The sequence below is a fragment of the Condylostylus longicornis genome, unplaced genomic scaffold (genome assembly GCF_029603195.1).
Source record: "Condylostylus longicornis isolate FDR11 unplaced genomic scaffold, ASM2960319v2 ptg000004l, whole genome shotgun sequence".
Taxonomy (NCBI): Eukaryota; Metazoa; Arthropoda; class Insecta; order Diptera; family Dolichopodidae; genus Condylostylus; species Condylostylus longicornis.
The window spans coordinates 18,591,284-18,879,641 of NW_026577973.1; the positions used below are offsets into that span (position 1 = coordinate 18,591,284).

At 25.8% G+C, this 288,358-nt stretch overlaps 17 protein-coding genes and 6 non-coding genes across 38 annotated transcripts; 10 read left to right on the top strand and 13 right to left on the bottom strand.

Annotated features, from left to right (window-relative positions):
• The first annotated feature begins 40,361 nt into the window (after nucleotides 1–40,361).
• LOC129611169 (uncharacterized) lies at nucleotides 40,362–41,843 on the top strand. Its single transcript, XM_055524155.1, has 5 exons — nucleotides 40,362–40,497; nucleotides 40,560–40,685; nucleotides 40,818–41,159; nucleotides 41,219–41,643; nucleotides 41,712–41,843. Exons 1-5 carry the CDS (start codon nucleotides 40,434–40,436, stop codon nucleotides 41,781–41,783), a joined length of 1,029 nt encoding a protein of 342 aa, XP_055380130.1. The 5' UTR covers nucleotides 40,362–40,433; the 3' UTR covers nucleotides 41,784–41,843.
• LOC129611177 (cysteine-rich DPF motif domain-containing protein 1) lies at nucleotides 41,746–42,544 on the bottom strand. Its single transcript, XM_055524169.1, has one exon. It carries the CDS (start codon nucleotides 42,242–42,244, stop codon nucleotides 41,819–41,821), a length of 426 nt encoding a protein of 141 aa, XP_055380144.1. The 5' UTR covers nucleotides 42,245–42,544; the 3' UTR covers nucleotides 41,746–41,818.
• A 1,146-nt stretch (nucleotides 42,545–43,690) lies between these two features.
• Nucleotides 43,691–44,550, top strand: LOC129610484 (rRNA-processing protein UTP23 homolog). Its single transcript, XM_055523099.1, has 3 exons — nucleotides 43,691–43,889; nucleotides 43,944–44,144; nucleotides 44,194–44,550. Exons 1-3 carry the CDS (start codon nucleotides 43,770–43,772, stop codon nucleotides 44,548–44,550), a joined length of 678 nt encoding a protein of 225 aa, XP_055379074.1. The 5' UTR covers nucleotides 43,691–43,769.
• An 87-nt stretch (nucleotides 44,551–44,637) lies between these two features.
• LOC129610477 (putative transferase CAF17 homolog, mitochondrial) lies at nucleotides 44,638–45,807 on the bottom strand. Its single transcript, XM_055523087.1, has 2 exons — nucleotides 45,662–45,807; nucleotides 44,638–45,609 (listed from the first exon to the last, which is right to left on the bottom strand). The coding sequence occupies exon 2, from the start codon at nucleotides 45,595–45,597 to the stop codon at nucleotides 44,638–44,640; it is 960 nt and encodes a 319-aa protein (XP_055379062.1). The 5' UTR covers nucleotides 45,598–45,609; nucleotides 45,662–45,807.
• Nucleotides 45,808–47,125: 1,318 nt separating this feature from the next.
• Nucleotides 47,126–49,367, top strand: LOC129608784 (RING finger and transmembrane domain-containing protein 2). 3 transcript variants are annotated; one of them, XM_055520511.1, is made up of 5 exons: nucleotides 47,127–47,189; nucleotides 47,240–48,570; nucleotides 48,628–48,735; nucleotides 48,793–48,900; nucleotides 48,979–49,367. In XM_055520511.1, exons 2-5 carry the CDS (start codon nucleotides 47,326–47,328, stop codon nucleotides 49,207–49,209), a joined length of 1,692 nt encoding a protein of 563 aa, XP_055376486.1. In that variant the 5' UTR covers nucleotides 47,127–47,189; nucleotides 47,240–47,325; the 3' UTR covers nucleotides 49,210–49,367. The 3 variants fall into 3 exon arrangements, with proteins under 3 accessions (XP_055376477.1, XP_055376486.1, XP_055376496.1); XM_055520521.1 differs by lacking the exon at nucleotides 47,127–47,189 and having other exon boundaries at nucleotides 47,337–47,463; nucleotides 47,522–48,570; nucleotides 48,979–49,365; XM_055520502.1 differs by having other exon boundaries at nucleotides 47,126–48,570.
• Nucleotides 49,330–50,694, bottom strand: LOC129608798 (ADP-ribosylation factor-like protein 6-interacting protein 4). The gene is made up of 2 exons (XM_055520532.1): nucleotides 50,054–50,694; nucleotides 49,330–49,805 (listed from the first exon to the last, which is right to left on the bottom strand). Exons 1-2 carry the CDS (start codon nucleotides 50,508–50,510, stop codon nucleotides 49,573–49,575), a joined length of 690 nt encoding a protein of 229 aa, XP_055376507.1. The 5' UTR covers nucleotides 50,511–50,694; the 3' UTR covers nucleotides 49,330–49,572.
• A 12,584-nt stretch (nucleotides 50,695–63,278) lies between these two features.
• LOC129610719 (uncharacterized) lies at nucleotides 63,279–65,831 on the bottom strand. The gene has a single exon (XM_055523387.1). The coding sequence runs from the start codon at nucleotides 65,571–65,573 to the stop codon at nucleotides 63,726–63,728; it is 1,848 nt and encodes a 615-aa protein (XP_055379362.1). The 5' UTR covers nucleotides 65,574–65,831; the 3' UTR covers nucleotides 63,279–63,725.
• Nucleotides 65,832–86,861: 21,030 nt separating this feature from the next.
• LOC129613689 (tigger transposable element-derived protein 1-like) lies at nucleotides 86,862–88,095 on the bottom strand. Its single transcript, XM_055527864.1, has 2 exons — nucleotides 87,185–88,095; nucleotides 86,862–86,976 (listed from the first exon to the last, which is right to left on the bottom strand). The coding sequence occupies exons 1-2, from the start codon at nucleotides 88,093–88,095 to the stop codon at nucleotides 86,862–86,864; spliced, it is 1,026 nt and encodes a 341-aa protein (XP_055383839.1).
• Nucleotides 88,096–88,174: 79 nt separating this feature from the next.
• On the top strand, nucleotides 88,175–114,517 carry LOC129613699 (rootletin). The gene is made up of 13 exons (XM_055527875.1): nucleotides 88,175–88,234; nucleotides 100,112–100,642; nucleotides 100,714–101,013; nucleotides 104,731–104,878; nucleotides 104,994–105,754; nucleotides 105,956–106,107; nucleotides 107,443–108,124; nucleotides 109,568–110,078; nucleotides 110,156–110,339; nucleotides 110,535–110,710; nucleotides 110,787–113,161; nucleotides 114,209–114,384; nucleotides 114,439–114,517. Exons 1-13 carry the CDS (start codon nucleotides 88,175–88,177, stop codon nucleotides 114,515–114,517), a joined length of 6,135 nt encoding a protein of 2,044 aa, XP_055383850.1.
• Trnag-ucc (transfer RNA glycine (anticodon UCC)) lies at nucleotides 106,484–106,555 on the top strand. The gene has a single exon. It is a non-coding gene; the product is annotated as a tRNA-Gly (tRNA).
• Trnah-gug (transfer RNA histidin (anticodon GUG)) lies at nucleotides 106,803–106,874 on the bottom strand. Its single transcript has one exon. It is a non-coding gene; the product is annotated as a tRNA-His (tRNA).
• Trnag-ucc (transfer RNA glycine (anticodon UCC)) lies at nucleotides 108,231–108,302 on the bottom strand. Its single transcript has one exon. It is a non-coding gene; the product is annotated as a tRNA-Gly (tRNA).
• Nucleotides 114,518–117,319: 2,802 nt separating the features above from the next.
• Nucleotides 117,320–117,391, bottom strand: Trnag-ucc (transfer RNA glycine (anticodon UCC)). Its single transcript has one exon. It is a non-coding gene; the product is annotated as a tRNA-Gly (tRNA).
• A 685-nt stretch (nucleotides 117,392–118,076) lies between these two features.
• On the bottom strand, nucleotides 118,077–122,021 carry LOC129610779 (glutamyl-tRNA(Gln) amidotransferase subunit B, mitochondrial). 4 transcript variants are annotated; one of them, XM_055523512.1, is made up of 9 exons: nucleotides 121,962–122,021; nucleotides 121,701–121,867; nucleotides 121,491–121,641; nucleotides 121,290–121,403; nucleotides 121,060–121,232; nucleotides 120,848–120,996; nucleotides 118,746–119,167; nucleotides 118,428–118,688; nucleotides 118,077–118,367 (listed from the first exon to the last, which is right to left on the bottom strand). In XM_055523512.1, the coding sequence occupies exons 2-9, from the start codon at nucleotides 121,790–121,792 to the stop codon at nucleotides 118,143–118,145; spliced, it is 1,587 nt and encodes a 528-aa protein (XP_055379487.1). In that variant the 5' UTR covers nucleotides 121,793–121,867; nucleotides 121,962–122,021; the 3' UTR covers nucleotides 118,077–118,142. The 4 variants fall into 4 exon arrangements, with proteins under 4 accessions (XP_055379487.1, XP_055379479.1, XP_055379494.1 ...); XM_055523504.1 differs by having other exon boundaries at nucleotides 121,924–121,995; XM_055523519.1 differs by lacking the exon at nucleotides 121,701–121,867 and having other exon boundaries at nucleotides 121,868–122,009.
• Trnah-gug (transfer RNA histidin (anticodon GUG)) lies at nucleotides 119,497–119,568 on the top strand. Its single transcript has one exon. It is a non-coding gene; the product is annotated as a tRNA-His (tRNA).
• On the bottom strand, nucleotides 120,687–120,758 carry Trnad-guc (transfer RNA aspartic acid (anticodon GUC)). The gene has a single exon. It is a non-coding gene; the product is annotated as a tRNA-Asp (tRNA).
• A 1,727-nt stretch (nucleotides 122,022–123,748) lies between the features above and the next one.
• LOC129614494 (nucleolysin TIAR) lies at nucleotides 123,749–129,233 on the top strand. 10 transcript variants are annotated; one of them, XM_055529190.1, is made up of 7 exons: nucleotides 124,148–124,451; nucleotides 125,343–125,671; nucleotides 125,815–126,272; nucleotides 126,569–127,340; nucleotides 127,412–127,518; nucleotides 127,578–127,668; nucleotides 128,664–129,231. In XM_055529190.1, exons 3-7 carry the CDS (start codon nucleotides 126,045–126,047, stop codon nucleotides 128,819–128,821), a joined length of 1,356 nt encoding a protein of 451 aa, XP_055385165.1. In that variant the 5' UTR covers nucleotides 124,148–124,451; nucleotides 125,343–125,671; nucleotides 125,815–126,044; the 3' UTR covers nucleotides 128,822–129,231. The 10 variants fall into 10 exon arrangements, with proteins under 10 accessions (XP_055385174.1, XP_055385097.1, XP_055385115.1 ...); XM_055529199.1 differs by lacking the exon at nucleotides 124,148–124,451 and adding an exon at nucleotides 123,749–123,859 and having other exon boundaries at nucleotides 125,343–126,272; XM_055529122.1 differs by lacking the exon at nucleotides 124,148–124,451 and adding an exon at nucleotides 123,771–123,872 and having other exon boundaries at nucleotides 125,343–126,272.
• A 2,830-nt stretch (nucleotides 129,234–132,063) lies between these two features.
• On the bottom strand, nucleotides 132,064–162,051 carry LOC129609966 (spastin). 2 transcript variants are annotated; one of them, XM_055522254.1, is made up of 6 exons: nucleotides 161,105–162,051; nucleotides 140,597–140,767; nucleotides 136,824–137,177; nucleotides 136,111–136,316; nucleotides 135,766–136,048; nucleotides 132,064–135,708 (listed from the first exon to the last, which is right to left on the bottom strand). In XM_055522254.1, exons 1-6 carry the CDS (start codon nucleotides 161,694–161,696, stop codon nucleotides 134,963–134,965), a joined length of 2,352 nt encoding a protein of 783 aa, XP_055378229.1. In that variant the 5' UTR covers nucleotides 161,697–162,051; the 3' UTR covers nucleotides 132,064–134,962. The 2 variants fall into 2 exon arrangements, with proteins under 2 accessions (XP_055378229.1, XP_055378237.1); XM_055522262.1 differs by lacking the exon at nucleotides 136,824–137,177.
• Nucleotides 162,052–163,162: 1,111 nt separating this feature from the next.
• On the top strand, nucleotides 163,163–164,117 carry LOC129610711 (39S ribosomal protein L11, mitochondrial). Its single transcript, XM_055523374.1, has 3 exons — nucleotides 163,163–163,446; nucleotides 163,536–163,820; nucleotides 163,880–164,117. Exons 1-3 carry the CDS (start codon nucleotides 163,312–163,314, stop codon nucleotides 164,048–164,050), a joined length of 591 nt encoding a protein of 196 aa, XP_055379349.1. The 5' UTR covers nucleotides 163,163–163,311; the 3' UTR covers nucleotides 164,051–164,117.
• On the bottom strand, nucleotides 164,041–165,064 carry LOC129610702 (ribosomal RNA processing protein 36 homolog). Its single transcript, XM_055523363.1, has 3 exons — nucleotides 164,896–165,064; nucleotides 164,293–164,821; nucleotides 164,041–164,240 (listed from the first exon to the last, which is right to left on the bottom strand). Exons 1-3 carry the CDS (start codon nucleotides 164,959–164,961, stop codon nucleotides 164,107–164,109), a joined length of 729 nt encoding a protein of 242 aa, XP_055379338.1. The 5' UTR covers nucleotides 164,962–165,064; the 3' UTR covers nucleotides 164,041–164,106.
• Nucleotides 165,065–166,165: 1,101 nt separating this feature from the next.
• LOC129611684 (splicing regulator SDE2) lies at nucleotides 166,166–167,269 on the top strand. The gene is made up of 2 exons (XM_055524955.1): nucleotides 166,166–166,336; nucleotides 166,406–167,269. The coding sequence occupies exons 1-2, from the start codon at nucleotides 166,244–166,246 to the stop codon at nucleotides 167,138–167,140; spliced, it is 828 nt and encodes a 275-aa protein (XP_055380930.1). The 5' UTR covers nucleotides 166,166–166,243; the 3' UTR covers nucleotides 167,141–167,269.
• A 10,870-nt stretch (nucleotides 167,270–178,139) lies between these two features.
• LOC129611418 (high-affinity choline transporter 1) lies at nucleotides 178,140–197,643 on the top strand. Its single transcript, XM_055524562.1, has 11 exons — nucleotides 178,140–178,335; nucleotides 191,810–192,010; nucleotides 192,315–192,422; nucleotides 192,592–192,747; nucleotides 193,553–193,851; nucleotides 194,321–194,450; nucleotides 194,523–194,844; nucleotides 194,934–194,976; nucleotides 196,276–196,505; nucleotides 196,581–196,692; nucleotides 197,372–197,643. The coding sequence occupies exons 2-11, from the start codon at nucleotides 191,845–191,847 to the stop codon at nucleotides 197,624–197,626; spliced, it is 1,821 nt and encodes a 606-aa protein (XP_055380537.1). The 5' UTR covers nucleotides 178,140–178,335; nucleotides 191,810–191,844; the 3' UTR covers nucleotides 197,627–197,643.
• Nucleotides 197,644–212,904: 15,261 nt separating this feature from the next.
• Nucleotides 212,905–224,482, bottom strand: LOC129611796 (uncharacterized). The gene is made up of 7 exons (XM_055525112.1): nucleotides 224,314–224,482; nucleotides 215,250–215,356; nucleotides 215,012–215,182; nucleotides 214,850–214,939; nucleotides 214,111–214,785; nucleotides 213,544–213,774; nucleotides 212,905–213,423 (listed from the first exon to the last, which is right to left on the bottom strand). The coding sequence occupies exons 2-7, from the start codon at nucleotides 215,338–215,340 to the stop codon at nucleotides 212,960–212,962; spliced, it is 1,722 nt and encodes a 573-aa protein (XP_055381087.1). The 5' UTR covers nucleotides 215,341–215,356; nucleotides 224,314–224,482; the 3' UTR covers nucleotides 212,905–212,959.
• Between the last annotated feature and the right edge of the window lie 63,876 nt (nucleotides 224,483–288,358).

The following is a 288,358-nucleotide window of genomic DNA, read 5'->3' on the forward strand; positions in this document are numbered from 1 at the left end:
CTAATAGAAATTGGCTGCCTTTCTTTTAAAGTAGAAAACAAAGAAAACGGTTGAAGTAGTTGAGAACTCATAAAAAAATTTTTAATCGCCATATATTGAAAAAATCTGACATTAGTAGGCTTATAGTTAACATATCTAGAAAAATGTAAATTTGGCTCTTAGTTGAGTTTCGCTTTGTGCTACCCAAATTCCCTGAAATGCTTGCCAGTTAGTTTCGGTAACAACCAGAAAACAAATTTCAAGAAATTCCATCAATTCGTTCCGTAGATATAGTGAAAAATGTAAGATCGGCTCGCAAATCAATTTTCGAAACCCTGACCTTACCAAAAAATGTTTATGTTCTTTGCTTTAGTACGAAAAATTTAAATATTAAATTTCAATGAAATTGGTTTATTATTTCTCTTTATATACACAAATATGCATATTTGGCCCGTAGTAAACGTCCACTTGCTGATCCCTGATTTCTTCCAAAAATTAGGAGGTTTCGCGGACGGTCGAGTGAACCTTATGTTTGAAATTTCAATAAATCGGTTGAATATTTTATTCAAAATGGTCAAAAATGTAAAACAGGTCCGCTAAAAAGTGCAGTTCCCGAGGCCTGATATGTACCAAAAGTTGAAAGTACAGAAGATATAGCAAAAAAATCACAAATATTGTGAGCTACAAATTCAATTAAAATCAAAGCAGATGATAAAAATATTGATAAAAGATGATATTGATAAAACTAACATTAAATTCAATTTAATATTCCTTTATCAAAAAATTTGGAAAAATACGAATTCCTTAACCAATAATTTTACAAATTTCTCAAAACAAACACCAAAATTGTTTATGAAATTCACCTAATTCGGCAAATATTTATATTTTTCTTCTATCAAGTCCATATTTCTTCATTTCTATTCATCACATATTTTAAATTATTTGCTTACATGGAACACCTCTTTAGTTGCATCAACTGTACACCAATTTTAGTTTTTGTAGAAATTTGTTTAAAATTTATTAATTAGATTATATTATTTATTAATTATTTATTATCTTTATAATATAAATACCACAAACTCCATTTTGTTCAAAAAAATTAAATTTTCCTATAAAAAAATTTTTGTCTATTAAAATAAATGTCAAAATTTGTATCTTCTAAATGTCTTTAAAAATTCGTTCCAGCCGGATAATTTTAATAACTTCAGATTCCAAATGATGTCTAGTTTTCGAAAATATTTTTTTCAAATTTTTAAATTGCACCCAATGTGAGAAAAATGCATGTAAAATTTCAAACCATATAGGTACCATTTCTTATAAAAATTGGCAAAAATAAAAAACCTATCAATTTTCTTTATCAAGAAAACTTTCGAAAAAAATTTTTTGATTACTAGATTTTTTTTTTGTTTTTCCAAAATGAAAATTCTAGTTTTTCTTTTCAAAAATTTCAAATTTTTTAAAATCAATTTTTGATGTTTCAAATTTCGTTTCAATTTTGTTACTATTTGTTACATTTCAATAAAAACATTAAAATTCAGATTTTTTATCGCAAATAACGGCTCACAAAAATGCCAACTGTTTTTTTCGAGTGACTTTTGTTATCAAAAATTAATAATAGTTGATAGTTACAGAGCTTTAAATCAATAAAAACCAAAAGTAGTGAAAAACTTTATTTTCCGTAAAGTTCGAATACTTGGTATTCCAAAGGTACATAAAATACAGAATCAAACAGCATGGCTATTTTAAGCCCTTTACTAGGGCTTTCAGGAACTGTTTATTTAAAGTTTTTATCTTTGTCGGAACGGAAGTTATAATCAAAAAAAATTTGATAAGAAAAATCGGAAACCCTTGAGTTTTGGCACCTAGTCCGGAACAAAAGTTTTATCAGTTTTCGATCTTTTAATTTATGGTATATGTTGTTGTATAACTTTTTGAATCACCATGTATATATATTTTTAAATTTATTAAACAGTGACAGCTTAATAAAACATCTTAGCTCTTGCTTTCTCTTGTATGAGTTTCACAAGTCTTTTAAAGAAACAGGAGAAAATTTAAAAGGCACAAGTCAAATATGTTGTGTGAAAAAATAAATTAATTGAGAATCTAATATTTATTTATAATACTTTAAAAAGCCAATAAAAATTCTGTATGTTTATTACTTTACTTGTTAGTTACTTAAATTCCCTTATTGCGATTTTACTTTCAACTAAAATCTGAAAGTTGCTTAAGTATTTTGTTTTTTTTTGGACAACCAAGTGTTCTGTTAATCACGAATTTTATTTGCTTATTTTTACTTTATTTCTATTTCTTCTAAAAGAATTTTAACTCTTTTATAAATTTTTTCTTTTTTGAAAAGCAATTAGTTTGATTGCCAATATGTAAATTCAATGAAAAAAATTTATCCATTCAGCTAAAATTTCTGAGAACTTACATAGATATAAATGACAAACCTAATTTACCTAATTAGATGAGATTGCCTAATAATGAAAGATGTTCACTTTTGAAAATACTAATTTACTAAATTAATCGTTGGAAAAAATGTTGTTTTATAAAATCTACAAAATATTATCGCAGAAGCACCCCAATACTAGCTCAACTCTTTTGAAAATTTCATTAGTTCTCACAATTTACAATCATATCCCGATAAATTCTTCACCGGATTTTCTAAAATTCTAGAGCAATTTAAAGAGAAATACAAAATGTAAAATAAAAATCTCAAAATTTGTTTATTTTGAAATAATTAAGCATAAATGGAAATAAATTTTCTTGAAGGCTTTATTATCTAAAAAAAAAGTCTTAGACTACCAATATTTTCTGATGTTAAATTTAAATTAGTATGAAAATAAGAGACATCTAAGTCTTTCAACTAACTTAATAAAGATAATTTTGACGAAAAATGTATATACCGGGCAACGCATTCAAACGAAAAACCTGTGTACTTAACACCAATAAAACTTTGTTCTGCTTTTCGCCACACTAAAACGTGAAACCGTATTTAAGTATGATGCATTTATCTGAGAATAATTTTATATGTTTATATCCAGTACCGCATCTACCATATTTGCAAAATAAGTATTTGCAATAAGCGCCGGAAAACAGGGGCGCTTTTAAAATAAAGTTAAATTCTTTGCACTACGCCTTTTCTTAAAAAAAAATTTCTCTTTCTATTTAAAAATTATTCAAAAAATTTATTTAAAATTAAGAAACAAAGAGGAAAATATGCACTTTTTAAAAGCCGCGTAGGACGCTAAACAAGTCAGTACCCTGCCTGTATATATGTATATATTAAATTAAAAATAATTCAATGTCGTTTCATGCCTCTGGGAACTCAATGTATTTTTTTCATTTTTTCAAATTAATTTTATTTAATTTTTATATTTAATTAAAAAATTTAAATTGGTTTTTTTCCTTGTTTTTGGGTTAATATATTTTATGTTCTGACTTCCTTTGATTTCATGGACAAGTGAATTAAGATTTTTATAATAATTGTGAGAGAAATTGTAAATGAAGATTTACTTGTAAATTCTAAGAAAACCAATTTTATAAGTTTATTAAATTAAAATAAAAAAAAAATAAATGAAACAAAGCAAATGAATGGTATTGTTAAATAAAAGTCAAATAAAAGGAAGACCGAAGGAAGGAAGGAAAAAAGGATATACCCTTGGTTTTTCAATTGTAAATTAAAATGTTGCTTCTTTTTTCTTTTCTTTTTTTTTATATATTTTTATGCCCTCAAACATTTATAAAATTTAATTTATTTTTGAAAAAAGTAAAAAAAAAAAAAATGTGCGATCGTTCATACTTTCTTGCTCCGCATTTTTAGTATGAGAGAAAAAAAAGTAAAAATTTTTCATTTTCATTTTAATTTTCAATGTTCTTTCTACTAAAACATCGCTTTTTTAGTCTTTAAAATAAATATTAAAAAATCTAAAAAGAAAATGTAAAAAAACACGGGATACTTTGTTACTGCAATCAAAACAAAACTAAAATAAATACAAAATAACTGGAATGTAAGCACAGAATAACAAGAACAATAACGAGAACAACAACAACGAAAATTAACAAAAAAAAATCCAAATCATCATCAAAAAATTAAAAGGAAATAAGAAAATCCTTTAAGGAAAATATGTAATTTTTGTTTTTCAAATTAAAATAAAAAATCCCTTTGCAATTTTCTGCGTTTCCCGTTATGTTTTCCAATCCATAACTGTAAAAAACCTGAAATTGGTGCTTTTTTTCTTATTTTCTTGTTCTGCATTTCACTTTTTTTCCCATTTTTCTCCATTCTTTTGTTTTTTTCTTTTTACTTTTTACTGTTTGTATTACAAATTAAACGAAAGCCGACGGCTGTTTGTAAAAAACTTTATAATAGAATTTTCCAACTTGTAAAAAAATTTTTCCAATTTTTCGTTTAATATTTTTGTTTTTCTTTTTTTGCCAATTTTTTGCGTGTTTTTTAATGGTATTAGTGGTTTATTTTTATTCCTGTGGGTTTTTTTCTTTCTTTTTTTTTTATTTTGCATCATTTTTTGGTTTTTGATTTCAAAACATTATTGCGTGTCATAAGTATTTCTTAATACAAAAAGAAAATTTAAATTAGATTCATATTTTTATTATCAATATTATAAAAGGTTTATGGAAGAAGAAGCTATTGTTAAGGCAAAACTATAGCGTTATATGCAAAATATCCTCTAGAATAAAAATAACAGAAATCTACTCTCTTCTAAGTTTTTTATTTTGGTTTTCTTTTTTAGAGCCGGTAATCTTCCAATTAATTGAGGTAATTGGAAGGGAAACCATTTTGATTCTAAATACTTAAGAACTGAATAAAACTTAAAAATTTAATTAAATTAAAGGAAAAATGAAGGTTTTATTAAATCACAATAAATTTTTTTATTTTAATTAATAGTTTTTGTACTAGCCTGGTCCTAGATTCTAATTCCATCGCGAATTACGACAATTTATTCAGCAGCATAACATTTCGTTTAAAGAGTAAAATAAAGTTTAGTCGAACCAATAGTATGTAAAATGGTGCTTTTCACTTGTATTTTCGTGAAAATACTGCTTTTAAAAACATTCTATTAATAATATATTTTAAACTAATTTCAGTCATGACCACAATATTTCAAAAATTGCATACATTTAGGATGAAGGAGAAATATTTCTAGAAATATTAACATAACGTTCAAATTCAGTGTTAACATAACGCTCAATTTTTGATGGTTTTTCCTTGCTAAATTAAGACTATTGTACTCGTATGTTTAATTAATTTACTTCATTTAACGGTTTAAAATAAACATTATACTATTGCATACGTTAAATTTGTTCAAACATACACGTACAGTACACATAAGTGTTCATAAAAATCGGGACGCTTTGAAAATTGGTTTTTTTGTTTAAGCAGAAGAAATACGATCTGATGTTTTTTTGCAATATTGATCGCAAATATGTTCCTTAAGTAAAAGAAGTGGTGCGATATTAACCGCAAGGAGAGTTGGAGTGTAATTCAGTTTTCAAAGGTAAATGTATAATAAATAAGAAATTAGAAATAAATTGTTTTTTTTTTAACACAAAAATTGAAATGAAGAGAATTGTATTATTAAAATATCGCTTAAGGTTTGCAAAATAATAAGAATGTGTTCGTCATTCATTTTATAAAGTTAAAATCATCATGATCGTTTTTATAACATTTTAACGTGATTGGAGAAAATCTCCTTTCCAAGTGAAAATAAGGTGCTCTATTCGAATTCTGTAACGATGTATATCGTAGATTCTACAGTTGATTTGACAATACAACTTTAATAATAGATAATGCTAAGGCATTTGACAAAACAAGAAATTATTTGTTATTTCGTACTTGATTGTTATCTGATCTATGTCAAATTAGTTTCGAATTCAAATTATAAACGTTAAATCCGAAGGTTCCGGACACGTCCATTTTGGGAGCTGTTTTTCCCTGTAATTTTTATTAAATTTTTGTATAAAATTTCCAAAGAAATCTATGCACATTCTTTATATATGTCACAACAAAACACTCAAGACAAAATTTAAGCTATGATTGGATTCTCAGATGGTCTGACTTAATAATTAATAATTAAAACATAATTAATACTCTTTCACATTAATGGGGTTTCTGATCTGTGCACCAGCAAATAAAATATTCGTTTATTAAGGAGTTTAAATTTTTTCAAAAATTTGAAAATTATTTTTATAAGATCAGGTGGTAAGTCCCATATTTAATTTAAGAATTAATAATTTTTTATTCTGTTCCAGCTCCTAAAGTTTGCTTTTTTACCTTTTTGACTATGAAAAAAATGAAAAAATGTCGATCAAGACGCACAATAACTTTTCAATATTTCTTAAAAATGCCAACCGTAATTATGACTTTTAACAAGTAGAAATAGAATTAAGTTGTCTAGTGCTTTTATTGGATAGTTATGCTTCTTAGTTTTTAGGGATTAATCAGTCAATTTAGTAATTCTTATTTACTAAACTTTTTTCGGGTTACTGGTATTACTTTTAATTTTCATTTATAATCCTTCCGTTATTAAACACCAAAACATTTAAAAAATTTTTTTATGCTATAAAGCCATATAGCATTATTCATAAATTTTGTTTAATATTAATTGAATATAGCCTTCAATTTTTTCCCATAAGAAATTCTATAGTTTTGTTTACGCAATACAAATTTCACCAAATTTTCATCAGGTCAAACAAAATCCATAAACAATGTAAAGAATAAGGAGCAATATAAAGAATTGCATACAATTATTGTGCTATCGATTTGTTTGTAAAATAGTGGAAACGCTCTTGCTAAAATTTTCTATAAATTAAAGAAAACTCGATGCATTCCAGACAATGAATATTTTGCAGTAATTTATTTAATTTTTTTTTATTTGTTGAAAAAATGCTCGAATTTTTATATAAAATATTAAAAATATTTTAATAAATGTGCATATCAAATTTTATTTTAAATACAATTATGGGTTTCCAATAATAATAAAGTTTCGATCAAATGGAGAATAAAACAATAAATTCCAAAATAAATTTTCTTTTATCATTATGTTTTTTTGTTAAACAAGTAAATTTATTTAAAAAATAAACAATAAAAAAGAAATTATAACCAAATTATTGGTAAACAAATTTATTTTTTTTTTATTATTTTATTTTACACGCAAATATACACACATATAAATATTATACCAAACATTAAACAATTGAATTTATTACAATTAAATTTTATTTGCAAAGGAAACCATACAAACACATCCAATTATATGTACAAGTTATTTTGTGTATGTATGAATATTTCTATAAATTCCAAATAAATTTTATAAATAAATATTTTTTTTTTGCCAGTGCTTCATAAGATCATTTATTTTTACATGTCCCAGCCGAGTACTCATACAAACCCACATGCACATTCTTTTAAAATTTCCCATAAGTTGAAAATTTTATTTCATACCGAACTTTAAAATTCTCAAAACTTAAAATACTTTGGAAAATTTTTTGTATATTATTAATAACGCATGAAGTATAAAAAACAACAATTCAAATAACTTAATTACTATTAATCTTACAGCAAATCGATCAACTCCCGATCCAGTATCCGCAACCAAAAATGACTTAAAAAAAATAGGCAATATTTTATCTTATGGAGTTAACTGGTGCTCTAAAAATTTGTGATTTGATTTGATTTCTATACAGGCTTATAATTTATTTATTAAACATGTCAACTTCAAATCCCTTATACATAAACTTCAAATTAAGATCGTATTAAAAGTCAAAATGTAATTGATTTAGTTTCACAAATTAGCAAAAGTGAGCGCTGCCTATAATACAAGAATTTTTGCAACCCAAAACAAATTCAAAAATTTTTATATGTATTCATGTATGTATTTAAAAAAATTCATACTCGTATTTCAAAAATCCTTTGGGAAAAATTAGCCATATTAAAGTCAAAAATTCAACCGAAAAGAAAAACATAAAATAAAAAATTCAAGTTATGATTTTAATAAAGGTAAAAATACAATAACATTTTCCCCCCATTTTAACATTTGAACTACAAATTGTTTGAATTTATTTGCAATGTGTTATTATTTCCGCCGCCATTAATAAAACATGTAATTTGCCTTCATTTTTGTTTTATTACGGTGTTATTATTTTTCATAATATTGCAAATTACAAAATATGTTTTGCACAATATTAAATGTTAAATGTTTATTTGAGAAAAATGTGAGCAATAAACAAAATTTTATTTGAAATAATTGGAAATAATAATTTTTAATTTTGAAATCGGGTTATTGGTGTTGAACATCAAAAATTCAATAATGATTTTTTATGTTTTTTAATACGAAAGTAAAATGCATGTTACAAAAAAAAATAATAAAATATTAAAATTACATAAAGAATTCATTCTTAAAAAAAAATTTATGAATTCTTAATTGAAAATTCGAATTTGTATTGAAATACAGAAATTCATCGTTTACTTTGCAAATTAAAATTTTAATTTTTAAAGAGATTTTCCAATATTGTATAAAGTGTTGCAAAATTAAAATTCTAAAGAACAAATAAACGAAAATTACCTAGGGGATGTTTTTTTTTTACAAATGGTATTGTTTTATGAATCTTGTTTGCTAACATGCGTGAAAGTTAATTAAAAATAATATTTATTTTATTCAATAATATATATTTCATTTATTTTAAATTAATTCTATTCGGATAATGAAAGAAAGGAACAAACGAATTGCGATTTTTAACAGCAACTAGTACGAACGCTAAGTAAATTCGTCGTCCTTCGTATAAAATAAATAAAACAAATTAAGACAGAAAGAAGAGTTTCATATTTTTGAAACAGTTCATCAATGGAACTTGCAACACTTTTCAAAGCCACTAGAGCAAAAAAATTTGTATTTTTCAGGTCACATGGAATTCATTTTCAAAAGAGAATTCTAATAAAATTTTTCAAGCCGTACCACGTATAATAATATTTGATTGAAAATTTTAATTATAAAAATAAATCAAAAAGCTCTACTAAGTTAATTGTACAACCTAGAATTCATGGCCAATATCAATATCATAAAGTTCTTTACATTTTCTAAAAATATTTTAGATAAACTTTATAATATTAAATTTCTAAATATAATGCATACCACATATAATTAATTATTAACCTGTAAGATGATTTTTTTTAATTTTAATTTACCACCTGTACACAACAGCTAATAAAGAATGCCAATATTATAGGATTTACATATATAAAAGAAATTATTAGGGTTAACGTACTTAAAACATACATAAAAGGCATGTTATTAAACACATGTAATCTTATACATAAATACTGTTATTTCATTATCTTGAAATTGTACTAAAGTAAAAAGGCACCCTTTTTTTTATAAAACCCAATTTACAATTCTAAAAAAAAATTACCAAATTTTTACCTTTTATTATATTGTGAACAGAAAGGATTAAACAAGATTTTCACAAATTGACATTTTCCAATTTTGTTTTTTCTCATCTATGGTATACCCATATTTTTAACCAACATAAACGAATAAATGTCCTATAAAAGAAAATCCCGCACTTTATTACCATTTACTAATATTTTTGTGAATTTTAAAAGGCAGATCAAATCTACTCTAATTTTTTGTTTTCCTTCTTTTTAACTACAATTTTTATCTAAAATCATAATGCGACAAGAACAAATATTTTTTATTGAATTTTAGTTGCGGAAAGGAAAAATTTAATCAGATACGTTCACTTTTTTTTTCGTAAGCTATTTGTGGTTCTATTATATTCTCTCTTATATAATATTAAATATATAATTTAATAAAAGAAAGTGAATGACTAATGATTTAGGGGAAAATACATTATGGAATAATAGGAAAGGTCTATAACAAAAAAGAGAAACAATTTTGTTACACCTATTTCGGTTTAAGATTAAATTTTCAATCATAAAATTTGACGTGATTTGTAAAATTGCTGATTTCGTACTATAGTATCCGAATTACATTTGCCCCAATTAGTGGCAACTGAATTTATTATTCAATGATTACATTTTTTTCTAATATTTACATATTTTCTAATTAATAATCACAGCAATGTTCCCCGAGAATGGTACTTTTTTGAGTCTCCAATAAATCTTAAAGTATAAATTTATTTGACAATTAAATTATAATAAAAAATTATTTTCCTCTCGAAATGTCACCATTTCTTTTCGAAATGTCACCATTTCTTTTCGAAATGTCACCATTTAGGTATGATGGGCCTACTACTCGTACAAGAACAAAGAGTTTTTTTTTTTTGAGAAAAAAAAATTTACAAATAATTACATATAATTTTGTTGCTCTTTGATAGATTTCCAAGAAATTTTTGAAAAAATAAATCTATACTAGTTTGACTATGTTTTACCATGCGTTCACAAAATTTTGTAAATTGACCATTTTGTTCACAAACAAAGACAATTTGTAAATTCTTAATCGCAAGTTTCTATTAAAAAAAACTATAAACAAATTTTGGGTTGGCGACCCTTATAATTTAGTGTTATCTCAAACCGCTCAAAACAACTCGAATACGCTCAAAATTGCAACAGTTCATAAATAGCAGTTAATAATTTATGAAATGAAACTCAATTTTCGATCCCTTATTTTCTTAATACTAAAAACTTTATCGAACTTCTTTATACAATAGCAAAAATGTATACAACGCTAAGCGTCTTCGTACCCAAAAATAATATTTCTTAACTTATATACATATACGAGTACACATATTTGTATAAATTTTTTTCTAAGAATAACTCTAATAATTTCTCGTAAATATATGCTAATTAACACTACAACCTGTTAAAATAAAACAATTGTTTCAACAGGTTGTAATGTTAATGTTTACTTTCTAATGTTAAAATATTTAGAGAGTAGTCTATAGTGTACTATAAGTACGAATATATAAGTTCTTTGAAGAAATTAAAAGCTCCAGAAGAATAGAGATTCCGGCTCTAGAAGAATAAAACAACTCCGATACACGATAATCCTATTGATTCTAAGAGATTTTATAATATTTTTGAAAAATTCTTTAATATTTTCCTGCAAAATTATGACATTCTTGTTTTATTCAGTATTTCAAAATATTAGTTATAATTATTTAGATAGCCTTTTTCTAGATCAGATATTTATGATCTAATCCAGATATTATTTAGTGCAGCAAATTGGAAAGTCACTGTAACAATTATTTGAAATTATACATATCGTATTGATAAATAGAATGTGTAACACTAAAACTTAATATTGTGGATAAGATGGAAAATTAAAGTATTATGGTTAAATAAAGCAATGGGTCAAAAAAAATTCAATACACTTACTACCATTCACTGATCCTCTATATAGACTGCCTTTTTTACTTTTGGGAGAAAAAGATTTTTGCTAAAACTTTAATGAATTTTTCTTTATGACAAAAGAAAATTAAAATGAATCCTTTTTAGATTCCATTCTTATATGATATTAGTTTGAATTAGTTTAATGGTGCTTTCAAAATAAATCCTCTTTTAAAAAATAATTTTCAGTTCAAGAATCACAAAAAATCATTGTAAATGTTTTCTGAATTGGTTTTTTTTTAATAAAAACGTGTGCTTTTACGTAAATAACGTCCGTGTATTAATAAGAATTTGATTAAATGAGTATGGAACTTTGAAATTTTATTCAAAATCCGAGATTTGTACATTGTAAAAAGCATAAATTAAATATGTCATGTTCATAATAAAAGCAATCTGAAAATCACATTAAAATATGCACTTTGGATTATTGTTCATTTACTTAAGCCAATCAAAATTTTGCATACATCATCTATTCCAATGTAAAGTTAGCGAAATATAGAATTAAAAGTACTTTCAAAACACTTTCTTTTTAAATTAACGTAAACTTTAAATCAGAAAACAACATCAATGACTAAAATAATAATTAATTAATTTTTTTTTGACAAAGGACAATAAGCATTAAATATAAATTAACTGCTTATCAATTTGTGAGCTAAATAAACATTAATTCTAATTTGTAAACTTTGCATAACTATTTTGAAATATTTTGCCATGTTACAATAAATTTTGCCATAAATGCAATCTTTTATAATTAATAAGGGTAATATAATTAATTAATATCAACTATAACATAATGATAGGAATGGCTAATTTAAATCGGTAAATAATGAGAAATACAATAATAACAATAATTTGTAAAATATACTTTTGCAATTACATACATACATATATTTTATGCTTTCAATAAATTCTTAGTTTTATTTAAATTACTAAACAGCTAAACCCAATAAAATGTAACTTAATTAAGAACAAATTTTAAAATATACAAATTTTGCAAATACAAATAACATAAAGTTGGGTTAAATCAATGGTTTGTGTTGTAGCACTTTCCCCTTCAACAAGTGAAAATACTGCTTTTGAATACAGTCTATGTATACCTACTACACTATTAAAATTATTTTCATTCATATACGAAACTATTTCTAGGATTGCATATATTTAGAATGAACGATTTATGCTGTCTTTGAAATAAAGCAAAAATTAATATAAAGAGGGGTTAACATAATCTTCGATTTTAAGGGTTAATTGTGTGAGTTAAGAAAAATAATAATATTTTTTAATGTCATGGAATTTACCGTTAGCTTTTTGCGTTTATAAAAATTTGAAAAAGCTTGCGTTTTCGAAAATATAAGGCGTCAAAAATTCAAATTTTGCAAATTTCAAGAGGCGATAACTTGAGAGATGGAAAAAAATTTCTTTCCAACAAAATTAACTATAACTAATTAGAGCCTAAAAGCTACTAAAATTTCAGGCTCCCACAACCCGGGTCTAGAGTGTAGAAATTTTGTAAACATGTCCAGGGACGGACAGCGTTAAACTAATAAGCACTTTTTTTCAAAACATTTTTGGAAAAGTGCTAAAAATAAGTTCGGAACCAACACTATTCTAAAAAATTTAATTCCACAGGCCCATTAAATTAATTAAATTAAATTTCTCATTGTACCACTTAATTTTGCATAAGATTTGGAAAAATTTTAAAGAAATATTTTGAGAAAAGTTATACTTTAAAGTTGGAATTTTGTTATTATGTAATTGATTTAGTTGATCGAGAAGAGTATCTTTTTGGATAAAAGGAAGATTGCTGTTGAGACAGATCCGAGATGCTGTTTAGGAGAATAATTGCTCTAAAAATTAGCGAAAACCCGGTTTCAGATAACGATTAATTTGAAGGGTTAATTCCAGAGCCTGATATTAGCTTATATTTTTGTGTGATACAAGAAGCAATTTCTGACTTCTTTGCGATTGCATCATTTATAATACGATTAACATAATAAGACGAGCTTCATCTGTAAGGGGGGAGTGATTTTGAAAAAATTGTTATTCTAGGGAAATTATTCTTTTAGTTTGCACAATTATTTTTTTCTTTCTTAAACGGGGAAGAAGTTTTGTGAACAAATGGTTCAACAGAATAAAACCAATTGGTACATATTTTCTTTTAAGAAATTCTCAAAAAATAGTCCTTTTTTAAAAATTTTCTAACCATTGTGAAATTTTTGGTCAGATCACAATTTAAGGTACGTTATAAGATAAAATTTCGCTTTCTAGAAATGATTGAGAGAAAAATATTTTTAATCTTAAAAAACAATAGATAGAACGCAAGAATAGACAACAAGTACATAAAACGCAAGAATCGAAAAAAAAATTTAAAAATTTTGTTTTAAAATCTTTGTAATCTCTTCTTGACATCCTCTTGAGTATTAAAAACAAAAACTAAAAATTTAACTTATCATCAACATAATTTTGTAAAATAAAAATCAAGTTAGAACTTTATTCAACAATTATACCACAAAATTCAATAAAATCTAAGCAGTAATTCTAAAAATTCGGACAAACTTTTGAAATAACCACACCCCATTGCTAAAATTCTACATTGCACTTTTAAACACATGTACAAGGACAATGATCGATGAATTTTTTGTTTTATTTCAATTTTCCTAAAACCAGCTGGATCCTGAGTAAACGCCAATTTTGCATTTAAGTCCTAGGTCATATTTTGAATACCAATTGATAAATCTTCTTTGTCATAAACTCTCTCATTAAATGTAATCAATAAAATTTTAGTAATATGTGCGAAAAATATACAATACGGTCGATCACTGTTCAAATAATTTTTGTTAATAATTATTCTTTATTTAATTTTGTTCATTTAAATTTTGAAAGAAAATTTCAATTTTTGTAAAATATCTTCTATTACCATTCACATCGGCAACTTCTGCCAAACACTAATTATAGTTGTTTATAAAATAAAAGCTTTCTATCTTCTTGAATTTTCAAAATTCTAATTTTTTTTCATTTACACCATTTATCGGCCAAAGTCAAAATCTATACGCGAAAAATTTTAACAGAGGATTTAAACAGGAATGGAAATAGATCTATCGAAGCTCAAATTGAAATAATTTTTGTAAATATACTCTAAATAATAAAAGCCATGAATCTACTTTAGAAACATAATGTTTTTCTCTGAATATTTGACGAAGTTGTACTGTTAGTAGTTGCCAGAGTTCACATATTTTTTTAATTTTTTGCAATTTAAATGCATAACTAACTAGATATTTCTATATAACAATAATTTAATTTATCCTATCAACCACAAATAAACAATAATTTTAGTCAATAACACTTAAATTAAAAAAAAAACTTTTTTAAGTAATTAGTTTCTATAAAATATAAAATATTCATTATATATTTGGCATAACCGTCTCCGTATATATACATATATACTTCATGCACATTTGTACATAGACATAATAATATACATGCATTAATTATATATAGATAAATACATAAAACCAATTAGCTAATCTTTTGTATGTTTATATACCACTTTGATCCACTAAAATATTCATTTCACTTAATTGCTTTGTTTTCTAAAGGACAACAATAAAAAGTAAAACAAAAATAAACAAACATAATTCGTGTACCTATAAAAAACTAATGCCCAACTATCCACCATAATATTTTGTAACTATTATTTTATTATCAAATTCTAAATTAACTATTTTATAATAACAATATTTTTAAACATACATATATATATACATACATATTTGTATTGTGTGGATTTAAATAAAGAACACCTTGACATACAAGACTGTATTATTTAAAAAGCACATGTATGACAGTGATAGTATATATGTATTTATACATACATGAATGCTATGACATATCTGTGTATATATATATAATTATATGTATATGTATATTTCTAATGCCTATTTTCATTCTATTCCAGTAGATCACCATTATAACAATATTGTATTCCGATTAAATTTAATAACATATTAGATGTGTTCGATTTAAAAGATTAAAATTTTTTACAAAAGTTCTAAATAGAATTATAAAAGCTATAAAAAAGAAAAAATAAAATAAAAATTCATGATAATTGCAGTGTCCGCATGAAATATAAAAAACTTCTGAACCGTATAACAGTTGCCTATTTTAAAATATAAAAATTATTTGAATTATAAGAGTATTTCCCATATCAACAAGTTGGAACTATTCAATCAATTTTTAAATATAGATTCCGTTTTTAAAACAAATAACATTTTTGATAACACTTTGTTTGTTTATGGTAATAAATAAAACTTTATTGTCTGCCTTTATACCAAAAAATAATCAGAACCTGATGAACCAAAAAAAGTTGAGAATGAACCTAAAAATTTAGTCCTTTTGGGCAGTATTTGTGTAACATATTCAGGAATCAATGGAACAGTCTTCGGATTCATTCAGTTTTCATGGGTGTATTCTGAGAAACTACCAATTTGAAAATTTCTATTGAAATTAATAAAATTAAATGGAAAGGATTATTAAATAAGATTTAGAACACAATACAGAAGACAGGAAACGAAAGTCAAGAATAAATTGGCATAGAACGAGTAATCGCTCAAAAGAACCTCAAAGTAATAATTCTAGAGCGCTATGTAATATAATGCGAAAAAACTTAAAATATTTGCTTTTAAATTCGACTAAATTAAAATTCGAACGGAAAAAATAACAATCTGCTATGATTTCTGTATGTAATCTGAGTATTACTGCAAAAGTTAAAAGGATTATTTTTTAAAATAATTTCAAGAGTTTTTCTAAATAGCTACTTAAAGAGAAAATTATTTTTTTTAATAACCCACTCGTTATTTTCCTTTCATATGTCAAATATGTCAAATGTATAGTTCATAATCCTATTTGCTTTTATTTGTAATAATTATTAATTTTATATTCCTAATTCCTACTAAATTTAACCCTCAACTTGACAATTAAAAAATATAATATAAAAAATTACACAAAAGCAAATCTATACATAATACAATTTTTAATTTGATTTTATTTATATTTGTATTGAACGTTTAACATCACACACAAACATATTGGAATAATTGTTTTATTTTAAATTCTAAATACGAGGTATGAAATTTTGTAGTTTGTTTTTAATCTGCATTAATCTTACTTACCATTATCGATGCAAAAAAACTAATATTCAATACAAACAAATTAAAAAAAAATATTTTAATTGAAATAAGAATGAAAAGAGTTTTCTCTAATTATGGGGCTTCCTCATTGATTTTTCGTCGAATTTTGGGAAAATCTGAGATATCTATAATAACGGAAAATGGAAGAACTTATATGGAAACAACATTGGTTTATACTTTTTGCATGGCTGGATCAACTTATAATATTGTCCTCTTGAGCATGAAATGTAAGCATTTTCGTGTTGATAGTCAAAATTTCAAAAATAAAGTTACAAACGTATTCGAAATTAATAATAACCTATTTGTTTACAACACTTAAGATATAATTGTATTCCAATTGTCACATATTGTAAAAGTTTGAATGTTTTTATAAGGTTTTATGATTTTATAAAACCCATTGATTGAAAAGCACAACCACTTCAGCACAAAGCAAATTTATTGAAAGCTATGGATTTAAAATAATTTTATAAAATTAGTTGCAACATAAAGAGTGATTCAATAGAAAAAACCCTTAAAAATTTGTAGAATTTTTGTTAAGTCAAGTCAAAAAATAAAGATTTTTAGTTTATTCGTCAGAAGGTATTAAACATTTATTTTATTATTGCTTGAACTGCACCATTGATTTTTTTTACCAGGTAAAATTCGATGTTGTATCCCGAGAATAATTGTTACTCGTCTTAGAAATCACTAGCAAAAGTGAAAATATGTTTTTTTTTTATTTTACAAACAATCTGTACTTAAACAGCTATTCTAACAGATAAACCAAATATTAAATTATACATTAAAAGTTTATTGCATACTTTTCGGGAAAAAATAAATGAATGGCCAAATTTAACAGCAAATTATGTGAGTCAAGCTGTATGTGTTTAAAAATTTAAAAATTTGCAAAAGTCTATGGTTTTTTTTTTTAAATTTGAAAAAAGAACAGGGATTTAATAACCGCTAACTTCAGCATACATTTTGTCATTCTTACATTTGCCTATTTTGTTCCGCATTAGAAGAAACAAATCGCTAAATTTCTACGTTTGTATAAAGCTAAAAAAATATTTGCAAATGCAATAAATTGTAGAAACATTAAGGCTCTAAAAACTCCTAGACAAGTCAATTTCTCCTAAAAATTAATTTGCGGTTTATAAAATAGAAATTTTTTAAAATGACGCGCAGATAAATTGAAACTATCAGAAACATTTCTCCGGTGAACGAAACAAGTTAAAATACGAGACTAAAACAAACTTGTTCGATGCTGAATTTTCTATTATCTAAATGAGAAATGGTTTTATCTATATCGAGATCAATTTTGTATATAAAAAATTAAGGTTTTCATTACCTGGATTTTCTTACTCGAAATAATTGTTTCTTTTTTAATTTTCTATTATTTATGTAAACTTTTTGCTCTATCTACTTTGTGTTTAATATTTAATATTAATTAAGTAGATCTTTTCCCGAATTATCATTCTAAAATAGTTTTAAAAAATATCCAATCCAAGCTAAATTGAAGCTAACAACTTTTTAATTTAACAAATAAAAACTACTGAAAATTAAAAGACCACTTAAAAAAATTTCTAACCTAATTGTATTTGCACCGTTTGATAATAGATTATTACAAATATACAGGCTCACACACATTTTTTCCAAGTTTAAATCTAAAAATAAAGGAATTTATTTTAGTTTTATTATCAACAACTTTTAAATTCAATTTTAAAATTCAACATAATGGTTGCCAAAATTCAATTCAAAATCCAAAATTTTCAGAAAAAAATTAGAAGAAAGAAGGTAAAAAATTTATAATTGAATCCCTCATAAAAAAAAACGAAAAAAAAAAATATATATGTATATATAAAATGAAGAAGAACAAAAAAAAAATTCAGCTTCAGGTATTAAAAACTCAGTTAATTGAAATTAATTTGTTATTTTTTCATTTAAAATTTTTTCCATTTATTCAAGACGCAAAACTCGGAAAATATCCTGAATAAACATAAATTTAACATGCATATTATGTGTATATTATGTAATAGTTATACATAAGTATTTTGTATCTATATATATGTAGTAAAATTATATACATATATAAATTTTAATATTTCACTTATAGTATATGAGGTTACCAAACGTATTGAATTAATTAAAATAATAAATTTGTAATTTTTCAATTATAAAAATTAAACTGTAAAAGAATTAGGACGAGGGTTTCGTTTTAAGTGGTAATTGTATTTAAAAAATTCTTATTATGTTTATCAAGGTTGCCGCATTTAATTTATACTTCCATTACTTTAAAAAACATATATTTGCGTCGAAATTAGTTTTACCCAACGTATTATTATGTACTTGGTTTTCAAATATCTCATACATGCAAGTAAATTGGAAAAATATTTAACATTAAACACAAAATTTTAAATTAATATTCATTCACTTGATTTCCTCCAATTTGACTCTAATTTGAGAGCAATGGTAACCCCATATTTTTACAAAATATACAGCTATATTCGAAAAACGATTATCGCAAGTAAAAATCAAATTAGAAGAAAAAGCTTTTCTGTTTTTCTTTTTAGTTTTCATATTTTTTAAATTTTTTTTTTCTTATTTTCTTTTAGATATCCTTGGATTGTGATAATTTTTTTTTAAAGATGGAACGTGGAATATCTTTGAACTTTTTTCTTTTGTCTCTTTTTTTATGTCTTTCTGTACTCTCTTATCATTATTACAAACACAACCAAGCATTGTCAATTTAATTCGTCATCAGCATTCAACACCATATCGCCATCATTATTATCCATCACTAAATTCTGTGTGATATTTTTGTTGATGGTATACTTCATATTCATTTATTTTTGCAGGAGAAGAAAAAGAAAAAAGCAAAAAAAGAATAAAAGATTAAAAGGAAAACTTCAAAAGGAAAAGTTTTTCATTTGAATGGCAATTAAACAAAAGAAGAGCCAAAAACCAACATAAAAAACACACGAAAACCAAAAAAAAAAAATGTCCAGGTACACATTTGTTCTTATATAATAATAAAAATAATACTATATGCTCTCTATACTTACATATTTACTAACTATTGCCACACTCAAAAAAAAATATTACTACATTTGCTATAGTTTTGCATGCTGCTAGTGATAAAAACTGGTAGAAATCGGGATAGTGCGAAAAAATAGCATTTTCTGCCATATTTTATCGCACTCAATTATTAACATTAGTTGCTATTTTTTTTATCTGATGCTGCTAAAAAATACAAGTCATTTTCATTACTGAGAGCCATTTATTATTGTCGATGCAGCATAAAATTTTATTGTTTTCGCACTTATTTATTTCACTCAAGACTATGTAACTTGACTCTGTCAGATATGTATTATTAGTGTTACAGTTAGTGATTTTGCAATTATATATTTAAAATTTTACAATTCTTATAATTATTTATTTTATTTATGGTAATGTAATTTGGGTCTAATGCCTATATGTTATGAATACTGCAGTTAGGGATTATTGCAAATGCAGCATTAAAATTTTGTTGTATTAACAATTATTTAAGTCATTAATAGCAATCTAATGTGGCTCTTTTAGCAACCTATTAGGTATGTTTCAATTAGAGAATTTTGCAAATACAGAGTTAAATTTTTACTACTTTTACAATTAATTATCCTTATGAAAGCAATGTAATATAGCTCTATTACTTAAATAAAATGGACTACTCTGAAATTTATTATAACTAAAAGAAGTGAAACTACAACATTAACTTTTGGTTTATTATTAAATTTTTATTAATACACAAAATAAACATTTCACAGAATCAAATTATTTGGTTATTTAATATTTTTCATTCTTTTCTTAAACAATAATCCTTATAAATATGAATTACCTATTTAAGTGAAAGTTTTGCTTAATTATGTTTGTGTTTTAAAAACTTTCCGCAAAGCGCTGAGTGATAAATCCAAAATTAGCAAAGATGATGTTGATGTGTCATGCAAGAGCACAAGTTCTTGATGGGCAAAGTTATATTGCAACTATTTGCTGACAAAAAATTTAACATTGTAACACTAACGCTTTCTACTATTTCAGTTGCGTAAGTATTTTCCGAATCTTCCTGCTGGTGGCGTTGGATACTGAAACATAATATACATTTTAAATTAATTACTTATAAAGAAATTTAATTCAATCAACGAAATATTTGTTTTCACCTGCATGTTTTTATATTTTTAAATGAACTTAGCCCAGAATGTTGCTCTTATTGCTTGTTTTTTAATTAAATGTAAGACTCCTTGATATTCCAAGCTCTTGAAAGCTTCTTTGTTCAACTCTTCTTCTAATAATTTAGAGAATCACTTTTATGAAAAAGAAATAATATTTTTAATACTCGTAGTATATTTCGTAATTTTGGAATAGTAAAAATATATTACCATGTTGAACTTTCACTATACTGTTATAAAACATCAATTAAATTATATAAAAAAAATAATACTTGTATTTTAAAATTTCTTAATATTTTTTAAAAGTAAAATGTTATTGCGCACTATAAACGTGTCCGCTTTTGTTTCTGATTCTATGAAAACTAAAAATCTGATCTAACCTTTATATATTTTTGGATAAAAAAGAACAGGATTATTTACATTTACTTGTATTTGCAACAATTTGAACAATTGCTGTCATGTTTATCACTACAATAGAATGTTACATTTTATATCGAGAATTTGATAAAAGAACAAATGGTAATGATCGAATATATTACCAGCATTTTATTTTAGCTTTTACGGCCATGTTTTTTACAGAATCACAAAAAATATAATTGTCTCAGCTGTAATTAAAGCTGAAGTATGTTCAATTAATAACTCCATACTCATATTCACCTTCTGTTTAATGATATGTTTTTTTTTAATTAAAATTTGTAAATTTTATTTACTTACCTTCAAAAATAGGTTTTAATGAGCTAAGTCCCTATTCTTCCAAAATATTTTTTAAAAAATTATCCATTTTTACTGTCTTTAATTTTTATTTAAAATTTTTTTTTTCACCTTAATTTTCACTTCTAATTTCTCCTTGCGTATACTCCAATCGAAATATTTGAGCTACACTTCTTACGCATGATAATTCAGTAAAATGAGAAAATAGTTGTTGTAATAAATAATACTTCAAATTTAATATAGCATTTTCTTTCTAGATTTTGCATATAGGAAAAGATAGCTATATAAAAGACCAAAATGTCAGCATATGTTTTAGCTATTACAGCAATTTTTTATTACTACACAAACAAATAGTGAGAGTTGTAACTGAATATGTTCTATTGCAGAAACAGTCATAATTTTTAGCTAAATTATTAATGTTCCGCAGTAATTTTAGAAATGTTTTGTTTGCTATGTACACATGAAGAATCTCAGAAGGTCAATTAAAAATATAGTCATAAAATCTAGCTACATTTTACATGTCACAAACCAGCTATGTATATCACTGCAGAATATATATGCATTTAATATGGAGGTAGAAATATTGTTAACTTTGTTATTTTTTTTAGCAACTTCAGATATAAAGTTGTAGTTATGTTTTTTGGCTACGAAAATAGTGATCTGTTTTTTCAGTGCAGTAATCAATGTAATCATTATCATCATCATCAACACTCGTACATGATATTATTGACTATTGTTATTGCTTTGGGACTTAATTTGTGTTTAATATCATGAGTAAAAATATTTTATTATCATCATTCTTAAAATCACATTGAAAAATAAAGTTTTCTAAAATTTTGAAATAGCGTTCATTTCTTTGCGTTTCTTTTTTTTTTTTTGAAAATAATTCTGACGCTATCGTATAAACCAACATATTTTTTATCTTTTTCTCTCACTAAGTTGAATAAAGGGAATTTCATGGAATTTAAATAAACTTAAAAAAAAAAAACAAAATTTTTGTTCTTCATTCTAATATTTCAGGAAAAGATGTAAAATGTCGCTTGATCGCTTGGTGATTGAATTGTATACATACAAAAAAAACCAGATTTCAAAACCAGTATCGCTCTTTTTAAAAAAGTAAAAACAAAAAAAAACAAGGTAAAACTATACGGGTAATTTAAATTACTTTCATTTAAATTAACTAGAAAAATGTCTCTCTCTCTCCGTCTCCCTTTCTTAATAAATTTTTTCAAGAAAAAAAACAATTTGGATGAAGACTTTTCAGAATTTACTCAAGAGTTAAAAATTACATGAGTGAAAATTAAGATTAGGATGATAAAATTAGTTGATAAACAACAAAAGGATAATTTTTAATGGAATCAAAAAATTAGAAAAGGATAATTCAATTACACTTAATTACGTACACACTCTTTCAATTTCGAAATGACTAAAGTGTTTGTATTCTTATTAATAAAAAACGTACTCTGCATGCACATATTTCAATAAAAAGAAAATTTTTACTTTATAAAAAGAGGCATTCTACTAATAGAAAATCTTTACTAATAGAAGAGCTATTCTACTAAAAATCTTCTCCATATTGAAAGCTTTTGGCAAAAACCCTCTATCCAACATAAGAAAAATTTTGAGAAATGCAATATTTTGAAAAATAAAAGACTTTCTTTTAATTTGCAGTCTACATATTTGTAATGAATAGTTATGGAATAATATTTTCGTATTTTTTCAAAATTATTTCGAATTTTTAAAATTTGGGATAGAAAGTTCTATTCATAAACCCTTGATATATTATAGAAATTGCAGCACATAATTTGGTGAAGAGTTTTTGTTTTTGTTTTTTTGGCAATTGACCATATATTAAAATTCTCCAATTGTATTTCAGAATCAATTGAAATAAAACTTCCGCTTAAAAATCTTTGAAGCAATTTGAGCTTGTTTGTTGCTATTCACCGTTATAAGGTTCTTGTGTTTTAAGAAACGTTATCAAGAAACGTTTCTTCAAACACAAGAATCAAGATCTTGTGTTTTAAGAAACTTTTTTTTAAGAAACGTTATCAAAATACAGTGTATCTATTACTTATTTGCCCAGTTTCTCTATAAAAATTTTTATATTTCCTAAAAATTCTTATTTCCTATGGATTTTGCTATGGTTAAAATTTAGATCAATTTTTTTTAATAAATTTTTAGCCCTAAATGAACATACCCAAATATTTTTCCAGGTAATTTTTATGCAAGCATCTTTTTGATGAAACTTAAGTTGTTAAGACAAAAATTTACCTTTTACGTAATGGATTTTGCGAAGATTTATCTGTGTCCTTTAGTATACGATCACTTATCTTTTTTTACTCAATCCGTTACCCTTATTTTCTAGAACATGAGAAAACATTTTAAAAACAAATGTTCCGGTCCAAAACGAATAAACGTTCCATTTATGAGACAAAACCCTTGATGTTTTATAAAGTGACCGAAAGTTGGGCTCATCGAATTCGCTCTAGTAAAAGAATACACATAATGTTATCAAATGTACCTTAAACTGAACTAGAATAGAAAATTTTTACTGTTTTTTTTTCAATTTTGGTTTTATTTGTCACGGTACAGACAAATGATGTCACATATTTTTATAAATTTTCAAGGAATGATCTTTTTAATGATGCTTTTATATTCAATCCTTTGAATCATCTGGACGTACATGTAAATTAATATTATTGTGTTATTGTTACTAAAGTGTTGCATAAAATTGTGGAAATGCCCTTTAAAAATTTATTTAAAAACCGTAAGTAGACCTTTTAGTTAAAATGTTTAACAAAATGTTGTTCTTAGTATTAGTAGCGATTCATTTTCTGTAAACTGATTTCCAGTGCAAAATTTCATATTTAATTTTGTTAACAACCATTCCGTCTTTTAGTTTCTTACATATAGTAAGAATAATCATACTCTATTGAAAATTTTGAAATTAGTATATAAATTTTGGGGAGAAACTGTTTAGCTAAACTGGCAATACAGGAATGTACGCAGGAAAACTGGCAAACAGAGCAATCATCTTTTCTAAAGTGATTAATCGTACAGAAATGTTTTTCATTTCTGTCGAAAACTCGATATACGAGATTTGGTATCATCACACGGCCCCTTTTATTGTATGCAATATGGTTAGTAAAAAACTAAACTTGCACAGCTAAATTTAAAATTTATTCTTTTGTTAACACCAATGTAACAGGTTTCATCTTTTATTAAACTGTTTTTGCGAACTAAATATTTTAAAGTATGTTTTTTTCATTAAACAGATTGATTAGCATGATTTTCTGTTCTGCTCTGCTATCCTATTTTGGGTTACTCTTAAGGCACCTTTATTACCAGAGAATAAATTGCATATCAAATAAATTGAATTCCAAATGAAAATGCGCTTCATAAATATCATATCCTTTGTATGTTGTGATTTTCTAAAAATCTTAAAAAAAAATTAAAATGACTTCAATTATCTGTAAAATATGAATCAATGCTGCTTTATTAATCAAAAAAAGCAGAGTTCATCGCCATCTAACATTTTATCTAATATTACCCCATTTGACATTGAAAATCTCGTATAAAATTATAAACTATCAAAATAAATTGATATTGGTGTAAGAAAATTGCATAAAGTACAAGAAGATTGCATGAAACTTTAAAATAAAATCATTATTCAATTGATTGATTAAAAAATTTCAAACTAAGCTCAACTGAAATCCAAATTACTATTGGATTTCAGAAAATTTTGAAGAAATTTTAAAAAAAAATTTGTTTATATAAACACTTTTGCTGTATATATTTCGATGGAATGCTTTATATATGTACTATATGTATATATATATATATTTAATATTTATTAGGGATGTAAGGACCTTATTAAAAATTATACAGCTTTCTTATTTATAATTTATGAATATTTAAACAGCAAACATCAAATCTTCAGAATAACCAAAATAACAAAAAAAATTTTCATCATCGTCATCGTAATTACCATTAAAAATCATCATTATTATTTTAACATAATCATCATTTTCATCAACGTAATCATCATAACCATAATAAAAGAAGTAAAAAATTTAAACTTGTGACGTAAAATCACATAATTCCACTCATACATTAGAAAGGAAAATTTCAATCAGAGTAGAAGAGTATAGCACATAACATAAATATGAAGTGTAGAAAAGGACGATATTTATGCAATTTTATCTTTTATGTAATGTTAGATGTATACATATTATAGTGTACCAACTTATAGAGTTTTATCTTATTTTTTATATATATGAAATATGATAATTTTATCTTATGTTTATATATGTATAATATCTTAAATCCATTTTTACCTGATATATTATTCACTTTGTGCATAAATCCTACAAAGAGAAGATTTTCACATCATAAAATCTACTTGGTATATAGCAAAAAATTTCTTCAAAACGAAATTCTTATAAAAAACAAAGGAGAAAAAAAAAGGGATGAAAATGTCTTTCATCTCAAATTTTGACTTATTTTTTGTTTTTGTTTTTTTTTTTTGTTCTTGTACAAATGAACAAAACTGAATTATGTGACTTGTCTGTTTCTCTTATAATACTCGAAAAATTTTACTTAATATATTTTGACCCATTTGATCTAAAATTTACAGCATAAATAATTTTTTGACATGAACAGGTGCTATAATTTCTTAACCCAAGAAAGCCCATAACTAGTCTAAAAGTTTTCATAACGAATTTAGTAACGGCTTTTGAAAATCTTTGATTTGGAATTTTGACAATAAATTTTACAATATTCACTGTTTACTGATTTCTAAAAATGGAAATCAATTAAATTTTTAAGATAATTTTTCTTATAACCATTAGGAAGGGTTCAGAGATTCACGTCTTAACAAAAGTATACAACTTGGGGTCCCCTAATTATTAGGGGCGTCCAATGCCATTTCAAGATAATTTTTTTTGCCTTAGTCGTTATACTACATTTTGCTATTGCCAACGTCTTGAAATACTCATTTTATATACTGTTACTGTTCTGGACCATTTGGGAGTAATTTGTAAAATGAAACGTTTTTTTTTTAAGGCAATTTCTTCATGCCTCTGTAGCTCAGTTGGTAGAGCATCCGCCTAGAAAGCGGTAGGTCACTGGTTCTGAGAAAAATTTTTTAATTAATTTTTCTACCTTTAACTCGTTCCTTTGATTACGTCATCCATTATGCAGTTGCATGAAGAAATTTCCATTTAGTTAAAATGAAATATTTCTTTGTACTGAAACTCGTTCTATAAAAGAATGAAAGCTTAACTATAAGTTTAAACTTTAATGTTAAGAACCAAAAAAAAAAAAATTGTTTGACAATCGATATTACGATTTCATTTTCAATCTATCACACTAAAATAATTTTCTAACCTATTTAAAAAAAAAAACAAAAACACAGAAACATGAAAAACAAAAAAACGATGACAAACAGGAGCTAATGAAAGATAAAATTAGCAGATGAGTATAAAAAAAAAATTATGAATTTCATGCTTTTAACCATTTTTCGTCCTTTTTTTTTTATATTTTATTCTTTGTTTTTATTTTATTGTTTTGTTAAAATTTTGATACCTGTTTCCTATAAAAGCTAGAACGAGAAGAAAATTTATTTTTTTTTTTTTTTAAACTTTTATGTTTTTTTTTTTGTGAATTGACATCGGCGTATACCTACTCTTCACGTCTTCAAATATCCAAAATAAATGAAATTTTTTAAGTATAACGCATGCGGTGAGAAAGGGAAACACCATACTATATATGCTAAGCAAAGATTACACAAACAAAAACAGTAAAAAAAAAAACCATTTTTTTATATAAGTGACAATCATAATACGAAACATAAAAATGAATTGGTTTCCCTTTAAATTCAAATTATATCCTTAGGGAACGATTTTCTTCTGCATTACGTACACATTTAATATGCGAGTGTCAAAATTTCTTAAGTTTGTTTTATAAAAATTTTTATTTCCTTTTGCTTATTCTTCTTTTTTTTTTGTTATTTTTTTTTTTTTTTAGAATGAAGTGCTTGTAATGGAAGAATAAAGTGAGAAAAATTCATGGGAAATATTTTTATTTTTCTGTTTTGTTTTTTGTTTTTTATTTGCAATTGGACCATATTAGCACTTAATATTTTTATACGAGTATATATACTAGTACATAAATACAACAATCTTATGTTTGTGTGTATGTATGTGTATGTTTACATTTAAAAATAATGTACATTACAAAATGCGCGTATTTGTTTTTCTTTTTATTGCTTGTACCTTTTTAAATAAAATATTTTATAAAAATAAATTGACGATGGTAATCAAATTCCATTAAGTAACCTGAACAAGAATAAATTAATCTTAAGTAATTTAAAGAAAATTTGAATTTCCTTTAATCTTTCTTTTTTGTTTTTTTTTATTGTTTAGTCAAAAGATAAATTATTAAAATTCGAAGAATATCCAAAATAAATGTCAAATTTGGAAATTGCGTTAATAATTTAAGCTTGAATCTGTGCTTCTGTGGTAGTAATCTTTTGTGATTTCTTTTTGCAAAAATTGAGATTAATTAGTTTTTAGTAATTTCAGAAATTTATTTATTAAAAGCTCAAATCAAATTGTGTAATGGGTAAAGAAAAAAATTTCATAAATTAATTAATTTTCTTGATATTTTAACTTACTTTCAGAGAGAAACAACATTTTTACTGTTTCTCATTATAAACTTTAATGTTAATTAAATTTTGTATAACTTTTAAAATGTTAATTAAATTTGCATTCATTCACGTATATATTCTATTATTTACGCCAGGGTGGCAAAAATATCAATCGTATCACTGCAAGTATGAAAACATTTTAATCAATGGAAACTGCTTCATACAACTGTAGAATAGATGGATGATGTAGCGAGTTAAAGGCAGAAAAATTAAAAAAATTTTCTTCTCGTACTGGACTTGAACCAGTTTGTACATGCCTTTTTTTACGTCATCCATAAGTTCTGCAGTAGAAATTTGCATTGAGTTAGTATTATTAGTGTAATAGGCACAATACTTATTATTTAAACATAACTACACCTTTTATTAGTAATTCAGTATGAAAACATTTCTTTTGAGCAAGGGAAAATACTACTTTTAAAAACAATCTTAAATAATATTTAAACTGTTTTCTTTTATATACCAAAATATGCATGTATTTTAAATTATTGCATACATTTAGGATGAGAAAAAAAAATTAAGGAGCATTTTGCTTTAATAGAAATTTGAAAAGGCTTATTAATATTATTCTTATATTAATATTAAAATCTTGTATCTTATTTATATTTAAAAAAATGTATCTTATTAATATTAAATTAAACTTATTAAAATATAATACGCTTATTTGAAAGTGCGTCAACTAAAGAGGTATAACTATCCTGAACAGGTCTCTGGACTTAAGCACACCAAGAGCCTATTACACCAGTCACACACTGTGCGACAGCCATCTAAAACAATTGCAAGGCAGGTATTGGAGTGGAACCTGAATGGTAAAAAAAAAATTGGACAACGCAAAAATACATGGCATACGAAATGCCCCTAAAATAGTTCGTTCGAAAAACTTTGTAAAATACCTATGCTCCCAAGGAGAGTCAAGCAGGCAAAAAAGATACGCTAATTTCTTACAGCTAAAAAGACGGGGATGTATACAAAAAAAAAATATTAGCATTGAGGAGTTTGTAAAAAAACATTGAAATTTACTATGACATTATAAAAAATTACTTTTATAATTTATTTTATTGAGATATTTTTTAAATTTTTAAATGCGTTTAACTTTCACAAAAAGTTTATAAAATTTATTGACTGAATTGCAACATTATGAAAAATTGTTGGATTATAAAAAACAAGTCTTATGAATACCACTTTTTCGACTACACTTTAAGGTTAAACAAAGAAATTACTTTTGCAAAACAGTCACAACGAATGTTTGGAACTTAATTTAACTAAATTTATCTCAATATATTTGAACAATTTAAATACTTAAGCTTACAATAAATTTTCAATAATTTTTTTATTATGATTGGCACTTACACTAACTTCAATTTAAGAATATAAAATAATTTAACAAATTCATTTTTCTCTTACTAGTGAAATTTTCATAAAATTAGTTTTAACTTATAATAAATATTTACTATAAAATATTTTATTTTCCAATTTTAGAAAAATTTATTTTTTAATTTTAACAAAACTTTCATAATTAATTTTTAAGATAATCTTCGAAATTAGTTTAAATGCAGTTTAACTTTTAAACTTTAACTAAAACTTTTATACTCGTACTTGTTTTTGTCATTTTTATTATCCCTAATTCCTTTATACTTCTTTTTAAAATAAATATTCTCTGTTAAAAAGTTAAAAAAAATATCAACCATCATCTAAGGAAAAGAAAAATATTTTCATATTTCTTCCGCAATATTTGTGTATTCATACTAAAAAATTTTACACAAAAGTCCTGTTCCTGTTGTTCTTTTTTTGATTTTTTGGAAAACTTTTTTTTTTCATTTTTATTATATAATATGTGTACATAAATATAAAAATAAGAATATCAAATTTTAAAATCTTCTATGTTCAAAGTTCAAACTTTGCTCTTTTTTTTTTGATATAAGAATAAGTTTAAGAGGATATTCAAAAGGACAAAACAAGTAAAAAAAATAAAACAAATTTTTACAAGTTTCCTTAATAATAACAAGAAAAAAAGTTAAAAAGATTTAAAAGGTTTCTTCTAATACAATTTCATAGAGCAAAGAATAAAAATTTAATCTGAAAAGATTATTTTTATTAGAAAAGTTAATTTATTTAACAATAAGAAAATTAAAAAAAAAAAAAGTAATTGTGTTTTAAAATTATTTATTAATTTTTTTTTCATTAAAAATTAGTTCTGATTAATTTAAAATTTAATTACAGTAGAAAATGCATTCATTTATGTAGAATAATTGGCAAATTCTAAATTCTTTGTAAAATTCTGCGAAATATGTATTGAGCAAGCTGAAACAGGTCTATCAAACATCTATTCCCTTATAATTAAATGTTTTATGAAAAATACATTGCATGATCAAGATTTTTATTATTTTGATTTACAGGTCTTCAGTTAATAAATTTTTAATCAGGAATTCAAATTATTTACACATATATGTATACATATATTAATTAAAATTGCTGATCGAGTTTGAACACAGTATAGTTTGACTATAAATTTTTAATTCACTCAGTCATACTTAAAATATTGTAGTTCGTGAGAAAATACGAATTTCATATTATCAATTCAATTTTGTAAGATATTGTATTTTGAAATTTATATAGGAACTAACAATTTTACATTATGAATGTAATAGATTTAAGCTTTAATGGCAGCAAAAACAAACTCAGCCGATGGGGAATCTGCAGGTAACTTTCTTTTTAAAAGAGAGTCTAAATCCGCTCTTTTTCGAATTCTCTTAAAAACACCAAATAATATTGTTCATTTTGATAAATTAAGGGCTGTTCTATTTCAGGAAACTTTCGTTCAAATGATTTTGCAACTTATTTATAATAATGAGAACTTTTTTATATTTAATTATAGCAGGAAGCAAATGGGCATAAATAATATACACCTCCCGCTCTTCATTTTTTACTGAATTCAATTATTACTTTTCTCCATGTTATTACTTTTCTCCATATTTACTTTTATTAATTTTAAGTATACTTTGCTTAAATTTTTTTACTTTATGTTTAAAGGCTGGAATTGATTCGAAACAGTAAAAGGACAGCTTATTTTATAGCTGCATTTCAATTTTTAACAAAATGACAAATTTTTTTGCTATTTTAGAGTTACAATACATAAACTGTAGAGAGAATGAAAAAATTTAAAAGGTACACAAGGTGATTATAATTAAATTACATTAAACATAATTAGATTTTATTCTCAAAAAAACCATATTTTCATTGTTCCTTTATATATGTAAAATCTTTTGATTTTATTGTTGTCACAAATATATATACATAAATTTATTGTACGTGGTTAAAAAATATTTCAATTCACAAAATGTAAAAATATTTTCTCAAAATTTTTCTATTACATTTCTAAACATTGGTTTTTTTTTATATTTTATATATGTATATACATGTATTGTAAACAAACAATCATTTGTATATCTATAAGCATTTAGAAATTTTAAAGAACAAATGATCCTCGAATATGAGTAGTTAATGCATCCTTAGTACCAACTAAATTCCATTAAATACATATAAGTTACTCGTATATGCATATGTTTCAAAAATATATTCAATTCAATATAATATAAAAGTACTTTACTTTCCTTTAAAACTTCATATTATATGATATAAATATGATTTTATAAACATCTATATGTATGTACATATATGCATGCTAAATATAAAATCTAAACAGAAGAAAACTGTTTTCAACCACTCCACAAACCATCTTTATAATATAATACCTGTTCCTTTGAGTTTTTTTTTATCATTCAATCACACTCGTATTCCACACAACGCAATGTGTACAAGTGACTTTCAATGAAAATCGCATTTTAATGTTATATATGAATGAATACACAAAATAAATTTTTGATTGAAAAAGAATAGAATTACCTCTTCCATATACACATACCCTTAAGTTTTATTTTTCTAACATACTTAAAATATTTTTTAAATTCATCTATTGTATATCTACAAAGGATATACGAGTATGTACACCGCATGTTACAAGTACTACTAACAAAGAAGTAATGTTTTTCTTTTGATTTTGGTTTGTTTTTTTATTAAACAGAAAAACATATTTTTTAATATTATAATACTATGTTATATAAGACTATATAATTACAAAAATTCTTGTATAACCATATGTAGAATTTATGAAACGGAATAAAATATTTTACCTTACTTAATTTTCTATATTATTGGATATTGTACGTAACATACATAAAGTGCTCTTATATGAAAAGTAGAAGTGAAACGAAGTGTCATATTAAAAGTTACCAAAAATGTATTAAATTAAAATTAAAAAAGGAAATTTTTTTCAGTAATTAATTAAATTAAAATTACACTTGTGTATATGTAGAAGCTATATGAAATTTTTTCAATACATTAACCATTACATCATGTATTTTATCAATACATTACAAAATGAAAAATTACTCAATTCCTATTATGATTTTAGTACAAAGCAAAAAATTTTCACTTACTCACCACACTTTTTCCCAAATTAGGTTATATCGCAACAACGATTGTATAATATTCTTAACACCCACACTGTTTCGTATCACTTGTAGATTAAAATTAAATTCACAATCAATTCAATTCTATATTGACTTCGATTTTATTTGATTTTATTCGATGTCACTCGATTTTATTGTTGTAAAACTTTAACAGAATCATTTGCAAATTTTTATAACCAAAACTATTTAATTAACAAATTTAATTTTATGTTTCAAAAGGTCTTTGTTCAGTTAGAACTCACTAAAAAATTGTTATATTCCGATTATTTGACCTTTGATATACAGAGATAATCTTCTGCACAAATTTTTTTGATACACAAAATGGCAACCTAAAAATAGATTTAGTTTACATTTGAATAATGACGCTAAGCATATCAAATACATGCACTACGTTTATGTTGCCATTTGCAAAGTATATAAGGTAGTAAAGATATGCAATTGAACACATATATTCACGTTTTTCTGAAATAATTCAAAATAAATTTCTCAAGAACACCCTGCTGCAACCGAGTAATAGAACTGATGAAAATAATATATATTATAATCTGACAATCCGTGTTATATACACTTGTATAATAATAAAACATCTAAAATATTACAACCTCTATGTTAGGTTGTAAAACTCTACAAAAAGGTTTAAAGAAAAATGCCTTTTTTCTTTTTGTACATATCAAAAATTTCAATTAAAATGTAAAAATTGTACAATGAAATTACCTAAAAAAATATTTAATATGTTGAAATTTACTCACAAGCTTTAATAACATTAAACTTTTTTAACTCTACTTATAGCAAAAAAAAATAAACTTCTCCAAATTTTAAATAATGTGCGCTAAATGTTGCGTCAGTGAAACTTTTACCTGTTGTACCTGTTCAAAAAGTTTTTGAAAATATAAGAACCATTTGCACATAGTCAGTTCATAGGCAAAATGTTACGGTAAATTTGAATGAAGACATATTACATCTGTATTCACTCAAATTCTAAACTAAAATCCCATTAGTGAATCCAAAAATATACAATAAAAATCACTAGTATTATGGATGAATTTTTTATACACGTACATATTTTTATTTGTTATACTTATTTAAAAATATATCGACAAGTTCGTAATTGAAATAAAACCTTATCAAAAACACCTAGCAAACCAAGCGATTGTGATCTATAAGTCGACCGCGACACAAATTGAATCAAAATCTATTCATGTCCCACCGTATAACCAAAAATATTTAACAAAATTCTTTTTCAAGTTGAATTATTTAAACAGCTAAATTTTTTTAAGTTGGTAGATCTTAAGGTAGTTGGATCTAAAAATGTTGATCTTGAGTAAAACAAAAACTTAGCATGACTGCGCTATAGTTGTAACTGCGGAAACACATAATTTGAAAAATATATCTAAAAAAAATTTTCTTTATAAAATAAAGAATCGCGACATAGCATAGTTGGTCTTTAAAAAAAGCAAAATTTATTATTGATTCAACTTTATTAAATTTTTCAAGTAAGTCGCCCAGTTAAATTTCCGTTTTGTAGATTAAAGTCGGTATAACCGTAATTACTGCCTTTTTGATGATTACCGTTATTTGATACAAAGTTAGTTATGTTTAAACGTATGCTATGCCTATAAGTGTTCAATAATTTTTTTTTGAAATAATCAAGCTTAAGCTATTAAAAATCAATGATTAAATTAAAATTATAAATGTTATTATAAAAAATACCTAGAAATAATTAAGTTAAATAAACTTTTAAAAATTGAGACCCCTTTACCGTAGCCTATATAACTTATATATATATATAATATTATAAACATATAATACGTATACATATAATACTTATACAACCTTTAATACATTGTAATACCTGTACATTATAATACCGTGACATGGTAGGGAAGTGTAAATAAGCTTTTTTGGTCACCCTGTCTTCTATGTGTGCAAGCGTGTATCTCAAGTTCGGCTAAACCGATTTTGATGAAATTTTATATGTAAGTTTATTTCGACTATGGCACGGATTGATCAATTGAGATATAACAGATCTCAATCTTAAATCTTTTGAGATATAACAGGCCTCGGGAACTGCACTTTTTAGCGGGCCTGTTTTAAATTTTTGACTATTTTGAAGAAAATATTGAATAGATTTACTTGAAATTTCATATATAAGCTTCGTTCGACCGTCCGCAAAATCTAACTTTTGGAAGAAATCAGGTTTCCTGAACTGGACGTAAAATAATCAACTGATTTCATTGAAATTTAATATATAAATTCTTCGTACTGAAACAATGAACATACAAATTATTTGGAAAGATCAGGGCTAGGAAACCGAGGGCCAATTTTTACCATATCTACGGAACGGGTTGATGAAATTTCTTAAAATTTGATATTTGAGTTCTGGTTGTTACCGAAACTAAATGGAGAGCATTTCAGAGAATTCGGGTAGCACAAAGTGAAAGTCTTCTAAGAGTGAAATTTACATTTTGATACGTATTTTAACTATGCCCAAAAATTGGAAAGAAATACTTAACAGGCATTTTTATAATATTCTGTAACACTTTCATTTAACTAGGCAATACACATTGCGGTCGATTATGTGCTGATCACATCAGATTTTTTACTTTTAGTTTGACAATTAATTTGATTTGAGTCTTGGTTTTCGAGATACAGCTCTTCAAAGTCAGAATTTTTGGTTATATTTTTGAAATTTTTTTACGACACTCGAAATTTTTCGAAAATTTTTGTTATTATTTTTTTTTTTTTTTTTTTTGGATACGCTATGATGAGATCTAAAAGCTAATCCATATAACATTTTCCTCTATCTCTCACAGTACACTACTACCCATACAATTTTTGCTGGAAATTGATCAAAGAATCATCCTTGAAATTATTTGCCACCTTATGCTAAACACCCTGTATAAAAGACGCTGTATAAAGCTTTGTTTCAACATATTTTCGTTTTTTTCGTTATTTTTTGGAAAACAACCAACTTTAACAATATTTTTTTTTAATTTTGTATTTTCTACACATACGTTTTGTTCTTACATTTTTATTTTATTATAAATATGTAACATGTTATTTCATTTAACTTTGATATGAATTTCTATTACAATGTATATGTTAATGTTCAGGTTTATAATGTGTACATAAAACATTAAAATTATAATAGGTTACAATAAAGAATTATTATTATTGTTAACATTACAATAACTATTCTTAATGTTAATTTACCATATCGTATATATGTATGTATACTAGTATGACAGCATTTCTGCATACTTCGTTTCTGTTATGCGAACAAAATCAAATTCTATGCATTAGCGCCCTATACTTATATAGGTATATACTAATTTTTGTATTGTAAAAAATTTTGTAGTTGCATACTATCGCCTATACAATAATAAAGATAGATACGAATATTTGCTACATTAGGGACGAATTCAACAAATGAGTGTTTAGTTGAAAACACTTTTAACAACATCAGTAGAATTTATAAAAATGGAAAAAATTAAAAAAAAAATTCAATTGTTTGCATATTTTCTTTTCACTTGAAAAATTCAATCACCCATAAGAGTTATTTAAAAGCCAATTTAATACATTCATACATACAAAAACACATTGTAACATTTACATGAAATAGATATGTATATATGTGCGTGAAATTTAATATTTTTTCAATGAGAATTTTCTTTTTTCCTTTTAGTTCCTTTATTCTATAGAAAACTGCGCGTCGTTCATATCCTTTCGCTCAACTTAGATCTATAAATATTCTCTTTTATTAAATGCGCTTCATACAGTATTCTTGAACAATATACACTTATGTAGCAAACATATATAAAATTTACACATCTTATATATATATTTACATATACTTACATATTATGTGTATATTTAAATGATATTCTCTTATCTTTTCTTTTATAAATTTCCACAACAAAATCACCATCAAAGAAAACATAATTTCAAATTTTGAAAATTTGAAATATTTTAATATTTTCTTGAATAAGAGAAAGTGTTTTTCATCGAAGCCAATAAAATAATGAAAAATAAAAAGAAAAATTGAAAAAAACTCATATTGAAAATTTTGAACTCTAATGCATAAAAAGTAAATATTCCCTTAAGATGACAATATTTACACCTTAACAAATTAATGTAGAGAAGAGAAAAATATAAAAGAAAAATTTAAAAGGTTGTAGAAAAATATTCCATAATAGCCCCATTTAAAAGAGCACAAAACTTGTGTTAAAAATTCAATAAATTTAACGATTTGTGTCTGTGTCGATTAGTGTCTTGAATGCTTCTCACATCAAATATAATGTAATCAGTTGTGCATAAATAAATCAATTAAAGAAAATCAAGTCTAATGGCTTCCAACAGCAATATAATGTAAAAGTTTTAAAACTATAGATCCACAACAGCGACCCGATTAATAAAGACAATGTTTCTAATTTGAAAAACTAACACAACTCTCCTAATATAAATTTTAAAGTGGCCAGAACAATCCATTGAATTTAAAATACTCCATCGAATCCAAACAAATCCATTGAATTTAAAATACTCGTTGTAATTTATTATAAGAGAATACAAAACCATTAAATATATGGAATTAACCAAATTTTTTTAAAATAGAACTCTGCCCATTTTGAATTCCAGTGACAATTGTGTGAGTTTATAGCAAAGTTTTTAAAAACTTAAAATTCAAATCGTTTTGTTTAATATATCTCCTGGACCAAACTTGGGTAATTAGAAATTTGCGAATCTCCATATTACGATATAAAGATTCGGAAACGATAGCATTTCTTTAAGCACGGACTACTGACTCACTCTATTATAAAATATGGTGAGTGTGTAATAAAGATAGATGTATTTGTTTTATTATGAAAATATCTTATTTCATATTAAGAACGGTTTAATAAGATCGTTGATATAATTAACAATTATTATATTCTTTATATTATATTGAGATGGAAAACTAATTTTCATATAGTATTACAGAATTTTTGTATAAAATTTTAAGTTACTCGTATAATTCATTTAACTTGCAAGTAATCCTTTTTTTAATTTTGTTTCTTCATCCTTTATTGAAAATATTTTTATGCATGTGTATAACACAGGAAAGTCAGTAGCATTTTTTAATCGGATAAATTAGGAAAAAAAGGAAAACATTGAAAAATGAAAAATATAAAAGATCAAAAACTTTTGCAAATTAAAATCTAAAAACTTAAATGCCCTTTCAATGAACCTGTATAACATTAAAACATACACAATTCAATATTAAATATGAAGTTGTTTTCATACATATATTATGTAGAACTGTGTACAAACGTATGTAATTGTATGTACATATATTATACGACTAAGATTATCCATGAAAAAAAATTTTGTATAAAAAAAATTTTAACCCTTTAAATATCAGGGGCAATAACGCACAACTTCCTTAAGCAATATAGCAAAAAATTAGTGTAACAAAATATATGTATTTGAATTCAAATTCGAAAACTTTAAAGTGCTCAAATTAACGTCAGTAAAAGAAAAAATCCTCAAAAAAGTTGATAAACTTATTTCTTGAAATTCAGTAATCTAACGAAATTACAATAGAAATTCTGTTGAAATTTATTGAAAATCTGATTAAAGTTATGATTGTGTGAATAAAATCTGATAAAAATCAAGCAAAAAACCCAAATTCATAAACTAGTTTTGAATACCACCTCAATCAATTCTATGTTATTGATTGAATTCTTAAAATTTTTCTAAAAACGACTTCAATGCTTTACTCGAAACAACTAATTTTGCCGAACAGTTGTTTCTTATTGCCATATTTGTATAACAACAACCAAAATAATATACAAAACTGCGTATGCATATGCATACATAATTATTTATACTATATACATGTGTAAATATTATAAACATTGTACATGCAAAATTTCAAATACATAATACAATACATATTATATATCTATATTTTTTAATACATTTAACCCTTTATTCCGAATTATTATCCTTTATTTTTTATTTCTATTATAAAAAAGTTATATGAGTGGGTTGATAATCCAATGGGTTTTCATTACAATTTTATATACATATGTAGAAATTACAAGTATTTGTACATATTATACATATTTTATATCTTCAAGTATTTAAATTTTAACTCAGTTATCTTAGTACAAAATTTGATGTGATCAGCACATAACCGACCGCAAAGTGATTATAAAAATTACTTCAAACATTTCTTTCAAATTTTAACGACGCTAATAAGCTTTTATTGAACATATCTAGAAAAATGTAAATTTGGCTCTTAGTAGACTTTCGGTTTTTGCTACCCGGTTTCCTTGAAAAGTTCGTCAGTTGCTCCAGATATCAAACAAAACCCAAATATTAACTTTTAAAAAAATTTCGTCAATTAGTTTCTTGGATATGGTACAAATTTTCGAGCCCTAATATTCCTAAAAAAAATTATAAGTTCATTGTTTTCACATCTTCAACTCAAATATAATATTTCAAGGAAATTGGTTTAATATTTCTCTTTATATGCGCAAAAATGGAAATTTGGCCCGTAGTAAGGATCCAATAGCTGACTCCTGAATTTTTCAAAAGTAATGTGGTTTCTCGTACTGTCAAGCGAAGCCAACATAAAAAATTTCAAGTGAAATTTTATATGTTGGCTTATAAAATTTCGGTTGAATATTTTCTTTAAAATAATCGTTTTTAAGGATGTGTATCCAAATGGTTACGTCGTTTTATGAATGTGTATCCATTATGGTCGTTTTTATGGATGTGTATCCATTAATTCCATTCATTTTTGCTTTAAATTTAGCTTGAATACAAAGATGCTCAAATCTGCTAAAATTTGGATACATTTTTGCTTTAAATTTAGCTTGAATACAAAGATGCTCAAAACTGCTAAAATGCTGAAATTGACTACACTTGAACATTTTGCTGACATATGCATACTTTTCTTTCTCAAACACTAAATAAATATTACAAAATTGTTAAAATGCTGCTAATATGAAATCGCAAAACAAAAAAAGACTAAGTATAAAAACTCTACTTTAAGAGGTTTTTGGATACATTATTTTCTCGAAATTGGATACATTTTGTTTTTCCCAAGTGTGAACACTGACCAGATTATTGATAATTAATTATACCATGGTTTTAGCAAAAAATTGATAATTACATCAATTTTTTGCTAAAACCATGGGTATATTATACTATACGGGCAGAGTGTAGCAGGAAATTTTTGAAGCCAACATGAAATATGATTTATGTACAGTAAAACACGGTTAAGTGGAAATCGATCAGCCAAGAAAATTTTGTCCACTAAAGCGTGTTGTCCACTTATCCGAATTCCACTTAAACGAATTTTTTTATATGAAAAAATCGAAAAAAGTACGAAAATTTGATGCAATTAAGCGTGAAATCCACTTAAGCGTGATCCACTTAACCGTGTTTTACTGTACATAAATCATATTTCATGTTGGCTTCAAAAATTTCCTGCTACACTCTGCCCGTATAGTATAATATACCCATGGTTTTAGCAAAAAATTGATACATATAATTATTTCAATTATTTGTAATTTTATGAAAGTTTCTAATAACTCACGTCACGAGTCATCGTGTAAACGCAGAAATTGTTAAATCAATTAAAAAGCATAAAACCGACAGTTCTATGAATAAATTTGAAAATTTTGTAACTTGACAGTTCCGATTTGTAAACAAAAACTCACATGGTTATTTTAACTTTTTTATTACATGCATACTTACAGACATTGGAGCCTGTTTAACATAATTTAGATGACGAAAGTTAAAAAAGATATCCCTGAAAAAAAATCTAAAAAAAAGAAAAACACCTTAAAAGGTAACATCTATGAAATATGCATTATTGTTATCAGAATCAATAATATATCCTAAAAAATGCAGACAAAACATTTTCAACAAAAAAAAATGGAAAAACATTTGCTGAAGTGAAATCTCAAAAAACTGAAGAGGAAGACAAGACAGAAACGAAGGCAGATACAGCAATCAATACAAAATTAACGGAAGATGGTTAGTAAAGATTTTAGAATAAAATTCAATATAATGTAAAACAAAAGTTTTATATTCATTTTTTTAAATTATTCGTAAAACTTTGTAAAAGTATTTCACGCTTCCAAATTATTATTTATAATTTTATAATAGAGCAAAAAGAAAGAAATGCAAGAACAATTTTCATTGGGAATTTACCATTTAATACGAAGAAGCAACAGTTGGCGAAATTTCTTAAGCCATATGGTGAAATGAAGAACTGTCGATTCCGAAGGCCAAATGGAAAAAAAATTCTAAATAAAATGAAATCAGAAAATTTTTCAACTATTATTGCTTATGCCGTGATGAAATCCATTGAAGATGCAGAAAATTGTCTTATTTTGAATGGTACTGAATTTAAAAATCATCACATACGAGTGACAAAACTAGAAAAAAAATTTTCCTTAGACGAAGATGTAAACAAAAGAACTATTTTCGTTGGAAATTTGAGATACTGTAATTGTTATTCCAAAATATTTTAAATATTTATTTACAATCTAATAATAATATTTCAGCTGCAACAGAGGAAAAACTACACAATATATTTTCAACATGTGGAGATATCGAATACGTTCGAACAATTAACAATGAAAAAGGTTGTAAAGGATGTGCGTATATTTGTTTCAAAAAACGGGATTCTGTAGGTTTAGCTATGGAACTAGACAAAACTTTGTTAGATGATAGGCCAATACACGTTGAAAAATATTCAGAAAAGAAAAAACTGATAAAACCAAAAAGAAGTAGTGAAAAAGTTCTTACAGGATTCGAAAGGAGAATGATGAAGAAAATGTCTAAAGAACTAGGTTGCAAAACTCATCAGCCTTCGAGAAGTTTTTCAAAAAATAATTTAGCCACGGAAAATCCTAAAAATTTAAAAAAACTAACAAAGAAGACCACTGCGCAATTAAATTATAGAGGAAAAAAAGCTAATAACAAAAAGGTACGTTAATTCTTATATAATATGTATGTATATTTATTTTTAATAATTAATGAGTAATTAATTTTAAGCATAATAAAAAGTGTAAAAGGCGAAATCATCTCATGGACTTAGCTAAGAAGATAGCACCTAAGGATAAATAAAATTTCATTAAATTTTTTTAACTTCTAAATGTTTATTATTTTGAATTTGCAATTTGCTTTTTAGCTCTAACTTGCACTTCCTTTGGCAATTTCGTCATAACTTCTTCTAAACAGCTTAAGCAGTAAGTAACATTATAATAAAAACTGCAAGATAAACCCTTACATACTAAATTTTTACAAATCACACATTGTGTACCAATAATTATAAAATATTCGGCTTTAGATTTCCCCAAGGGTGGAGGAGCAATAAATGGATCCCTTATGACATAGCTTTCTTCTCGAAATTTAACACTACCACTCACAAAGGGTGGTTCCTTCCCTTTATAATGGCATTCTTCAAACATTCCACATAAATAACATGAAAACTGTATTTTGGGTTTCAAATCTTCATGCAGTTTATCTAGACTCCCAATATTTTCATTTGAAACTTGCTTTCCAGATTTTTCCTCTGATTCAGACATTTCAAGTTGAATTGAATAGATAACTTTCTAGTATCTCCGCTCTTATTCATCTACTAATCTTCAAACAAATTTCTTAACAAATTGAAAATCAAAATTTCAAGATTATTTCTACTTTGCAGATACGTAGGTGGATACTCAAACCTAAAGTTCATTATTTAATGTTACCATTTATTATTACACTTTAGTGTTAATTATACTTTGATATAAATTTTTATATAATAATTTATATCAAAACTTCCAACAATTGATTCTAGCCGCATGAATTTACGGTATATTTGTTTACTAATTTTCCAAATTTTAGATGCCTTACTGACAGAAATATTTTCGTTATGTCAAATGCTTTATACATTCAATTTTTTTTTGACAGTCTGAGAAAAAATTCTGTTTACACGTCTTATAATCAAACTATCAGCTTTTTTGACATTTTTTTTTCTTTTTGTGTTTGTTTTTGAACTTTTATTAGTGCCTAGTAAAGCTTATTATTTTGCTAAATAATCACTTGCAACGTTCTAAGAAACTGGTTAAAAGCACAAAAATTCAAAATAAAAGCAATAGAGCATATCTTTCAAAAACAGAAATTACCATATTAAATTTCATATGTCTCAAACAAAAACTGAAAATGTTTACATATCAGATTTTCATTCAATCAAACATGAATTTGATTGAATGAAAATCTGATATGTTTTGATGAAGCAAATTTGATGTATAAACTTACCCAAAAAAAAAATAAATTTGAAATTCGACGGGAGCGAATTCAGATAATTAATTCAAGGCTAATTTTTTGCGAAATACGCTAGCTAACGCACTTTTACAAAAATTTCTTAAATGTCACTATAATTTACTGTTTACCATTTACAAAACTAAATATATAGGTTCAAACCTAACTTAAGGGTAGATCATATTCTCTTAAATCGGCAATAGTTTCAATTGTCCTTAACACATCACATGAAAAATTGTCTAATCAAGATCTGACGTAAGATTCTGCCTGATGGCGAAAATATCTAAATAACAAGATTTTCTTTCAGTTTTTTAAACACATGGCGCAAACTTTATAATAAATTGAAATTCTTCAATGAAAATTTAATTCTTTTAAAGATATCAGCCTAAAGTTTATCTCAAACTCTTCATTTTTAAAAAATTTAAAATTCTGGAACGTATTTGCAAAAATCGTTACATCGCAAAAAGTCATTAATTGGCGTAAATTTTTGTGAGGAGATCATTGGGCAGTACATCTGACATCAATGTGTACTAGTGATAAACTTTTCGTTTTAGCGAAGTACCTAATATTGCTACAATCATAGTACAAAACTTAATATTTTGAAAATGTATTTTGAACGATTAATTATATTAGGTAATTAATGATGTAATTTTACTCGACAAAAATAAAGTCGGCAAGACTTAATTTAATAGTGATATTTATTTCAAATTGTCAAAATAACCTTTAAAAACAGAATTGCAAAAACAAAAGTGAGATTAAGTTAAAATAAAGTTTCATTATAAAACATAAACTAAAAAAAATAAAAAAATGAAAATTGAACGTTTAAAAAAAAGTCATAAAACTATGGCATTCTATATAACAAATTTCAATTACCATCAACCGTATCAAGTTCTTGTGGATGCTACCTTTTGTCAAGCAGCTCTAAAGGTACTGCATTTGTAATACATTTAAAACAACAATACGACGCGCATTTTTTTGTAGAATAAAGTTCAAATAAATGATCAACTTAAAAAATATCTCCAATCAGAATTAAAACTCTTAACCACATATTGCTGTATTTTAGAAGCTGAAAGCTTAGGAGCTTCCCTGAGTGGAGCTACTCAAATAGTAAAAAAATTCGCAGTGCATAAATGTGGTCATGAGGGAAAGCCAGTACCAGCATCAGAGTGCATATATTCAATGGTAAAGCTAACAAAATATAAGCCGAAAAATGTAGCGCTTTTGTTTTTAGGTTAAATCAAGTAAATATATTATATCAACTCAGGACAGGGATTTACAAGAAAAACTGCGACGTTTGGCTGGACAAGCTATAATATACTTGCACAAAGCAACACCGGTATTAGAACAGCCTTCAAAAGCATCAAAAAAATTTGTTAACAGAATTAAAATGAGATCCCTTTTATCTAAACAAACAGAACAGAAAATCAAAGTTTTTAAAGAAATTGAAGGTATAAACAAGGAACTAAACGTAACAAAAATTATGAACAAAAAGAAAAAGCCAAGGGGGCCAAATCCCTTATCATGTAAAAAAAAAACAATTAAAAAAACCGGTCCAAGCAGGCCGAGTCGAAAAAAGAAAAAAAAGTGATAAATATTAAAGGAATTTTATATATTTTGACTAGAAAAAAATTTTATTCATGTTTTAATAAAAACCATAATTCCATTTTTTGGAATTTCAGGAATTTTGTGATTGTGGCCACCATTCCGGCTTAATAACTTCAACTAGGGTATTGTTTACAAGCAATTCTGGCGCCTTCAAAGCCTGTTCCATTCTAATTAAAGCTAATGCGACTTTACCTTTAATACCTCTAATTGTTCCAACATTTGTTCCGTTAGACAACTGTATATGTCCTGCAGAATCAGAAAAATCATTTAAAGATATCACAGGCATTATTCTTTTCCTAATGGTGCCAGTATGATAAGTTCTAGCGGTAAGCTCTTGACCAACATAGCATCCCTTATGAAAGCTGACACCGTGCAAATAATCGCAATTGGTTTCTAAAGGAAAGCATTTCATTGGTGGGTGATCAATAACACCTTCACCTATGCCAAGCTTATAACGATGTAATTTGTAATCATTCTCTCCGTCTATACTACAAACTAGCTTTAATTGATTTAAAAATATATTTTCTAGCTGATGTGGTTCAAATGAACTTGGAACGATTAAACGACATCCTAAGGCTTTTAAGCGAGGGTCAATTGATATGAGTATATCTTTCATTTCTTTTGGTATCTCTAAAGATTCGAAATTTTTTTCTTTATCATACAACACCCAGGTAGAAAAATCATTTTCTATACTGTCAATGTTTATTTTCCTGCGCACACGAAATAATCGTAAGTACCTATTCAAATCTGGAGATATATCTTTATCACATTCTATTAAGAAAGTATCCGGATCAGCGGCTTTGAAAATAATTGAATCATACATTACTCGCCCATTTTTGTTCAAAAACATGGAGTATATTGACTTGCTACCTCTTTCGAAGTGATTCATATCATTTGTCGTTAAACCTTGAAGAAATTGCTTAGCTTCATTCCCGCTCACTCGAATAATATCACGATGATGAAGCTTTTCCAAGAAACAACTTCCATTGAGTGTGGAAAACTTTCGACAAATAGATCTTAAGAAACTCATTTAGAATATTTTCTAAAAAGCACAATTGAACAGATTACCATCTGATTTGCATTTGCAAAATTACCTGTCACTAGCATGTAATACTTGAAATTTATCGTTTTCCTCTATTTATATTAAGTTAAAAAGTCAACATAATATGTATTCAACAATCTGCTTCCAGTGCTTTCATGATCGAAATCCAACACGGTTTGTCATCTAGTCTAACAGTCAGAAATTGTAATAAGTTTGACAGATATTTCAGAATAATATAATTGCCGCATAAATAACAAAAAGTAGATGCTGACATACGACATATATTAATGTATATGGCTGTTGTCGTATATACATGCAAACGAACTTAACCCAGCATTTACACATACAAGTTACTTGCAAGCAAGTTTGTATAATATTAATTGTCAATTAGTTTTTCGAAATGTCAAATTACTTGCTATTATGCCGTAGGCGTTTAGCAAGTTAATTTTTGAAAATGTCTTTGAGAAGAAAACAACTAGCAATATATATAATTGTTTATAAATTTTAGAAACCATAAGTTTGCTAAGTTTAATTTTTTCAAAACAAAATTCAAAAATTTTAAATTAAAAAAAAAAAAAAAATCAAAACAACAAATTTTTTTTTGTGAATTTCTTAATATGTCAAATTACTTGCTCAAATTACTGGCAGCAAAATTTTCTTGCAAGTTGAACTGCAAGTAAACAAGCAAGTAGAAATATTTCAATGTGTTAGTAAAATTTTTGTATGTATTGCAACTTTCTTGCAAGTAACTTGTGCGTGTAAATGCTGGGTAAGATTAAACAGCGCAATTGTGTTTCTAGTTTTTTCTTCTCACTTTTTATTCACTTTCAAATCATAATTCTCCGTTTTTCTAATGGATATTGCAATAAAATTACTTATTTTTTCAATAAGATTTTTCCATTTTTTCTCAAATTTTCGACTGAATGTTTCAGTTTCAAAAACAAAGTGAAAAATTTTGTATATATTATAGAAAAACCCGAGAATTTTTTTGGAAAGTAAGCAACAGTTTGTTATTGAAAGCAAGACGGTCAATCGATAATTTGAGAAAAACTGCAAAAATTAAAATTAAAAAAATGAGTAATCTTATTGGAAATGTGATATATCAATTAGAACATACTGAGAAATCTGATTTGAAAGTGAATAAAAAAGAGAGATACACGATAAGCCTGAAAATTTGATAACTGTCACAAGATAATTTCAGTATTTTAATCTGACAAATAAACATGCAGCAGACTTTAACTTAAATTTATTACTAGATTTTGCCGTGTATGTAAAAAGTACTTTAAACAACACGAGAAATTTTCACAAAATTTTTCTTTAAATTTACAAAAAGTAAAATTCTTTAATGTTCTTGTAATTACATACGTGAACTCGGTTGTAGTCCAGTGAAACTCTAGTGTCAAAACTCACAGCAGATTTAAAACGAAATAATCGCTGAATTTGTTGTTTACTTTTGCCTTGTCGTAATTTCAATATTGACATAATTCAACTTTAGCTGTCATTTCCGCAAAAAATGTATAAAAATGAATATTTGCTTGTACGTCATATTTAAGTTTTGCGATTTTCTAAAATATAATTTGGTAAAGTTTTATTAAATACGCGTACATAAATTGAATATTATAATTTTCAGTTTATGTTGTATAAGAAACAATTACAAGGAAAAACATTAAATATGATTGGAAAGATAAGTTGTATATTCTAAAACAATATTCCATAATGAGTGATTCATCTAATCAAAATAATAACTTGGGTGATTTAAACACATATACCAGAGTTGTGAGTGTAAATAATTTTGTCAGTTCACCAAATTCGGATATTCGTATTGAAATACATGGTTCAGCACCACAGAGTAATGCAAGTACATCTCAAGTCGTAAGTGGTAATAGTTCTAATAGAGAAGAAAACATTGCAGGAAATTCAAATAATTCTACTAGTCCGCGACAACTTTCAATAGATATGTCATCATCGACAGTCGCCCAACCAATAACAGATAATGGAATCGTAAATAATAATTTACAAATTCAAGAGCAATCGAATATGAATTTTTCAGCGTTATTACTGCGAACTACACCATGGTCATCTTTTCAAAATGTATTTCAAGGTGTGCGAAGACCTTCACTGCAAATTCATAATTTACGAACTTGGATGCCAAGACCAGTAACTTTTCGCTATGTGCCTGTTTCACACGTAGCTCAGATAGGAAGAACAAATAATCAATCTGCAAGTGGTGAAAACAATTCATCGGAAGTTTTAGAACAAGACCAAGGTCATTCCCATCATCATCATCATCACCATCATCATAATCACAATAGGCAAGGAAATGGAAATGTGCAGCAGCATCATCATCATCATCACATTCAAGAACCAATACCGCCAAGAAGGACTGCATTACAAGAACGCGTAGCTAATTTACAACGGAACGATCCACCCGATTTATTACCAAATGAACGCTCTAATAATGACAGAAATGGTGGAGGTGATGATTCAAATGATGATTCTGTAGCCGAAATATTCGCACAAGTACCTGAAGCGAGACGTGCTATGAACATGCTCCTTCGATACGTACCATTTGTATGTATACTTTTGGCCAAATCAACCTATGATCATATAAGGGGCTTGACAGATTTATTTATTTTGTCCGTAATATTCCTACATTCTAATTCACTATTACGTGACCAAATTGCTAATCAAACATCACGTAGTGTACTTCTGTTACTTAGGGAATTTCTTTACATATTTGCTATAGTTTTACTTCGTTTTTTATTTGTGGATGAGCAAACGTTGTATGGATTATTTTTGATAAATTTAAATTGGACAACTGATCAGATAGAAAAAACTATATCACTAAGTCCACTATTATTTTCAGTGGCTGTAACCGATTTATTGTTAAAACTAGCAACCATAGTTGTTAAAATTTTTATTACAATTTTACCACCAAATATAATAAAATACAAAAGACGAGTAAAATGATTATTTAAGAATTTTATGCAAAAATATTTCAACTATTTTAATTTTTAGGGAAGAATATATGCCTTAATTGAAGGCTTTTCTCAATTATATCGAGCATTAGCTCCTATAGAGCTTTGGTTGCTTTTTCTTTTAGATTCTTATACAGGAATGGAAAAGGTAAATTGTTGAATTATAAATAAGTACATGAAAATTTTTTAATTAATTTTTTTCCAGGCATTGGGAGTTCTATTTTCCGCAGTTTATATTGTTTCAAAGGCGATTGATATATATGAGAGAGGAAAATTCTTCAGGAAAGCCTTCATTAATTTCCAAAAAAAAGTCGTAAGCATTATTTAAAAACTAGAAATCAGTTGGTTACATTGTATAAAGTTTTTTTTATTTATGCTTGTATTTTTGTAGAGCTATGGAAGAGAACCTACTCGTGAAGAATTGCAGACTGCTGGTCAATGTCCCATTTGTCATGATAATTTCGATACTCCAGTTATACTTGAATGTAACCATGTTTTTTGTGAATTATGTGTTGGAACATGGTTTACAAGAGAACAAACTTGTCCTTTATGTCGCGCAAAAGTAGCCGACGATCCATCTTGGCAAGATGGGGCGACAACGTTTTTTGTACAATTATACTGAGTTTCACAATATTTTCATAAGAAAAAAATAATATGCATTTTAAAAAAAAACAAGGCAAGTTTTAATTTTATTTTACCTATAGAACAGATTTATGTTTTTAAATTACCAAAACAACCAAAATGAATTTTCAATGTTAAAAACTCTTATTTTATTAATTTTAAAATAATTACATTGTTTAGTTATAATAATATTAAAAGAAAAATCGTGATAATTATTTAAGTAGTTGAATAGTCTTAACCTTTATCGATATTATATTATTTACATTAATATATAAATAATTGAATATATTTTGATTGCTTAATAAAATTTAAATTAAAATAATAGTTATTTAAAACAAAATTGAATCTTGTATTTGTATGAAAATCAGTTTTTCCATCCAACAGTTTTTGATTGAAAATATTGCCCATCGCCCATAGTTGCTTGCCGATTAATTTCCTTATGACGGTCACGACTAACAATTTCTTCCAAAATTTCGCCATCTCCTTTTATTAATCTTGTACGTCCCGTCTCTGGATCGACTACCCGTTTTATTTGACTTTGCCGAGCCTTATATTCTTCTGGAGTCTCTGGTGCTTTAGCTTTATAATTCATTAATTCTAAAAATTCACATAAAAAGATTTTAAAATGTTAATATCTCAACATTTTCTTAATAAAAACAAAAATTTTAATATAAAAAGAAATTACTGATGTTAAAAAATATTATATTATTCATGCAGTTCGGCAGAATAGTAGATATGCAAGTGGCTACTCAAGTTCACATGTTAAATTTAGCAGAAGAAAACCATATTAATATTTTTTCTAACAGTCTGGTTCTTATTTGACAAACAGTTTAAACTTTACTTACCAATTGGTACTTCAAAATTATCATTTAAATTTTGTGAAGCATCAACGTTGTCCTTATTTTTTTTATCCCTTTTTGCGATCTTTTTCAATTTTTTTTCTTCTCTATGTTTGTCTTTTCTAAGACGTTTTAGCTCCTTCCTTTCTGCTTTTCTCTTGCGTTTTTCCTCTTTCTTTTTTTTCTTTTCTTCTCGACGTTTTATATGTTTTTCTTTTTTACGCTTTTTTCTTTCATCTTCAGAGGAGGAGCTGGAAGATGACGAACTACTGCTACTTCTGCGATCGAATGATGATGAGGCTGGCGATGACGACTTTTTTTCATTATTTTCAGAGGACAAACAATTTTTTTCGTTAACCTTCCTATTTTGTGCATTATTCTCTATAGCATTATTGTCTGTTTCCTGTTCAAGCACTTCTTTACGCCAACCAATTTCCATTGGTTTAACATCTTCTGAACACATAATTTTAAATAACGTTAGGAAATCAGACGATTTTATAAGTTGACTGCAAATTTAACTTTTTACTATAATATTACCAATTTGTTAAATTATTTGTTTTACAATGTCCCTTCGAATTTATCACGTAAACTGTATAGCTTTTAAATCTTATCTTTTCTTACTTTTGTGTGTATTTCCCGACATGAAATTTTTGTTGTGTCAAAATGTATTTACAAAATAATAGATACACACATATTTATTTTATTTATATTTTGCAAATTAGTCGCTGACTTAAGCCAGCGATAAATTAAATATTGGTGTGGCCAAACGAAAATTTTTCAGATAATTTCAGAGTAAACAATTTTTTCATGTTTGATTCCAAGATTATTTTAAAATTGATGTAATTTTTTTCCAACTTATACAACGTAAAGTTTAAAATAGAAAATAATGTTGGCGGAACGTATTATATTAATTTTTGAACATAAGACTTTGACGGTGTCAAATAATAACTCAGTTAATTTTTAATTAAGTTATTTAAAATTAGCCTCAAGGCTTATTATTTTTTATTAAAATTCAACTTAAATTATTTTTTAACTTTTGTTTAGTTTCCAGGATCCTTATTTTTTTGTTAGTTTTGACGTTTGGTATTTAAATCAATCATACAGTTCAATCGTGGGTTTACACATAAGTGAATTTGTCTGTTTCATTCACTTTTTCTTTTTCTCCATAGGCGGAAACGCATTTAACCAGAAAAACGAAAGTTTTTCAAATAAAAATTTTCTGTTTTAAAAGTTGACATTTAAAAATATTATTAAACTTGAAAGTGGAATGTCATCAAAATGCGGGTTTCTGCAAGAGTTTTTGAGTTTTGTACTGGTAATATTTTTCTTTTATGGAGGGAAATTAATCTGAAGACATTAGTTCGTCGTACTTAAAGCGAACTATAATCAAAATTTATTTATTTTTATGCTCTTTTAAAGTAAAGACGGGACTTATTCTTCAATAGATATACTTATGCGTCTTTGGCTAAGGGTAATGAACAAAGCATAACTCGCCTACCCTCGTGTGCTTTGACCGTTGTAACAGCTGAAATGGAAGTTTACAAAACAAACAATATACATTTTGTAATTCTACAAACATTTTAAATTACAAAGTAAAATATTTTACATAATTGCACGTCAATTGGTTTAAATAAATGTTTAGTGGTTAATTTTCAGATACATATATACAGGAATTTATAAAAGTGTCGCAGGTAATATTTTCTCCGACGCTTGACTAATTTTATAGTTGACTTGATAATTTTGCTCGCCGAGTGAGAAGAAAGCGAATGAGTATCATATGCTTCATACATACATATTTATGTATGTATATTTTTTTTCTAAAATTTACCAAATTTAGTCTACATTCACTTTATTTTTGAAAGTGACAAGTTCAGTTATTATTCTGAGAAAAATTGCGAAAATTCAATTGGAAAAATTATTTTTCTTCTTTGAAAAATGAAATAGTACGTATAATTGTATTCAATTAAAAAATTAAGAATTCTGATTCGAAAGAGAATAAAAAACAAGTGCGAGATACACAACTAGACTTAAATATATTTATGAAAAATACTTACGCATGTCTACATATTATTTCAAATTCGTTGACATTTATTGTAAAAGTTAAGACATAATAATTTATTGTAAAAGTTTTTATAATTTTGTTCTACTTAGTATAAAAAACGAGGAATATGTTTTGTATAGTAAAAATATAATTTGTTGCAGTTGAAAGAAAACGAGGAATTTTAAAAAATCATCAGTTGAAATAAATTACATACCAGATTAATTGGATATGGATTACCTACTAGACTCATGATCTTTGCTTAAATCTAAAAATTTTTCCCTTCAAAATAAAAATATTTCGCGTAAATTTACAGAATGATCAACTTACTAACTTGCATGGATGAACATATATATGTATTTTTACCTGGGAATATTTACAATGTAATATGTAAATTAATAGCGTCATGCGAACCGTTGTCATAGTAATTTAATTGAAAAGATATGAAGGTAAACAAAATTCATTATGTTAATAATATAACAAGTTTTGTTGCAGTTGCATTAAACACATTTTGAGTAAGTCCTAAAAATTTCATTATAATGCATAATTAAAGTAAATAATTTGGTTGTTTATAGTTAACTTTATAAAAATGAAAACATTTATTTGATAGTGAAAATATGATTTGATTTAAAATATAATAGTAAATATTATGTTCTTATACAAAATAATAAAATATAAGTAAAATACATACCCAAGTACACACATATCTGCATGTACATATGTATATATGTACATATGTTTTTAATTTTTAATAGTAATTTAATGTACCTATGTAAATTAATCATACAAACAAAATTACATATCAAGTTCAGTGCACAATAAAATACTTAATAACTGCTGTACATTATTAATAATTATACGCAATGTTACATACATATGTATGTCTGTTTTGCATATGCAATTATGAATGTATGTATGACATAATATCTATATGCATGCATCAACATTATGCAGAACGAATGAATGAATAGTTCAAAAAATCAAATTTAATACTAATCTTTATTACTCAAAAAATACCCATATTCGGTTACTCGAATACCACTTGACCTGATGGGTTATTATTTAAAATCTCGTAATTTTGTGAATAATCCATCAACCCAAATGATGCGAGTACAGAACATGAGTGAAAGTAAGTTATACAATATTAGAAATGCAATATAGATTATAAACAACTGCTAGCAGATTATTTTCCATACAAAATTTTGAGATTCAATGTGATTTTACTGAATTAGAAACAGAAAAAAAAAACGAAAAAAATTTATTTTAAATTTTAAGCGCCATATTAGTAACAAGAGATATCAGACTTTTTCTTAAAAATTCTAGAAAAAACTGTTTGTATAGGAGCTTAAAAATTCTTGATTGTACGAAAATCTATATTATATTGTGTAGATATGTATCTAGCCTATGAGTTTCAATAAAATTTTTAAAAACAACGATTTGTATAATAGTATAATAGGAAGTATGCCCATGATTATACATACTCTGTTATTTATTTTGTGAAATCATTAAATTTTGGTAATCTAAAATTGCATACTAGTTAATAAAGCTCACTTATAAAATTCAGAAAGTCGGCAGCCGATGAATTTTAATTGCGATTTAGTATCTGCTTATCTATTCAATTTGAAACTTAAATTTGTTCCTATTGTACCGGTAAAGATCTAATAGTTTTTTTATTACATTAACGTATGTATGTATCGTGTCAAAATTTTAGTGGGTAGTTATGCATCTACTTCTGGCCCACATATAAAATTTATTCAGTTATTTATTAGAAAAGTATGAAAATTATGTATTCTATGATTAAGTACATATAATAATATCAACCCTATGATAATAATTGATTGCAAAGCTATTATTTTTACTTTTGTATTTTGCAATTTTATTAATATCAACTAGAAGTAGGACTTAATTAAGCTGTTTTGGTCATAATTGAAAGTTTATTTACAAAATAATAAAATTTTGTAATTTATTTAATTGGTTTTGTGAAAATTTTTTTTGTATCACGCTTTTAAATTTATTAATTTAAAACTGTAATTATAATAATTTATTATAAAAGTGTTTAAAAATTGGAATATATAGCAATTATATAAATTAAAATAATATAGCTCTAATATTTGGTATGAATGCATCGAGACGTCTAATTTTCGGGTGTAATCCGCTGGTATTTTTAACTATCCCTCTTGAATAACCGCCTTGAGATCTGATTTATTTGTTATGATTTATGTGCTTAGAATAGTCGTCAGAAGGAGATTATGCTATAAAATTTTCGGACACATGCTGTTTAGATTATCCTTAATAAATTGCAGGTTACCAATTTCTTCAGCTGTCATGCTTTACATTTGAAAAATAAATGTTGAAATTCTCCATTCTTTTTTCTTTATACTTTAGTTCTCCAATCTGACCCAAAAATGTTAAATATTGACTTATCAACAAATTTACAATTCTCCAGAATGAAATTTTCCTTGTTATAATGTTGTTCTCAAAAAACTGCTTTTAGTTCTAATGTATGATTGACTTTCTTCTCGCTTTTTTTTGTGTTGTTTTTTCTTTAATCACCTCCTCAAAATTTTTCATATTGTTTTGTCACACACTTTTATCCCAAAACAATTTTCACCTTTAACATTTTTTGAAACAAATTTGGGATTTTTGCGAATATTTTTTGGATTTATTCTTATTTTATTTACCATGCGATTTTCTCGAAAACGCTGTATGTATATAATATGTTGTACAGCAGAATCACTTTTATTCATAATTCTATAAATTCCTCCGATGCTTTTTCCTGGCTTATGATAGTGAATAACAAACTCGCTTTTTGCATAAGTTATAATAAGTAATTTAATAAGTTGTTAATTAATAAGAAATTTTATAATAATTTATTGTAAAAGTTTTTATAATTTTGTTCTACTTAATATAAAAAACGAGGAATATGTTTTGTATAGTAAAAATATAATTTGTTGCAGTTGAAAGAAAACGAGGAATTTTAACTTAACATTCAAAATTTAAATTAATTTTGTTAAATTGTATAACAAGTTTGCTGGTTGAAAAGAAATTAAATTTTAATCAATTTAATTTCTTAACTTAAAATTAAAGCATTAATTAAACATAAGGAAATTAATGTGATTAAGCAAGGGAAAATCTGGCAATGTAAGTTCAAATTTGGAACTTTTTGATTTTTAAAAACTACTCTTATTGAATTTCATATTAATTTTTGTAAAAACATAATATTTTTGTTAATTTTTATTTAATAAGCATTTCTATTAAATATTTTTAATATTAAATTAAATGTGTATTGACCTATTATATAACTTTAATGTGTTGAAAGTACATTTAAATAAGTAAAATTTAAATACATAATAGGAAAACCTTAGTCACTTATTGTTTTTTTTTTTTTAATTATGTTTATTAAATTTTATGTTTAGATATTCTTAAACACATTTAATTTTTTTTATTACAAAATTTGGTAATAATCTCTTGAATTCAATAATCTCTTGACAGCATTTGAAATAACTAGAATTTTATAATTTTGTATTTTTAAAATTTATTAAATTAGAAATTTTTTCAAGAACTAAAATTACTCAAAATTATTCATAAACAAAAGAATCTTTAAAAAATTCCATCTTTTAAATCAGAAAAAAAAAATTATTTTCTCAATTTTGTTTTAAAAAATAATTGTGTTTAATTACGAAACAAAATGAGTACAACCGGTCTTTCATGTTGTCTTTGTCTTTTCCACAGTGAAATTCTTTATTTTTCTTTATCAATTCGAAATCCTTAATATAATAACTCCTTTTGTAATTTTTTTGATCATATAAAATAACTTAAATTAGAAAAAAAAATAATAATTTGAAGTTTCAAAGTCCTTTTAGGTTCTTATATATAATTCTTGTATAAGAATATACTTAATATATAATTTTACTTACATAAATACGAGAGAAATTAAATTATGTTTTAAATAAAAAATTCCAAATTTCATTTTGTTTTTTTATTTTTTATAATGTTATTTTATTTACTTAAGTCTGTGGTAGATAATTTCTCTTTCTTCTTGATATAATTACTAAATATTAAATATATGGATTATTGTATTTATGTATGTATATTAAACATAATAAAAATATATATATGTATATATGTATATATAAAAAATTCAAAAGCAATCTTTGAACTCATTTCATTTTTTTCTATTAATATACATATATATATATACTTCTTTTTTCGTTTTAAGGCAGAAGAGAGGTCAGAAAAGTCTTCGATGATTTTGATTTAATAAAAGAAAATACAAATAGAATAAGAAAAATTAATAATAATTAAAGACCATTATTATAATCTGTTATATTAAAATGAAAATTTTTTAAATTATTTAAATAATTCAAATCGTATTTATATATGTACGTAAGAATTTTAATTTATAGTATTGTATTATCATAAGGTTTGCACATTCTTCCATATTCTTTTGTTAACTGAACATAAATTATAAAATATTTTGTACATACTTACATATATTGCAATTTATTTTTATCAACTTTTCATAATACACTGTATTTACAGAAATATTTATGTGTGTATGTATGTACATGAATAGGTGAATTATATATATGTAAATATTTGAACATTCTTTTGCAAATTTTGATTTTAGAAATTTACGTACGTACATACATGTATATATTTTTTTTTAGAAATTTGGCATAGTAACAATAATTTAGTAAATATAAAAGTGATTTTTAGTTGCCTCCAAATTAAGAGTCCGACTTTAAGTGAATCTAATATTGGTTTTACAATTTGAATTAACAATAAAGAAAAAAATTAATATTATCCACTTTTATACAATTTTGTTGATTTTTAGCATGTATATTTCAATTAAATTTTGTGGAAAAAAATAAATATTAATTTATAAAACATGTTTTAAAAAAATTTAAATTGTTCTTACAATTTCAAAGCGACTAGATGTAGTAACATTGAAGTTTTAGTTAGTACTACATGTAAAAAATTAAAATTGTAAAAAATGATTTGCCAATTTAAATTTTGAAATGATGGTTGTTTTCTAATTGTATATAAAAAAATATTATTAGCTTTGACTGGGCCCTCCCTCCTTATACATGGTTATAATTTATTTCTTTAAATTCTTTTTAGAATTATTTCTTTTTTAATGGTCCAGCATACGCAACTCACAAAAAAAAATCAATTGATGGAATTTAAAATGCTGTCTTTGAAATTTTACCAAATGAAGTCACTATATACTTATTTATTTGATATGAAAAATTATTTTTACTAAAACAAGCAAATTTTTTTTAAAAATTATTATAAAAATTTTGCTAATTTAGGTAAAGTTTTAAGTTTGGATGGTGCCGAAGTTAACTTTGCAACAGTTGAAAAATAACTAAAATTTTAAAATAAAAATAATAAATTATTATATCCAGTAAATCAAAAATATAAAGCAATTTTATTCTTAATAGAGCATTTTTGTCTTAAATTTTGAGAAGGGATAGAAAAATCGGAATTCTTCCTTATTAAATAATTTTTAAGTAAAATTCAAATGAGTCACAAGTCAGCCACTCAAAATTTGATAAATGTAAAATAGAGTTAACTGTATACCATTTATTAAATTCCCCTTAATTTTTAATTTTTTTTTTTTGGACATTCACATAAAAATTTGAACAAAATTCAATGATGAGGCAGTCATCTATTGTTGTATTTTATCATATTTCAATAAATTTATTGCCAAAACTTTTCTGTTATTTTAGAAAAATTTTAATTTCATATTACAAACCATTTAAACTTTCTATAATTTTTGTGTTCTACCAGTTCTTCTAATAAATAATGTATTAGTATTTAGTAGATTGATTTACTTTTTATTGTTTCATTTATTACGAAAATTTTTATTTATTTGAATATTCCTTACGAAAATTATTACAACAAAATAATATCTTTATTATTGAATTTTCCAATATTTGATAGCTTAAATTAGAAGCAATTATTGCCAAAGATAATTCGTTGACTTTAGCAACGATACAATAATAATTTTTTTTTCAAATCTTATACGTACGCATGTTTCAATTGAAATATTTTCAAAAAAAAAAAACAAATATTGTTTTCTTCAAAAAGATGTGATTGCTTTTAAATGGGTACAATTACCCCCAGCAAATTATCAACTAATCATTAAAAGAATGTCTGATAAAGCAATCAGTCTTATTAAAGGTTTTAAATGCGTACATATATAACTAATTTACGTATTATAGTTAATTATATTGTAAAAGTTTTTGCTTACGAACGCATTTTTAATTCTAAGCGTTAATAAATTTTAAGATATTTTTTTTATTTTCATCAAAATTGCATTTTAATTTGATTTAAACTATTACAGTTCAAAAACGACTTACTGGAAATTTGCTGTTATCTCAAATGAATCTAATAACTTGTAAGATCAAAAAGTTAGAGTTCGTCAAAGAATCAATACTATATACGAGTATGCTCTAAGAAAACTCAAAAAATATTTTAATCTCAGAATTTTACTTTATTATAATAACAATAGTAAATTCTATAAAGGGCTTGCAAAGGATTAATTGTCTATTTTAACCAATTATATTAGTTCATAAATCGAAAACAAACAATTCCTGCTTCTTTTTCGGTAAAAATATTAAAAATCATTTTCTATTCATGAACCCTTAGCAAATTAATGAGGAAAGATGTAGCTAAAAATTTTATAAAGTGGTGCGATGAAAAAAGTATGCTGTTTATGTACGCATGTAAATTAAATATCCTATTAAAAAATCCCAACTTTGAAATCATTATTTTTAATATTTCCATCAGGTTTTTATTGAGTATTTTTAATTTTTGTCTTTTAAATTTCAAAACGTTTAGCTAAGTCCACCTATATTGTGGAATTCTGATAGATGTTATCATAAAACATTGATGTTATGCATTAGCTTATGATTCATATATAAGGCTTCATTATAATTTCGAACGCCTGCCATAGAATTTTCGGGCAAGAGATGAAAAAAGTATTAAATTTTACAAAACAATATTAAAGGTATAAGAATCTCATCTAAGAACGTCTTATAAGTTTAAATTACCTAGAACAAAAAAAAAAGAAAAAACTGACAAAATCTTAAAATTGGAAAATATAAATTTTTTTTTGTTGACCTTGAAATGTTCTTAAGATTCGGCAAGTCCATTGACTTATTCTAAAGTCACAAATATATTTTCCAAAATTATGATTGTTTTTTTTTATGATTTTTTCTTATCAGTAAAGTTTCAGTCTAGTTTTGGTAACAATTAAATTTTAATGTTCTGAGTAATAATGGCGAAACCATTCAGATTTTATGCTTTATTTATTTAGACAATTATTTTTTTTCTAGAATGTATTTCTAAATATGTGTTTAATTATCGTTTTACTTTAATTAGAATGAACAAGTTTAGAAGTTTTTCATAAAAACAATTGGAAATTTTAGTTACTATTTGTTCATTGGATTTATTAAATATAATTTTTTAGAAACCTTTCGTTAAGTAACTACTAATTTCAGATTTTGTTATCCAAAATTTGAAGTTATTCACTATTTGCTAAAATTGTTTTGTACTTTCCAACTTTTCTATACGTGTTTAAGGATTTTATTTTATTGTTTAAATAAACTTGTATTTGAGAATAGTATTGAGACAAAATTTTGTAAAGCATTTAGAAACAAAATTTTAAAATATAAAATAAAATTTTACCCCAAATCTATGTAGGCAGCTGTGGTGTAAGACGGTAAAAAATTCCCCATACGTTACATATTCATATACATATGTAGTACATTTTTAATATGTTGTTTTAATGAATTTATTGGAAAAATGTAATAAAAATTTTGAGCATAAAAATTTATTGTAAATAGAAAATTTTGATTTTTGGAACACGTTGTAAGATAATTTAAAATATTTAGTTGTTGGGCCGTATTCATATTTCAAAAAGTAATATTTTAGCAACAATCCAACATTTTCAAAACTCTTAAAATAATAATGTTTATATAGAAATGGCAAAACAGCAATAGAATGGCAAATTTACTTTTTAGAATTCAAAAAAAGAATTCCGAAAATTGGTAATATTCCCAAAATTCTATTTTTGAAAGTGAAAATAGAATTTAGAACGAATACTAAACGAAAATTAATATTAATTTTAAACTGTGGCAGTAAAATTGGAATAATATAAATTAAAAGTAAGTGCTGACGATTTTTTAATTGTATCGCGGATATGTTAGCCATAATGTTTTGTTTTTAAATATGCAGGAACAAAAAGCGGATTCCTTTTACATTAACTTTAATTTACAAGTTCTGTAAGGCAGCACAGTTATACTATTTTATATTTACAAATTTTTACATGACAAGATTGAAACGAAAATGGTGCAGTTTTATATAGCCCAATATGTAAATGAAGTGAAAAATTTATAAGAAATGATGTTATACATGAATTTCTTAATAGTATTTTGACTATAATATTTGTACATGTAAATATACAAATATGTAAATTTAAAATATTTTTTGTACTACACATTAACAAACACATAGTCAAATATTTTTGGTTATTTAAAGTACCAGTTGCTTTGAATTGAAATATAAAAAATCTTTAAATATTTAGGTTTGATGCTTTCAGTAATTTTGAATTTTTCGTAATTTCTTTAATTGAACATTATGAGGAAAAAATGCCGAAATTTTTTCTGCCGAATTTTCAAAAACAAAAAAACAGTAGCTTTGATAAAGTGCGCAAGAATTAATGGAAATTTTCCTTAATTTTGAAGTACGTAAAAAATTGGAGATTCGGAAAAATTATTCATTTTATGAACTAAGTACTTTTGAATTATGAAGTGAGCTTTTTTCATAACCCGTTTATTTAATTTTCACTTTTCTTCTTACTGTTATAATACGAGTAGCATATTGAACAAAAATCAATATTCTCAGGCTACCGTTAAATACCAGCCCTTATACAAATTTATTACAAGGTAAATATTTTGAATCTTATTATTAAGGGTTTTTAAGTTTATTTTAAGAAATATTTCTAACCAAGGGAAAGCAATTCTTTTAAATTCTTTTATGAATTTACAATATGCTACTTTCTCGAGGAAAGTGCTGTTATTGTTGCAATACATTTCTAACCAGTAACAAATAGCGCTTGTTTCTAATTTAAAAATTACTAAAATAACAAAAATGAAAAATTCTAGAAAGTCAAGGTTATAATAAAAAAAAAATTTTTGATCAAATTCCAATTTTAAGTGTTATACAAGTAAATTAGCAAATATAGATGAATAAAAAACAATAACATAAAAAAAAATAAAAAAAATATCCGATAGCGCGCGTATTAAAAATGTCAAAAAGAATGATTAAGAATAATTTTTTACCTAACAACAATTGATTTTGTTATTATAAAAGTTATAATAAGAATAGTTTATTTGCAATTTTACTACTCTAAGTACCAGATGAAACGGAAGTCATCTAAAAAAAGAGTGCTACTTTTATTGGATAGTTTATTTTGAAAATGATCTAAGTTGATTACAATTAAAAATGAAATTTTGCCCCGTTTGCAATAAAGGTGACGTATTTATTCTCCTATCCTACAAAATAAGTTTCAATTCCAATTACTGATATTGTTACAGTTTTAGATGGAAATAAAGAAGTTTTGAAATTGAAAATGAAGTTTCAAAATAAACCATCTATTTATGAAAATTGTCTTTATCGGAATTCCATGAAATAAGATTTTGAGTTATAAAGAGGATCAATTGTTAAGATTATACAAATATTATAAGAAAGCCAAACTTTGAAATGTAATAATTTTAAAAATTCTGATTAGCTGAAATGTAGGTGTATGTGTATTGTATTTTATATTTATTGTATTTCTCGCGATCTATGGACAGAATTTTAATGTTCATATTTCTTTAAATTTTAAAAAATAATTTTACGTTTCTTTAAATTTTAGAAAATTAGAATAATTTCTAATCACATACTAACAAAATTATTTTAAGTTACTAATTAATGTTTTTGAGAATTTTAAATTCTTTCAATGTTGCAAATACGTTTTCTGTTACTGTTATACGTGTAAACAAGTCTGCACATATTAAACCGTATGATGTACGTATTGTTATATGTTCTAAAACGCTGTGTTTTATGGTTTTTGAGGAAATTAAAATTAAGTACATACAACATTAAGTAAGCACTTATAAGTAAAAACATACAAAATTTCATTGAAAAATGTAGTTAAGGTTGTAAAGACGATGTAACTTGATTATATGTCAATAAATATGACCCACAATAATAAATTAATTATAATACAAAAATACACTTTGCTATTGCACGCCGTACTTATGTCTGTGCACATAATAGGATTTCTTGTAATAATGAACTTAAGTTATTTTGTAGAACGGAAATGGTCTGAAATGGGAGAATGGAAAGAAATTAAACCCAACAATTTCTTTAATTTTTTTTTTTGTTTTTTTTTTCTTTCGTTTAGTCATTTTATATTTATTTACAATTTAATTTATTATTTTTTATCTTCATACATAAATTACTTACTTTAATATTCATTTGAATTTTATAAATATGCATATTTGTTATATTATTAAAAATTTTTTACCCACTGGTTTATTTTAAAAACGTTATAACTATTTATATACATATATTGACATTTTATAGGTAGATGTGTACCTAATTAATTGACAATATTACAAAGTTGTCATATTTGACATAAAACTTTTAGTTCTTTCTAATTTTCGTATTAAAATTAATTTGAAGCTTAATGAAATTACATCGAAAATTATTTTTTAAATGAATTGTTCATGAATATTTTTTTATTTAAATCGAAGAGAACAAATTAATAAAAAAATGTTAAAGAATTTTTTATTTAGGTCATAAACAAAGGAATTACATCATTTTAAGTGTGTAACTAAGATAGACTTAATTATTCAATTTATTTGATAATTTTTCGTATATAATAATAAATAATTTTAAAGTAATAAAGTTATTAATATAATAATTAATTTTGCATAGTGCTTTTAATTTGCTCAATATAAAAAATTATTCTTACTTTTATTTTATTCTCATACTCGTATTTAAAAATAGATTTCTATTATTACATAATTTATATATTTGTTGATCTTAAATGTTATTTTAATAATTAAGTTTAATATAAACATTTCCTATAGTAAAACATATATAAAACAAAATAATATATTAAATATGTACTTAAAAATATAATAAATATTTACAAAATAAATTGAACTTAAGTTCAAATATACATTTTTTAATAATTAAATTAATATATTTTTTTTGTCAATTATTTTTATTTAATCTATTTTTAGTTTTTTTATTTTCTGTCCGAAATTTTTATGTTGTTGTTTTTGTTGTGCTAAATTTATATAATTTTCTTAAAATAAATAATATCAATAAATTTTTTGATAATTTTTTTTTTTGGTTCGATGTTTTAGAATATTATCGTTTCAGTAAAACTAACTCCCACAGGCTTAAAGTCTATACATCTCTCTCCTGTTCTCTCATTTACTCAATTTAATATTACAAAAAAAATCAATTAAAATAGAAAATTGGATTAATGATTACTCCATTCGAAATTCATTCGTAAATATTTTGAAATTCATTTTGAAATAAAGCTTGTTTTGTTTAATTGTTTTTGTCTGTTCAATGAACAGGAGCGGTTAATGCTATACTACGATTTTTTGCAGCAGCAGCCTGTCTTTTTTGAACAAATGTTTTTACTGAATTTAATGGTAATTGAAAATGATAATATGCACAATATGGTAATGGATCCCAAAATGCAAATAATGCTTCACGTTTATCTAAAACCGTGCCAATTAATTTATTAACAGCATCGACTGATGGATTTTTAAGTGTATTCATAACAGCTTCACTTATTAAATATCTACCATTATCTTGTACCATTGGTCCAGAATTTTGTCTGTTGAAATGGGGGCATGGTTTCCATAAAACACGTGAATGCACACCTGTGTAACAAATATACGGTAAAGAAACTCCAACTCTTGATCCTAATGGTAATAATTGATTTGTTGTGTCACATTTAACAAAACGAAAGCTAATGTGACCATTAATTGGTCTTTGTAAACGTAATTTTGTAAAGAATTCATTTAACCATATTTCAATTTTTTCATTTTTTTCCGGCATTAAACTTTTTGTGTCGGGATCAACTAAACATGATACATTTGCAATAACTTTTGAATCTTTAACTGTGGTGCATGTAATATAATGATTACCAGGCATATTTCTAATAACAATCCATTGATTTTCATCACTTATTTCTTGACTTATTTTCAAATCTCGCGAATTGTTTGGTAAAACATATTTATAACGCTCTAATAAGCCTTGTAAACCTGTTGCAACCATTAAATTACGAAAACCAGTTAACCATCCAGTGTTATATAACGAAAACAATTCCTCTTTATTTGATATAACTTTGTATTGTGGCACTGATATATCTAAGTCTTTACATTTCTTAATTAATTCATATGTATCGTCTAATATACAATTTTCTTGAAGTCCTGGTATAAAACTGGCACAACCCAATAATTCTAAATGTGGTTTCGCTAGTGCATCATAATATGCCGGACTTGTTGCGCAAACTGGAACATAATAAGTTGGTTTTTCTTTTTCGACTATTTCACATATTGCAGCAATATAATCCTGTGGTGAGTCTGGTGTTGGTCTTGGCACTGTATAAAATTTATTTACGGCTGTTGAGAAACGAGCCAATCCGAATAAACCTTCAAATTCAAAAACAATAACACGCGCTCCAGACGAATAAAAATTTCTTGCTAAATGTAATGTTTGTATTGTTGAACCGCAACTAATTAAGACGGTTCGTTTCCTTTGGTTACGGTTGCCTTCTTGTTCTTGTACGACCGTTCCAATTAAATAACCGAATAATGCAACTGGAAAACGAATTAATTTCCAAAAAACCCATAATAAAGCAGTAAACCAAAAGCTCGGTGCTGCAAATGATAGCGGTAAGAATACAAAACCAAAAAAGTTTCCTGTAATCCAAAATAAAATTTTTAATAATAATAATGGCCACCATAATAGTACCCTTGCTACACGCATTTTTAATGTGTTTTTATCCAAATTAGTTTTAAATCCATTTTTAATTGATTGTGTTTGTTGTTGGTTGTGTGGATGCGAATGTGATTGATTTAAATTACTTCGACGTATTGTAATTCGATTTGTATTAAATGGATTATTTCCGTTTGATTTTTCTGTACTGATAATATCAATTTCTCGATCTTCTGGTATTAATGTAAAAGTACTTGAATAGGTTCGTCTTAATGGTGACATCATTGGCGGTGGTGATGTTGATATTGGTGATGAAGGATTTGTATTTGGTGGTGAATTATTCCTTGAACGATTGGGTGGTGTGCTTATTGGAGTTGTTGGTGCGGTTTTTGAAATGAATGAACCATCTTTATTTTTAGGCCAAGCACCAAAAAAATTATAATCAAAATTACGAGAGTTCGGCATTTTTTTTTAATTTCTGTTAATTGTTTTTTATAAGCCAAAATCAGAATTACAATAGTATTCAGAATATGGCACAATTGCCAATTATTTTGTAATAAATTTTTAAAAAATTTGATTTAATTTTAATCTTGATTTTTAATTTTTTGTTTTTTATTTTATTTCAATTTGATATCTTAATGAACAAACTATTAGTTTGTTACTTCTCACTTCCGATCACTGTATAGATTTCTCTTTTTTTATTAATTATATGACATATCCCGAGCTCAACGATTCTGAGACTAAAAATTTTTTGAACTGAACAACATCTTTTAAGTTCAAAATGTTTATTGTCTTTTGATGTTGATATGTTATTATTTATAATATTCTCTCTATATTTTCAGTTTTAAGGCTGATAGGAAAATATAAATTTTTAAAATATTTATTATCACTTGTTTTTCGTCTTGTACTTTGACCTATACCTTTCAATAATAATTTAAAAATCTCTATACATGTATGTAAATGTATATAAAGTTGAAACCTAAAATTTAATTGTATAATAATTATTGAATCCATATAACAGAATTTAATAAAACACAAAACAATTATTATAAAAAAAAATTAAAACCGACTACCGTCATAAGGATTTTAATTTCTTCTAGTTTCTTGAAATTATTCTACATTAATTGATCAAGTGATGCATTATTTAAATTTAATTTAATAAATTTAATTCTTCTTTTTTAGTCGATCTGTTATAAAATAATTATAATATTTCTTCAATAATTTTCCTAAACCCATTTCAAAATTTGACATTTTGTATAAGCACACAATTTAAGACAAATACTATAGGAATTATATTAAAAAATGAAATATTTAATAAGATAAGAACTGAAATAAATTAGAAATTTTCGAAATTTTTATAGTTCCAATTGTGAAACAATATTGTTCTTTGGCTTCGTAAATTTAATAATCATAATCAATTTTTGTTTTTATTGTTATTTTTATTATAGATTAATTTAATAAATTTCTGTAGATGTATATTGTAATCGGATTATCATTTTAAACTTGGTTAACACTAGCATTTTTAATTTGTTACAAAACTCTACGGATTCAAAACTATTCTGTTGATTACAGTAGAGTACAGTAAAACACAATTAAGTGGTATACTTAATTAGTGCCTCAAAATTTACTTACGACTATTATAGTGACACGAAAACTTTTTAATCGAGTTTAATTATAACTATTTTTATCGAGTTTAATAATTCATTTCAGTGATTTTGGCCCTACACGATTTTTTGAATATATTTCCATTTTTTTCACTTACTCATTGATTTGTATAAAAATTTATTCGGCCCTAGAGACATTTAGACACGCATCTCTGTTTCTATCGACTCATAAATGTTGCTACTTAAAATATAAAATGAAAAGCAATAATACATAATCACATAAAATATTTTTGTTTGTAAATGTTAAAAGAATTTCAGAATTTTAGTGACACTTAACTAATCTGTATTAAATTGTGATATTTGTCAAAGAAATCAAATAACTGAGCTCAAATAATATTATGTATATTTATGCAAGTGATTAGTTTTTAATTAATTTGAATTAAAATTTTTGAGTTACTAATCATATATAGTAGTGTTTTTATTTAAAAATTTCCATTAATTACAGCTTCGAATTACGCTTTCCCAACACTTCGTTTAAAATAAGAAAGCGTATGATTTTAGAAGGAATTAAAGTGTATAATGTATCGCAACTTCACAATGTAAATATCCCCAGTAACATTGTTTTATTTAGAAAGAAACTAAATTTTATTTATAATTTTAAAATTAATTCGATTTTAAATCTTTTAAAGATAAAGTTTTAAATAAATTTTTATTTTGTTATTTGAGTAATAAATTTATAATTCTTTTTTTTGATTTGTTATTTTGTTTTTTTTACAAGTAAATTTATGTTTATATACATTTCATATAAATAATAAATTAATAATAGCGAAAAAATGTATAAGTACAATATAAAATGAATTTTTGCATAAGTACCCATATAATAATGTACCTTTACAACCTTTCTGGTCATATTAATTTTGATAAGATTATAATGAAAATTTAAAATGAAAGTTTTAAGAGAAATTCACTTGATTATAGCCAATGTAAATTAATTGTTTATTTTTCGTTTTTTGTGCAATTTTGTTCTATTGCATATTTATTTTATAAAATGATTTTTAAATAAAAAAATCGAAGCCAACTGTTATGCTTTCAATACATGTACACAGTAATTTTCTCTTTTATATATTATATTATGTATTTATTCAATAAAGCTTAAAAATAACCTATAAAAGAATGTAATAAATATACTTAATAAAAATATTTACTTCGACATAAACGCCACTTATTTTACACTTCATATACTCGTACAATATGTGAATAGATAAGGCGTTAACACTGATAGTAAAAATAACACTACCAAAGTATATACTTATAAAAGTGTAAAATTTATTTCAGCACTTGAACACGTCTACGTATGATAACATATCGACAATACATCAGTTACTTTCGATTAACAATCGGTTTTCGATTATAAAATTTAAAATGACAATATTAATAAGTGACATTAAAATATAACAAAAGTTATTTTATCACAAACAAAACATTTTTATTGATTTTAAGATTTTTATCGAGTAATCTATGCGTAGGTGTGAATTTTTGTTACAGTATATCTTCTTTTATTGCATTTACTATAAATCATTATGTCTAATTCACGTTTAATAGGCAGATTCGGCAGATACGGCGGTTACCGGGATTCTTTTGCAAATAAAAAGGATGTGATTCACCAAATCAATGACAATCACTGTATAGGTATAGACATTTAGATTTCCACTCAAATGTGATATCTTATCAAAGTAAATTTGATTTTTTTTAAATTAATATAAAATGTATACGGTACATAAAATAATATAAATAAATCTACCTATGCCTGATATAATAAACTTAATTGTGAAAGCTGCGCTATATTTATGTTCCTAAAAAGATGTTGCTAATTTAGTTTGTTCATAAACATGACTAGACTATATCAATGAAATTGTTATGAGTGCAGCTGTTTAATCATATATAAACTATTTTTGTTTTGCAGAGTAGTGTAAAATATATTTTGTATTTTTCATGTTACGTTTTAACAGTTTTGATTCTGCAGTATTGCGTATATGTGATAATCTCTAATAACATAAGATCGGAAATTTATTGTTCTTTTGCATATTATTAGGATAACTTTATATTTAAATAAAACGAAGTAACAGAAAATGAAAGGCTAAGCTTTATCAGATTATTAAATATTAAGTTTGGAATTAATATAATCATTTTATATTTAATTCCAAAAAAAATGAAACAAATTATTTGAATTATAGTATGGTCTGGTCAGTTTTATTATGAAAAACAAATACGCAGAACAAATTAAATCAATTAATTTTATATTCTAATTTCAAACATAATTTTTTAATAATATAAAAAAAAAATTATGATGAACCACTTTAAAATTATAGATTTAAACAATAACAGATAATTATGTCAACATTATATTAAATAATTATGTATAGTCTTATAAATTATTCAATCTTATCTTTTAGAAAACAAAAACTTTTTTTTGTTCATTTTTAATAATTATATTTCGCGACTTTACAAAGTTTTTATTAAAAAAAAATATACCGTATAAAGTCAATCACTTCTCCAATTTTAAAATATGAAAAAATCTATGACAAATCGATAATTATTTTTAATTGATCATTTTATTAATTTTATTTATTTATTTTCAATATATTATCATTTAATTTCATTTTCTATATTAGATTTTGCGTAAAGACCAACCACGATTAAATTATTTTATTTAATTTACGTAAATTCATTTTTGTGCTTATAAAATATGTATGAATTAGGATTAGAGTATACAACAAAATCAGAAGAAAAACTAAATATGAGAAATATAATTTAAATTTCTATAATCATTTTAGAATGCAGCAATACACACTTATTTATGATGGATTTAAAATGTGCATAGATTATGGGTCAGTCACAAATATAAACAATCATTTAAAGTTTAATAAACTACAATTGTTACAAAATAATAATAAAAAGAATTGAAACAAGATTTACGACGCATTTTATAAAAATCAAAGTTGAAATTTTTCCAATCTCATAAAAATCAGTTTATCTATTGAAATGCTGGAAGTTTGAATGATTGAAACTATGAATTTCAAAATTAACTTCACAGCTGTAACAACGTGCTCAATTAAAGATTTCAAACGTAGTTCACTAAAAGCTTTGAGATTTAGCATTAAAAGAGTTAATTAAACAAAATTCAACAAAATAGTTATACTTTTTAATTAAGTAAAGCATAAAGTAATCCCGAGAACGAAATCAAATATTTAGATGAGCAGCAGAAAATTCATAGATGTAATTATTGGCATATTTCCGACAATATTAGGAAAAAATGTACTTGATAATTTCACTTTATTTGTCTGCCTGTACGTTGAAAGCGGAAATTTTTTGCAAATAATGGATTTGCCCACAAAAAACCCTCTCTTCTCTGAAGGTTCTGTCTATGTTAAATATATTTTTTTGTGTCGTAATCATAAACTCTTTTGAATTACGCAAATGAAGAAAAATAGCAATTGTTTCTTTTATTTTAAAACAACATTAGTAAATTGTAAAATTGCAAAGCATTGTTGAAATGAATTCGTTTTTTTCTTTAAAAAAATTAACATCGTTTTTAACAAAATAGAAACATTACTGACTTGTAGATATCAATGAATAATTTATTTTGTTAAAAGAAAACTTTTCCTTTTAAGTTATCGTATATCTAAATTCGCAATATTTCAAATTTTCGACATTTTATTTTGCCGAAACTGAAAGTTTTTTTAAATTTTTATTAAAATTAACGACAAATGTCTTCGTTGCATTAACTTTTATGTTAAATTTTGTTCTCATCCTGAAAGTATGCAACAAATTATGATATATTCCAGAATATTAGCGAAAATACTACATACTAATTTAAGTAAAAGATTGTTTTTCAAAAAAAGTATTTTCACTTGTTCAAGGGAAATGTGCTACTTAGCAAATCATTTGTTTCATCCGAAATTATTTTGGTTAATAATATTACAAAAGTGAATAATCACTTTTAAATTTCATATACAATAAAAGACAATACACAGGCTAAGCTAATAAAATTTTGTACGCAATTAAAAAATTAATTTTAATAAAAATTTTTAGCGCCATTTTAATAAATATAATACATACTTTTGTATATATATGGCATAATATGTGTATCTATATACGTATAAAGTAAACTAAATTAACAAACACATAGCTCTAACAGAATTTGTGTACAAAATTCGTTCAAACACACATCCATATATTTAATACATAATTATTTTTAGTTCAAAGTCCAGCTAAAAGTTTTTTTGCTATAAATATTGAAAATAATTACAAATTGTTTTTTAATATAATTCATGGTTTATTAAATATTATTTTAATATAATATTCATGGTGGAAAATAATTTCAGGGATGATTCTTTCATCAATTTCCAGCAAAAATTGTTTGGGGCGGTGCAGATATACTCGTTTTCAGTACAGAACTTTTTCTGCATATAAATAAATGCTTATCATTTCGGAAACATATAACTTCGGACTTATTATTAGGAGTTTGTTTTACAGGCAATTGATTGTTTTTTATTTTTGGTCTTACAATTAATTTGTTCGAGCCATAGTTTTCGAGATAAAGCTCGTTAAACTCAGAATTTTTGTTTTTACCGACCGTATTGTGTAAACAATAGGTAGGTTATGTGATGGCAACAAATTTTTCATATCGAGTTTTCGGTGGGAACGTACTTCTCCATAGTAGGGAAGTGTAAATAAACTATTTTTAGCAACCTGTCGGTCTGTCCGTCTGTCCGTCTGTCGGTCTGTCGGTCTGTCGGTCTGTGTGTGCACGCGTGTATCTCAAGTTCGGCTGAACCGATTTTGATGAAATTTTATATGTAAGTTTGTTTCCACCATGGCACGGATCGATCAACTTTTGGTATATATCAGGCCTCGGGAACTGCACTTTTTAGCGGGCCTGTTTTACATTTTTGAACATTTTGAAGAAAATATTCAACCGATTTACTTGAAATTTTATATATAAGCTTTGCTCGATCATACGCAAAAATTCCTAACTTTTGGAAGAAATCAGACATCAGCAACTGGGCGGCCAAATATACATTTTTGTGTATATAAAGAGAAATAATCAACCGCTTTCATTGAAATTTAATATATGAATTCCTCATATTAAAGCAATGAACATATAACTTTTTTGGAAAGATCAGGGCTCGAGAACTGATTTGCGGGCCGATTTTACATTTTTCACCATATCCACAGAACAAATTGATGGAATTTCTTGAAATTTGATATTTGAGTTCTGGTTGTTACCGAAACTAACTGGCGAGCATTTCAGGGAATTCGGGTAGCACAAAGCGAAACTCTACTAAGAGCCAAATTTACATTTTTCTAAGTATGTTAACTATAAGCTTACTAATGTCCTAAGAATTGGAAAGAAGTATTTAACAGACATTTTTATAATATTCTGTAACACTTTCATTTAACTAGACAATACACAATGCGGTCGGTTAAGTGCTGACCACATCAGATTTTTTTTTTTTTGAAATTCTTTTTGCAAAACTCGAAATTTCGCGGAATTTTTTGTTTTTTTTTTATGCGCAACGATGATATCTGAAAGTTAACCCATTCCTCTATCCCTCATAGTTATTTTGCAGTAAAACGTGTTAAATTTATTTAAAAATATGAGAATTTTAACAAATTGCTTAAGGTAATGGATTCAGTCAAACCGACTACTGGAGGAGCTGCCACACAATAATTCATGATTACATGATCATATCTTGCAACTGTAGTTTAGTTATAGAGCGACCATTACAATAAAATTTGATTGTGTTTATGGAAAAAATTAAAATATTTTATAGATAGTATAATTTTATAAATATTATAATATCAATAAAATATTTTAATTTTTCTTAATACTGAGACGATTTTGTTTATAAAGCTTCCTTTATTTTGTTATCCTTGCGCAATGGTTTTTCCTACTCTTCTTTCGTTTGATTTACTTTAGTTGTACTAACCTGGTTTGTATTTATGCAATAAAATTGTTTATTTTTAGAGATTTGTGAAGATAAAAAGGAGCATCTTTTGAATTCTTGACTCTTCCTTCTCTGAATGTCTAAAAAGTTATATTTTTTTTATTATATTAAGCTAACCATTACATATAGCGTTGCATTTTAATTCACATGCGTGTACATATTATGCATTTGTTTTATAAATTTTACATTTTAATTTATTTTAATGCTTTAAACTTTTTCATCTATACAACCCTTAAATCACGTTCATTTATTATCATATAGTAATTTTCCAAAACAATAATGAGAATAAAACAATAATATGTTTATGAATTCATTAATAGATTGAAAATAACTGTGTTAAATAAATATAAATAAGTCGAATTGAATACACAGTAAAGCAAATAAAAAAATGCGAGTTGTACAAAATAATAATTAAATAATTTACTTTACAAATATTGAATTATTTGAAAATGAATTCATTGTTTTCTTATTTTGAAAACTATACTAAAAATTCCGAATAATACTTGCGACACTAATTAAAACCGAACCGGTTTTATATTCTGTAACTAAATCTTGAAACCTGTTAATACAAAAAATTACCTTCTTTTGCTTGTCATTTAAGAAAATTTGTGATGGATTAAAGTTGCATGTTTTCTGCGAATCAGAGCATAAAATAGAACATTTCTATTTTGTAATGTACATAATAATAAGAGGGAACTAAACGTAGAAGGAACTACAGTTAATTCTTTTTGTTGATAATAAAATATAGATTTAGATGTTTAGTCCATTTGAAGGATCCAATTTAGAGATACTTGTTCGCACATTTCTTTTTCGAAGAAAATAACCTAAATATGTCAAATGGTATAATCGTGAGGTCTAATTGACGAAATTAAATCATATTTTTAAAGCTTAAATCTTGATTATGTAAATTATATTATATAAGTTATGTAATTATTGAAAATACTAATTAATCTATAAAATTTTACCTAATTACTTTTAATAAATTTCAAATTTTGAACTTATGTAGCGCAAATAACTCATTTTGTTCTATTTTTAACTTATACAAATTTCAAAAAAATATAATTTAATTATATTTAATTGATTATGTAATTTATTATACGGAAATATTCAATACATCTTTATTATAAATTTATAAAATACATTTGACTTACAAAATCAATTATACCGAAACCACATTTGTATATGTTTTATTTTTAACTGAAGTGGTAGCTAAGCAGCTACTATTTTTTCTATAAAAAGTATAATATATTCTTAATTTTGAAAATTATTATTGCTTATAATGCCATTCACAAAAAGCTTTTAAAAAGAAAGCATATTTTACAATCTATTCATAGTTTAATTTTCATTCCTAATATTTTAGTAGTTAATAAACTAGGATCAAGTGTTTCGTGAAGTAGCACATTTCCCTTGAAAAAAAAATCTTTTTATACCCGTGCGAACGAATTTGCAAGGGTATTATAACTTTGTCTTACTGTTTGCTAAACGTTAAGAAAGAATGGTCTTAGATATATATAGACATAAGGATAAGTTATGATCAGTGCTGAATTTTGAGTAGATTTATCCGCATCTGTCCGTCTGCCCGTTCCTCTCAACAATAACTCAAAAACTAATTGAGTTAAGCTCATCAAATTTACAAATGATTGATAATAGTAATTGCCGGAACACTATTTAGATTACATGTAATCAAAGCAGTAATTTGCATAGTAGTTCTAAAACATCAAAAGTTTTTTGGCTATATCTCAGAAATTATTGACGCTTTAATATCGAGTTCCTTGTTGTAGCTGCCATACAATTTAAATAATTGTTTGGCCAAATCTTAGAAACTGTTGAAATTACAGTAAATTTCAATAGTTTCTAAGAACTATTGAAATTTGTCATAACTTAATATGGTAATACGGCAACTATTTTAATAAATGTATAGGTTTTTTAAATAGACATGCGAACGGACGGAGAATGTGAAACTATAATAAGCACACTTTTCTCCAATTTTGTTGGAAATGTGCTTTTTTAAGCATTCTATTTAACAAAATATTTTATAGTGTTAGTTTTATGAGAATTTGTTTTTAAAGCTCTTTTAGTTCCACTTTATCCGGTAAAGTAGAATTTGGGGAGAACCACCGAAAAAACTTACTTTTATACTGTTCGAAAATTCATTCGGAAACTATAACGGGCTATATACTTACTTTGTTTTTCACAGCCTTTCGGGGAATCGTATTTATGTTATACGAGTATTAATTAAAAACTATTTGAATAGCAGTTATGGTTTGTTTCTAAATCGAATTGAATGAATTTTTTTTTCATCTGGTTACTGATATTTTTTTTTACATTTTGTGTAGTTTTAGTGCTGTAATCAGTTTGACAGCTCATCAATTGCGTTTGCTATACATTGATAATAATTTTAGACTTTTTGTATTTTTATTGCAATTTTTTTATAAAATTTTGTTTGTTCGAACTTTTTTAAAGATAAGGTTTACACAGTATTTATAACCTTGGCGCAAGTATGTTTCACATATGAATGTACTGTAAGCATCGTGCTTATAATAAACATTAAACCCGGTTACTCTATGAGATTATTTTTCAAATGAATCCAATTAAAAAAAATTGTACTATTCTTCCGAAATTTGAATTGATATTTTTAGAACCATAGGAAGAACTCAATAAAGCCATTCAATTTTTATTATTTACTTATTATTGAATGGACTAAGAATTGATTGAATTTTATGCTGAATTCGTTAATATACAGCATGTTTCTTATCAAATCTTTTAAGTCTTTTTCTTTTTCAAATTTTTAAAAATGCTTTTTGTTAGATACATTTGAAGATTTTGTAGTTTTGATTTATCGAATATGATTTACATAAGATGTATGTAAGAACAGAATTATCGAATATATTCTCAAGTTAGTTTATAGAATCAATATGCCATATATATATCTATATTTCTATCCACAAATTCTGAACGTGCGCTCACTTTCTACGCCAATTTTCCTAAGGCCACTAAGCCTATACTGCCTCGTCAGGATACCGATTTAATTTGAATGCTTAACGTTCAAAGGTGCTTTTACCGGTTAGTAAATTCGCTAGAAAAAAATTATTGAAAATTTTAACTCATCAGAACTTTTCAAAATTAATGAAAAATAATTACAATTAAATATTTCTAAAATGAAAGAATGAGAATTCTAAAAGATTAAACAAAAAAAAAGAATATGTACATAATATCAATCGGATCGGAATACTTCGGAATATAAGAAATTAAGCACTGTTTTTGTATATTTTTCAATTGGGAATACTTTGTAAAATAATTTCAGCAACGTTGAATATGTGTTCGAAGCATTTGAATAATAATAATATATAATTGGTATTTAACAGTTAAATTCAAATATTAAAATTAATAAATGTACATAATGAAAGAAAAAAAATGAGGGTAGAGAAATGGAAAAATGTACGAAAATTATGTATTATATAGTTACGATTATTGCAAGAATCTATTGTTGGAAACATGTTCCAAATTTGACTAATAAAAATGCAAAGAAGAATTTATTTTTGGTTTTTTTTTTGCTGATCTAAATAAAATATTTTAAGAATTCATTCCAAGGTTATATAATAAAAAACCAAGTACATATGTATATACAGTTTATTTATATAAAAAAAATATAAAATAAGTAGCAATTAATTGACATGATAATTTTGTATCATTCAATTTCCAAAAATTCTAAATAAAAATCGACTCACTCCATATAAGCGAAAATGACAAGTATATTTTAAATTGTACTCATTTATTTTAACTCTTCTACAAGAACTACCGCGATTTTCTATAGTTTTTTATTGATATTTTTATAAGTACTCATCTTTTTATAATATTTCATGTTGTTTTTTGTTTTTCTTTTATTTTTGCTTCTTTGTTTTATGGTGGAAGTCATTGAACGGTTTAACATATCTAGGTAATTGTGGCAAAAATGAATTAATATTAAAAATACAATTTAAGGAGCGGATAAACTTTTTTTTGTATCATGTGCAAGAGAGGTATTGCAATAACATCAAATTTTACAAAACAAAAACTTTGTCAGAAATGAAAATTAGTTTTTGTTTAGAGTTTCACAAAAGGATTTGGATGAACATTTAAATTAGATTTTCATATAAATATGATGATGGTGGTTCATTCAATTTTTAATGTATTTTTAGAAACTGAATATTTATTACAAAGGGGCGAAATTTATTTTTCTTATCCGATCGAAGACAATATTTCTTTGGAAATAAATCAAAGCTGTTTAAATAATATTAGAAATTTCGAATAAAACTAAAGATTTCATTTCGAAAAATTCAAATAATTTTCGGAAATATTTGAAGAACCTGAAAACTAGGCTCGATTTGTGGAATTAAGAACTATACATATTTTCGATAAATAATTTATTTTTGGATTAGTCATGACCAGATTTTGTTAAATGAATTTTTTCCAAAAATAATTTTGTCAAATTTATTAGCGATTCCACATTGATTTGTCTACTTCACATATAGAATACTTATAGATAAGTCATAAATTTATTAAAATGTAATTTTACTAAAATCTCTGGCTTCTTATCGCAGATTAGGGTAGATTCTAGAATGTTATTGTGTTGTAATTCTTGAAATTTGAGCGTTGTTTGCTAAGACAAAATCAATCGAATCTATCCACATGTATTGTATATGTGATTCATGTATTGTATATCAAATTGTAGGATTCATTTGTCGTATATTAAATTTTATATTAAAAACTTTCTAGTAAATTTGAAAAATTAAAATATACATGGGTATAATATGCGGTCTATAATACGCTGTTCACAATCAGAATTTTTTTCGTTTCTAAATTCTCTCATATACAAAATTGCATGCATATATTTATACACTATTCAAGCATTTTACATAAGTATGTTTGAATATAAATTAAATATGTATGTAAATCATAAAAATATCCTATATATAATGTAATGTGTACATCTTTACAATAATTTATGCTTCATATGTAACCGTTAATATATAACATCTTTATAAATTAGGAGCATTTCGATATTGTTTTAAAAATACATAATATGTACATATATATTTGTACATATGTATACATATAGAAATATAAAAATATGTTTTTTGTATAATATTTTCAATGACTATTATACTTATTTTATATACCGTTTCCTTTTTAGTAAGTCACCAATGTCGTAGTCCTTGGAAACGAAAAAAAATTTTGACATTGTTAATTCGATGAACTCAAAAATCTGAAGCACTCATAATCGTAAAAAAACAATAACTTTTTTAAATCCATTTGTTCATTGTTATAGTGTTTTAGATAATAAATATAAGGAAAATCTAAATATTCCTGAAATAATAGATATTTACATACATGTATACATAATATTATACATTATTGTATTTAACATAAATACGCATAGATATGCATAAATAAATGTTTACATAAAAGGTTATAAAATAGGATATACAATATTAGAGCTTTAAGGATATTGTTATAAAATTGCCAAAAATAAGAATTTTACTTTTTTATTGAAAATTTTCGTGAATTCAAAACTTTTGTGACAACACAGAAAATTATGCCATTAATATCTTTCCACTATATTACTTTATAAAAATTTAATAATTGTATAAACATAATCCTTAAATACCGTTTGAAATTGTAATATATTGAGGTAAATAGCGTATTGGGCATTGAACCAAATACATATTGACTTCTTATTATGTGTGCATACACAGAGTTAAAATTTAATTTTCTAGTTTGACTTATTGGCAAGCCAATTACAATAATTCTCGGATATGTTAAACGCAATTAAGTAAAAAAATATATTAAAGGAATTTTCACATTTGCATAAAAATCTGAAGCTGCCTTATGTTGATGTTTTATATAAAGAGTGATGTACGTTAATTATCTTGAAATGATTTTGAGTGTAAACTTCAAATTGTCATAATAATGATATACGGTTGAGCGTTTTCTCTGAATAGTTTGATCAAATATAGATTCCATAATAATTTTAATGCTTTTATAATACTAATTATAATTAAAATATTTTTTTGTTAGACAAACAGTCATATTTATAAGAAAATTCAATAACTTTCGCATTCGATTCCATAATCAAAAAAATTTATTTGTATCTACACGTAAGTGAGATAAGTATTTTGCATGAGTTTTTTTACTCATGTAAAATACTTATAAAAATTGTCTGTTTTTGAAATGACATTATAAATTAAAAATTCCATGTTGTATAACATCCCTCTCACGGTAAAAGATCAAAATATAAAATATTTTAGTTGCGTAAAAATGTTTTTTAAAAATTGTATTGGAAATCTGCTTATAAGTTTTTTCACAAAATTGTCGTTTTGATTTCATCACATGTTTTCTGTTAATTGGCTAACAAAATTTTTGTATTTTAAATTCCGGAAAGATGATTTTGAAAATTATCAATATCTAAATCTGAGTATAAAATTTGAAAGGTGGAAATTATAAGCACCTTAAGTATTTTTGTATCATGTACCCCCAATGTGCCTCCTTTATGCAGACTTCTTCGCTTAATTCTCTCTATCCTCTTATTACTATATATAAATTAGCGCTTAAAAGTTATAATATATTATCCTGATATTAAAAGATCGTTCCATTTTATTACCCTGTAATGTTCTATATCACATATTGATTTAATGCTTGTAAACTAAGTGAATTTGATTTTGAAGTGTTCTTGTTTTAGTTTCCTATTTTTTTTTCTTGATTTTATTGTAGAATCACGAAAATAATAAATCCTAAAATATCCCGACAACCTACATAATTTTGTTTATTCGGTTTTGTTTTTAAACTCTATAACATAATTGGCCCAATATACAATCAATATTTATGTTCCATGCTAAAACTAAAACTATAAATTAATTTCATGATTATATTTTATTTTCCTAAAACAATGATTAGAGAGATTTCCTATGCATAATTTGAAAATTTATTTCGTTATACTTCATGTTTGTTTAATAATGATTGTTTAATATAGTTTGAGAGATTAAAACAGAATTTGGCAAATATTTTTTACACATTTCATTTAATTTGTTTAAAAAATTGTCAAAGTTTTAGAAAATAAACTGTCTCTGGCTTAAAATGAAAATTGAATGTATATTATTATTGTAGTATATTAAGGCCTCAAGCAGTCATTCAATTTTTTGTTTTGCAATTACTGCTTGTATTGTAAACTCATTGCTCGCATATCTAAGCAAATAAACAATTGCATCATTTAAATATTGCGTTGATAAAAAGTTGAAATCCGTTTTTAAAAAATTACAGTATTTGATTGCTTAATTGCATGCGATCACACACTTGTATATAAAGAAGTATTGAATACAAATAAGCGGTCAAACAGTTTGCAATACTAAAAATTTTTCGTCTGCTTGACCCTATTAAGGTGGTGATGCATAAAATTTTTCATTAAAAACTTAAAAACAAACCTTTACAAAGGCATATACAATTTTAGGTTTAGAAAATTTTTATTTTTTTGGTAATTGAATGTTTTTTGTAAGATTTTGTACAACTTTTCATTATTTATATAAGAGGTTAAAAATAAAATATTATAAAATGTTATACTAAACTTCTATGTTTGTAGAATTCAAACAAGTTCCAATTTTGGAACTTGTTCTACAATGGACTTCCAAACATTTTGAATTGGCAATTTTAGTCATACGAAAGCGATACTTCAAATCTCACATATTTTGATTTATTTTTATTATACCCGTACGAACGTATGTTCGAAGGGTATACTAAATTTGCCTTACCGTTTGTAACGTTAAGAAATAACGGTGTCAGATATAGACTCAAGTGTATGTTTTTGATCAGCGTCAAATTCTGAGTTGATGTCTGTCCGTCCGTCCGTCCGTCCGAACGAACGATAACTCAAAAACTAATTGAGCTAAGTTCACCAAATTTTCACAAATGATTTATTGTAGTAAGTGCCAGAACCCTATTTAAATTGGACATGATCGGGGTACCGGTTCGGGTAGCTGCCATACAACTTCAAAATTTATTTGGCTATATTTCAGAAACTATTAAAGCTATGGTATTGAAATTTCACACAAACGAATATATTAGGAGGGCCAATGTGTCTCATAAAAGTCGTTGAAATTACTTGGCTCCTTCTGGTACCTGCCATACAACTTCAAAAGTTATTTGGCTATATTTCAGAAACTGTAAAAGCTGTGATATTGAGATTTCACACAAGTAAATATATTAGTAGGGCCGATGTGCTTGATAAAATTCGCCAAAATTTGTTGGCTCTTTCTGGTAGCTGCCATACAACTTCAATAGTAGTTTGGCAGAACCAGTATTTTGAAAAACACATAGTACTGAAATTTTGCATAAATTAATATGGTAATACGGCAACTTAAAGTCATAGTCTGCCCCATAGTTAGTTATGGCACATTAGTTATTCGCACATAGGATAACAAATTCGTACGGGTATCACAGAGTATTAACTCTATTTTTTTTCTCGTTATAAATATATCTAAAAATGAAAAACTAATAAAAAACTACAAATATAAAAACTACGAATAATGTTTACTTTGAACGGTAAATAGTATGTAGTACAACAAAGTAATAAAGCTTCAAATTCTTACTCATGTTTTAAAGGACCAACCTCTCGAATTAAAATTTAAGTTCGATATTGTTTTGTTTATAGATTGAATTCACAATACAACATTAACTTTACTTATACTCCTATATTTTTCAAATATATTCTTACATTCTGAACCACATAACTCTATGAAATATATGAAATATATGTATATTTTATAATATATATATGTGTGTATATTGTGTGTATACGAAAAATAACATAGTAAAATAATTTAAAGGTGCTTTATATCTACAACAAGTTGATAAGTTTGCATGTCCGTAAAATTTTGTTCGCAACGCTTAATTCACGTGATTATTTAGAAAAGCTTGAAGAATTATATGAAAAATGACAAAAAAGGAAAACAAAAATAAAAAAAAAATAGTGATAATCAGATCCTAGTATTTTAATATTGTTTTGATCTATTAACTTTTTTTTTTTTCATTTGTTTTTACTATAAAGGTATTTTTAAACAAAATATTTATTAAGTATACACACAATTATGTAGGTATGTACCTTGAAATATTTATTTTTGTTAATATCATTTCAATTTCTTGTCAAAATATACACGTACGAATTTTGAATTTTTATATTCTTTCTATTTTTTACTATACAATTTTTGGATAGCCTTAATGTATTTGCTTGCTGTCTGTCATTTTCATATGATTTTTGGATATTCAAATAATTCTTCATTTAATTCACCAAATAAATCGAAGGTTCATAAATAATAGAGTATTAACTATGTGTTTATTTCGTTAATGTGTATGTAAGTAGTTAATCTTGCGCTAATTAATTTACAATTTTGTACTTGTCTCAGTATGTAAAATTATTGCATATGATTTTAGTAATAAATTTCAAAGTGTCATAACGCAAGCGCCCTAAATTTTACGTTGGCAGTATACTGAGTCATATTATTGCAATTAATGATCATTTATTTTTTGAAATTAAATAATATTATAAAATATAATTTTAAATCAAATAACAATTTTGTTAAAAAGAAAATATTCTTCTCACATAAAGTCTCATCAAAATAATTGAAATCATTAAACAATAAAATCTTGTTCGTGACGTGTAATTCTCATATTTTACATAAAATTCCAAATTTCAATTCCACAAACAAATCATATATTTAGCAGTTTTTAGAATTCTCAATATAATAAAATTAATATAATTATTCAATAAAACATTAAGTAGGAATTTACTTAATATTTAACAATTTTTTTAAAAACTGATAAAGCAGAATACTGTATGATTTTATAAACATACATATATACGTAATTCAAAAATTTTAATGTATATAAAAATTGCATAAATCAAGGCGTTTTCAAGGTATACGGTAATCATATGAGCGAAAACAAAAATGACATTTTAATTCGATAACAGTTTTCTCAATAGATCTCTCCAAACTAGTTTAATGTTTTTTTTTATACCTAAATATAAAATTATAATTGTTATATGAAATATAAATCATATCCAAATTGATTATGGATGGGAACTATTATGTTAACATAAATTATACTAAAGACAAAAAAAACATTTATGCCTAATTATATACACAAAAATTTTACGTAAAGACAGTGACAAGCTTGTATAAAAATGCAATTCGATGAGTAACTTATATTTGAAAAAAGGGGGCATGCTCGTGATAAAATGTTGTAAATGAAAATTTACCATATTTTTAGTTTAGTTTTTGAAATGTTCGCTTTTTTGAAATCAAAAACAAAAAAAATAAAAAAATGGAAACAACATATCCTTTCTTCCTTCTCCATTAAATTATTTTTTTTTGCTGTTTATAGTTTTTTTTTTGGAGTCGTCATCGTGTGTTGTTTCCAAATCAACCGACATCAATGTTGTTGTCTCTAAGGTAGATTGTTGTTTTTTCTATATATTCACATAACAATTATATTTAAAAAACATTCACTAAAATATTTTTGCATATTTTTATATTCTTTGTGGCAAAAATTGAAAAAGAAATCAATTTAGTTCCCCTTTGAATTAGAACTTGATCGGTTGCTTACTTTTTCATCAAAATTTTGAACGCGCGAGCTAGAAAAAAAAACTAAAAAGTAAAATAAGAAACAAAAAAAAATACAAAGTTAAAATTAAAAAAAAAAAAATTTTTTTTTTGAAAAAAATTTTTTATAAATTTTTTGAAAAAGGAAAAAAGAAAAACAAAACCTTCTTATATGCACATAAAAATTTTCATTGGAAAAATAAAACCCTCAAAAGATTACAAATATAAAGAAAAAAAAAGGAAAATAAAAAAAATAAAAATATTTTTTTATTTTTTCAAATAAAAAAAAAAGGAAAATTTCGAATTAATATTTGTTCAAAGTGTTCTCTAGAACGTCACTGAAATCACACAGAATCAAAATATTTCTGGATAATTTTGAAACTTTCAAATCAAATCTAAAGTCTTTATTGCAAAAATATCACATTAAAGATTTCACTCCACAAAAGGAATACATAGAAATGTCACGTGTAAGTAAAAATTTTTTAAGAGAACAAAATTTAAGTTATAAAATTCTTTTATAACTTAATCCATTGGTCCACCACTCATTTGTAAGGAAACTGTACTGTCATTTGTTTAAGAAAAATTTACGACATTAATTTATATTTAATATTTTGTTTTTTTATAATGAGCGAAATTTCATTTTTCAAAAATATACTTCAATCTTATTATCGGGAACAATTTTTATTATATATGCATTCTCGTATGTGAACAGAAAATTTCAGTAAACCTAAGAACAAAATTATGCGCAAAAAAAATAATAAATGTGCTAAATAAGCAATTTATTAAACTGTGGTCGGTCAAATTGAGTAATTTTGTATTTATTTACATTATAAAAACATTGTAATTTTATTAAAATTTTTTTGGGAATTTTTCTCAAGTACATGTACGAACATTATCTATGAGAGCTGAATTTCCTTATTTAAAGTAAATTGTCATAATTATGTGTAGATTTTTTTAAAAAATGTCGAAGATTATTCGAAATATGCATTTTTAAAAAAATATAAAATAGTTTCTGAAAATATATATATGTGAGTATTTATTGATTCTCAAAATTAGGTTTGCTGTTATCAACAAAAGTCTGGTAAAAATAAATAAAGTTGTTTAAATTCATTGAAAATTTTTAACTATACTTTCTCAAATTATTGACAAAGGATTTGAATTTAAATCAAGTTTGATAAAATTTTTTTCTTTTTTTATTTTATTTTCAAATTCACATTACAATTCAATTACAATAAAATTTAGTGAATATTTTTTCCTTAAAAATGTAATTTTTCTTTAATTACAAAAAAAATTTAATTTCCAAAGAAAAGTATTTCTTAAAATGTGTTTTATGAATCATCGACAAAGATCTTGAAGGACCGATGTTCTAAAAAGTTTTTGAACAAAAGCTGAAGAGATTTCATATACCTCTCCAAAAATATTCCACATGATCATATTTGTTAAATTTTTTCCAAAGCAGCTCCATTGGGTCAATCCTGCTCACATTTAATACCCATATGTATGCACTAAAAATATGCATCTTGCCAATTTCGAATCTCTAAATAAATTCGAATCTTTAATTTTTAAGTTCTCGAATGAGCATTTCAATAAGGGATAATAGGCATATTTAGGTCGACTTAAAAACTTTGAATATATCTACAAACTGTATAGGGTTGCAAATGTTTTCCTTGTGTTGCATACGTCATAACAAAGTGAACGTAATCCCCATATAATATATAAGTACTAAAAATTTTCGACAGTTTCTCATAGAACAAAAAAAAGGAAAAGAAATGAATTTTTTAAAATTTTTGAGTTTGCCGTATAAGACACAAAGTTAAACAATATCTTACCTTGAAATCGAAAGAACTGCTTTTTACCTAAATTCGATATTTTTTCTTAAAGAGAACAGACACAAACTGTATCCGAAATCAACATAACCATACTTTAAAACTTAATTTAAAACAGTCACATACTGTTTTCAAATTAGTTATACTTTTGACCCATTTATGAAAATAAATTACCTAGATAGAATAAAAGAATTTTCTGAATGGACTACAATAATTTTGCAGCTATTTTGTAGTTAAATTCAAATTATTTTTCGAGGAATTGAGAAATATTTATAGTACATTGCAAATAAATTCTTTCTCATTTGGTAATGTTTATATTTGAATACTGACAAACTTGTGTCCATAAAAAAGAGCTATTTAGCTCTTTTAGCATATAAATTGCTAACCTTTATTAGAAAATTCATATATCAAAATTAAATTATTTATGAAATTATTATACTCGTACATCTAGTTTTATTTTATCCACAGAATTGAAATATTTTAAGTTCGATTTACTATAAGAAGTATTGAAATATTAATCTATTTATGTTATATAAAGATAAAAATTGTTTCTACTTTGAGCAAAAATATTACGAGTTATGAAATATTTTATTTACAAAGCAGAAATGTGATCTTCAAAATGGTCAAAAGATCATATTTCTTTAGATATGCGTATGACCACTTTAGATATGCGTTTACTTTCAGTTTATCTTATAAATATTTTTATATAATGATACTATGCAGATTTTAGTATAATATTTTAAATATAATAAATTAATGTTATATTAGTTAATGAAGTAATTGTGTCGATATTTAAAAAAAAATTATTTTATTTGGAATTTAGTCCAAATCTTTTTGAACGAAATGTTCCTAATTTGAAGATACATAAACATTGAATAATGAGCATAATTAATAATTAAATATGAAACTAGCTAAAAAGAAAATTTTATAGAAAAATTTCCGTTGTATACTTTCAAACGCAAAATTGTTTTCTCACCAGTTTGAATGTTGTACGTATCCTACTTCGTATCTTGTGATCTTGTGATCACTTACTTATATTGTGAATACGCATATTTTATCGTATTTTATTTTATATAATAATAATTTTGCCATAATATTTTGCAATAAAACTGTCAGAAATCACCACCTGAATAGCGTTAAGAAATAAAATTAAAGCTATGCTTTAAATTTTATTGAAAAAGCCTTGATTTGTAATTATCTATTAAATATATATAAATTAATTTAGAGACCTAAAATTCTAAAAATTTGTTCTACATATTATGCATACAAGTATTTATGTAACTTGCATTTAAAAGCAAAAAAAAATAAAATTACTTTTATGATACCTTGTAAATTTTATAATTTTATTTCCGTATACGTAAAAGGCCAAAGAGCATAGACACGTTTCTAAATAGGTATGTAATAAAACTATTATTGTTTTACACCTGTGAACATTTTAAAACTTTTTTTTAGTCTCGCGAATATTAAAAACTTTAATATTGTATTTATATGTACAACATAAGTTTAAGCTAGAATTTTTTATTGAATTTCGAACTAAAACAAAAACCTTCTATTGTCTTAGCAAATTTACAGTTGCGTGTTTGTTGTTTTATTTTCAAAAGAACAAAAAAAAATTAAACAAAAATACTACATAATGCAAAAAAGTTTTCCATCACCCCTTAATTTATATACAGGCATACCTCGTTTAACGCTCATGATGCGTTCCTAGAAGTTGAGCGTTAACAGAAACAGCGTTAAAACTACCAACTTTTTTTGGTACTTTTTCAAGCCAAAAATAATAAGATCGTATAATATACGATCTTATATATTATTTTTTTAAAAAATATAAGTATTATATTTTTATTTGATTTATACATACACTATTTCATTTATACATACTTCATTTAAAAATTAAAAAATAAATAAGAATTTCAATAAAATTAAATAAATACATTAATACATTTCACAAAATAAAGGTAAATTCATATTTAATTGTCTTTTTTAAAAAATATGTCTAAGCTTAATTGCTTTGATAATTTTCTCTTCTCCTTTAAGAGTTCTATGTAGGGTGATAAAGTATTCATTACTCCTCGTTTTATAGCACAAGAACTTTCAAAATTGGGATCATTTTCACATAAATCTTCTAAAGCAATTTGGATTATTCCTAGATTATTTTCCAAATATTTTTTCGTTAAAATATTTTCTGTAACATCTTCCGTTTCTGGTGTTAGCTCCTCAATATTTGGTTGATTTTGTAATAAACTATCAATAAGATCCTCATTGGAGATACCATGGTCAGCACTTTCAATAAGTTCCTGAATGTTTTCTTCATCAACTTCTTCAAATCCAATATTGTTTGCTATTTCCGTTATTTCTGTCACAACTTGTGGTAGCTTATTAATTATTTTATCTTCAATCGTTTTAATAAGCAAGCGATTCCAGCATCCTTTGAAACAACTTTGTTGCATTTCACCCCTTGATGAACCGATATTTTCTATGGCTTTCTTGATGTTATAGTTCTCCCAAAATTCTTTGATGGAACATTCATTATTGTCAACAGCTTCAATTAGTTGCTTAAAAGTTTTTCGAATATAATAAGCCTTGAAAGTTGCAATCACTCCGTGGTCCATCAGCTGTAAAATTGATGTGGTATTTGGAGGTGTAAAAATAATTTCAACAGGCAAACAAGTTTGAACTTCTGATAAATTTTGAGGGTGTCCAGGTGCGTTATCAAGAATCAACAATGCTTTTTGTTCTAATCCATTTCTTTCGCAATACGATTTTACGGCAGGACGGAAATGCTCTTGATACCACTTTTTAAATAAAATTGCAGTCATCCACGCTTTGCGGTTCGTCATCCAAATCACGGGCATTGTTTGTTTAGAAATCCCTTTCAATGCCCTGGGACTTTCAGAATGATAAATGAGTAACGGTTTCATCCTGAAATCACCTTTTTTTAATGTGACAATATAAAATATTTACATTTGGTGATTCCAAGAGATATAATAATTTTTGAAAATGTTTTTTTCAAAAGAGCGTTATAACGAAACAGCGTTAAAAGAGGTAGCGTTAAACGAGGTATGCCTGTATATGTACAATTGCATGTATGTATATGTATGCATGTATATTTGCATATGCTTTTACAATAAAGGAATATTTACATTAAACTTCTATTGCATTAAAGGGAGGGTTGAAAGTTCAATTTTCGTATATGCAATTTATATGTAAACTGCAAATTATGAGCAGCAAATTGCGATATTTTTATACTTTACAACTACAACATGTGTACTTGCATTGCATATACACAAATGTATAAAATAACATGGGTTCTAATTTGTGTGCAAAATATTTTAAATGTTTCCGAAATAGGAAAAAAGGAAGAAAGAATATTTTTATGTCTTATATTCTTTACTATTTTAACTTCCAACCAGTCTTACAAAACAATTGATAACTGTAAATATGAAAGGTAAACTTTGAATAGCGGTTTCCGTTTGCAAACTTTAGTGGTGTACATTATGTCAACTAGTTATATTAAAACAAAATCTAAAAATAAAAAAATATGTATGAAAAATTTTCAATAAAAAAACTTTTTCATTTCGTTTTTTTTTTTCTTAATTTTTCAATATTTCAAGGTATAATAGTTTCCTGTTAGCATATTTTGTGCACTGTATAGAATATGCATATATTGTGAAAATAGTTTAAATTATATTAAACTAAAATGTAAATAATGCTAATATACTGTATGTATGTACATTACAGGCCCAGTATAAGGAGGATATAAATGATATTTATAAATTTTTAATCATTTTGCTAAAAAAAATTTAAATATAAAATTCATATTTCATTAGGATTTAAGTTGGTATATATATGTACGTCGTATGCAAATATTTGCAAAAAAATTTTTTAAATAAAATTTATTAAAATCTTTGAAATGACAAATAATTTTGGAAACTTATTTTTTCGTTTACAATTTCGTGACAACATTAATGCTTAGTTTCCTTAATTCTATTTTTATTTTCCATTTTGAAGAAAATATTTATGTAAAATATTAAATTTACATAATACATACTAATATAGTAAAAACAAAAATAAATAAAAAAATATTTATATTTTCTTTTCTTTTTTCATTAATAATCGAGTACAACATATAAAAAGCATAATAAAAACTTAAATGTTAAAATTTTTATTATAAAAATGTAACAAATCTATTTATTATCTTATTTTAATTTCGAATTTATATTGAAAGTATATATATATATGCACTTATCTCTTATATATACATACATATATATTTTATTTATTTGGAACACGAAATTTTTAATAAATGAAATATGATATCGTGAACTTTATATACAATTATTAATATTTTATTTTTGACATGCTAAGTATTACATTTCCAAAAATTTATCTAAATATTTATATATGTATATGTATGTATAGGATTATTTCAAGTACTCGTATTGAACTATTGCCAAATAAAAATAAGAATTTTTTGAAAATAAAAATCTTACTAGTATAATTATTGAATAACTCTAACTAAATCGATTTTATATTTATTATGCCTCTCAAATTTTTACATTTTTGGCGTATTTGGTCAAAAATTTTTTTAGTAAAATTAAGTCTGTCGGATAGTCTGTCCGTCTATTCATTAAATATTCTATATCTTTTAAAATAATGTAGGTTAAATTTTTACAAACAGCTTCTCCAGAATAAAAATTTTTTCATATCCCTTCTCTTCCGTGTTATAGCTCTTATATAAGTGCTGAAAATGTATATAATTAATCGTTAATTGGAATTGATTTTTCAGTAATTTTTCAACTCGAGTAAAAGTCAAGTTTCAAAATTTTATGGGTATCGACAAATATTTATTTTGGTCTAGCCATTAGATTTTTTTTTAACTACCTTCAATCGCTAATTTTACTAATTCTATTAAACCAAAAATATAAAAATAACAAAATTAATAAGCAAAAATAAAAACTTTAGACTAATATAAAATATATAAAAAAACTTAAACTTTAGACTAATATAAAATTTTCGAAAATTGAAACCCTAAGAATCTGAGATCTCCCTTAATTTATGCAAAATTATTTGATCACAAATATTTAGTCAATTAAAGTTAAATGTTTTGTGAGTGAAAACGATAAATAGGTATATGAATATAAATATATCTAGATAGACCTATGTAGATATAGGTATTTAAAATAGTTATATGCAGATATACTGGCAAAAAAATATTTAGCTCTCGGATGACTTAACAATCATGTGACAAGATTTGGTACTAATTTTTATAGAATAAGAATGGCGCTATTCTTAAAAATTGAAAAGTTGAAATTTGTGCACTTTAAGTTGAAAAATATGGAATTTTTTGTTATAATATATAAAAAAGCGGTAGCAAAGTATAAAGTTTAAATTTAGACTTAAATATTAAAATTAGTTTTTGTTGCGCAGTCCAAATTTTGAAGATACATATAAATGTATACTAAAAAATTTGTAATAATACAACTTTTAACTAAGAACAAGCGTGTTCTGTCATCATGTTTAACTCTTAGGGCTATTTTTGACCCCTAAAATTCCATGAAAAAAATATTCTATTCTTCTGATTCGTTTATAATTTGCATTAACTATGTTATTATGAAATTGTGATCACGTAAACATTTTATGATAATTATATTTGCTTTTACATAAGAGTACGTTTCTTAAAAAGAAATTTAAAAGAAAAAGTTCATAAAGCATATGTGTGTGCACATATACAGGGTGATTCTGAAAGGTATACAACAACATATATCATTGGTTAGAAGATCGAAAATGGGTAAATTTTTTGTTCCGGGCTAGGTGCCAAATCTCTAGGGTTTCCAAGTTCCAGGGACGAATTTTCACAAAATTTTTACTTATCCAAGTTTTTTTGATTATAACTTCGGTTCCGAAAAAGATAGGAACTTTAAACAACAAGTTTCTGAAAGGCATAGTAAAGGGCTTAAAATAGCCATGCTGTTTGATTTTGTATTTTATGTGCCTTTGGAATAAGTGCCTTTAAGGAAAATAAAATTTTTCCCTTTTATTTTTTCAGTTTTTTCTAACTAAATAATTTCGTAAATGCTTAAACTTTAATTTAAGTCCTCAAACATGAAAAAAATGTTATGGTACAAAAGATGTAGCACAAAAATCATTTCTATGTCAAGATTTTAAAGACCCTATTTTTCACTACTTTTGTTTTTTATTGATTTAAAGCGCTGTAACTATCAACTATTATTAATTTTTGATGACAAAAGTCACTCGAAAAAAACAGTTGGTATTTTTGTGAGCCGTTATTTGCGATAAAAAATCTGAATTTTAATGTTTTTATTGAAATGTAACAAATAATAATAAAATTGAAACGAAATTTGAAAAACAAAAATTGATTTTAAAAAATTTGAAATTTTTGAAAAGAAAAACTAGAATTTTCATTTTGGAAAAACAAAAAAAAAATCTAGTAATCAAAAAATTTTTTTCGAAAGTTTTCTTGGTAAAGATAATTGATAGATTTTTTATTTTTGCCAATTTTTATAAGAAATGGTACTTATATGGTTTGAAAATTTTATATGCATTTTTCTCACATTGGGTGCAATTTAAAAATTTGAAAAAAATATTTTCGAAATCTAGAAATCATTTGGCATCTGAAGTTATTAAAATTATCCGGCTGGAACGAATTTTCAAAGACATGCCATACAATTTTTGACATTTATTTTAATAAAAAAAAATTTTTTTTATAGGAAAATTTAATTTTTTTGTACAAAATGGAGTTTGTAAATGCGATTAATAAATTTTTAAACACATTTCTACAAAAACTAAAATTGGTGTACGATTGGTAAGGATGTGTCCCATGTAAGCAAATAATTTCAAATATGCAATTGAATAGAAATGGATTGGAGAGAAGAAAAACATAAATGCTAGCCGAATTAGGTGAATTTCATACGAGAATTTAGTGTTTGTTTTAAGAAATTTGAAAAATTATTGGATAAGGAGTTTGTATTTTTCCAAATTTTTTAGTAAAGGAATATTAAATTAAATTTAATTTTAGTTTTAGCAACATCTGCTTTGATTTGTGACGAATTGAATTCGTGGTTCACAATATTTTTGGTTTTTGTGCTATATTTTCTGTACCATAAAGAATTTTCTAATGTTTGAGGACTTAAATTAAAGTTTAAGCAGCTAGGCAAAATTCTATAAAAAAAAAAATTGTGGTTTCAAAAAAAGTTATAATTAAAACTTGGATAAGTAAAAGTTTCGTGAAATTCGTTAAAATACCTGGAACTCAGAAACCCTTGAGATTTGACACCCAGTCCGGAACAAAAGTTTTACCCATTTTCGATCCTCTAATCAATGATATATGTTGTTGTATACCTTTCTGAATCACCCTGCATGTTATGTACATACATATGTACTTATGTATTTGCTGATTCAAAATTAAATATGTGACTTTTTCCACATATTTCAAAAGTATATTATGTATACATGATCAGCCTCATGCTGCGTACTTCTTCACTTAATTTTTAACACTATATGTACTATATGTATACAAGCACATGCATGTGTATTTTATTTTGTATATTTCCCTTACATTAACTAACTAAAATAGTTTTATAAAATTGTTATCAAAATATTTCGCGATCAAAGTACAAAAACTGAATTTAGAATTAAAATAGAAAAGAAAAAAAAATTGTCTGGTCTATTATAACACCTTTGTTATCAATTATAATTTCAATGTAAGATTTGAATAGTAAGAAAAAAATAAATAAACGCAGACACTTTATTAAATATAATTAATATTTTGTTTTTATGTATGTACTTGTATATATGCAAAATTTTATTTAACTTTGTCGATATTTTTTGTTTTTGTTTTTTGCTTTTGTTTTTGATTCGAATTTGTCATGTCACCCACGTTATACGTGCCAATAGTTCCATTTAATTTTATATTTTTTATATTAGTTTTTGTATTTTGTATACTTATGTATATATGTATATTAAATATTATTATATATAGTATGTATTTCTTCAGTATTTTTAATATTATCAACATTAGACATTAAATATGTATGTACATATATGAAAAATAAATAAAAATTTTGAATTTTTTAAAAAGAAATTTTTGTAATTACCAGAAAAACACACATCAAACTAGAATTAATTATATCGTGTGTGATTATTGTTTTAGAATGACTCTCACTTAGCATATCATTTAATAGGGTCAAAGGAAGATTAATTCAAAAATTTATGTAATCGATGGGTCCAAATGGAACTATTCCATGTAGACTTATAATAAAAGTTTTCCTTGCTTTTGTGAATGTTCTAGAACCATGCGTATGCGTAACCATAAATTATTGAACACTTAACTTTAATAGAAATTTCATAAAACTTTTGTTGTAAGTTGTTAAGAAACTTTCAAACATTGTATTTGTAAAGGCAGAAGCTAAGTTTCGGCAACATTATTTTAAAGTGATTTATATTAATAAAACATCATAAGACTTTAAGTATTTGTTCCCTTACATTTTTAATGCGTAGAAAATTATAAATTTTAACATTAGTTGGAATAATAATCATAAATATTAATTCTTTATTAAAAAGTTACAATATTTTCATAAAAAATGCTTTTGTTCTAACTTTAACAATTGGAATAATTACATTTTATAACATTTTATTATACGGTATTTTTATTCATATAATATTAAGCATATTGTAATATCTTAAAATAAATATTGTAAATCTACATACACAAATATCGCACCCTGTTCATGTCCTCTATTATAAGTATAAGCACACTAAAAATGTTATTTTCTTCGCGGTTGTATTTCATATTATATAGTATAACAATTGCCATTTTATGGTAATAGTAAGGAAAAAATTCCTATTTTAATTACTTTAATTTAATTTAGCAGAATTCTTTGAAATATTTTGTCTCTTATTTTATTATGAAATCTTTATTAATAACAAAATGAAATGTTTTTCGGTTCTCTTATGTTTTTGAGATACGATAGTTGTATCCGGATTTCGGAACTGACACAATGTACTCTTATTATGTATGTATAATATGTTAAACTATTATATTATTTAAATTATGTATAAATATGTTAAGCATTCCAAAATGCATATGTGAAGAACAAATATTCTTAAAATTGCATTCTATATAGGAATAGATTTAACGGCTTGTTTTTATTGTAAAAATTACTAATATGACAATTAAAAATAATTTATTCCAAAACTGACTATAGTAGATTTCTATGTATTTACTTGTAATGATATACAACATATATACATATATGTACTTATAATGATATACAATGTATAATTATTTCTTTTAAAATTACTTAGTACCATTTATATAGTTATGTTATACAAAAACAACATTCACGCTTTGTACTTTTAACTTTATTTTTCTCCGTCTTATTTTTTTTTATTAATATTAAAATAGTCTAGCCGTCTGACAAATTTAGAACAAAATTATTAAAAAATTTTATGTACATATGTACATATATATTATATATATAAAGCGTATATGCATTATATTTATACGCAGGAATCAGTGATAAAGCCGATTTTTTTAAAAGAACTACACAGTAAACTATTTTAAGAGTGATTTAAGTTAAATAGACTTTATTTAGGCTGCTTAATTTTCATTAAGATTCTAGAATTTTTATATAGACACAGAAATATGTGTAATATGTGTGTATCTAAAGCGAATTTTAGATTTTAAAAATTTTAATCGGCTTAATCTAATATAGCAAGTACATTAGCGAAACGTTTAAATAAATTAATAATTAAAACATAACTAATTTATGTAATCAGTGTTTTCATATAAAGTTGTGGTAAAACAAACATTATTTTAAAGCAAATATAATCTATAATATTTTTTTATGGATAATAATATATAGAATTGAAAGCCAAAAACCAGACAAAATCAAATTAATCAGAAAAAAAATTAAAACTAAAACAAACTTAATACAAAGTCATAAAGATCACGAATAGGCAGAATTTAATGCTTTTATGAAAGTATTAAATTTATAATTTTAAGTATTAAATTTATGGCTATAAGGATTTAAATAATATCACAGGCAATATTTGTTATTCCTCATACTGTTTATTTTTATTTGTACTTGTGTGATTAGTATTTCCGACGTTCATACAAAAAGTTTGACCACAATATAATTCTCTTTTGACCAAATTTTTCTTATTATTGTTAATGCATAGATGCAGAAACATTGCATGTCTTAGCATAAAATAAGACAATCTGTTATTTTGTTCGTAACAACGAGAGAAAAACAAATTGTTTGAATTAAACGTACCCACAAAAAATATAATTATGAGTATATAAAGCAGTTTTTTGTCTACAAAGTAGTGTTATGTAAACTATTAAATTAGGCCGACGATATGTACACAAATATTTTGAGCCCTAATTCTTTTCAACACATATTATAAAATCATCGTCCCTGTTGTATAACACAAGTAACAATCTTAATTGAATATATAATAATGTAAATATAAAAAAATGATAAAGGTATACAAAATTTAACTTCCTGACTCTTTAATCAATAAATTTTATTTTATAATTTTGATTAACTAATTTGAAAAAAAAACTAGTTAATTGATTTAAAACGCATTTAGTTTTTTTTTTAATTTTTATTTATACTCATTTTCCTAGATAGGTCAATTTATTGGACTTCGATTAAGGGTCTATCAATTTGGTTATTTAAATTATTTCTTTAAAAATAAAGCATAATTTTTATTTCACGCGCAATAACTAACTTAAAACTTAAAAATAACTTATTCCTAATCAATTTTCAAAATAATGTGTTGAAAATCTAAATATTATTATATGTATGTATATACGTTATACAAAAAAAAAGTGATTACATTTGTATATAAATTTGCACATACTCATATATGTGGAATTGTATATGTTGGATGGCAAGTTGTACATTGTAATGATTCGCGACCTAAAGGACCAACTGTTTGCCTCCCCCCCTCTAGTAGTTTTCCTAGTGTTAAATCAATGTAGTCTAGTCAATATTAGTATATACTGCGAAAAGTTGTGTACGAAAGTAGATGTAGTTTGGAATAAATTAAATTTTGAGCATTAGCGTTTTTCATAAAATAAAATTAAAAATCTCACATATTTAACCTCGTTAGGTTTGGTGGCTATATGGAAAATATATCAAAGTAATTATCTTACATTTCTGTTGAATTTTACAATAAAATTAGTTTAGAGTATTTGCAAACCTCTTTTACATGTCGAGCTTTAATATTCAAAAAGTTGACGAGACTTATTATCACAAATTTTGAAAATTTGTATCACTGAAAGTTCACGTTGCAAGACAGGAAATGTTGTTTCGAAATAAAATTTTTGTTTTACTATGAACAAGCAGCGTCTATTTTCAGTATAATGTATAAATTTGAAGTGTTATAATATATATGTATAAGTGTAGGTAAATTTAATTACCTTCCTATATTAATTTATCCTTATTATTTAATGAATCTATTATTCTTTTTGTTAAATCTTTGCATTTGTATAAAGTTGAAATTACGATTATCATGTATATGAGTGTGCGCTAATATGTTATACCAGACGTCGGGTCCTATTTGAATTCAGAGTCGTGGAAAAACCAATAAAACTTAAAGATTTGGGTGTTTGCTTGATGCTAAATTGTAATTCATTAATATTAATAGCATATACATATTAATGAAAGGGCGAGCTTTTGTTCGAAATTATTTAACGTTGATTAAACCAATGGATCATCAATTGGGATATTAATAATCAGTATACATTTTAAAGTCGTTGCACTCCTTTCGTATTCGTTCTCATTTTGATTACACTTCACAAGTGTGATAATTATATTACAATATTCATATTAATAGGATTGAGTCAATTTAAAATTATTTTTTAAGTTTTCTTATCTTAACTTTTATCCTTTCTTTTGTCCCTACTCGAACAAGCTTAAATTAATTGATTTATCAATGTTAGGCAATTGCAGTTGTGATTTTTGTTTTTCAACTTACGAATTCTGACTTAATTTTTTCCGGCATCATAAACAAAATTTTTACTAACTTTAAAGAAAAGTCTGTTCTCTATTGTAAAATGTTTGAGCTAGACATGAAATACAAAAATATAAATAAGTCATAAAATAATTAAATATCGAAAAGGGCTAAATTGTATACAATTCTATAAATATTTTTTTATCTTTTACACTCTCATATATGCAATAAGCGCAAAAGAAATATAAAAATTAATTGCGCGCGGCGGAGAAATTAATTTTAGCATATATTTTCAATAAAAAAAAAACTTGTTTATCAGTTTCAGTCGGGCCGCGCTACTGTCTGTGCATCTGTTCACAAAACTTCTGTACATTTGTAGATAGAAAAGAAACCCTTTGCAAGAAATCTATACTAAAGGATTCAAGTCTTCCTTTCTGTCAAGTTATTCTCAAAATTAACAAAATTCCAATTTTCGGCTCTTTGTTCTTCAAGTCTCCTTAATTTCTATAAAAACAAGCAACAAACGAGTTACCATCAAAATACCATCCCTTTCTCCAATAATAGTAAATTAAAAAGAATAATTTAAAAATTAGTTTTTTAAAAAGAGTATTTTGACCTTCAATGCTCGAGAGAAATGCACAACTGTACAAACCATTGATTTAATTCGAATAAGTTATAACCAAATTTTGTGTTCAAACCAAATCAAAATATGTATAATAAAATTTATTTATTTTTAGGTTCCTATGGTTTAATGAGAGGCTTATTTAAGATTGATATATACATTTGCATGTGCATATAGTTGTATTTATTAATAAAGGGAGTGATTCGCCCCCATCTCTCACAAATTAAAAAAAAATGCAAATAAATTAATGTATTGGTATTTATTACTATTTTCTGATCGAATGTTATCGATAGATACAAAACAAATTATATATATTAGAATAGGAAAAAATTTGAATGTTTTTACAGAAACAATAAAAAACAAAATATGAAAAAAGACATTTTAGTATGTATACATAATAACAAATACAAGGAATAGAATATACAACTAGAGTCTATAAGTAAATAACGTAAATATATTATTTATGCAATAACTAAAACTTATTTTTGTGGCAAACATAATTTACAGGATGTTTTGCGAAAGATTCTAAACCCAAACAAAAACTCGTAAAAGTGGAAATTTTTGTTTTTTTTTTTTTTTTTAATTTCGAAAAGTACATACATACGTTGATTCATAAAGTAGACATGAATGCAAGTAATTTATTTACTTTCAATTAATTCAATTTATTTAATGAAATTCATATTTTAGCATGTAAGTTTCCTACACATTTAAAATGTTTGTTTAAAAGAAAAAAAAAACAAGAGAGTGAGAGGAAAACGTTTTACAGACTTTTATTTTTGGCAACTGATTTTTTTATTGAAAAGTGATCGAAGAACAATCCCTAAAATGATTTGTAATTTTATGGAAAACATCCTGTATAGTGACAACCAAAAAACTACATAAACAAATTCTATATGTATATGTCAATCAGTGCCTATGTATTTACATAAATATACTGACATTTTTATGTAATTCATTTTGTATCAATATTTTTATTGAATTACTATATTATGTACAAGGATAAAAAAAAATTTTTACATATTTTATTCATATAAAAGGAACAAATACACATTATATTTGTGTACACTTGTAATGTATGGCATTTGGTTTGGTGACAGCCGGTACAATGCGTGTAAAATAACTGTTAGAAAATTTGTAACATATTTATGTTCAAATATGCTTCCCATATTTAAACTACATCCTTATGTGCATATACATATATATATTGCATTATACGATCTTAAAAAATCAGAATAGTGTAAAAAATTTTAGCATAAATAGAGCTAAAAAATTAAAAAAAAAATCTATGTTGCTTTTTGAGGCCAAGTAGTAAAAAAATATTCTTTTTTCGTACATAAATAAAATTCATAAATGAATTTTTTTTTATCTGTTATACAAATCACATACATATATGTATATACATTTGTGAATATTTCAATATTTTTTTTAAACATATGTATTTACATACACAGATATCTGTGACAGAGTCAGGTTCCATGTTTGGTTTTTGAGCGAATTGATCTTTCGAAAAGAAACAAATAATTAGAAATCTAAAAAAACAATTAAGTTAATCATACAAAACTATGTTTGATTTATTAAATCAAATCCTATTCTCACATAAATACATTTTTACTATACATATTTATTATAATTCAAAATAAAAGTTTCTAACTTTTGAAACACTTTCATTTCAAAATAAAACTTTATATTTTATAATGGCTTATTCCACAGCACAGTAGAAATGATTTTTTAAACATCATTTTGTAATTTTTGGGGAATAAATTTAGTTTATGTACATGATGTATGTAAAATAATATTTTGGGAGTTATTCAAATTGGAAATCAAGCGTTTCACTTTACAGAAAAGGTTAAACATTTTACCTACTGTAACGGTTACATTGCCTAAACGAAACGTTTTCGGAGAAAGAATGGAAGAAGCAGCGTTGGTATAATTGTCGAATTCAAAGATAAATCGTTTAATCTTTAAAAATTGTAGGATTTTTGATTCAAATTAAATATGCGTCAAGATAATTAATTATATTCCTTGATGAAAAGACATCTACTGTTAGTCTTTTTGCGGAAATTCGGTGAAACTTGCATTTCCGAAAACATAAATTGTCACAACTTGAACTTTTACGAATTGCAGTTGACGGTCCCCCCTCCCCCTCCTTATGTTACGTATAATATTTGTGAAGAAGATTCATTTTCAATTTCGTTGCAAAATTGCTATAATTTAAAAAAAAACAATATGGGCTGGGCTTGCATAAATAGTTGTATATATGTACATATGTACATATGTAAATTCAATTCTAAATGCATTTGTAATAATTTTATTTTTATATTTATATGTAGGTACCATATAAGGATCATCGTATATCCACCTTAAAAACGCAAGGATCACCGAAACGTACCATTCCTGGTAGTGGAATTAACTCAATTGATCGACGTAAACCACCATTTTCTAGGCAGTTAAGTAAAACTCGTGTACCGGAGCCTGCTTCCACTTTACCAACTTATCAACCAACAACAACACCACCAGCAAGTGCAACTGGTAACACTGGTGCAACAATTCCGACTCGTCAATCAACTCCAAGAATGGGAAGTCCCCCACCAGCAGATCCTAATAGTTTATTGCGTCAAAATCACGAATTACGTCAACGTCTGCAAGATGAAGCATGCAATTACCGACGTAGAATTGATACATATAAGCAAGCTCAATCAAATCAAGCTGCCTTAGTAAGCCGCTTGCAAGCTAAAGTAATGCAGTATAAACAACGTTGTAATGAGTTAGAAGGAAAGATGATAGAAACTATAAAACCTCCACCAATTTCACCAGCATCGACAAGCCATTTAACAAACAAACCAGTTTCATTGACCGGACCTGTAAGATTATTTTTTATATTTTATTTAAAATTTAAAAAAGAAAAAACAGTATAACGTTATAATTTTTTTAGTGTTCCTTACCACCAGTTACAACATCGATACCATGTCAAGGATCACTTGATTCCCCACCACCATGTCCTGGAGAATATGTTCATCATGATGATACTGAAGATTTATTAAGAAATTTGGAAGATGAAAAAAACCGTTGTGAAAGTTTAATCGCCCAGAACACAGCTCTGAGACAACAATTGGAGGAATCTAATCGTACTAATGAAGCATTAACAAATGATTTGCAAAAGCTCACTAATGATTGGGCTAATTTAAGAGACGAATTATTAGCAAAAGAAGACGAATTCAACCAGGAAGAACAGGTAGATATTTCGATGTGTTTATATGAAAATTATGATGCCCTAATCAAGTTTTTCAAAATAATCTTTTTTTTTGCAAAATGAAACATCAAATTTGTTTTTGATGAAAGTATAAATCATTATCATATCATTATTTATTATGGTTAAAATCGCTGATTTGAAATTTGTATTTAATATTTTGTTAGAGTTGACATACAGATCTACTTAATTACGATTTCTTCTTGTAATCAGAAGTTGCATATAAATCCGTCAAATGCAATAACATATTTTTTGGATATCTCTATGTAAGGGTAATCCCAAAATGTATGAGCAATGCGTTTGAAAAAATGGCTCAAATAAATAATTAAATTACTCAACTCCAATATAAATTACGATATAACTCAACATCAACAACTAAGCAAAAAGCTGAAATATTAAGAATTAAATGAGTTTAAAACTCTCATTAATAAAAATTTTGCGAATTTGTATTACATAAAATCCACCAAAGAGATTCGGTTATCACAATTCGCGATAAAAAAAATCTTAAGAATTTTTACGATGATCGATTTTTCGAGTAATGGCAGCGTACTTCTTAATTTTCTTAACGAATAAAGATGAAAAGGGGAATTACCGAATATAAAATTTAGTATATATACAAAATAAAATTTATTCTTGCTTTATATAGTAATTTTTACGAAACACTTAGATATGAGAATAAAGATGTTAACGAAATATGTAGTGTGAAAAGAAATTTCGAGTAGGTTCAGTATGGAAAAATACAATACATTTATTGTCCGTTTAGGACGTTCGGCTACCTGCTCTACAACTTCAAAAGTTGTTTTTCTATTTCTCAGAAATTATTTAAATTTATTTTGATCAAATAATTTTTAAGCTAAATTTTTTGCAAAAATTTTTTTTCGAGCTTTAATTACCCGGTACTAAAATAAGGAATAAAAATAAGATTTTAAGTGTCAATTAAATATATTGAATTGTGCTTAATCAGTTTATGTATCGAATAATTTTTCATGAAATCCGCAATTTACGAGTTAAGGTAATATGAGCCACTTTTTTTATTACTTGAACAATTACATATGTACATATTAAGCAATATTGCAATGCTGAACTAATGCAACTGCAAAAATCTTTTCCTGTTGCGATTATCATAAACTGTATTCTCACTTGGTTAAAACAAAATGCATCCAATTTCGAGAAAAAAATGTATCCAAAATGCATTCAGCCTCGTAAAGTAGAATTGTTGTACTAAGTCGCCTTATGTTGTACAAATTAACTTATAATTTATATCAATCTGTTTTATTGTTTTATTATTTTACTGTATTTTAATTATGAAAGTTAAGGTCAGAAAATATACATAATTTCGCTGCAGTAAAGACGATTTACCATGAAAATTTTAAAAAATATGTGCAGCCAATGTGTTTTCTACTACACCTAGCTTACATGAAATATGTTTCTGGTAATCTAGTATGTTCTTGAGTAAAAGTTCTGAATTTGAACATAAGGAGTGTGATACTAATTTAATATACTAGTATCTTTGTTACTTCCTTCTAAAAAATTTTGAAATCTGTTTAGTAAAATCTGAAAATAAAGCAATTTCGCGATTTAATATTAGCAGCACTTTGACAGTTTTGTATTATTTATTTACTGTTTGAGGAAGAAATGTATCCATGTTTCAGAAAAATTTTCAAAAGCAGCCAATTGCGGCATTTTAGTAGATTTGAGTATTTTTGTATTTACGCTAAATTTAAAGCAAAAATGTATCCAAATGTATACAACACACTTGAATATGCAAGTGGGAACGCTGATCACAGTGGGTAATTTGCAGTAGAATCCGGCATGGCAACTCTGTTGATGAAATAGATGAATTATCGAATTCGATAAGCTATAAAAATTGAAGTCCGGAAAACAGTGTTCCCCCTCAATAAAAACAAAATGTATCCAATTTCGAGAAAAAAATCTATCCAGCCTCCTAAAGTAGAATTATTATACTAAATCGTCTTATTAAACCAATAAACTTATAAATAATATTAATTTGCTTTATTCAACAATGTGAGTTTCGTTATTTATAGTAAATTCTTTTAGAAATCACACGCAATTTCTATTACATTTTAAAATTTAAGGTCAGAAAATATATGTTCTGTAGCTGTTGAACTATGCGGTAAAAACGATTCAACACGAAAACGGGCAAATTTATTTAGTCAGCAAATAACATTTTTTGGAAGATAATACACTTAAAAGTTACAGCACTTTAAAAGTTTTCTAACATTTATTTAGTGTTCGAGAAAGAAATGTATCCATATTTCAGCAAAATTTTAAAATGTAGCCAATTTCGACATTTTAGCAGATTTGAGTATCTTTGCATCCAAGTTAAATTTTAAAGCTGGGAACGCTGCCCGAAATTGAAAGTCTAACGCGTATAAAAAGTACATACAACTTAAGCTTTATGATATTATTGAAAATTAATTACAAACAAAAATCCAACAGCAATAAACACATTTAAGTCTACCAATACTTAATCACATCAATACACATCGACTTAATTTAAATTTACAAATTTTTAAATTTGGAGGTCAAGCAGAGTCAGATCACTTTAAGTCTATTTCATTACGACGTCGTAACAAAATTTGAGGGAGAATAGACTTCAAGCATTTCGTTTTGCTTGTCAAAACCCAATCTTCATCCCCTGTTTTGAACCTATTATTGTTGAAAGTTTGCTGTTATGTATATATTGACACCAAATTATAATCTGTGACTTTTAAAGTTTAAATGAAATTTTCTTGCAAGAAAACCTTAAGCAACATATTGCTTTCGTTTTGAAAGCAATATGTTGCTTTAGGTTTTTCGTTTATATACATATGTATCCATATTATTAATAATAATAAACATTATGTAGTCGATACTTTGTTTATTTCTTAAACAAAATTAGTTGTATTTTATATTCTACATTAATTTGTAATGATTGCATGTGTATTAATATTACACATACTTAAATTATATCAAATCAAAAAAAGCCTTAAAGTATGTTTATTGCAAAATAATCTATTTAAAAATTTCAAAATCATAAAGTTTGAAATTCATGCTACATGATGTATTCAAATGTTACTAAACATTAACACATTGCCGACCGCACGAATTTCAACTGAATATAAGTTATCCACCGCACATTTTTGATTCTATCAACATTGTCTTCTGAAAATTCTGATTCAGTATCAACGTAAAATTTTTCAAAAGCATCTTCAATTTCCTGCGACATTTTATTAAGGTCTTTTATTATATTACAAAAATATATTACAAAAAAGATATAGAGTTGTTCGATGATAAAAGATAAAGATATGCGATGATACTATAAGCTATAATTTAATATCAGCAATATTTCTTTTCTGCTGAAGAAATATTGCTGGTATACCGTTATACATTGCGACCAATATATATAATACAATATATATATATTTAATATACTTAAAACCATGTATGCAGTACTCCATTGCTTTACATTGTCAAACGGGGAGATTTCCCCGATCGGTCGTACACTGAGATTTTTTATAACGGGGAAATCTCCCCGTTCAGTCGGCAATGTGTTAAATAATTTTTGAACAATTGTATATATACATATATGTACTCGAAAAATTACTTTAACAAAGTTACAATAAATTTTGAAATTAACTAAATGTATAAATGTTTATTTAATCAAATATAATACCAAAATATCGAATTTAAATATTACAGGCTTTCAACGATTATTATAACAGTGAACATAACCGATTGTTGAAAATGTGGCGTGAAGTCGTTGCAGTAAAACGTTCATTCAAAGAAATGCAAGCTGCTATGAAAGCTGAGCTAGGTAGAATGCGAGTTGAGGTTAATGGAACCAATCGTAAGTAACATTTAAATAATTATACATAACCTATGTATGTACATATGTAGTTAAAATAAACGACATAGTATGAATTTACTAAAACTCATAATTTTTTCCTACATAACTACTTTAGGCGAAGTAAGTGCTGCGTGCAACGGTGTTTCGTTTAATTTAAAACAGCAAAACCGTTTGAGCGAACAACATCAAAACCAATTAGAACGTGATTCAAATGAACTAAAGAATCAAATTGCACTTTTGAAAGGTCAATATGAAAACGCTCGTCATGAAATTAATCAACGTGATTTGCGTCTTCAAGAATTAATGACACAAATTAAACTTCTTGAAGATCGATGTGGTGTGGCAGAAGGCCAAGCTATTCAAACAACACGTTTAAATGACGAAATCGAACGTTTGAACTGTGCTTTACGTGATATAGCTCATGCAGTTGTGCAAGATGCTGAAACATCGGCAGAAACAACAAATGACGACACACCTACTGCTCAGCAACATTTGCATTTATCACAGGCTGGCGTTATGGGTGCACCAAAATCACCAAGGCGTGGATCAACAAGGTCGCTGCAGGCGTTTGCAGAAGGAACAATTTCCGCCGTTCAAGCAGCATTACATAAATACCAGTTGTCATTACATGATTTACAAGTTAAATGGCAATCTACAAATGAAAATCTTTTAACTACGAGGAAGCAATTAGAATCTGCAGAAAATGCTAAAGAGTTTTTGACAGCAAAAGTTTCTCAGCTAACTGAAAAACTGGACTCAAGCAATGCCCAACTTTCCGAACTGTATAAGGAAAGGGAGAGCCTTCAAAGAACTTTGGATAGTTTAAGAGCGGAAAAACAAAACGTTGAAAGAGGAAGAGCAGAATTAAATGCTGTGGTAAATGCCGTCTTTTGTAATTATCCTAAGCATATAGTTACATAAATATGCACATGTATATATGTATGTATATGAATGTATACGCATAATATGTAATATACATACATTTTATGTAACTTTATTTATTATAACATTGTTTACCTTTTTCAAAATTATTAACCTGCATCCTTAAAATCTCTAAGTATTTATTTACACTTATAGGTTGATAACTTAAGTTGTGATTACGAGAAACTTCAACTGAGTCATGGAAAATTACAAAAACATATTGATATGCTAGAAGAAGACAAGAAAGCTTTGGAGCTGGAAATACAAAGAATACTGAAAGATAAAGATATAGCCGATATGAACTTACGGTAATATTTTTTTATTGAATTAAAAATTGTAAACCCTTAACGAAGAGAAAACAAGATTTCTATTGCACACGTTTATACACGACTACCATAAGAATTAAGAAAGAGATTCCTTTTAAAAAAATTATGTTTTTCTAAAATTTTGCTTAATTTAATATCCATCAAAAACCCAAAGTTTAAAAGAAAATATAAAAATTCGTTTTGGTCAGAGAACTCACAATATGATGTATTTTGGTTTTGGTAGACTTTGGTCTTTTAAAACAATACGCAGAATTGAAAAAGGTGATTATATTATTATGATTTCTGCAAATAATGTTTATTAAATAACAGTACATATTACACTACATTGAAAAATTGAAATTTGTAAGGGATTGAATAGGCGTTGGTGGTGTAATGGTTAGCATAGTTGCCTTCCAAGCAGTTGATCCGGGTTCGATTCCCGGCCAACGCACTCTTTTTTGATTTTTTTTTTCAATTAAAAAAATTTCCTTTTTAAATGCGGTTACTTTAGAAATAGCTTCCAATATCATAAGTATTTGAAAAATACAATTATATGAGGACTTTATTGCTTTTTCATTTTTTTTATTTAACGGAACTCTGCAGTTCTTTAAGATAAATAAATGGAGAAAGAAAAAAAATTTACGAAAACAAAAAAAAAAACAAAAAATTTATCCCCTCCGTGACAATGCTTTTCACATTGCCGTGACCAGGATTCGAACCTGGGTTACTACGGCCACAACGTAGGGTCCTAACCACTAGACGATCACGGCTATTGGGTATATAAAATTGGGTCTTTTATTACGATTTTATACCTCTTACCAACAAATAAAAATTAAAAAAAATTTTTGGAAACATTCATTATCATTTTTTGTTGCAAATAGATATTTCAAGGTACATTCCATTTGCCTTAAAAAGAAATATGTATATGTAAGTAAACTACATGTTTGTAGTAAAAGGATTAAATGCCTAAACAATATTAATAGTCATTTAAACTGGTATCTATTTTTCTAAAACGCATCATATAATGTGACTGAATATTCACACATATTGTAGTTTTTTGATTAAAATCAATTTTGAAAGTTAAGGGTATGTACTGAAATCATACTGTGATGGGATGTTATTGAATAATGTCCAATGCAGATTATAATTTACGTAATATAAGTATATACATATATTCAGTATTTTGTATGATTTATGTTATCGTAAGAATATCATATACATATATTTTTCGTTTTTATTAAAAATCAAAATAAGAGAGCACAATAATTTGAAAGTAAAATATAATTAATATGTACTATTTGATGTGCTTAAAATTGTAAATGTTAAATATCTTTTTAGCGCTGAAGAAGACCGCAATAGCCGCTTGCGCGAAGAAACTATATCTCTGAGAGAGGAATTAAATAAACTCTACCTAAACAGAGACTTATTAGAGCAACAACGTTTAGAGTCAGAAAATCTAATAAATCTTTTAGAAAAGCAGAAAGCTGACTTAGAATTTGATGTTGATAAACTTTTAATGGAAAAATCTGAATTACAAAATCGTTTGGACAAAATGTCATGTTGCAATGACTCTGCAAATGATGAATTAAAACAATTGAAAGACAATTTATCTGAAGTGGAATGTGAACGCAATAAATTAAGATGCCAAACAAATGATCAAGCAACAGATATTGCATCGTTGAAAAAAGAACTTATTTCAGCTGAACAAACACGATTAGATTTAGAATCTGAAAAATTGGCGTTAACTGAAAAAATTAAAATTATCGAAATTGAAAAGGAAAAGGTCGAACAAGAATTAGCTTGCGTCACCCGCGACCGTGGAGACTTACATAATCAGCTAACCGCCTTAAATCGCAAAAAAGAATCTATTTCTGAAGAACTAATGAGAACACGTCAACGTCTGGAACAAGCAAATGAGTGTAATAATCGTTTAAATAGAAATTTAGAAGAATTAGTTAAAGAAAATGAGGAGAGACAAATTATAATTGAGGGTCATGAGAAGGAAATGCAGAGGCTTCAGGTAATAACAAAAAATAAATAAACAATGCAAAGCAATGCAATAAATTACAATTAAGAAGTTCATAGCTTGAATGATCAAACTTTGTAAAATAAAAAACAAAAAGAAGTGCGTTGGCCGGGAATCGAACCCGGATCAACTGCTTGGAAGGCAACTATGCTAACCATTACACCACCAACGCCTTGCATTATAATTTGAATTTGTACTAGATTAATTTAAAGAGCTTTTTTTATATTTTTAAAGCTTTGTCGATCATTACATCAAAACTTTTTATAAAATGATTTGGTAAACAAAATTCATACAAAAAAAAATTACTTACTTCACATTTTGTGACTAAATTTTAAATATTACGTTATTACTGAGATTTACCAATTTTCAGAAATATTACCTTGCTATTTCTGGGAATTGGTAAATTTCGTGAGTTTTAAAGTACTCGCATACGTACTATTGATACTTATTTTTACACCAAATAAAAAGTTAAAATGTACAAAAAGCTTAGCACAGGAAAATCAGATTTGTATTGAAATAATCTTTAATTCGAATTGCTGATCTGATCACATTACCTTTTTTTTTTTTTGCGTATAAGGCGTTAAGAACACAGCCGTTTTTAATTTTTTATCATATTCATTTTTCTAATTTAATCATTCTTTCCTTTGAATTTTTCCAGTACTACGAATTTAAAAATATTAAAATAACTTTTCAAAGTAGTTTTTTTTTTGTTTTTTTTTTTCTTTTCTTTTTTGAAATAATGTATAAAGAAACTATTTAACACTGTTGATAAAAAAACTAGGTTACACCAAACTGATTGAGTAATCCTAACATTTATTATTTGTATATAAATCTAGATAAATAAAATAAATGTATGAATAATAAATGAATATAAATAATTTGAAATTTTTCACTATTATTTGCAAGGGGTAGTTCTGGTGTTCAATTTACATACATAGATTGAAGCAAATTGTACATTTCTTAATATATTTATGCTAGATTACAGTAATGTGCTTCTCTTATTTATACATACGTATTTAATAAAATTAAACCAAAAAAACAATTAATCTGTAAATTAAATTCATAATTTTACCTTCCTTAAATTTAAAATTTATTAGAATAAAAAAGAAAAATGCTTTTTGTCCATTTTTTTCTAACGAAAAAAAAACTCCACTTTTTAAAAAATACTTCAGATCGTGAGCGTCGTGAAATTGCAATGCAAATTTCAGATATACTTTTATGCTACATATAAGAAACCATAATGTTTTTTTATATGTGGGATAAAAGTATATCTACTCGTAAAATTCAGCATAAAAATTACTATAATAAAAAATTACTTCTGATTGTAATTGTTTACTGTAACAGTTCATGAAACATATACATATGTTATATGTATGCCTCAAGACAAAAATTTTATATTTGTAATGTTTATTTGTAAAAATTTTATATTTGTAATAGGAACTTCTCGCTTCATTAAGAAGTGAAAAAGAATCACTTGAAGCTGTGCTATTCGATACCAATACAACATTGGAAGCAACTGAAGAAAAACGTTCACAACTGGAACGTGATGTTCAGGATCTTTTAATAAAAGAAGAAGGATTAAAAAATCAAGTGGCACGATTACAAAAAGAACTTGATTCCGCTAATCGGCGGGCCCAAGAAATGAAAGTTCAACTTACAAATGCAGCTCGCGCTCAGGAAAATGATTTCTTACAGAAAATAGCAAATCTTAAAGCTCTCAATGATGAAAATTCAAGAAAATTGAATGAAGAAAAAGAGATAATTCGTTCATCATTAGAAAAACGTATGCAACAAAGTTTACAAGCCCTACAAGGTGCCAAGGACGAAGAAATCGATAAATTACAAGAAAGAATAGAAGGACTTCAAAATCATTTAGAAACCATGGCGCAACAACATGAAGATTCTATGATTAGAGCTGAAAATGAAAAACAGCAAGCTCTCTTGATAGGTTAAAACATCTTAATTTTAATAATACGAAAATATATATTACAGAATGTATTTAATTTATAAAAATTTTATAAATAGCTGCCAGAGACAAACAAGCTCTAGCTGAAAAATTGGAAGGAGTTACTAGAGAACTTAAAAATGAACAAGATATTTTAGAACGATGTCGCCGCGACGGTGCTGCTAGGGATGAAAAAGGTCGAAATTTAGTTTTACAATTAAAAGATGAAATAGCTCTTATAAGAGCCAAAGGGGAAGAAACCAAGTAAGTTTAAGTACCTTCTAAAAATTGATTCTATGAATAAGAATTCGAATTTATGTAAATGATTTTTTAAACAAAATAACTTGATTGGAAAGTACAGGTAAAAATAATGAAAATCAATTAAATTAACTTTATACGTTATAATATTACTTTGAGTTCTTCAGGTATCTATCTAATATTTTATAAAAATAATTGCAGAGGTCATCTCGAGGAAGAGGTGAGCAAATACGAAATTCAACTTTCTTCAATGAAGGAAGAACGTGACGGAGCCTGTCGTCAAATTGATGAATTAAAAATGGAAATCCGTCTTAAAGAAGATAAAATCGAAAGTTTAAATCAACAGCTTCAAGATACAATTAGAAAACTACGAGAAGGTACGTAGCATATACAAACATGCATATATAAAAATTTATAAACATGTGTCTATTTGAAACGAAAAATATCTTTTAGCCGAGAACAGTTTAGACGGTGTTCGTAGGGACTTAATGGATACACGTCGTACTTTAGCTGATAGTAATATTGAACGTGACAAGTATGCAGCCAGTAACAGAGAACTTCGGGATCATGTTAAGCAAGTTGAAGCATCAAAGCGTGAGCAAGCTAGAACTCTTGAAGAGGCATTACAAAAAATTTCTAGTCTGGAAGATACTCGTAATAGCCTTGAAAACGAAAAAACTCGTCTGCAAACACTTCTAAAAGAGACTGACCATAACTTAAATAAAACAACTCAAGATTTGAATTGTTGTAAAAATCATCTCCATAAGCTGCAAATGGATAACACTCAAAAAGATGTTGTAGAAAAAGAACTCCAGAGTAGACTATGTAACGAAACTGAAGAACGTGAACGTATAGCATGTGAACTTAATCAAGCCAAAAAACAGTTAGCTGATTTGGATGCTAATTTGTGTGCAACTCGTCAAGAGCTTGCTAGAGCTAGATGTCAAACTAACCAAGACGAACATAGATGGCATCAAACACAACAAGAACTTACTACTCGCATAGAAGAAGGACGCGGACGCGAAAAACGTTTAGAAGATCAGAAACATAATTTAGAGGTATGTTTAGCTGATGCTACTCAACAAATTCAAGAATTAAAAGCACGTTTAGGTGGCGCTGAAGGCAGGGTGCGAGCTTTAGATGAACAATTAGCTGCAACGGAAGCTTATAAAAAAGATGCAGAAAACAAATTGAACTCTATCGGCCACACTTTGCGACGTATAGCTGGTATTCAATTCGATGGTTCTGTAAATCTATCATATCGTTTAACTAGCCCTTCAAGACGTTATAGCCCTGTAAGAAGCACTTGTCCACATGACTACGATAATCGAAGTGTTTCAGGATGTCCAGATGGGCCACCAATAGATGTTGATCCAGAAATGATACGTAAGGGTGTACGATCGTTAATGCATCAAATAGCACAAATCGAACGTGAAAAGGACGATTTCAAAATGCAGTTATGCACTGCCAAGAAACAATTGCAAGAAGCTTGTGAACAACAAATACGCTGTGATAACAAAACGTCGAAATTACAACAGATGCTAAGAAATCTTCAAGACGAGAAAGCTAATTTAGAAGCACAATTAAATATGACTAAATCGTCATTACATTCAACCGAAGAAGCTCTTAAGGAAAAAACAGAGGAAGCAGCTCAACTACGTGAAAAGGCTACTAGCTTAGAAATGCAGTTAGCCACCTCTGGCGAAGAAAAATCTCAAGTTGAAGACCGTCTAGAAAAATGTCGCCAAAATGGTCAAAAATTAGAATCAGAAAAACGGCAACTTCAAGAAGAACTAGCGCGAACTGAAGGTAGAGCATCTAAATTAGATTTACAGCGAGTTGCATTGGAAGGAGATATAACGCGTTTGCAAATGGCTCTTCAAGAGAAGGATTGCACTATAAGAGGGCTTCAGGAACGTTTAGATACACTTACTAGAACCAGTGCTCAACTGGAGGACCGTTGTACATCATTAAAAACAACATTAGATCAACTTAAAGACCGATTACAAAAAGCAGCTTTAGTTGAAACTGAGCTCCGTGGCGAAATTGCAGGTTTAAACAAAGAAAAAGCTGAACAAGGGCATTGTGTACAAGCTGGACAAGATAAAATGAAGCAATTGCAGAAAAATTTGCAGGCCATCGAAAATGAAAAAAAAATACTTGCAGAACGACTAGACGCCGCCCAAAATAATCAAAATGAGCTAAGGCGCAATCAACAAGCTCAACAAGACTTAGCTCAGCGACTCCAACAACAGGTTGCTGATCTAGAAGTACAAAAGTCATCTTTAGAATCTCAATTAAGAATCGCGAAATGGAATCAAGAAAATGCAGATACTGGTGGGCAAGGCGGTAATGATGGTGATTTATCGCGTCAACTGCTAGCTGCCCAAAGAGAAAAATCTGAATTAAAATCAAAGCTTGAAGCACTTAAAGAAAAAGTTAAGGATATGGAAGATAGACCTAGTAAATTCTCTGGAAATGTAAAATTCGATCGTTCAGAGAAAGGAGTATATGGTTTAGATGGTTCAATGGATTCTAATCGTTTAGAAACCGAAAGCTACTTACGACAAGGAAATTATAATTGTGGTTTGGATCATGCATTAATTGAACAGGAAAACAGAGATTTGAGAATGAAAGTTCGTCGCCTAGAAACACAATTAGCTGAAAAAGAGGCGGAGTTAGCGCGAGTGAAAGCTCGTGCGATAGAAAACTCAAAAAGTTTGGGTGGTGAATCAGATCGCTATAGAAGTGCTCAAATGCAAGCAGAAAAATTATTAGATGCAAGAGAACAAGCTCATAAACAACAAGTTTTAAGACTAGAAAACCAGGTAAATTTAATTGATAAATAATTTGAAAAAAGATTTCAAATCAATGAATATTTTAAAGTGAAATAATTCAGTGATGCTTAATTTTAATAAATTTGATTTACACACAAAACGTTTAAAAACAAAATTAATTTTTTGACATTATTCATGTATTCGTTTTGTGAAATATGAAAGAATAGAGATCATGATTTTATTTTGAGTTGATATCTTTTTATTTTCGTAGACGTTTGATCTTTAGTTTCAAGCTCATCTTGGCATAGGATATAGTTTATCATTCAACTTTTATTTATTTTTTCGAATAAAATTATAAGCCTACTTGACTAACTGCCAAAACCAAACGACATTATCAAAAATTTGCTTGTTATTAATTGCAAAAACAAGTTTTTTATTTAACCTTCTCTCTTTCATCAACCGTTTCATATTTAAAAAAATCTTTGTTACAAGATTTATCTATGCAATCTGTTTTCTTCAGCATATTCTGCTTTCTACAGCTAACTTGGTTTTCGTGCACATATCTTTATTTCTAACTATTTTCATCTTAATACCTCTCCTGACATTTTAATTCTAAGTAGGTGTTATTGCGTCTGCCATAAGTAATTTCATTATCAAATAATTAATAGATTTATCTGCAATTAGCTTCCGCTAGCAATCCATTTTTTGTGTTAACAATAAGATCATTACTTACATTACCGCTATAGTCAGGTCACTTGTATCTTTTTAAAGCGCAAGGATCATTCTCAATTCTTTATCACCCTTTTCTTTTTTTTTTTATTTAATTTTTATCTTTCAAAGTATGTATAAAAACTTTTGTAATAAATTTTACGACTTTTCTTCAGAAATTGTGTTTTCTTCGATATTTGATTGTTAGCAATGATTATTTTTGATTTTGTTTTTGTGTTCTACAGAAAGTTTATGGCTTAATATAATATGCACTTTTTTATTTTATCTTACAATAAATTTATAATTGCGAAAAAAGTTGTTTTTGTTACATTCATAAAAATAATTTAATTTTCCATAAATTTGTGTAATTAACATACTTTTTGTTTTTAGATTTCAATGCTTCGCGAGCAACTTGCTCAGGAAAATAAACGACGTCAACAGTACATATTACGCAGCTCTAGAGCTAATAGGGAAATGGCGCATTTACGGCATGCTTTAGGAGATTCGCTTAGACATGTTTCGCAAGATCCTCTAGATCCAGCTTTATTAGAAAATGAAACAAGAAGGTAATATAGTCAAATCTTTTAACTTAAAAATAATAATGTTCACAATTTTTGCAGGTTGGATTGCGCAGTTTCAATGAGTTTACCACCATCATCTTGTCACGATTACGATCATTGTACAAGCCCAAGAAAATAAATATTAAAAACTAGGAAAACATGAATCAAAAGAAGAATTGAGTACACATGATAAATGAGCAATTTATTGAAGCTCAAGTTCAAACTGTTTTTGATTAGATATTTAGAGCAATTTATTAGTTTTTAATCCGAAAAATTGCATTTAATTAAGTTTAAAAAAATCACTCACTGCCATTTTTTGTAAAATAAAAACGAAAGGAAAAGAATAATTTTTAAAGTTGTTGAACTTCCATTTTACGTATTTTAAAAACGAATACCTACTAATGTAACTACAAATTTAAAATCTAAGAAATTTTAAATGTGGAATGCTCGTAAACCTGAATTACGTTATGCATGTTCATGACTATTCATATTACACACTTTCATTTCCATTTTTGTTTTAGATTTCTGTATCGACAATTGAAAGAAAAATCTTTTTTGATTTGCAATATCTTTTATTAAAGACATTGTCAAACAATTCATATACAATTAATTATATATAGCTTGAAATCACACAAACAAATAACATTTGAAAGAATTTTATAAAATATCGAAAATTTGCTAGTCATTTTTAAGGTTGAATCGTTGAATTACTAAAACAATTTGTATTTATTTAGCTGTATCTGTTCTTGGAATTAGAGAACTCGATCAACAGCAAAAGTAAATTAATTTTATTTTTATGTTTTAAATTTTAAAAATAATAAATTAATTAAAATATACATAATTTTTATCAAATACATACATACATATTTATCTAAATAATTTAGTTTTTGTCAACAAAACGATAAAAAATCAAATGAATAAAAATAACTATTAATCCACCTTTACATGTTGTTTTATTAGCGCAGTTGATTCAGCTATGCATATGTTGACTTAATAACATTGTACTTTCCATATCAGGAGTGCATTGATACATACCAGTGTGTAGTTCTTCATTTGTAACGAAAAAAATCTTAGTATAGAAAATATTTAGTAATGGTTGAATAGTTTGAACAGGGCCGCCATAAATTGAATTTCAAAGTACAGGAAAACTAAAATCATGATATCATAGACAACAAGATGGTAAATTTTCTTTGTTAAGTTAAATAGTAATTCTCAATAATATAAGTTATTCACAACATTAAAATAAATAAATATTTGTTAAAATATTGGAATAACGTAAAAATTTTTCGAATCATAAAAACCGAAAAATAAATTCGATCAAAAAAATTTTTGAAAAAGTTTTTCACTGCACTTTTAGAATAAAAGAAAAAACTTAAAAGTTAAAGAAGTCGAGTCTGTCAGTCGGATCTACGGTCGGAAAGAATGTAAAACTTTTAAAAAGAGTTTTATTAGAAGATCCTTTTTCATTTATTAAATGAAAAAGATCTTCAAATAAAAATATTAGTATCCAGGAACTGCACTAATTTTCTATTACTATAATATAATAGAATATTAAAAATAATAATATTTTACCCACTTCCTATTCGAAAAAAAATATACTCGTTTGGGGTACACTTTTGATCGAAAATCCCGTTTGAAAACGGGAAGTTCTCAAGAAATCTTTTAAATCTCAAGAAATATTTTAAATCTCAAGAAATATTTTTTAGTTTACTTTAGAATAGTTTATCTAGTCTTATCAATATCTAGTTTACTTTAGAATTTATCAATCTCACATTTTGTTATGTAAATTGTATATCTGAGGATTTTCTAGTTTTGATTTATCGGACATGCTTTATATCGTTATGATCTACATAAATTCGAACTAACTTTTCAAAAATATTTTGTCTTAAGAACGTTGGCTGAACTCTTAATTCAAGATATGGGAAAATGAGCAAAATAAATATATACGTACGGGTTAAATTCATATTTGCACAAATACTAGGTGACGTGTTGTCACAATACAAATTATTAAATGGCTGTTTTATTTTATTTTTATAATACAAGTTATTAATCTCTTAATTTTGTTAATTTTCCAATTTTTTTCTTTCAACTAAAAGTTTAGTATTATGATTAGTACCTTTTTGTACAAAATGGTTATCTTTTTCAAATACAATAAAATAGAATAATAATCAAACTATTTAATTGACTAATTAAATAGTTTTACTTATACCCATAATCAATAATTATGGTTAAAGTAGTGAATTATGGATATGCATGTACATCCTATATTTTATTGACGTTCTATTATGTTAATTTTTGTAGTTCTATTTTTTATTGTGAAAACAGTGTCAGGTGTGGTTTGTCTGAGCAGGGATGAGTGCCTATTTACTGAGAGACTTAATTTTTTCTGACAATCGTATACCGTGGCCATTTAGATGTGCTACTTAATGAAAACTTGGACTAACATATAAAAAGCATCTTTTGCCATTCAAAAAGCAGTTTACAAATAAAAATTTTATGAAAACTGGATTTTCATTCAAACAAAATGCGCCCTGTTTATAATAAATTGAGTTCAAAGTTATGCTATTTTTATGTGGAAAATTATGTAAAATAAATAAAATAAAACGAAATATTGCGGTTTTATATTCAATTGAAAAAGAATAGTCTTTATTTTAGTAAATGTAAGACTGCAAAATTTTGAATTATTCCGGCTTAAATCAAAATAAAATTCTTATCTTTTCATAAAATTGGTATAAATCGAAAAGTTGTTGCAACTGATTTGATATATTGTTACGTGATTTGGGATAAAATATAGAGAAATATTTTGTGCTTCAACTACATGCCTATTTAAAAAATTAACAATTTTGAGATGTTGCGGTATTATGCTCAAGGTGCGATATGTAAGTGCGAAATGTAATGTTAATATAAATGTTTAAAAAAATAAAAATGGTTAAAAAAATTGTGCGTTGGCCGGGAATCGAACCCGGATCAACTGCTTGGAAGGCAACTATGCTAACCATTACACCACCAACGCCTTAAATTCATTTATGCTATTTTAATATTTCAATTTTCAATTAGCCCAATTCATTTTCAACAGATTTTCTTTTTGTTTTTTATATGTATTTATAATTAATAAAACTATAAAATAATGTAAAAAACAAAATATAAATAACGTTCCCTCGTTAATTTTAACTAAATAGAAATTTCTACTTTTAACAAAAAAATTAATTGGGATAAAAATACACAATTACTTTTTCCATTTTCTTAAGCAACGACAACATTAAGTCTTAAAAAGCTTTTATTTATAACAATTAACATTTAATAATATTAATAATCACATTTAATTTAATAGAAGTATAATTTTGAAGTTAAATAAATTGTTCTGACGAAGTTTTTTGATTGTTATTAATTACGTATTTTTGGAATTATTTCAGACTCGTTATTTGACTAAATTATTGTACATAAATGCAGTTGTAGCTTTTAATGTTTTGTTTAATATTATTGATTTCGATTGATACTATGTATTTTGTATTATAGTAGTTAAAAGATAAGTATGTATTAAATTAGGAATTTCAGTAAATAAAATTACTAGTGTTGGCATAGTAAACAGTTAAAGATTTATAGACTTCTTTAAATTACTATTTACCTTAACTACAAAGTTATTAAAAATATAAAGTAAAAAGTTTTTACTTTTTTTAAAAAACTATTTTAAATTATTTTTATTGCATAAAAATTTTTTTTGATTTTGAATCTTATTTATATATATCTATTTACTTCAATAAAACTCATTTATTTTGTTTTAATAACTCTTCCAACTTTTTCATAACCAAATTCATGTTAGCTTTTTGATTTGTGACCTTTGAAATATGACCAGCGATTGCAAAAATAGCTTTTGCTTTTCCATTTTTAAATTGTTCTACAGCTTTTTTGTTGGCACCAATTGCGTCTACACATATTTTTTCAATTTCTTTTGCATCCGAAATTTGTTGCAAGTCTTTGTTCTTAATTATCTAAAATTAACATTTTATTTAATATAAATAATTAACAAAATTAATTGACTATTTCGTTACATTCATAACATCTTGATTCGGATCTTCATTTAAATCGTCTAAAATAATTTTCACAGTTGTGAGATTTATAAAACCATTGTGCAGCAATGCCAAGATATTTGATAACTGACCTACTTTTATTTTACATATTTCAATGTTAATGTTAATTTTGTTGCATGCTGCCATTAACTCGTTTATCAAAAAATTTGCAATGATTTTTGGAGGTACACTTTTTTGCATTTTTATAATATCATTAAAGTAATTTAAAAGGAAAGGCTCATTCTAAAAACAAATAATTGTTTATAGTTATTGCAAAACTGAATTGATTAAATAACTTACTACCAAAATTATTGCTATTTCTTTCGATAAACCTATTTCGTTAACTAATATTTCCCTCGTTTTGCTTGGTAATTCAGGAATAGTTGTTTTCAATTTATTGTATTTCAATATACCTCTATCAATATCATCTTCCTCCATATCGATATGTAATGGTGGCAAATTTGGTTCAGGCATGAATCTATAATCTTGTTGAACTTCTTTATCACGCATCGTTATCGTTTTTCTTGTCAAAGCATTCCAAGACCTTGTTTCATTAATTATTTCACCACCATTTGTCTTAACACATTTCTGTCTTTCGATTTCATATGCAATAGCTTGTGCTACATTTCGTACGGAGCCTATATTTTTTATCTCTGTACGAACACCAAGCGGCTCACCTGCTCGATGTATAGAAATGTTTGCATCAACACGCAGTGCGCCCTCTATAAAAATATTTTGAAATATTATTTTAATAAATTCAAAATAAGTTACAATAAATTCAATTAATTCATTTATGAGTTTGTATGAACATTTGTTTTAGTACTTTTGTAATTAAAACTGTTTCATTTAAAAAACATACATACATGCATTAAACCTACATGCTTTAATCATTTAAAATAACAGAATTGCAGTTGTCATCTTGAATAAAATGTATGTGCTATTAACATGTTTTTTTCGAGTATATGCTGTTAAATCCTTATTATTATGTTGCAATACAACAAGGCAAGTATATAAAATTTAAATTTGACATTTTAAATAATATATCTCAATAGCCGTGATCGTCTAGTGGTTAGGACCCTACGTTGTGGCCGTAGTAACCCAGGTTCGAATCCTGGTCACGGCAATGTGAAAACATTGTCACGGAGAGAGAATTTTTTTTTAAATTATTACAAAAACAAATAATTCATACACCGTTAGTTCAAAAACGTAATAAATACAACACTGTTACACAATACAGTGCTGTATTGTATATTTAAATTCTTGCAATTTTATAATCAGAAATTATTATCTATCAAACAATATTATAAAAAACATAAAAGAATACTTTCAAACAATAATGTAACATATCTAAGGTTTTCTGTCAGAACACACTATATCTACATTTTTGACAAAATAAAATATTATGAATGCAGTATTACTTAAAATTTTAAGCGCTTTCTAATGCAAGAAGAAAAATTTTTCCAGTAGTTTAAAAAAATCCTTGAAGAACGTTATAACTAACAAATTTTTTCAAAAATTTTTTTGACAGAATTAGATATCAACAGTTATTTTCTCGGGGTTATAAAATTTTCTAAGGCATTGAAGTACAGATACTTCACGTTATTCTAAGTTTTTTACTGTTTTATTTCAAGTTGAAAATAAAATTTCTGCACATATTCTACACTTTATATTTACATGTTCATGTTGGTTATTTCCCTATAAGTGAAACACATATTTAAAAACTAGATGAGTGGACATATTCAGTTCTGATTGAACACTGATCGCAAGTAAAAAAAATATATTATCTTATTTGGTATAGAAAAGTATATTACAATTTTAATACTATGCAATATTTAGTAGCAATATTTTAAAATACTAATAGTTTTTAGTCACATTTTGAATGCTCATATAATATTTTATATTTTCTCAAGTTCTATAAATTTGTAGTGAACTTGGGATTGTTAAAGAGAAATTAAATAACTTTTTGTCAAACGAAATACTGCAGTGTTAATGATCTAAGAAAAAGATAAAATACTAAAAACTGGTAAATTCAACAATTTCTAAAAAAAAGGAATTTCCATTTGAGAAATAACATTCCGATATTTTGAAAATCAGTAAACAGTAAGATATGTAATTTTAACATACATTCCAATTTTGTATCTCTGCCAAATATCATTCTGTTGTATATGTATGTATATACAACATTCTGATATCGCAGTGTTTAACTAAAAATGCATGGAATTAAAATTAAAAAAAAATGGCCTCCCCGGCGGGGAATCGAACCCCGGTCTCCCGCGTGACAGGCGGGGATACTGACCACTATACTACCGAGGACATATAAATATTTTTAATCCAAATTATTTAAGAATTGTTGCATATTTTTGCAACATTACATTTTATTCCTACAGGCTACAATACCATACCTTCCATTCGACAATTACAACTGCCAAGCCTTTTTAAAGTAATTATTAGCTCTTTAACTAATGAAGCAGCTTCCTCACCATCTGATAAATCTGGCTCGAAAACCAATTCCATTAACGGGATACCTGCTCTATTCAAGTCAACTAAACTCCTAATGAAATGCAAATAAGTACGTACCGCAAAATGTACATTTTTGGCTCATTAAGATAGGTACCTCTTGGCTTCGGTATCATGCAACGACTTTCCACTGTCTTGTTCCAATTGTAATTGAAACAGGCGAACAGTTTTTTCATAAGGTTTTTTTACTACACCCGGTACATAAACTGGAAATGTGATTTTTCCGTGATTGGCTATTGCTTTCCTTTGCTGAGTTATTTGATATCCGGCCTAAAAATATCAAAAATATTTTGTATTCCACTTTCACAGATACTATGAATATATTACAGGCAAGTCGGCATAAAAATAATGTTTCCTATCAAACATTGATATATTATTTATTTTACAGTTTAATGCAATCGCTGTCCTTAAAGCAGATTCCACGCAATATTTGTTCAACACCTAATATAACAATTTTTCATATTAGCAAAAATTAGAGATGCAGATACATACATAATTAAATATACAAAAAAATAGAATTTTTCTTACCGGTAATGTTCCTGGAATTGCCGAATCAAAAAGCGAGACATTTTGATTGACCGATGCTGCAAACTTGTTTTCACTACCAGAAAACAGTTTTGTATTTGATGATATTTGGGCATGTACCTCTAACCCAACAACGCTTATCCAGTCATCTTTTCTAATATTAAAAATATTAATTTTTTAAATTCTTTTCTTGCTAATTTTTATTTAACAAACTTTTTGTTTTTGGATACCGATGTAAGTCTTCGTATTGTATTCATTTGCGCTTTATTTACTTGAAAATATGACTTAATGCATTGATTTAACATTTTTTTTTCTAAACTACACAAATATCAATACGAATTTCATGAAAATTAAGTAAGAATCTTCAGTAAAATGTTTACCTAAAACAATTAATAAATACAAAATGAATTAAACTAAAATTTTGCATTTGCAACACTTTTCAAAAACTTTAAAGTCCATTCGACAATTCATCACCTTGTTTTCTATATCAACTTGGTTATAAAATTTTTTTAAATGTTTATTTTTTAATATTTTTGACAGCTTTATTTTGAAATAACCAATCGATAATCTTTCATTCTTTTAATTTAAAGCAGGGTTGCGATATGTAAGGGTTTTTACCTTATTCCTGATATTATTGGAATTTGAACGAAAAACAATTGAAAAAGGATTTTAACAAACAGTTAATTGAATTAAGTTCACCGTTTACACAACTAAAATCGACCAGATACCGAACTTTTAGACATTAAAAACTACAAAACAAAATTTTGAGGACTCCACATGATCTATTTTATTTGCAAATGTTAATGACATTTCTCTAACGTAATAACATTTTGTATGGAAATAATTTTAATTGCCAATTTTACTACGTTAAATCATGGTTTTTAATTTTATGATTTTTCACATGCCGTTTTATTTTCACTACCGGATTTTATTGATTGTTTTTGACGTTTCGAAAATGTGAGAAAATTTGGAAATTGTTTGCATGAAAATCTAGAAAACATTGTATTTTGCGGGAATTTCAGAAATCTAAATATCGCAACAGCGCTTACAAGTTACAATTACAATTTATAAATAAAACATTTAAGCCATCGACTGTCGTATGGATTACAATACGGTCTTTTTGTGTTGAAAAACTATATTTGTAACATGAATTTTTCGCCAATGGTTGACGTATATTTTATTCCCAGAGCATGTTGGCCTATTAGGTCAAGACTGGCACTTGGCAGCACGAAAAATATTTCCAGGCTACAACCGTTTTGAGAAACTAAAGTCAGCATTTTAAAAGTGAAATATTTGGAGTATAAACAGGAAATGATGAATTAAACACTGCAGATTTTACGTATGTAATATGTACATAGGAACAAAGCATTACTCAAATTATAAAGGCTTTAAAAAGAATACCTCAAATGGACTGGTATCCAAATAGCGTTGTTTTATTGAAAAACTGAATTCAAAATACCAATACCTAAAATAAGAAAACAAGAAATAATGATTTATTTAAATATTGTACATTTAGTTCTATGGATCAAATTTTTTTTGCCAACCGCATTACGCACACCACCGTCAGTTTCTTGACAACTATATAATAAATTATGATTTGCTAGATAGTTTTGGCGTTGGAAAATGTGACGTCACCTCATTAAATATTTTTTTTTACGAACACATATTTGCTTTTACGTTTCTATAAAAATACATCTATGTATTCAAATTTCTTATTCTAAAACAGTCTACATTTCAAGAATAGCAATTTCAAATTTTTTGTTATTTCATATTAATATCAATTATTTTTATTTATTTCATTAAATATACGATACACATACATTCTAATTGCTGTTGAGATATCAAACTGAAAATGTCTGAAAAATTTAATAATTTAAACTTCAAAATTTAATAATTTTATAAAATAAAAATCAGCTGATTACTGTTCCAAACTTCCAAAGAAAATTTCTCCATTCTTCAAAACTTTAAATTTAACAAACCTCCAATTATAATCAAATACATTTTTTCAAAAAATATATGTTCATGTGAAAAATTTATTGCTTTAAAATAAATTTAAGCGTTTTAAAAAACAAATTAATTTTTATTAAATAATTTCGTTTTAAGATCAAAAAAAAATTTTAGCAGAACCTGCATTCAAGCCTGGAAAATTATTTATAACTATTAATATACGGATATTCTATATTATTAATTATTTGTAGTTAAAATGCTCATCGCAAATAAAAGTGTGGCGCTGAATACCGGAATTTTTGGCAGTTTTACAAGCTATCTCCCTCTGTAAATTGTCGCCATTTAAAATTGAGTGTTTCACCGCGCTCCAAATAAACAAAAAATACTTTGAATTTACAAGAAATTTTTCATTAAATTTACCAAAAGTGATTAATTAAAGTATTATATTAACTTAGGAAATAAAATATTTTAAATTAGTTACATGTGTTAAATAGAAATTTAATATTTCCAGCCACGTCATGTTGGCAAGAAATTAAATGTAGAGACGCCTTTGTGCCCCTTTTCTCTTTGCACCTTTGGGCAAAAAAAAAAAAAAGAAAAAAAAGAAAAAAAGTTGGAAAAAGACGGAAATATCAAAAATATGCATAGTGCTTGTTCATCAGATGAAAAAGCGTTTGTTTGAGTATGATTTTCCGTCTGTTTCTTTTTCTTGCAACAAAAAAAAAAGTTTAAGCTAGAATTGCAATAGTTTTATTTTAATGAAATTTTGTAGAATTGAGCAATTGTTATATGTATTATTTTTAATTTTCATTTAAGCGAATGGAATAAAAAAAAAGTATTTTATGATAAAGCTAAAGACGGAAAAATTAGATAAAAAAAAATTTCTTTTTGAGAAAGTTTTTAATGAAGTAATCGGCAAAGTAGCAAAAATGCAAGTAATAAAAAGTCAAGACTGAATATGTATAAAAAAAAAATTACATACTGCCTTCAAATGAATAGTGTGATAATTACGTAGGGGTTAGCTATTTTAAATAAATTTGTGATACTTATTCGTTTTTTTAATCTTTAAATATATTTAACGTGTTTAAAAATTAAAATAAAATTTTCTAAATGCTCTTACTAACTATATTTCTATTTGATACATATTGTACAAACGTGAATACAAATATTGTATAATTGTACGTTGTGTAAAAGCGTTGCTTTCTAAAAAAAAAAAAAGAAAAATGATTCCCAATTTTTATTACTAAAAAAAAATTATGTTTCAGATCGGTTTGCGAGAGGTTTTTAAAATAATTATAGATTTTGCAATTTGTTATGTTGGTAATCTGATTAAAAAAACAATTTTTTAATTTTAATTAAAAAGTTAATGTCTGAATTTACTTAAATATCATTGTAAGTTTGTTTTGCACAAAAACTTTTATCCAACTGTATTTGGTAATTAATTATGATTAATTAATATTTTATGCATATACAATGTGACAAATAGTTTTTCTTGTATTAATGTTACTTATTAATTTCATTCTAGAAAAAAATATGTGACTCGTTTCAACAATCGGAAAATTAAACTTAAAAATAATATAAAACATATATTAATACTCTAAATGAATATTTTGGTGCAAATGTTCACTAGTACTAACTATAATAATATAATTTCCTATTATCAACTTTTGTATATTAAAAAGAAAACAGGTTTTTGTAGTACTCCAGCGTTAATTTTTTAGTTTTGAGTTTTATATAAAAGTCAGAAAATTAAGGCTTTTAGTAGATAATTTTTTAACATGTAAAATTAAGTATTTCTAAATCGAAATAAATTTCTTAAAAATTTTAATAAAAAAGTCTTATTTTACTGAATCCTTCTTGTATTTTACCTATTTTCATTTTATATTAATGATTTTTTTTTCTTTGCAGTGATTTGGTGCTCTACAGAAGAAGAATCGTCCAATAATTAATAGATATCCAAATTAATTACCCTTCTTATACGTTACAAATATATACATATAGTTATCTATACATATATATCCAATATAATATATTTATATATATATATATATATTAATATATTTATATGTATATATATATATTTAAATTTATTATAAATATAAAACAAAGATTGTGTGTTGGAAATTTGTGCTGTGCTGTATTTTGAGAAGACAGAAGAAGAAATAATTCTTTCAAAATTGCAACAAAGGGGCGATAGTCAAGCAAGATATTTTTCTTTAGTTCGGTTTTTTTTATTTGTGAGTATTCTGTATTTAGGTAAGGCCATATGGTCTTTTTGTCATAAAGTTTATGGATTTTGTTGTTTATTTTTGAAATTCAAAACAACAAAAAATTAAAACAAAATAATACAAAAGTACTAAACAAAACAAGTGAATTATAGGAATAATAAATAAGGAGCAAATTTTTTTACAAATTACAAAAAAAAAAAATAAAAACAAAACGGAAAAGAAAATATCACAAGATCGTCATAAACATAATATATTTTTGTACGTTGTTGGTTTATGTTTAATAACATTTAAAATTATATAATATCTACTTACATTTAATAAAAAAAGAAAAAGAAACAAAACGATTCACGAAATTTATAATTTAAAAAAGAGACAAACAAAAATGGATGAGACACAACCGAAAACACTTTACGTTGGTAATTTAGACCATTCAGTTTCAGAAGATTTACTAATTGCACTATTTAGCCAAATGGGCACTGTTAAAAGCTGTAAAATAATAAGAGAGCCTGGTAATGACCCATATGCGTTTATTGAATATATAACTCATCAATCTGCTGCCACTGCACTGATAGCAATGAATAAACGACTCTTCCTTGAAAAAGAAATTAAGGTAAATTTTTATTCAATAGTAAACTGTTTAACTACTTTATAAAAAAACTATTATTTGAAATTTCCAGCTTACTTATTTTTGAACATTAAATATTAAGTAGCTATATAAGTTAGAAAGATAGGAACAACAATATGCTTTGAAATAAAAAAAATGCTTTTAATATTAATTCATACTTATTTACTTGTACATACATATTAGGTTTTAATTTTGCTCTATTTTTTTTTGTATTCATACACAGATTAAATGTTACGACTTTTCATTTTTTTTATTTATGCTTATTTGTTCTAATTTTTAAGGTTAATTGGGCAACAAGTCCAGGCAATCAGCCAAAGACAGATACTAGTGCTCATCATCATATATTTGTTGGTGATTTAAGTCCGGAAATAGAAACAGAACAACTAAGAGAAGCTTTTGCTCCTTTTGGTGAAATATCAAATTGCAGGATTGTTAGAGATTCACAAACAATGAAATCAAAAGGTTATGCGTTTGTGTCATTTGTTAAAAAAGCTGAAGCTGAAAATGCCATACAAGCAATGAATGGTCAATGGTTAGGATCACGTTCAATTCGAACGAATTGGTCAACTAGAAAACCACCTCTAACTCGTGAATATAGTAAAAGTGGTGGTGGCAGTAATATTGGAAATAGCGGTATGGGTGGGGGTGGTAGCATTAAAATGAATCGAGCAACGTATGAAGATGTTTACAATCAAAGTAGCCCCACAAATACAACAGTTTATTGTGGTGGTTTTCCAGCAAATGTGATTAGTGATGAATTAATGCAAAAACACTTTTTGCAATTTGGTCCAATCCAAGATATTAGAGTTTTCAAAGATAAAGGTTTCGCCTTTATAAAATTTTTAACTAAAGAACCAGCTGCACATGCAATAGAACAAACACATAATACAGAAATCAATGGTATTCCAGTTAAATGTTTTTGGGGGAAAGAAAATAACGGTGACAATTCTATGAATAATCAAGCCGTCGTTGGTGTTAATTTAGCTGGCGTAGCTGGTGGTGTTGGTTTAGGACATGGTGGTGTTCCTACGCCTCAATCGATAGCTGTGACAGGTATTTATATTTTATTTAACATTTTGTCCTTGTAAAATTTTTTTAGTGATTATGAATACTTTAACAAAAAGGTAATTTGGCAGGAGGACAAGTAATATCACCACAAGGTGCAGCTCAATATCCATATGCTGCTTCTGCAGCAGCGTATCAACAAATGGCCTATTGGTATGCTCCAGCGGTTAGTATTTTAACAATTTTTGCATTATTTAAAATTTAACAATATTATTTAAATTTTAGGGCTATCCTGCAGCCCAAATGCAAACTCAGTATATGCAACAAGGTTATTATCCATATGCTGCCTACACTAGCGCGCAACAAGGAGCAGGAGGTATACAATTTTTTTTTGCTAAAATTTTTGAGAAATTCTATACTTTCAAAACATTAAAACTTTCGCAATTTTCATTCATATTTTCGTCACGTTTTTCATCAACACAATATATGCACGAATAGATTAAAAGTTTCAATTAAATATAACTTAAAAAAAACAGAAAACATTTTGTAGTAACTCATTTTACGTTTATTAGTTTAAATTAAATTAAACTAAGTAACGCAGATTTACAAAAAAAAAAAACAATCAAAAATTTTCAGTTGCTAGGAATCGAAACTGGAAATTGTCTTGGCACAAATAATTTGGGATTTTAAATTTATTAATTTAAATAGATAAAAAATTTTTGTACCATAAAATTATTTAAATTTTTCCGGATGCATAAACGTTAATTAAATTGAGAAACTTTTTCAAATACTATTCAAAAATTTTAATGTGAATTTCACTTCAATTTTTTAATAAAATTTTGTGTTCATGATTTACAATTAATTTACATTACGTACATATACGTAAAGAATAGTTTATAGTAAAGAAAGTTTACAAAGACCTTCGGGGCTCTTACTTGCTCAATAACTTTTCAAAATGATGATAATTAAGTAAAAAATAACTACTTTAGATATATTTTTCTAGACCGAATTAATTAAGTATAAAAATTGTTTATCACAGTGCTCTCGTGGATCATTGGATGAAGCAATACATACATACATATACACTTTTTTTTAATTGATATTTTATTTTTTTATAAAATTATTTTATAGCTAAGTCTGTTCTAAACAATTGGCCTGAACACATTAAGTGTCCACTTTTCTTTAGACTTCAAACAAATTTCTTACTTTCTTATGATTATAATGTGCTTATAATATGCATTTAAAATATTTGAATTTTTATGTTCTGTATTCTTATTATTTTTCTTTTATTTCACTATTTTCGCACAAAATATCTGCCAAACATTTTTTCGTTTTCTTTTTTTTTTTCATTCTTGTTTTTCAACCACATAGTGATGAATTCGAAATTCATTCCAGCTGGTTATCGTATGGTCCAGCCAAATGTAGCATGGGGTGTTCCTGGAGCAGCTGTACCAACCGCTGCAACGAACGGTGTTACACAGCCTCAGATGATGTATAGTGCTGCAATGCCACAATATCAAACGCAATAATGAGGTTGACGTTAAAAATAAATAAAATAAACATTGAAAGCACTAAATTATTATTAAAAATTTGATTTAAAAAAAAATTTTCAGAAAAAAATATAAAAAAAAAAAGAAATGAGAAGAAATGCTATATAGAGAGAAGAAGATCAACACATCAATTGTTGTTAATTTTTTAATTTATATAAAAAAAAAGATATAATTTAAATTAATTTGAAATACATAAAAAAATGAAAATTTAAAAAATCGAATAGAAAAAAAAAATAAAGGAAAAAATGTTGTAAAATCCAACAGAAATATTTTGAAACGAAAGATTTTCATAGAAAATTTTTTATCCTTAACAAATGATTTTTTTCTGTATGACAAAACAATATTGTAACAAATATTGAAATAAAAGACTTCTTCAAAAAAAAAAAAAAAAAAAAACTAAAAGAAAAGAAAAAAATTAATAAAAACAAAAATAGAAATAATAAATTGTAATTAATTTAAAAAATCTATTATAAAAAAATAAAAAAAAATTTGAAGAATGCCAGAAGGATTAAAAGAAAATATATTGCATTTTTCTTGTACAAAATTCTTACCCACATTTAGCCCGTGACCACTTAACCCAGGACTTTAAAATTGGAAGTGTGCAACTTAAAAATTGTAAATTTTTTATAATTTAATTGTTTTCTCTGTAAAATGGAATAACAATTTAGTCTCGCTTAAAAATATTTTGAAAAATTTTTTAGGATAATTGATAAAAAAATAATATGAGGAATAAGAAACATTATGAAAGTGTTATTTTACGTTGTATACTTTTGCCTTATATGAATTATACCAAAGTAACTTCAAGGCAATGTATTGAATATTGAAATAACTTCTTGATGATTAGTTTTTTCGAGTCACATATATCAAACAACTCATAACTAGGAAATGTTTTTAAATATGTACAGTATGTATGTTAGGAAATGTAATCAGTTCTGACTTAAGTATCCAAATATAAATTTAGACAGTTTTATAATTATTAGACATTGCCCAATCTGTTAGAAAAGATTGTTTGAAAATGTAAAAGTCCGTTTAAAATCTACCAAAATTTAAGTATCGTAATTGTGTGAAAAATATATATATAATTCAACTTTCATTAGGTTTTTTTGATAAAGGTGTTCATATTTGAATAATAAAAAAAGAATTCTTAAAATAAGTAAATTACGAAATTGTACTACCGAGGCAACTTATAAATCTAAAAACTGCTTCAAATTTTTTTGAAAATTTTTCAAATGATTTATTTTAATTGTTGCTGTTCTATTCATTTTTGCACCAAATGTGTCAAAAGATTCAATGAATTCTTAGTCAATATGGATACATAAGTATGTGCATATATAAACACATACGTCTATCTAGTAACGACTCTAATACGCATAAATGTATGTCCATACATTCAAAATTAAAACATTTTCCCGTTTATAAGACTACTACTGAGAATAGAGTAGTCAAACATATACTCTTATCTAGTGTTAAATTATTAGTAAAAATGAATTTTCAATACGGTATATAGGTAACATATATGTATGTATGAATATACATATACTCATATGTACATAGGTTAATATTTTTTGCGTTTACAGTTACTATATGTACTATATGTATGTACATCCTTCTTACATACATGTGTATGTGTGCAGATCTTCCATAATGCGTTCAATAAATTCAAACCATAAAAATTGCAAAAATAGACATTTTGTAAGTACAGTATGTATGTATAAATATGTATAATGTTATAAAAGATTATTATCTTACATAATTTGTGTATTGTATTTTTAAAGTGTTACTTTTATTTTTTTCCGAAAATAAACTAATGATGTCGCTTTAAAGAGCTTTCAAAACTCTTTCACTTCAATAGAAACAAGATGAGTTAAGTCCTAATATTTTATAAAATACTGAGATATAACTCGTCTCAAAACAAAACACTTCCAAATTTTATTTCATTTGATCGTTATTGGAAATGAGCAAGATCGGTGGCCCGGTTAAACATAAATGTTTATACTTACAAGTTTTGTTGAATGTTGTAAACAAAGAAGTACTCGACATTTCCAAATTTAAAACTTTAACCAAAATTTAGAACAAAGCAGAAAACTTTTTGATAACTGTACTACAAATATTTCAATTAGATAATCATAATTTTGGCATAAAATTAAAAATTTTCGAAATTTTAGGAACGAATATATGTAATTATGTAATACAAAAATTACACTAATTTATTGACCAACAAATTTAATCAATTTATTTATCTAAAAATTAAAAACTGAACTATGTTTGAAAAATTATTACATATTTGTAGTTTAAATGTTTTTAGTGACATCGAAAATTGCAGATAAATGAAAGTGAATTTTAATTTAATGCATGTACATAATATGTAGGTATTTAAAAAATTGTAATAATTGATACAAAAATTCTAAATTGCATTTCTACTACTTCTTCCTGAAATAAGATTATATACGTACATATATACATATATAAATTTATACTCGTATACACATATCATGATATTTCAATGATAAAATGTGAGACTTTTAGACTAACTATGAATGCCTGCTGAATTTTGATTCCTTTATATAGTAGAAAAAAAGTCCGTTATTGTTTGCAATTATGAAAGCCTGCCGGGCCAAATTTAATCTTTTCAGTGGTGACTAAAAACCAAACTCAATCTTTTGATAGACTTTGGCCAAGGAATAGCAATTTTTTTATTATGAAATTTAAAAAAAAAGTATTTCATTTCAAACTGTGTCAATACATACTTTTAAAATGAATTCCGTTAGATCCAGCAGACTTTCATTAGATATGTGAATTTTTTGAAGAACAAAAAAATCCAAATTCAGAAGGCATTCGTATTTTTGATTTTTGAAGGCATTCAAAGTAAAATTTATAGAAAGTGGTTGAACAAATTATTCGCTATATTCGCTATTTCCTAAGGTAAATAAAATTAACTAATAAAAATTAGAATAAATGTGTAATGAATGATATGTAAAGAAAAATGTGTTAATAATGCATGAAACTTGGTTTTGGGAGCACTTTGTAATTGTGTTTTAAGTTTTTAAAATAAAGAACAAACTAATTTTTGAATATTTTTATCAATTCTTTAATGATCAGCTAAATGATTAAAATGTAGTTTCATATATATATATATATATATATATATATATATTTAATTTTTTTTTATGTATATAATTTATTTGACTGGACATTTTTTATTTCTAATTCTAAATTTTTACTTTTAATAATTTATTGTATTTATTTTATTTATATGTATATTATGTGTATAATAATTATTATATTTTTGCAGTAAAAAATTAACTTTAATTTTTGTAATAATTTTTAAATGTGTACATATTTAAATTCTTTCAAATTTAAATTTTTCTTTTATTTCTCCATTTTTGTTAGAATTTAAATATTATAATTTATTCAAGTTTTTTAAAGAAAATTTTATAAAGTTATACCATATAATATGCAGTTAATTTTTATACAATTAAGAAAGTATACAATAACTATTTTTATTCTATTATTATCATGAAAATTATGATATTCTAAGTAAAAGAAAAAAAGGAAATAATTATTATGGTACTAAATGACAAAAAATGCTTAAAATATTTACTATAATATTGTTGTAATGAATTTATTTTCAAATAAAATAAAACATTTTTTTACGAGCGAGTTCTCTAAGTATAATATTGTATAGACTATTATTATTATGTACATTAATTTCTACAATTTCTAAATAATTTAAAATAGTTTAATGGTAAATAAAATTTGTTTCTATTAATCGCAAATATAAATAAAACAGTATTTTTTTTTAAAAATTTATATATTCCATGTCTGTCCCCTTGTATTTCTTTTGATTTTTTAGTTTTTATTTGGTTTACACGGGATTTATTTTTTATCAGTAATAAATTCTATAAAAAAAGTTTACAAAATCTTAAAAATTAAAAATTCAAATTCCTTATATATAATATAAATTTTTATATATCTTTTGTTTTAACAAGACAGCCATAGTCCTAATTGTTATTTAATGTAATTGCATATCTCATTTGTTACAATTCTTTAAATTTGCTTTAAGATTCGTATTAAGTTTTTTCATTTAAAAAAAAAATTATTTTTACAGTCTTTAAACTTGTAGATGATGTAAATTGTGCAAATCATTTACTCGCTTATTTTGCAAAATATAATTTATTGTAAATTTTAAGGTTGTATTGTACATTTGAAATTAATTCACTTCTAATGTGCTTTAACTATGTCAACTCCTCAATCAATTTTAATAGATACATGTTTTATAAATAGTTGTACAAAAAATTAAAACAAAATTAAATATGGTAAATTCTTAAACGTCAAATTTTACAAAATCTGAGTTGTCTGAGTTTACGAATACTCTACTGCGTTTTACTTTCAGTCAAAGTTTAAATTCTTAAACGTTTGAAAAAAGTCAATTAAGCGTCAAAATTGTAGATCTTTTTTTTTACATGCAGACAGTCTGACGTAGTAATTCAGTAAATAAATTTGATGTATTGAGTGACTATCATTACGTTAAAAATAATATAAAAATATTTTTTTTGTTAATTTTTAATATGTAAGTATAAAATTATTTTAAATCTACAAGAAATTTTTTTTTTGTTTGGACGTTTACAGATGAACAAAATTTAAAGTCAATTACAAGTAAAAAGTTTACTACATTTCTGTCCGTAAAAGTTTTATACATCAGACAGTTTGCAAACTGAAAACAAAATTTTGACGTTAAAGAATTTGCGGATACGTTCATTTAGCTTTGAACAACGCTGCAGTATTAAATTAAAGGCAAAATAAATTATATATTTGCACAATTCGAAATCTAAATTACATTGCCTTTAATTTTTAAGATTGTTGGTTTTTGTTTTTTTCGTAACTTTGGCTTTTGTAACTGCTAAAAGAATTAGTGTTTGATATAAGAAAAATATTTTTATTTTTGGTATAAGTTTCATCATTTTAAAATTGAATAAATATTTTAATAATTGATTTATCTAATTAAAAAAAAATCAATTTTTAAATTTTGTAGTACACAAATTTATATCTAACGGATTTCGTTTCGTTTACCACCAGAAACATTTTTTGTTTGTCAATTTCGAGAAACAATTTTAGTTATAATTTTAAATTTTTAGTTAAATAACTAAGAAAAATATTTATATAACGAGGAAAATGTACAATACCTTTAATATTTAATAATCAAAATGAAAATTTACCCGTTTACTGCAAATCATTATTGATACCTTTCAAACATTTTTACATTCATAAGTAGTTTTTAATTGTTTCTTTGATAGAAAAAACGTTGAATTAAATTAATTTTGGAAGTTCTTAAAAATATTTCAATCAATAGAATTTTAATATTAGCCGACTAGCTTTGAAAAATTAATACCTACTTAATTATATTCAAACAATACATTATAGGTATGATATACAAATATTATTGTTCAATTATTACAAAGGTAATTTATTTTAAATTATTATGTTTTAATCCCTGTAAATATTATTATACTATATTTGTGGCCAAAAACAGGGAAGGTTACTAGGGGTAACTTAATCGTTTCGTTTATGCTCTTTTAAGAATTCGTTTTCAATCTTCATATTTTAAATTTTTCTTTTTTTTCATATTATTGCATTACATGTACATATATATAATTTTGATAAAATTAAAACATTGTACTAATAGTGTATTAAAATGATAACAAGTATCTTAATTGAAAAACAATGTTTCATATAATAAAATGAATTTTTTTTGAATAATGTAATCATTAATATCTTTGAGGTTCAGAACAAACAAAATATAAAACAGTGTATAATGTAATAAAAAATGGTGATGTATACAATTCAAATCTTTTCATTAATTTATAACAAAAAAAAAATTAGTCGTGCATCGATTTTTTCATTGTCTATTGATATCCTTTAAATTAAATATCTAGCAGAGTTTTCTGAATAATTATTTCAAAATTTATAAAACATTTTAGAAACTTCTATAACAAACAGTATAATAATTTAAACTCGAACTTTGTTTGAAATATAATCGTACGAATTTGAATGAAGAAACTATCACGAATTTGTTTAATAAGAATAAAAGTTTAATAACTTTATCATAAATCATTAAAAAATTTATACAGTAATATCACCATATTCTTGCGCCCACTTTTCGTATGAATTTAAACTTTGTGGTGCTACAGACCTTCGTATTCTTTTTAAAGAATTGTGAAAATCTTTCTCAGCTATTTTACGCACAGCACTTATATCTACATTTTTAACTTGTTCTACATTCAGTTCACGTATTGGTTCTAAAGCAGCATCTTTAGCTAAAGCAGTTAAATCTGAACCTGAATATCCTTCAGTCAACACAGCCAACCTATGTAGAGCCTGCGTACTTAATGGGCTACCCTGTTTCTCTAATAAACGTTTTAATAATAGTTCTCTTGTTTGTAAATCAGGTAACTGAACGTATACTCTTTTCGAAAAGCGTCTTAGAGCTGCTTCGTCTAGTTCTTGTGGTCTGTTTGTTGCCGCAAGGACTACTATTCGATCTCCATCTGCGTTTCCTGGAATACCATCAAACTCAACTAGAAATTCAGTTTTTAAACGTCTTGAAGCTTCATGTTCACCAGTGCTACGTTCTGATAGTAAAGAATCAACTTCATCTATAAATATTATCGATGGTTGAAGCTCACGGGCCACAGCAAACAAAGCACGCACCAATTTTTCACCATCGCCAACATATTTACTGGTAAGTGATGCAGCTGATATATTAAAAAATGTTGCTGAACATTCTGTAGCGACAGCTCTAGCTAATAAGGTTTTTCCATTACCAGGTGGTCCAAAGAGTAATAAACCTTTAGCTGGTGTTCTTAGTCCTAAAATGTATATAATAAGTTTCTATAATTTTATTTTGAAATGCTAAATAATGTAACCCGTAAATAATTCTGGTCTAACAGATGGCAGTATAACCATTTCTTGAAGAGCTTGTTTGGCAATATCTTGTCCAGCAATATCTGACCATTCAACTTTGGCACCTCCTTCAATTATTTCATCCATAATAATTTGAACGAGTTTGGGTTCAACACCTTTTACTGAAATTATGTTACTTGAACTACCTGTTGAAGGTGTACCACCTATCGGTGTTCTAGATCGCGGTGGTGGTGTGTTTCGCCCTGAATTTTTTCTCATTGGAGAGCTATTATTATTGTTTGAATACTAAAATAAATAGAAAAATAACTTTATGTAATTTTATTTAATATCTCAATTTTATTAATTACTCCGAATTGTCTTCGAACTGCTGGCGGAGTAGCAGCAGTTTTCGTCGGTTGTCTTTGCGGAACGACACTATAATTTCCAGAACCTATTGCTGCTGGACCAGTAACAATTGCTTTTGACCCTAAATTCCTTGGTAACGTCGATGATTTGTTAATAACCCCTAAATTACCGGGCCTTTTGTTTGCTACATTTAATTTTCGACCAGAAGCTGGAATAAAATATATTTGATAGCAAACTACATTACCATTTCCATATTAAATATACAATGATTAATTTATTTTATAGAAATACTGATGTACAATTGAATTATACGGTTAGTAAAATTGCTTTTAAAACAAAATTATTTATCTGATTGCATAAAAAAGCTCTAAAGGCAACTTAATAATACGTAATATAATAATTATGATTTTAAAATAAACAAAATGTGAAAACATAAATTATTTTAGTAATAGTTATTTTTCGTTCAGAATACAATTAAATTTAAATAAAAACTGCAATGCCATTAAAACTTCAATATCTATAATGTAAAGAAAGTTAAATATTTTTTGTCATTGCAAATTTTATTTTTTAACAAATGCTTCTACGTGCCTGTTCTTATAAAATACAATTAATTTTTTTATTATTAGTTATGTTGGTTCTTTTGAATTTGTTTATTTTAAGTGATTTGTTATAAAAGTGTAGCAGCACTGGAGTTATTTTACCAATTATGTCTTACCTTCATTTGTAAAAGTTACTTTTCCTTTTGTAACACTATTTTGATTTCTATTTATAATTGTTGTAGATGCAATAGAAGATGTAGGACTTTTTGTAAGATTTAAATTTGTTATTTTTTTTGAAACCGGAGTTGTTGAGCTATTTAAGTACTGAGTTCTATTATTAGAACGAGTTGTATCGCTACTGCCAGCAGTAGAATTCTTATTTGTTGATGTATTGCCTATGTAAGTTGGATTTAAATATGAACCCAAAACTTGAAGAGTTTTTTGTGTGTTAGTTAAAAATGATGTTGATCTTCTTTTATTTTTTTCTTCTAATCTTAATTCTTCTAAATGTAGTTCTTCTTCTCTCAGTGCTGATTGTTGTTTATAATTTATACATATAGATTTATATTCATAGTATTTTAAATGTATAATTTATGAACAACAAAATACGAACAGCATTCAAAAAATGAAAAATAAAATAAAAAAAAAACGAAATAATGGTAAAACAGAAGATTTTTACGCCACAGGAATATTAAAAATATGTTTTAATTTGTAAATTAAAATAGAATGACAGAGAAATAAGCACTAAAAAAATTTAAACTTAAATTAATAAAGTGAAAAACATTTTATTTCAACATTTTTATAAAAAAAGAACTTAATTTTTAATAAGTAATTTCGATTAAAATTTGCTGTATTTTCGAGTTTTGACTATCCCATTTCGCTATTTTTTAAATCTATGTATTAATCTTTAACCTGAGCTCTCTAAATTTTTCAATTACAAAAGTATGGAAACTAATTTACGTGTATGTAAGTGTCACGTAATCATAATAAAAGTTATAAAATGCCTCAGCAGAATTCGATAAAATAAGTGTAGAGTAAAATACTTTAGATGCTTTCGCGAATATCGAGAACTTTTAATTTTAATGAGCGTCGAATATATTAAATTTCCATTTAAGATATTTGACACTCTAGACATGATATTTTTTTAAAGAAAATTGTAGTCAAAATCTTTTAAATAAAGCAAACTTTCTTAAAACAATTAATTGATTGAAGGACTTTTTTTCGTAAAATAAAATAAACTATTGTATTATAAAATACGAGTACTTCTACTAAAGAACACATATTTCAAAATTTTAAATTACTTAAAATTACGAACATAAAATATTTCACTAATTTACTATAGCTATATATAATTGATAAAACTTTATAACGTATTTAAAAACAAACAAATTTTTTTTATTTGCATACTTAGTTGAAATGATGCCGAATCAGGCCACCAAGCTCAAAAGAGAATAAATCAAAAATATTTCCCAAACTTTTATGACAATCGCAAGGGTTGTTAGAAATTATTCGTGCGAAGGATATTGACTAATATTTTTAATTAATATTTTAATTAATAATTTAAATTTGCTATAATGTTTTTAAAAAGAAATGTGTTTACAAAAAAAATTAAATGCAAATTTAAACGCATCAGATCTTCCTATTTTTCCAAATGGAAAGTTACTGAAGAATTACAAACAAGAATTTTCAATATAAAAATTCTTGCACTGAAAGTAATCTTTATTTAAAATAAATACAAATGAAATTTAGCATTCAATTAATATGCTTTGAAGACAATTATTAAACAATTGAAAATTAAAGATTATATTAGATTCGTTAAGTACCATATAAATTTTGTTTAGCAATCAAAAAGAGAAAAATTGCCTATTAAGTATTATTTGCGTTCGATTTTAATGTTCAAACTACTCTAGAGCTTATATACGTGGTTTGTATTGAACGGTAATTTCGGTATATGAGCAAAATATAACCTTAATTTTTGTGGTATAACCATTTTCTTTTCATTATTATACATAGACTTTTTATTATTCAAATGTTAATGTAATAAAATACAAATATGTGCATGATTAAAAGGCGAAAGAACTTCGAAAAATCATCCACACCAGCCGTCGGTAAACTTTTATAGATTATGGGCGAATATGTACTATGTGAGTATGAGTATGGGCCACTCGAGTTTCTTACATTAGCAACTTACAAGAAAAATTACATTTATAATTGACTTTATTGAATATTCTGTTTTGGCAAATAATGAATTTATATAGAATTTTATGTTTCTACATCTATTATCTATGATCGAATTCTCAAAGTTTTTTTGAAAAATTTTAATAGTCGCAATCGAATATATTTTTTTCTCTTGCAAGCAGTATGATGCGTCACATTTTCAAGTTGAATGGGCCGTATGCTGCCCGTGGGCCGCACTGTGCCAACAGTTGATCTACACATTTATTCGAGATAGTGTAGCTGTGCGCAATTTTAGTTACTTCTGAATAGTTTGAGCGTGTAAATGGAAAGCAAATAGCTTTAACTGCATTTTTATTTTATAATCATTGCAGGTTTTGTAAAAATTAAAAAAAATCAAAACGACTTCAATTATTTTTATTTTTCTAATTAAGAAAAATATTTATACACTAGAGTTTTTGAAAACATGCGAAAACAAATCAGAAAACTGAAAAATTGAACATAAAACAAAAAAAAATAGTATGAAGCATTCAGAATACATCGGAATATAAAAAATTAATAATTTATGGTTTTTGTAAATTTTCTTACTTCAGAATATCTCGGAAAATAATTTCAGCTTGGTGTGGCATATACATACATATGTACATATGTTCACATATGGCATTAGTTAAAGTTTTTAAATAAATTTAACGACAACATTTAATTGATTGAATTGTTTATTGTAGAATAATGGTTTTCTTTGATAAGAAATATTAGAATATTGATTTTTGCTTAACTTCACTTTACCTCTTTTACTCGTAGTTTATATTCTTTCATTTTTACAAGAAGTTCACAATATGATATAAACATCAATAAATTAATCCTTATTAGTAATCAGAATAATTGGGTTTAGTTTTGAATGACAAATCGCGGATGCAATATTTTTGTATAAAGTTATTAATTAAGAATTTAACTTTTCCAAATTGGAATAAAATTAGTTTTTTTAGTTTTCCTCTAATTAATATAAATGTAAAAAAATTATTAACAATTAATTTCAAAAGTAAAATTTGGGAAAAGAAAAATGTTATTCGGTAAATAAAAATTCATATTATTCGAAAAAATATTAAAATATTAGATTGAAGATAGCGATAAGTGTTTTGAGTAAGAGTCTGGCTAAACATAATTTTTTGACATAAAAGCATTATTTTAAAATTTCATCTTTTAAGTAATAGAATATTCGTTCTTTAAAGTGCTCATTTACGAAAGAGTTTGAGCAAACATAATCTTATTGCTCTGCTCACCTATATACGCTATCGATACTCTACACGAAAACATGTTATTTAATAGAAATTTAATTTAATAAATTTTAAAATTTATATACTTTGAACATGAAACTCTTATTTTTATGGTGAGAAGTATTAAAGTAGAGGCTGGAGGAAATTTTATCATAAAATCAAATACATTATACAACAATACTTGGATTTAATGGTTTGGCATCAACATTTTTGATGAATATTGAAATTCAATATTCATCAAAAGAGGAAAATCAATTACTCTATAAAAAATATTTAGAAACATGCGTTAAAAATTTATTCAATTTTATAAAACAAAAAAATTGAAAAATACAATTAAATAAATAAATATAGAAGTGTTCAAAAATAATTTAGCAAATTACATAAAAAAATATTTGGTACTTTTTTAAACAAAAAAAAAAATATATTTATTTTTCGCTGTTATTCTCTTAACTTTGTAAGCCTTTCTTTCGTGTATTTTTTCTTTATTTTTGTTAACTTACCAAGGAAATGTAATCTGTCTCTTGCCATTGACAAATTTGTTTGCATTTTGTCATGTAATCTTTGTGCACGCTCCCAAACTTCACCTCGACCGCTCCAACAATCGACTGCAATTCCATCTTCAAGCTCTTTAATTCCTTTTCTATATAACTCAATAGCAAGTTCTTTATGGCCTAAAAATTTAAAAAAAATGTAAATATTTGTTTTGATTTTTTAAATTTATTTGATTTTAAATAATTTTTTGTTATACTACGACAATTTAAATTTCTATAAGGTTATTGAAAAACGAGAGTGAAACGAATTTTCCAATTAAAAATGGCTATAAAAAATATGATTATAAAAAGTTTCCTATTTCTCATAATGTAGTGTAAAGTAAGACAGTAACTGTATTGCGATATATATAACGGAAGTTATTAGCAAAAAATTTTGGACACGTAGAAAATTAGTGAAAATTTGTTAAAATCCCTGTAATTTGGAAACCTTTCAGATTTTCCTAGTCCGGAGCAAAAATTTAATTAATTTTTAACCCTTTTAACAAAGGTGTATGTTGTTGTATACCTTTCTCAATCACCCTGTATATAATGTTATTCTAAAAATATTAAATTTGTAATACAACTATACACAGTGAAGTAAAGCGCTTTGACAAATTCATTATTGTTTTATAACTAATTTTAATTTTTATGCAGTTAAGTTTCCATCACTTTAAGTTTTAAATTTCTTTGTCCGATTTTCTATAATTAAAATGTCCAGTTGAAAGTTTAATTTATTTATAACCTTGCAGTAGAATAATTGAGACATAAAAGAGTCCCCTATCAACTTATACATTTTTTTTAAACACAAAAATAGTGTTGCTAATATCCTTTTAAAAAAAGGAAATGCAATTTTATAATTTTATATTTTTATAAACTTTGGCCATCATTCAATTTATGTACTTGACATATACTTTAAGTATATAATGTTATGTATTCACATTTCATTTACTATAAGCTTATATGTATGTCAAGATTATTTACACGCAGTCAGTAAGTGTCATTAACATCTAGTGTTTTGTCATGTGTACCTATAAGAGCGTCTATGATGCATATAGAAACAAAGGCTAGTTTTATTCATGTAACTATATAGGTATACTAAAAGATACACAAGAATATAAAAACATAATATTTTGTTATTTTGTTATACGTATAAGTGAATAATTTGTAATTTTTTTTGAAGTACATTCACATATACGACTATAATATTTTAGTTAAGCTGAAGTCTACTACAAATGAAATGAGCTTTTTAGTGGAAATTTATTTTTATATTAAAAATAGGAAAAAGTTTAGCCATTTGTTGGCTAATTCCTAAGCCAATATGCAAATTCTAAATTAGATTAATATCTCATTTTCTTCACTTTATATTTTACTATATAGGCAAAGTAAATTTTAACATACTGTTAATCGTTAAATAATAGTTAAGCTAAGACTTTAAGCAAAAATTTGTACAAAAATCATTGCAATATTTTGAAATTCATTTCTTTGAAATTTATGTCTTTTCCAAAATTTCACTGAAAACAGTGACGGTTTCCTGAACGAAATTTTTCTAAATTCGTATTTTTCTACAGAACATGCGATTTTTTACGTTCTTACTGGAAAATTTATTGTTTAAAAATTAAAATGAAAAATCAATTTTTTTTGTATCTTTAAAAATTTGAATATAAAATTTAAAGAGTTCAAGAAGTTCCCATCTATCTTAAATCATCAGTTTCAATAGTAATTATCATTCAAAATATATTATGTTAAATAATATACCCGAAAGTCGTATAAGAATAAGTCCTGTTGATTAACTGTATAATATCACTGTGTTTAAAATTAAATTTAAAGAAGTTTAATTACAAGTTTTGATTAAGTTCTTGCTATTGTAAAAATGATATGACGAGCATTAAGTTTATGAAATACAAGTAGCTTTTTTTTTCTTTATTTTTTTTACATTTTTGTTAAGTTGAGGATGACGTCAGAAATCAAAATAATTTTTAATATTCTGCTTTTGAAGTCAACGCATGTGTATTTTTGTTATTGTAAAAAAAATAATTAAAATATGTTTCTATGACATAATTTATATTGTGTACCAAACGCACATACATATTAATATATTTTCTGATATGCATTTTATATAAGTATCAATATACTTGAAATATGATAAATTTTGCATAAAAAATATTCATATTTCAGCAAGCACTTATGAACTAATATATATATGTGTATATTGGAAAAGTATTAAAAATTTTTCATATTTATTGCTGTCCTTAAGATTTATTGTTTTACTTCCCATATTCAAATATCAAAATAAAAATTAATATTGAACCCCCTCTCGCCCCCTATTAATAAGATTTCTTTTACTATTATAATATCAAAGTATGTACCGGCATTTTAAAAATACTGTTTGGAACATTTCTAACGAAATTGGGAGAAGATATGTTTATTAATTTCACTCTGTTCGCCCATGCGTCTGCTTATAGAACTAAACTATAATGGTTCTGAATGAACTATAACTGTTCATTTTAAATCGGTAACTTAGTTGTCGAATTTAAAATTATATTAATGTTCTTTTTAATTTTTGTCTTCGTTCTAAAAGTATGCAAGAATTTTCAAATATTAATTTTTAATTGTTTGAAAAGCGAAATGTGCTTCTTGACAAACCAATGTTTTGATTCGAACTTATTCACAGAATTTTCAAAATCTAATATTTTTCATTTAGAGGACTAAATTAATATTTTTAAATATAAAATAAAATTTTCATTGTAACATTATTGAAATTTATAATCGATATTACGTAAGTTTTAAGAATTTACATTTAAGTTGCATGCAGCATATTAGACATTTTCATAAACGCAATATATCGCGATATACAGCGAAAACTATGCTATATTTATGTTCTTACACAAATGTTGCAAATCTAGTGTGTTCATATAAACGTCTAACTTACCAAAAAAATATTTGAATTATCTTGACTAACGCAGTTAAGTCAGCTGAATTATTTTTGTTTGTTTTCAATTTTTAATATGTTTCATCCCATTAAAGGTTAATTAATTAAAGAACAACTAAAACAAAATAATTATGTAGTGTAAACTCAAAACAGCCACAAATTTTAAATAACTGTCAAAAATGTATTATTACATAATGTATACCTATGTCAATATTCTTATTAATTTTTTATAGCAAAGCTATAAGAAAGTAATTGAACTCATTTATGGTATTATACCATTAGTTGGGATTAATATTCTTATAGTACCATAAAGCTTTCAGAATAACAGTATTATAAAAATAATTTTCAATGTGCAATTACAAAACTTCAACCAATTAAATGTGTTCTTATAGTTTCTAGTTAATTTTTTATCTACACAAGTATATAATATAAACAAGTAAAAGAAATAATTTTGATCTTTCGCCTGTTCGAAATGAAATTTATTAAATTTTTTTTCTACTAGCTGAAAAAATCTCGAAAGACGAAGAAGGACGGCTCTATCTGCCTTTTTCCTCCGACAGTGGGGGAGCGTGGCTCTTACCCTAAAAAATCACCTAAACTGTGAACGGATAAAACTGGTCCTACAGACCAACTATTACCTCCGCGGTAACTTGGTTTTTCCGTACAGGAATTAAATACCTTCCATAAGAAAATTGGTATATCGTGTTAAATCGAATGGTCTTGTTCGTTTAAGTCTTTTTGTTATAACGCTATTGTCTAGCAGCCGAGCTGTTTCCATATTTACATGCTGTTCTAGACGAGCCCTATGCTTTGTAGCACAACTCCTAATTTCATCCACAACCAAAGGAATTCCTAAGTCCCTGTGGATATTCTTGTTACGTATATAACATGGTGACGTATGACCCGTAGAACTTTATTCTGGAAGATTTGAATTTTGTTAATGTGAGTCTTCTTGGCACAACCCCACAGTTGAATGCCATATAGCCATATTGGTTTAATGATTTGGCTATTAAATCTTATCTTATTATCAATTGCCAAACTGGACTTACGACCTAGGAGCCAATAATTTTCTCTATATTTATTTTCTAATTCTATGTGCTTCTTCTTTATATGCTCTTTCCACCTTAGCTTGATATCTAAAGTCATTCCTAGGTATTTTGCATGGTTATGAATCGCTACGGTTGTTCCATTTAAGTGAATTTGTGGTGGATTCACTATTTTCCGATTGGTGAAGTTTATGTGAACCGATTTTGCCTCATTCAACTTCATTTTCCAATCCCTTGTCCACTGGCTTATTTTGTTACTTGCCTTCTGTAATTTTTTTGTCGAATCGTCAATGTTCGCTCCTACTGCTAATAATGAAATAAATTTCTTAAGATAAAAAAAACTCATACGATAAAAAGTTCTTTTTCGAAATCTGTGATTCTTCCAAGACTTTTTTTGTGGAATATGAGACCTTACGAGCTTGAATTTCGAACAATGTTTCAAGTAAGTTATAAAAATAAAATAATAAAAAAAAAATAGAAAAAACTAACAAAAAAAAATAAAACTAGCACTAAATAATTTTTAATATTTATGACGTAATTGTTAATATAAGCGGCATAAATGCTTTCAAATAATTTTTTGTTCTTTTTGCACATACACACGATAGAGAATTACGAATATATTATAAGTATATGTATTACAAATTTGTTATGTTTATAACAGTTTTACTGTTACATTTTTAATTGCAGAAATTGTTCTTTTATTCTTACTAGGACTGACTAAATTTATAATTTGATAGTTAAGTCTTTAAAGCGGAACATTCCTATATTGACTTCTAAAATACATACTTGAGATCTAGTTAATTTGATTATGATCAATAAAATTTGATTATAATTATTAATAGGGTATGAATTATTTATAGGCTTTATTAATAAAACGAAAATAAATAAAAAAAATCTGATGTGATCAGCTCATAACCGAAAACTATTAGCCTAAAGTGTTACAGAAGATTATGAAAATGCCTTGAACACTTCCTTTCAATTTTAAGGAAGTCAGCAAGCTTTTAGTTACATGCCTAGAAAAATGTAAATTTGGCTCTCAGTAGGATTTCGCTTCGTGTCACCGGAATCTTTTTGGAGAGTTCACCAGTTAGTTTCGGTAACAACCAAAACTCAAATATCCAATTTCAAATAATTTCATGGTAAATACCGTAGATATGGGAAAAAATATCGAAAATAAATAATAAATACCGTAGATATGGTAAAAAATGTAAAATCGGTCCCCAATTTGGTTTCCGAGCCCTGACCGACATCTCTCTAAAAGTATTTTATTTTCGCTCCCCTAAACTCAACATATACGAAATTTGATGCTATTATACAACGTACGTCATTGTACACGACGCGGTTGGCAAAATAATAACTAGCTATTCTGTTGATAATTTTTGTTAAGTATAAGAAAATTTATTAAGCTTATTAAAATTAAAATCTTACATAAGCTAACGCTAAAAAAATTTTTATTATGTAAATTCCTAATTCCAGTAAAAATTAATGTACTTGACAGCACTTGTTCATTAACTCTTGTTAAATTTAAACATATTATACTTTAGTATAGATTTTTCAAATTGAATGATGGTAATTTCTAAAAATTAATTTAAGACAAAAAAAGCTTTAAATAACCGGAACCGGTATATAATTAAGAAACAAACAAACAAACAGAAAAGGAAATCAATTTTAAAAAACCTTGCTTAACAAATTTCGAATTTCTTATTTTTCAATTTACTACAAATAATTAAAAGAATTATCATAAAGAAACTTAAAAACTAAACTGTTGTTAACGATTTTAATTAGTTTTGTAAAACAAAAAAATCTACAAGGATATACAATTGAAAAAAGGATTAAAATTAAAGAAAAATAAGCATGTGTTTTTACTTCTTTTTTCTTTCCCTACATTTTTGTTTTAATTTCTCATAAAGCACATACATATATATATAAATACAGCAGAAAGAAATGAGAAATTTTTAGAACAAAAACAACAGATATCGTTTTATACATACTCCGACGATGAATGCAAATGCAAACCGAATATTAATCGCCGTCATTCGTCATAAATTCAAATCGGAAATCGAAGTTCAGTAGTCAGTACCTAAATAAGATATACTCATACCATATATAGATATGTACCTTTGTATAAAAAGTAAAAAGAATTTTAAATCGAAAAAATAAACATTTGCATTTCTGGAATTGGTTTTAAATTGAAATGGTATTAAAATATAATAAATATGGTTTGTAGAGTAGCACATTTCCCCTCAACATATAAAGGGTTTTTTTTTTTAAACAACATTATTCTCTTAATATAACAAAGAATTATTTTACTGTTAATTTATAAAAGGAACGAAATTATACTTCTAATTATTTGAAATATTAAAATTTTTGAATGAAATACTTTTATAGAAATTTAATGATTAATAATAGTATCAACGAAATAAGATGTCAAAAACTGAATTTTTTAAGAATTATAAGAAACGGTAATTCAATTGACAGAAAAGAGGAGGATAGAAAAACGTTTTTGTTCGAACAAAATTTTGTTAATGTCTAGGAGATCTTTAATAATTTCAGATTTCTGAAAAAAAAAAAAGAAAATTTCTAACTTTCTATCTTTGCAAAATTAAAAAGTGTTTGTGACTACCATCAAACGGAAATAACTTTACTAATACGTATATTTTTTCCCAAATTTTTTGGAAATTGCTTTAAGTATTAGAACTAAATTGATCTTTTTTATAAATTTAATAAAAGAAATATATTTTAAAATACCTAATAAAAATTAAATTTGATGTAGCAACTATTTTTCAAGTCATTTCTACAAAGAAATAAGAGTAAGCGTGAACCGAATGGCAAATATGGTCGCAACAAGGCTTGAAAATAATAAAAAAACAAAACAATTTCTTTGTGTAAATTATTCTAATTTTCAAAAGTATGTCACATTTACATATATACGTTGCATACTTTCGAGATGAAAGCAACATTAAAAAACTAGAACAAATTAGATGGATTATTCTTTAGATAATTTAAAATATATTTTTTTTTCTGATAAGGAAAGACTTGTCATTACTTACTTGGTCTAATATTTTAAAGTGTGCATATCACTATATGGCGATTCATATCAAGTACATATTTGCATAAAGCAAAATTGTGCAGGGGATTAATCAAAAATAATTAAAGCATTTTTCAGAATTATTGAAAGAAATCGCAGATAATTTTTAAGTATATTGCGGAAAAACTATAAAAACAAATGACAAAGAAAAACCAAACGCACATACGTCTTTCGTCAGTATGGCCCTCTGGTCATATTAGAACCCGGTCGTTGATTCGCTTTAAGATTAAAAGTAAGCCTTATCACAATGATTTTTTAAAAAAATTTTCAAAATTACTAAAATCTTAAAAAAAAAAAACAATTTCAGGTGTACACAAAATTTAATATTTTTAATACAAAAAAATTTTTAAATTTATGCAACGTAAATAAATGAAAAACCTAAAATGCAAATCCTTTCAAAAGAAACTATTAAAAAAATCTTATGATAAATGAAATATCCCTCTTCTTCTTAATAAGATTATACACACATTTGTACAAAAGCTAGATATTTAAAGATATACTCATGAAAAACTGCAAAAACAAATGCTGACATATCAACAAAGAGTTCTCAAGACGACCAGCTATTATTCTCAAGAGGGCAATTGTGTAAATTTTGAATTCTTAATTTTAAGCACACATCTAGTTTTTATTTAAATGTTAATGTTTTTTTTTTTGCAATTGTGTAGAATATTCTTTAATTTTTTTATTCTATGGAGAATTCCTTTTTTTTAATTCAGTTTAAGCTTTTTATTTATGAAACACTTCATTAAAATTATTGTAATTTATTTTACACACTTAATTGCTGGAAAATGTCTTTATGAGAATTTTCAACTTAAGAGTTATTAAAATATAAAATTGTATTAAAAACTGAAAGCTTAACAATGAAACTTATAATTCTTTTATAGCTAAATAATACATTCGATTTTATTTATACATGATTAAGCGAAAACACTTAAACACTAATATATCGTTAAAGTATTAGAGGCAAAATTACACTTTTAATGATTAAAAAGCTACTTTTGATTGCAATTTTAATTGATTTTAAGAGTTATATAAAAAAAAAAATGATTTTAAAAATTTGTCAAAAGAGTAATTAAACTGCAAATATGTTATAAATTTATCGTGACGTTTATAAAGCCCAGAATATTTATTTGTCTCTCTTAAGGAAAATTTAAAATCAAATCAAATTAATTATTACAATTGCAATTACATAAATTTCCCTATGTATATTAAGTGGGGCATTATATTATATTACCAATCACGGAACGGAACTGATCTATATAGAAGTTTCGGTTTAAACAAAATATAGAAAATAAAGTTGGGTCAAACCAATGGTTTGTATTGTAGCACTTTTCCCTTCAACAAGTGAAAATTCTGCTTTTAAATACAGTCTATGTATATCTACCACACCATTAAAAATATTTTCATTCACATACGATACTATTTCTAGAATTGCATATATTTAGGATGAACGATTTATGCAATCTTTGAAAGCAAAAATTAATATAAAGTGGGGTTAACATAATGCTCGATTTTAAGGGTTAATTGTATGAGTTAAGAAAAATAATCATATTTTTTAATGTCATGGAATTTACTGTTAGCTTTTTGTGTTTATAGAAATTTGAAAAAGCTTTAACAAAACTGCATATATTTAGGATGAATGATTTATGTAGTCTTTGAAATAAAGCAAAAATTAATAAAAAGCGGGTTTAACATAAAGCTCGATTTTAAGGGTTAATTGTGTGAGTTAAGAAAAATAATTATATTTTTTAATGTCATGGAATTTACCGTTAGCTTTTTGCGTTTATAGAAATTTAAAAAAGCTTGCGGTTTCGGAAATATAGGGTGTCAAAATTCAAATTTTACAAATTTCAAGAGGCGATAACTTGAAAGGGGGTGAAAATGGAAAAAAATTTTTTTCTAGAAAAATGAACTATTTGTTAATGTCTAAAAGCCTCTAAAATTTCAAGCTCCTAGTGGCTGGGGTCTAGAAGAAAAACGAAATTAAAAATGTGGAAAAAAAATGACTTTAGATAACGGTAAATTTGACCGGCCATTTTGTTTTTCTAAAGTTTAACTGTAGTATACCGCGCTAGGGGAAACAAGCCACTGCCTTTTTGCGTTTGCAAAATTTCAAAAATGCTTATGTTTTCATTGCAACAAATAGTTAAAAAAGGCCATTTCTTGGGTTTTGGGGGGGTGTAACTTCTAGAGGGGGGGGAGATAGGTAAAAATTATGTTCTACAGAAATAAGTTTCTAGTAAAGATCTATGTACGTATTAAATTTCAGCTTTCTATCTTCAAAGGTTTTAGAAGTCCACGAACGGACGGACGGACGGACAGAGTGAAACTAATAAGCACTTTTTTTCAAAATTTTTTTGGAAAAGTGCTAAAAAGGGAAAAAAAACTGATATATTTAATTTGAGGCCTTTTTCTTAAAAGTATAAGGATAAGTCGCTGAACAAGTTTATAGTTATAACAGGACGATTTTAACTCAAAAAAAATTATCTAACGAACTTAACGAGGATTTATAAAATTCTAAACAAGCTTTTTAAATAGATCGCAAAACTACTTAAAAATATTTAAGAATTAATTATTTTTTATTTTTTTTTTTCGAATTTTTTATGTTCATAATTTATAAATCCTTTACTGAAAATTAAATTTGAAAAATATTTTGCTGTTACCCGAAAAAAAATCGTATACTAGATTTAAACTTCTTTGTTATTTCTATAAGAAAATTTTGAAATATAAGCTTGTAATATCTTTTAATTTGTCATCTATATGAAAAGAATAACAATCGTTTCCAATAATTTTCAATATTTTCTCTCAAATATTTCAATAATTTCCAATAACAATCTGAATAATTTTCAAATAGTCTCAAATTTTGCTTAACATTTAACGTATTGTAAAAAACATAGGACAGTACTTTGAAGTAATTTTATTGGATTTTCTATACTGATTAAATAAAAAATACTCTATACATACTTTCATAAAAATTATTGAGGTTAGTTACCTTATTACTGCCAAAGTTCTAAACAATATTTATTTTTATTTGGTTTTAAAAACTTTCAAATAAAAATTGTTTTTTATTTTTTTGTAAATTGTTAGGCTTAAAGAACTTTAGTCCTTTCACCACCAAGTAAATTTTAAATTGAAAGATAACTAAACAACAAGGGGAAAAACTTACCGTATGCAGTTTGCTTATTGTATGTACTTGTCTGTTAAAATGTTCCAAATAATGACTGATAAAACAAACTTTAGTATAACACACCTATGTGTGTATGTATTTATATTTAAAAAAATTTTGAAATTTTAAACAAATAAACTGTTGAGAAATGTATATGAACATTATACTCGTATGTATATGGTACATGTGTATATACGTGTATTGTTTTTTTAACATAGTTCAGTAGGCACTACAGGTGAAAAATTGTCTGTTTTTATGCTTGAAAAGTTCATTGAAACATTAAATTTTGATTTTATCCATTTTATTTTCATTTAATTTCACATTTTGCACAATGAAGAAATTTTAAAGATTGTTGATTTTATAGCACATACATACATCAACAATATAAATAACGTAATAACCTAAATTTTTTTTTTTTTTGAAAAGAGCCCAATTATACATCAAATGATACAGAAATGCATTCAATATGATTTATTTTGCCAAACATTAAGTATGAAGTTCTAAATACGAATATAAATAGAGTTGAATTAAACAAATGGTTTGTAAAGTAGCACTTTTCCTTCGATCAAAAGAAAATATCGCTCTTAAAAAAAATCTATTGTCTACGTTATTTAATATTTTCATTTAAAACATGCATATCAAATTGTTGCATACATTTAGGATGAGCTAAACAAAAATATTGAAAAAGACTTAATCTATCTATTTACCGGTCCAATCGTACATAATGGGTGAATTCGACCGTTAAGAAGATGGGTTAAGAATAATAATTATATTTTTTTAATGGCATGGCATTTTCCGCAGTTTTGAATTTAAAAATCAATCTTACGCTGAAAATTCAAATTTAACGAATTTCGAAAAAGAAAAAATCTATTTTTGCACAAAATTTCAGCTTTCCATCTTAAAGGATGTAGAAATTTTGTTAATAGACACACGAACACACGGACGAACGAATGAACGGTGGTCCGGCCGAAGGAAATAAATAAGCACATTTTTTTTCGTTTTTTAATTATTATAGAAAAGTTCTTATAATTTTTTGAGACAGGTTTAATGTCGCTTATAAATTTTTCATATAAAAATAACAAATGAAACTGTTTTAACTAGAGAACACTAAATTTTTATTTTCTTCCGTAGACAACTTTAAAACATAGTTTGCAAATTGTTAAAAAATACATAATTGGACTAATGTACAAAGTCTTTCATAGTAAGAAAAAAAGTTAACGATGAAAAAAAAATGGGATCACAATTAATTGCATTAAAAAAAATTAAATAAAAATGAGAAAAAATAGAGTTGACATACCCGTACGAATTTGTTATCCTATGTGCGAATAAATATGTCATAGCTGACTATGGTACTGACATTAAGTTGCCATATCACCATATTAATTTATGCAAAATTTCATTACTGAGTTTTCAATATTTTCTAAGATATGGCCAAACTACCAATGAAGTTGTATGGCTGCTACCAGAAGGACCCAACCAATTTCAACAACTCTCATCAAACACATTGGCCCTACTAATATATTCGCTTGTGTGAAATTTCAATACCATCCCTTTTATAGTTTCTGAGATATATAGTCAAATAAATTTTGAAGTTGTTATTAGTTTAGTTTTTGAGTTATTGAGTAGTTCTAGTTTATGGGTTATCGTTGGGACAGACGAACGAACGGACAAAGCTAAATCGACTCAGAATTCAACGCTTGATCAAAAACATACGCTTGATTCTCTATCTCAGACCTTTGTTTCTTAGCGTTACAAACGGTAAATCAAATTTAGTATACTCTTCGAATATACGTTCGTACGGTTATAATTATTACAAATGAAAGAATGTAAGCAATATATATATAAATAAAATTTTTATATACACGCACAGGTGCTATTAAATTTTTTTTGATATATAGAATATACAGATTATGTAGGTTCATTAAATTTTAAGAGCTCATAACCTCATTCCCTATTTCGGTTCTTGAGATACCTATTTTTATAGTTGGATATATATATATATATATATATGTATATAGATATGTAATTTTTTCATAGATTTCCAACTAATGTTTAAAATTGAATTTGTTCATTTCTTCTCAGTGTGTCAGTAAAAATTTTAAATTATCGATTAAACTTTTCTTATCTTCCAAAATAAAATTACTGAACTAATGTGATGGAATTTTGTATGTTTTTGAAAAACAAAAACAAAGGTACATATGTATGACGTTTTCATTTTTATTTTATCACTTTCACTTTTCATTCACTCTCTCACTTGAAAATTAGATTATACAACTACACGAATTTGTATATGTATAATACCCGCTAACTTTCTTGTCCTGGTGAGTAAGAAGCGCTAAGATATAGAATAATTTTAATAAATGATAGATATAATATCTAGTGTAGTTCTACATACTCAAACATAACATAACTACTAAAAATTTCAACAACATTGTAACTTTTAATTTATGCCCTACCTATATATTTAATATGCATATATATAAGTCCTTTAATATTAATTTGAAATATTTTTATGATAACGTACATACATATATACAACAATACAGAAGTACATTTTTGTTGTAATTTATTGATTATATCACGAACTTTGCTTCTATTTTTACAATTTAATATTTGTATCCTTCTACTTGTAAAAATAATTTTAATTGTACGTTTTTATACCAATACTCGTACCCTTGTATTAGAAATATTTGTCTATTTTATGAAAATTATAATAGAAAATTTTTTTCAAAGAAAAAAATTTAATATAAAAGTAATAAAATTCTGACAAAAATTAAACATTTAAAAGAAAAATATTCAAAAACATACTGTAAGATATCGCTAGCGAAACTTCAAGGATAATTTATAGATTTATACTTAATTATACACAAGTAGTATTATACCTTTACGAAAGTAAATGTTGTATGTATTTATGTAAATGGAATAGAAAGCACGTTGGAATAAAAAGAAAATAAAGAAAACAAAGTTCTTTTCGTAAATTTTTTTTTGTTTCCAATTTTGTTCTTTTTTACATAAAAATCGATAGGATCTCATATTTCATTCCTTTAATTTTATGCTTATAGTTTCTTATACTTCTTCGTGTATATATATATAAAAAAAATTGACAAGTCCTAAAGTCAAATTACTTGCAAAAAATTGGAAAAATTACAGACATTATAATTTTCCTTTTAATAACAGCCTACAGACCTACTTACTTAATATTTGAAAAATTATTGATTTATACTAGCTTAATCGTAGGCTAAAAGTAAAATAAAGACTTTTCTAAGCTAAAAGTAAAATAAAGATTTTTCTTTATTTCTCAACATTCAATTGTTATGTCAATTAATTAATGTTATACAAAAGAAAAACTAAAATGTCAACTGCGGTTTATGTTATTATATGAACTCGTCGACTCATAAAAATTCGTATTCCACAAAAGAAAAAAAAAATGGAGCTCTAACTTAATTGAAAAAACAAGAATTATGCAGTGCACAGTATAGAATGTACAAGCAATAATTAACGATTCTAAGAAATTGATAAAGGCATTAAATTTGTTGCTAAATTAAATTTGTCATTTTTTTTGTAACATAGGTGATTTACATATACTTTTATTGTTTTCCAATAACGTCCCTTGTTATTGTTTAAAAATTAAGATTGAACAAATTAATGATATAGCACTAGTCAAAAGCTAAATCGTGCTATCAAAGTGCTTTAAAAACTTCTTCCTTTTTTTTTTAAGTTGTTTTAAATGAATTTAATATTATTGTTGTTATTTTAGTGGAATTCATAGAGCTTTTTCATAATTTCTTAGAAATTTCTAGAGCAACAAAAGTTTTTAATCCACAATAAGTTTATTACTAAGGCAATACCGGTTCTCTTACGATACGTAATGAATAAGTAGCTGAAAGTCAGAGTGGTCTAAAAACTTTAACTTTTGTTCGTCTTTTCTTTATTTCAAAATGTTAAACAACAAAAAAGTTGTTTAAACTATATATAAATCTTTTGCAATATATTGTAAATGTTAGTTAGACTGCTCTGGCTCCGAAAAATTCGTTTAATATAAATAGGAAAACTCAAAGCAATTGACTCTCATATACAAAGTTTGGCAGTATTTTAAAGGGAGACAAAATAATAACCAAATGTAAAACAATTTTTTGTTTAGGCTCGTTAAAAAATTAATACACATTTCCATACAACATATATCTTGTACATATTATAAACAAGTATGTATGTGTTTTTTTAATACAATCTCAATCAGTTTTTGTAATCTTTTTACGAGTATTAGTCATTCTTATTTGGTCTGAAAATTTTCATTGGCAATAATTAACTTAGGGTACGGATAACTGGAAAAACTATATATATACACTCAAATTAAATTATATATATGTAAGTATATTATGTATGGAAATGTACCTATGTTCATAACACATTTAATTCAATTCTGTAGATGATTCAGCAAAAGCAATTCAAAGTAAAATCCTTGAAGGGGTTCAAATTAAATATAATATACACACGTGAAAATATCTACAATAATTATTTTATATTTTGAAAATTTGCATTAAGGGAAAATCAAAATATGCACCCACTTTTCTTGCAAAAGGTATTGAATATCGGGAATTTGTCATTATTTTGTAAGTGTCTTATTTTTGTTTAACTATAAGATTTTGAAATAAGGTTAAGTATTAAAAGTGATCAATTTTTTTTATAATTGGTAAAAATACAAAACTATGCAATTATATTTTTAAATTATATTGTTTATGAGCACCATATACTAAGTAGAATAAACTACACCAATGCATATAAGAAAGCTAGCTAGCTATATTATTATACTAGCATGTGGTGGAAAATTATGAAGAAACTTATTATTAGCGACGGGATATGTTTCAAAAAAAAACTCAATTCAACATTCAACAATATTAGGTAACATTTGTTTAAAATATGTTAACGCATTATCTTTACAATAACATCTGTTAAAAGTCTAAAATAAGTTTATTTTATAAATTCGATTTAGAATTTAAAAATTTTCATATACAACTAAGGTTAAAATTGTACTTCTTAAAAGTTCCCATTTTAAATTTTTATTGGTTTCAAAATTCTTTTCACATATTTTCTCAATAGCTTGAATTAGGACGAAAACTTTTTTGCGTTAATTTTCCATACACTAAGAACCGATAGAGATAAACCCAAATCCAAATTAGTTTTTAATACTTAAAAACTTGTTAATAAATTTAAGTGAAATATTTTAATTTAATTTTAGTAATTATTTTTTAAAGCAAAGTTGCACAGGTTATTTACATTAGTACATTAAACTATTTAATATTTGATTAAAATATTGCTTGATATTACGCTCTTGTACATATGTATGAAATTTGTATTACCGCTCGTATTGAGAAAATTCTATATAACAGAAAAAAAAACTTATTAAAGAATTTTTAAAAGATATTTTCACTACCAAAATTTTTTTTATTTACTTAATACATACATACATTATGTAAGTATATGTTGAAAGTTTGAAGTTTACGTATTGTATGTTTTGGAATTAAAATTTGACAGTAGCTGTAATCAGTTTACCACATTCCTACGAGTATTACCTTCAAATTTTAAATTCAACTCAAAACTAAAGACTTAAAATTACATTGCGGTTTTAAATAATGTAATATATTGTAAACGATATTTTTTTATCAATTAATGCACTTCAAAGCTAAACATAGCCAACATCAAAAGCTATCACACAGAGGCTACAGAATCATATGCCGAATATTCTGGCTGAAAGCTAATAACAATGAGGAGCTCTGCATAACAGACGAGAAATCTATCGACAAGAAAAGGATTAAGGTGAATGGAAGATACTCAAAGAAAACCTCTAAGTAAAATAGCGCTCATTCGGATAGAGTAGAATCCAAAAGCGTCAAGAAACCTTGATGTCCCCAGAAATATTTAGCGCAGATCTGTAAGTGCGGAACTAGAAAGCGTAGGTTTGATATGGCATCAACCACTTCTAAACTAATTGCAATAACTTCAGTGACACTTAAATAGATCGTTTAATATTTTACTATTCAATAAAATATTAGGTTTATAAAAGGATTTGTTTTAATTTTCCAAGCTTTTATTGGTGCAACAAATTTAATCAATGACTCAATTTGTAAACGTGAAATGAGCTACTTTACAAAAAATTAATTTAAGCGACTGAATATTTTCCCATTTGGATTTAAGTACTTAAATGCTTAATTTCTCTTACATTACATTTCTGCTCATTAAGGATTAAGATAAGTATTCATGTTCATATTTGTACAAAAAGGATTTGGAAATTATACTTTGAATAATTTTTTTTTGAAAATTTTTCAGCTTTATAGTAGATACTTTGAAATTTTGTGGAATTGAATTTTGTAGAAATGAATGCATGAAAATATAAGTATTTGTAAACTTACAACAAAATATTAAAAATCAAAACAAATAAGGAAAAAGCAAATCTATATATAGATATAAACTATATATGTATACATATATATACATGAACATTTTGCTGTTCATGGTAAAAATGGCTAACAATGAATAAAAAACCCTAATGTGATCAGCACATAAAAACATAGTTTTGTAATTAATTATGTTTTTAGTGCTTTAGCGAAAATGTTGAGGAAATATAAATTTTAAACAATGCCGTTTGTTGAAATGTGATTAAAAATGTCAAATGTGCCCCTAAAATCAAAGTTTGGTTAATGATAAAATATAAGGGAAAAACTTTTAACTTGACCCATAGTAGAAGTTAAGTTACCTCAATCTTGATTTCCTCGAAAAGTTATGTGACACATCGTATTATCAAAAGTAGGTTTTATATAAAATTTCAAGAAAATCTTGTTAATATTATTTTAAAAAAGAGAAAAATGTTATTTTAAAAACATTATTTTAAAAAGTTACTGAACCTTACATGTCTAACCAAAAGTTAATGTAATTCGGTGCCATCGTAATACTCACCTTAATTATAAACGGTAGGATCATTAAAAAAACAGGAAAAATTTTAGTTTAGAAAAATTACAGAACTTTTTTCTTTGTCTTAAAGTAAAACACGATCTAAGGACACGCGATATTGTTCATGCATTAGAAATATAGTAAAAATAATGAAAAATGATTGAAGTGAACCTATTTTTATATTTATTTAGGTATGCAAGTATGTACCTTTAAGTTTAATTGAAATTCATTGTAAGTACAAGTAACAAAAAGCGGCCTTGCAATAATTCTATTTTTATTTTTGTTAAACTTTTACTTTCAAAAATTCATAAAATTAAAAATAAAAAAAAAATCTGGAAATTTAAAATCAGGAAAAAAAATGAAAAAGTTTTTATGCTTATCAAAAGGATAATTTTGTGGCACTTGGTCATTGGTGTATTTTTTCTCTTTCGATTTCATTAACAAGTACAATATTTTTCAATAACAGGGAAATTTTAATTAATTTTAGGATTCACGTTACTTAAATTAGGTAAAGTAATTAAGAGATTTTAATTGTCGAGAATTTTTTTAACAAATTCGAAAATGATTATTATTCAAAATCAGAGTTTAAACTACTTTAACACTTTGAATTAATTTCCCATTGTTGTTAGTTGCAAAGTTTTAATGTATTGCTGACAACTCGCTTTTATAATATGTTTAAATTTCTGGTTATATTAATTAACTGTTTGCCGCTTGGTGAAAAAAAGAAATAGTGCTTATACTTATATTGCTCCGCACAATTCTTATTCAAAATTATTTGACAAATATAGGAAAGGTTTATTTCGTATTTAAATTACCGTGATCAATAACTTTTCATTTCAATTAAAAAAAGAAGAGAACAGTATCAATGCATAAAATTTCGTTTCCAATGTTACCCTTTTTCGTTTTGTTTTTTTTTCAGAGGTAGTTGAAGGTTTGAAATCCAAAAATTTCGGTTCATATAAAAAACATGAAATTAAAAAAGTGTAAAGTGAATGAAATATGCAAGAACTTATGATTTGTTTTGTAAATTAGATTCAATGATAGTTTTCTCAGATACTTTTGGAAAATTCACCAAAAATAAAAAAACACTAAAAAACGGAATTAACAGCAAAATGAGAAAATTAAAAAAAGTAACCAAATAGTATTTTAATATATATATATATATATATATATATATATATATATATATTTCCGATTGATCAAACATTTAGTTTAGAATTGTTCACAAATTCAACGTAATTGCAAAATAAGTATTCAAATAACCTTACCGAACACAATTTATTCTAAATTTCATTTTTAATATTTTAGAAAAGTTTATAAGTAAATTCTTAGTATCTCAGTTTAATTTAGATTGGTTTCTTTGAAATTTAATATTTCAACTCTGATTACAAAATTTTCGACTAGGAAGTCGAAGTTACATTAGGTGGCGATTCTGTATTTTTGACAGTATTTAGCGAGATAATCAATGTAATAATTTAATAAAACACTAAAGAAAAATAAGACGAGTAATACTTAAAATATTTATAAATTTTAATAACACGTTGCTTGCATAATCTCTTGATATTTTAGGTAATGGTCTGATAAGACAATCTATAAGACCAGAAATACTGAATTTAAGCAAATGAACGTAGAGAAGAACTTATTTAAACAAAAAGGTCAATATGACGAACACGAAAAGGAAGTTGAAAGCTTAAGTCTAAGGCAATATGGTAATACGTTTTTCTTGTAGAACTTGTGTAATTTCTCAATGTTAAAAAATGTAATGTGTTTCACTTGATTAAACTTTTTTCCATGTAACTTCAAACAAATAGTTTTTTTGTTCCGACAATTTCTCATGAAATCTGTTGAAACTTCCAAAATTCTCTTTACAGGATTTTGCCCAGCTGCTTAATCTTTAATTTAGGCCATTAACCGTTCAAAAAACAAAAAAAAACAAATTTTCTTAAAATCCGTCTAGCTCGGAAACGGTTTCAATTTAACACCATGTTTCGAATAAAAATTTTATTCATTTTCGATCCTCTACTCGACGGTATACGGCTCCTAACTTCTTGGAGAATCACCCTGTATGTACAATAATATAAATATAAAATGCATAATATACACTCAAAATCTGTTATAATATGATATATGCTCGGTATATATGTATGCTTCTTAAGTTTTAATTTAATAAATAAAGCGTTTTTAATTAATAATTAAAAAATTAAGATTACCCGTTGCCATTGTTCTGAAATAAGTGAAAGTATAAATGTAAACTATTCACTTGTACCTACATATGTATATCTTTTGTTTTATTTAATAGTGCGCTAATTCGTGCAAGCATAAAACCACGTTTCGCGCCAAGAGTATTTCTTTTGATAAAGCTAATAATATTATTAAATCATAAATAAGTATTTAATACGCCACGTGCTTATGATATTCGATACATTTTGCTTAAAAGTTATAGAATTTGAAATTAGTAAGTATAATACATTCTGAGGTTAGTCAAAGTATAATTATTTTTTAATGTATGAATGTACAAAATGATTATTGAAATTGAAGTATTTGATATTTTTATATGAAATATCTATATAAAAGCAAACAAATAATAATTAAAAATTATTAAGACAAACAATATACGATTTAAAATTCATAGGTATGTAGGTAGGTAGGTAGGAATGAATTTAACATCTCTCGCAATGTTAAGATGCAACTTTAATAATGAAATACGTCAATTATTGTATTTCATACCGGATTAACCACCACTTTGCATATTTTCAATTTGTTCATCCATACTTACTCTATAGCATAATTTTGTAAAAAAGTTTTTAAAATAAAAGAATCGGATCTTATTTTTATTGTAATATCCCAAATAAGTATTGATTTTTTTCCATTTTTTAGCTTTTGCTAGACATAAAAGCATAACAGACAACAGAAAACAATAGCTATGAGCGACGCTTTTTGTTCCAGATATGGAAATTATATCCATATTGTACGCGTATATGCCATATACACACGTACATACTTGTGTATTTATTTTCTTATAATAAGTACAAAACATTGTGAACATTAAAACTATTTGTATACAATACATGAATAACTACATAGTTTACATTAAATACATTTATGTATGTAGGTATATTAGAAAAAAAACTTATATAAAATTTTCTGTTTTAATTTGTTGGCCTTCATCATCGTTCCCATAGAAGGAAATTTAAAGAAACTCGTTTTTTTACTATTTACGAACACGAAGAAATAGACAAAAATGTTTACAAAAATTCGGGAATTAGGCTGCACAAAAAAAAAAATACCAAAAAATTTTATTTACCTTCATTTTCTTCATCAATTTTCAACGCTTTGGAAATATATTCAAATGCTCTACGGTGGTGGTGTTTTTGTTTAGCCAATAATGGATCAGCTGGCCCTGGCCCACTACGATGTGTAGACATTTCAACCAATTCTTTATTATTACAATTGTTTAATGTATTATTATTACTTCCACAATAGGCAACTAATTGATCCTCTGCAGGATTTCTCGCATTTAATCTTGAAATTGTACTTCCACTGGTTTTGTTAACAATTACTTCTAAATTACAATCTTTACGAATTATATTTGGACGATATAATACACGACTTGATGCGCTATATATATAGCGAAATATACAATATAATTGATAAATTATTGATCTCAATATATTAAACAAAAATATTATTGGAAATGATACAATATATAAATTTTGTTTATGAACCGAGCCCCATTCATTTGTTGTACTAGAACTAGATGTTGAATCTCGACGATGATTATTTACAATATCGTCATTTGAACTTAAAGATTCAGAAGCGTTTTTACGATGTGTTTTTTTAGGTGTAGAAGATTTACTGGCCGAATTAGCCGATGACGTGCTTTTGTTACGAACCATAAGGTGGTTTATATTACTGGTTTATCAATTGTAATTGTCCTAAGTTGATAGGACAATTTTTGGATGTTTTCAACTATACTGCAAAATTTTCACTATTTTCAACAGAAGACAACAAAGAACAATAAAGAGGATGCGTCGGTGAAATAGTGATACATTTCATTACAATACAGGTATTACCCAATTTTATTTTTAGAAACTTTTTTTTATTATATTTATTTAGATTTAACTATTTTTTGACATTTTAGTATTAAATGAACTATTTTTTATTATTTTTACGATTATAAGCCACAATTATTAATTTTTTTCTTTAATTTTGGCAAAACCAATAATTTCACATACAATAAACCACTTTGCAATCCCACTTAAAAATATTTATTGAAAATTTTGATAGTTCTTTTGAAGTTCTGAGAAACGATAGAATTTGAAACAAATTTATATGTGGTATTACCAGATAATGAATATTTATGTTACACCTGCATGTTCCTTTTATTGAAAATACAACTCGTTTCATCTAGAATTGTTAATGTACCAATTAAAAGTACATATTCATCTATTGAAAAGATTGTCATTTTTTTCTTAAAATTGTAAGAATGCACATTTCCGCCGGATATAAAGACAGTTTAATCCGTAAAAGTTGAATTTTCTTATTTTAAGTTCATAGTGATAAAAAAAGATAATTTACTTCAACTCGTAGCAGTTACTAAATTTGTAGCGTAAACTTTCTCCATTGCATAATATGATTGCATAGGCTATTGCAGAGTAAAATAGAAACTTTGAGATGGAATTAAATATTTTTGTATTTTGTAAAGATTTCAATGACCTCACAAAAGACTACCAAGAAAAAATGTTAATTAATATATTTTTAACATTTTGATAGAAAAACTTTAATAATGGATGAACAACATATATCAACATTGAAATAATACTATTTGTTTACTTATTTGGAACATATTGTAAAAAAAAGTTCCTGTTCCATTTAATAACATTTTATGAATAATTTGCAACAAATATTTTTTTGAAGCAAAAAACTGGATTTTCAAAATTTAAAACTTTAAACCCAATTTTAGGTAAGTACTCTAGACTGCATAACTGCTTTGTTTACTGATTCAGGTTTTTGGAAATTGTCACTTAGTATTAAGTAAGTACACTTTTTCTCATAAATTCGCCCACTAACCAAAGTAAATGTCAATAAGTGCGTGAACGTGCATTTAGAAAATGATATGTATATTTTGGATTTCTGTGGTTCAAATCACTTAGCCTGCTAATGATTGAAAGAAAAAACATTGGGGGAAAAATATAAGAATGCACAAAATTCGGCAAAAAACTGAGTGTCTTAAATTTCTGAAAAATTTTTTATTTGTGCATTCTTTTTTTCCCATAAACGTAAGCACTCATCAGCATAATGTTTCAAATATTATGAACTATTCCATTTCAGGTGAAAATAAAAGTTCACAAGTGTGAACAGTCAAATCGGTTAGTAATATCAGCTGTTTTTTTATAAAACAAAAATTAACCTATTTTTATTATGTTGCTGTAGAGTTATTAAGCTTTTTGGGGTTTCTTATAAAATTTTAGCAAAAAAATCTTATTTCTTATAAAATTTTAGTAATTAAATATGTCTAAAGCTGCTGGAAAACTGAAATCTCTAAAGAAGGTTGTAGATAAAGTAGCACATACAACTAAATTGAGAACAAATATACCAGCCGGAATGGCAGCAGCCAATCCACCATTGGGACCGCAACTTGGTCAGGTATGTAGATGTGTACATATATATTTATGCATTTATTGTTTCTCCATAAAAAATTTATAGCCTTTTATAATTTTTTTATTACAAAACAGAGAGGAATAAATATTGCTGCATTTTGCAAAGATTTCAATGAGCGCACAAAAGATTATAAAGAAGGCATACCACTACCATGCCGTATTTCTTTAAATGCTGACAGGACTTATGAATTAGATATTCACTCTTCTCCAGCTACATTTTTTATTAAGCAAGCTGCAGGGATTCAAAAGGGTGCTATGGAACCCGGAAAGGAAATCGCTGGGAAAATTACACTAAAACACCTATACGAAATAGCTACAATAAAGATACAAGATCCACCCAATGCCCTTTTGACTATGGAAGTAAGTTTGTAAAACTCAAAGTATTATATTTAAATTATGATTGATCATTATTGTTTTAGCAAATGTGTAATATGTTAGTTGGAGTAGCTAGAACATGCGGAGTTAAAATAGTTCGACATTTAGATCCTCAAGAGTATTCAAAATTTTTAGAAGAACGAAAAATTGTTGTAGAAGAACAACGTAAGGAATTGCAAGAAAAACGTGAAGCAAAAATGTTAAGAACAGGATAATCAATTTCTTATACATTTATTTTGTATTAGTAAATAAATTTAAAATTATATTTAAGTCAAACATTAAGCTCAATTTTTTTTCTGTCTTTTACGATATTCTTTTTCCGCTTTTTCTCTAAGTGTTTAGCAAGACGTCCAGAACTTTTTAAATCCTCAAATTGTTTGACAAGTTCTTTTGTACGTAGTTCCTCTGAAAAAAAGTTTAATAAAAGATTTGAACGCTTGAATTGGGAAAACTATACTTTTGGTTGCATAGTGTGGTTTTCGGCCTTCTTTTTTAGCAATTTGAATTTCTTTTATTGCTTCATTTTTGATTGACTCTCGGGTTTTCCAAGCTTTTTCTTCTCGCAACTGATTTTCTAATCGCTGTATAGCAAATTTTATTTCAGATTTTTCTTCTCCTGATGCTTTTTTTAATTTATTTTTTAATTTTTGCAATTCATTTTCACGTATTTCATTTACAAAAGAGTAATTATTTTTAAACACAGATGAACTATACTCTCCACACTTTTCATCATATCGAGGGTCTCGTGTTTCGGTAGCTGTAAGTGGCTTTCTCAATTCTACTCCCAAAAAAGGGACTTGTCGCTTTGAAGATATTTCTCGTGGTCTGTTCTTATTTGCTCTTTTAAAATCAGATTTGTTGATTTTTGAAATTTTTTTATTTTTGCTTCCAAAAATAGCTTCATTGTACACTTTAGATCCCAATTCATCTTTAAGTTTCATAAGGTCCTCAAACGACATTGAGGAAAGTTCTTCACGGATAGCAGTCTAAATTCGAATTCATATACATTATTCATACATATTGTTATATTTATGTTAGAAGCAAGGTACATGCATATTACCCTTTCTTGGTCATCTTCTTTTGTCGGCTCTATATCTGAGTTTTCTTCTGATTCCGATGAGTCCATTAATGGATTTTAATTTGTTAATTTAGCTTTGTGCTTGTGTCACAATAATAAACAAAGTAAAACAAATTAAAGTTTAGTAGCAAAAGCTCAAATACATGTGATTTTGTTGACATTTTTCCGATATGTTTACATTTTCGTTTCGTTACCAAAATACCTAGAAAGCTATTGCAGCGGTTACACTTTGTGCCAAAAAATTTAAATTTTAGATGCGGCGAATTTGAGCGTGTTTTTTTCATTATCAGATTTCATATAAAACTAAAGGTATATTTTTAAAAAGTTGATTTGTCTTAAAAATTTTTTTTTCTTCTCCTTCTTTTTGTTGTTTTATGTGGTTCTTAAAGTTAATTTATATTTTAAAAATTTGAAAATTAAAAGATTAGTGTATCAAATAATTTTTTCAATACGTTTACTGGCAGCAGGTCAGGGTTTTGGTAAATATGGTTTTTTTCTTCTACAACTGGAGTAACTCCGGTTATCATGTTATACTTAAGTGCTATAAGAAAGATGAATATGTGGATAATTTATTTTAATATACATATATAAACACGTAACAATTCTAAGCACGTAACATTTTTTATTTTAATGACAATAAAATACACACGTTTTGTTTAAGACTTTTTATAATTCTAAAACTTAAAATACGTTAAAAACTTCAATATTAACAATCATTTTTTTGCGATAAAAAATTTTGTCATTCATTTTAACTATTGTATGGTATTGTCAATAGTTTAGGATGGTATTAGTTTTACGAATAATCCGTTTTATGCAAACGAATAAGTTCGCTAATAAAAAACAAAAAATATTCACGAATAAAATTCTCATTAATTAAAAAAAATACTTGTTTCGCTTGAGAAAAATAGAAAGTATGTACGCACATTTATATGCAACCCTATTTTTGAGTTGAAAGATGTTATTATAGGCATAAAGTAAGTTGTTTTAATGATTTATTGCAAATATAAGAAATGACTTTTTCCATCTAGGTGAAAATAAACGTAAAATGTGTTCATAAATGTAATATAAATAAATGTAAAATGTGAAAATTAACGTGTTCTAGAAATCAATTATCATGGAAATCATATTTTAAAATATGAGGTATAGCTATGATTTTGAAAAGTAATTACATAAGATATTAATCATCTACTGGCATTCCTGTTTCAGAATGTCATAATAGGTTCTGACACTTGTGATTTCTTTTTAATAGAGAACCGTCAAATTTTTGCATTTACAAGATAAAACTAAAAACATAAACGTTAATAAATAATTTAATAATTGTTTCATAAAAATGAATTACACCGTATATTTGAATAAGATTCCGTTTTTAAGACATAATGGGAAGTCTTACGAAGACATATTGGAAAGCGTATTCAATTTAACCGTGAGTATTAACTTTTGTAAGATAGTGAAAATGTGTAGATTATTGATTAGTATATTTTGTGTGTTCCAGAATCTTACAAAAGAGGACTATTATTTGCTCTATAATGGAAAATTGTTAACGAATACTACTGAATTTTCAACTCGGATTAATTTTGACACTGAAATCAGCCTCAAAGTAAATGGTGGAAAAGGGGGTTTTGGTTCAATGCTAAGAGCAATTGGAGCTCAGATTGAGAAAACAACAAACAAAGAAGCTTGTAGAGATTTGAGTGGTAGACGGCTCCGTGATATTAATGAGGAGAAAAAGTTAAAAGCATGGCTAGAGAAGCAAAAAGAAAGAGAAGAAGAAGCAAAAGAACGAAAGAAAAGGAAGCTGGAGAGATTAATAGCGGTTCCCAAGCACGAATTCAAAGATATTAATTATGAAAACGCACGATCTGAACTTACGGAAAAAATAAGCGAAGCAGTGGAAGAAGGATTTAAAAAAGCGGAAAATAGTATTGCTAAGAGAAAAGCGGAAACGATTACTACGAAAAGAAAACCGAACCTTTGGTTTGATGATGATTTAAGTTCAGGGTCAGATAGTGATTCGGAATCAGAGACCGAATGTAAAAAATTAAAGATGAGTACTGAATTGGAAACATATCACGACAATAACTCGGCTGAAGTCTCGAATTCTAGCAAACACATTTTAAACGAAAGTAGCTCAAATTCTAACACATTTGATAGTGGATTAAATACAAACGAAACAAGTTGTTCGAGTTCCGATGTACAAAAAAGAGATGTACTTACAATTCCTAATTAAAGAATTTGTTTAAAATAGTTAAGAAAAATAATGAAAATTTTATATGTAAGTGTAAGTTCAGTTTACGTTTTTAGTATCCAGCTTAAACTTGTGGTATAAAAACATATTTTTCTTTAAATAAATTCATATTTGAAAGAATTTGTTATATTTTTTATATTGTACCTGATTCAATTCAATGAAAATAGTATCCACTAATTACGAAAAATTTAATTAATTGGTATTTAAAAATTCAAATGAAAGCCTGCCCAAAATTTATCAGAAATTATTCTTTTATTAGAATTGAATTTGATTCATTTTTTGTGCAATATATTAAGTTATAGTTCAAAATACGCAGCTATTTTAAAAGCTAAGACACATTTTTTTTAAAAAAAATTCTGTTTCATTTGCTTCTGGAGCCATTTATTTCGACAAATTTGATTGTGTGACTATTTGTTTTGGAAGTTTTAGCAAAAATACCTTGTTTATCAAATGCACAATGCAGCATCCAGTATATGTAATTGCGAGAATGAAAGAAATTGGTATGATCATAAATGAAATCAATAGATTAGATGTAGATCCATTATAACGTAAATTATTTTGTAGATAATTCCAGCATACTAAAAGAGCATTATTTAACAATATTTTAATAAATATTAATATTTTCTCAGTAGCTCTTAATAGTATAAGGATCACATAAGCTATAATCAATATTAAATAGACGTAATAATCTGATCTTTGAAAAAATTGTTCAAAACTTAATTGATCATGTCTATCATATTGATCAGAATGAGAATATTTGATCAAAGTGCTGTTAATACAATTTGAAGCGGCATTTATTGGAAATTTTTGTTTGTTTGCTTCATAATCGATCAATTTTAACAAACTTTCAATTTTTTTATCTTCGTTATCCAAAATACAAGATTCTTCCTTAAGTATTTGTGTTTCTTTTTCTACAAATGTATTGTCTTAAAATAAATTGTTAACTTAATCATAAAATACTTATACAATACTATTTATTCTATTTATAGAAATTCTCGTTGTATACGTAAAATTTTTTATTACCAAAATCAGGTTTGTTGTTTAAACATATTGATATTATTATTTACATCCAAACATAGAATATTTTAAGATGTTTTTTATTTACCTCTATTAATATAATTTACTCCGTTAGTAACATCATTCAATTCATTTTTTGAGCATTTTTCCTCATTTTGGTTAACGGTTTGTTTATTTCTTGCATTAAAAGATTTAATTTCTTCATCAATTGATGTAGAAAACTCTTCTTGAAGGAAGGTGTTATCTTCAAAAAAATCTTCTACACTGTTGCCATTATCATGAAAAGGTCTGGTTGGTGTGCTTATGCAATCTAAATTAACTTTGTTTTCATTGTTCTCAATATTTTTTCCTACAAAATTTTTTTTAAAATGTTTATTATAATTTATATCCTCCAATATTGGAGGTGAAGTTGATTGTGCTGGGTTAATTATTTTTGCAGCAGCTAATTTTTCCAAAATACTTTGATAATGGTTAATTGGCAAATCTGGAATATATTTAGACTGATCTTTCGAATTAATAATCTTTTGAATATTCATATTAAATTTTATAATTGCTAATATTATTTATTTAATAATTGCCTAATATTAATTAAAATGTATACATATGTATATAGCAATTTATTCAAATTCAAATTGTTGTATGAAAACAATGGTTTTTGAAGTATTTTTTGTATTCCAAACATACATATGTTTCATGGCAACTTACGGTTTAAAAAAATAGTCATAATAGTAAGAAAGAAAACAAAGTGAGAGTAGCCAAAGTGAGAGAAAAATTTTACTAACAAAATCGAAATTTACAATACTTTGTATTTTGTTTACTTGCGGAATTTTGGATATTTTTCTCCTATTTGTCTTTTAAAATATCTTTTATGACGCGCCTGATAAATAAAAAACCATTTCGATTTTAAAATTTTAAAGGCTTTGGTGAAAGATAAAACCTATGATGTTTGTTTTAACAACTTAACAATAGTTATTGAAATGTACTAAATATTTAAAAAAATTTCTATAATTTTAATTTATGTAAGTATATCCAAGGTTTATTGCAAGTAAACGGATCGAAGTGAGCAAAATATGCCTTTCCGAATGATCAACAAACCGGTGGCATCTCGCTTATTCTTTTCGGAGGCTAGACTCTTAGTTGTTAAGATCCAAACACATAATCTCATGCAGCCTATGTTGCTCACATCTTTGTTTTTGGTACTCTGTATTGATTCGTGCATGCACCAGTATGTACATTTTTTTTTTAAGAATTCTTTATCGCAATCGGTTTAGAAGGAAGAGACCTACATAAAAGGCAGACTGTTTTTAGCAGATTTTTGGCTAACATGGACATAATTTTTCTAAACATAATGGTACTCTTAGGTATTCACTGGAAAAGTGGGTCATTAGGCTATTCAGCAATGAATCATAGAACGAACTTTATAGTACTTTGAAAATTGGTTTTTTAACAATAGTATTTTCATTAGATGATTAGAATAGACAGATAGAAGAGAGAGAATTAGAATATAGATAGAATAATATTTACATTGCATACAAAAAGGGAGGTTGTTTGAAGGCACCAAAATTCGGATGTCGAGTTTTTGGTGGGAACGCACTTCCCCATAGCAGGGAAGCGTAAATAAACTATTTTTAAAGAGATGTCGGTCTGACTGTCTTTTGATTTATCTGTCTGTGTGTCGGTCGATTTATCTGTCACACGTGCATCTCAAGTTCAGCTGAACTGAAGAATGATGTTTTCATGAAATTTTATATGTGAGTTTTATATTTCGACTATGTCACGGATTGATCAACTTTTAGGATATATCAGGTCTCGGGAACTGGACTTTTGGTGGGCCTGTTTTACATTTTTGATCATTTCGAAAAAAATATTCAACGGATTTACTTGATATTTCATCATTCGGTTCATTCGACCGTTTGTCTTAAGTTTCATTCGACCGTCAGCAAAACGTCCTCACTTTTGGAAGAAATCAGGTGCCAGCAACTGGATGTTTATACATTTTTGCGTATATAAAGAGAAATAACCAACCGGTTTCATTGAAATTTAATGTTTAAATTAGACGTGTTAAAACAATGATTCTATAAATTTTTTTGGAAAGACCAGTGATCGGAAAATGAATTGGGTGCCGGTTTTACATTTTTTACCGTATCTACGCAGCTAATTAATGGAATTTCTTGAAATTTAATATTTGAGTTCTGGCTCTTACCAAATTTAATTGAACTGTGTTAAGAGATAAATTTACACGCTTATAGTTATGTTAACCAAAAGCTTACTAGTGTCCTTAAAATTGTAAGAACAGAAAAGTATAAAAATAGATAAATAGACAAAATTTCCAAATTTTACACAAACTTCAATTTTACATAAGCATTAAAATTGTGCAAATAAAAGTGCGAAGACTTAAATTGAAATTTTAAGCTTAAACTAATGAAGCTTTTAAAAAACAATTTAGTTAATGAATTTTAAAGCGTAGGAGAATTTTGAAGTTTTATGTTAAGTAAATAATGGTGAAATTTTTTTTTTCGAAATTTGGTTTCTCCAACATAAAATATTTTCGAAGATGAGATAAAAACGAAATTTTTAAACGAATTATGTAGAAGTTATAAAAAGCTGGAGTAAGAAAAGGAAATTTTGTAATTTCTTAAATTTCCGTTATTTTTGTTTATCTTTTTAAAATCTGAATTTATATACAGTAATATTCAAAATACATAATTTTACATGAAATGATTTATATCGATGAAAGTCTATATTATTTTTCTTAAGTGATAGTACATAATTTACAATTATAAGAAATACTGAATTGGAAATTGAATATGAATCTTTAACATTTATGAAAATCTAAATTTTTATAAGTTATTTAAATTTTTACAAAAATTTTAATTGAGTTTTCTAGTGCCTTACCTAATGTATAGACAATACAGATTATAGTTGATAATTCTTAACTCTCAATAATGTTTATATTGTGCAGTGAAAAAAAACAAAACTGTGTCAGTGTGATTAGATACACACATATATATATATATATATTTTATGTCCACACATATGTAATATTATTTATTGTAATTATGTATGTGGAATATAATATGTTCTTATATACTTATACCCTTATGTGTTTAAGAAGTTTGAAAATTGAAGTATTTCATTAAATAAGCACTGACAGTACGTATTATATTCAAATTTAAAGGATTTTTTTTTAAAAAAGAGAGTATTTTCAAAATGTTATAAAGATATATGTTATAAAGATATAAGAATATATATATACATATATATATGTTAAAAATAAATAAATAATTTCAAAGCTTTTAATGTTCATTTCAATTTATGTACCGATAGTTGTTTGATTGTGTGACCAACTTTGAAATTTTATACATGTTTAATTTTAGTGAAAATGAATTTATTTGTATATATATATATATAGAAGAAAATAAAATGATAACGGTAAAGAAACATAATGATTAATGAATACAAATTTAAAATAAGGAAAAAAAAAACATACAAAAAAATAAAAGGACATTTTCATTGTTAACAATTTGTTAATTTTGTGTTTTCTTGTATGTATGTAGTTTTTCTATTGTTTCTTGCTTTTGTAGTAGTGGTAAAATAACATCAACAACATAAATTGAAATTGGAAAGGTCTCTGAATGCTTTATTTTTTAATAGAGAACAAAAAAAATTTTTTTTCTTATATTTTACTGTTATTCTTTTTTTTTCTCTTTAAGTATACCTTTTTCAAGTATATTGAATTTTTTTTTGGATTGTATTATAGATTTTTTGTGTTTTTTTAGTATATTAAATTCAGTTGTTAATTTACCGTTGATACTAATAGATCGTCGCGATAAATAACTATTTACTTTGAGAATTTCTTTTGTGGGTTTTTTTTTTGAATTTGGGTTTCATTTCCTTTAAGAAATGCATAAAATATAAAAAGCAAGAAAAAAGTTATTATACTTACATTTTTAATTATTTTACTATATACGTATATAAATATAATATTTGTATAATTTTTTGGTATTATTAATTTTAACAAGATATATATATTTTTTTTTCATTAATAATGTATACATATATATAAATATAAATATATTATACATAAATAAAATTTTTTGATTATTATATTATAAATTAATATATGAAAGGTTAATATGCAATTTACTATAGGGGAAAAAAATTGTTGTTTAATAGAAAATAAAATAAAATTTTTAAAAAACTAAATATGTAAATAGCTAAACAGAAATTTGTGCGGCAACGGTCTATGTTATAAAATATTTATTTGAAAATTTTTAAATAAAAAAACATGAAATTAATAACGTAACTATTTTTTTTATATAGAAAATTATTAAAGAAAAATTGTAATTTTGAATATAGAATAAAAGTATTTCTACATCATATCTACTCGATTTAATTATATTGTATATACAAAAAACGTATGGGCTTACTTTCTTAGAAAATTTTACTTAGAATGGAAAAGAAAAATTAAGGAAATAAATTATTCAAGTTTAAACAAATTACGCAATTTGGCTTTTAGTAAATTCATTGTAGGGAAAAAGTTAAAGGAGAATATAGAAATTGTACTATTTTTTTTTTGTTTTTCATATTTTTTATGTTTATAAACTAAAAAAAAATCAATAGAATTTACGTCAATTAATAGAGAAGAAAACAAAAGAAAAAAAAAACCAAAAGAAATCTTTACATATTTCATCAATTTATATTTGTATTGTAAATTACGAATGTAAAATTTTCATTTTGATATAAGAAATTCCAATTATATTCTTTAAATACATAATTATTTAACTTTTCACCTATATACGAAAATGCATAATATATATATATATATATGTATGTATGGATAAAAATGAAAATTTATCAAATTAATTTTTTATAAAAGAAAAATTAAGAAAAAAAAAAAAACCAAAATTCTTACTTGAATACCCACTCAAGTTTATTTATGTGGGTATACCCACTCGCACTAAAGTTGTATGTCCTATGTACATAAAAAAATTCTTTTTTTTTTAAAAAAAAAACGTGATTTCTTTTATATGTTTTTCGTGTAGACTTGTGCATTTTACAAATTTCTCAATTTTCATAAACTTTTGATATTAACAAAAATATTTTTTTTTTAAGCTTAAGAAATATTTTCTCCTTTTTCTCCTCTATTTCGAATTAAATTATTATAATATTCAAGTGTGTACATATACTTCGTTATATACGAGTACATACTTTAAAAAAATAGAGTATAACTTTCGAATATTATTTTGCGCTCTCATAAAGATAATAACAAACTCTTTAGAGCCTTTTAACATTCAAGATCTTTGAATTTGTGCTTAAATAAATGCATTTATTAAATATTTGTATACAATAAAAAAAAAATATGTATATAAAGGATTTTTATATACATATTATGAATGTTTGTATGTGTACATATTTGCATATAATAAATTTATTTTTATATACAATATAATATGGAATATAAGGTAAAAGGTGAAATTTATAAATTTTCTTAGGTGACACAATATGAATTTGTTGGAATGAAAAAAAAAACATATATGTATATAATTTTATGTACACATACACACAAATATATATACTATATATTTATACATTTGCTATAATTTGCAAGTATCATTTAAACATTTTCCTCTTTTCTGTTTTTTTTAAATATAATTTTGAGAATTTAAAATTTGTTCTAAATTTTATTTGTATAAAGTTTTTTTTGTTTGTTTTAAAAAAATGTTTGAATACATGCAATTACTAACACTATATTTATTAATGTAAGAGTACATATGAATGTGTATATTATGAATTACATTAATAAATTTAAATAATATATAAGTGTGCATTGAATATTCACATAATATTAAAATGTATGTGCATATTGTATTTACGGGTATACTCATACTTAACTTTTGTTGTTTATTTATTATATGACAATATAAGGAGAAAAGGGTGCTTGATTTTTTATTTGATTTTTTTATATCCCTTTCTTTTATATTTAATATACACAAGTGTTGGAGGGTTATTGGACTCATAAGATCTAAAAGTTTTTTTTTTATTATTTATTTTTTTGTGGAAGAAATTTATATATGGATTAAACGTCATATTTATTTGAACTTTTTATATATAAAATATTTTTCTGAGTATTTATAAATAATTGGAAATCATCAATTAATTTTTTTGAAACATAAGAATAGTTATGAATTAACAACAAAAGCTTATTTAAGGGAATTGCAAATTTATTTTGCGTTTTAATAAAGAAATTTAGCAATCCCCTAAATGTATGCAATATTTTAAGAATATTTCATTACCGAATAATTCCGATGCATATATTTCTTAAATATATTTTTAATTTGATTTTTTGATGAGGGAATACAAGAAAATGTTAATAAATTAAATTAATACATACATATATGAAATATTTAATATATGAAAAAATTTATTTTAAGCAAAAAGAAATTAATTAATATTTTTTTAGTCTCATATCTTAATGTTTATGTACATTCATATATATATATATAAATTAAAAAATAAATTTGATTTAGCGATATTTGATTTCTACTCTTCTCATTAAAATCATCAAGTCAATTAGGCTTTTACAACCTGTTTTTACGTCAAAGATTATATAAGTGTATACTATTTGCAAAATTTTATAACATAAAAATTTATATAAATAATTTTTATTTAATTTTTTTTTTTATAATAATATGAAAAGAATAAAGAAGACAATCTCACAGTGTTTTTAATATATGAAATACAAAGTTTTCCTACCAGACATACAGTTTTCATTAATCTATATTTTTGTACGCCATTTTCATATGTGTGTGTATCTAAACCTATTTTTTCGTAATTTTTTATCAAAAAAATATCAAAGTTTAATTGTTGATTATTTTTTTCCATATATTAATTATTTTATAATATGTAATCAATAACATAATTTATTTAAGTAAAATAATAATTAAACACCTATAAATTTTTAAAGTAATTTGTATACTTTATTTATATATTTCATTTATTTTCAGTGATTGCAAAATAATTAATAATAATAATAATAAAATTATATTTTAAATAGAAAAAAAGTTAAATAAAATAATTATAATAAAAAATTTTATATTTATAAATGACCAGCTAAATGAAGTTTAACAATAATTCTATATTGAATTGTTTAATAAATTTTATTAAATTTAAAAGTGGAGCACATGTGCGGGTCACGTTTTAAAACAAGAAATAGTCCGTCTCAAAAGACGTCCCTTCGTTGGGGCGATAGTTGTTTATCGCTACGGTAAAAATTAACGAATTTCTAATAATTTTTTTCGCAATAATTATTAAATATTTTGATTGATATTTATAACTAATTGTGAATTAAGTGTTTTTAATTTCGTTGTAAAAATATCTTCAGACTAAAAGTAAAAAATTAAAAGGAAAATTGAATTTGGTCTTAATAAAATCCATTTTGTTTTTAATATTCTTGTATGCATACGTTACATAATACATATCATAAATTTGTGATCAAAATTATAAATGTCAAATGATTGTTCGAAAAAAAATAACATAAAAATCTGGAATTGAATAGTTTTTATTTTATTCTTGAATTTTATATTGAAATCAATTAGACTAAAAATATAAAATATTTTACAAATTCCGTACGACCCACTAATACTTAAGAACTAAATCTACTATAAAAACCTACTTTAAAATATTATCTACAATTTGGAGCAAAAATAAAATTTATTGGATAAAATTTATTGTTCTGAAATTTATTTAGTGTTTCGGTAAAATTTACAAGAGTTTCTCAAATTGGTAATATACAAATTAGGATTTAAAATATAATCCTCAATTTACTAATAATATCCGAGACACGGTGGAAAAATTCAAATTCTTGAAATTTATTTTAATAACTAAATAATAGAGTATTCGTGTAATAAACAAAAAAATAAATAAAATAAAAAGAAAAATATGAATGATTTTTTTAATTAAAAAAAAACAATGAAAAATTTCAATTACTAAAACTACTAGTTTACTTAAAGAATTCATTATATTAGTAAAGCTTTTTTCGTGTAATTATTATAAAAAAGCTCTGGAGGTAAGTAATTGTTGCCAGACCTATATTTTCACAAAAATTATAATTATATTAAAATTTTATAAAAAAATTTTTATTTTTTTCTCCTGTTTTAATTTTTATTTTATTCTTAAAGTATACATACTGTAATATTAGAGACCATCGACATTTTGGTTTGTCACTAGACTCTTCGTGGTCTCAGACTTTAGTATTCTTCCATTATTAAGCTTTTTTGGTGTTTTTTTTTTTATTCAGACTGATTTTGAAAATATCATGTCAGACATTGAAAAGAGCAATTTGGAAATATATTTTTTCATTTCCAGCATTTAAAGTACTTATATTTGACTAAAATTCGATCCTTAATGATTATCAAGGAATTAAGATTCTGTTATTCACATACATGTGCGATAATTCGCTTTATATTGACAAATTTTAGTGTCTTATTAAGTAAGTCAATTAATTGCCGAACGCTTTGCATAAAGTAAGGGAGGATATTTCAATTTATGATATTTTTATAAATTACGATATTTTTAACTTTACTGTTATTATTTGAAATATTTAAAGAAGTAGTATATATAGGAGACTTAAGCTTAATAAAAAATAGTATATAATTTGCCGTACCAAGCAGAAAAGTGTTCAGCCTCATGACGAGACGCCTTTCAAGTATTTTTTTTTTTTTAACGTTTGTGTGAAAATATTGTATAAGGGTAAAGGAATATACAATATAAGATCAATATATGTATAATAATAGCAAAAGTTGAATAAATGACGTTCCCATAAAAAATTTGTGAATAATTAAACAAGTTTTTTCCTATATAAAATTCATAAAACTCTGTGAAGGTCTATACTGAATAGTGCATGAACAGCGCCATAAAGTCTAGAAAATTTTACTAAAAATAAATTGAAAAGAATATAAGAATTGAAAAATAAAAAGTGAAATTTTATGATTTCGTTTATTTTTTTATTTATCATAGTTTATTCTTTCATGTTTGTAATTATACTATAGGACAATTAAAAAATAATTACATTCATTATAACGGTAGGGCCGTACGCCACCTAGTCCCATACTTTTTTCTCTTCGCATAACTTTTTTAATATTTAAGTGCTCATTCAGTTTCATTCATTCTGTTAATTATTTTCATTCAAATAAAGACTGTATACTTCATAATTCATACATGAGCAAATAATTACGTTATGTGCAGGTCCCTATGTTTTGCTATAAGAAAAATCCTTATGTTATATCGCTATTCTTATGTAAAATTACATAATATGTTGATTTTTGCTCTCTATTAAGAAGAAAGTGATTTAGAAAATTGTAAATTGCCGATAAAACTCTTTGTATAGTAATGGTAAATAAACGTTTAATTTATTGTTAAAATTTTACAATATGTAATTTAAATAAATAAAATTATTCACATTAATTTTTTTGTTTTTTATTTCAGGTGTTTAAAACTTGCATTAAATTTTTTAATGTGTAACTGAAACATATCATTGTCTGCATTTTAGCCTAGCAAAGAAAATTTTTATTATATATACTTATATAATGTACTGAATGTATCGGAGAAGTAATTTTATTGATAAAAAAGTGAACATTTTTTTAAATGTGAATTAAAAATTATTTAATTATTATGAATAGTAAAAAGTAATTAAATATCCTATTGTATATTAAAAAATAATTTTAAATAAATTTAATAGAAGAAAACAAAAATGGTAAAATATCTGTGATGTGTTTTTTTTTTATTTTTCAAATAATTTTCAACTCAAATTAAAATTTACGTAAATATACAGAAATTGAAAATAATATACATATATTTTGCAAAGCGAAAATTAAGTTATTTTAATGCTTTTTAAAATTTGCAGAAACACTTTAGAAATTAAGTGAGTATAGTAGAATAAGAAGTGAAAATTAATAATTTAAAACAAAAATTGAATGAAATTTTAAATTTTGGACATTGTAATTTATTACGCTAGAGAAAAAAAAAACTAAAATTACGGAGTAGAATTATTTAAGAAGGAATCACAAAAATCAAATACAACGCAACAAGAAATAAACATACAAACATTTATATATAATTATAATCAAACATAAACATATATAGTAGAGGCTTTTACTCAGGTAAGGAATTTAATTAATTTTGTTTCAAGAATTTTTCAATTTTTTTTTTTTAATTTAACCATTTTTAAATTAAATTAAATTCTAATTCTAATAATAAATTTCAACCAAAATTATTAGAATCTAGCTTGGTTAGAATTAAATTTGCAAATTTTTGAATTAATATTGCATATTTCTTGGCACGCTCATATGTTTTAACATTGCATTTGAAGGCTATGTTGAGTTTTTGGTGGAAACGCTTCTCACTGGCAGGGCCAGAGTAAATTTATGTACATTTTTTTTATTTGAGCCAAAATTTGGATGTCTTAATTACTAAAATTTAATAATTTATTAGATGTTAATTAGTTTTTTGCAGGATAAGAAACCTGTAATGAGTGCTTTCGACATTATCAGCATTTTATGTGCGTGCCAATTATGGCAATCAATAAAATTTTAAATGACTTTATACAATTTATCGATAGAAATACGAAAACAAGTATATCTTTTAGTAGAAAAGCTATGCTTGTAACAATAATGGAACTTTCTTTCGGCAGAAATAAAACTTTCATTATAGTAAAATGTTTCGCAGCTTAAAACATATTTTAATTTAAATAGTTAAAATTAAATCTCCAAAGCACAAATGTTTGAGAAAATCTGTTTCTTTGAATTTGATTGTATGTATGAATGTAGGTTAATTAACGAAAGTTCTTAAACTTTTGTTTGATGTAAATAAAATTCGATAAAAGTTTGATTTTTAAGTAAACGTTTGTAGATTTTGTTTAACTGAAAAAAAAACTCAAGCTTAAATGTACTTCACTTTCCTAGTTGTGATAACAAAATTTTTTAACCTAAATGGAAGGTAATATGTTACAAGGGTAGAAATCACAATAAAAATTGGTAGGAGAAAATGTGTTTTTGTTGTTATAGTTCGTAGGCGTATTTGAATTTTGAGATAAAACTTTCAATTAAGTAATGCACATGTTATGTGGGTGAAGAAACTTCAAATTTTTAAAGGAAAACAACAAAACTTTCTAATCTGAATATACAATGACTGAAATTTTCTTTGTATCCATTTTATTCCTATCAAGTTGAAAAGTTTTTGGAGAAAATATTTTATCTTTTAATTAAATTAAATTACCTTTATTTTATATAATTTTTACAATGTTTTATTTCAATCTTCTTTCAAAATCATAAGGAGACAAAAAAAGAAAAAAAAATATATTTCGAAAAATCTCGAAAGACGAAGAAGAACGGCGCTACCTGCTTTTTTCCTCCGACAGTGGGGAGCATGACTCCTACCCTAAAAAATCACCTAAACTCTGAACGGATAAAGCTGGTCCCACAGAATAACTATTATCTCTGCGCTAACTTGGTTTTTCCGTACATGAATTAAATACCTAAATAAGGAAATTGGTTTTTTGTGTTAAATCGAAAGGTATTGTTCGTTTAGGTCTGTCTGCCATAAGGCCTTTTTCCTAGCAGTCGAGCTGCTTCTATGTTTACAAGCTATGTTTTGTGGCATAACTCTTAATTTCATCTACAACCAAAGGAATTCCTAAGTCCCTGTGGATGTCACTGTTACGCATACCCCACGGCGCATTTACCATGCCGCACAGAACCTTATTCTGGAAGGTTTGAATTTTGTTAATGTAAGTCTTCTTGGCACAACCCCACAGTTGAATGCCATATAGTCATATTGGTTTAATGATTTGGTTATAAATCAATACTTTATTTTCAATTGTCGCTCCATTTAAGTTAATTTGTGGTGGATTCACTATTTTTGGATTGGTGAAATTTATGTGAACTGATTTTGCTTCATTCAACTTCATTTTCCAATCTTTCGTCTACTGACTTATTTTGTTACTTGCCCCCTGTAATTTTATTTGTCGATTCGTCAATGTTCGAGTCTACTGCCAATTTTGCAGTATCGTCAGCAAAAGTGGCTACCGTATAAATTACTATTTATGGTAGATCACTCGTGTAAAGAAAGTACAACGTTGGGCCCAATATACTGCCTTGAGGCACACCTTTTCTTATTTCTTTTAGCGTGGAGTATTCAGCGTCTTGTTTAATTCCAAATAATCTATCAGCTAAGTAAGATTTCAAAATTGCTACAAATGGTGATGGTATCATTTGTCCTAACCTAAATATAAGGCCTTTGTGCCATACCTTGTCGAATGCCTGTGCTGCATCTAGAAATATAGAAGAGAAGATTTCTTTATTTTCTAAGATTTTTTCTATAATATTCGTTATTCTTGGACGTGGTCTATTATAGAATGGTTTCTTCTAAATCCACTCTGATGGTTTGGTATGGGGCCCCTATTTTCTATTACTGGTTTCAATATTTTTGAAGCCAATAATTATTGCTATAGACAGTGAAATGGGCTTGTAAGATTTTATTTCACTCAAGGATTTCCCGGGTTTGAACACCATACTTCTGCCACTTTCCAAGCACAAGGAACATACTCAAAATCTATAGCGTCATTCATGATTTTCATTAAATGCTTCAATGCCTTGTCTGGTAGCTCTCTCAGTACTTCCGCTGCTTGCTTCATTTGCGATAGATTCTACTAAACTCACATCTGATGTTATTCCGTTTGTTGTGAATATGCTTTCTAAGTTATCAGCAAATAATTCGACTTTCTCTATATTGCTTTTCGCCCAACTGCCATTTCCTTTTATCAATGGCGGAGCGTCTTCCATAAGAAATAATTTGTTTCCTTCATAGCTGACAAGTTCTTTATATAATTTAAAAAAAACTAAATGAAAATAAATCGCTACGAATTTGTGGACTTTATTGAAGTAGTAATTTTAAATCTATTAAAATTGAATTTGAATAATTGTATTTCAAAAATATCTCATGAAACTTTATAAACTGTAAGGAATAAGTAAGGGCGTCTTCCTAATTAAAGATTACACATCAACTCGAATTTTTTGAATTTTGGTGAAATTTACAAAAAGCAGAGTTAATTTTTGTTGTGTTTATTAAAAAGTAAAAGAAAAGTCAAATCCAACTCAATTTGTTAATTTATGTAGAATAACTATAGAGCAGAGCATATTCTGTAAAACAAAATGATATCGTCTAGAATAAAATGAGAGGTTTAAAAGAGGAAAAACGTTCATGAAAATTACAAATAGTGTTTAAGTCAAACAAGGGAATAGGTTCCTTATGCAAAAATTTAAAATTTTTTACAAATATGAAATTATTTTTTGTTTGTGGATTCATAATGGCATTGTGTTTCGAAAGCATTTGCAGGAATTGCAAGGTGCAAGGAATAGGGAGATTCTGAAACATGTGAACGGTGGAAAACTTTGAATCTTTTCGATTTGGTATGTAATGTAGCTACGGACTAAACACTAGTCCATGCGGAGTTATTGCGACATCACCTCAGTTGACTCTGTTTAATAATTTAACAAATATTCTTGAGCTGAATTTAGTCAAATAAGTGATTCTAAAGAAGAAGAGAAGAATTTTGGAGTAGAACAAAAATCATCTAATTCAAATTTACTCAAGCATGTCTTTTGTTATTTCCCATTGTTGAATTTTATTACACTGTTGATTTAAAAATCAGTATAATAAAAAATACCCAATATTCTCATAATTTTGGCAAGTAAATTATTTTATTAAAAATCTGGGGAAAAGTTTTAATTGTTTTAGAAGGATACGAGTATTAATATGTATAAGGTTTTCCTCTTATAAATTTAGTGATCTAGAAATTTTAAAAACTTGTTTTTATGAACAAATTAAATCAATAAATAATTCTGAATTTTTTTCCAAATTAAATTACTTCTTCTTTTCATTCTTCTTACGTCTTTCTTAATGTTCAAAATAATTTATTATTGTAATTTAATGTTTGAAGGGCATTTGGGTCAGAATAAATTTAAGCAAATAAAATTAAATAAAATATGGGATCCGATAATTTCTGAGGAGTTTTCAAGTTCAAAGTCATTTCTAATCAAAAATATATTTTAAGAAAAATTTTACTCAGCGTAGGAGTTTAATAATTAAAAACATATGAAATTTCAACATTATTATGTATGAGAAATGAATATTAAATATGTCACTGTGAATTTTTAGAAATACAATTTTTACTCAGTCTCTAAACCCTTGTGCTTTGTGGTACCTATATTGAACTCAGTATAGGCGATTTTTTTGTTCTTACCCCAGATGTAATGTATAAACTGTTCTTACAGATGTAATGTATAAACTTTCTGATCTTTCTTAGCTTTGTCTCGCGACAAGGATCTGACCCAGAGACCATGCTGTGATGGTCCCCGCCAAGATCTTTTAGTTTCCAAGTAAAATTCGAGCCATTACGCTTCGAGCATGCACATTAATCAGTAGCATTGGGCCAATATCAGTAATATTGGGCCTACAAGGGATTTCCTCTGCATGGACCTCACAATCAACCCTTGACGGCCTTGAGAGGTATTGTTAAAGCCTGAAGGCTACCAAAACAATCTCTTTCTTATTTAAGAAATTTTCAATTTTTCCTTCGCCTGACTGGCTTACTGCTGCATGTGTAAAGAATTAGATATAATCAAAGTTGACGTCACGGCCAACATCTGACTTAATGAGTGTACATCGTCATCACAGCCACCGTTTTCAGGATGAAATATGATAGACTTTTTGGTCTCATTAAGTTTGTCATTTATCTTCTTTCAGCACCCTTACCTAAGTTCAAGTCTTCGGGACATGGCCTAGGACTACACTAATTTTGAAAGGGTTGGTTAATATGGAGGAAATCAAATAATCGCCCTGCTGCATTCAAGATTATGAAAGATGCCATCATGTCGCAAAATCCTTTTCACCAGTAACCAATCCGATACAGTTGATCTTCTTCTAGCTTTAGAAAGATAAGGTGGTCCGGTCCTACTTATTACATTTGCTATATTTAAATTCCTACTAATAATGAAATTTGAAAGTGACTCCACATCTATAAATAAGTATTATTTTTGATAAGTATTGATAGAATGTGTTAACTTATGTTAGAATTTTTTAGAAAAAATTAGTATTCTTTAGTCAATTGTAGTTTTTTTTATCGAATGCTTGAGGAATCGTAGTTAATGAGAATGGGCAGTCGGACTTTTTATAGAAGCACTAATTCTTTCAACATAGCGCTAATTTTTTTTTATATAAAATGTGTCTATACCGTTTCTGTTATAAAATAAATTGTTTGTATTAAATCTAAAGAAAGAAATAAATTTACAACAAATATTTTAATTAAATTTTGTGTTTCAAAGAAATTAAATTATCCTTTTTCTTATTTTTTTCATTTTACGTCTCAATTTTTATATTCTCCAAGGATTCTGTCCTAAATTTATACTGTGGTGTTATATGTAACGTATATATGAATCTTAATACTTATATTGCTATTTATTTTTATGGTAGAACAATAAGGTTGCAGAGTAAAAGGTCCTTATTTATAAGTAATTAATGATTAAATTTTTACATGACATGTGAACAAAGTTTAAAATCAGAAAAAAAATTTTTTAAATTATGTGTTTAATTTTTTTAACGTTCGTTTTCAAAAATTTTAATTGGCACAATTCCAAAAAATAAGTTGTATAAATTATGCAAAAAAAATTGTAGAAGATCAAAGATTTCCCTTAGAGACAATAAGTTGCAAAATTTCAAGATTTTTCTTAGACAATATAAATTGTAAAAGTCTAAAGATTTCGCTATGAATTCCAGACAATGGTTTGGCTTAGATGAAGATAATTTGCAAGTTGATTTGTGACATCTCGGAAGTGGTTTTGTGAAATCTTGGATTCTAAGTCGTCCAAACATTTCAAGGCAGGAAAATTAAAAAATTCACCGCTCACCGCTATATCAAGTGAGCTTCACCAACTAAGCTGTAAAGGCATGACGAAATTACCGGCCCTTTATAAAGATAAAGGACGCATATTCAACGTTTATAACTGCATTATTTATTGTTCATATAAATCAGGATTCATCGTTGAACGTTGGAACGAGAGGGCGTCGTAGTAATAGTTGAGTTAACGAAAACTTATATTGAGGTCAATGTTGTTATGAAAATTTTCTCTAAAATTGATTTTTGTCTTCAAATCGTATTTGAAGCGCTGACTATCTTTGCTAAACCATTTGTGAGCAAATATCAGGGAATAAAGAACATTATTTTATAGGAAATCTGTAACATATAAAATTATAAGTACCGTTTTCCAATAATATATGAAGAAGTTTTGGAAAAATTTTTAAGTCTATGCAATTATCAGTACGAAAAGTGTTTTACATAAACTTTTTACAGTGTGATGCACAAAGTATTTACATTTAAAAAGAATTTTGTCAGTTAACTTTTGGGACTTACTAAAAAAAATGCACTTGAAGAATTTGACAAAGTACGCGCACAATAAAAGAAAATATTGCTATTTATCAAAATTATAAAAGGGTTCAAGTATTTTTGTTATCCAGATCGGCACAGATCCGATTAAAATTTTTGATATTGTTTATTTTGAAAATAGGAACAAAGTATGTAAATATCAGTGTATTCATTGCCAAAATTCATAGGAAATACGATATTTACGACGCCATAACAACTCGGATTGGGATTTTAATATATTGAGTAATATCGCAACTTACAATATTGGAACGTTGTTAGTTTCGACCCAATATATGGTTACTTCAGCCAACCACCTAAAATGTTTCCTATTTTTCTACCACTGAACTGCACTAGATTTCTTCTTAATGTTCTTAGTAAGTAAATACAATAATTTTTTTGCTGAAATATTACTAAAATAAATATTTTTATTATTATTTTATAAATTTAATATCTTTACTGACTTTTTAGGATGCTAAGCTCATATATTTCTTACTTTTTTACTTCATCTCATACTGAACAACAATTTTAAATTTTAGTCAGTAAAATTTGATTATCCTGTAAATTAGACATTTCATTTTATTTTTATTATTCTACATTTCTATTTTTATTAAACAATCTACTTTTATACCCTGTGATTATATTTTATTCAAAGCCTAAGGGTTTTAAATTATTGATAAGATTTTACTGTTTGTTTTTATGTACCTACATGTTTACTAACATAAATTCATTTTTATATAGGCTATTTATGGGTAAAAATTATATGTGCTACTTAACGGGTTGTACGCAAATGCAATATAAATTAAAATATTTATTTTGTTACATGTACATCGTGAATTGGTTCTTTAAAAATCTTTAATATGAATGTAATAAGGATTTATAAAACGCGTCCATTACTATATGTATATATAACCAATGCAAACCTAAATAAAAATAAAGTTAGGTCGAACTTATGCTTTGTAATGTAGTACTTCTCTCTTCATTAAGTAAAAATACTGCTTTGAAAAAACAATCTAGCTATATACTATATTATTAAAATTATTTTTATTCATATACGAAAATATTTCAAAGGTTGCATACTTTTAGGGTGAGTTAAAAAAAAATTGAAGAAGGTGTTAACACAATGCTTGAGCCCAAGGGTTAATTGCGTAAGTTAAGAAAAATATTTATATTTTTCACTGTTATATTATTTGTCGTTAGCTTTCTGCATTTATAAAAATTTGGAAATGTTTGCAGTTTCGGAAATATAAGGTGCCAAAATTAAACGATATTAAAACTTTGGAAAGAATGATTTTAGATAACTGAAATTTTGAAAACCATTTTTTTTGTAAATAAATTTTGAAGACCATTTTGTATTTTTAGAAAAAGCTCGTCACTATTTTTCGGTTTTTAAAAAAATTTAAAAAATGTTTATGGTTTCGCTAAAAAAAATAGTTAAAAAATAAAATTTTTAGAGATTTGTGGGCTATAACTAGAAGAGTGGGGGGGGGGGGGGGCGAATATTTCATATTTAAGTATTTCTAGGAAAGAAATAACTACGTATGAAATTTCGCCGTCCTATCTTCAAGGTTTTAAAAGTTTTGTTAACATATTTAGGGACGGACGACGGATAGAGGAAAAATAATAAGCAATTTTTTTAAAAGTTTTTTGGAAAAATGTTGAAAATAATATTGATTCTATGAATATAACTGAACATATTTTGGTTAAATTAGGGAAATGTATTAATATGGAAATCTCTATGAAAACGTATATGTATATAAATTCAGAGATTTAGAGGTTTTTAAGTTACCATATTCAATAAATTTTCTTAATAAAGTAAGATTATATTAAAAATTGTCACGAGGGAAATTATTTCCAAAAAAATCATATTATTAAAATTTTTATCAGAATTGCAATATTTGTGTTTGTATAACAGATTATGCGTGTGAGCACTTTATTCTTTTTTCTTAAAATTTTTATTAATGAAAAATTTAATGTATGTGAATATTTTTTTTACCTCGTACTTATATATTTTGAAAGTCTTGTTTAACGAATTATACAGAGAGCGTAGACAACTCAGTTCTTTTGAAAGTTTCATCATACAAATTTAATTTGTTGTCGATTAAAAAAAATAAAGCTTTTTTGTTCTACAAATATTAAAAGCTACTGAATATTTTCTTTTTTCGTGTGATACGAACTTTTAAGGAGTTCGAAATTCTCCTTATTTTTTTCCTTTTTTTTTGCTTTCTCTTATTAATAAAATCATACTACAATTTCAGAGTAGATTAACAATACATTTCAATTTAATCATATCATTACTATCTACATATTATACTAATAATATAAATTGTATGTATATACGTTAATCTAAAAAGTAGAAATTATTCGAATGTCAAACAGTTTTTGATTAATTCTTGACCCGAAATAAATATTTCCTTAACATTATACTAGTGTTCGTTTTCTTACTTCAGTCACTAAATAACGAACATAAATGTTTTCGTTGAATTTGTTCAACTTGAGTTTCGAATAAAATTTTTTCACAGTTTCACAAGAGAGAACCTTCTTGCTGAAATTTAACACTTTTTATTGAGAGTTTTATTATGTAATTATTTAAACTAAACATTTCTACTGCTCCAGCTCTAAATCTAAATTTCATGCGATTAAAACCTGTTTTTTTTTAAATGAAATTTTAAACAGATATTATTATTTTAGAACTGTTTGTATATGTGTATATGTTATAGTTCTGCTTCTGTTTAGTATTTCAGTTTTTCTTTATTTATTTTTCATATGATCCAGCCGGGTCTCAATCCTTATCAAAAATGTCAATATTCTGATTTTTTTTTTTTGTGTATACTGTAAACTTGCACTTTTGTATAGACTAAAATTTTCAATACACATATATATACATGCTTCTCGTTAATGTATAAGTTTAGCTGTACACTCTATGTTTTAGTTCTTTATTTTATTTGTTTTTGTTTTGTATGTTTGGTTTACCTCTTAATGATTACGTCAAAAAATTTTCAAACTTTATCAGTTTGAGGGACGAACCATGTATACATTTAATATACTATTATACATAATTATAAATTTATTTAAGAATCGATTTTTCATATAAAAGTAAACAAAATTTAGTGGATTTTAATTACCTTTCATTTTGTTGTTATTAAAGTAAATTAATTATTTAACATAGATAAATGGAAAGAGTAAGATAAAAAGTTATGTTGTTAATTTTATATGTAAATAATTAAAGTTTTTTCAAAGTAATTTGAAAGTGATAGATATAGATGATTAGGATTAAGTCACATACATTCATAAAATCTATATATATACAGTATGCATACGCAAGTTGATGAAAGACGTTTTTACTGACCGTATTGCATACAATGAGCGAAGTTATGTGATGGTACCAAACTTCCGATTTCTCTATTTTAAGGAAGCGTAAAAAAACTAGTTTTAGAAATATATTTGCCAGCCTGTTACATAAACCTAAGCCCCTCTGTCAGTCTGTGCAGATTTGTATTTCATTCGGTTTTTCCGTTCTCAAAGCCGGGTTTCTGAATAATTTTGAAACGCCTTCATATAACATATTATATAAATGACATTTAGCATGTGATCAGGGATTTTACGACGTTGCAATAATAATATTCAGATACAAATGCCAAAAAAATATGTTTGGGATAAAACAAAACTCTATAAAAAAAATTCATGTAAATAATCATATTAAGGTAATTTGATATTTGATGTGTACAATACAATACACGCACAATATTATGTAAGTATATATAATATCTAAAGTATTAGAACTCATATAAACTTATTTTGAATACAATAAATTACTATGATACCTGTAGTATCGAAAGAAACTTATTATTTTTTTGCAATTTATAATTACATTTCTCAGACTAAAGTTCAGACTTTCAGCAATTTGGCAAAATTCTATAAAATTTTATTACTTTTTGTTTTGACGTTGATTAATTGGGTAAATTCTACTTATATTTGTATGTTTGTACATAATATACATCAACACAATCTCAAATATACTAAATTCACATTGATATTATGAATTTAAAAAAAAGTTGGTGTATATTGTGATAGACTTGGATACACATACAAGTATACCACTTATAAAAAAAAATGTGAAACCTTCCCTTTCATAAAGAAGGTTAATATTTTTTTGTGCGTTGTGGTTCTTCATTTTTTTATACAATGTTTTATAGTACTATAGTAAATATTTTTCATTTTAAAAGAAATATTTTGCTGCCCCAACGGGTTTTCATAATATTTGTTTTTAAGAAGATATGTTTTTTTTATACTTACATTTGAAAAATATTAGCTCAGTCTAGACGTTATAATTATAAAGGTTACTCGTAATACTGAAGATGTTAAAGATAAAAATGTATTACAAAAATTTCAATGATTTCTGATACTTTTTTAAAATTAAATATCAAACGTATTTCCAGACGTGGTGTGAATTTTTTGAAAATAATAAAGATTTGCAAACAATTCGTAATAAATTGAAAGTTATAAATAATGAGAAATTATTGTATTTTGTATATAATTTGTGTAATAACAGAACTGTGTTTCTTTTTAAAAAATAAAATGATATTATTGTCAACTATTAGCAAATTTATTGGAATTCTTAATATGCTGTTATAACTGTAAGTAATTTCAACACATAACTGTAGTGTATAGTTTTAGTATAATTGGCAAGTAAGTTTAAAACATCTGGTGTTATTCTCTCATGGAACGTGTGACAGTATTTTGCTAAAATTAGCAGTATATTACGGAGAAAGTTTTGGAGTATTTAATAATTTCAAATGTATTTTTATATAGGACATACGAGTATCATACCGTACTAAAATATTTTGGTTACAAATGCACAATATAAAAACGACAATTCAATTGGAGTACCCTATTTTTTCCGCTAACTTCTAAACCATAACAGGAAATCACTTTACAGAAATTACAGATGTTCTTAATAATTAAAGAAAGTCAGATGTTCCTAACGGGTTTATTAAAGTTTGGAATTTTGAAATCATCGGAACTAATTTATAATCGTATATGTACATCTACTGCATACAGAAATGAAGTTTTCCCCAAAATTTGAAGCTACTCATGGAAGTCTCTGCAATTGCATACAACTGTACATTATGAATTTGAACCCGCTTTATATGTCATTTATAAGGTTAATTCTATGGAGGAAAAAATCAGGTCAATGTTAATAAACTAACAAATTATAAATTTTGCTTGGTTTTCATCCCAAGCTTCTTTACGTTATTTTTTAACTTTTTTTTAGTTTACGTTGAACTGGTTGTAAAATAATATATATATAATAATATTCATATATGTATATAATAAGTATTTGTAATAATATTATGTAATAATATTCCGGACTCTTCCGAAAAATGGTGAATTTGTCATTGTTAATGGAACTGTTAAGCACCTCATATCCAATTTCGAAATGAAGCCGAATTTCTCATATTCAAAACAAAGAACTCGTGTTATTAAGAACAGAAATTAAAAAAAATGTCGGAGTATAGCCATAATTCAAATTTTGAAAATCCTTATGAGGATTTGTACGAGTATGAGGACAAAGAAATAAAAACGCTATGAGAAAAATTGAATTAAAGTATGATAACATCGTTTTTGGTTTTATGTATGCGGTCTGTGAAAAATGTTAAAAAGATTTTAGGAAAATTTATGGAAGAATAGTGTTAAAAATTGAAAAAAAAAAAAACTTTCCACGCCAAAGTCGTCACGGTTTTTGTTCGATGTGGGAGAATTAATCATTACTCAGTAGTAAACATAGTGTTTATATCGTAAGCACGAATACATACACTTACGGTTTTTATATAAATTTGGAAAATATATGATAATTTGTAAATTGTAGTCAATAAATTATCTTTTAGTATCAAAATAAGTCTGTAGTCAACATGAATGTATAAAATTTTGTAAACTAAAAATAGCAAAAAGCAATAACAATAAAGTGTCTCTAAAAATAGCAAGTTTTATTGACTAATTTTATTTAAAATAAATCGTAAATAACACGCTCTAATATATATAGTATGTGCCTAAATTGTATATGAAGCAAATTATTGGTCTATTGCAGGTATATAGGTTAAATACACGGCCCTTCAATACAAAATATACAGCTCGCATATACTTTTAATAAATTTATTTATTAACATTTCAATTAAGGTAAACAAAATTGAATAAAGAAATGTAAGTCAATATGGAGCTTGATATTCAAAATTAATAAATGTATGCAACATAAAATAATTCATAATCATATTGCATTAGCTTTGGAACATTGACGACGTGAGGAATAGAAAAAAAAACCTAGCATATTATGTGGGCTGGCCCAAACATCGTAACAGTTAAAGAGATCTGGCTTTTAGTAACATTGTAATTTGTACATATGTTTATTTTGTGTTTTGGATTAAATCCAATTTTCAATTTGCCAAAACAGGTGCAAAAATAATTTAAATGCATGTTCAATATTTTAGAACATAGTAAGTAAAACAGAGTATTTTTTAATAAGTTTACTGAAGTGTATTTACATTTTTAATATGTATTGGCCAATAGATGTTTTACATACATATTTATATATATTTATAGTAGAAAAGTCGTTAGCTCTTCCATTATTGTATTATATAATGTCCATCAGGATCTTGTACTAAATTTTTAAATTTAATAGGAGAATAAATCAAAGAATTTGTATTTCGCACAAAAATCCTATTAAAATAATTTCTATGTATTTTTCTTCAACTATATGTAGTTATATACTCTACCCGAAAATAAATTTGGTCCAATAATAACATTTATAATTTATGTTCTAAATTTCTCTAATCCCTATGAGCCCTTATAAGATGTTTTTGCAAATGTATACTAATTTATCTGAAATTTCACTATAAATGTGTATGTGACTAGATAAAATAGTAGGGAGAACTCAAAACATGTTATTACGCAGCAATGAAATAAATTCTTAAACCATGCCTTTTTATTGTTCAGAGCAGTGTTATCTTTGTGGGAATTAATAATCATTTTTGGTAATAACAACTTTGAATCTTTTCTTATAGGTCTAGTTCAAGCTTTCCATTTCTTTTGTTCTTATTAAAATTTTATTTAATTGGAAATCTCATTAATTAATCCCGTTTTCTTTATTTTTAATTTATTTTCAGATATATTTTTGCAATTTGTATTCTAAACCGCAAACATGATTAATGTGGCTGGTGTTGTCAGTATTGTATTATTTTATTTATTAATATTGGGTGTTGGAATATGGGCTGGAAGGAAGAAAGAAAGTGGAAATGATTCCGAAGAGGAAGTCATGTTAGCTGGTCGATCAATTGGATTATTTGTTGGTATTTTTACTATGACAGGTAAATTTTCCTATATTTTTTTCTTATAACACTTTTTTGTATCTCTCATATTACGTAATTATTAAAATTCCTTAATTTTTTTTCTACCTTTTGGCGTAAGGTGTATTGAATATATTAAAAATTTTTTTTTGTTTTAAACATAATTAAATTATTTTAGTTTTAATGAGTTTTTTTTTGTTTTTCGTTGAAAAGAATAAATATTCTGAAGTACACAACCAACCGATATCTTAAGAAAAGTTAAAAAAGAAAAGCAATAATAAAAGAGTTTTCTTTTTCTTTTTCTCTAACTTTGTAATTTCTTTAGCTACATGGGTTGGTGGAGGTTACATTAATGGTACAGCTGAAGCAATTTATACTACTGGTTTAGTATGGTGCCAAGCTCCATTTGGATATGCGCTGAGTTTGGTATTTGGTAAGAAATATAAAATTTGCTCGTACATTTTCAGCAAAAATAAAAAAAAAACAAAATTTCGCCTCTTTATATGCTATACATTTTGTGTATACGATATTATGTGTATTTGCACATATTTTACATATTTAATCAAGTACATGCCAAAAAAGTGAATTGTGTTTTATTTTAGGTGGAATATTTTTCGCGAATCCTATGAGAAAACAAGGTTACATCACAATGTTAGATCCGTTGCAGGATACATTTGGTGAAAGAATGGGTGGTTTATTATTTCTTCCGGCCCTTTGTGGTGAAGTTTTTTGGGCTGCTGGTATATTAGCTGCTTTAGGTAATTCTTATATATTGTGTAAAATGTAATAATAAATTTAAATTTTTTTAAATGAAGAGAAAAATTGAATGTTTTTTATTCAAGGATTTTACACTTTAATACATATGTATTTAGACTCTTGCACTTTATAATTTTGTAACGAATCAAAAAATTTCTAAAGAATTAAAAATAGATTTTACTTGTAAATGTAAAATTTTTGTTTGTTTGTGGAACGAGAAATGTTGTATTAACATTTTCACTATTGAATTATAATTAAATGTAAAGAAAATGGTTTTCTGTTTATCTGTTGTCATGTTTATTAACCTAGTTTTGGTACATTAAAAAGTATTATCTTGGTTAGCTTGGTGGAGAAAGTTGTTTTAAAATTAATTAATTGATTTAACAACGCTTGAGACACTCCGTTTTGAGCTAATGCACTGAGTCTTGTCTTAACAACATATTTGTGATTTATATATCACATTTAAAACTACCAATAAATTCAGCGCATTTTGCTGCGAAAATATTTTTTTAGGATTGTCAAACCTTTAACCTTTTTATAGAATACGTTATATATACTTTTTTTTGAAAAAAAACTTCCTCGCGGAACAGTTGAAATTTTAATTTAACTACATCTAAATTAGAGAAAATTTCACATAAATTAATCGTGATCAGATGGAGTATCCGGTTCCCCTTTTTTCTAGAAAATAAAATGGAAAAATTGCTTTATTATATTTACGTATAATTTTTTCAAATTACAGGTTAAAAATTATTCCTGAGTTTTACTTATTTTTCGTACTTTTTTATATTATTTTTTAAATATGCATAGGAGCTACGCTTTCAGTTATTATTGACATGGATCACAGGACATCAGTCATTTTATCATCTTGCATTGCTGTATTTTATACATTATTCGGTGGCTTATATTCAGTTGCATATACTGATGTTATACAACTATTTTGCATTTTTATTGGGCTGTGGATGTGCATACCATTTGCTTGGGCAAATGATCATGTAAAAAGCTTATCATCAATGGATGTTGATTGGATTGGTTCGGTAGCCCCTGAAGAATATTGGTATTACTTAGATTATGGATTACTACTTGTATTTGGTGGCATTCCATGGCAGGTAATAAATACATGTTTTTAGAATTTACATAAGCTCATATAAGTTTTTACTTTAAGAATATGAAGTACTAGTAGATTACACTAATTGTTCGGTCGTTTATTAAAAATCGATTGTACATGAGAAAATTTAATATTACAAATATGCCATTCATTTTTTTCTTTTCTAACATCAGCGCTGTTAGAAATTGATTATATATTACCTATAATTGAAGTATAATACCTATATAATTCAAATTTCGGGAACTTTTGTACAAACGTTATTAATACAAAAATATTAATTGAAATATTCTTTCGATTGAAATATTATATTTCGATATTAATTACAGTTAATATAAAAATAAGAATCTCTTGTGAAATGAAAGAACCTTGCGTAATATTAATCATCCGTAAAAATTTGAGCTTATTTTAACTTTTTATAAGATTTTGACTTTAAAATTTTAAAAATAAAATAAATTTTAAAATTTTTATAGGTATACTTTCAACGTGTATTATCAAGTAAGACTGCCGGTCGTGCACAAATCTTATCCTATGTTGCCGCTTTTGGTTGTATTTTGATGGCAATCCCACCGGTTCTCATTGGAGCTATAGCAAAAGCAACTCGTAAGTGTTTTTAAATACAAATTCTTAGTAAGCGCATTTATTGAAATTCGTTTTATTAATTCTTATTTATAGCTTGGAACGAAACTGATTATAAAGGTCCATATCCATTGACGGTTGACGAGACAAGTATGATATTACCAATGGTACTACAATATTTGACTCCTGATTTTGTATCATTCTTTGGTTTGGGTGCTGTATCAGCTGCTGTAATGTCATCTGCTGATTCGTCAGTTTTGTCAGCAGCATCAATGTTCGCACGCAATGTCTACAAGCTTATATTTAGACAGAATGCGTCTGAAATGGAAATAATCTGGGTTATGAGAGTATCAATATGTGTTGTCGGTTTCCTAGCTACAGTAATGGCACTTACAATTCCATCAATTTATGGGCTCTGGTATTATATTAATTCTTATATTTATATCTTTATAATGAATTTATGTATAATATTTTGTAATAACTTCTAAAAATTTTTATTTTTTATAGGTCTATGTGTTCCGATTTGGTTTATGTAATATTATTTCCTCAGGTAAATTTTAAATATAATATATTTTTAGTCTAAAATCATTCATTATATCAGAGCATTATTTTAAATATAAAATCTATGCATCCCAAAAATATGCAATTTTTCTTAAATTAAATTTATATGTAGAATTAAATTTGTTTTTTAAAGTGTTTTGAAAATCTAGTGAGGTTTGCTATTTTCGTTTTATAGAGTTATATCGACGAAGGATACAGACGAATGTATGAACATGCATGAAGATGTATGCATGTCCATATTTTATTGATACTCATAAAAATGTCAGTTTAAAAATTTTATGATATTAAATATTTTTTAGTAACAATTAAAGAGTTAGTTTAAAAGAATTTAGTGCGCGGAGTGTAATTCTCTAACAAATACCCGTTTTCGGTTAGTCGTATCACTTGAGGCGATGTGATATTATTGGAAGAATTTTGTTCTTCAGTATAGAATTTCGAATTTTGCAAATGATTTTACACAGGAAATTACAATATTTTTGAATAACAACCCATTACGTCAATTAATTGATTGCGACTAATAGAATATGGGTGAAAGTATTTTTCTTTTCAAAAATTATCAATTTAAATTGTCAATTGTCAGTTTTCAAATTCAAGTGCAAATCAATTAATTTCCGCTAAAATTACATTTTACTTCGAATTCATCAATGGGAACCTGAAATAAAACTTGAAAATAATTCCCAAAAATTATTAAAAAGTTTTGTAAAATTTAAACGAATTCGACATTAAAATTATTTAAACAGGTGTTTGAATTTGGATGACTTAAAAAATAAGTATAAAAGGTACTCCTATGAGGTTTAAAGTTAAATAATTGCTGTAATCGTTTTATCATTTATCTAATGAGTGTATTTTCGCTTTGTACACAATAACAAAATGTTACGCTTTGTACACAATAACAAAAATAATTTCTCGCAAATCGATTTCATCCATGATTTCTGTAACAAAACCAATCGTAGTAGTTAATTAATAAGTTTTTTTTTGTTAAATGAAATACGTTTTCACTATTATTCAAATTCCAATCCATTTCAAAACCTATACTAAATATTATAGCCTAGGAAAATACAAAGATAAAAATTAACTTGGTATAAGCAAATTAAAGCAAAAGAGTATTGTAAGAATTCGAAAATAAAGAAGTAGAAGTCCTTATTCAGTTGCTATATAGGTAAAATTGAAATAATTGGGCATTCATAGAAATTTTCGATTATAATTTGTCGAATTTTAACGAACCGATTTTTAGAAATAAATTCATGCTTTTAAACTAAATCATTCTAATTTTTCACATTTATCTTAGCTTTTAATGGTGGTACACTTCAAAAACTTTTGTAATACTTATGGAAGTTTAGCAGCTTATATTGTAGCGTTACTAATTCGATTGGGTGGTGGAGAACCAATTTTAGGATTACCAGCATTTATTAAGTTTTCTGGATATGATGAAGAGAATCAACGGCAATTATTTCCTTTCCGTACATTCGCAATGAGCATTAGTTTAATAACATTAATTTTTGTATCATGGTGGACTAAGTAAATATAAATACATAATTTATTTTTTAAAATTTTAATTTTTAATTTGGTTCTCATTTAATATTTTTCCCAAAGGATGATGTTTGAAAGTGGCCGGTTAGCGCCAAAATATGATTATTTCCGGTGTGTTGTCAATATACCTGAAGATGTTCAAAGAGTTGGAGAACCATCAGAAGTTGGTGAACAGGTTAGTCGTGTATAATACTGAATTTTGTTTTTCATGTTACAATATATTATAAAGTATGCTATTTTGAAATGGAATATTTGAAGATTTTTCTAATTTTAAAGTATTCAATGTGGAGAATCGTATATAATTGAAAATTGTGTATTTGTAACATTACATTTTTATTTGAAATTTTTAAAGTTAGCGGAAAAAGAAGGGAGTGATAAATTTACCCTTAAATGGAAACAAGTTAAAATATGAGGTTTGTGAAGATTTCATGGGTTTTTAAAGTGAAATGTTATATGTAATATGATGTAATTTCATCGTATATTTTTATATGTATAAAATATAACATACTCGTAAATATAGAATGAGAACACCTGTACTTTACGATTAACAAAAAATTTATGTATAATTTAAAGTGAATTTATTTATGTGTAAAAACTTTTTTATTGAAAACCAAAACCGAAATCTTTTTCTTCTACACACATTTTCTAATCGATTTTATGCAAATAATTTGGGACTTTTTCACAAATTTCAATTAAAGTAAAAACGACGAAACAAAAATATTTGTGTTAAACTTAGCTACATACAAACATTTTCAAAGTACACAGATAATTTGTATTGATGTACTAGTATAACACTATATTAACAAAGTTATGTATAATTCCAATTTGATAATATTTTTTTTTTTTTGTTTTAGCTTTCTGTTATGGCTGGTACTATAGGAAGAACATATGGTTCGGCAGCTGCTGCAGCAACAATGGTTGGTAAAGATGAACGTAATGGTAGAATTAATCCAGCTCTTGAACCTGATGATGATCTACCATTTGTTGAAGCAACAAAATCATCAGCAGCAAAACAACCACCAGCTAAACATTTACCGCCAATAAATAGTGGTGGCGGTGGACAAGGCATTGCTGTTCCCAGTACAGAACAAGGAAATACTGCCTTCTAATAAATTAACAATATTAATAATGCGTATATCATTGAAATAATGAATATATATATATTATATACTATTATATCATATAATTTATTAAAAATAAATAATAAGTTTTCATTGAATAAAATGAAAATAAGAATGTAATAAAGATAAATTAAAAATAAAATATAGTTTATGTTCGATGTATAAATAAGTTATGTAAGATACCTACATATATTCACATGTAATAAAATAATATTTTCACAATAATATACAAGAATAACGTAAAAGAGACACTTAAATATAGTAATGCAATGAAACTACATATTAACAAAAATAATACATATCAAATCACGATAAATATTAATTATGTATACCAATACCACAATATAATTGTAGCATTATAACAAGTAAATATAAAATATAAAACAATATAACAATTTAAAACTATAATATAGTTTTAAGTTTTAATGTGAAAATTATCTACAAAATTATGATGCAATTCCTAAGTTATATTCTAAAATATTTGAAAGTAAATGAGTTCCAAAAAATAATTTTTAATTCAAAAACTATTGTATATGAAATAGAGTCAAAATTTCTTTTATAAATACATACATACAAATTACGTGTAATAATTTTATATTTTTTTAAAAAACAAAATTATTTTTGAAGTTTTTTTTTTAGATAAATTAAAAAACTATGTATTTACACTTAAATATTTTTAACTATTTGTATTAAAAGTAAATAGTTTCGCTTCTTACAATAATTAATGTAACATATTAGATAAATTTACTTTAAAGAAGTCAGTTCTTAGCAATTTTTCATCATAACGTCTTGACAAAATATAAACGGCTTAATGTATTTGATTTTATAACTTAATTTTAAAATTTGTAACTTTTGTAATATTCGCATGTGTATCTATATCCAGCAATATGTATTAACAAATTTTATTACTATAGCTAAAATTTTATTGCCGATTATCAATAATGTCCGGCACATTTTATATTTTTTAATAGATTCTTGTACATACATACTTTAATTGTTCAAAATGTAAATTTGCGAATTTTTTTCGCATGAAAATTTTTATTTTAAATAAAAATTAAACAGTTTCGGAAATTCTATAAGATTTGCTTATTTTGCTATTAAAAATAATTTCTTCAAATTGTATCCTTAATAAATAGCATGAAAGTTACATTTTTTTGTCCAGTTAAGCGAAATGATAACAATTTTTATAATAGATTATACTATATTATTTATAAAATCAATTAACAATAAAATACGACTTTAATTTTTACAAAAAAAAATGATATTTATATTGCATTTAGCAGTCTTTTCTGTTTTAAATTAGAACAATAAAGTATACTTAAAAATTACATATAAGGTTATTGTATCAACATAATATTAAAATAATTTTTATTTTGATAATATTTTTTATATTTTGCTACAGATATTTGACATTTTTTATTAAAAACTTACGCTTTTTCTTAATTTACGAAAATTATATTAAACTATTTACAACAGAAAAAATATTTAGAATAAAAAGGCAAATACTTTCTCAATTATTTTTTAATAAATTATCAATATACAATTATATATTTATTGCTATATACAAAACAAAATTAATTTATACGTATTTAAATTAGTTATACGTATTGTATAACAAAATTAAAAAAAAATTTTTAATAATTTCAAGAATAAAATTAGAAAAATTGTTATTTTTCTTATATAGAAAATATAGAAATACAAAAATATTTTAATTTAAAAAGTAATTCAATAGAACAGATCACTACCTGGTTTGGTATAAGGCCACCGCTATTAAAAACTCTTCGAACTACTTTAAATTCAGTCAGATTCAATATAATTTGTATGTTTTTTCCTTATTTGTTTTCTATTGAATTGAAATTGCTTTTTAGTCTGACAAAAACTATTGAACAAAAGTGGGTACTTTTCGTTTTTCGCTAAATTTTTTCTGTAATTATTTTCCTACTTTATAATAACCAGGGCAGTGAACAGGTTATTAAATTTTTTATCATATTTAAATTTTTTATCATACATGTATTAGATTAGTCTTCAGTTTTGTTTTGTAAAAATTAGTTTATTGCTCAAAAACCACAAAAACAATAAATAATATGTTATAAATTGTAATTAACCAAATTTTCAAAAAGTTTTTTTTATTTATACTTGCGCAATATATTAAATTTAATTTTATTTGGGACGGCATATTGAAATAGTTAATTTTTAAATTATAAACTACTGTAAAAGAAATACATAAGAAAACTAAGAAATTCAATATTTAAAGTTTATTGTATTCCACCAACACATATTTGTATAATAAAAAAAATAATATATAAGTACAATATATGTACAATATATTTTCTAATATTACTAGCCAATATTCTAAAAACAAATAAACCAATTCAAAACTCATATCCCATCGCAATTTGATATTAAAAATACTAGTTTCTTCCCAAAAACATAAACGAAAACCAAAGAAATTTTAACGCTTTAAAAGAAGTATAGTTTGTTTCTTAAAAATTAAACTACACGTTTTTTTTTATTTCATTCAGATGGTCTTAAAATCTGCAATAAATAATTCAGTAATTTTAATGAATTTCGAAAGGGCAGTTGAAATTAAAAAATAAATAATATAAATTTATATTTTATATGAAAGTAATTAAGTAAATTATTATGCCACATACCATACGAGTAATTTCAGAAATATTTTTAAACTTCTCTGAAATGTGTTAATGAAGTTCTAAATATTATATTTCAAAAGTACCCTTAAATATGAATAAACAAATATATTCAATCAATTCCTGTACCTGTCCTTTCAGAAAAATAAAATTAATAAAACACTTATTTGAGTAAACATTATGTTTAATTTTTTTTATAGTAATAAGTTTAATTAATATATTGTCGAACTTAAACACACATATCATAAAGAAATACAATAATATTCTATGTAAATTTAAAAAAAATTAAATTAAATTTAAAAATGAAATAAGAAAAAAAACCAAAATATTATAAAATACGAATGTAGAACTGAAATTAGTGTTGTAAGAATAATGAATTTTAATATAAGTTAAGATTATAAATCACGTAATTTAATACACAACCATATACTAATTAATTGAACGTAAATAACGAAATTATTAAACTATTTCATTTATTATTTGTCATTATATCAAAATAATGATGAAATAATATTAAAAATTTAAGTAAAAAAATAAACAATCTTATATCCTAAACAAACTAAAGTCACACTGCAAAATTTGACATTTGCAAAAATTTGACTTTAAACGTTTTATAAAACACAATAAGGCTAGAATGAAAAAAAAAAATAATAACAAATTTATAAGTTATTCAAATGTTTTGCGATAATATTTGGCAGTAGCAGCAATTACGAGAATAGAAAATAAACTAATTTTGAAATTGCCGCTTGCGGTTGCAATATCATTCCACACGTTTCTATTTAATAGTCTAGAAGTTAAATTTTTTTGCAATTGTGAGTTTTTGCAGTTTGAATTAACTTTAAATATGTTAAATACAAATACGAGTACATATATCTGGAATATACAACAATTAGTATATGTATTTTTCTCTTAAGCAGATAATTGAATACCAAACAGTTTTTTTTTTTATTTCGTAGAAAATAATTACCATGCATTATACGTAGAGTATAAAGTTATTTGCACTATCGTTTGAGTGTGCCGAATTACAGATATGCACATAAAATATTATGTGTATATTTGTATAAATTCAATAAAAATAATTTTTACAAAGTTATTTATTTTATATTATTTAAATATATACATATATACATAACGTAGTATATATAAATATTAGAAATATAACAATAATAATGAAAATGTGTCCTTCCACAAATTAATTGCATTACTTTTAAATATATGAGCACTAAAATTTTGTTGATTATAAAAGAATATTTATTTAACATTTTAATTTTAATACATAAACCTATATAGTGATCCATTAAAATAATTATATCATGTAGTATAGCAAATTATATAATATCTTCCTTAAGACATAGAATCATAATTTGTAATTATTCTTCTAATTAATTTTATTAAAAGCTGTGTTCTATGTACAATGTTAAACTTTTTTCAATTTTGAGTTTTAATACAAATATTATTAAAAATTCAAAATTACCTTATGCAAAAACCAAAATTTTTTATACTTTTTGAAAAAAAAAAACTTGAGGAAGATTTGAATTATTTTGTTTCTAAATTTTACTACTGAGTGAAAGGAATGTGCAATTTTCGATCAACAACTGAAAATCAAAATAAGTTTGAACAATTTTCAAATATGTATGTATGTTTTGGTTTCGACAAATCACTTCAACATCATCAAATATTCGGAACAACTATGCCAGTTTTTATTAGAAATTTGTTCAAACTTACTTTAAATTTGCTCAATTGTTGGTCAAGCATTACAAATTTTTCTTGTCTCACAGTGTGAAAATGCAAATAAATTTTCAAATTTTTGAATTTAATTTTTATACCGTAATCTAATTTTATCAAATCATATAATAAACATTCATACATATATAGCGAATAATATTAAATATCAATTATATTATTGAAACAAAAACATATCAACAAGAAAAGACAAAATTAAATGAAAAAATGTATTAAAGAAACTCGAACATATCATTAGCTATTAAGAATTATATTTAGTAACTACAAAGGGATATTATTAGAAGTAATAATTAAAATGGCAAAATTATATATTTTTAATGTATTATACAAAATTAAGTAAATTATTATAAAGTCAACAACAAAAAACACTAAAATTATACATATCAATAACTGTTATAAAAATCAAGTATAAAAAAAAATATAATAAATAAAAAAAAATATTTAATCATATATAAATGTAAATTATTAAAAAATAAATAAAAAAAATAAAAAAAAAAATAAAATAAATAATATTTTAGACAAATTCATTGAACAAAACTGTTATGTAAATCAAATGTGTTGTTGTAAATTAAAGCAAATAAAATATAGATTCTAGATTATATATATTACATAGTAGTTGTATAACACGTAGTATTACATAAAAAATATCTTTGTTGTAAAAATTACATATAATTATAAATTATCTATATACAACTATGAAAAATATAAACAAATTCTGTAAAAAAATTATATATATTTTTTAAATTGGGTGTATATTTTGTTCTATTTTTCATTTTCGATTTCCTATAGAATTATTAAGACTGTAAAATATTTAAAAAATAAAAAAAACAAACGAAAATTACTATAGGAAAAGTATAAACGAGAAATATTTTAATTATTAAATTTTTTATACCAAAAATATTCCAAATTATAAGAGGACGGATGATTAAGTGCAGCAAAACGCTTAAATTGCAGTTCATTTTACTTGGCGTTTACATAGGCAAGTTACTCAAAAGAAAATTGCAACAGACTAATCAAATTCAGCAGAAATGCTTCAACTTACTAATTTGGCAAGAAATTGTCCAGGATATTTCAAAATATATACTTTAAGATGCCTTTTACATGCTTTTACACATTAAATCTTAAATTAAATATAATAAAATAAAATGAATCTTTAAATAAATCTTCGATTAAATTAGATTTGAAGAAAATCTGATTTGTATTCAAAACCTGACATTAGATTAAATAAGTTGAAAATAGAATAGAAAACTACCCGATTATTATCAAATTTTCTTTCACATTTTTAAAAACAATATGGCGCAAACAAAATTTTTAAAAACTTTTGCAGCTGCGTTTTTTTTTTTGAATTTCGCATTACAGATTCTAAATATTTAAAAGATTACTATCAAAAGTTTCAAATTAAGCTATAAAATGAATTTAATGTGAAACTGCACATCAGATTTTATTTTAGATTAAATCGGGGTTTTAGTAAGAGGGCATCTTATGTTATTCACTTAAAATAAAAGTCGAAATTATTTGTAATTTGAAATTTTGAAAAAGTAATTGTCAATTAAAATTACACTTATTTCCTTGCAAGTAACTTGTATTTGTACACGCTCGATTATAACTGATATTTTTTTTTTAATTAATTCATGCTTTTTATAATGCCATTAATGACTATTATTTCTTAATTAATTCTTTCTTGTTTAAATGTTATATTTAAAATGAGTAATAACAATATACAAGTTATGCCTATATGTATTTATTTAAAATAGTGCGTAAAATTTATTTTTAAACAAATTTGATTGCTGTGATTTTCATTTTAATTTATGTAACTGGTTGACACTACGTTTTATTACTTATTACAATTTCTGATTATTGAAATTATTTTCAGAGTTATATAACAATTAAGAAAGGAATACTTAAATAAAATTTTATTATAAATGTTATAATATGCGGTGTTGTAAAAAGCATAATGTTACTTGAATATTATAAAACTCATAAAGAAAAATAACTGTTATATATGAGGCAAGAAATAAACAGAAATATGTGCTATAAACCTAGTACTGTACTTAAAATATAAAAATATATTATCACTGCAAAATTAATTTAAAAGCAAAAACAGAACCATGAATTTATTATTATGGAAAACAATAATTTAAAATACATATTATATGAAAATTATAAAAGTACGCTTAATAGAAACATACCTTAATTACAAAAATATATATACAAACATACATAATAATATTATAAATAGAATAATTATTATTTGCATATTTACACATACTATATTATATAAAAATAAAAAATAAAGCTGAATATTGAATTGGATATGAAATCGAATCGAAAATAAAATAATATTTATATTAGAAAATTTAATAAAATTCTTACAAAAAAAAAAAAAAAATGAAAAAGTTATAAAAAAATAAGAAAATTAAAAAATAAAATTATTTATATATTAAAGAAGAAGAAATATGTATATATACAATATATTTAAATTTGATGTATGTTAAATTCTAAATGTTGGAATGTACCGAGAAATCTTAAACAGTATTTTTGATTGTTAATTGTAGTATAAAAATTTGGGAAAAAAAAAGTAGTGAAAATGTTATAAAATTGAAAAAGAACAATTAATATTTTTGATTTATAATATTATCATTAACATTACAAATAACTTTAATTTAATGTTTACAATTTTTTTTTTGAATAGATAATATTGCTTATTTATTATATATTAATTTTCTAAATAATTTTTTTTCGTCAATTCAACAAAAAAAAGCAAGGTATCGTCTTGAATTTTAAGAAAATGGCCTAAAATTGTATTCATAGTAAACAAATGATTTTCCTTATTCCCTTTTCATTTGAAAATCAAAATTATAATTTTTATTGAATTTTAAATACATGTAGATTTTAGATGAATACTCGTATTTTTTCTCATATTGCAATACAATAGTACTCGTAACCCTTTACAAATTCCAAATAAATCAAAACAATTTCATACCAATAAAAAAAAATCCTTATATAAATTGAAAATTTTTAAATAATTATAATGTGCTTGTATGTGATATTAAATGCTTATATATCTTGTGTATCTATGTGCCCTAAAATTCTTAATATTAAAAAAATATAATTATATCTAGCAGTTGCTTTCATTTATTGACATAATTTGAAATTTTGTAGTAATTCAATTATTGTTATTGTAAAAGTAAATTAATTATTATTAATTCCTGGTCTTTACGTTATAAGTATACATATGTTTGTGTATGTATATCGAATAATTAATCCTATATTTGAATCAAATATTAAAGCAATCAATTGTTATATTAATTCCTAAAAAAATTTGAATAAGTTCTAACTATATTAAAATATAAATGTAAAATATAAATCATATTTAAAATTTACCAATATTTTTGTTTTTTTTATGTATATTGTGCACTTTTTAAATTTCTAAATTCACCTATATTTCAAAATATAAAATAATATAATTAATATGTACTGTTGAATAGTGTTTATTGTTAAAGTTCTATTTATATACAATAATACAAAACTATTTGTTTTAAAAAACTTCTGAATGGTTTAAAAAGATTTAAAAAGTAACATAAGCTCATTTTAACCAAAAATGTAAAATTGTAAAGATTGCTTTTGAAGTCATTCAAAAAGCTGGCTAACTATAAGTTTTTGGTTGCATATGAATTCTCTTTTTCAATCATATGATTTTCAATTTCAATTATTGATGCTCATATCATTGCTTGGGATAAAAATTGCAAATGAACTTAGGTCACTTTCTAAATAAACGATTATATGCTTTGACACTCTCGTATCAAAATACTTAAACAAATTGTATAATAATTATTTCTTATATATTAGCGAATTTCTATTTTGTCCTTAAATGGCACTAATTTTAAAATTTTTGCCTTTGAAATATTTATTTTTTTTTAGTTTATAATTTAATTCTAAAAATATTTACCGAGAATAATATTAATTATATGTTTTGAAATTTTACTCAATGTGCATTTACGCAATTAAAAAATCAAGTTCTTATCACACTCCGATATAGAAAATTCTATATTGCGCTTTTGAATCATTAAGATACTATATGGATGGAAGGTAAATACATTTTTGTATGGTTATATAATTGTTTTTGTATGACTGCAAAGCTCTCTATTTATAAGAATGAGATGAATCACTTTTTAGGGTTGTTTTTGTTTTTTTTTTAAATCTGCAGCGCAAATTTTCTTACTGATCTGGATCACAAAAGGTATATTGAGTATTCCAGATGGCATGGCATTTACGTTACATGTATCATTTTTGTGTTTTATTAATTAAATTTTTTGTATATTTACATTTTTTTAATAAATTTCTTTTAAAAATTCTAAAGTAATTTTCAAAGTAAATTCACAATAAAAAAAGCAAAAATATTTCAATTTAATTTGAAATTAGAAACTTCACTACAAAAACGTGAAATTTCTTTGCATACCCCCATTATTGTATACATAATTTTGCTAATGTCCCATCCATATTATATTTTAATGATCGAAGGTTTACGCTAGTTACTTAAAATTATGTTAATAAAGGTTTCACGCATTTGTTTACTTCTATTTTTTTTTAAAGAATGTATGGCTGGTATATGTATTGATAATTTGGGTTTACAATAAATAATAAAAAAATACCATAGAAAATTTTTAATATTTTGCAAATAATTTAAAAATTTTATTTGTAAAAAACAAAATGTGTTAAAAATTATAGTTTTAAGAAAAAATATCGAAACATATCAGAAAATAATACAAAATAAATTATCAAAATAAAAAAAAACCTATTTACAAGAATGTTATTTAAAGCATGTTATTTTAATAATGAAAAAACAAAAAAAAATATTTTAATTTCAATCATACCAAGAAACTGTTACAATTACTATTTATGAAAAGCCACCTATAAAACAAAATTAAATATATTTATTAAAACAAAAGTTTAAATTTTAATTATGTATGAAAATTTCAATTTGTTTATTGAAGTCAAAAAAAAACAACACGGAAAAATTAATTTGTTATTCGATTAATATTGTGAACGTAAAAAAAATTAAATATAAATTAATTATTGTGAATTATAATTATAACACAATTCTTACAAATTAATTGAAAACAAAAAAAAAAAAAACCAAAAAAAAAAATAGTCAAAAAATACTATAAAAATTATTCAGGATATTTTGTTCATGTTAATTAAACAAAAAACTGATAAAGTTTACATTGTAAAATAAAAAAACCAAATAACAAAATAAGAACAATAAAATGTAAAAATACAAAAATATGTGTACATATTTTCATAATATACATATTATATTAATTGTATACATGTATATAAATTCATACATTAAAAACAAAAGATTGAAATAAAAATAAATGAACTTGGTTTCCTTGTTAAAATAAATCTAAAAATTTTTATTTGATTTAATCTTGTTTAGGATTTATCTTTCGAATGCCATATTTTATATCTATATCTGTCCAACAGCATTGTTGGGATATTTAGTTGGACAAATTATCCTATAGATTAGCATATCAAAATTCATAAAACGATATTGGTTTTGCTAGACCAAAAGCAAAATCGTTTTATGACAAAATTTAAAAAACTTTTAAATAGAAAAAAATACATTTTAATTTTTTGAATATTTTAAAAATGAGATCGTTTGTAAATTATCTAATTAGTTTACTTTCAAGTCTCAAGAGCGAATGCAAAAAATTTGAGAATATAAGAGACAAATGTGGTAAATGTGTGCACTCAACGTTCCTAAAAAATAAGTGTATACTCAAAAGGTTAAAAATGTAGTTTAATTAAAAAAACAAACATGTAAACAAAACAAAACTTTTATACATATACACACGTTTAATTACTGTTTCAGTTTTAATATTCAAAATAAGAAATAATAAATCTACAAAAGTCAAAATAGTGGCAATTATTGAATAAAATACCATATTATCAAACATACAGTAAATTATAAAATCCACAAAAAATCGTATAATTTATTTTAATCGCATTATTTTGAAAGTTATCAAATTTTGAAAATGAATGTTTTTATACCTAAGATTTTGATATTAATCATAATTACATAACAATTCCTTAGTTAATTGTTACTACCTTTTAAACATTTTGTGCATCTAACTTTTTCTGTCTATACATCTAGGACGTTTTTTTGAAAAGCTTATAGTATGCCAAAAATGCACTTGGCATAATCTTTAAAAAACTCAATGCAAAACTGAAATTCATTATGAGAAATTTGGCATCAAAAATGCGAGCACTGTCCCTGCCAGGCTGAAATTGTTTTCCAAAGTAATTCGAAGTAACTAAATTTACAATAACAATAACAATCGAATAGGTGGTAACAATCGAAATATTCCAATTGATATAAGCACATATTTCTTATTTTTTTTTTTTAAATTTTTGAAAATTTTATTTCTTTTTTTAAAAGTTATCTATAGATTTTTATAATTAATTTTTTTTATATTTCATAATTAAAAGACAAAAGTTATTGAAATTGCATTGGATGTTTTTCTAAATTTAAAAATCAAAAATTTTTCTCTGTAAATTAAGTACTCTACCGTTTCGAAATTCGCGATTAATTTTTCTTTAAATGTATTTCTCAGAGAACTTACAAAATTTCAGCGTTAAAGATTCAAATAATACGAAAAATAAGCAAAGCTGGTCATAATTTCCAACACTTTATATTTTCATACAAATTTGAAATTATTTTTAATTTACACTGGCGTTACGCTATATACAAACATGATATATTTTTTGCCAAAATTCGTAGAGCAACGGTATTCTGTTTATTGATATGACGTCACAAAGTATAAAGCTGTTATTCGAAATCACTCGCAAAAGCTTGGAAAACTGCTAATTTTTCGACAGTGTGGTTTACATGGTCTCCTTTTGGGAAAATTTTTCATTAGCCGCAAAATTAGGCCCCCTCAAATAATGCGCATAATATGAACGATAAATGTAATGCAATTTTACGTAAAACCATGTGAAACATAAAAGTTTTCTTATTCATTACAACTATTGAATCGAATCTCTAATTATTACATTTAATTGAAGTCAGCACAAACAAAATAGTATAAATATACAAGGTCAACAGGTTTAAAAATTTAGGTAATCTTAATATTTCCATAAAAAAGCTCCATTATTTGTAAATTAGATAAAAAACAACTAAACTACAAGTACACAACTATTTACTTCTTCTCGATTGAATCATTTTGAAGGGCACTTAATTGTGAAGGACTTAAAGATTTACAATTAAATAGTATTAAGTAAAAAGTATATAAACAACGATACTATTTAGAATAATCTTGTAAGATTAAACTTGGCCAAAAAATACAACAGAAACATGGAAATTTGTTTTGACCGCCATAATAATCTTTTGCATAATTTGTTTAACAAAGATGAATTAAAATGTAAAAACCAAAATGTTATTTGAAAATTTTTTAGGTCGGCTTTATTTCCATTGCATTTTGCTTTTTTACTTTTTTTCTGGTACAGTTAACAAAACGGTTGATTTCAATTTTATTATCAAGTGTAAAACAAAAACAAAAGTTTTTTTTTTGTTTATGAACAAATTAATTTTTGTTTTCTGCTGATTTTAACTAACGCACTTGATCTAGATTGGATTCCCATAAAAGTTTATATTTGTGGTTACGTCATAGCTTTGTACTCTGCTAACTTCTTAAGTTACTAATACTGCCATATTACTGTTTCTATTTTAGTTCAGCTTAAATTTAAATACAATCGTAATTCTTATTAGTTTTTGAAATTAGTTATAAAGTAATAATGTTATTTAAAAACAATTAGCAACAGAGTTACGTTACTTCATGTGTAAACGCAATATTAATAGCTTATTGAAATTAGTAATTTTAGATTCATAAAAATTTATATTTTACTTTAAATACATATTATTAAAACTTTGAATAATTTTTTTTTATTTATATTTATTAAATTTTTAAAATTTAAAATTTTATACCGTTTTAATACAAATATGTAGGTTTTGTGGAACATAAGACATGGCTACTTGCATATACCAACAAACATAATGTTCAACGTAAAACAAAGCAAGACCAGCACGAGTCCTGAAATTTAGGTTCTATATAGTTGTTTCTAAAAAATTGAGGCAGCAAAATTTTTTTATGTGGAACTCCGGCTAAGTAATTTTTCAATTTTCTGCAATTTCCAATCGTGCTTTTGCCGAAGAATGGGTAAATTGAAGGCGCAAGTATTTCTGTTTGACTTCGAAATTACATTTAAATTTAGGTTTGGTGAAAATTTTGCACAGGATTATAAAAATGCTCTTTAGACAGTTAACAAACCTATTAAAGAAAAAGGTTATAATACTCGTAAAGGTTTCATTTTTGTATTAATTATTTTTTATGAGATAATTATGATAAAAAATTTAAAATTAATTTCTTTAACAGAAATATAGATATTTATCACCACAATACTAGGAACAAGTCGAACTTTTACTTAAGCCTTTTTAAAGCAAACCATCAAAAAAATAATTGTTTAAGAATCTATAATCAATTGCCAAGGGAATTAAAGGATATAGTAAACATAGTGATTTTTAAGAAAGAAATTAAAAAATACATTTTATACAGAAACTAATATCTTGAAACTTTGTTTATTAATTCTGTACAATAATTTTTAACTTTGTTAATATTTCCTTTTGTATTTAATTTTTTTTTTCCTTCTTCACTCCTAGGAGGAGTATAGAGCTAGTGCATGATATCTATCATGCCCTAGTTTCTACAGTCATAGAGAGTTAGCTAGGTAGGTAACTAGCATAAAGTAGTTTTTTTTTATTTATATGAAATATTTCAGTTTATTAATATTTACTGTTTATTTTTCTTAGTCTTTAGTATCGAATATTATGAATATTTGAAAATTGCTTGTATAATATTTATTAGTATTGCATATTAAGTTATATAATATTGAATATAATTTTTATAGTGATCTGAACGGGGTTTAAACCCGAGATCTTTCGGTTAAAGGGCCGGTGCCATAACCACTGCACCAATGATCAGATTTTTGTATTTAATAGCATATAAGAATTTACGATACTGTAAAAAATCGTACTTAGAAAAATTCAAGGAAAAAAAAACACAAAACAACAAAAATATAAAAAATTTATTAAAAAATTTATTAAAAATCTTAAATAAGGGAAGAAGAAAAATGAAAACCCAAATTTTTTTTTATTTATAGAAAAATAATAAGCCAAACAGATGCTTGTGCAACTCTGGCTTTTAAAAATGCAATATTTTCTTTTTTTTTATATTACAATAAATAGATTTTTTGAAATTATTTTTGAATATATTATTAAAATATCAATTTCCAGTTAAAATAGAATTTCACAAAACTTAACTACTAAATATTCAAAACTATTCAAACCAAAACACATTCAATATGTATATATATGTAACTGAATTACAATAATAAAGGAAAAAAAAATCGGTCCCTTGTGAAAGTTCAGTTTCAGCGAACTTTGTTATTCCCGAAAAATTACAGATGCTAATAAAAATATATTATATTTCAAGAAAATTGCTTGATTTATTTTTCAGTATGTATAGGCAAAATTGTAAACTTGGTCCGTAGTAAAAGTGCAGTTTTTAGCACCTGTTTTGTCGTATTTACTACACAGATCCCTAGAAGGAGATCGTATGTCCAGAAGGTCGAACTGTTGACGTACTTTAAAAGTTGATTAAATACAAATTTTCATCGAAATCGGTTCAGTTGAACCGAATCTTGCTAGAAATAGTTTATTTATATATATAATAAAAGCAATATAAAGTACAGCGAACGTGATATAAAATAGCAATATAAATTTTTTAAAAATATTTTTTAAATTAGTGTTACAGCAAGATTAAAATAACGGTACTTACATATGGTTCCATCATCTTTATAATATGTCTCTATGTATGGCATAAGATGATGTAGTACAAAACGATAATATCGTAATTTTCATTTGTGTTGTGCACATGCACAATTACAAAATAAATTTATAAAAACTACTTTACATGAATAAAATTGTTAATATGAAAAATGAAGATAATCTAGGTATCTATAATAATCTATGAACGAATTTGTAACAAAAAAAGGTAAGGAAGAGGAAATAGTTTTAATGATCTTGTATAACATATTCCCCGAAGAAGGGAGTTAACAAATTTATTTTCACGGAATTAAGTTATGTAAAGAATACATCATTCATACAAAAAATGTTTTTCAAACAAGGACTAAACAAAATGTGTGTTCATTATTATTTGAAAACCCGCCAAGTACAAACCGTTATTTTTAGTGAACAGTACTTTCATTCGTATTGTATTATAAATTCATTTAAAATAAAAAACTTACGTAAAGGTATTTTCTTGAACATTTGCAAAATTGCATTGTTTTTTATGTGTACGCAAATTATTGTCCAGTCCAGTAGAATTTACTTCCATAAAATTTGTTATTTTTTTACAGGAGTATTCTATTTTAAAGGTTTCATCACTTCGTAATTTTGTTGGCACAAGAAATTTGTTTGTTGACGTGAAAATCAAAGATAAAAAAATATTTTATTAAATACTTTTGTTTTATTTTAGGCAGTATAAAAAGAATCTTAAAATATCTACCTATTGACATATGTATATACAAACATACATAATATATTAATATTACGATATACACGTACTTTCTTTATAATTTATTTAACATTACTTAGAAAAAGCGCTAAACTTAACTTGTAAGCCTTAATAGCAAAGGTCTTTAATTTCACTTCTAAGTTGTTATTCTTCATATTCAATATTAATGAGTAATTTTAATTATTTTCTAAAGAATTACTAAATAATTTGAAAATATTACAGACATAATTATTATTAAGGCACTCTTATTGTAATATTCAATAATTGTAATAATGTTCTAATTTTGTAAATTAAATTTATTTTCTTTTTTTATATTTATAGCCACCATCTTCTGAATAACTTTGTGGTATTGTTTCAGGTACACTGAAACCAAAACTGCTTCCAATATCGTTACCAAAACTGGTTCCAATACTTGTTGGTGCTTCATAAAATCCGGATGGTCCTGAAGGTCCCGATGGAGATGAGAAGCTATAACCATCAGATCCAAAAGATATACCTGACCCAGTTGAAAAACTCGAAGATGGTCCAGATGGGGCTGACAAAGTGAACGTTGGTGATGAATAACTAAATACAGATGGACCAGAAGGAGCAGATGAAATGGGTATGCCATAACTTGAAGAAGGTGGGGCAGGTGGTGCTGGTGGTGGACCATAGCTTTGTGGTGGTGGAGATGGTGGGGATGGTGGAGGTCCATAACTCTGTGATGGCGGAGAAGGGGGTGGCCCATAACTTTGCGGTGGAGGAGCTGCAGGTGGTGGACCTGTAAAAAATCGTATGTTTGCTCAGAATTTTTTTTTTATAACTCGTTAATGACTTGGAAATTTTTTTGTAGATATATTTCAGCATAAAAATTTTATTTATTGAGAATTTACATATTTACCATAGCTTGGTGAAGGTGGGGCTGGTGGAGCAGGTGGTGGTCCATAGCTTTGTGCGGGTGGAGATGGTGGAGGTCCATAACTTTGTGCTGGAGGAGATGGCGGAGGTGGTGGTGGGCCATAGCTTTGCGGTGGAGGAGCTGGTGGAGGTCCATAACTTTCTGGGGGTGTAGGTGCTGGTTGTGATGGAGGAGGACCATAGGTTTGTGGTGGTTTTGGGGCAGGTGGTGGTCCTGAATTTAAAGTGTTTTCATATTATCTTTGTGTAATGAAGTGCAACAAAAAAATGTGTATTGCTTGCAAAATGTGTGCCATGTAAAATTGTTTATTAGTATTTGGTAAATTGTTGTAATGTTATAAAATATTTTGTTATCAAAATCATGCAAGTAGTGTGCAGTAATTCGGCAGTAGGTTTGAGTTAACAAAACTTATATATTTAGAGAAATATTTGTAATGGCATTTGATATGCAAAGTTAGCATGCATTTTTTCAATATGCGTATATAAAAGAAGTTACGTTTTTTTTACGAGTAATTCTTAAAAATATTTTTGTAAGATTAAATTAACTAACCATAACTTGGTTTAGGCGCTGGTGGAGGTGGCAAGTAACTCGGTTTTGGGGCTGGCGGCGGAGGTCCATAACTGCCCTTTGGTGGTGCTGGTGGTGGTCCGTAGCTTTGCTTTGGAGCTCTAGGAGGCGGGCCATAACTTTGCTTCGGAGGTTGTGGTGGCGGGCCGTAGCTTGGTTTAGGAGCCGGCGGAGGTCCGTAACTAGGTTTTGGTGCCGGTGGTGGTCCATAACTAGGTTTAGGTGCTGGAGGGGGTCCATAACTAGGCTTTGGTGCCGGTGGGGGCCCATAACTAGGTTTAGGTGCTGGCGGAGGTCCGTAACTAGGTTTTGGTGCTGGTGGTGGGGGTCCATAACTAGGTTTTGGCGCCGATGGTGGTGGTCCGTAGCTAGGTTTTGGAGCAGGTGGTGGACCGTAGCTTGCTTTTGGTGGTGGACCATAACTTGGTTTAGGTGCTGGTGGAGGTCCATAACTGGGTTTTGGTGCTGGTGGGGGAGGTCCATAGCTAGGTTTTGGTACTGGAGGTGGTCCGTAGCTGGGCTTCGGGGCAGGTGGTGGACCGTAACTTGCTTTTGGTGGCGATGGTGGAGGACCATAACTGGGCTTTGGTGCAGGTGGTGGTCCGTAACTTGGTTTTGGAGCTGGCGGCGGACCATAACTTGGTGATGGTGGAGGACCTTAAAAAGATGTTTTTATCGATTAGGAAACTGTTGTTCGTTAAACATGAAACTAAATACAAACCGTAGCTTGGTGATGGTTTCTGGGGTGGAGGAGGACCATAACTTGAAGATGGTGGTGGGGACGGTGGCGGGCCATAGCTCGTTGATGGACCTGAACAAAATTTTCATAATTATATCTTCTTAGAAGAAATATTTAGGTTAGGAGAAAATAGTAAGAACGTACCTTTTGAAACTCTTGTTGAATAACCACCTCCAGATGGTACAGGAGCAGGTCCAGACGGAACACCATAACTGGTTGACGGTGGTTGCACCGGTCCAGACGGAGGTGGTAAGTATGAATTTGGTGGAGGTCCTTGTTGAGCAGGTGGCAAATAACTGTTCGATGGAAGAGGTGCTAAAACACACATGAAAATATTGCTAAAGTATGACAAATTTTTTTTTAAGTTAATAAGAATTTTTACCGTCCCGTTTTTTCGATTTGGCACCCTCAATACGATGACTGCATAAGTTTACTAGTAAACTTAGAAGTAAAAGCCTCCACATTGAGTTCATTTTAATAAAAATGAAACTATAAAAGAAAAAAATTGGAATAAAAAATAGGAAGTGACTTTATATTGTGTGTTTATTGTATAACTATGATCGTTCCGTTTTAAAGTGCATCGAATCAATTTATCGTTATTAGAGCAACTTAAATTATCTAATTTTCTTTTTTACAGAATGTTCAAGGGGGCAATTTATGTAACCGCATACCTGGCTTATATAAGGCAAATACACAATATATGCATAAAATATGTACCTTTGTACATATTATTTATGTATACTTTTATGTATGTAACTTTTTTATTTGTATATATGTTTAATTTTTATACGGTATATAACCAATACTTGAATAGCTTGAACATGTTTGAAGTAAATACGGTATTATGAAGAAAAGTGCGAAATATTCAGTGTGTTCAATAGTTTCAAGGTTTTCAAATCTAAATTTCAACAAGTTTCAATACTACAAATATGTTTTTTGTTTTGATTTCCTGCAGTTTAACAATTTAAAATGCTTTTTGTATCACATTTCCTCGTTCTTTTAAAAAAAAAAAATACGTTTTATTAAATAAAATTTGCCAAATTTTACTACTTACTCGTATGTGGAAATCGAAGTCAATTAAATAATGTTGATGAAGCATACAGATTTTTAATAATTAAAATTAAAAAATATAAATGAGCGTAGGTGTAAGATATTTTAACTAAATTTGTAATCAAATGACGTTTTATACTTCAAAAATGTATTAAAAAAATATATTTTTGAATGTTCCTCCACCTATCGGTTCATTCCAATAGATAGACCCAATTTTACTTTTATTACACAGGTTTCCGATCTACTTTGCATGATCACATTTGACAATACTTTCAATTTGCTATTATTTTCGAACAGATGGAGACGGATTTTCGACAGATTAAGACGCGTTAATGCGATTAAAATGGCACGTTGTATTGTAGCAATAGAAATTTTATAAAATTCACGAATGCTTTGCATTTCATAAATTATTATGAATAGTGTTTAGTTTTAATAACTAAAATTTGCGAATAAAAATCAAGGAAATTTAAAATACGGAATAAGCTCAAATAATATTGACATTTAAACGAATGATTTTTTGTGTAATATCTACGTAATGCGAATTTATTTGTATATTTGATTGATTACAATAAATTTAAATTACCAATAATTCGATTACAATATAATATAAAAAGCGAAACCTTTAATACTGCACATAGCATTGAGAAAAACTATGCATTTCCACTACCAGTAACACTAAAATGAATATGCATAAAAAATGATATTGCATTTCCTAGAAATAGCCACGTTACTATTCGGTCATAAATCTTAACATTTTCATTTTCATTGTTAAAACAATTTTACGCATCATCAGGTAGGCAGTATAGAGTTGCCGCATGTTTTTGTTTTCTTTTTTTATTTTTTTTTATTGATCTTTAAAAGTGCATAATGAACAAATTTTAAATGCTTTTATTTACATTTTTGTTTTCGCTTTCAAGTACATTTACAATTTTCACTTTTTATTACAGCATAGCGGTTACGTTGTGGTATACAATAGTTGCATCTTCTTTTCTTTTATTTACAAATATTATACGGTATACAATGTTAGATTTTGGCGGAATAAGATTAGTGTACAAATATAAATTTTTCGCTATTTAAATACAATTTTTCGCAATAGATGAAAAATTGAAAGTTTAAAAAAGAAAAAATAAATGATGTTTTGAAGGTGTTTGCAAGGTGATTATGTAGCTTAAGTTCACTAGAGTTATGTATGAAATAATAATAATAATTATTAATTGCTTGTCTAATAAAGTGTCAGTCAGTATTTTGTCGCCATTGTCATCATACTTTATATAAGATTAGCCTATTGTTTTGACTTTACTTTTTCATATACTTTTCTACTCTTAAAATATTTTCAATTTCATGGTTTATTACCATCTTATCTTCATTATGAATAAATTTGTATATTGAAAGTGTATATAAAGGTGTAAAAAATTACTTCTTAATCTTTTACAACTTCCTTTTTTTCTTCTTTTCTTAAATTTTCATTTTACTTGAGAAAAGGGGAAGGAAAATTGGAATGATATGATGATATAAGCTATATATGGGTACGGTGTAAAATTATGTTGCTAATTAACTTATATTGTGTGGCGTCGACTTGAATTATGTTTTATTAATAATTTCTGCGTATATTGTATAATATTTTTGGATGAAAAAATATTGGATACATGTTTGAGTAATTTTCTCGATTAAGCATTCTTTACTGCACACTTATATGTTTAAATTAATTTCTTTAATTTAAAAGTTAGTAGTTCGACTGCCATATCCAATAGAGTTGTTCTCTAATTAGTGTAACTTATTGAATTTGATTTGAATCTTTCTTTCTTTGCTTTAGAAACAATAGAAATTATTAAAATAAGTCGAAAATTTAGGAATTATAATTTTCAATCCTATTATTATGATGCTTTCCCTTATTAATCGAGAAATAGAAATTTTTCGATCATTCGATGTTAGAGCATATGTGCATTTTTACTAATTCATATAATAGATAATAATTAGAAATTATGGAATAATTATGGAAATTATGTACTTATTTTGTAGGTTAATGTAATAAAACTATATAAGCACATAACAATGAAGTGACAATTTAAAATTTAAGAGACCAAACGTATGTATCAATTGTGAGTAAAAATGTTCATAAATAAGAAGATGTAAAATTTTAAATTACTTATTTGATTATTATTTTTTGCTAATTCACGCAGATATACTGAAATTTTATATAATATGTTATAAAATATTTTTTTATTTGAAAAATTGTATTTTACAAAGGATGGCGTACAAATAATTGCTTTACGTGACAAAACATTTTTTTGCCTATTTATTGAATAACATAATAATTTTCTGGCATAAAAAGTTTTAAATGTGGGAGAAAGTACGACAATTATTTTGTTATTAAAATTGGTGTTGATTTCATCGAATTTGTTTTTAATGATTATTCGTATATCGCGAGAGGTATTTGCAGTAAAACTGATATTTAAACAAATTCAATCTCACTTCAATTCGGGCTACAAATGTATCGCTAACTATGTGAATCTCTAAACACAATTAAAATAGGAAAATATTTTTAATTGTACAATTTATTTTGTCATATTTCTTTCATTTACAAAAATTTTTAAAAATTTAAATAAAATTAAATTCCAAAAGAATAAAAACTATAGCGAAATTGTTACATTTTTCGAAGCTGCCGTCAAAACTTTTAAGCATTTTGTATTAAGTGATGATTTATGTACAATTCTATTAAACAACCTTGAGCATTAGAATTGGCAATATCTTTCAGTTTGAATTTTTTTTAATAAAAAAAAAATGTTTCATGAAATCTTTATTAATGTTGCTCAAAACGATTCTCATAAATTTTGGTTGGAAGCTGTAGATTTTATTAAAAATAATATTTTTTTGTCTTGTAATCGAGTTCATGTTAAAATGAATTTGTTATTCTCTGTGGGGACCGTTTTTTTTTTATTACAATTTTCCTATTTAAGAATAACAACAAAAGAAGTAAAAAAAATTGGAATTCATCTGTATTGATTAAATTTTGTACAAACATCGTAAAAAATATAATTTTGAGAGCAAAAAAAATTTTACAATCTCACATCTTTTTTGAAATATACATGTACTTAATATACATGTAAAATTATATACAGTAATATACAAAATACCAATTTTGTCTACATTTTTTTAATAATATTGTATTTTATAGTAAAGGTTTCAATTTTAATTCATAGATTTAAAATTTGTTTTAGATTTAATTCTTGAACCTGGCATGAGGCAAGTGTACACAAAAATGCGATAAAATTCAAAATGGTTATTATTCTTAATTTTTCCAAAAGTGTTTCAGAATCTTATTAAAAATGTTTTAAGTTTCAACAATTATTAAGCAAACAATAATATTTCTCCTAGAAATTAGTAGGGCGAATTAGTAGGTTATTACTTAATGGAATCTTAACTATACTACAACGATGCTAAATGAAATGCTCCTTTATATGAAAATCTTGTTATCTAATAATTAAAACTGATATTTAATATCAATATTTTTCCAATATTTACCATAATACACTTTGAGTATTATGATAAGTTTAAAAATGTTATAAAATAAATTTAAAACAAAAGAGACACTTAAACTAAGAAAAAGTAAGAGGAAAGCACTAATTCAATACGACAAAATAAATCAGTATATAAGCAGCAGATTCAAATAGCATTGCAAATTCTATAGCATCTATGTAGCATTTATATAGTATAAGTTTGAATTTTAAATAACCTTCCTAATTGTATTCAATGCGGTCGATCTTAGTGAAGAAAATGATATGGAGGATAAAATAAGCCATGAATATTGGATTTTTTGGTAAAACTTTAAAATTTATTCCATTTTCAGTATAAAAACCTTTTCAATCAAATCGTTTGTAATTTTTATAATGGGAAATTATTTTTATAATATTATGTGTACCATACGCCGAGATTTTTGAATTGAATAAGAATTTGAGTTTTTTAAAACAAAAAAAAAGGCATTGCAGATAAATATAGGTAGCTCTGCTTTTTTATTTTTATTCATCAATTTTAAGTAACTCACTCATTCTACTATTCTTTATTTATATTTATGATGGCAATATAATTGTATTTTATTTAGTACAATTCTTTTATTCAGTTAAATTTAGTTAATTAATTGCATGTATTCGAGAAGAATCATTAAATAAATTCTTTTTATATCTGACATTAATTCTGACAATGCAACAGAATACAATTGGCATCACTATTTTTTATTAGATGAAGAAACGATAAGTGTTCACTTTTGAAAATTCGCTAACAAAGCTCACATTCGAAATGTTAATGAAAGCACATACCCGTATACCAAATTAACGGAAAGTTTCACAAATTTAGTTTTTATATCCAAAAATCTTTTTACGATTTTGTGTTGTTTTCATTTATGTATGTATGTATATCATGAATATTAAAAATAATAAAAATGGAAGTTTATTTTTAAATAAATTTGATTGAATAAAGTTAAAAAATAAAAAAAGTAATAGAGCATTAATATATCCATTTAAAATAAACGAATTTCAATAATTTCAGTTTAATTTTAATGAAGAACAACACCATTTTTGTGTAAGTTTTATAATTACATATAAAAAAGAGGAAATAAAATCACGGATAAAAAAAATCAAGTGAATTGTTGAATAATATTTGGAACATAATTGTAGCAAGAATGAAAATTATTTCCCCTTATTCGTATAACAAGATTCCCACGTGATATGTAAACAATAATTATTGCTTAAAAGTAATCAAGTACATCTGAAGAATAACCATGAGGAAATGGTACTTGAACAGTTTAGTCAATTTCTTACATTATTACCACTTAAATAATCAAATTTTGCAACTTTCCTCTTCTATTTGCATATTTAAGGAAAACTTGTGCTTTTTGTTTTTTGGCTTCACTCACTATTGATTTGGGAATTTTCCGCTAAAATTCATTTATTTCAATAGAAATTTTCTTACTGAATTTTTTATTAGAATACCGGTTATTAAAATGGGTCAATTACTTTGTTGGCTAACTGTTTTGGTAAAAAAAAAGAATGTAGCATTTTAATTTAAAATGAGAATTATAACATTTAAAATTAATAAAAATCGATACATCCATTACCATAAAAGGTTTTATAACGCTTGATGATAGTAAATTTAAAGCTTAAGTAAGTGCACTTTCAAAAACTTTTTAGCCTTTTCAAAAACTATTTATTTGAAGCTCTTCCATTGACACGGAAGTTATAAGAAAAAAAAATTAGATGTGCTAACGATATTTTCTTAAGTTGCCGAATCTCAAAAACATTTGAGATTCGGCAACCATTCTTCAAAAATATTTAGCTATTTTCGATCCCCATGTATATTATTGTGCTTCTTGCTGAAACATATATCCAACGTGTTAATTAAGCAAAAAAAAAAGCAAAAGGTAGCAATTTTTTGACTTTTACTGTCAAAAAATATGCTCATAAATTTCACTTGTGCTTATTTAATTTCATGTTTTTTGGAAATTCTACGACAAATATGTACTTAAAGTGACCAGATTTTGGACAAGGAAAAACCTAACTATTTTAAAATGTGATTATAAAAAAAGGACAAAAGAGGAATACAAAAGTATGACAAGCTTAAAAAGAATATTTTATTCCAATTTTTTTTAATTGACTTTCTAGTAAACGCACGGTTTGTTACAATAAAATAAAAAATATAAAACGTACGTGATATAAAGAAAGAGATTATAAATAAAAATTGACTGACGAATAAAAATTAAGTTTTTACCCTCTTAGAGCTTAAATCATAGAAACCATAAATTCTGTAATATAGCTGTCAAAGAAAGACTTAAAGGCTTATAAGAGGCTGAATAAGAAAACAAGTGAGAGTTTAAGAAATGTTTGATAATAATGGGACAGTGTGCTAACGGAGTGCGAGTGGTCACTTTAATCTACTTCAATAAACTACCATGCGATTGTGAGAAAAAATGCTAATGCATAAAAATGGTAATTTAAATGTAATACTACTTTTATAGCATCTTAAATTATATTTTTTGGTCTATTTTACACAACAATTATTGTTATTGTACTATTTTGAGAAAAAATTGTTAATTTTTACTTTTATTATTTCAATTTCCATTAACGCACATGAATTAAGTAGAAAAATTAAATAACTTTATGCTTATGCACATTGGTGTTGAGTTTTCCATGTACATATACAGTTATGAATAATATGGTGTTACCATAATTTTTAATTATAAGTAAATTTCCCTTTAAATTTTTTTCTTTTATTTTATTTTTGTTTTTTTGTTATATAAAAGTAATACAAATGTTTGGATTTGTATCTTTATGATGTTTTAAGAAAAAATTAACATAATAATTATGTTTAGAGGTGCCTGTAAGTACAATATCATTTAACTATGAACCAGAAAAAATGAAAAAATTAAATATGTAATTAAATTTGTTAAATAATATTTTAAAATTTGTTTTTGCCTTGCTTTGCGGCTCATTTTTTAAATAAATTTGTAATGCCATTAATTATGGTAATAATCGCATTTTGGAAAAGTGAATCCTCTTCTTATTTAATAATGATGCAATCACAGTATTTTGTCCTTGAAAATATGTTAAATACTATAATATTTAGTTCATTAAAATGTTTGATTTTTTTTAGTTATACTTTGAATAAATAAAATATGAATTATAAAATTTACAAGTGACCTTAAATAATTAATGTTGAAAGAATAATTTTATTTTATTTTGAAAGCAATTAGGTTAGGCTTTTATTAAAAATGAATTTTATAATTTGTTTGCTTGCTTAATATTTCTAATTATTTTATTTATGTAATTTGAAAAAAAAATGAATTTATTAAGTAATTATTTTTGTTGCGCTTTAAGTAGCACATCAACATGAGAATATAGATGAACCAATACGAGCCAATTAAGTGTTTTCAAAAATTTTCATTTAATTCTTACAATGTTCGGATATAATTGAAGTAAATTTTAAAATAATTATTGGATTATTTTGTTTGGTTAATTATGGGAAGAATTTAATTTAAAAATAACAATTTGGTCAATTTTGCCTTAATTTCATAAGCTCGGTATTATGGTCTAAGCCGTGATACGAGAATGTAAAATTAAATTGAGATTTGATTAAAATTTTTTTTAAATTAAAAAATTTGTTTTATGAATCAAAATTTAAATTTTTATTTTAAATATATTGATTTTTTATAATAATTTAAAATTTAAAGAATAGTTCTTCAGCATAAGATCGGAGATGAGCTGTAAAATATCATAATATTATTTGCTTCATATGAAAATCTGCAAATTTCTCGATCATAAATCAATAGAAGAGTCAGTTGCATAAAAATTCAGAACTTCAATTTATAATGTAATTGCAATACTTTGATTTAAAATTGTATATTTAAGGGCTAAGGCTAAAAGGTTTATGATTTTACTAAAATTTTCGTTTTGAAAATGTTAAGCAAATGAAACTTAAATAATTGGTGAAGATAATCGTATGATTATTTATAATAAAAAAATTACTATGTGGGGTCTCATAAATTTAGGGTTTACTAATAATACCATAAGATTTAATATTTACTGTTTAAATTAGAATTTTTTCATATTTTCCTTGTTAATGAATAGGCAATAATTTGTACCACCTTTGTGGTTTTGTAACTATTACGAAAATTTTATAATTATTTTAATTTTTTCCTTTTCATATTACAAGATTGCGTTTTTGATTTAAGAGTTTTATATGAAAAATATGTTTTTGGGAGTCTTTAATCAATTAGCTATTTGGAACTTTATATTATATATGAAGTTATATAATATAATTTTATATTAAATAACTTCATATTATAATATAATAATTATATTATATAATTATAATTATATAGCATGATTAATTATGCAATAAGTAATGTATAAGAACTAAAATTTAGTTAACACGCTAAATTATTTGAAATTTTGTAAAATAATTAATATTATTTAAAAATTCATCATTTGGGGTGATGGTGTATTATTCAAAAATTTTGTAATTTTCAGAATAAAATCAATTTTAGATTTTTTTAAAATTCTATGCTGAAAACTTTAGTTCTTTTGAATAGTACTCAAATCCAATAATCTCAAGCGAATCCCCTAAAAAATCCTGTATAGAACGATGTTCAATAATCGGAATATTAGATCATTGTTCAAATATTATTTACTTTTGTTACAATAAATATTATCATTTTCTTCTTTCTATAAGATAATATAATGATTTATTTTATTTATATGTATATGTGTGTATTGCAGTTGTATATTTAGAGTTTCTTCATCACTTCACTTTTGAATTTTATGAATTATCCTGTTGGTCTTACACTATAGAATACTTATACATTTTCATTACACTTTAATATTTTTCTTATTCCAAAATTTACTAACCAATTGGTGAAGATAATTTGTATTATATAGCAGGATTTATACCGGTCTATAAATGTTCTTTAATTCCGTTCTTTACCGTTAATTAAAATTTCTTATTCCGAGTTAAAAAAAAACTGTCTTTTTTTTCGTTTTTTTTTTTTTGCTGATTATGACGGAAAATTAAAGTATCCCGAAGGAGATTACACCGTAAACTGGTATGTTAATTTTGCAATTTTCTGTTTTTATACCAAAATATTAAAAAAGAAGAAAAAAAGTAACAACTATAACATAAATTAAATTTTTTAACATTATTTCTCTGTTTTTTTGTTTGCTTCTTTAAAAAAAAACATTCAAGTAAACAAATAAGAAGACAGAAGATGGATAATTACTGCAGAAATATTGTTAATTCAAAACTATGTAGGTATGTTTATACAAATGTACACATGTATGTTATGTATGAAAATGTGGTAAGACAAAAATGAAAAAAAAAGAAAAAAACTTTACGAAGCCATAACAAAAACATTTTTCTTTTGTTACAATTCCAAAAAAGTGTGCTCTCCTTGTAATCACATAGTAAAGATGTACCCAATTTTCCGAAAATATTAGTGCAAAAATAAATTTGAAAACGCATAAAGCAACTGATTTTGTTGTTGTTGTTTTTCTTTAATTGTTTTTTTATATTTCAACACTCTTCATTCAATTCATACAATAAAACTTTGAATTGCTTTTTTTTTAGTTTTTCTTTTTACTACATGGTAAGCAGTAAACAGTGCAAGAAATGCTCAAAAATTTTGTTCTTTATTGCAAGTCAATCTCTCACTCACAAGAAAATTGAATTTTCAAATTTTATTTTTAATATTAAGAACCTATTGTTCATAGAGCAACAAGTGAGACTTTTAATAATAAAAGAGTTTAAAAAATTTTGAAGAGATTTAATCAATCACCTTTTTCTTTTGATTTTTTTCATTTTAACAATTGAGGTCTCTTTCTCAAATGTATGATGTGAAATCTTCAGAAACTGGGAGAGAGAATAATAACTTACTTTAATAGTACTTTACTTACATTATTACTTGGTTAAAATTTAAGTAAGGCAAATAAAAACAAAAACGAAAGTGATCGTCGTGATTCCAACAACAATGAATATTCACCTGTATAGTTATGTATACCTTAAGTTTTCAACTTAAGTATAATACTAAAAGCTTCGTATACAAATAGAGTGTGTACATCAATTGTTATTATAGTTGTTGTGTGTATGTACATACTTACATATTTCTATATTATAGGAAGATCACGCTGGTGATCTTGTAATTCGTTAAGTTTTATCGCTCTTATATTTTGTTATTATTATATAATATACAAAATTATGCCGTTAAGGTTAATTTACCGTTCACTTTATTATTGTAAATGCATTTGGTAATAATAAATGTCATCATGTGTTTAGTTGTTTTTTTTGTTTTTGTAATTATTTGTGCCTTTTTATAACGGCAATCTCATAGATTCATATATAAAAAGAGTATTTTATTTAATTATTATTTAAGTTGATTATTAATAAGTTTTTAAAACTCGTTAAACTAAATTTAATTATGTTTAAACTAATTATGATATTTAAACAATATAAATAATTTGGTGTAGTTTTTTTAACTAATTTTTTCCATTTTGCTTATATGTTCATATGTGATAAAAAGTGAAAATTTCCCTTGCTAAAAAAGAGTTATTCAAATAAAATTATCATTAATCATTGGTCTTCTTGTGATGAAAAAATGAATGGAATTTCAAACTTGTAGAATTTTTTAAAGTTGCTATACACAATAACTTAACCTAGAATGATTTGACATTGGTAATTTTATATTTTGGTAAAACAACCATTTTGTCAACACAGTTAAAGCACTGTTTTATATGTAAGCAAAAAGAGACTGAAATTTAAATTTGCTATTTAATGTTAAGATTAAATTTAATTTGCAAGTTAAACTAACATTGTTTTTTTGAAATTTATATTTAAATTAAGTTTTTGTACAATGTAGTTAAAGATCTATATATGTTAAATGTAGAAATAATATTATGTTTTAACTATAGAATTTATTTTAGCGTATGAATTGGATTTTGCTCAGCCAATTTCAAGATAACATGTTTTTCTGCTGTATAACAAGACAAAGACAAAATATAACAGATATTCAATTTATAACTAACAAAGAGATCAAAAAAATTATTTCACTTACTCATTTACATTCAACTTTAATTAATAACTTCGTTGCAACCAAAAATATTCATTAATATCAATTTTAAAAAAAATTAATTTTTATTTCAATGTTATTTTGATTAACTTGCCAAAGACTGAAATATTAATTTTACAATTTTTTTTAACATTAATTATTTATGAAAATATTAAAACATCACTTGTGTATTATATCGTGTACGAGATCCGATAAGTACATATCATTTTTTTCATATAGCAAATTCACTTTAAACCGGAAGTTTCTAAAAAAATTTGTAAATCACTTAAGTTTATTGATGAAATGTATTTATATTATACATATAAGTATATATGTTTGTCCACGCAATTTGATTTTCAAGCACAATGAATGTGAAAAACGTTTTAAAATCAGTCATACACTTTCCATATAAAGTAAATTCCAAAAATTCCCATTTTCATAAATTTTCATTGTCAATTTAATTATCATGAAAATCGGTAAATCTAAAGATTGATTGATTTTTATTTTTTATTTTACCTTATGTATTTGCTCATTCTATTTTTTTGATGTTAAAATAAGTAATAATCGAATTGGATCGAAGATTATTTTGTAATATGAATTTTTATGAATTTATTTTTTTATGTTTTTCTATTTGTGTTCAATCTTTATTGAAGACGAATTTCCCAATTTTGGATAATAAGTTGACATTGTAATGACGCTATATATATTTCAAATAATATAACCAAACTAATTAAAAAAAATACAAGACAATATTTGAGATTATTGAGAAAAACAATCTTTAAAATAAAAAATACACACATGCAATTCATTTGATTTTGTTTTCCAATTTAAATAAATTCAAATTAAATCGATAGCTCTTAAAGTAGCACACTTCCTTAAAAAGCTTAAAATACTACATAAATATTTGAAATTATTTTGCTATTGTATAACTGTAGATGAATAAAAAAATTTAAATAATACTCAAATTAGACGGCTAAATAAATTAAATCTTGTTCTTCAAAATGCATGATGCATTGAACTTGAAAATAATGAACTTTTAATGTATTATTTAACTTTCATACTTCTGCTACTTTTTGGACATTTACTTAACTTTTGCCTACTTTTAGGGTATCATTTCAACATAAGGTTAATTCGAAGGGCTTTTTTGGCAAGCAATAATTTTCTTTTACTAAACTTTTTTACATTAGAAGAAGGAAGATTTCTGTAACATTTTCATAATTGCAATATATAAACGTTTTATAAAGGCGACGCGTAAATAACTACCGAAAAAGGAAATCTTTTGGGATCTAGGGGTTATAACAATGAGTTTTATTTTAAAAAAATCTGTTTGTTGTTCAAGTTACAAGGACAGAGAAACAGGCAGACTCTATAAATTTTATAATCGTAGTGTCTTTTTAAAAAAATTTATATTGGAAGGTATTTTTCGTCTTTTTAGTAGGTTTATCGTCTACAATACTAAATACATTCAATTAAAATAAAGATGTGCTAAAAATTAATAATAAATTTTGATCAAACTAAATGAATTATGCTATTTTTCAAATCAATCGCCCCTTTACCAGTTGAAAATAATCTGCTTTTTAAATATTTCTCAGTAGCTATTTTATGTTATACTAAAACGGTTTTATAAAATAAAAAATAATTGCATACGTTCTGGAGAAAGTACAAATATTAAAAAACATATTAATAATAATGGCCGAATTTGACGACTATTAAGTGTGGCATATTTATTGTTGGAAAGATAATTACTGTTAGCTTTTTGCTCTTGTATAAATTTCGAAGGGGTTACCGTTTTGGAAATATAAGGTGCCGAAAATTGTAATCTTACTAATTTTGAGAGTCGAGAACTTGGAAGTAAAAAAAAATTTATTCTATCAAGTATAGAAGCTGCTAAAATTTCAGACTTCTACTATTTGCTTTAATAAGAGAAAAACTATATCAGAAATGTGATAGTATGGCTTTGAAATAACGGATTCTTTTCAATTTAACGGAGGTCCTAGTTAAGGAGATAGATGGGAAAAACTTTTTTTAGTGAAAATAGTTTACAGTAAAATTTTATTTTTATCTAAAATACGAGTATCATTTTTCCATTTCAAAGAGTGCAGAAGCTTTGTTATTCAATTTCATTTCAAAAATATTAGACCAGCCAATAGTGGATTCGTTTTATAATTTGACATTTGCTTAAAATTTTAAAAAATTGGTTTCCTCATTAAGTTTAGAAAAACTAATTAGGTCTATTGTAAATAAAATATATCCGCCTCTTGTAAAAGATTTTCATTAAAGCCATCTATGTCTGTAACTATGTCATCTATTCTTTTGTTCAAGAAGGCGTAGTTGAGCGGAAATCGATGTAGTTAGGACGAAAAGATGTTGTTAATGGAAAGCAAACAATATTAATGTCCAATATGGAATCGGATATTCTGCTTACTCTCCACTACCTTGTATTTTTGTGGTGACATAAATAAAATATGTTATATTTTTACAACCCAGAAACAATAAATTTGAAAGATATGCCCTTTCTTTCGCAGAAGTATACCCATAATTTAATATTTTTTTATTTTTATAATTAATAGTGATTAAAAGTAATTAAATACCAATGGAATATTTATTAAAATAAAAAGCTTTACATAATACAATAAAATATGAAATTCAGGAATTTTACTCTCTTAAATTGTGCATATTTTCAACTTCAAAGAAGTCATGAAATTTTTAGTATTTTTTATTTACTAAATTTGGTTCAAAACTTTTGTTTTCAATAGAACTTCAATATTGTTGAATTGTTGAAAAATTTTTTAATAACTCTTCAATTATCGCTCTAAAATGAAATAAAACTCTTCATTTTAAGACTCTTTATGCTTCACAACAAAGTGCTGATGGAGATTTTGCTCTTCTATTTTTCTTCAATTTCTCATCCAAAAAAAACTTTAAGCTTGGGAAAATCTTAACTTTTTTTTTGTTTTAATGTTTAAAATCTAAAGACATTTTTTCATAACACTTCACCTAATATGTACGAGTGAATGAAATGGATAGGAAATGTGAAACAAATACTGAGTACACAATATGAGTATATACATGAATTTATATTTATATGAGTACTAAATGTATGTATCTACTGTATATGGATGCATAAGTACATAAAATGTAATTCACGTAATTTGAATTTATGTCTAAAAAATGTATGTGCATATGTAAAAATTCGTAGTGTTTTTGTTCTCATGGATACGCGATAAATTTAACGATGATGGCACAATATTTTTTTTATTGTTTTTTCTTTTTACTTTTTTTTGTTTTGTATAATTCGATTTTGAACTTTTTTCATAACGGTGTGTTTATTAGAGTAATTTGTTCAAGCACGCTTTATTTATTTTATATGAAATCTTACATAGGTTTACGTACATTTCTATATATACGTACTTAGTTACCCAAGTATAAAAATTTTAGGGTCTCATTGAAAAGTTCAAATATATTGAAGCCTTTAAGATACATACAAATTTTATAAAATGCGAATTTAGAGGTTGATTTTAATATTATGGTTCTAAATAGAATGGGTTCTAGTTTAGTTTCGTTGCCAGCTGGGCAAAGGGATTTGCTAACACCTACGTTGAGAAATATCTGTATTTATTATGCGTTCAGCCCACAATGAAGTAAGTGTGTATGGTTTATCCAACTTAACATGCTATGAATATTTGTAGGATCGAATCCATTCTGAAGAGATTGTTGTGTTTCGCATTGCGTGAGCAACGTTGGTATGATCACTATCTCAAGTTGGCCTGAACAACTTATAGATTAAGATAAACTATTATTGATAGTTTCGGAAACGTCGCGGCCTAGTTTTTGTTCACCAAGGTTGGCTTATTATTCATTAATATTGGCAGAATATGTTTGTTTACATGATAGTTGGTACTTGGCCTTGGTTTGATAATAAAATGTGAATACTTCTACATCGCTATGTTTAATTATGTAGAGCAGATAAATAAACAAGTATTTTTAATTAATGAATAAAATTAACTTAAAACTCATCTGATTACTTAAAATATATAACTTCATATTAACTTGAAGGTCCTTCAAATAGTTTATAGTTTCGAAATAGTTTTTGTAGGAAATTCTTTTTGTGTGGTAAGCCGATGTGTACCGACAATTTTAAGTATTCTTCCTGATTATTATAGAGTGTTATTTTGATCTAGGCTATGAGCAAATGAGGAAAAATAAAGATCGTTTTCGCATTTTTTGTATTTAATGAAAAATACACTTTGGAAATGTGCACTTAAGCCATTTTACAGTATTCCACAGATTTATTTCTTGAAACTTACAGATGTAAAATTAAAAATTTAATTTCTGTATTTTAATTTTCGAATAATTTTACACAACCTTAAACTGTTATGATATTTCGCGCCACTCGTTTATAAATTGTAATATTTTATCAAAGTGTAATTTTTTTTTATTCGCGTATCGTCATGTAATGCATTTGCACATCCATCGTGTTATTAAAATGCTTTAAAAAAGGCCTACATATGTGTGTACAATAATAATTATTTAAAATCATTTTGTTAGAAAATGTTTTTGTTTTTATTTAATTCGAAATAATTTTCTTTTTAAATAATTTTCACGTACATGTCTACATTGGGTTAGATTTTTCAAAAATTAAGCTTTATTGTAGTAGTTATAATTAATTAAAATTTTCGTCCGTCTGACGGGGATTTTCTAAATTTTGTTATAGAATCAAAACGTATTAGTTTAGGTAAATCCTCGTTTAACTGAACTTATTTTTGGTCTTATGTTGTTTGGAACTTGTTTTATTTCGGGCATATTTGCGACATTTAAGGCGATCCGAATTGGGGATTTTTTATATGTTCGAAATTTTTTAATTTATAAAGAAAAATTACTCAAGTTAAATCTAAATATTTGAAAATATATGTTTCAGCATATTTCGGTCTAATGCATTTTCTTAATAAGACGAAGACAATCATTAACTTTGTCATATGATCCAATTCTCACAATATAACGTTATTGTCTATTCGTGTTACGATCATATCTTTAACTTTTGATGAGCGGCATAGAACGATTGAATTAAATATTTGTTGTAATAAATTGATCTAAGATAAATTTCTTTCATTTTGTTTTTGCTATACTTTTATAAAATTATTTAAGCCATTGTTTCTTGTATTTTACGTGAATAATAAAAATATTTATTACGAAAAATTGATGTCATCTTTAGATTTATTAATTTTAATTTATGCAATATACCATTTTGCATTTTGCGGAAGACTGTAAATTATTGATTTTTTTAAGATTTGCAAAGAGTTTAAATTATTTGCGATTTTATTTTTAGTTAGATTGATTTTTGATTGACAACACTTTTGCACATCATAAAACGTAAACTTTTCATATTTGCATGTACGTATATGTATGTATGTTAGGTTAGAGCAAATTTTTATTAGAAGGCTCTTGCACTATATAAGAAATAGGTAAGAAAATTTGACAACAATATTGTCATTTAAAGTGAAAGTAAGTTGTTAATGAAATCAATTTTTTATAACTAAAGGTGATTTTTTCAACTCGAGCAAGAAAATATTTTAGCCTCTTGGAGGAAATTTGTAGAATTTGAATGTGGAAAGAAATTTAATACTAGCATAAGGACATTAATAATTGATAGCGTTTTGGATATTTTTGTTTTACTATAGAATGAGTAAAATTGTGTCAACAAAGCCTCGTTCACTTTTCATTCAAAATAAAAATTCCAGAATAGCAAAGGCGCAAAGGATTTCGAAACTTTACTTTAAAATTGCAACTTTTCTCAAATTCTCTTCTGAAAAAGCTTATTTGTAAAATCTATCACTTGAAATCAAAACCGCTATACAAGTTTGTTCCATTTATTTATTTTATTTTTTAACTTTTTATTATTAGAGCAAAATTTTTTTTTAATTTTTTTTGCCATCGATTCAAGAAAATTTTTCATATCATTTTCCAAGTAAGTTTAAAAGTGAATTGTTTACAGTACCTCTTGATATTATTATTTTAGAAGATATTCTATATGCTTTATTTTCTCTGTATAAGTATTTTGTGAAATTAATTATCTATGCATCTTTTATAATATTTTTGTTACATTTAACACAGTTTCCATCAGTTTTTGTATTTCGTATTCTATTGTCTTGCCTTCGAAATCTATCACAACACCATCACTTCACTTCTTCTTTTACTTGTTTTTCTTTTTGTTGCATTTGATTTAATATCACTGTTTTACGTAAGTTCGGTGTACTTTTGTTTTTATATTGTATTATTAATTTAAAGACGATCATTTGATTGTAATATGAAAAAACGGAAATCTAAATTTATCAGCGTCTTAAAAATTTGGTTTTTTTTTTAGAGTAGGTTTTGAATAAATTCCATTTATTGCAAGTACATATTATGTAGATTTAATAAATATTCAATGTGTATGTTCTTATTTGTGTATAACTTTGTTAAACGAGTATGTGATTTTGTTTAACAATATTTTTGAAATTCTTTAGGATTTTTTTTGTTGAAATATGTATAAAGAAAAATTAAAGAAGACGTCATTAATTTTTTCTTGCGCCTAGGTGCTTATGAAAGCTTTAAAATTTATATAACACTGGTTTACTTTTCAGGTTATTAAACTCATATTTTTTCAAAATATTTTAGTTATTATTCTTAACGTTACCTGCCAAAAGTAAAATTTTGTTCGAAAATAATTGTAGTAAAATTTTGTTAAGAATTTACAATTTTTTAAAGAACTTTAATTTTCTAAATATTCTATTGTTATAGAATATTTAGAATTATTCTAACTAAATTTTCTAAACTTATGCTATTGTTAATTTGCATTTTTGTAATTTAAGATCCCCATTTCCATATTATATAGTTAAAGAAATGCAATTTTAATATTCCATGTTTATTGATCAAATCGAATAAATTGAAAATGTAAAAGAAAATTAAGAAACTTTTTGTGCCTATAACGTGAATTTGAAGTATAAATAGTTAATTATGGAAAAATTATTGGTAACACTCTCTTGATTACCGCTGAATTCTAAGCCTATTTAGTCAGGCAATGGACTGATCTGACAAAATGGCAAACCGAAAACGAACGCTAATTACTTTGAGTGTGACCAAGACAGAAGTTGGGGTAACTATCATAAAACGCCAAAAACTATTCGTATAGTTGTTTTGTGACTGCTAGAATCATTTTTTCGTGCAGGTATCACATGGAATAGACACACTTAAGTTTATCTATTCCTGTTTTGTAAACCTTTTTAATTTAAATGAAAGCAGATACAAATTACAATTTTCCTTTTAACATTTTCACTTAAATAACTTTAGGATATTTGGGTTTTCTAATTTATGGACGTTATAATCGGTGCCTAAACTAAATTAATTAGCAATAATATTATTCAAGCTATATTTATAAATATGAATTTTTTGGAAATCGGGCCTACTGACCTTGTGTATACAAATAGAATTAAAACAGAAAAGATTAGCATCTATTGGACAGGTTTTTTTTAACGTGCTGTAGCTCGAAAACGAATATATATATATTTTCTCTCTTCACCCATACGATTTCATTAATCAAAGGATCATCTCTGTTATTATTTGTATAATGAATGAAATGAATCTTACAATCTTTGACCAACCATAGGTTTGTTGATTAAATTTTTAAAATTATTTTAAATACCGATAAATTGTAAGTGCCGGAGAACTTGTAACTTTAAGTAATACTATGAAATGACAAACGAATGAAATTATATTTATTCCATATACGTAATTGATCGCCTATAAAAAGTAACAGCAACACACTTTAAATCTCTCAAAATGCTATAAAGTTGAAGAATTTTAATATATGTTAATTAATAATAATTAATGGCATAAAATTGCAAATATTTTCTTTATTGTTTTTCATTACGTTTTGAAAATGTTTCTTCCCTACATTTATTTTCTCATTTTCTTCAAATTAAATGTGATTAACACGTTGTTATTTTTAAGCAAAGTTACGATAAAATATCAAAACAAATTATCATGTAATTTTATTGAAATATTTAAAATTTATTTAGATAATCGTTTAAAGGTGTAACTATTAAAACGATTAAAGGTATAGCACAGAAACATGTTAAATTGTTAAAAATTACATTTCCTGAATACATAAGCGAGTTTAATATAGTATTGAACTAATTGGTTACCTTAACCTAATGACATAATTTTTTAATTTTTGACGTATTTTAACTAAAGTTTGACTAAAATTTTCTTAATGAAGTAGTTATAAAATTTTCTTATAAAATATGAGTGAAGAACTTTTGAACCTGACACTCTTTCGGGTTATTTAAATAGTCTCTTGATAATTTTATTGCACAGCCGAGTAAATGAAAAATACCGACCAAAGTTGAATTTTATGGTTTAGCAAGTCGAATTTATAAAATGATATTGTGATAAGATTTATGCCAATAATTGCAGTGCAATTTAGTCCATGAAGTTTCTTTTTTACCAATTCAGGAATATTTTGACGATTATTTTATGGGACAGTAAACATTTTACTAGAATATTTTATATCATATTTGGCTGCAACTTTGCTGCTCTTTTGACAATTGGAATTAGCTGTAAGCCGAAGTTAGTAAGATAATAATATAAAAGTATGTGCTCCTCTTAACATATGACTAAAATATTCAGTTTGCGCATGTTTTTATGCATTTGCACCCCGCTATAGCAGAGTTTAAGAAGTCGAAATTTCGCACTCATGATTAAGTGCAGTTGCTCAGTGTGCTGTAGGCTGTTCTCATCTAAATCGTAAGAATAGTTCTATTGGCACTAAACACATTTTATTATACATAAAATTATTCTAACAGCTTGCATACATACATATATGTATTTCGCGAAATTTGAAGAATTTTTGCAAAAAGATTTTAAACTTCGTCAAACAAGTTCAAACATTTTTATTGCTAAGTAAAAAATATTTTACATTTATTTTCAAGGTTAAATTTTTTTTAAGATTTCGCTAAAGATAAGAATGCTTGACATACATATACGCACCTAAATATAAAAAAGTACCGACAAAAATGTCATCGGGTGCAGTAACAAAATTTCAATTTTCATCTTGTAGAAAATTTTTTTTTTCAATTATGTAGGTGTTGGCCTCTATTTCTATTTTCATTAAACATATGTGTTCTAACAAGATTTAGTTCTTATCATATATTGATTTCAAAGGTTTGAGTTTACAAAATTTCACTATATAAAGAGTTGAAATTTATTTTGTAAATCATTCAAGAATCTCATCATCGAAATATAGATTCGACTCTCATCTATTAAATTTATAGAAAATAAAAAATTTTCCAATATGAAAGCCGCAGGTAAATTGTAGTTTAAAAAATTTAATTTTACAATTGCACTTAATCACTATGGCATATTTAAATATTTCAATTACAGTTTTATTGACTTTATTCATTTCTTTGGGAGTTGCACTCGCTTACACCGAAAATCATAATGGTCGTCCTGCTTGTCAAACTGATCTTGAAATGTCACAAAAAATCTGGAGAAATAACTTTGACCCCACAAAATATTTCATTTGTGAAGTGAAAAATCATCCAGCTGAGTATGCATCATGTCAACAAGAGTTTCTCTTTGACGCAGCTCAATTACAATGTGTTCCTCAAGATCAATGGACTTGGGTTGACCCAGTTGATCCACCATCCTTAGCTTATATGTAATATAATTGATTTGAATAACGTACACTGGTTTAAAAAAGAAATAAAATAAATACTAGAAGAATTTAAATAACGCAAAATCTTGAATCGTGAACTAAATAAACATTTTGTAAAATTTAAATGTTTTGTTTTATAATTAATTTTTATTTTCAAATACATTTTTAAAGAAAATATAGAAAATATAAGCCAGTTGCTAATGATATACATAAATAGCTTGCATTATATTATTAAACGTACCCGTTATCCCTCTTTTGTTTAATGTGATGCTTGATAAAGTTGTGATGAAACTAATATGTTTTGCTGAAGAAATGAACCATCACGAATAATTGGAAGATGCAAATGACATAGACCTACTTTCATACACGCAACACACGTACATGCAAGAAAAATGAAATTGTCCTAGAGCAAAGGGTTTAAGTACTTGATCTCCAAAATAATACACAATAAACCAAATGTCTAAGAATAAATAAAATAAAGTTGGGTCAAGCCAATGGTTTGCATTGTAGCACTTTTCCCTTCAAAAAGTGAAAATATTGCTTTTACATACAGCCTATGAATACCTATCACACTATTGAAATTATTTTCATTCATAGACGAAACTATTTCTAAGATTTCATATATTTAGGATGAACGATTTATGCAGTCTTTGAAATAAAGCAAAAATTAATATAAGGAGGGATTTCATGGAATTTACCGTTAGCTTTTTGTGTTTCTAGAAATTTGAAAAAGCTTACGGTTCCGAAAATATAAGGCGTCAAAAATTCAAATTTTACAAATTTCAAGAGGTGATAACTTAAGAGGGGGTGAAGATGAAAAAAATTTTTCTTCTAACGAAATAAACTATTTATTAGTGCCTAAGAATTGCTAAAATTTATGACTCCTACAGACTAGGGTCTAAAAGAAAAACGACATCAAAAATTTGGAGAAAACGGATTTTATATAACGCTAAATTTAAACGGCCATTTTATTATTTTTAAGTTTAACTCTAGTATGCCACGACAGGAGAAGCAAGCCACTGCCTTTTTGCGTTTGCAAAATTTGAAAAGGGCTTATGGTTTCACTGCAATAAATAGTTAAAAAATATAATTTTTAGGGATTTTGGAATGACTTCTAGAGGGGGGAGATAGGTAAAAATTTTCTTTTACTGAAATAAGTTTCTAGTAAAGATCTATGTACATATAAAATTTCAGCTTTCTATCTTCAAGGGTGTAGAAGTTTTGTAAACATAAGCACTTTTTTTCAAAAATTTTTTGGAACAGTGCTAAAAAATATAAATATCGATCCCCCAAACATAAATAAAAACAACCCTGAATTCTGTTACCTTGGTATATAGTTACTACAAATGCTGCTGTGGAGAAATCGTGGTTACTAAAAAGCATTTCGAAAGTTATGGGAAATTTTGGCAAGGGATACAAAATTTTTAATAAAGATAAAAAGCCCCGGAGTAAAAGAATTTGCGCAGAATTAGATTCAGGCGGGAAAAGTTTGTGGATGCTCTACACTTTACAAGGAAAGCAAAAAAGGTAACAACAAAAAATACACAAATGCATATATTTTAGAATTTAGCGTGCGCATGCAAGATTTAGTACTCGTATTAACATAATTAGTTTTATTATTATTAATAGTAAGTATTAGGAGCATTTTTAATTTAAAAACAAAACGGGCAAATATTTAACAATTTCTTATAATAACTAAACAAATTTGAATTATCATAGTTACCCTATTGTCTTATTTTACAAACATGCAATTTACTTTTCTCTTTAGGTGTTGTGTACAGTCTTGATACATTAGGATTCCTGAAATTTCCACAGAACAGACTGTCAAATCAAGAATTTCCCCAAAAAAAAAAAAAATTAAGCAAAAATTCACCGAAATGTTCTCACACAAATGTGCCCAAATGGTGAGTACCAAACATATAATAAACAGCGAAATTGGAAAGTAACAATAAAATGACATGTAAAAATTCGTTGTATAGAGTGATATGATCATGACCAAATGGATGGCTTTATATTGAAAATAATCTAAATAGATTTCAAATGAAAATGAAATCTATTTAGATCATTTCATACTATAAAGCAAATCATTTCATGAAAATGAATGATTTGCTTTATAGTATATTTGTTTTTCTATCCAATAAGTTTCAATTCCAACTATTGATAATATCATTGCTTTGGAAATAAAAGAGTTTTGAAATCGCAACTGGACTTCCGTTACTCTAAAAGTAATCCAACCATATAAGATTGTCAATCAGAGTAATTTTAAATGTTAGATTATAGGAGAAGAAACGCGAACAAAATTCTGTAAATTTCTTATATAAAATTTTGTGAAATTTATAATGCCATTTGTAGTTTGCAATTCTGTGCCTGTACTTTCATCAAAAATGTGTAGCAACTTTATATGATGCGCTATTTTAATTCTTAGAGAAGTTTTGGTGTCTGGTTAGTTGTGTGATTTACAATAATGTCGCATATAGTTTCCATTTTCGTTAAATTCCCATTTTTTAACTTTTTTTTTTTATTTAAATTCCCATAAAATGAGAAAAATCTTTTAATGTCACAGTACTGGTTGTGTATCGCATTGACGCTTCAAAGTCAGAAAATAGTTGCGGTTTTGTTATTGTTAATAATTAATGAGCTGCATCTTACAATCAGTAGTTGCACATTTTTAAAAGCAAACATTGCTTGTATTTAAATTTTTAATTAAAATACAAAGGACTAAATATTCCGCTCTTTGTTCTTTAAAAAAGGAGAACAATAAATTAATACATAAGTTATTGCAAGCACAAAATCGCTGATTATGAAACTAAATGTAACGTTTACATAAAATTTCACGAATCGCAAAAGATCTACGAAGAAATTTTTGTATATAGAACACCTAAGAGTTGATGTTTTTTCAGATGCAAAGTGATAGCATTGGTCAAGCTAATCAATAAAATGAATAAAAATCTTAGAGGACATTTTCGTTTTCTCGACCACTTCTTCGCTTTTTGGCACCTTTTCAATTTTTATAAGAATACTAGTTTTAGACTCGGTCTTCGCAACTGATTATGCAAATTTAATTTGAAAAGAAGATGATGAAAAAATGTTTTTGTATTCTATTTTACAATTTTGCAAATCTGATTGCAGCCTTAGGTTTTCTCTGTTATATTGATGTATTTAGGTAAATAATAATATTGAGGTCATTCTCGTTATCTGCTCATGTAAAAGTTCTCCTATAAATAAACATTAATACATACTTTTTATATATTTGTATGTATGCATGTTGTTCCAAAACTCTACTGCATCAAAGAAATTAGATGAAAATAGGATTTTTCAGAATTTTAAAAGAATTCGACTATTTTAAGAATACAATAAAATTATATAAATACATTCTTTAATAGGATCTTTTATTGTTTATTCTTTAATAGAATCAACATTTTGTAGGTGGATCTGAATTTTCTACCCATGACCATTCAGATAATGGAACGCACATACTTTTCACAGGATAAAATAAATATTGTTCTTCACATTTCCTATATTCAGCTGGCTGATTTCTTGTTACACATTCGAAATAAATTGACGAATCATAATGATTTCTCCAAAATTTTTGTGCCATTTCCTGTTCTGTTTGACAGCAAGGACGACCATTGTGAGATTCATCCCAAGCTAAGACATCACTAGCAACAAGAAATAAGAGGACCGCAACTGGAAAGATAGGAAAACCAGTATAAGTAAAATTTTAATATTAATTTTAATTTTATTTACTGAATCTCATGGTGGAGTGAAGAACTCGAAATAATTTTATTGATTTTTTTATTCAGATCATTTTACTTTTATATCAAAATTTGGAAGTCTTGAGAAAATGTAGATATAAAAAAAATTGATCATTGATAAAAATTAACTGATAAAATTAAATAAGTTTAAAATAGATATTATAGATAAATGACAGTTTTTGTTATCAAAATGTTAAAATTTTTATTGTTTAAGTTGCTGTATTGCTTGTGAGATTTAACAGAACTTGAGCTTTGTAGATTGAAACGTGCTTCAGAGATGTTAGAAAAGTTTTAGTAGCCTAGATGCATAAATTTTTTGGTGTAATTCTAATGCTAATTAGTCGGCACAGTAAAAGCATTGTAGTTGGACAATTTTAAAAAACTTAAAGGAAAACAATTAATGCCATTGCTTTGAACAAATTTATTATTACAACTTTGTTATTTGCATGCGTTTAAAATTTGGGGTATACACGTTTTATTTATCGCTTTTAATTTTTTGAAGCATTTTTTAATAATTTGTATCATTTAATTTCAAATGCAGGTAAGATATGTTTCCAAATTAAGTTCAAAAAATTAAAATTCCTGATTAAAGCGCGGATTCCATACATTATAAAACTTTCTGCTAGAAAGTATGAAAGTTAGGATTATATTAACCAAGGCAATGAATCCATACGATCCTTATGTGGAATTCACTTTTATTACATGTTCGCAATATTCATAAATCATATGAAACTCAAAATACTTTGTAATTAACACTATTTTATCTATTCTACACCGTTCACATTTAAGATAACGATAAAAATTGATACGATGAAAGTTCGATAAGATAAGTCTTATACATCACGTTATCGTCGTTAAGTAAGACCATACCTGCCAAAAAAATTTCTAATAAATTACTCGTATTTTTTTTTTTGATTTACTTGCATAAGATGATAGTTTTTTTAAAATTCCCATTGCCGGAATAGCCACTGCACAATTGCCTAAATAAGTACAACCGTACTAAAAGGGGTTACAGGTTTATAAAAGTTTTTCCATTTTTCGAACTTAGACTGTTTTCTATTTGAGGCGACCATAACAAAATTTATAACCCCTATTTTTTGAATTTGAGGAGATTAGAAAAATGCGTTTTTGTTTGCTTTATCAATTTTCACGGGTATACTAAGTATTAAATAAGCCTGTTGAGTTGTAGTTAAAGATTAAAATTATAAAAATCATATTGATATAATTTATGATTGTTATAATTGAGATAAGGAAAAAAAAATTTCCACAAAAATGAATATATTAATCCATGGATTAATTCTTTTCACACTATTGTCACAAAATTAATAAGTTTAACAACCTGGTGTTTAAAATCCACCTACATTATCTATAAATCCATCTTAATTGGTTATATATCAAAACTTTTATATGAAAAACTTATAAATTGAGTTTTGGTTGTTGGATAAAGTTTAAATTTTAGTATACTGATAGTGTTTTTGAGGAGCAAAAGTTAGAACTTATTTCAAATCTAATCACTACTTAATTACAAAAATAATTTTTTTAAAGTTTGCTTCTACACTTATCTGATGAATATTTGAAAGTGCAACTCATCTTGACAATTTCATCTTGACAACATATCATGTGAAAATGTTTTGGTAGAATTTCATTTCAAATGTTGTCAGTTACGTCCATGTAAATGTATTCCGGAGATTTTTAATTTAAAACGATAATGGCAAGGAAATCCAGGAAAATGTTTTCGTACATGGTAGTTCGTAAACATTATTTGTAAGCTAACGTAACCTACATATGTTTTTTGTTGCTTGACTGAGTAAATAAGCATTCCTTTGGATTCGGTTTGTCGTTTTGATACATAGGTAATTAATGTTTGTCCTTCATATCGTAAAACTGTAAATAATAAAATTTTACTAAAGAATTTAATTTATTTCGTATTTTTTTGTATGGGGTAATTAAAATTTCGTAAAAATTTTAATATAACTTTTTCTTAATACCCATAATCTTTTACGAGCAGCTAAACTGAAGACAGAACCTTAATTCAATTAATTGACTATAATATGTTCATTCACTTACTTGCAGTTTGACGTGTTTAGGGTCTGAAAAATTTGTTTATGTAATTATATTTCTAAACGATAATATTTTAGGATTTTAATTAAAGTTTCTCTACTGATAAGTCATTTTAATTTCTACTTACACAAATCGAATGCAATTTTTTTACACACATCATTATACCAAGTCGTTGTAGTTAAAGTTTCTAAAACTACGTTCATTTTCTCCAAATTTGTCATGTTTTTTTGTTTATAACAATATTATTGTGAAGGAATAAGTAACGCTAAAGATGCTTACCAAATTTTTAGCACTTTTCCAAAAACCTTTTGAAACAAAGAGCTTATTAATTTCATTCTGTCCTCCCATCCGTACATCTGCCCGTTTATAGACATATCTACCCCCTTGAAGATGAAAAGCTGATATGTACATTTTTATCTCTCCTCCACCCCTTTTGAAAGTTATAGTCCTATATGGTCCTAAAAATTGCGTTATTTGACTATTAATTTTCACTAAACCAAAGGAATTTTTGGAATTTTACAAAGGCAAAATGTACCAGCTGGTTTTTTCTATACCGCTGTACAGCATTGGCTAATCTTAAAAAAATAAAATGGCCGTTAAAGTTTATTGTTATCTAACTCACTTTTTTAAATTTTTTGATATTGTTTTTCTTCTGGAGGATAATCTGTAGGAGCCTAAAATCTTAGTAACTTTTAGACAGATCTTTCTATAAATGCAGAAAGCTGACAGCAAATGTCCTGCTATTAAGAAATGTAATTTTTTTTTAACTCACGAAATTAACCATAAAATTCGGCCATTATCTTAAAGAAGGCGTTATCTCAAAGGCGTTATTTCAAAGATTGCTTACATTGCCCATCCGAAAGATATACAATCTTTGAAATATATTCTTATATGAATGAAGTAATTTTAACAATGTAGTACACAGATTTTAAGTAGTATTTTTACTTGTTGTAGGGAAAAGTTCTACATTACAAACCATTGGTTAGAACCAACTTTATTTCATTATGCTTTTTTAAGTGGGACGTACTAACCGGATTTTTTTATTTTTCTTGTTTTGCTTCCGTATTAATTAATGTACTTATGGCAAATTTTAGCTCTTATTGCTCAATTCAAGTACATGTGGGAAAAAATTGTATACTAAAATTTAAGGAGATGAAGAAAAACAAAAGTTTCAAGTGAAAATGTTACTAAAAAATATTTTAGAGTTTGAGAAATGCTTCTTTAACCGTTTTGTATAGAAAAATTATTTTGTTAATAGTAATGCATAGAAAACATTCTGAGGTTCGGCTTATGTTATTTTTAGCAGGAATTAATTTTAGATAATATCTAATTCTATGTTGCAAACGGAATATACATAGAATATACATTAATTACACAAAATTATAAAGAAATACGTACATAAAATGTAATATATAACCATGTGTATGAAAACGAAAATAAAGTCAGACTCTGTAAAAAAACTCTTTATCTTGGGAATCAGATATCAGAGAGATATGATTAAAAAAAGTTATTCCTGGGTTTTGGCAAAGAATTTCTTATAGCGCTTTTTTTCTCCTCGGAATTCCAGTAATACACATTTCATATTTTAAGTTTTATTCTCGGTTAATTGATATTTGAAGATATTTGGCACTACTTATTTGCTTTTAGAGAAATTTGATGAAGCTTAAAGTTCCAAAGAAATTTGTTACCAAAAATTTAAAATTTTATTTTGAGTGGTGGAACTCGTGGGGACAGAAAATAGAAAAAAAAATTCTTCAAAGGACGAATTTTTATAATGATTTCTAAAAACTGCTTAAAATTTCCCTAAAACTTACGGTCAAAGACAAAAATAAGGTGATTTAAAAAATATAAAATAGTTGGAATAAACAATGAAAATTCCTTCATACAATAGCAGAACAAGTGGTCAAAGGAACGAGTATAAAAGTTAACGCACGTGAATTAGAAAAATTTGCTTTTTAAGAAGGTGCTAATAACTATTTTTCTACGCTTTTGGGGTTCAAAAAATCATTGGGTTTCAAATAAAATGAACTGTCAAAAATTTTTGTCAATTTAATGAAATTTTCAGGACTATAAGATTCTACTTTTAAAAGGAGAACTATAGGTAAAATTTTCCATTTGTGTATAAAATTTCGACTTTCTAGCTTAAAGAGTGTAAACCTATTGTAAACGTACGCCCTCTTGGACCATCCAAAGCTAGTCTTGAGTTCTTATCGATTTCATTTTCATGGCAAAGCATAACATTAAAATAATGATAGCGTATTGATTCTAATAACCATAAATGTTTAAAACAAATTTTTTTCAAATTTATGAACTTTCCTTCCTCTTATTGAATTGCGTTTTAATATTTTTTAATGGTTTCTCTTACTTCAAGTTCAATAGTTTTCTAACGTATATTTAGATAACCGATTGTTTTTATTTTTAGTACTTATCACAATGCTTTTAATAAATGTGGCGAAATTTAACATGAACTTGAATTTAACATGAAAAAACAAAATTTATATATTTTCATACTTGGTTACAATTGTAGTATAAAATACAGCGCCCAACTTACATGTTCTCATTAATTGTTATCATTTAAAGGGAATACTTTGAGATACATGTGAACAAAAGAGTTTAAAAAATGAAATCTAGTGAGTTTATAACTACACATATGTATATGTGTAAATATGTACATATATAATACAAGCACATATTTTAAAATATAAAAATATTTGTTTATTTTTATATGACAGCCATAATATTTTTGACATTCATTATCCTTCATATTTCTGCTAAATATGTTGGGAATCATGATGGTCAACCAAATTGCGAAACTGATGAAGAATTAACACAACAGAAATGGAGTAATTCTTTCGATCCGACACATTATTGGTTATGTGAGAAGCAAAATGAACCAGCTCTTGACATTGAATGTCCAGATGGTCAAGCATTTTTACAAAAGACACTTGAATGTGTTCCATGGGGTGATTGGGTTTGGGATGAGCCCGTAGAACCACCTAGTTTGGTTACTGTTAATGATAATCTTATTAAAGATGTGCAAAAATTTTAATATTATGACACAAAATATATGTTAGTTTTAGTTTTCTTATGTATAAAGAACACGAGTATTATTTTATTCATTAATGGTGTATGTTACAAGAGATGCAATAAATATTGATTTATTTTAAAAAAAATTAAAAGAAAAATTGAGTGTTTCATATATAAAAATATTTTTCTTGAACCAAGGTTTCAAAATATTTTTAATTGTAAGACTATAGCGATGCTAAACTGTAATGTATCAGTGCTAATATTTATATTGTATGTACATCGATTTAGTTAGCTATTGCAAATATTTGTTAAGTAAAATTTATTGAGATTAAGATTTAGATTTCGTGAGTTACATTGAGATTTTCCTTCTTATTTAGTGAAAGTGAAGAAAAATTTAATATCATTTCCTTTTTATTTTCAATTTTTTAAAATCAATACACGAAAATATCGCGAAATGGTTTAAAAATTTTTATGATTTTGCTCATTTAAATAAACTACCATTAACATTTAGATTAAATGATGCAATTCTTATGTTGCATTCTTTTAACATAATTTAAATACAATTTTATTATGTTAACGATAAATACAGTGGAAAATGTACATGCTCTTATATGTACACGCTCTATGTAGAAGGTTTCTGACCACTGAACATTGTTCCTGCAGTAGGAGACATAACGTATATATTCTTTTCCTCTTTATTACAAAATATTTGCATCGTGAGCCAAAGTTTTTGGATTTTGTGTGATCTTTAGAATATGTTGACTTCGTTTTTAATTTAACAACATTTATTTGAATTATATTTCTAAATCCCATTTTTGTATAGCTTTAGATGTTAAGCTATACAAAAATGGGATTTAGGAAAGCTGTCAAGCTCTTCAAATGTAAAGAGCAAAATGTAACAAGGTAAATTAAAATTCATACTTCCACTTATGAAATATTCCGAGCTCAATTTAAATACTAAAAAATATTGTTTTCAAAGGAAAAAACGAGGATTCTCACAATCGTTTCATCAATACAAAAATACTCTTCATATATTTATTAATTTCATTTAAATTTTATTAGCATTATTTTGTTATAATAAACTCCATTACTTTTTTTTTGTATGTTATTAAATTTTGCTTTTTTTAATACATCGATGGTGGATCAACTGGTTCAGTCCATTGCCAACGAGTATAATGTACACATTGAAGTTCTGGTGCATAAAATAATGTTTCGAAATCACAGTATGCTTCATCAGCTTTGCGATCTAATTGTGAACATATCCAATATTTGGTTGGATCATTGTTATTACGCCAAAGACGTTGTGCTACTTCTTGTGGTGTTCTACAGGCTGGTTGACCATCATGTCCATGTGTATAATCAGCAAATGTATAACTGATACAAATTGAAAGGACAACGAATGCAATTATTTTCATTTTGTTAAATAAATTGAATTTATATTTAATTTTCTTATATATTTGCTTTAATGTTATAGCAACAAAATTTTTGGACCAAAAATTTCTTTTAACTTTGTATCGGATGTTGCGTTTTAGAAAGTTTCTTAATTACTTTAAACAATTTTCGAATTATACTTGCTTTTTATATTCGTGAAATAATGTTGTTGTGTCGTAGTTATTAAAGAATGTTTAACGTACAGTGCTAAAATTTAAAACGTTTTTCAAATATCAAATTTTCTGATTTCTAACAAAAATATGCAGTGAAAACATATTTGTACGCGTAAAATTATATTTAGAAATTTTATCTTCTTAGATAAAAAAGAAAGCAATATTTTATCTAATCAAAGAGAAAAAATTATAGATTTGAAGATAAATTCTGTATTTCCCAATAAAATTGGGACACTCCTTAATTTGAGTTAAACATCTCTTAATTGTTATACTCAGTAGTGTTGTAATTCAAACACGTACATGAAAAATTTATTTCTAAAGGTTCATGACAATCAGATTACATAAACAACTTTAATATGTATACAAGCTGAAGCCTCCCTGAATATTATACAAAAATTATTTCCCATAATATTTAATGATATTCGAAATTTTAGGAGAAGCTGTGAGATCCGTATATTTTTCATTTAATTTTAAAGTAATCATTATTCATTGTAAGTTTGCCAAACAAATCAAACCTCAATTAAATTTGCAAGAACATTGCATTATTACAGAATCAATCTAATATTGTATATTTGAGTGAATAAAAATAAGGACAATACGAGCAAATATTTACTTTCTTATTATATAAAAATTACTTTCATTTAAGCACATTGTCAACATTTAAGATGAGCAATGTACACAATTTTTAAAACAAAATAAAAAGAAATTTAAAGAGGTGTTAAAAAATAATGCTAGAATTTAAGGTTTGATTTCCCGATTTAAAAAAAAAAAGTAATTTTTTAAAATTTGGAAAAGCATGCAGTTTCGAAAATAAACTATTTATGAATATCTAAGAGCTACTAAAATTTCACACTCCTACAATTAAAGGTCTAGAAGAAAAGCGACACCAAAAATTTGTAAAAAGTGGCTTTTAAATAATGGTTAATTTTAAATAATTTTGTTTTTGCAAAGTGCAAATATGATATGCCGCAGTACAAGAAACCAGTCACTACTTTTCTGCTATTTACGGAATTTAAATAATGTATCCAATTTTGCTACAATGATTTCTTAAAAAATGGCATTTTTAGGAATTTGAGGAGATATAATTTTTAGAACGGGGGAAATAGATAAAAAATTTTTTCTATGGAAATAATTTTCTGTACATACGAATTTTCACCTTCCTATCTTCAACGGTGTAGAAGTTTTGTAAACATATCCATGGACGAACGGATAGAGTGATACTAATAAGCCCTTTTTTTCAAAATATTTTTTTCTCAGTTAGCAACAAAATTATGAGAAGCGTTATCATATTTTTCGAATTCGACTGCTATGAAGATCGGTTATGGTAAATAACTACATTTTTTATGATAATATATTTACCGTAAGCTTTTGTTTTTTATAGAAATAATGAAAAAGTCACAGTTTTGGAAAAGTACGAAGTTGAAAGTAAAAATATTGCGAAGTTTAAAAATGAAAAAAATCATTCATAACAAATTAAAGTTATTAAAATTTTGACTTTTACAGTTTACCTTTTAAGAAAATTGATGAGGCGGGACAAAAATATCAGGTGTAAGTTTTTTTTTGCGTTTAGCATCTTGCGACTTCATACAATTTTTAAAAAGGAATGGATCGAAAAATACAATAAAGAAATACCAAAAAACTTCAATTCATTAAAGAATGCTTTAAAAAGAGGGATTCGAAAACAAATGCTTCACTTTACTTTCACTTCAGCAGAAAACTTTGGTTCTTAAAACTCGTACATATGTTCATTATTGTAATGTTTTTCACGCTAAAAATGTGGAAGCTGGATGAAATGATAACTTGTTTGAAAAAGCTTTAAATATTAATTAATAAAAGCGAATAAATTTTGCGATTTTTAAATTTGATTATCTATAAATCGGTAAAATTAGAAAGATCTTTTATGCATAGTTCTTTTTTAGTACTTTTCCAAAAAGATTTTGAAAAAAGTGTTTATTATTTATAAAATCTTAAGTTCACATTATTTTAGCTAAATTAATATAGCGACTGTAGTGAATCAATTAATCGGTTAACCTCATTACATTTAAAACAAAGCACATATTTTTCTTTTATTAGCAAACGCATAAATTTATTTAAGCAATTTTTACAATTAACACATTTATATTTGTCACTGTGTTTAGGCTAATGAATATGGATCTTCTAATGGAGTCCATACCCAATCTTCACGCCAGACACATTGATTTACAACTGGTTGGAATAAGAATTCACTTTTGCATATTTTTTCTACTGCTGGTACATTGGCTTGTTCACAAAGCCAATATCTGGTTGGGTCAAAATTATTTCTCCATACCGTTCCAGGACCTTCAGCTGCATGTTGACAAGCAGATCTACCATTATGACCGTGTGTGTAACCACGGAAAGCTGTAGCTGCAGCAATTAATAAAGCAAAAACAATTAAAGTTCTCATATTTCCCGTCACTTTTGTGTATAACAATTTGAATTACTTGAAACTAACCATAATGAACTTCTTTTTATAGTTGTTTTCAAGGTTAAATAATTTTTAAAATAGAATTCTTAGTTTTTAGAATCAAGAAATCTAATCAAAATACCCTCAGATTGTATCTATATATAGATCCACAATATTTAATTACCTCGATAATATTACTTAGATTTCAGAGGATTTAAGAAATTTGATTCTGATAACTAGAAATTAATAACATTTTTTTTAATAATGTTAGTCATTTTTATGAATTCTATTTTACCGTTTTTCTATTCAACTTGTGTTATGTTAAATTCGGTCACTTATAAATGTTGATAATAATTTTATTGATTATTGGCTCATTTCCTAATTCAACATCTTGAAAAGGAAATTTTATTGCTTCTGGTGCCAATTTATTTTTTTACAATTTCTGACTAGCATAAACATTTTTTTACGAGTGCCAGTAACAAGATGTCTACAATGGATATTAAAAGTTTAAATTTAGTCCACTTTCAGAAATTTTATAGTTTCAGCTATGTTATAGCTATGTTTGTAGATTGTCGATGGGTTGATGCGGAGGGGATCTGGGGAGAGCAAATTTTCACGGGCCATTGCCCGATTAGGTATCACCTGCGTAGGCTGGGGAAATCGGGCTCTGTCTAGTGTAGATTTTGTGGGGGCAATGATGAAACTGCCGTGCACATCCTTTCCGACTGCCAGGTACTGACTGTCCGGCGGCACAACTGTTTCCAAAAAGTTCGGGAACTGCTGTCCAACTCCCTTAGGGATATCTCCAGTTTCATACTTGGCCAGAGGTATTATAGGTGGGGGCGTGGGGAGGCTACAATAAGTCGCGAATGACTGTGGTGGCCCGGGGGATACTCCTGCCCCACTCGGTTCCCTTAAAAATCTACAATCTAAACTACATTAAGTAGATTGTGCTTTTTTAAGCTTCTTGAACTTACTATAGACGAAACAGTGATATAAATTGGTAAATATTTTTTATTAATCATTTCATAATTATATTATAGCTTTTTAATATAATTTTAATTTAGATGTTACGGAATTACTATGAATTTCAATAGCTCTCGTTTAATGGTTAGTTAATGGTTTGCAAATCAGCACATTTCCCTTTAACAAATGAAAGCAATTCAAAAAAGCTATGCTTTATTCAATTTTTTTTCTTTGATGTAGTAAAATAGTTCATGATCATTGCATACGTGATAAGAACAAAAGAAGCGTTAAAGATAGTTGTCGATAATTTTTTATGTCAACTAAGATAAAACTAAGATGATGATAAGACATTTACCTTTAGCTATTTACATTTTTGGGGGCATAAGGTATTTGAAAAATGAAATGCAAAATTTCAGAGGCGGTATCTTGAAAAGAGAAGGTGGTAGAAAAAATTTTCTTCACACAAAGTTCATTATATAACTATCAGCAACTAAGACTTCGGTTCAGATTACTACAGTTTTCTCTCTGAGAGAAGAGTTTGCTCAACGATTTGAAAAAAAATAACATTTGAGATCTGAACTTGAATGAGCATTGTATTGTATGATTTCAAAACTATGAATTGCAAAAAAATTGTATTGTATGATTTCAAAATAAAATCCCATTGGAAGGGGTGGATGGGCTTATGGGCAGATTGTAACTAATGAGCTCATTTTGTCTAAATTTCATCGAAAATATTCTAAAAAGATTTATATTCAAAATAGTGTAATCTTATCACTAGCTAAATTTTCATTATTTTTCAATCAAGATTTTGGTTTGTTTAAGATTTATTAATAATATTATGTATAGTCGTACAAAATTATTAAAATAAGCTGTTTTCGAGTTTAAGAAGATAAGTGATAAATTGTTTAAAAGAATATTTCAAAAATTGAATTGTGATTCATTAATCAAATGAGTTTATAGGCAAGGCGTAGATAATGATTGTTGAAATTATAAGTGTATGAAGTTTAAAAAAAAATGTATTCAAAATACGAAATGGAATTTCCGTTTTCTGAGTTTTCAAATTTCAACAGGCAAAATAACTCTTTTACAACGCTAAATATAGAACTTAAAATAGTTCCCAGTAAGTGTAACAATATTTCGTTAACTCCTGACGATGTCTCGAGGGAATACTGCCGGCTTGAGAGTATTCTAAATGCAACATTTCACATTACAACACCATGTGGCTAGGCTGGGATTTCCTTCAATAGGATGCATCGCAGCGGCTAGGAGACCTCTTTTCATTATCTTTGCGAGTGTTCGCGCCTTGGCAGCGCTGAACGAGATATCAAAGATTGACATCAGGGATTCCGATAGATTATTCAAAAAGATTGGGTGGTTTTGAAAGGCCTCGTGTAATGGTACGCTTAATTACGACGTGATGGTCACGGGATGGTGGCGGAAAAAAGTCACTTTTGCGCTAATTCGTATAACAAACTAATGTATAACAATAATATACAACAATAAAATACAACAAAAATCTAGTCGGTTACCAGTCAACTTTCTAATCCAATTTTTAATTGCATTGATATTTTAAATCAATATTTCTTCCTATTTGATGTAAATTTTTTTTTTAAGTTTTCTATTATATTTGTGATTTTTTCTTTAATTTTTAGTTTTTACTTTCTGATTTTCTCCGAATTATGATTAAAACTTAGTTAAGTTTCACCATACATTCACAATATTTTAAATAAAGTTCAGAATATTTCAATTAATAATTTAAAACACTTCACAACACTTATTTTTTTTGAAAAATAATATAAGTTTATTAATATAATTTTACAATTTTCATATATACATTTATTTTTCTATATTTAAGCTAATGAATATGGATCTTCTAATGGAGTCCATACCCATTCTTCACGCCAGACACATTCATTTTTAATTGGCTGGAATAAGAATTCACTTTTGCATATTTGTTCTACTGCTGGTACATTCTTTTGTTCACAAAGCCAATATCTGGTTGGGTCAAAATTATTTCTCCACAAAGTTCCGGGACCTTCAGCTGTATGTTGGCAAGCAGATCTGCCATTATGACCATGTGTGTAACCACGGAATTGAGCTGTTGCTACAGCGATCAATACAGCGAAAACAAATAAAACTTTCATATTGTCCTTTCAGTCAAAACCCACCAAATTGAAGTAATTTAAAATTTCGATTAATTCCTTTTTTATACTGGATTTCAAGGTTAGAGAACTTCAAAAATTTTGTATAATTTGTATCTATTCGATGGGCAAAAAATTTAATCAAAATAATTTAAATTGTATTTATGTTGAATTTAATTATCTATTATAATTCCCTTAACTATTTGAAATTTGATTTTATTCAAGTATTAAACCAATTGTTCGACAAACAAAGAAACAGACACTAGTTTCGATGTACTCGTCAATAAGCTTTATCAATATTCTATGAAATTGTCTCTCCAAAATTTGGCCACTTAAGACTAGTGATAACCCTTTTTTTTAATATAATCTTTAATTGTCTATCCAAAAATAAAAAATATTGATAGCACTCGAGAGTAGTCTTATACAAGTATCGTAATTTTGCTACATAAAACATAATACCTACAAGTGTTTGTTTCATACACATCACTTACTAAAAATTTTAATATATGCAGATAGGTTTTATACTAAATTTTATGTACAATATACTAAATTAGTATATACTAAATAGTAAAATATTTGTTTATAGTTTTGAGTTTATTTACAGCGAAACGGAGAAGTCTGTTTTGAACGGATTAGATCCTAGAAATATCAAATAAGAGGCCCAAACTTGACAAGCGTTTTTCAAAATAGGCCTAGCATATGATAATTAAAGATGCTTCCTAACGCAAGAGTCAGCAAACTCTTTTGACACCTCATAACGAAACCTATCAAACTTATATCTACATATAAGCATATTAAAGTGGACCTTAAAGTCAAGCTTCTGATCGAGCATGGCTCCAAGATCATTCATAAGATTACCTCCTTAGAGCCCTTCCATCGAAGCGGTAGGTATATTTAATTATATAAGACTCGCTTTTACGAGAGAAACTTATTAACTTAAAAACTTTTAATAAAAGTTCGAAATCAGGAAGCTAGTTAAGTTACCGCTAGATTCCACTTCCAAACTTCAGTTAACTCTATTTTGGTAACACACAAATTTTTATAAGAACAATGTAACAATTTTGCTAAGTTGAAGGTATTTAGAAACTAAAAAAGTATTTGCAAAAGGAAAGATTAGCAATATATTCTTTTTATTCGAGGTCTAAACCATTCCTTCCTTTACACAACATTAAAAACACTTCAAATATTAATTGCTCCTCGTAAATGGAACATTTAATCATATTTCCGTCATTGATAAATAACAACATTAATTCAAATAATTTAATCTCACCATGATTAGAATTCAAATTCTCTAAAACGCTTTAAAGCGTTTTAATATTGAAAAACTAATAAAACATTTTGAAAGGGAGTCATGAAATATTTGTATGTATGTAGATATATCCGAATAAAAATATGCTAGATACGTACACAAAATTAAATTTTTGAAACACAAATTTGTTCACAGTTTACCTTTACTGTTACAACTTTTGGTTTTTAAACACATGTTTGTCAGAAAATATTTCATACGATTATATTTTATACATTCTTTTCACTCTTCCCGAACTGTTTTGGTAGTGTGGCTCTAAGAAATACCGTATTTCACAAGAATAATAAAAAAAAATGCGGAGCTCTTTCAAATATCTTGGACGATTTCTTGGCATAGTTAGCTATTTGCGAAAACTTGTTTCAGCTCTTTTATTGGGTTTCTTTTGGGGGTTGACAGCATGCACAAAAATGCTCCCGAACAAAACTTCTAACTTTTCTATAGCTTGATTATATATGCTTATTAACTTAATATTCTATATGAATGTATACTGGGTAACTTTCAACAACGACCAAAAACTTGCTTAGGGGCTATTTTAGACTTGAAAAGATTCAACTTCAAAACATTTGCGGGTTCCTCGCTAAATTTAAAAAACATATTACTGCAAGTGTCAAACCCATCTAGAACTTTTTAAACAGCAGTCGCAATCCGGAAAAAAAGAAGATATCCTTGAAAAATATTTCGCTAGAAAATCTAACTTCAGAATTGAATTAAATCATCAAGTTTTTGACTGAATATATACAAACATATATGAATTTAAATTGTTAAAATTAAGATCAAGGTTTAATTATTGCAAACCTGGAATTTATAACTCTCTCGGCAATAATTTTGAAATAATATGTAGCAAATTAGAGAGTTTTTGCGTAGTTGAAATGAAATCGCCTTAATCTTAAAGTAAGAACTTAATATTTGTTATTGCAATTTATGCTTAATTTTATTTAAATTTTGAGAAAAGAGAGTATTTATCAAAATCTTAGCACTTTTGCTATTCTATTTAAGACAAAGATAACTTGAAATTCTGCAAAATTTTTACATAATTCCGAAAATTGTCTTTAGCCTTTTCAATTAAAATAAATATTTTTTTTTTTTAAATAAACGAGTAATTTACTTTGTATTAGAACATGACGTTAGGCTGATGAAATTTTGTTATTATATAGTAAAATTAATTGATTAAATAATTGCATAAAATTAGGCGAAGCGACAAATTTAAAATCTTTGTGATTTTCCTTACTTTAATTAAAATAGTTTGCCTATTTAATTATTATTTTAATATTTTAAAAATTTCTGGTATTGCATAAACTTATGTGTGTATGTAGCGATCGATTTAAAAGTTAATTTATTACACATTTAAATTTTGAGTGACAAAATTGAACATTTTAACTTCATATTTAAAAAAATATGAAAAATAGATTATTGAAAGCAAGTTTATAGAAAAAGAATAAAAACTTATGAAATAATATTTAAAATGATTGTCGGTTTAATTACTCCCGCCGTTGCTGACATGCTACACTTGCATACTAGAAAATTTACTGTTTCACTCAAAATTTATTAATCCTTTGAAAGCTTTATAATCAAATGAACTTAAGCCCTATGAAAGTATCACTATACGATTGAAACGTTTAATTTCAACATAACCAAAAAATCAACCAAAAAAAAATCCCAAATTATATGTACTATAGCAAAACTGTGTAATTTTCAGAGACTGTTATTTAGAAAGAAAATATTATTGTGAATGCTTGTACCGAAGCATCTTTAAACAAAAATATCAGTTGCTTTTAGGGCCTGATCGTTTATTTCGCTATTTTACTCGGTAAGTCCGAAGAAAGTGAATAACTACTGCATATTTGTGTAATGTAATTTTTGAGTGAGGAGAATTATTCAGTATTGCTAATTCAGCTCTTTTTTTTAAAAATATGTACAAAATTTATTCACCTTGTTTTTGAAAGTGAGGCGTTCTGTCGATAGTTTGAGAAGAAAAGCAAAAATTTAAATGAAAAAATGACTAATCTTATTGGAAAAATGAAATATCTATTATAAAAACGGATAATTCTTATTTGAAAGTGAATAAAAAGTGAGTAAATAAAAGCGAGATACACGATTAGGCTGCAAATCTTTCAGATTACATAAAAAATATAAATTTTGAATCATAAAGTTTTAAAAGTAAACTTGTGTAGACTGGTGACAATGCAAAATTTTAAATGTGAGAAGCTTAAATTTTGGATCAAAAAGATTTTGAATTAAAATTTGATATAAAACTTTGAATGGGTGGCTAATTAACTTCTTAACCCAAGAAAGCCTTCATTTTATATTTTTATTTAAAATTTTATGATTCAAACTTGTTTAGTTTATTATTTAAGCCAAAATACTTTTTAAACTCCATTTAAAACCGATTGTTTAGCGTTTAAATCAAAAGTTTTAAAACTGAACGCCGTTATCGATTTAGGTGCAAAAAAAAACATTATACTGAAGCAGTAAAATCTTGAAGTATTTTCAGGAAAATGGTAATTAAAATCTTAATAAAACAGCTGTATATAAAAAATTGCTAACCAATAAAAATTAAAATAAAGGTCACTTTTCCGTTTCCTTCATAAAAATTTTTCTAAAATTTAAAAAATTTCTATTTTATGCCTGATCACATACCACAATGCCTATTTATCTATATGACTGGCCAATAAATATAACTAATGTCATAATTTTCGATATATAAAGTAATAAAATATTCTTTTAATTAGGATTTGGCCTCAAAAGTTTTAGTATAAAAGGAAATGTAGAAATGTTCTTCAATTAATTAGCATTTTGGCTTAACAGTATAAAGAAAATTAAGAAATCGATTTTAAAATTTTTGAAATTAATACAAAAACAAAATGAGAACTTTATTCATCTTTGTATTATTGGTGGCTGCAGTTGCTGCTTTCCGAGGTTATACTGATGGTCATAATGGTCAATCTGCTTGTAAACATCGTCTTGAATATCCCGGAACTGTTTGGAGGAATAATTTTGATCCAACAAGATATTGGGAGTGCGTGTCAGCAGGAGTACCATCCGTATTGCGCATTTGCAAGAGTCAATTCATGTTTCAACCTGCTCTAAATAGATGTGTACATAATTCAGTATGGCAATGGACACCATTTGAAGATCCATGGTCATTGGCCTAATTTGTTCTCCATTTGTATTAATACCAACTACGTAATGAGAGTTACATTAATAAATTGAATTTCAACAAATTAAAATTGCACATTTCTTTGCAAAATAAATTTTTTTCCTATAAAATACATATACAGGGTGATTCATAAAGTTATACAACAACATATACCATTGGTTAGAAGAAAGAAAATGGGTAAAATTTTTGTTCAGAACTGGGTGCGTTCCAAGAATTCTACTGAATTTTCAAAAAAGATAGAAACTTCATACAAACAGTTTCTGAAAGGCCTAGTAAAGGGCTTAAAATAGTCATGCTGTTTGATTTTGTATTTTATGTGCTTAGACATTCGAACTTTAGGGAAAATAAAATTTTCCATTGTTTTATTTTTTCAGATTCTTCTAACTAAATAATTTCGTAACTGCTTAAGCTTTAATTTAAGTCCAAAAACATGAAAAAAATTTTATGGTACAAAAGATGTAGCACAAAAACCATTTCTATGTCAAGATTTTAAGGGCCATATTTATCGCTACTTTTGTTTTTTATTGATTTAAAGCGCTGTAACTATAAACTATTATTAATTTTTGATGACAAAAGTCACTCGAAGAAACTGTTGACATTTTTATGAGCCCTTATTTTCAAATAATAACAAAATTGAAACGAAATTTCATAAAAACTTTTAATTTGAAAAGCAAAAATTGATTTTAAAAAATTTGAAATTTTTGAAAAGTAAAACTAGAATTTTCATTTTGGGAAAACAAAAAAAAATCTAGTAATCAAAAATTTTTCTTCGAGACTTTTCTTGGTAAAGAAAATTGATAGGTTTTTTATTTTTGCCAATTTTTATAAGAAATGGTACCTATATGGTTTGAAAATGTTAAATGCATTTTTCTCAGATTGTGTGCAATTTAAAAATTTGGAAAAAATGTTTTCGAAATCTAGAAATCATTTGGCATTTGAAGTTATTTAAATTATTCAAGTGGAGCGAATTTTCGAAGACATGTTATATAAATTTTGACATTTATTGTAATAGAAAAAAATTTTTATTATAGGAAAATTTAATTTTTTTGAACAAAATGGAGTTTGTAATATTTACATTATGAAGATAATAAATAATTAATAAATAATTTAATGGGATTAACAAAATTTAAACATATTGCTACAAAAACTAAATTGACATGCGGTTGATGCAACTAAAGAGGTGTTCCGGTAAAGCAATTTATTTAAAATATGCGATTAAATAGAAATAGATTTGAAGAAAGAATTTTATGGGAGAATTTAGTATTTGTTTTGAGAAATTTGTAAATTTTTTGGATAAAATTAAATTAAATTTAATTTTAGCTTTGGCAACATCTGCTTTGATTTTAATTGAATTTGTGGCTTAAAATATTTGAGGTTTTTGTGCTATTATCTTCTGTACCATAAACATTTTTTTAAGGTTTGAAAACGTAAAGTAAAGTTTAAGCAGCTAGAAAAAATTACATAAAAAATAATTTCAGGATATTCTGAAAGACTTTATGAGATGATCCAAGAATTGTATAAAATCACAGATAATTTGCCTCTTAGTAACATCAACTGTTGCTTTCATTCTTATTACCGACCGCATTGTGTATACAATAAGGTAGCTTATGTGATGGTAATAAATTCTACATATCGAGTTTTCATGAACCCCATGACAAATCTCACCGAAGGTTTAATAAGGTTTTTTAATAAGGTTCTCACCGAAAACTCGATGTCTTTCCTCCATGGTAGGAAAGTGTTAATAAACTATATTTAGCAACCTGTCGGTCTATCGATCTGTCGGCGTGTCGGTCTGTGTGTCTGTTTCTGCACGCGTGTATCTCAAGTTCGGCTGAACCGATTTTGATGAAATTTTATATGTAAGTTTTTTTGGACTATGGCACGGATTAATAAGCTTTTGGAATATATGTGGCCTTGGGAACTAGACTTTTTAGCGGGCCTGTTTAACATTTTTGATGATTTAATGCATTTACTTGCTTCATTTAACCGTCCGCGAAACCTCCTAACTTTTGGAAGAAATCAGGTGTCAGCAACTGGACGTTAACTACGGCCCAAATATACATTTTTGCATATATAACGAAAAATAACCAATCGATTTCATTGAAATTTAATGTTTTAGTTCGAGGTGTTAAAACAATGGATTTATAAGTTTTTTGAGAAGATCATAAATTTTTTGCCATATCTTATGAAATTTAATATTTGAGCTCTGGTTTTTACCAGAAGTTACTGACGAACTTTTCTTATAATTCAGACGGCATAAAATGAAACTCTACTGAAAGCCAAATTCATATTTTTCTAGACATGTTAACTAAAAGCCTATTAGTGTCCTTAAAATTTTAGAAAAATGTTTGAAACGCATTTTCATTATTTTCTGGCATACTTTTACTAATCTAGACAATTACATGGTTTCAAAATTAAAAGAAAATTCAATACCATTTGCAAAGACTGTTATTTTTTCAAGTAAAGTAACTCAAATAACAGCTATATTTGAAGTTGGATTTTAGCATGTCGAACATCTTACCTTTTAGTAACTATGAAGAAAATAAGGTAAGAGTAAGGAGGTAGACCTAAACATTTTGGAGCAGGGTACACAATATCTATAAGCCAGTTAAGCTGGACGATTTTGGTGGGTACGAAATTATTTCTTCTCTTCAAAATCGTTATTTAGCGTAAATGTTTCCGCCAATTAAAGTTGAACAATGGGTCGAAACAGAAACATCTTTTATAGAACATGCATTCTCTTTTAGTACAATAACATAGTTCGTAAAGTTAGACAGTAATGAAATGGTGATGACAAAAAAGGTATAAGGTTGTACCACAGTGTATTTTTTTTTGCGTTTCTGTTATTTACCTTATTTATTCCACCTTATTTATTTAATAAAAAACTAATACAATTTTTCTGTAAATATTTCTTTTACTTTTATATCTTTTCAATTTCATTTTATTGAGCCAATGAATAAGGATCTTCAAATGGAGTCCATTCCCAATCTAAATAATGAACACATTCATTTTTAGTAGGTTGGAACAAGAATTCACTTTGGCATGAATATGAAACAGCCGCTTGACCATGTACATCGCAAACCCAATATTTTGTTGGATCAAAATTATTTCTCCAAACGGAGCCAGCAGGTTCTTTATCACTTTTGCATGCAGATTGACCGTTATGACCGTGTGTGTACCCACGGAATTGAGCTGTTGCAGCGGCAATTAATAATGCAAAAACAAATATGATTTTCATTTTGGTTAAAATTTGATTTTAAATTGATTGCTTCCTTTGTAAAAATGTTTACTCGAAATGAATAATTTCGAATGTAAGAAATTTCTTTTATAGGTGACTAAAAATGCTCTATCTAAAAGAAAATCTAAAATTTAATTAAACTAAAAAATTTAATTAATTTTTTGTTTTCACCGTTTACTATTTATTAGCATATATAATTATTTTTTAAATTAATAATGATAACAAATTATCAGAATTATGTTAATATTTACTCACTGACAAAATGACGGTGGCATAATTAGTTTTTCTACTTCCGAATGTTTGTCCTCCATATCTCGAAATATATATGTATGTACATAATTTGTACAATGTGCAAATTTGTATATACATACAAAAATCAGTGGCATGCATGCGTGTGTGTATAAATTATTTGGCAAAACTAAGTAATTTTGCAATACTTTTTTCCTATCTTGAAAACAATTTTGCAAATACCATACATTCAGCTATCAACAGGAGTAGAATAACAAGGAAATTTTATTGTTCCAGCCAAAAAAATACTTTTAAAATTAAAACTATACCGTTAAGATATGTATCTTTTGCTTATTTAGTTTACAACTGAGCAACTGAGCAATATATGAAAATATAAGCTTTCCCAAATTGATAGGTCTTAAAAAAACTCAAATTCTGCTAGGATTTTTATGATTTACAATAAATTATTGAGGGAAATTGCATTTAATATTGTCGATGTTCTGGTATATTTTTTAATTGCAAGTCCCAGGTTTATTTTCACAGCAGCTAAAATTTGCAGTTGTGACTTCCCTGAAATACAAAGAATTATAGATATATTTGCTTGCTTCATACGATTTCATAAGTTTTGGCAAAAGCAATAAAAGTTAGAACATTTAAACATTTGATTGGATGAATTAAAGTTTTTCAGTTGGAAAGAGTTTGGCTTTAAGAAAAGTATATCAATTTAACATGCTTACTCAAATTATGTTCACGAATAAATGCAAGTCTTGTTAACAAACTAAATTGTGCAGGTTTGTTTGTAGATGCTACTAAGGCATGCTACTTTTGATATGGTAAATCGTGAAATTCTTTTGAACAAATAATTTGATGTTCCTGTGATCTGAAATTTCAGTGTAATTTAAGCTTTTTTTGATGATTTTTCGATTTCCTACTTTTTCAATACTTTAGTCAATTTAAGGTCAAGAAAGATCTTCTTCTTCTGTTAAGATTTTGGTTCTTCCGAAATAAAACAGAATTTATGTTTTTCAATCTTGTAGAACTTTTTAATGTCAATCCCTGATGATTTAAATAGCGATAACATAGGATAACAATGCACAGCGACTGAAGAAGGCGAATAATATTCAGTCCAAATAATAAACATAGTGATAAAAATAAGCCGCAAATAAGAACACCTCTTGTTTCTCAAAAGAAATAGAGTCAAAGTAGTCAATTAGTAAAACTACTTAGATTTGTTTATTGAAAGTATGTTGAATTGGTCAAAGAACAGAAATGCTCAGAAATCTTATTTGCACACTACTTCGTGTTATTTTTATCGTTTGAATAAAATTTGTTCGCAGAAAACTTCTATTGGAGTTTTGTTCTACAACATTTATAAAGTAAAATGTAGCATAAGTTATTGGGGTTGTAAAAAAATAATATTTGTCCGCTATTTAAATATAATTTAAAAATGTGAAATTAGAAAAATTTACGACGGTCATCGTTTATTTTAGAGTGTGTGTTTATTTAGAATTCCTTTAGTTAGACAACTTTATTACTATAGAGTTTAAAGGTTTTTTATATATATGGGAAAGTTATTTAAATAATAGAACTTCAAACAGCTATGGCTTGTGTATTAACCAGAGATTTTCAAGCTTGAGCTCAGTCTTGTAAAATATTTTATTACTTCAAACTTTTATGAATAATTAATTATTTAAAATCTTTCGTTAAGTCTTTTTTTGGTAGGCTATCAAACAAGTATAGTTTAAGTAAATTGTAAAAATTAATAATTTTGTATACATAGTAGCAGTAATTGTATATTGAAACAAACAATTGTGAAAATTAATATTTTTTTATTTTGTATTTGTACTATTAAGCAACTGGTTATGCAAATATTAACTTTTAGATACATAATTTGTGACGTGTCCACTATTTTCTCTAAATATTTTTCTTTTTTGCCACATTTGCATCAATGGACCATAGTGCATTTTAAGGGATCCACAGAAAAAAATTGTAATAGAATACCTTAAATATTAATTTAAATAGAAAAAAAAGTAATATTTTCATGACAATTAATATTTGTAAATGAGAGTGGATTATGTTGCATTCACAGTCACACCCAAAACAAAATTATGGTTATGGCTGTCGTTTGATTTTTTTAATGGGGAGCAGAAATATTCAAAAATGGGAGCCATTTCCAAAAAAGTGGAGCCAATTCCTATATTTCATAAAAAAACAATTTATTACCGTACGAATACAAAAACAAATCGGAAGAACAATATTTTCGGAATGGTATTTTGTTTCGATGTTTCGATTGATTCGCTGTTTTCAACATCGGAAAATAATGATTTTTACATGAAACTTCATATACATTTATACATTTTTTAAAGTTTAGGGATTTAGGCTCTAGTTATGATGATCAGAAAATACCTTAAAGTATTAAAAAAAAACCTCATAAAAATATTTATGACGTTTTTTCCTGATCATATGTTTACTGCATTATTCAATTCTTTATATGTAGACTTCCTTATTCAACACCAATTTAAGCGTACTTCAAATTAAAAAATCTGATGTGGTCAGCACATTAGCGACTGCAATGTGTATTGTCTAGTTAAGTGAAAGTGTTACAGAATATTATAAAAATGTCTGTTAAATACTTATTTCCAATTTTTAGGACATTAGTAAGCTTATAGTTAACATGCCTAGAAAAATGTAAATTTGGCTCTTACTAGAGCCTTTCGCTTTGTGCTACCCGAATTTCCTGAAATGCTCGCCAGTTCGTTTCGGTAACAAGCAGAACTCAAATATCAAATTTCAAGAAATTCCATCAATTCGTTCCGTAGATATGGTGAAAAATGTAAAACAGTTCCCGAGGCCTGATATATACCAAAAGTTGATCATTCCGTGCCATGGTGGAAATAAACTTGTATACAAAATTTAATCAAAATCAGTTCAGCCGAACTTGAGATACACGCGTGCACATACAGACCAACAGACCGACAAACTGACAGACCGACAGACCGACAGACCGACGGACCGACAGGTTGCTAAAAATAGTTTACTTACACTTCGCTACTATGGAGAAGTGCATCCCCATCGAAAACGCGATATGCAAAATTTGTTGCCATCACATAACCTACCTATTGTTTACACAATATGGTCGGTAAAAATAAGTACTTCAAATTTTGTTACTGTGAGTTTCAATAAGATCACAACTTGGTTCCTAGCTTTTAGCATCAATATTTTTAAATAATTTTTTTTTGATTTTAAAATGTTGCTCACCATTTCAACATAAAAGGATTTTCTCAATTTACTTTTAATTAAATTATCAGAAGAAAATGCGCTTTGCCGCACTACAATGCGCTAAAAGAGGGAACTTTGAATAAATTTTCCAAATTTTCAGCAATATACTTCAATTAAAATGTTAAAATTATCGTCTATTGCAAAAATTCTATACAAACATATTTCATCTTCTGACGTCGCCGAATTTTCCTAAGTTTGGTTACTTTACGCTTGAACTGGCTCATTTTCTCACATTTGTTTTGTATTTCTTATTATAGAAATCGTATTAGACATTGACTGTAATTTTCTCTTTAACCTAACCGTTTCATGCCAATGGTATACGTTAGATATTAGTTTTCAAATTCCCAGAAACTCGAATTCCTGCTTCTAGTTGGCTTCTAGTTTCTAAAGGAAAATTATTATTGTAATGGCGTAAGGACTGTAATTTTCACTATAAGCTAAACGTTTCATGTCAATGGTATCCATTAGATATAAGTTTTAAAATCCCATAAACTCGAATTCCTGCCTCTAGTTGACCAAAATATGCTGCCTATTAATAACATACTTATATAGACATCGCTTGCATTCGTGTAAAAGCTAATGTCATGGTGGCAGGATCGAAGACTTCCGCGTTTTTTGTATCATCATTTTGCCTCTTTTAGTAGCAATTTGTTGCTTGTTTCAATTTTCTCTTATTTCGCTTTTTCGTGATTCTGCTGGATTCAGTTTTTATATGGCTTTCTGCGAATTTGCTTATAAGTTCATGCTAAGAATAATGTTCAAAATCCCGGAATTAATTGAATACGTTAAAAGATGATAAAGTAAAGAACTCATTAAGAATACGCCCAGTATATTTATACAAATTAAGTGCTAGTCAAAAATAAATGTTGTACAAGATATTATCTCCTGTTAAAAGAAAATTTATACATTCCAATTATTACAAGAACTATAACATATTTGTTATATACTCCTTCTTATTCGTTTGCCTATTTCAAACATAAGAAAAATTACAACTTTGTATTGTTAAAATGAAGGTAGATGATTTTGAAAGTTTTATTAATTAGTTCATGCAATAAGAGATGCATTCAAAAATTTAAAACCGGTTCCTAGTGAAAGTTCACTTAAATTTCAGAAATTAAAAATTTGGTTTGTAGTAATGTTCCAGTTAGCGTATCAAATTCACAACTACGTTTATATCTTATGCGCCATAACTGATGAATGCCAAAATTGAAGTTTGTATACAGTATTGAAATTATCTTGGAAAATTTACAGTAGATTTGACAGAGAACATTGTAAAGTTAAAAATTATTTAAGTACCGCCGTATGTATAGACAAAAAGATTTTTAAGTCCTTTGGAAAAGCAGTTATTTGAAAGAAGTAAAATTTGTTTTAGGCTTGTTGCAAAATTTGTATGATTCAATTGCATATTAATTTCAATGCGAACATTAAAAATTAAAATCAATTTCTTTTTATAATATTTAAATTGTGAATGTGAATCAAATATAAAAAAATATCTAAATATTTGTAAAAATAATATATTAATAAAATTATATATTGTTAAAATTTAAATTATTAATTTATAATAAATGAAATTTATCATATATTTATGCCTTCGAAAAAGGATCTTCCATTGGTGTCCAGGTCCATTCTAAATAATGAACACATTTATTTTTAACTGGTTGAAATAAAAATTCAGTTTCACAACGATATTCCACTCCAGGTCGATTAGCATCATCACATACCCAATATCTTGTGGGATCAAAATTATTTCTCCAGGCTGAACCAACTACTTCGGCCGGATTTGTGCATGCCGGTTGACCATTATGACCATTGGTATAGCCACGGAATTGTGCTACAGCAGCTGTTATAAATAATGCGAAAATAAAAGCTATTTTCATGTCTGTCTAATTTTTAGTAGATTCACAAGTTAATTGAATTAATTTAAAAGAATTATTTGGAATGATTTGAAAAAATTTTAAAAATCCTCTTTTATAGTTGATTTTCAAAAAGTATTTTAATTATATTAATTGAAATTTAATTATTTTAAAATGAAAGTATTTTTGTATTTCTCCCGAATTTCGTTTTTTATGTACATTTATCTTTGAATGGTTTAATTAGAATAAGCGATAGAAGATGTCGATAAGAATTTCAGTAATTAAATATCAATCTAATTAGTGCGTAATTTATTATATTAGTTATGTTTAATATTATTAACAGTCATGAAGAAAATTGTTTTAGAGTACTAGAAATTCCAATTATTCACCTTTAAAATTACATGGTTTTTGGTTTTGTGCCCCTAAAAGGTTGACTAATAAGGGGAGATGAAATGCATACTATTTTATAAATCAAAAATGCTTTAAATTTTACAAATTTTATCGGAAAGGTTGCTGAACGTGGAATGCGGTTTAATAAATACATTACATATATTCAGTATGTGTGTGACTATGAGTTTATGTGTTATATATAATGAAAAAGAGAAGCACTTCTGAGCAGTGTAAAAATCTAAAGCTTGTAAATATAGTTTTTAATGTAAAAGGCGAAGTTTAAAGGTACGTAATATGTTATTAATTTGTTCTAGTTCTTTGAGAATTTTTGATTTAGTTTGGCTATGTTGAAAAAGTTTGTATCACAATGTTCATGAAGATAATAATTTATATATAAATAAAAGTTGCTGAACGATAATAAAACCCGCTACTCAACGTTAGAATGTCTTACTTAGAAATTAATACCCAGAAATTTTAAAATGGATTTTTTTTAATTAAATTTTAAAATTTTATTTGATTTCATTAAATAAAATTGTTCGATAAATTAACATAAACCAATTAATTAGATTCAGAAATATTATATGGAAACAATTTGGTTGTTGGACGATAATTCAATACTTTGTCAATTAATTCCGAGATAAAAAAAAGTTCTTTGTTGTGTAGAAATTACTTGAAGGCATCTATCACACTTCATGTGCTTAATTCATTTGAAGCAAAATAGGTTTTAAAATAACAAAAACTTCTATTTCAATGAATGAAACACAGTAACTGTATCTAAATTTTGTTGGATTAAAACTATTTTCTAATTAGCTGTTCGTTATGCACGCTATTGTTAGAGTATACAAGTGTTTCCTCGCATATTAATATTCGAAACGAGTTCACAAATTTATAATACTGTACAACTTTATACTTTGTACGAGCAATGTAAATATTTCTCAGATTCGAACCAAATGTATAAATCAGCAAATTATTTGTAGGTTTATTAGCTGAACTTGTTATCTCTACCTCATTTTGATAAGTAGGAACTTTGCTTTATACCTCTTATGTTGCTCATATTATGTAGTACTCCAAAACTTATGTAGTGTTGAGAAGTTTAATTGAATACGTGCATGTTCGTATTTCGAGTACATACCATTAAGAGTGATTTTTAATTGCTATTTCAATAATCCTACCAATTAACTGAAAACTATCTGTTTTTTTTCCAAATTTAAGCAAGAAAATTAAATTTTTATGTTTATTTCTTTTTAGTTGTAAGAGGAAGTAATTTATAAATTTAAAATATTTTATGACATTGATATGCAATAAATTTTTTTTTATTGTTATTCGAAGATTTTCAACTTTGTTCAAGTAGTTATTTAAATTTATTGTTGTTGTGTTACAAATTTGAAGCAATTAAAATTTTATCAAATTATAAAACTTTTGATACCAATAATTTCCTGCTTATCAATTCCATATCTTTTCTTTTATAAATAAATAGCAAAACTTGTGTTAAATTATTAGCGAAGAATAGATAGATGACGTGATTTTAAATTAGTAGTGAAAAAGTGAATTCAAAAGTTTAACATTTTGATAATTTCAAAATACTATACAATATGAATGTATGTATGTGCATGCATATTTGGTTAATTTCGACTATACATACTATGATACATGGTCTATTTGACTAAAATTTACAGTAACAGGCAATTAATATGATTTGAATTAAAAATTCTGAGGTTTTATAAGGAATATCAAGAATGCAGGTAGTTGCCAAAAGATAATCTTACACTAATAGGCATAGTTTCTTCATTTAATATTACTAATTGAATTAAATGAAAGTTTTATGACATGTGTTGTAGGATAAACACCTAAAACTGATTTTGATTTTTATATTTGCTATTTATATATTAATATATTAAAGGTAATGTACTGCAGCTCAGGTTTCACTGCTGCAAGTATTTGTAGATATAAGTTGATTCTCAGAAAATTAATGGGGACTTATTAGTATTATATTATACCTATGTGTGTCAGGTTTGTGTGCGTAATTGAAGTATAAAAATAAAAATAATCACAAAATAATTACAAAAATAAAAACCCCTTAATAATTTGTGAAAAAAAATGCCTATTCTGTCCGTCTGGCCATTCGTGTTTCTGTTTGTAAAATTTCTATATCCTTTAAGATAGAAAACTCAAATTTTATAACATATAATTTTTGCTAACCACAAGCATTCTTCAAATTCTGCAAACAGAAAATAAGTTCCCGGCTTCTTCAAACGCAGCATAGCATAATTGACATTTGAAAATACAAAATGGCCGGTAAATTTATTTATTATCCAATCGTTATTTAACAGTTTTCTTTTAGCCGGCATCCTGAAGAAGTCTGCAATATGGCAGCTGTTAAATATTAACAAATAGTTTATTCCGTTTTGTTATTAATTTTATTCCGCCTCCACTCCTTCTCAAATTATCGTTCCTTCAAATTTGCAAAATTTGAGTTTTCAGCACCTTATATTCCCGAAACTAAAAGCTTTTTCAAATTTCTATAAATGCAGAAAGCTAACGGAAATGCTATGACATCAAAAAATATAATTATATAGATTAACTCACGCAGTTAACCGATATGTTATCGGTTCTTACGCTTACTTCTCTTGTGTTATCCGGAATGTATGCAATTTTTGGAAATATTTTGATATATCTTTCATTCATATACATAGTTTAAATTTAAATAATATAACAACTAGATTATTTTTAAGTGCAGTATATTCAGTTGTTGACGGGAAAAGTGCTGTTTTACAAACCACTGGTTTCACCCAGTCTTTTTACAATTGTTCTTTCTTGTTCTCTTTTGCCGTTTTAATTTTTGTGTTTTTGTTTTGTTTTGTATAATGTAATACATATTTATACATATTTGACAAAATATGTAAATCAAATCAAAATACAAGTGTGTTGATATTTAAAATTTGAGTTGTGGAATAATTTGAAACAAAATTAAGTAGAAACAGGCAATAGCTATGTAAATACCGACCGTATTGTGTATACAATAGGTAGGTTATGTGATCATCGCATATCGAGTTTTCGGTTGAAATGCACTTCTCCATAGTAGAGAAGTGTAAGTAAACTATTTCTAGCAATCTGTCGGTCCACCGGTCTGTCGGTCTGTCAGTTTGTGTGTGCTTGTATCTCAAGTTCGGCTGAACCGATGATGAAATTTTATATGTAGGTTTATTTCGACCATTGCACGGGTTGATCAACTTTTTTGATATATCAGGCCTCGGGAATTGCACTTTTTAGCGGGCCTGTTTTACATTTTTGAGCAATTTGAAGAAAATATTCAACCAATTTACTTGAAATTTTATATATCAGCTTCACTAGGTCAACCGCGAAAATCCTAACTTTTAGAAGAAATCAGGCCTCAGCAACTGGACGTTTACTACGGGCCAAATATACATTTTTGTGTATATAAAGAGAAATAATCAACCGATTTTATTGGAATTTAATATATAAATTCCTCATATTAAAGCAATGAACATATAACTTTTTTGGAAAGATCAGGGCTCGAAAACTGATTTGCGGGCCGATTTTACATTTTTCACCATATCCACAGAACAAATTGATGGAATTTCTTGAGATTTGATATTTGAGTTCTGGTTGTTACCGAAACTAACTGGCGAGCATTTCAGGAAATTCGGGTAGCACAAAGCGAAACTCTAGTAAGAGCCAAATTTACATTTTTCTAGGCATGTTAAGTATAAGCTTACTAATGTCCTAAAAATTGGAAATAAGTATTTATCAGACATTTTTATAATATTCCGTAACATTTTCACTTAACTTCAGTATATAACCGGTCGGTTATGTGCTGACCACATCAGATTTTTTTTAAATAGAGGTCTTTTAAGATATTCAAAATGTTAAAGATAGTGTGCAGAAATCGTTTTCGTTTTTATGAAATTCAAAATATATACGTGCATAATAATTATCAAGACTATATGATAAACCCCAAATAAATGAGTCCAAAAGCTCAACAGATTCATGCATATGAGAATAATAGTAGTACATATATTTATATATTTTTTATGTGTAAATACATGTAAGTTTATGGTTGATGTTGATTGTTTGAAAAAATTGACATTAAAATATTAGTGGGCGAATGACATTTGAGCGACATTGAGATTCCCGAAATAAGTACGAGTAGAAGGTAAATGGAATATTGGCGAAAATTCTGTCATATAGCAGATAAAATCATCTTATAAATTCAAATAGGATGACATGATAAGATGATAAGCTTTTATAAGAAATTGGCAACTTTTATAAGAAATCAAATATATTTATAAGAATGGTAAATATAAATCACACCAAATTCATTTACCAAGCTAGGAGGAAATTATATTTTATGTTGCATGGAGCTAGTCTACCGTTGTTTCGATAAAACTGAAACGAAAGAACTTTCTGAAAATTTGGTTAGCAAGGCTCAATCGTTTTTTAGTAACCTAGGACGGACGGATAAATGCATCTGGCAAGCGTCGGCAGTAACTAAATCGAAAAAATTTATTTTTAATTTAAAAATTTATATTAGCATTTGTCTTATAAGCATTTGAATGTCCCTTTTATTACTACAAATTTCAAGGTACAATTCTTGCAAAAAAAATTATTTTTCTATTATCAGTCAGCCCTAAATATCTAATTAAAATTTTACATTTCAGTAATTTTCGATTTTGTTTTCTTACTGTTAGTAGTGTTTTGTTGCTAAATAAACCAAGAACCTCTTGAAAAATTTTGCGTGCTAAACATATAGATATTATATCAAACTGAAATCTTCGGCCTGTCTTATGTATTAAGGCACGAAATTAAGCTTTATTTTGTTCAAAGCCATTATATCATATTAATTTGATAAAATTCGAAGCAATATCTTGAAATACTAATATCTAATTTACAAAATTTGAGTATACTTATAAAAAAGGTGAGTATACGGCCCAAGTCAGTTTGATGACTATTTTTCTATGCCAATGTATTCGTATGCACCTAAACTAATTATTATATAATAATTCATATACACATGTGTCAGAATATTTCTACATAAAATGTTATACACTAATCGATTTTTATCAGTTACACTATAGTTCGATAAAATTTAAAATATAAAACATGATTTTGATAAAAATCTACAAAAGTTTAAGTGTTATCTACAATTGCGAGTGCCAATATCTGCGACAACAAATTTTACACTAAAACTAAATGTCATAAATGTCAGATAAAATAAAGAGTATAAAAAAAAATTTCTTTAAAACTCAGCCAAATTTTTATAAAAGTCTTAAAAAGTAGGTTTCAACTAAGTAGTTTTGTCATAACCCACAAATCGGAATGAAATGTGAGAATCTGAAGAAATTTTAATATTATGCATTCAAATATTTTTATTTTAAATTAAAAAAATACTAATTTTAAAAATGATTTTCTGTTCTTTCTCCCCCCTTGAAGTAATAATTTTTATAGTTGTTTCTGTGATCTATTCAGCATCAGCTGAATATTCAGATGTATTTCCGGGTAGACCTCCGATGTGCAACACAGAAGAAAGTGTCAAGACAATTTATTTAAGAAATATAAACGATCCAACAAAATATTGGGGATGTTTCGATTTTAATAAGCCAGCACAGCCTTTAAGTTGCCCACCCGGAAAAGGCTTTGATGATAAATCCTTATCTTGTATTGATTGGAATCTTTGGAAATGGACAGAACCGATAGGGCAATTAATAGGTTTGCAATTTTTTTTATATATTATGTTTAAAATAAATAAAAAACCTTTACTAAATATTGTAATATTTTAGAATATCGTCAACCTTCCAGTTATACTGAAGGGCATGATGGCCGTCCAGGATGTAGAACTGGCTTTGAATTAAAACAAATTTATTGGAGAAATAATAATGATCCCACCAAATATTGGAAATGTGAACAACAAAATACACCTGGTATTGAAATGAGATGTCCAGATGGTTATGCATATACTGCACCCGTAGAAATCTGTATTCCATTAGACCGTTGGGAATGGACTGCACCAGTTGATCCTCCAAGCTTAGCTTAAATTTCAATTAACCATATGGAAAAGAGAAAAATTAATATCTGTAAGAAGTAGGAAACTGATGCTTTTTCCCCCCATATTAAAAAAAACTTATTTTTGTTCTTATTTGCTAATTAATTGCTTGCACAAAATATTTGGTAGGAATTTCTAATACAATACCTCAACAGAATGAAAATTATTAATTTTGAAAATTTGTTCATCTACATTTATTTGAGAAGAATATAAAGTGTACATTAAACAAAGATTATTTATGGCGTTTTATTTTTTAGTATTTCTATTCAGAATAGAGTTCTCCGTCAGAGTTTTATTCATCGATCTCTAATTGAATGAGGAAATAACTCAAGAAATGAAGAGCAAGAACTAAATATTTTATATGAAAGCTAATAAGATATACAGGAAAATTGACGAAATAGATTTCTTCAATAAAATCTATAATATGTACATACTTTGTTAAAAATCTCTAGCTTATATGTAAAAAGATCTTCACACGGCATCTGTGACCGTGGGGAAAAAAAGAAAGCAAGAGTCATAAAGCTCATATTTCGCTAATGAAGTTTTTCGGGGTTTGATTTTAATACTGCAAATGTTGTTTTTTAATTTTTCAAATTTTTCATCTTTTTATATAAATTGGAAAGCAAACAGGGGTGACATTGCATTGATTTTTTAAACGAAACGAAACTTTAGTGTTTTTTTTTTAACGAAATAATAAGCACAAGTAAAACCGATTCTAAAACTACTGAGTTATACCCTACAACCTTAACAATCTAAGTGTTTTTAAAATATTTAAAATTTGTTTTAATGATTGTATGGCAGATAGAATGGCATGTCAAACCATTTCAAAAAAACTTCACAAATATGTCTGACCTAAGGGACATGACGGCCAAATCTCATAAATCTAACTTTGTTATTTTTTCTAATACATATTTGAAATTAATTTTTGAAGTTGTACTGCAACTACTTGAACCTGTCAACCCAAATTTCACGCAGTATCTTTAATTGTCCTTGATTAATATCTTTATTAGTCTTTGAAATATTCAAAACAATATCTATGAGTTGTCTAGCTGATATTCAAACCCTTCCTTGGAAGAAAAAACAATTTGTTAAAGTTTATTTGCTTTATTTGTTTTTGAGTTATAGTGCGATCGAATAGACGGGATGGAGATGTTAATATCGACGCAAAATTTTTCATTGAGCAAGAATTCATATTCGTACCTGAAACTCGTTCAAGTGATTACAAACACAATAGCAAAGTTGATGGTGTCTCCATATCTTAAGGAAGATGCGGGGCAAAAGAATAGTTTTAAAATTTTTTTGGTTTCTTTTTAATCTATTCAGTACGGAAACCTTCTTCTGACATTTTGATGTTATTTTTTAGTATGTTTAAAAGCAGTTGATAGTTAAAAGTTTCTAAAAAATGTTTTTGAATTTTAAAAGAAAATATTTATTGTAATTACCCAAAAGACTACATCATTTTTAATTAAAAATCTTACATTTTAAAAAGTTTTAGTGCCAGTTCTTCTGCAATTGCTTAATTAATATTGAAACAACTTTCTAAAAGCAACGTTCCAACCGAAACATAGTACCAACAAATTTTGTAACAATGTGAAATGAAAGAAAATAGTGCGTTTCAATTTAGATGATACCGATTTTAAAAATAGCGAAAAAAGATGTTTCTGACAAGTTACGTAATGTCACCACAGATATTTTTCCCCGATTAAGTTAAAGCCCCATAATATATGCAATGTTATATGATTTATTAATTTTTTGAGAAAGTTTTTAACGAATATAATTGGCTTAGCAACAAAATTTAAAATCTACATATCGATAACAATACTTACATATACGAGTGTGCATGAAACATTGTGAGATACGAACTGTACTTTTTTAAAAAAGTGACAAGGAACGTTGTTTTAAAAAAATATTAAATTCTAGTAATGACTCGCCGACATGCAATTTCTTTTTTATTATTTATAAAATATTTAAAGAAAAATTTAAATAAATGAAACCGTTATTCATTCAGGATTTCCGTTTTTCATTTGAGTCAACTTCTAAATAAGAATAAGCATTTTAAATTTCCATTGAAGCTTTTCCAACTCAATCAAATTCACCATATCTTAAAAAACTTCTTTTATGAAAAAATATTTTTTAACTATTCCCCTTATGCTCTCACAATTTCACATATCAAAAAACTCCAATAATTCGGAGAAAATAATTTTCTAAATTGGGGGAATTTTTTTCTCTCTCAAAATTTTATCATTGTTCTCTTTTCGAAGCTTTCATTCGATTGCTTTTTTTTTTTTTGAGAAATAGAAGCTTTTGAGAACAAAACTTAAAATGGAGAAAGTTTCATAATGTGTCGTAAATTTAGAATAGAATAAGAACTCCGCCTTTTCAACTTTATATAACAGAAACTTTTCAATAAATAATACATATGAATAGAATTCTATGTAAAATATTTGAATGTGTGAGCACACATATGTAAATTTCCAATACAAACAAAACAAAAATAAATATTTTACTATTGAAACACTAACGGTGAGCATTAGAAAGCTTTTTCAAATAAATTTTGTTTATGTAACAGGATGTGTTAGTATTTCAGTAAAAAATTGAGAGAATATATAATTTTTAAGCTACAAAGATAGATAGATAGATAGACAGTAAAAATAAAGAAAAAAATAGAAAAGAAAAAGAATCAAATGAGAAATTAAAAAGACCACACCTTTAGCAGCCATGTTTTTTAAGCATTCTAAATCCCTAGTATATATTCAGTTATGCTTGTGATACTCGTACATGTGCATAATAAATTCCTTTTCTGACATAAAAAATTATAGATTTTTTTTTTATTAGCAATTCAACAAAAATTTTACATTCAAAATTTACAAAAAAAAAAAAAGAACAGAATAGATTCTAAAATGTTCGCATTTTAAATGTGAATGAAAGAAATATTCTAATTTTCAAAAATTAAAAGCCATTCATTACGATTTCATTCTGCAATATTTATGCAAAAATACTGTTTTTGCGATGCAATGCAATAATGTATTGCATCATTGATGTATTAAGTACTTTTAAACTTAAGTACGTGCATGTAAATTTTCACACATTCACATTAATCGTGATTTAGTTTAGTTACAAGCGTACTTTTATATTAAGAACAAATATTTTCATACATAAATATATATGTGTGTATATTCGAATACTTACGGATGAACATTCATATGAATTTACATAAGTATATAAATGTATAAGTATACGTCCCTCATAGCACGCACGAAAACGTAAAATTTTAACGATAAAAATATAAGACTATTTTGGAGGTCAAGAAAATGTCATTTATGAAATGACAAAAAGCAAATATACAAATGAAAATAAGTAAAAAAACAAGAAACAAAGAATTTTTCTACAAAAAAAAATTTACTTTGATAGAAAATATTGTTTGCTTCGTACATTGTACTGAAAATACAAATAGAAAAGGTAAAGAAAAAAAAAATGTTAAAGACAAAATGACATTCGAAGAAAAGAGACCTAAAACTGTCAAAGGTACTGGAAATAATTTATTCTTTTCATTTAAATTTTTTATTTAGTCCTTTTTACTCCTTTTCCTTTAATTTGCCTCTGAATTCCGAATGAAATACAGAGGAAACTATTCAAATTTACCAATTATTTGTTTCGTTTTTAACTTTCAACACTTTGTTTGCTACTACGGTGCTTAAACCTTAATTTTTGAATGCCAAATTTTTGAACGTTTTTTAATCGTATATTTGTTAATTTATGCGTTATATTTTTGATTTTAATTAACTTAAATAAATTTCATAAAGTTTCAATTTGTTCACGTATTTTAAATTATTTTACTTAAATCGATTTGGCGCAATTTGGAAATAGTGAAGTCTATCATATTAAACAAAAGTAACCTGAATTTTATAAAAAGAGAAATTCCTTAAATTTTAATAATACAAAAAGGTTTGTTAAATGGAAAGGTATAAATTAGTCAGGGAAATCAGCACAAGGTTTATTATGAATTTAATTTAAATCTTTTTTAATAAATTACGAAAAACTAAAAGATTTTGAATTTAAACATGGTATATAAAAAACACTAATAAGACGCACTTGTTTTCTTTTACTCCATAACTCATTTGCTTTGTTTATTTAATAAATTGAAGATTTGATATTTTTAACAATTTAAGCAGCACAAATTCGGGGTTTTTATTTAGGAAAAACATTTTAAACCGTTTTGACGGCATATAGGAATTTGAATGAACGAAAAATAACTCTATTAACGAAAAGCTATAAAGTTTTAATGTTATCTACAATAAAAATGAAATTTATTCTTACATTGTTTTCCATATATTTCTGAAAAATTTGTTACATCTGCATTTGTTACATCAGCATTTTTACATCACATATCTCTGTACTCTGTAGTGACTAATCAGTTACAAAAAATGACAACTTTTACAGCATAAGTCTCAGTAAACAGAATGAGCATTAAAAGAAAGGCCTTTTGTGAAATATATAGAAAAATTTATAGATATGAAATTATGCTGCAAAATAAAATAAATTGAAAAAGATCTGCAAAATAAAATAAATTGAAAAAGATTCTTTTAATATTTCAAGCACAAAAAATTATCCAATTTTCAAAAAAATATTCCCAAACGGCAACCCTGTACACGCATATTTTATATACATATCGAAAAGATTATATACCTGTTTTCTTTAATATCATTGTAGAACAGGTATACATAATTCAATATTTTGTTATATAATAATATTTTTCGTTGTACAGTAGAGGTCAAAATTATAAAATACAAATTTTAAATTTCTTATTTTACATGTTATCATAATAATTTTTTCAATTATAGTGTAAAAGATCTTGTTTCCAGTTAGGAAATTACAAAGAATTGATTGAAAAAAATTTTGAGAATTTTAAAAGACTAAGTCTTAGATAAAGGACGAAAGTATAGATATTAGAATTTTTTTCCATTTTCATTTTAAAAACTTTCCAAAAATTTTATTTTGGGAAAGTTTTTATGTTTCGACAAAATGTAATAGTTTACATTTTGTCGAAACATTTTATATCTCTTCAGGCTCAAATTCCATATCTCATCTATAGAATTTGAGCCATGGAATAGAAGTATTCAACATTTCTGAAATCTAAAGAACACATAAGATAATCGAAAATCAATAAATATTTCAATAAATTTGACAAAAAAGTTGTATTTTGTAAAAATTACGGAAACGATTCAAAATTCCTGATTATATGGAACGGGTATTCATGCTGAAATAAATATTTCGACAAGAATATAAAAATAAGAAATTTCAATTGAAAAATGAACAGTACTATAGGGAAAATGACATATTCAACATATGAGAAGTCCATATTTCTGCCCAGCACTGTAATTTGTGAATAAAATTTTTCTATTTTATTTACATACTAAATTCAGAACGTAATTTTTTTGTTTATTCTTCTTTTATGTTTTTATTATTAATTCTATTTTAATCCTTCTATTTTACTTTATTCAAGAATTTCTTTTTTTAAAGTAGAATGAGATCATTATGGAAATTATTAGTAAGAAAAATAATAAGTTAGTCCAATTTTTTTTTGTTGAGAAATCTTGTACCGTTTAAAAAACGTTTTTTTTTTTTTAAATGCGTATGGGGTGTAAAGTTGGTACTAAAAGTTTAGAAGGTAAATATTTTGATTAAAATGATAAAATAATATGTGACATGTGTAGATACCTATTTGTTTAGTCTTTCTTAATATAATATTGATTTATTATTTATTTATAGGCATACATACAAACACTATATACGTTATTCAATTTTATATAGAATATATATATATATTGTATATAGAATTTTCGTATTATGTATGTGTTATGTGTAACAAGAGTGTTCATTGTGGCCATTCTATGTGAACAATTCATACTATTTTGTACATTTAGGATTAAGGGTATTTATTATGTATGCAAAATAGAAACTTTTGATTCGTAAAGAATTTAATTTTTATCCTATTTTGTACCTAATTATAAAAAATAAATCTTTGAATATTTTGTTAATTTTTAATAAGAATATTTTGTACTTAGTTGTGAATGGCACAAAATAAATTTAATTTGATTCCGTTAAAAGTATTAAAGTCAATTTTATTAGCTCTACCACATCATTCAGCCAAAAAATGAATAACTGAACTAAATTTTAAAATCGTGTTCCACTACGTTAATAGAAGGACAGCTAAAATTTTCTAGAATTATTTGTGAAAAATTACAATTTTTTTATTTTAAAATTTTTTTTTTTGATTTTATTTAAATTACTAAAATATACATTATAGATTCTAACAAATTCATTTAAGTAAAATTCTTAAATTTTACAATTTTTTTAAATATAGTTCAAGGGCTTTTTTTAATATTTCCCTTGTAATTTTGCCTTTATGTTAATTATTTATTCAAAATTCTAATTTTCATTATATTTAATAAACTTGAAATAAATAAATATAAAGGGATGTGGAAGAATATGAACATGTAAACAATTTTGTCACCCCCTATTCTTAGCATCCAAACTCACATTAGCTTTGATATTTTATTTTGTTTGTTTTTTGCGTAATTTGTGAACTTTGTAAGCTCATTATACAATTTTGTTTTTATAAAATTAAAATTTAATCCAATATTTTTTTAAAAATATTTAGAAATTTCATTGGAATTAAAATTAAGCAAAATGTTTTTCGGATCAAATCAAAAATTTTTATAAAACAGCACATTTCTCCCAAACAAATAAAAGCATTTAAAAGAAATATACAAATATTAAAAGATAAGGATAAGAACAAAAATAATAAAGTTTGGTTAAATCAATGGTTTGTAATGTTCACTTTTCCCTTCAACAAGTGAAAATACTGCTTTAAAGACAATTTAGCTGATACTACATTCACATATATTTCAAAGATTGCATACATTAAGGATGAGAAATTCGTGCTATCTTTGAAATAAAACGAAAAAAATGTTTAAAGAGGCTTATAGTTTCGCTGCTATAACTAGTTGCTAGTTGATAAATTGCATTTTCAGGATTTTGGGGGGAGGGGCGGAGTATTATTTTTAAATGACTGGAATAAATATGATAGATAAAGATTTTCTTTTTTACGGAAATAAGTTTCTAGTAAAGATATGCATATGAAATTTCAGCTTTGTATCTTAAAACCATAAAGCTTTTCTATTTTCAAGAGTATTAGTAAAAGATTTGTAAACAAATCCATGGACGGATAGAAGGATAGAGTGAAACTAATAAGCACTTTTTCAAAAATTTTTTGAAAAATTGCATAAATGAGCAATAATCACTGTGATCGTTGACAATGACAAATATTGTGTGTGTGTCAGTTGCCGTTTATGATTTTAAAGAAATTTCTGGTTCTGTCGCAAATTTCAATTGGTTTTTAGTAGAAATTGACTCTTAAATTAGACTAAAACATAAATCGTTGTCGTTAATCTCAGATATAACTATTTCAATTGCTTGATTTAATTCATTTCAGTTTTTGATGTTTAACATTTTATATTTCATATATTTTATTTTTGTAATTATTCAAAATGGGTAAAATAAATTTAGAGCCGTGGTAAATATTTTACCAAAAAAAATGTATATAAATTGCTCAGCAATATCCAGTTGTATGTAAAACGTTGACTTTCTATCTTAAAGGTGGTACAAATTTTCTAAACAAAAACACGAACGGCTGGACGGATATAGTGAATAAGTGTATTGTTTTCTATTTTATTAGAATTATGCTTAAAACAACGTACAACTAGTAGAGTAAACAACAAAAAATATTTTTATATATTAATAATTATTTTGAAGTGGAAAATGAAAATTGATTTTCTGTAAAATCGTCAAGGTAAATGAATTCATTCAATTTAATTTTTTTTATGTAGATATTTTGTATATGTTTGTTGTAGTATAAAAATAATAATTTTTTGCTTATTGACGCTTAAATGTAAATTAGCTTAAATTAGGAAAATTCTATACTTCTAGTTTTTTTCCATTTTTTGTTGAATATTTTAATATGTGCTGCGTATAGAGGTACTTGTAGATTTCAAAAGGATTTATTCGAAATTATGTTAATAACAGTTTAGAAAAATTTACTGAAATAATTACTTATTGATTAATTATCGATCTGAACCAAGAGCATTGAGCTGTTGGAGTATGTAGAATATAAAAAACCTTTTTCTTATATTTTATCTGGTTAAATATGCATTTATATTGGGCTAATAAGAAGTATGTATTACTGAGGCTGTTAGTTATGTTTCGTGCGTTTTTATTTTTCAAATCTGATAGTAGCTATAGTGGTGCCTTATATAATGAAAATGTTATAAACAATTTTCTAACTTCTATTTAGCTTCTTATCAAATTATAATGAAAAGTTTCCTCTTATAAATTAGAAGTAAATATTCGGGCCCATGAATTTTTGTTCTTTAAAATTTTCTGTTATAATTTATTGATTAAAATTTATCCAAAATCATAATTAGAAAATTCGAATTCAGCTTAACATTAAAATTATTGTATGAGTTCATTGAAAATTTTCTTACTAATATTTAATTATATTTTATACGTACCTTTTTTACTTACAGAATTTAATTATAACATAGAAAAGTGCATTTATTAAAATTGAATTGAATTTACTCCACACTATTTTATTAGTGTTTATTTGAATTCATAAATAATATAAAATTTAAATTATAAAAAATTTGCTATTCATTTCACTTTTAATTGATTTTCTCTCTATTCTATTTAGACATATGAAATAAAAAATTCAATTTTAATAATGTTGACGGGTCACACGCATTATTATTATGTGTGAACGCAATGGTACAAAAATATTAAATCTATTCGTATTCTTCAATCTTTTGAGTCCTCGGTGAAGTTTTTCGAAGATTTTTTTTTTCAAATTTTTTTTCCATTGAGAAAGTTGAGTTCAACAAAAGTGAATTAAATGCGATAAATATGTTTTATTTATTGATAAAGCTAAGTCTCGCAAATATCCAAGAATGTCGTTAATTACTTGTAATAGGTAAATGTAACTGATGTCGCCGAAATTCGAAATAATCTTTAAAGTAGAAAATTTCTAGGAAATTACATAAAGGTGAAGAGTTTTTTTGGAAACTTTACGTAATTATTTTTAAAATCGCTTCACTCTGTTCCTAGAAATGATTGAAAAATATTTTTTTTAATTCAATTAATCGACAAATTCCTATAGGATTTTATTAAAACTTTTCTATTTCCCTTTAATATCTTCTTAATGTTTATGGACCTGTTCCCCATGGCATATTTTTTGTTTACATTAAGCAACCGTATTGGAAACTAAAAATTTGAAATTTTCTTTTCCATACATTTAATTAATCCTACTAAATAAATTTTTTGAACTTGGAACTTACTTCGCTTATACAAGTTTGCAGTGATTCTCTCATGGCTGGCGTTTAGGCATTATAAACAATTAATTTCATAATAAAATTCACAATAAGCATTTATAATATCAAAAAATTTTTTTATTCATTAATGATTGTATTAATTTTAATGAATTTTCTTAAATAGTTTTTAAATTTACGGTATCAAACTTGATTTAAGTATATCGCATCGTTAATATGATCAAGTTCATTTGTATAATTATGTAAGAGTAATTAAAGTCTGAATTTTGCATTTATTATTCATTTTTTATTTAATAACCCCTACTCCTTATAAATTGTGTTCGTATGTATGAAAACGTTATTAATTTTTATTCTGTTATTAATTTCTCGGTACGCAATTCATTTTATTTTGTATAATAGCATACCCATATTTACTGATTGTATCTCTATTATATACACAAACATATATATATGTATATATATTTATGGCGTAAAGTAATTACAAAAATCTCATTATTTATTTAAATCATTAGAAAGCTGAAATAAAGGCAATAAACAAAATAATATTTCTTGTTAACATTTTTATTCATAATTATTTGCTTTTTAATTTATTTAGGGCAATAATTTTTCTAATTTGTGTATAAAGGTTCCTGTAAATATGTGTGTTATATTTCTAGCAAATTTAAGTGAAATTTGTACTGAATTTCTATTAAAATTTTCAAAAGCAATTTAAAACCCTAGGACACAATCCTCAGTTAAAAATGCTTTTACAAAATGGTGTCAGACCTAATATACATTGTATCTAATATTTTCATATTCTAAAAGTATAAAAAACACATGTTTAGATGTAAAACAAAGTATTTCTCACAATAATTTGAACACAATTTAGCTAACAAGTGAAAACTCAGATTTTGAACATCGTCTGCATAACAATGTCAAACCTTTATTTCATTAATAAAAATTTTTGAGAGGAGCTTTGAGGTTGAATATTTTGAATTTTAGATTATGAAGAGGAATTTTTGTTCATATTAAGTTCTGCCAATCACCAAAAAAATGTGATCAAATTAAAATATGTGTTTTGAAAAGTGTTTATTAGTGATAAGATTTTCTTTGTTCAAGTATAGGAATTTTGTAGATCATTATGTAAAATAATTTAACTAAATGGACATACAAAAAATTGATTCAGTCAGATAACAACCTCATCTCGTCATATAAGTACTCAATATTTGGTTTATTTTGCTAAAGTAATTATTATGCGTTTTTGTATCATTAAAATGGAACCTGAACCTGGATCTGTGGACCTGAAAATGAGATGATTTAAAAGTACATAAAATTGTAATTCAATTTTATTTTAAACCTGCTAAACGCGGTTTAAATCAAGATTTAAGCAACATTAGTTGCTAAATTAACGAAATCATGAGAAGTTCATTTTGTTAACTCCGTGATACCCGTACGAATAAATGATTCCATAAATATTGCAGGTATTGTTTTTAAATAATAATCTTGTTATTCACACAATTTGGACTAAAAATTTGAGAAGTTTATTTAGTAGTAGTTATTAGTATTGAAATACTAATAACTACTACTAAATAAACAACTACTTTTTATGAAAGCAACGCCAGTAGTACCTTTCACCGACCGCATTGTGTATACAACAATAATTTGTGGCAACAAATTTTGCATATCGAGTTTTCGGTGGGAATGCACTTCTCCATGGTAGGGAAGTGTAAATAAACTATTTTTAGCAACCTGTCGGTCTGTGTGTGCACGCGTGTATCTCAAGTTCTGCTGAACCGATTTTGATGAAATTTTATATGTAAGTTTATCCCGACCATGGCACGGATTGATCAACTTTTGAAATATATCAGGCCTCCGGAACTGCACTTTTTAGCGAACGTGTTTTACATTTTTGATCATTTTAAAGAAAATATTCAAGCGATTTACTTAAAATTCCATATATAAGCCTCATTCGACCGTCCGCGAAAGTTCCTAACTTTTGAAAGATATCAGGTGTCAGTAACTGGGTGTTTATTACGAACCAAATATATATTTTAGCATGTATAAAGAAAAATAATCAACCGATTTAATTGAAATTTAATATTCGAATTCGAGATGTTAAAACAATGAATTTGTAAATTTTTTGGAAATATCAGGGCACGAAAACTGATCTGGGGGCCGATTATACATTTTTCATTATATCTACGGAACGATTTGATGGAATTTGATATTTGGTTATTACCAGAAGTTACTGACAAACTTTTCGAACAATTCGGACGGCACAAAATGAAATTCTAATAAAAGTCAAATTCCCATATTTCTAGATATGTTAACTAAAAGCTTATTAGTGTCCTTAAAATTTTAAAGAAATATTTAAATCGCATTTTCATAATTTTCTGGAATACTTTTACTAATCTAGACAATATATATTGCGGTCGGTTATGTGCTGACCACACTAGATTTTTTTATTTTCGTAAAGAGAAAAAAAAAATACCAGCGCAATTATTGTATTATTCCACCTAAACAGAATTCTTAGCCAAGCAATCGTTTGCGAAATTTTAAGACAGCTACTTGGATCGCTTACTTGATAACATTTAAAATAAATTGGTTGTTGACATTTATTATTATTATACATTTTTGAATTTGCTAACAAACCAGCGGACAGCTATACCCATCCGGAAAAGTTATGAAAAATTGAATTAATTTGGTACAATGCATTTCCAGTATCCGGTTTCTCTATATTGACCCATTAGAATTAACTTACAACTACTGCGGACATGAAGGCGTCATTCAGTGATTTTTTAGTGCCTTGCAAAGTGTGCTTGGATTAAATATTCTTAGCTTAATTTTAGTTATCATACGAGATAGGATAATTTTATTTTGCTTCTAATAAGATTGTATGAGAATATACTGGATATAAGAAAATTTTTTCCGAAAATATCCAATTTTGCTTGATGTTACTGACAACTATTGAATATTTTGAAATTTTTGCGTTGATATTTTCGAAGTTTTTCCTTTGCTGTTATTAATCGCAAATTAAATGGATTTATTTGGAGAATTGCGTCAATCAATTTGTAAAAATTTGATTTCTAAACTTTAACTCTTTTATGAAATATCGATTAGAAGATTGAAGGACGGACAAGCATGTGGATAGGCATTGTTAAATTGAATATATGCACGTTTGTATTTTTTTTTCGATTCATTTATTACTTATTTGTTATTTACAATTATATACAAGCGTTTCATCGCCTAAAGTAGGCATTACAGAAACTTAAATCTGGCAGAAATAGAAGTCTTAAATCATATTAAAGACTTCTATTTCTGGCAAATTTATAATGCCTTTTGAACGGCATTATCTCGAACTCTTTTTTATTAGGGAATAAATGGGAAACTTTTATTAATATTTTTATTATTTTGCGTATATTTTCCACTTTGTTTTTGGTTCCAATTCAAGTAAATGTGCTAGTGTGCTCTATTTTAATTTTTTACATTTGCAATTTTTCATTTATAACAATTTCGTTTGTTTTGATGCTTTGGACTCTGGGTTATATTTTAGTAAAATATTTTTTTTGCACGAAGATGCGTATAAGTGTACAGAGTAGGCGAAATATTTTGGTCAATAAAATACAAGATGGCACAAATATTTCACTAATAATTGTACTCCCACTTTCATTCAAAATAATATGTAAATAAGTGGGTAGAAGATACTTTATAATAAAAAAATCGGAGATATTTATTTTATGCTATTTTTACAATTTTAACAACCAATTGGTAGTGAAGAAGCAAAATAATCTGGATATAAAATATGAACTGTTTATTACTTAAAGCTTTTGAAATTGTAATATTTTCCATCATCATTATTTTGACAACATTTTGGTTTTCAGCACAGTTCTGTGGAAATAAATGTAGGAAAAGCAAAAGAAAAATCTGAGAAATAAATTATTTTCATGACAAATTTGGGAATTAAAAATTCCATAATGATAGACTTGGGAGATTTTTTTATATTTCTTCTTTGTTCTGACCCAAATTTACATAATAATTGTGTCAATTTTGGTTTTTAGAAGCGTCCTACAGAGTTTTATAATATAGAGTGATTTTTAATATAAAAATCGAGGTACAATAGCATTGCAGTTATTACTAAATTATGAAAAATTTAACGCCCGTTTTTAATTTTCGATAAGTTATGTGTGACAGTTATTTTGTTAAAACTGTGCTAATTTTGTCGAAGCATTTTATAATACAATGTTATAGGTTACATTTGACTAATTTTTATTTTCCCGCCATAAATTAATTTTCTTTTAGCAGAAATTGTAACAAAATTGTTAAGTTTTGATATAAATTGTCAAATAATGTAAATGATCATAAAATGCAAATGTCAACATATGCATATTTTTGAAAACTTTTATTTTAAATTTATTTCATAATGTTTAAAGGCTTAAAAAAGGACGAAGTAAGAATGCAAGAGAACATAAAATTAGTATTGGTAGTACTCTATATTATTTAGGACTCCATATTGTCCGCATTGACCAAATTGATTTTTTTTTAAGTGGGATCCAAAACACTGCGTTGCGAAGCAAAAATAAAGTTCTTTTTCAACAATTCGACTCATAAATTTTGATTTTTTGACGTTGACATTTATTTTTAAATTGAGATTAAATAATATTAAAAGTATTATTACCATCCTCCTTGAACTTTCCAGCCTATTGCAAATTTGTTACATTAAAATCAACGCAATATTCAAAAGTTAGCGCAATGTCAATTTAAATATTAATTAATGCATTCTGGCAATACTCGTGATCGTCAAAAGTTTACACAAAGCATCCAAAATTTGAAATTGTTTTTCAATACTTCATACCAAATTAACCCTGTTAATTATCAATTTTGCATTAACAACCAATTTATTAACCTTATTCAATAGCAATTTTATGCTAGCAAGCAATCGTTTCGAACATTAAATAGGTTTTTGCCACGACCTTGTGCATCTACGTAATTTGCTTTTAAACTACTCTGTATGTCTATTGAATAAAAATAAGTATTGTCTATTTATTTGTCTATCTATTTTTATCTTCAGTCACAATTTTTATGTAGCAAATAATAGAAAACATGTTCTATGTCAAAGTTATTGCAGAATAATTTACTAAAAAAAAATCCAAGACCAAAACATCTAAACAAGACAAAACTGAATTATTTATAAGAATTTTATTTTGAATTTTATTTTTATATAAAGTTTTTACATAAATGTAGAAGTGTGTTTATACTACACAAGTTCTTCCAATTAAAATCTCATTATTTTCTCATTTTAAGCCGGATGGTAGCCAGAAGATCCTTTAGTTTCTGTTTTTTCTTTTCTTTTTTGTATTCCAGTTTTGTATATCTGCAAATTAATCTTATTATACGTTATAATGTTAAAATGTTACAATAATAAAATAGCTATAGTGTTTTCTATTTTTCCTACGTGTGTGTGTTACATTGTGTGTTTCATGAGTTAGTTTATTTAAGGAAGCAAAAATTTATTTACTGTTATTTACTGCTCAAAATAAATTTATTGTAATCATTGTAAAATATTAATGCTAAAAGTACAAAAACATGTTTTTCTCAGTTGAAAGATAAAAATTGTAAATATTCGTAATTATAAAAATATTAATAAATAATTTTTTGTCCTTATTTACACATTAATGTCAACAAAAGCACCAAAATATAACTACCAGGAGATGACACCGTGGAAATTTAATGCGACTTAACGCATACATTGGCGTTTTAGATTTCTTTTAAAGTCCATCCTACAATCATAAAAACTATATTTCTCTTGCGATTTTGCTTTTGTATATATCAATAAATTTCAGTAAATCGTAAACTTTCTGCGGAATATGAAAATTCTTTACCATTTCAGTATAAAAAGGTGATAGAAATTGGTATCTAATTACAATTTCGGAAAATTTAAATTTTGAAGCGGAGGACAAATAGGTAATGATTTTGTTCTATGTAGAACTCTGCATATGTCGGGTTTTTGTAAATAGACGCACAGACAAACAAACAGAGTATTCTTATAAGAACAGAGAGACTTTTAAAATAAAGTAATCCCTCAAGACCTAAAATTTTCTACTAATTTCAGCAGAAAATATTCGATATTAATTTTCAACTTTTTGCGACACTGTTTTTGCCTTACATTACATGATATCACCCCATATTTCCAATAGATTTTGTAATGTTAAAAAAGCTTTTTAAGTGTTTTTATTTGTAAAATGTTTATTTATAATACAACGATAGACCAACAGACCGACGAATCGACAGATAAGCATCTCTCTAAAAATAATTTCGGTGAAAATGCACTTCCTTTATCAAGGGAAAAACTAAACATGCGAAATTTTATGACATCATGTATCTGCCACAAATCCGCAATGTGATCTGTAAAATTTGTAGACTATTATTGCTTATAGTTTATTTAGGAGTTTAATTTAAAAAAAAAACTGTTCAAAAAGATATGGGAATATTTTACAGGCGAGATTAAAATTTGCAGTTAATCGTCGACCCGCAAGCACAATTTTTTCTGGGATTCATTGTAATTCATTATTATTTAGAAATTAATATTGAAAACTAAATCAATTACATGAAAGTTTATGTGAAAGGGAAATATGAAACTATTAAGGAAATTTCAATGTCACATACTTTTAAATTTCTTGAGTTGCATAAAATCCTTCTACTTCTACTTCTTTTTATTCCATATATCCTTTGAAACTTTAATGTCTGCACCACATATTGTGGATTTTGTTTTCTTTTCTTTAAAAATCTCATAAATCCTGTTTAATAAAACGTATTATGTGCGGCAGCTATTATAAAATTTCATTCTTATTTAATATTTACAGAGAAACTATATTTCAGTGGGTATTAAAAAGATTTGCGTAACATGTGGTTGTGTGTGTTTCCTCTAATGTACGTTTGAAAAACTTTTATATGAGATCAAAAAGCATTTTTTTTCCTTCTGTTTGGTTCTTAAAAAGAGATTTATGATCAAAAGTATAAAATAATTTTATTAATATTTTATTTAATTTTTATTTTCCTAAAAGATTATATTTTTTGTTTCCTACAGAAGGTTGACTATAGACCGACTTGTGATTACATTAACAGTTGAACCTGGATAAGAAACAATTACGAAATTTTTGCTATTAAACCTTTTCGAATTTGGAATAAAGTGAAATTTACCCATAAATCGTAACAGGAAAATTAAAGAGATCTAGAAAATTGGATTAATAAATGAAAGATTTTCCTTTTATTCGGGTAATTTTTATCCAACATTCTACGTTTTTATTACTGATAATTT

What these genes read in the sequence shown, in the direction of transcription:
- LOC129613699 (XM_055527875.1), top strand. Translation starts at nt 88,175, where the DNA reads ATGTTTTTTTCAAAAGAGCGTTATAACGAAACAGCGTTAAAAGAGGTA. An exon ending in GCCAAAGGGGAAGAAACCAA is followed by an intron (nt 110,340 to 110,534) that starts GTAAGTTTAAGT and finishes AAATAATTGCAG; the next exon opens with AGGTCATCTCGAGGAAGAGG. An exon ending in TTAGAAAATGAAACAAGAAG is followed by an intron (nt 114,385 to 114,438) that starts GTAATATAGTCA and finishes CAATTTTTGCAG; the next exon opens with GTTGGATTGCGCAGTTTCAA.
- LOC129611169 (XM_055524155.1), top strand. Translation starts at nt 40,434, where the DNA reads ATGACGAAAGTTAAAAAAGATATCCCTGAAAAAAAATCTAAAAAAAAG. An exon ending in AAAGAAAAACACCTTAAAAG is followed by an intron (nt 40,498 to 40,559) that starts GTAACATCTATG and finishes TAAAAAATGCAG; the next exon opens with ACAAAACATTTTCAACAAAA. An exon ending in CGTTGGAAATTTGAGATACT is followed by an intron (nt 41,160 to 41,218) that starts GTAATTGTTATT and finishes ATAATATTTCAG; the next exon opens with CTGCAACAGAGGAAAAACTA.
- LOC129613689 (XM_055527864.1), bottom strand. Translation starts at nt 88,095, where the DNA reads ATGAAACCGTTACTCATTTATCATTCTGAAAGTCCCAGGGCATTGAAA. An exon ending in GAGAAGAGAAAATTATCAAA is followed by an intron (nt 86,977 to 87,184) that starts GCAATTAAGCTT and finishes ATAATATATAAG; the next exon opens with ATCGTATATTATACGATCTT.
- LOC129611418 (XM_055524562.1), top strand. Translation starts at nt 191,845, where the DNA reads ATGATTAATGTGGCTGGTGTTGTCAGTATTGTATTATTTTATTTATTA. An exon ending in TTGGTGGCATTCCATGGCAG is followed by an intron (nt 193,852 to 194,320) that starts GTAATAAATACA and finishes AAATTTTTATAG; the next exon opens with GTATACTTTCAACGTGTATT. An exon ending in TTTGTATCATGGTGGACTAA is followed by an intron (nt 196,506 to 196,580) that starts GTAAATATAAAT and finishes TTTTTCCCAAAG; the next exon opens with GATGATGTTTGAAAGTGGCC.
- LOC129611684 (XM_055524955.1), top strand. Translation starts at nt 166,244, where the DNA reads ATGAATTACACCGTATATTTGAATAAGATTCCGTTTTTAAGACATAAT. An exon ending in AAAGCGTATTCAATTTAACC is followed by an intron (nt 166,337 to 166,405) that starts GTGAGTATTAAC and finishes TGTGTGTTCCAG; the next exon opens with AATCTTACAAAAGAGGACTA.
- LOC129611177 (XM_055524169.1), bottom strand. Translation starts at nt 42,244, where the DNA reads ATGTCTGAATCAGAGGAAAAATCTGGAAAGCAAGTTTCAAATGAAAAT.
- LOC129611796 (XM_055525112.1), bottom strand. Translation starts at nt 215,340, where the DNA reads ATGAACTCAATGTGGAGGCTTTTACTTCTAAGTTTACTAGTAAACTTA. An exon ending in TTCAACAAGAGTTTCAAAAG is followed by an intron (nt 214,940 to 215,011) that starts GTACGTTCTTAC and finishes AATTTTGTTCAG; the next exon opens with GTCCATCAACGAGCTATGGC. An exon ending in AGCGCCTAAACCAAGTTATG is followed by an intron (nt 213,775 to 214,110) that starts GTTAGTTAATTT and finishes CTTTAAATTCAG; the next exon opens with GACCACCACCTGCCCCAAAA.
- LOC129614494 (XM_055529199.1), top strand. Translation starts at nt 126,045, where the DNA reads ATGGATGAGACACAACCGAAAACACTTTACGTTGGTAATTTAGACCAT. An exon ending in TCAATCGATAGCTGTGACAG is followed by an intron (nt 127,341 to 127,411) that starts GTATTTATATTT and finishes TTTAACAAAAAG; the next exon opens with GTAATTTGGCAGGAGGACAA. An exon ending in CCTATTGGTATGCTCCAGCG is followed by an intron (nt 127,519 to 127,577) that starts GTTAGTATTTTA and finishes TTTAAATTTTAG; the next exon opens with GGCTATCCTGCAGCCCAAAT.
- LOC129610477 (XM_055523087.1), bottom strand. Translation starts at nt 45,597, where the DNA reads ATGAGTTTCTTAAGATCTATTTGTCGAAAGTTTTCCACACTCAATGGA.
- LOC129610484 (XM_055523099.1), top strand. Translation starts at nt 43,770, where the DNA reads ATGAAAATTGAACGTTTAAAAAAAAGTCATAAAACTATGGCATTCTAT. An exon ending in TTTGTCAAGCAGCTCTAAAG is followed by an intron (nt 43,890 to 43,943) that starts GTACTGCATTTG and finishes ATTTTTTTGTAG; the next exon opens with AATAAAGTTCAAATAAATGA. An exon ending in CAGAGTGCATATATTCAATG is followed by an intron (nt 44,145 to 44,193) that starts GTAAAGCTAACA and finishes TTTTGTTTTTAG; the next exon opens with GTTAAATCAAGTAAATATAT.
- LOC129610719 (XM_055523387.1), bottom strand. Translation starts at nt 65,573, where the DNA reads ATGCCGAACTCTCGTAATTTTGATTATAATTTTTTTGGTGCTTGGCCT.
- LOC129609966 (XM_055522254.1), bottom strand. Translation starts at nt 161,696, where the DNA reads ATGGTTCGTAACAAAAGCACGTCATCGGCTAATTCGGCCAGTAAATCT. An exon ending in AGACAGATTACATTTCCTTG is followed by an intron (nt 137,178 to 140,596) that starts GTAAGTTAACAA and finishes AACAACAATCAG; the next exon opens with CACTGAGAGAAGAAGAACTA. An exon ending in CAGTTCGAAGACAATTCGGA is followed by an intron (nt 136,049 to 136,110) that starts GTAATTAATAAA and finishes TATTTATTTTAG; the next exon opens with TATTCAAACAATAATAATAG.
- LOC129610779 (XM_055523512.1), bottom strand. Translation starts at nt 121,792, where the DNA reads ATGTTAAATCAATGCATTAAGTCATATTTTCAAGTAAATAAAGCGCAA. An exon ending in TTGTAATTGTCGAATGGAAG is followed by an intron (nt 119,168 to 120,847) that starts GTATGGTATTGT and finishes ATATTTTTATAG; the next exon opens with AGGGCGCACTGCGTGTTGAT. An exon ending in CGAATCAAGATGTTATGAAT is followed by an intron (nt 118,368 to 118,427) that starts GTAACGAAATAG and finishes TGTTAATTTTAG; the next exon opens with ATAATTAAGAACAAAGACTT.
- LOC129610702 (XM_055523363.1), bottom strand. Translation starts at nt 164,961, where the DNA reads ATGGACTCATCGGAATCAGAAGAAAACTCAGATATAGAGCCGACAAAA. An exon ending in AAGAAGATGACCAAGAAAGG is followed by an intron (nt 164,822 to 164,895) that starts GTAATATGCATG and finishes ATTCGAATTTAG; the next exon opens with ACTGCTATCCGTGAAGAACT. An exon ending in ACCACACTATGCAACCAAAA is followed by an intron (nt 164,241 to 164,292) that starts GTATAGTTTTCC and finishes ACTTTTTTTCAG; the next exon opens with AGGAACTACGTACAAAAGAA.
- LOC129610711 (XM_055523374.1), top strand. Translation starts at nt 163,312, where the DNA reads ATGTCTAAAGCTGCTGGAAAACTGAAATCTCTAAAGAAGGTTGTAGAT. An exon ending in TGGGACCGCAACTTGGTCAG is followed by an intron (nt 163,447 to 163,535) that starts GTATGTAGATGT and finishes ATTACAAAACAG; the next exon opens with AGAGGAATAAATATTGCTGC. An exon ending in ATGCCCTTTTGACTATGGAA is followed by an intron (nt 163,821 to 163,879) that starts GTAAGTTTGTAA and finishes TTATTGTTTTAG; the next exon opens with CAAATGTGTAATATGTTAGT.
- LOC129608784 (XM_055520502.1), top strand. Translation starts at nt 47,326, where the DNA reads ATGAGTGATTCATCTAATCAAAATAATAACTTGGGTGATTTAAACACA. An exon ending in TAATAAAATACAAAAGACGA is followed by an intron (nt 48,571 to 48,627) that starts GTAAAATGATTA and finishes TTTAATTTTTAG; the next exon opens with GGAAGAATATATGCCTTAAT. An exon ending in CTTATACAGGAATGGAAAAG is followed by an intron (nt 48,736 to 48,792) that starts GTAAATTGTTGA and finishes ATTTTTTTCCAG; the next exon opens with GCATTGGGAGTTCTATTTTC.
- LOC129608798 (XM_055520532.1), bottom strand. Translation starts at nt 50,510, where the DNA reads ATGTGTTCAGAAGATGTTAAACCAATGGAAATTGGTTGGCGTAAAGAA. An exon ending in TAATTTTGAAGTACCAATTG is followed by an intron (nt 49,806 to 50,053) that starts GTAAGTAAAGTT and finishes GTGAATTTTTAG; the next exon opens with AATTAATGAATTATAAAGCT.